Raw genomic sequence first — 288,358 nt, forward strand, 5'->3', positions numbered from 1 at the left:
CTTATTGCTTACCCTGTGATGTGTTATAGGCTATTTTCTTGGTAATTTTAATGATAATGATGATTCACTACCACTAGTCCATCAAGGTCAAATTATTTCTTAGCTAAAAGTTTAAGTTATACTCTCCTGACTTAACTGAGCAAGGCAGATGTAGCCCTAAGAGGTGCCTATCTTGGGGTAGGAAACACACCAATTTGTTTCTTTTTAGACTTTTTGCCTCAAAGGTGGTTTTGGAGCCTCATGTTTTTTCTGTTGTAAAGTGTTGCCATTGGGGACAAGAACATTATAAATCAGAATAGTAAGACTTTGATTGCAAGATACTGAGTCACCAAAGGGAAGACAGTATGTCGCATCCCTGGCTTCTCAAGGATTTAGAAAATCATTCTTCTCTATCTGCTTTGCATATAATGGGGCAGGTGAGCATACAGAGTATGCAACTCTTTGGTGAATATGCAATGATTGTCCCCATAGCTAATTTGATAGATCAACAGAAGACTGCAGTGGACGTTGTTATAAGGAAATAGAGGAAGTAGCCAGGCAAGGTGGCTGATACCTGTATCCCCAGCACTTTGGGAGGCAGAGGTGGGTAGATCACTTGAGGCCAGGAGTTTGAGACCAGCCTGGCCAACAAGGCGAAACCCCATCTCTACTAAAAATACAAAAATTAGCTGGTGTGGTGGCACATGCCTGTAATCTCAGCTATGCAGGAGGCTGAGGCAGGAGAATTGCTTGAATCCAGGAGGTGGAGGTTGCAGTGAGCCGAGATAGCACCACTGCATGCCTGGGTGACAGTGCAAGATTCTGTCTCAAAAGTTAAAAAAAAAAAAAAAGAAGAAAAAGAAAAAGGAAAGAAAGAAAGAGAGGAAGAATAATTGAATTCTGCAGGAATTGGTTCACCTATTGAATTTCCTTTTAGCTTTAAGGAAAAATCTTTCTCTCCTTCCTCCAAACACTTATGCTCCTATTATCAAAACCATTCACTTGGCAGTGGCACTTGTCACACTCTGCTTGTATTGTGAGTAAAAGTTTTATGTGTGAAAGTCTAATATCTCAACTAGATAAGAGAGTTCCTCAAGGTGAGAGGCCGGGCTTTCCACTTCTTTGTGTCCTTGAATCTTCTAGCTTTGAAGTTAATACATAATGGTGCATAATATACCATTTATTATTATAAATTATGAATTATTGTTATGAATTATTATTCAAATCATTGCTACAGCTCATTATTCATACTTGATGAAAATTCAATCAAAGTTAAAAGTATGTTGCTTTCTTTCTTATGTATCTGTGTAGAATCAAAACAAGTTTATGTTGACTCATGACCCAAAGTTCTTATATAGGGAACTTTCTTTAAACAAGATTTATATTCGAAATTCAGTTTGTTAAATTGAGTGAGTATTTACTGAGTTTCTATCATGTGAAGTGTTATAGGGTATAAAAAAAGGAAATAAGATAGTATACAAGCACTCAATAAGCTTTTAGTCTAATACAGGAATTGGGAATGAATTTCAACTTAAACATCTCTATCAATTGTTAGTAGCTGCTTAGAATGCTGATAAGAATTATTAGATTCAGTAGGAAAGAGCAGTATGATCAATTAGTAAAGTCTACTATTTACTTAGGGGTGGAGAATGATAGCATGAGTGCCACAGATGAAGAATAAATTCAAAGTCTAGATAGTAAAAGATTATTTTTAGTAGAATCCAATCAATCAATAACTTAATCAGATTTGTTTGGTACAAAGTAAGTAAGTACCAAACAAATACATAAATTACATGAATATATATATATAAAAAACTATGCCCAGTCTGCCATAACAAAATACCATAGATTAGATGGCTTAAACAACAGAAATTTATTTTCTCATAATTCTGGAGGCTAGAAGTCCAAGATCAAGGTTCTAGCTGATTTGGCTTTTGGTGAGGGCTCTTTTTCTGGCTTGTTGACAGCTGCCTTCTTGCTGTGTGTTTACATAAATGACATCTTTTGCTTGTGCATGTGGAGAGCTAGTCAGTTCTCTGGTATCTTTTCTTATAAGGTCACTAATCCTATTGGATCAAAATCCCACCCCTGTGACCTCATTTAACCTTAATTCCTTAGAGGTCCTATCTCCAAATACAACCACGTTGGGAGTTAGGGCTTCAACATATGGATTTGGGGGGATATAAACATTCATTTCATAGCAATGTGTGATACAAAGGATAGCTTCATGTCTCCTATTTGAATAAGAGGATATCATAGAAGTTATAGATCCAGATAGGGTTATCATTTTTTAAAAAGCAAGACATCAGAATTAATCATTAATTTTAAAAATAATAGCTGCATTTAAAGACATCTGGTCTTACAGGTTGTTCATTGTAGATCAAGTAATCTACATAATGTGTTTTTAAAAATTAGATCTTATGGGCTTTAAAAGTCTTATCTGAAATTCCTTGTGGAACAGAGTTTCATCAAAGCCACTCCAAAAGGCCTATGTAAAAATAACCATTCTTACTGCACTCCATGCAAATAATCAGGCCAAGTATAAGACTAAAGTTTATTCATAATTAGTTTTTACCAAAAATGAGGACTGGAGAAAAAAATTTTGCTCCAAAGCTTATCATACATTTGTCATTAAATCCTAGTCTCATTAATCGTTTTTAAGCTTTTTGCCTATATTTTAGACTAACTCTGCTTATTCCTGTGAATCAAGTGGTAATCTTCTGCAGCTTGGGGGAAAAAAAAGAGGGCTGGATGGGTAATGTAAAAATGTGAATCAATATGCTAGTTCTGGGCAATTATCTTGCAAATTCTGCCATGTAATGAAAGTGAATAAGGTGCCCATAACCCGGAGGTTTCTTTGTTTGGGAAAATAAAACCAAGGAACTTCATAGACCCCCAAGGGGGAATTCTATATGTTGGCAAGGAAAATTTTCGATGGAAATTACCTACCACACCACACTTGTGGGAACTGCTCTTCTCATTCTACTATTTGCAATAGAATTATACATGGTATCACCTTCTAACTGAAATATTGGACAGAGAGTTGCCATTGCTGTCATGTTTTGCTTAATTAGTATCCTTATAGTAGGGATAACAGTTACAAAAAGGAAGCATGAAAGTTTTACTGCGACTGAGTCTGATAGGACTTTTTATTGGGTTTAGGGATGCAGTTTTAAATGAAACATGCTGCTTTTGGATTAACACCTCTAATAAAGTAGAGGAAGATCTACAGGTATTTAAAAATCAACTCAAAATTATTAACAGGCTCAGAGAAAATGCTGGCTTCAGCCCCAGGTGGCTACAATCCCTCTTTAATGAATTCTAGTCTTTATGGAATTGGTTAACCCCTTTATTAAGCCCTCTTTTACTTATATGTCTTGTATTGATATTTGGACCCTGTATACTCAATACTATAACTCAAATTGTTTTTTCTTGCCTAGAAGCAATCAAACTCCAAATGGTGCTGTAAACTGAACCACACATGGACACGCCATTCTTCCCAGGACCCTTAGATCAACCCCAGGAGGAGCCCTAGCTTCTGTTCCCCATTCAAAGCCCCTTTTCAGCAGGAAGTAGCCAGAAAGAGTCGTCGCCCCAAACCCTCTGACAGCAGTTAGTGTGGTATCTCCACAGGGGGGACTGTTGTAGGAGTTATTAAGAAATTATTTTAGGCAGATAGAGAGGAAAAGGGGTCCTTGGGAATTTTCTTTCTTTTTTTTTTTTTGAGACAGAGTCTCGCTCTGTCACCCAGGCTGGAGTGCAGTGGCTGGATCTCAGCTCACTGCAAGCTCCGCCTCCCGGGTTTAGGCCATTCTCCTGCTTAAGCCTCCCGAGTAGCTGGGACTACAGGCACCCACCACCTCGCCCAGCTAGTTTTTTTTTTGTATTTTTTAGTAGAGACGGGGTTTCACCGTGTTAGCCAGGATGATCTCGATCTCCTGACCTTGTGATCCGCCCGTCTCGGCCTCCCAAAGTGCTGGGATTACAGGCTTGAGCCACCGTGCCCGGCCTAGTTTTCGTTTTTTATAGCATCTCCAGAAACGTTTTTTGTGAAGCTCCAGCTCTTACAGCCAGGCTGGCAACCTTTGATATGCAAATGCCAACCATTAGAAACTGGGTCTACCAAAACATGGAGATTCCCTGGCCTTCTTGCCCTTTCCCCACATGCTCCTGGCAACATGGCCCCCACCTATCCCCATGTGTGTAGAACATCATGGTGCCCTGTATTTGCATATTAAAAGGCTAGGGTGGGAGGGCCAGCTTTTTTGCAGGCTACATGAATGAAATGCGTATTCAAACCAATCCCTTGAGGTCTACGCAAATCAGACATTGCCTCCTCCAGCCTCTGCATATATACCTGGCTGGTGTCCACCATACTTGGGGACCTCCTCTTTCGACTTTGGAGCACCCCCGCCCCCCTGCCCCCGTCTCTGTATGGGGAAGCCTCTTCTGCCTTCTCTCTTTAAATTTTAAAAGAAAATTTAAAAGTTTTCTTTCTTGCCTATTAAACTCTCCGCTCGTTAAAACTAACCAACTAACTAACAAACTAAAAATTAGACCCGGCTAGATGCTACGGCTCATGCTTATAATCCCAGCACTTTGGGAGGCTGAGATAGGTGGATCACTTGAGCTCAGGAGTTTGAGACCAGCCGCAATATGGTGAAGCCCTGTCTCTACAAAAGATACAAAAATTAGCTGGGCATGGTAGTGTGTGCCTGTGGTCCCAGCTGCTTGGGAGGTTGAGTCGGGAGGATGGCTTGAGTCTGTGGGCAGAGGTTACAGTAACTCCAGATCACACCACTGCACTCCCGCCTGGGCGACAGAGCCAGATCCTGTTTAAAAAAAAAAAAAAAAAAAAAAAATTACATCAAGCCAGTGGTTCAAAATAATGAGTGCTAGATGCGTATTCAAACAAAAAAGTATACTCTTCTAAATATTAGTGACAACTTAAAATAATAATGATACATTAAAAAATACTATCTTCCAAGTGATGTTAACTGCAAACTTTTGGCCTTGGAATCCTTGTCTTATATGTACTGATGGAAGAATATGCCATCTTTCCTTTACTTACCAACAAGCCTCATTTTTGTGTTGATGTGTGTTTAACAGACTGAAAAATTTCACATTTGTTCTCATTGCTACATCCATTACAGTGGAATTTTAAAATGTGATTTCTTAAGATAACATTTGCTCTTGGTGAAATTTAAATCTGGAGCCAGGCTAGATTTTGGTTTTTTTTGTTAGATTTTTAAATTTTTCCCCTAAGAAAATCTATTTATTAAAGTGATAAGATACTAGAGTTATTACTCCTAGAAAAATAGAAAATATATCAGTGCTTGCATTTCAAACTTATCCAGCTCTTGTTTATCTTGCCAGACCTCCAGGGTTTTATATTTCAGAGTAAAAAAAATTAAATAACATTTATTTTTTATTATTAAAGTAAAAGCCAACCTGGGCTTTAACATAACTCTTAGCTTTAAATGGCTCATAATATCTTGTCATTTCTCTTTTATTCTGACATGACTGAACTGTAGAACACCCATATTGATAAAATGGAATCCCTTGATTTTAATAACAAACAGAATCTTTATAAGATGTTCAGTGAATTATTGGTTAAGGTCTAGAAAATTATAGAGAATATTTGTTAATCCTATTCCTACCTCAAAATGACTTTCTCTTTACTTTTTTACTGTAGGGATGATGCAGTGGCTAAAAGTGATACAGTGAAGTGTGACTGGGTAATGACTGAAATGTACACATGAAAAAGATTTGAGAATCCTGTAAATAGGGAAGCATATCATTTCAAGAATTTAGCATGGAGGCTGGTGTGGCAGCTCACGCCTATAATCCCAATGCTTTAGGAGGCTGATGTGGGAGAATTGCTTGAGGTCAGGAGTTCAAGACCAGCCTGGGCAACATAGCAAGATGCCATTTCTAGTAAAAAGAAAAATTAGCCAGGTATGGTGGCATGCACCTCAGTACTTGCCAATCAGGAGGCTGAACTGGGAAGATAGCTTGAGCCCAGGAGTTTGAAGTTCAGTGAGCTATGATTGTGCCACTGCACTCCAGCCTAGGTGACAGAGTGAGACCCTGTCTCTAAAAAATAAAGAAATTAAAAAAAACTTTAGCATGGAAATAATTTTTTTCATGCCTTAGAGACATAATATAATAGATGGAATTATAATTTGAAATATTTACTGTTTTTACTATAATATTTTTCCAATTAAGTACATATCAACAATAGATCAGAACCACTTATATTCATTGCATATATTAACTTAGAGATAACTATTAACATTTTAGTGTATTTCTTTCCTGTCATCAAAATTAGGATTATATGGTATGTTTTCGAATGCTATATTTGTGTAGTAATATATCATAAACATTTAATTTTACTTTTATGTATTAATGAAATAAAATTCTATCCTATAGATGTACCATACTTTAATAAATCTTTATTACATTTATGTTACGTGCAATTATATTGCAAATGTTATGAACATTTATGCTACTTGCAATTTTCTGTTATGTCAGGTAATATTGCTGCAAACCATTTGATATATGTGATTGTACATAAATTATTTTTCTTATGATAAATTCCTAAAAGTGGAAGTCCTGGGTTAAAGGCTATAATATTTTTGTGAATCTTAATAAACATTGTTTTTCAGAAAGATGTGCTATTTTATATTCATATCCATTTGAAAGTGCTTCTTTCTTCATACCTTTGCTAACACAGAACGTTACAATTTTTTATGCTTGTCAATTTGATAGAAAAAAATATTGTGTATTATTGTTGGTTATTTACAGACTTAGCTTTGGGCTTAGATCAGAACACAGTATATAGAAGGATGTCTTCCCAACCTGTCTTATTAGTCTAAAAGCTAATTTTATTTTATTTTATTTTTGAGATGGAATCTCACTCTGTCACCCAGGATGGAGTGCAGTGGCACGATCTTGGCTCACTGCAACCTCTGCCTCCTGGGTTCAAGCGATTCTCCTGTCTCAGCCTCCCAAGTAGCTGAGATTACAGATGCCTGCCAAGATGCATGGCCTTTTTTTTTTTTATTTTTTTTTTGTATTTTTAGTAGAGATGGGGGTCTCACCATGTTGGTCAGGCTGGTCTTGAACTCCTGACCTCAGATGATCCTCCCGCCTCGGCCTCCCAAAGTGTTGGGATTACAGGCGTGAGCCACCACACCCAGTCTAAAGACTAATTTTAAACTGATGCCTTTCCACTAATCCATTCCAAATGTTTTTGGAGTGCTTCCTCAAAAAACAAAAAGAATTTAGAATGTAAAATTGTGTATTTGCTAAGTTAGTAATATTCCTCAGTAGATACCACATTAGCACTATGGTCTATGCAAGGATTCTCTTGTATGTTATTATTTCCCCTTCTTTCATTCTGATTCCCACTCCTTTTCCCTTCTCTTCCCATAAGCAGCTACTTCAGTGTGTTTCACATATATATTTGAATATGCATGCTTCCTTGAACAATAGTGTTTTGTGTTTTTATCTTACATATGTCGTGTTATTCACAAATCTTGTTTTATCTTAAATTTTCTACTACTAAACGCTACATTAAAAAAAATTAAACTCTATTCACATTGTGAGCATGTTTAGATTTTGTATTCCTAATTGCTGCAAAAAATTCTATAGTGTATGTCTGAGGTCCAAAGAAGAAGGAAAATATTTGTGCTCAATTTTGGGAAGATCAATGATCATTTATATGTTGTTGTTTCTTGAATAAAGGATATCATGATTAGTTATATGGTTACATATGTCTACCGTGGATCTATAAGCTTCTGAGAGGGATGCAAGTACTTTTAGGGAAGCTTAATTGGTAGCACTCTCTTAGGACAGCAACACTCCTGGGAGAAATAAGACTATTCTGTCTATTGTGAACATTCATTCAGTGTGGAGTGTGCAGCATGCCATTGACTTTGGGTAGGGGATAATATTGGTGTCACACACTGTAGCATGCCTCTCTCACTCTGCCATGGGGTTCTGTAGCCAGAAATGTAACACCAACTCTCGTATCTTGTATCTTTGACATCATGCGTAATGTCCTGTGCATAGAAAGATGCACTCAAATAATATTTGCTGAAGGAATGAATGAAATCATTCTAAGATTAATCTTAGAGCAGGGTATGCAATCTTTTGGCTTCCCTGGGTCACATTGGAAGAAGAATTGTCTTGGGCCATGCATAAAATACACTAATGATAGCTGCTGAGCTAAAAAAAAAAAAAAAAAAAATAGCAAAAAACTCATAATGTTTTAAGAAAGTTTATAAAATTGTTTTGGGCCTACAAAGAACTTAAACAAATTTACAAGAAAAAAACAACCCCATCAAAAAGTGGGCAAAGGATATACGAACAGGCACTTCTCAAAAGAAGACATCTATGCAGCCAACAGACACATGAAAAAATGCTCATCATCACTGGTCTTCAGAGAAATGCAAATCAAAACCACAATAAGATACCATCTAGCGCCAGCAAGAATGGCAATCATTAAAAAGTCAGGAAACAACATATGCTGGAAAGGATGTGGAGAAATAGGAACGCTTTTACACTGTTGGTGGGAGTGTAAATTGGTTCAACCATTTTGTGGAAGACAGTGTGGCAGTTCCTCAAGGATCTAGAACTAGAATTACCATTTGACTCAGCAATCCCATTACTGAGCATATATTCAAAGGATTATAAATCATGCTACTATAAAGACACATGCACATGTATGTTTATTGCAGCAATATTCACAATAGCAAAGACTTGGAGCCAACCCAAATGTCCATCAATGATAGACTGGATAAAAAAAATGTGGCACATATATACCACCGAATACTATGCAGCCATAAAAAAGGATGAGTTCATGTCCTTTGGAGGGACAAGGATGAAGCTGGAAACCATCATTCTCAGCCAACTATCACAAGGACAGAAAACCAAACACCGCATGTTCTCACTCATAGGTGGGAATTGAACAATCAGTTCACTTGGACACAGGGCGGGCAACATCACACACCGGGGCCTGTCGGGGGGTGGGGAGCTGGGGGAGGGATAGAATTAGGAGAAATACCTAATGTAAATGATGAGTTGATGGGTGCAGCAAACCAACATGGCACATGTATACCTATGTATCAAACCTGCATGTTGTGCACATATACCCTAGAACTTAAAGTTTAATAAAATAAATACATAAATAAATGTAATCACAAAAAAATTGTTTTGGACAACATTCAAAGCCATCCTGGGCTGCATGTGGCCCATGGGCCATGGGTTGGACAAGCATGTTTTAGAGCAGTAAGATAGGATGATAGAGATTCCAGTTACCCAAGAAGTGAAGGATTTCAGAAGAAACAGCTGTTCATGGTACAGAATTCATTCATGTTTGCTTCTCCTTTCCTTCCTGAACACTTGGAATACTACACTTGCTAGCTCTTTTGCAATTATGTGAAACTGACTAGTTGAAGCCAATGAAATAGGCATGGAACTGACATGTGTCATTTTCATGTCTAGGCATTTAAGAGCTAGTGTGCCACCTCCAAGCTCTGTTTCCCCTTTCTCTGGCTAGGAGGTCACATGTTCCAGATTGTGCAGCTACAGGATGGCCGAACCTTAGATAGACTTCCACCCTGGGACTATTGGGAGGAGCCACCCCTCTCCCTTTCTCTGCCAATCTCTATTGGGAAAAGGTTTGGAAGTACTGGCGAGGGTATTATATTTCAAGAAACGTGACCAAGAAAGCCATTAGGGAGATGTTTGAGACCTTAAAAGCTGAAGGAAGTGATGAGGTAAGATACCTGGGGCAGGAGTATTCTAAGCAGAGGAAGCAGTAAGTACTATCCCATCAGTAAGACCTGAGGAAGGACTAAGCTTGTTATGTCAAAAGGGACAAAGTCAATGTGTTTGAGGCAGAGTGAACAAGGGCGAAGGTAATAGAGATAAGGTCAGGCAGGTACTGGGGTATGGGAGAAGAGATAGTGCAAAGCCTTTTAGGACATTATGTGAACTTTAGCTTTCATTTTGAGTGAGATGGAGGACATTGTTGAGTTTTGCATATTGGAATGATATGATCTGATTTATATTTTACCTATACTGAGAATAGGCTGGCGGGTGGCAAAGAAGCGGGGTGTGTAGCTAGGAGGCTACAATAATCATCCAGGAAAAAAACTGTGGTGGCTTGCATAGGGTGATACCAGTAGAAGGGGTATGAAACAATCAAAACCTGGATATATTTTGAAGGTAGAGACAGTAGAATTACAGATGACATGATGAGGGTTATAAGAGAAAGAGTCAAGGGTGACTTCATGGTGTTTTGTCTGTGCAACATGGAGAATGTAGTTGATATTTGCTGAGATGGAAAGACAGCAGGGAGAACACGTTTGGGAGACTATTTAGGAGCCCAGGTTTGGGTGGGTTAGGTTTGAGATGCACACTGGACTTGCAAGTATGTTGATGAAGGGGGATTATGCTTAGGTTACCTTGGCAAGGAAACTGGATTGGTGAGAATAATGGGTAATGACATGCCTTATTTGGATACTGAGGTCCAGGTTCTTTAATACTAAGGGTTTTGGGGGTTTTGTCCACAATTTCTGTTGGACAAGCTGGCCTGAAATTGGGTTTCCCAATCACTATGGTTAGGCTGAGTTTCTACAAGGCTAGCTGTTGATTCGGCAGGAAAAACATCTGCCTATGACAGCTATCCTATCCATTTGGCAGTCAAAAGGCCAGAATTCCACACTCTTTGTGTGAAAAATCACCTAACACTACCAATCTCAAAGCTTCTGCCTTCTTGGGTCTGTGATTCATTTTCAGGTTTTCAGATCTTAGGGATGAGCACTGAAAATATATATTTTAAGGCAAGGCAATTTATGCTTATTTTTCTAGCATAAAAAATTGCATTTCCACATCAGAGTCATGTTTGGTTTGTAAACCTGTTACCATAGCAAGAACTCTATTCCCCCAGACTTTCCTGGCTGCATTGTTTATATTTCTTAGCCAACAATATCTGAGCCTTTTTTTTTTACCCACTTGGAACTGCCATTTATTCCAACCCTTCACTTTGTGAAACATTTGTACATTGTACATGTGAAACTTATATGGGAAATTTTATGTGCCTCCCCTCCACCTCTCCTTTTTTTTTTCTTTTCTTTTTTTTTGGAGAAATAATAAAAGTAGGTTTTGTTTGTTTGCTTTCTGATGCCAGACCTATACCACTCATCTCCAGGCACTGCACATTCCACTCCTAATTGTTGAACTTGAGAGCACCCTGTCTGTGGCTGGTAAACAGTGATTCATTCTGTGTGCTACACTTCTGCACAAGTGTCATTTCTGGGATGCAGTGCACACTGAATGCTTTCTCAGTTGTTATTTCTGTTTATCTCCCTGTTCATTTACATCATTCCTTGCATTGTGGACTCACGTTAGTTTGTCTTTTCCCTGATGTTTTTCCTTTTTGATTGTATTTGTTCTCTTATTCCTAACTCAGGGGAAATTGAATGTGTTGCACAGACCCACTGGTCCAGGGAAATCTGTGTTGCTTCCACTGAAAGGAATGGTTCAGTATTATACCCCTTACCTATGTAAGTCCCTTAAATCAGATGCTTGTCTGAGGAGCCACAGGTAAAAATTTAAAAGGTAGCTGCATTCTAACAATTTGTAAAGTGAAATAACATTTGTTGGGAGTAGCTCTAGGTAGTATATGGAGGCCAAAACCATGATCAGTCCAGATCTCTGATGGGACTGAAGGAGGATACAATGAATTGAATGAGCCACAAAGGCTGGGCTCTAGGGTACCTGATTCTAGAGAGGAGAGGAAGCCATTTTTTAGAGCAGTTTGCAATGTAGATAGTAGGCAGGGCCACTGTTTGTGATTGTGTAGATTGAGCTCTACACTAGGGTATCTAGCCTAGGGGCAGGTGGGGGCTGGAGTACAGCTGTGGCTCTCAGTGCATTCTACTTATGATGGTTAATTTTATGTGTTAACTTGACTGGGTTACAGTAAATGCCCAGATACTTGGTTAAATATTATTCTGGGTGCGTCTGTGAGGGTGTTTCTAAATAAGATTAACATTTGAAGGTTGAGTAAAGCAGGTTGTCCTCCTTAAAATGGGTATGCCTCATCCAATCCATTGAAGATCTGACTAGAACAAAAAAAGGCAGAGGAAGGGAGAATTTGTGGTCTGAGTGTCCCCAAATTGGGACACTGGTCTTCTGCTTTTGTATTTGCACTGGAACTTACACCGTTGACTCTTCTGGTTCTCAGATCTTAAGATTCTGACTAGAATTATACGCTTGACTTTCTTGATCTTCAGCTTGCTGACCGCAAATTTTGGGTCTTCTCAGCCTCTGTAATTGCATGAGTCAATTCCTTATAATACATCTCTCTCTCTCTCTGTCCCTCTGTCTGTCTCTCTCTCTCTCTCTCTCCATGTGTGTGTCCTATTGCTTGTGTTTCTCAGGAGAACCCAGACTAATACACTACTTGAGACATCACCTGAGGAAGGGGTGCTTTTTGCCAATTCACACAAAGCTTCCTTATGGACTACCTAAGCCTGTAGTAGTAATTGGGGAGTTTGGTGTGCAGAGATGGGGAAGGGGGCCAATGACTACACCTTAAAATATTATGTCCCTCTTTACTCTCATGTAGTGTAGGGTTTGGCTGTGGTTTAAAGTTCTAGGTCTTAGCATGAGTCATGTAAAATGGGTGGTTCTTGGAACTCCAGAGTAATAGAAGCAATTAAGGGTTTTAGTCCCTCTGTTAGATTAGTGGTGAATCCTTGGAATACCTTTGCTGGTTGGAGAAAGACATAGCAAAATAGGGATGAGTGACATCCATAAAGAAATACTCACACATTGCATTTTGGTGTGGCAATTTGTACTTTTCAAAATGTGTTCCTTTTACTGTTTTGATACAAAGAGTTATGACTGACACTTATTTTCATTCTCATTTTAAAGGTGTGAAAACAGAGCTGCAGAGGTGACACTTGGATGTCCCCCTGGCCAGGTGGTGACTAGAGGTCAGATCTCTTCTCTAGTTGAGTGGTTGTCCAGGTTCCTGGGCTCTTTCCACCCTGACCTACAGGCCTGACAGAGCCATCAAAACATGTGAGCCCCTCTTTCTAAACATGTCACTTCTTGGAAAAAACAGAATGGTAAGCTCTGGAGCATACTTTCTTACAGAAGAAGCACTGGAAATCCTGGCTGGTATAGATTTTAATTTTTTTTTCCTGAGAATATGGGCATGTAATTATATATTTTAACCATGTGTTTTACTCTCCCTGTCCAAGGTCTTTTCTAATTGCTGTAACGGCAAGAATCCACACATTAAAAATGTACACACACACATCTCTGGATAAACATAGGCACACTAATAACTATGAATACATATGGACCATTTTGTTCATCTGTTTTCTTAAAAAACACTCAAACTGCACAAACTCAGGGCACTGTGATATCAAACAGATTCCTGCAATAGAGGCTAAATGTGAGGTAACGTTTTCAGTAAATGACATATGGCCCCTTGCTAAGAATTATCATTGACATTTATCCACAACGGGTGGTGAAGGAGCAGCAGTGATATTACGAGGTGCTAGAGAATTCCTTTTGCCCTAGGGAGAAGATGAAAGTCAATGAACCAGAGAACTAATGATTTGTTTCTGTTTTGCTTTCAGCTGCTATCCAAATTGGTTTCACAATTTCTTGCACTTTTACATAACACAGATTAAAGTAACACAGCCACACTTCCAACTCCGGAAATACCACCTCTGAGGAATGGTAAATTATACTTATGAGCATTAATAACAGGATCCTAAACCATCTTCTAAAGTTTTGTGATTCACCCACCATCTCAGGAAGGTTGGCTGAAGTTCTAGGCAAAGAATGTTTAAGAGAAAATGGCAGAAGCGGATCTCAGTCAACTCTTCAGGTTTATCTTTACTTGACCTGTCACTGCTTCCCAACTTTCCAGTTCTAGTTCACAGGGCTGCACTCTGAGAACCAGAAGTTTAATGAACACTCCCTTGCTCTGATGAGCTTATACTCTCCTTGAGGAGCTGAGATGCTCAGCAATGAGAGAGGGCTTTGTTTCCCCAGTCAAATTATCCTTGCATGTGATTGAGGTTTGGATAAGTTCATAGTAGAATTTCCCCCAAGCTAAGAAATTTCCTAAATTTTAAGGAATTTTTCTCTAGTTCACCAAGTCTCCATGGCACTGGCTTAGGTCAGCGCTTGCTAAACTCTGATGTGCTTACAAATCATCTGGAGAGCTTGTCAAAAGGCAGATTCCATTCAGTAGTTCCAGGGTGGGGACAGACACTCTGATTTATAACATGTCTTTAGTGAAGCTGATGCTGCCAGTCCACGGAACACAGGCTGCAGAGTTAGGACCCAGAGTAAAGATCGCTTCTCAGGTACTCCATTTCTTTCCTGCTCTTTTATTTGATGCCACCTCCATGTGGCTAGGATCCCTGCTCCCTACTGTTGCCATTTGTAGCTTCATTCTCCAACTATTGCTAAAACGGGTTTTAAAGTTGGTTTCCTCTCACTCAAGCCTGTGTCAAGTTCATTTAGCCAACCTTAGGTGGTCTAGCTTCTGAGAGAATGAGTTCTTTTGTAACCTTCTAGAGGATGTGTGTTGCTTTTAGGTTCTAAGGAACTTAGAATGAGTCTTCTAGAAAGCTGAAGTCCTTGGCTGCCCTGAATATTCCCCCCGCCAAAGATTGTGGTGGCCTTTGTCTCTCCTTCCTTGGGAATGTTTACTCACCGTGTATAGGAGATAACAGTAGCCCTAACATCTCATTCATAGATTCTGATGGGTAGACAAATGGCATAAATGCAAACAGGATTCATAGGATACTCCCAGGAACCCCAAAGACCCAGAAATTAATGTGTGAATTATTGTTGCTGCCATGACTCCCCCTGCAAAGAGAACAAATAAAGATTGTGTGAGGGAGGCAGGTACAGGGGTCCCACATATTTTACTGACTGCATCAGAAATAGCCTTCAGTTACACATTTCCAGGGTCTCACTCCTGACCAATGGAATCAGAGTTGCTGAGGGGAATTTGTACTGGGATAAAGCACAGCATGGCCAGGAGCTCAGTAGGTGCTGATCAGCAAATACTCAAAACCTGCAATCCATCTATTCAATAAGTTACTGGGGACCTAGTACAGGTCAGGCATAACACCAACACAGCTCTTCCCCTCATGCCTTCCACAGCTGAAAGTAGAATATGAACAAACAAAATAGAAAATAACTGAAAATGATAAGTGGCATGAAGGAAACAGACAAGGTGATGAACCCAAGATGAAGCAGGTACTGTAGATAAGTCGGTCAGTGATAGTATATCTGGGGCAATGCCCTTGTGACTGAGATGTGAAGGTGTAGGAACTATCCAGCACCATACTAGTGCTTAGGCACAGAGCATCATATGTGAACATCCCCAAGTGGGAAAGAGCATGTTTTGGGAACTTCTGTAGATGCGACCAGAGAAACAGGAATCAAGTTATGGCTCCCTTCTATGAAAATTATCCTCCAATCAGGACTGCTTTCCCGGGTGACAAAAACACAGGGACTCCTTTTCTGTCACCGTCAGAACCTGTTCTTATTCTTGGCTTGCTCCACTCCGAATGGCTAAAACTTGGATCTCACTGCATATGCCACTGTGGACCCCCTTTGCCACTCTTTGAAGGCTGCCATGGAGGTCAGGGTCCTGAGAGCCACCTATAGTCCTCAAAGCACTCCTGCCTTTTCTGATGAAGGTGATCATCAGGATGCCACTCAACGTTAGCTGCATCTGTCTGGCCTGAGCCTCAGATTCCTCTTCTGCAAAATGGAATAATGTCTGTTCCATAGATGGTTCCAAAAGATGATGTGCCTCATCCATGATAGTTCTTGTCCAGTCACAGTATGACCATGGCCCCTTAGAAGGTTTCATTCTGAAAGGCAATGAATGTACCGCAACTTTTGGGTTATCATTTATAACTTCTGATTATATGGGGGGCATTTGAAGCAAATGCCCTAGGGGTGATACTGATTCTGTCAGGGCCTGAACTGTTTGAGAAATAGGCAAGAGCAGACTCCCTAATCAAACTTGCACATCCTCAAGGCAGCTGATTTCTGTGTTAGGAGAAAAGCAATCTTTTTGAGCAAATGTGTGAAGAGGCATTTTCACTTCTGAGGCTCTTCATTAAGTCTATTTCAGGAATCTTAGCAAAGGGACTGAAAAATTCCAGATCCTAGGGGGGTGGGATTGCCCTGGGACAAGCAGAAGCTGGCCAGGTCTGCCGAGAGTTTGCCTTGCAAGCCAGACCTGTTAGGCAGCCCCTGCTTTTCAGCATTTTCTTCCCTTCAATATTCTTGGAGTTATGGCTTCTCAAAAACACAAGTGACCAGGAGACCAGGCAATGGCTGTGTGGGTTGTTTGTGATCTGCAGGTCTTCCATATGGAGATCTCTTCAGGAAGCAGCCTTCCCTTTGTGCTTTCCCTGTAGGAACACAAGAATACGGGCACCCCAGAGACTGAGTTTCAGATCCATTTGAACAACCTTTACTGTGCTCCTATGGTAAACACTTTAGTTCCCAGGTGCATGCAGCAGAGAATTCATTCATGAATAAGACAGATCCCTGCCCTCTAAAAAGAAAATCAGTAAGTATCCACCAGGTATAAAGTAAGAAAGACTGTGATAACTATACTAATACAGATAAAAACATAGTGCTTTGTTATAAATGGTGCTATATTAGTTTATTATTATGGTCACAAATTTTGTGGCTTAAAACAACAGAAATTTATTCTCTCATATGTAGCCTAAAGTCTGAAATGAGTCTTATGAGGCAACAATCAAGGTGTCAGAAGGGCTAGGTTTTCTCTGGAGGCTCCAGGGAGAGTCCATTCCTTGACTCTTCCAGTATCTAGTGGCAGCTAGCATTCCCTGACTTGCAGCCACATTTCTCCAATCATTGCCTCTGTGGTTCTTGCCTTCTCCTCTTCTTTGTGAAATCTCCTGCTTATAAAGAAATATGCAATTGCATTTTGGGCCCACTTGGATAAGGAAACATGCAGTTGCATTTTGAGCCTATCTGGATAAGCTAAGGGAATCTTACCATTTTAAGATACCTAAAGTAATCACACCTACTAAGTCCTTTTTTGCTATACATGATAACAATCACAGGTTCTAAGGATGAGTTGGTGGTGGATACCTTTTGGATGGAGGGCATTATTCAGTCCACTACAGGTGCCACTCTCATTTTGCCACTCACCTCCCAAATAGTCTCCAGCTGTGCTGGCCAATATGGCAGCCACTAGTCACATGTAGCTACTGAGCACTTGAAAGGTGTCTGGTCTGAATACAGATGTGTTGTAAGTGCAAGCTACACACTCCATTTTGAAGTGTTAATAAAAAAGTATAAATTTCTCAAAAATGTTTATGTTGATTACATGTTGAAATAACATTTTAGATATGTTAGGTTAAATAAAAGATATTATTAAAATTAGTATCACTTTTTTTTTTACTTTTTAAATGCAACTACTAGACAATCTAAAATTACATGCGTGGCTTGCATTTGTGGCTTGTATTATATTTCTACAGGGTGGTGTTCTATACTATCCACAACAGTAATTCTCAAATTGCTGCAATTAGACTCACATGGAGAGTTTTGAAATACCTAGTGTCCAGACTGCACCCCAGACAAACTAAATCTAGTGAGGGGGTCATCTGAAACTCCCCAGGTAATTCCAATATGCAGCCAAGATTGACAGTTCATGCAGTAGAGACCTGGAGGAAGGTTAATAGTAGAGATAGCATTACTGGTCCAGGGATTATTACACAGGGATATGCCAATTTTCTTTACAAACAACAAAAGATAGAGGCTCCTAAAGTACCCTCTGCTTTAGGCTTTTCTCTCATGCTTCAACCTACCCACAGAGTGTAGCTGTGATTCTAGGATTGGGGAGGGGGCAGAACAGCTGTTTCCGTGAGGCAAAAGACACCTGACATCTTAACAATCTGAGAGGCAGGCTGGCTGGACCTCTCTTCTTTGGGTACTCCTGGTGGTTAGATAAACCCTTCCCTGGCCATTTCTGCCATAGTACCTGGGGGAACAAAATAGGATAAAGGGCAGCAAGCTCCTAAATGTTCAGTTTGTAGGGCTGGATAAGGCAAAGCACTTTGGGAGTAGCTCACAGTGTAAGCATCTTTGGGGGCATCCATCAATAACATCACCACTGGAGATTTCTGTTATTTTGGGGGCATTCTCAGCTACTTACTAGTTCCACACAATGGCTGTGTTCTCTGGATCTCAACTCAGAATTAGGTAACAAAGCTAAAATCGAATGTACTTCTATTGAGTTTTGAGGTATTGCCCGGGAAATTGGTTCTTGATGGAGCAAGATAGGGTGTTTCAGTGGCTGGCTGTGTTATTTGATGCAACACAGAAAAATGAGATAAACCTCAGCCTTGTTCGTATATATGATTACTTATGTCTGGCATCAACAGCAAATAAATTCATTGCCTGAAGTGCATTTTTGCAGAGAAGCTAACTTGTTAAAGCATCATAGTATCCTACACTTAAACAATTTTGAAATATTAAAAAAAATTCTGAACTACATATCACTCTTCTAACTTCCAAAATAGCATATACTAAACAGTAATTATATTTTCAAAAGGAAGAGGTCTTGTGTATGTGTTTGGATGGCGACCCAACCTAAACAAGGATATTTTAAAAAACCAGAATGAAGGCCCTTGGAAAACTTGTTCTCTCTTCCCTTCTTCCTTTTCTCCTTCCCTCCTGTATTTATTGAGTATTAACTCTGTGTTAGGAAATAGACTTTGTCTTCAGGGAGCTTAGGAGCTAAAAGAGGAAAAAGACATGGTCTTAGTCCATTTGTTCTGCTAAAGGTAAATACCTTAGACTAGATACTTTATAAATATTAGAAATGTATGTCTCATATTTCTGGGGGCTGGGAAGTCCAAGATCAAGAGTCCAGTAGATTCAGTGTCTGGCGAAGGCTCACTCTCTTCTTCACAGATGGCGCCTCTTACTGTGTCCTCACATGGTGGAAAGGCAAAAGGGGCAAAAAGGAACAAATGCTGTGTCCCCATCTGGTAGAAGAGAAGGGTGGGCAAAAAGGGACAAACTTGCTCTCTCAAGTCCTTTTATAAGGGCACTAATCCCATCCATCACCTTCCCAAGCCTAATCACCTTCCCAAGACCCCCTCTTAATGCCATCACCTTAAGGTTTAAGTTTCAACATATGAATCTTGGAGGGACACATGTTCAAGCCAAAGCAGACACCAAAGTAAAGGAGAGACAGAAAACATTATAGGGTCTATAATTGAAGACGAGACTTTTCTCCCCCTCCCTCCCTCCCTTCCTCTCTTTTCTGCCTTACTAAAAATGCCAGCAGTAACTTGCAAAGATACACACACATGGGGTTAAAAAGAAGAAATTGTGAGGGAGAAATTTGAACGTGAGAAAACGATGGAAGTCAGGTTAGTCAACAAATTACATTCATTAAATTTTCTCCAAATTACTGAAGGTGGGCCACAAATTTAGATCTAACTTCCTAGAAGCCAGCGCAAAGAGGAATACATAACCAACTGCAAAACTCAGTGTCCATAGGATGAAAATGATGGACCACGGGTATTAGGTGCAGTCTTTATAAGGCATTATGGGGTGTCATGAGCAATGTCCTCAATAACATCCCTAATGGCACCAAGGAGTTCCGTAGAGCATGACAAAAATCTGTATGGTTTGGAGAAAGCAGAAAACAGATAATATTAAATCCTGGCTGGAGTTAAACCCTTCTGTTGGGATTGGACTGGATTAGTTTGAGCCTCTGCTTATATTTTCCTACAATTCAGCATTCTATTTTAGGTACTGCACTAGAGGTATGCACTGGAGGTTATGGGAGTGGAGAGGGACACTCACCTTTGCCTCTGCCAGGGAAATGTGGGCTGATGCCAGCAATCTGGAGTAGATGATGCCTTTTGAAGGATCTGGTCAGAAGTTATTCAGAAGGAAAAGGCAAGGAAGGCACTCCATGCATGAGAAAAGAGCATCAGTGTGGCACAGAGGTACACTGAATGCTGACGGGGAGCTACAGGCAGTTTGGAACTGAAAAAGTATGAAATATGAGGCAAAGTATGGTAGAAGGTGGAACTGAAAAAGTAGGTAAGCGTCAGACTGTGTCCATCTTATATGCTCTGCTAAGAAATGTAGCTTCACTCCAGAGAAAGGTGCTGAGATGCCCCAAAGGGATTTAGGCAGGAGATTGTATCTGCTAACTATTGCATTAGTAATGCTGCACAATAAATCTCCCCAAAAGTCAGCAACTTAAACAACAGTCTTGTTTTCTCACATGCAGATCTGTGAGTCTGTGAGCATGGCTCTGCTTCACGCTGCAGGTCTTCAGGTTGGCTGGTGTGGCGAGTGTGTGGCTCAGACTGAAGGAACAGCAGCTACCCAAGGTTAGCTCTTCTCCTGGTGAAGCGTGGAAAGTACAGACGGGTGAGTGGACAGACAGATGCCTTTTGAGACCTCTTCAGAGAAGGGGTACATCGTCAGGTGCACACACATGCGTTAGTACAGCAAGTCATATGCCTGCAATACGATTCCCAATCCCAGTGAGGAGGGGAGAAAAACTGTTCTCTCTAGCAGAGGCACTACAACGTCACATGGTGGAGGGGGATGTTAATTATTATTATTATTATTATTATTATTATTATTATTATTATTTGACATGGAGTCTCGCTATGTCACCTAGGCTGGAGTGCAGTGGCACGATCTGGGCTCACTGAAAGCTCTGCTTCCCGGGTTCACGCCATTCTTCCACCTCAGCCTCCCGAGTAGCTGGGACTGTAGGTGCCTGACACCACACCCGGCTATGTTTCTTTGTATTTTTAGTAGAGACGGGGTTTCACCATGTTATCCAGGATGGTCTAGATCTCCTAACCTCGTGATCCGCCTGCCTTGGCCTCCCAAAGTGCTGGGATTACAGGCATGAGCCACCACACCCAGCCGATGTTAATTCATTTTATAGGGAGGTTGTGAAAAATTATCAGCAATAATTCAATCTATCTTGGGGTAAAGCAACTAGACTTGACTTTTTATGACTAGAGATGATTCACTTGGGAAGTTGTGTGGAAACCAGATCTGAGAGAGGTGATGCTGTAGTCAGAGGGACCAGTGAGGGGGGTTAGGTGAGACTTAGTGAGAACCTAGGCTGGGCAACAGTGAGCTGGGATGAAATAGAGTTGACTCAAAAAAATCATATGACATAAAACCATCAGGACTAAAGACTTAGGGTCATTTATGGCTGGTTTTCAGAAACCTCCATTTAACTTACTCGGAGTTCAGATTGCATAAGAAACTGCTAAGGTTTGCATGAGAAACTATTAGTTGCCTACCTAATATCCATTTTATTCTTATTAAAACAACCCAGATTTTACTTGTGACATTAATATACCCAACTTTAACAAATGTCCTAGCTTCCCTTGTAGCTGGGAGGTGATCATATGGTAAGCTCTGCCTATTAGAACATAAACAAAATTAACTGGGTCAATTACCAGGAAAACTTTTTTTCTTTTTTTTTTTTTTTTCTGAGACAGGGTCTCACTCTGTTGCCCAGACTGGAGTGCAGTGGCGCGATCTATTGGCCGGCTCGTCTCGAACTCCTGACCTCAAATGAGCCACTCGCCTCGGTCGCCCAAAGTGCTGGGATTACAGGCATGAGCCACCACCCCCGGCCACCAGGAAAACTTTTTAAAGGGGCATGTACCCCTTTGCAGTTGTTATTACCTTCTTCCTGCCTTACATGTAGCTGGGTGGCTAGAATTCCAACAGCTATGTTATGGACCTGAGGCAATCATGCCAAAGGGGACTGAGCAGAGAGAAGGAGCCTAAGATTTTTACCACCTCACGAAGACACCATACCAGCCCTCAGCTGTCTCTCTTTAGAATACCACGTAGGTGAGAAAAAATAAGTGATTTTTTTAAAGTGACCGTTTTTTGAGTTTCTGTTTTTAGCAGTCAAGTGAAGCTCCTGACACCATATATGACCTTAGCAACATGAAGCAACATTATTCATTCATGCAGAAAATTATTATTCTGAATCAATGACCAAAATTAGAAACATCAAAACCTTAAGATGATGTAGCTCAACCGTAAGCCACTGCTAGTGTATATACTTTGCGGAGAGTTTTTATTTTTTTTGGCTTTCCTTCTTCCTTGTCCTCCCAAGTCTAATTTCTCCTCTCAGCCATCTATTCAATTTCTCACGTCCATTAGGTGCTAACTGATCAGAGGGAGTTAGGAGAGAAGGGGCTGGCTGTTTCATTTTAGAATAGGGCTCTTGAAGAACCCGTGATAGAGGAATACACAGAAGTCCTGGTTCCTATTTCTAGACAAGAGGCTGCCCAGTGTAGTATGTAATATCAGTAATAATAAGGTTGCATTTCTGTAGGGTTGCTCGATCAAGCACTTCATGTATATCATATCATTAGCTGCCCTAGGGCCAGTAAGGTCGGATGATTTGTTCAAGGACAAGAACTAACATGTAACAGAGATAGGACTTACCTTTTTCTGACCTTCACTTTCCTTTTCTGTGACAAAATCGGTCTTAGGAACTGTGTTGAGCAGAGCCTTCTGTAGGCATGAGAGCCGCTTGGAGGTGTCAAAGAAAAATTGTATCCAATATAGTTAAACAGATAAGGGGGATTTATTCAAGACTACTGCAATAGGGAAGAGAGAGAGGGAGGCAGAGTTAACTCTACCGAAACAGGAGGGGAGCTAGTAGAAGAGCAGTGGAGGAGATTAGGGTGGGAAGTTGGTCAGTGTAATAAGGCCATTTGTGTTTCCTAGTTGGAACTTATTAGTTAGGCTCCTGCTTTCCACAAACACTGGGAGATAGGGGCCCTCTTTTCCCTCATGATTATATTTCAAAGGGATGTCTCACAGATCCCTGAGAAAGATCCCGAGGCTGTGAAACCCAGCAAGAGGCTAAGAGATTTACATATCACAGGGTCAGAGGAAACATTCATCAGTGGAAGTTTGCTGAAGTAAATGCTCTGAGAAAAGGAAGGTCAGGGGCCTACAGTTAGGAAGAAACCTGTCTAAAGCTTAGTCAAGCTGAGGGGAATGTTAAGGCCTTCTTGGTCACAGTAAGCAGTACCACCTCTCCTTGCCTCTCCTGGGAGCCAGGTCTCAGTGTCCCCAATAGAGGACACACACTGACCGGTGGGTGAAGGGACTGATTTTGATTCTCATCCTACCAGATAGAGATTATTCTCTCTGCACCCAGGTTAACTGAAACCCGGTGGGGTAGATCCTTGCCATTTTCCGGCCCTGTCCCCCACTGGAAATAACATGCCAGTCAAGGGCATCCACCTCTTTAGGCAAAAGCATGTTTTCAGCCCAGAGAGGATTCCACCCAACTTTACAAGAGGATAGCCCAAAGATAGAAGCCAGGGACTCAGACTTCCTCCTTCCAGAAATAACCATCATAAAAAAGCCGACCCAGTAAACGCCTGGCAGCCTGCGGCATAGAAGAAAATGGAAATCTCCTTGGCTGGCATTTCGGCTTGCCTGAGGGGGCTTGCTTTGCTCTGAGGGGAGGTGACTGTGCTGACCTTAAAATCCAGGTTTCAGGAAGCAGGAGATGAAGGTATTTTATTTTCGCCTAAAGGCTTTGATATTTTTCAAATAAAATTTTAAAAGATCCAGTACCTTCTCCCGAAGCTTCTTCATAGAGTAGTGGGTTTTTAGAAAAGACAAAGGCCTAGGGGTGGGGCGAGGGTGGGAGGTGGGGATGGGTAGTCCCTAAAGAGCAGTGCCCTGAAGCCTCTTTTCCCCCTTTTCAGACCATTTGGATTTTCTCAAGCTACCCCTTCCCCCAACCTCCGTTTTTGCCATTTGCTGCTTCTCCCATTCTCCGAAGTGCAAACAACTGGTTATCCCTCAGGTCCTGCTACCCTATCTTTCCTGATGCCCTATCCCTCCAAATACCAAGCACCTCGCATTTGGGTCAGCAGCTATTTCCCCCGCCTGGTGACAAGCGCGGTCACCAGGACAGAGGACAGAGGAGGGAGCTTCTTCCGCCACACGGTGGCGCGCGCGAGCCTCCCAAAGCCCGGGCGGCCACAGCTCCGCACTTTCCTCCCATTCCAGCCCCACCCGCACCCGGGAGCAGAAGGAGCCGCGCCCCCAGCCCTCCCGGGCTGGACAGCGGGGAGCGCACCTCGGGGACCCGGACAGCGGTCGAGTGGCAGCTGCGTCCAGCCCATGTGGGAGCTGCTGCGGGTTACGGGTGGCCCCAGCTCCAGGCTCCTCCTCCAGCCGGTCCCCCACCCTCCACCCCTTCTCGACTCGGCTCTGCAAATCGAAGGCTTCCCGGAGCAGCCTAGGAGCGGCCGCGGGCGCAGCAAAGGCGACAGGAGGAGCACAGCAGCCTTCGGGCAGCCACCGCGGCGTCGCTAGAGTAGCCGGGGAGGCGCCGCGGAGCCCGGCGCGCCCTCCACGCGAGGAGAGGGGAGAAGCCGGGGGCTGCAGCTGGGCAAGGGGGAGGAAAGTGCGTGTGCGTGCACGCCTGTGTGCAAGGCAGAGAGTGCGGGGGGCGACAGTCTCGGCTTAGGGCGGAGGAGAGGGCAGGGGAACGGGGGTGCAGCTCCCCCGCCGTCCCCGAGGTTTTCCCGCGGCTGCCCCGGGCTCCCCAGCGCCCCTCACCATGGACTTGCTTGGAGTTGGGACGGGCCTCAGTAGCAGCGAGCGGCTGGCTGCCGGGCCCTTGGGGAGCGCGGTCGCGCGCGCGGGGATGGCAAGGTAGGATGGCCACCCAGCGCGACCCCCGCCGCCCTAACCCAGCGGCCCCTGGGCGGTGCCGCTGACTCGCCGGAGCGCACAGGGGTGTGGGCGGAGGCGGCCCCGCCGCGCCCGCGCCTTCGGGAGTCGCCTCGCCTCTTCCACCCACTTGCACCTGCCACCGCGCGGATACCATGTCGAAGGCGGCCGGAGGCGCGGCGGCGGCGGCGGAAAGTTGTTCCCCAGCCGCGGCCGGCTCGTCCGCGGCCGCGCCCGTGGAGGACCTGTCCAAAGTGTCAGACGAGGAGCTGCTGCAGTGGAGCAAGGAGGAGCTGATCCGCAGCCTGCGGCGCGCCGAGGCGGAGAAGGTGAGCGCGATGCTGGACCACAGCAACCTCATCCGCGAGGTGAACCGCCGCCTGCAGCTGCACCTCGGCGAGATCCGCGGCCTCAAGGTGAGCGCGGGCCAGGTGGGGAGGCGCGGGGTGGCTGGGAGCGGGGTGCCCCGGGGAGGCGGGGCCAGGCAAACTTTCCCTCCCTCCCTCAACAGGTGATCCTTCCCTTCTCCCGGTCGGCACCCCCTGCCCCCAGTCCCTGTGAAACTTTTCCAAACTTTGGAGGCGTCTGCTCCCCTCTTCTCCCCAACACGGGGCGCGCCAGTGTCTGGCTGTTCGCGGTGCACTGCGGCGGGAGGCGCGGACGCGGAGGACACTGGAAAGCAGGCAGGGAGGTGAAGGGCACGCCAACCTTTGATTTCTTAGGGAGGTTGGAAAATCAGTGCTTGGGGAGCCGGGTTTCAGTCAGTCAGGGAGAAAGGCCAGTGAGGGGGTGAGTCCAGGAGATCTTCGCCTTGGAGGGTCGGGGATGCGGCTGCTCTGGGCCAGCAGCTCTTGGGCGGGCAGAGGGCGAGGAAAGGACGCCACTACCAGGGAGAGCGGCTGGCGGGGTGCCCGGGAGAAGCAGCGGGCGCCACCCTCAGAGCTGTCTTGTGTCACCGGGTACATAGGAGTTCAAGCTCTGCCTTCACGCTTCTACCGACTCCTGTGCTTTCCCTCTTCCAGAGTTTGGAAGGCGTCGCCTGGAGTTGCCTTACTCCCCTTCCCATTTAACCCTAGGTTGACTGGGGGAAAGGGGAGGAGCAAAGAGACTCAGTGTGGAAGGAGCAGGGTTTTGACAGGGTACCCCAGGTGTTGGTCAGTGATCTTTCTTTTTGAGCCAGCCCCCCTGCCACCCTCTTCTAGGAAAAGAGGGGAAACGGCCCCCGTCCCCCCAAGCTCACTAACTTTCTTTTCTCCTTGGAGAGAGCCAGGTCTGGAGCAGTGTGCCTGCCCAGCTGCAGTACACGGGTGGCCGGGAACCGCCCTGCTGGGGAGCACCGCAAACTTCCTCTCCTTCCAGCAAGCGCTGGTGCCTCCTGGTATTCCTTCCTCTCATTGTTCTGCTTTGTTTATAGGAAGCCAGACACAAATGAGATCAGTGCAGGGACTTCAGGAGCAAATTCCCGAAGGCACAAGCTGTTCTTTTCCCCTTTCCACTCCCATCCCCACATATCAGGCAGTAGATGCTGTTCCTGAATTGCCTCAGTGCTCCAGCTCTGGGTTCCGGGGCAAGGAAGAGTGGGAAGGGTGGAATGCCCAAGGCTCACCTACGTGCTGGGCCCAGTTCAGGTGGAGATGGCCTTCTCCTGAGGCCGGAACTCATTGTCATATAGTCCCTAGAGTGGGTGCAGGTAGGAATATTCCTCCAGTCAGAAAAATCCCAGGGCTTGCTCTCTCTTTTGGTTTAATTCATTACTAACAGTATTTATTAAGTGCCAGGCTCTTTGGGGAATAGAGGCAGGCTAGTGTAGTAGGAAGATGATCTCAGAGATGAGTGAATTCTAGAAACCTCATTTGCCAGGAGGGTGAGCTTGGGTAATTACTTTCTCAGATCCTCATTTTATTCACCAATACAACGCAATGATAACTATTTCTGAGGGTGTTATGACAAGTTATGATTATGTGGGGGAAGGTTTAATACTTGACTATAAAATAGTAGTTACTGTCATCAGGAAAGGACTTACAAATCTATGGCTGTGTGTCTCCAAGATTTTGGTTTCTTAGGCAGAGCTGGACAAGGGGACATTAGTTTGTCACCCTCTAATTTGAGCTTCTTCCATGGTCTGAACCATCGTGTGATTTAGAAGAGTTGGAAGAGTTACTATTAAATGTTTTAATAGTATGGAGCATCAAAATAATAGCTCAGAAACTCTTGAAATTTCCTTTAGTTTGTGTGGATTGACTGTGTGTGAGGGTCTATGTGTGGGTAGGGGAGGGAGGTGGTAGAGTGGGATGGTAGAGTGCCTGGGCTTCATTCCAGTAGCTTCATGTAGAGAAGTAGCTATTAGGTCAGCTAAGGGCACTTACACCCAAGTAGGAAAGTCTCCTCGTGATCTAGATTCATGACCCGGCATTAAAAGACTTTCCAGTCTACTTCCTTATCAAGTTCAGAAATGATGGGGGCAGGTTGCTTTCTGATGCAGCCTCTACTCTTCTCTTGTCATCCCTGTGCTGCTGCAAGGAGCAGACTCTCAGGCTTCTGACTCAGCCCTGAATGTGCTGTGGTTTTACTCTTCGGAGAGGCCAGCTGTGATATAGAAAAGGAAATGGGCCAGTACCCGCTCCTTCCCTGTTTTATTTTGGCTTAGAGCTTCCTTGGACACCATAGTAATCCATAAATGTGGTTGACTGAATAAATGATAGGTACGTTTATTTATTTTGGCTTAACTGGAAGAAAAGAAGAACTGGTTTTGTTGTTGTTGTTGTTGTTGTTGTTATGGAGGGGGGTGCATCTGAGGGCTTGGTACTCTCTGAGAACTACATATGTGGGGGAATTAAGACCATGATACTTTTTCTTTTTTATGCCTCTTTTTATGAGCTGACTTTGAAATTGCATCTAAATATTTGTAAGGCTACTAGGTGTTATTGTAGCTGTGGACACAGGAGATGACAGCATCAGTTCTTTACTTCTCAGGGGCCTGTAGCCGGGTCCTAGCACTGATTGACTTGTTTGTGTTTAAATATTTAGGAGGCAGGGCAGTGTAGGGGCCCCGAGAAGTGGAAAGATAAAGGACTTGAATTCTGACAATTTGGGCAGCTTTGGCAAACTGTTAAACTCTCTGTCCCTTGGTTTCCTCATCTGCTCATGGAGATTTTAATTCACATGAGGTTTTATGAGGATGAAATATACCCTAGATGAAGAAACCCCAGTGAGGTTAGATAGTTTTCTCAAGGTCAGACAGACATAAAGTGTTCAAAATCGGCCTGCTTTCCTTTTCTTTTGGCTAGTTGACATTCTTTGCTTAGGATGTGTGGTCCTGGAAGGGGTGGAGAAGGGAGATTCTAGTTAGGGTTATGTTGTAAGGAACTGGATTCCTGAGAACCATGTCTTCCGACTGCTGAGCATATACCAACACTTCAGGCTGCTCTGACCCAGTATCCCGGTTGGGGGCTGATTTGGGGATAAATCTCTGTAGATTTGTTTTCTGCATTGCATTAATTTCCCTCATTGATTCCTAACCCAACCACCCACCTGCCCACCACCCTGCTCTGCAATGAAGCAAAATAACAAATTAAAACAATTATTTAACTGTAGATACAGTACTTGATAGTCTTCAGGCATAAGATTGAAATACTAGTTGGTGTGCTACGAAGTGGACTTAAAGTTTTTAAAGTCCACTTAGACACTTGGATAATATCTGGTGGCCTATGGCAATGTTAAAAGGACACCTAGTGTTTTGCAAAAGAAAGCCCAAGTCTTAATGAGGCAGGTTTGAAGAAGCTGGATCACAAGGTTATTATCAAGCTGGCTGCTTAGCTGTTCATCAGAAGGCGAAGGAAATAGCTCAGAACTGAATAGTAAATAATATTCTCAAGAAAACTAATAATAGAAAGAAGGAACTGTGATATAGAAAAGGAAATGGGCCAGTACCCGCTCCTATCTCCTCCATCTGGAGTGCTGAGAAGTGTATGTTTCACTCCTTTTGGAAAAGACATTAGCTTCGTGAAGCCCTGGGTAGCACCAGTCCTGTTTACTTTCCAGCTCTAGAGAAATCAGAAATAGCTGTAGGATAGTCAAAGGGAATTATTTTCATATGAAAATTTATTTAGATGAAAGAGAACATGACTTGAACTTTCTATCAAATAGCAGGATTAAACTAAATGTTGAATAATTTTTGGAGCTTAGAAAGATTAATTTTGTGTATTATTGTTTTCTCCAAATATCCACAGCTTCTGATTTCCTCTAAAGCATCAATATCAAGGGATAGTTTATTCTCTTAGTACTGTAGACTCTGACGTAGCTAGTGCTTGCTGAAAACAATAAGAAATTCTTCTCAATAGCTATAGCTGTAGCCTGTTTTGGCCAGAGGCCTGGGGCTTTATATGGTTGATCAGTCCATAAACACATATTGAGTGTCCACTGTATGCAAGACACCATGCCAGATATGTTGCATATTCAAAGAAAAACTTTTGGAATAGACCCTGCCCTCCAGAAGCTAAGATGTCCACATTAGAAAGGAGAAAAAAATGGATGCCCACTGATTGTTCTAGCTAGAGTGTGATACAGGCCTTAAACAGTGAGTGGGAAAGTTACTTCATTCATTCATCCATGGGTACTGTTCTGTGCCAGGGGAAACTTCGCAGAGGAATCTCTCCTTTTAGGTTCATATGGGGTAGAAGATGACATTTTCTAGTTGGAATGCACAGACATAATCGTAGTTCATCATTAGCTGACAGCTAAAGGTGGAAGGGCAGGGGAAAGCCTTTCAGGCCTGGCTGAGGGGTTTATTCATTTTCCCTGGCAAAGGAAAGGTGATGGGGATTGATAAACAGGAGAGGCAAAACATGCAGGGGTACTTTTGATGTTTTTTCTTGTTTGTTTGTTTTTGTTCTTGTTTTTGAGACAAGATCTCACTCTGTTGCCCAGGCTGTAGTGTATCGTGATCTTGGCTCACTGCAACCTCCTCCTCCCAGGTTCAGGTGATTCTCCTGCCTCAGGTTCCTGGGTACCTGGGATTACAGGCACGTGCCACCATGCCTGGCTAATGTTTGTATTTTTAGTAGAGACAGGTTTCACCACGTTGGCCACATTGGTCTTGAACTCCTGACCTCAAGTGATCCACCCACCTCGGCCTCCCAAAGTGTTGGAATTACAGATATGAGCCATTGTGCCCAGCTGGTGTTGTTTTTTGTTTGTTTGTTTTAAATTTCAACTTTTATTTTAGATTTTGGGAGTACGTGTGCGTGTTTGTTACCTGAGTACACTGTGTGATGCTGAGGTTTGGGTATGATTCATCCCATCACCCAGGTACTGAGCATAGTATCCGATAGTTTTTTAACCCTTACCTCCCTTCCTACCCCCCTAATCGCCCCCAGTTTCTGTTGTTGCCATCTTTAGCAGGGAGTATTTTTGAAGGTCAGTCTGATTGCGGAGTGCTTGTGTCGGAGTGCGTGAGGGGAAGGAGTGGATGGGGCAAACGAAGGCAGGGAGGCTGCCTGGGAGGCTATTGGCAAAGGTTAGGCCTGAAATCAGAAAGTGGCAATGTGAAGCAAAAAGGAGAGGTGGGAATTAGAAACAAAGAAACAGAATTGTTGGTGATGCCAAGAGTTAGAACTGGAGTTAGAAACGAAGCTGCATAAGCTTCTTCCTAAGACCCACAAATTCACTCCCATGACTGTCAGGAAGTGGAGGATATGGTTGACAGGTGTTTTCTAATTTGTTTTTTAGTCTATGTTAGGGGCATATGTTGAGTCTATGTTGAGTCTAAGTGAATGCAGTCCCCTTTCTGAGTACCTCTAGTTCTGGATTGGTTCGCAAGACCAAAGATTTCCAGGCTTTTTGAAGCAGTGAAATCTTAGGTAGCAGCCCTGTAGCTGCCCCTGTTTCATCCTTACCAAACTACAGTGCTTCAAGGAACTGCTGGCCCCTTACTGTATGCATAAATGGAGAATAGGTGGCAACTCCACTAGTCATTTAAAAAATTTATTGGCTTCAGGTATCTACACTGGGAGTGCTGTGTTCTCGATACACCGAAGCAAATAGATGAGGTCTCTGTTCTTGTGATTCTAGAGAAGATGTAGTCTATAATGAATGATCACACTCACACATTTGTGCTTACAAATTGTAGTAAGTCTAAGGGATGATAGTAGATCATAAATTGGGGGTGGACCTTCTATAGAACGGTGTCTATGGGGAAGTGACTTATAAAATGAGACCTGATGGTTTTCTAGAAGGCTGGGGAGAACATTCCAAGTGAAAGAGGGAAAGGCCTTGCCCTTTGAGGACCTGAAACACAGCCTCAGTGCATGATGTCGAGGGGTGTTCCCACCTTCTCCACTGCTACCACACATCCAAACCACCATCATCTCCCTCTACCTGGACCAGCCCAGGAGCCTCCTTGTTGATCTTGCAGCTTCCACTTTATCCTGACCCTCCCTTCTTTCCTCCCCTACCCCAGCTAGTCTGTTTTCCACACAACTATGGAGGCTCTTTACAAAAGGAATCATGTAATGTTACTGCTCTATCCTTAGCTCCCTAACAACCCAAAGCCTTTACTGTCGCTGACCATGGCCTGCATATTCTAGGCTCTGATGCCTCTCAGACCCCCTTTCCCATGTCTGTTGACTTGCTCTCTGTTCTTTAGGCATGGTGACCTCCCTGTATTTGAGCTCTTGCTCTCATGCTGGTCTCAGGGCTTTTATACTTACCCTCTCCCTGCCTGGGATCATCTTCACTCAAATGTTGGCTCCTTCATTCCACCCAGGTCTCTGCTCAAATGTTTCCCTTCTCTGTAGAGGTATCTTCTCTTGAAAAAGAGTGTTCTTTAACCTGCTTCAATTTTCTTTCCAGAACTTTTCACTGCATGACGTTATGTTCTATACATGTTTTTTTGCCAGTCTTTCCCACCACAATAAAAGCTGTACGGTATCAAGGTCTTTGCTGTGTCCACTGATATATCCCTACCACCTGGACTGGTATGCGGTACAGTAATAAATGCTTACTGAATATTTGTGAATAAACAAATGAATCATCATTCACGCAGGGGAAGTAGGCTGAGTCAATGCATCTGGGGCCTTGTGTGACTTTGACTTAAAGGATTTTGCATTGTATCCTAAGGGCCATGAGATTAAAAGATTTCAAACATGGGAATGACAAGATGAGCTAAATTTTGGAGGTAGAGCTCCAAAGCCTTATTTGGTTTGGAAATGGAAGGTTGAAGGAGAAGGAAATGCCAGGGATGACCCCAGATTCATATAAAGAACAGTGGAACAGAAAGAGGTGGCATTTGCTGAGAGGTGCAGTTTGGGGAGAGAGGTCTCTTAATTTAAGACTCAGGTTGCTTGAGATAAGTGAGAGATGCCAGGGCGATGTTCAGGTAGGTGTGGCAAGTAGGGGTTGGATGTGCAGGGCTGAAATGCCACTAGAGGGCAATTGTGCCTTTCCCACCAGGGGAATTGGGGCTGCATATTCCATGTCAGGGCTGAAGATCTAAGCAGTGCTTGCTGTTTACTCTGTTGAAAGGTCTGTTGTCTCAGAGCTTTTAAGCATTTCATAGGTCACAAGCAGTTATTTTTCTTTCTTGAGGGTGGGGCCGGGGAGTCTTGTTTTTTTTTTCTAGTGACTGATTTCTTGTTAATGAGCTGGTTGCTCCCTAACTACTGACTGGGTGACCTTGGACAAGTGAAGCTTTGTGAGGTCCGGTTTCCTCTTCTGTATAAGAGCCATAATAATTATTATCCCCTAAATGTGTGGGTAAAAATTAGACGACATAATGCAAGTAAAGTATTGTGCAGGGATAGAACTGATACTTAAGTTAGTTTAATTTTTATGGACAGCTACAAATCTTTAGTTTCCTCCTACTCCCTTACCTCCTCCGCTAACCTCACAGATAATTCAGCAGTTGCAGGCTCTCCCTTTCCAGGAAGTCTGAGCCTGCTGACACCTCAGATGCGTACTTCCCTTGAATGGTTGTGTCTGTCTTTTCAGGATATCAACCAGAAACTCCAGGAGGACAACCAGGAACTGAGGGACCTCTGCTGTTTCCTGGATGATGACCGGCAGAAAGGCAAGAGGGTGTCCCGGGAGTGGCAGAGACTGGGTCGCTACACTGCCGGGGTGATGCACAAGGAAGTGGCCTTATACCTGCAGAAGCTGAAGGAGCTGGAGGTCAAGCAGGAGGAAGTGGTGAAGGAGAACATGGAGCTCAAGGAGCTCTGTGTGCTTCTAGATGAGGAGAAGGGTACGGGCTGCGCGGGCAGCCGCTGCTCCATCGACAGCCAGGCCAGCCTGTGCCAACTCACAGCCTCCACCACACCCTACGTGCGGGATGTGGGTGACGGCAGCAGCACCTCCAGCACTGGCAGCACTGACAGCCCAGACCACCACAAGCACCATGCGAGCAGTGGCAGCCCGGAGCACCTGCAGAAGCCCCGGAGCGAGGGCAGCCCAGAGCACTCCAAGCACAGGAGCGCCAGCCCCGAGCATCCACAGAAACCCAGGGCCTGTGGGACCCCAGATCACCCCAAAGCACTCAAAGGACCTAGCCCGGAGCACCACAAACCCTTGTGCAAGGGCAGCCCCGAACAGCAAAGGCACCCGCATCCAGGGAGCAGCCCCGAAACACTGCCTAAGCACGTGCTGAGTGGGAGCCCGGAACACTTCCAGAAGCACCGGTCAGGGAGCAGCCCTGAACACGCCAGGCACAGTGGAGGGAGCCCGGAGCATCTTCAGAAACACGCCCTCGGGGGGAGCCTAGAGCATCTCCCCAGAGCCAGGGGCACCAGCCCGGAGCACCTCAAACAACATTATGGAGGGAGCCCTGATCACAAACACGGAGGAGGCGGTGGAGGAGGTGGAGGCAGTGGCGGAGGCAGCAGGGAGGGCACCCTCAGACGGCAGGCGCAGGAGGACGGGTCACCCCATCACCGGAATGTCTACAGTGGCATGAACGGTGGGTCAGTACGTGCTGGGGTGCTGCTTGGGCTGGGAAACTCAGTAGACAGTTATGAATGATGATGGGCTTTCCAGCCATGTAAGAAAGTGCAGGTGCTAGGTAGGGAGTGGGTTTGGAGAAGGAGCAAATGTTGGACCCAAAATCATGATGTGGGGTTCTTCATCTGTTTTTATTCTACACAGTTATCAGTCAATGTGAAGAAGGTTGGGGATGAGGGGTTATGGGAGGGAGAGGAACGGTAATTCCTTAGGACCCTGAGTTGTCAAGGGGAAATCTGTGGGTATTGGAGATAAAAAATAGAACCATTTTAGGAGTCTTTCATCTTAAACCTGAGCATTCTCTTAGTGGTGTGCTGTTTCCTGCTAGAGCTTGTCTGTGGAATGGTTGCCAAAAGGATTTTGTATCCAGTTAATAGGTTATATACAAGAAGAAATGAATATTTCTATGAAAAACCAATAACATTAAAAAAGAAGTATGATGTTCCTAAACAGGCTTGATGCTGGTTTGCCCAAATGGCTACAAATATGCCTGACTTTACCTTGAGTATTTTTCCCATCGTATTGGGGGCCTGAATCTGTGACACTTCTTTGCATCTAAAATGCATCAGCTGATTCCCTTTCTACTCAAAATCCACCAACACTGTCATCAAACTCCCTTATACATATTCCAAATAATATGCTCTCTTACATTGCAAGAGACATCTTTCTGATTGTTTGAAAGTACCTTTTTAAAATGTACAGATGTGTTTGAACATTCTTGGTTTCTAAAGCATAACGTCCGCTACATTTGCTGAGGCAGTGCTAAACCAGAGCTTTTAAACCTTTTCGAAGAGTTAATTTTCTGCATCTTGGATCTGAAACCACTTTGAACTTAAGAGAGAAAAATCATTTCTTAAAGAATAAAAAACAAAAACAACTCCACTATCCTTTTATGTTACCTGTGGTTGAGTTGGAGCTAAAACAATTGATTTTATAAACTGTGGGGTTTTGTTTTCATTGAAAATATCTGAGGGTTTTTGCTTTGTTTGAAAGGTGCTCTAGAGTCTTCAGCCAACTCCAAGCAGTAGTGGAGGAGGTTGCCAGTTTTAGCAGTGACAAGAAGGGGTACTTTTCAATATTGTATTTGGGAATTTACCTGTTGGATTCCTATTTTATCTTAATCCTTTTTTCATAGTGCTGAAAATTGACTCCCAAAGCTTGACTTCAAATGCATGCAATATTCTTTTAAGCACAGGTGAAAATAAAAAGGTTGGGAAAGATGGGCGGTTACTGCTTTCTCTGTTGTTGGGAGGTGGAGGCCCAGAGAAGCCAATTCACCTGTTGTGTTGAGGCTTCCTGGCTGGTGCCTTTCCAAGGTTGAACCTTCACTCACTCTTTCCAAGAGCTGTGGAGATGCTGCCCCCATCCCTACCCCATTGCTGTAGGCAGTCTTGGCTGCCCAATTCTGTACAAGAGATGCAAGTCATTTAAAAAGAAGGTTTGGTTGTGTTACTATCATGAGATTGGTCATTGGCCATGAAGCTTGTCTTTGGAGGGGGCATAATGGAGTAATGGGAAGGTAAAGTTAATGATTTTTCCATGTCTTGATTACTTCTTAATGAGCTTGAGAAGTAAATATATGCACCATTATAAGGAAACTTTGTCTCTTAAACTAGAAAGAAAATATTAGGGACAAGTGGATCACTTAAAAACAATTTCTCTTTACAAAAGGGCTTCTTTATATAAAGAACTCTAGTTTAATCACCATATAATTTGACTTCTAAGAAAAGTTTTTACATGCAGCTTTTAAACAATGCCTTGCATTGTAAGTAAGGTGTATCTCCTGGTAAAGATGACATTACATCGTAGCTTATTGCCTGGATACGGATAAACTTAGTGGGGCAGGTAAATGTTTCTTAAAATTTAACAATTTAATTTAGTTAAAACTGATGTAATAGAATGATACTGAAGTTCAAATCTTATGTCTACTTCGAGTTTTCTCATTCTTAAGTGACCAATCTTATGCTGACAGTTGATATCCTCAGAGTATATTTGCAGTGTATTTGCATTGTATTTTAATTTCAGTAATTAATTGGAAAATGAAGTGGCACAATGAGATGTTTATGGATCATCAGCCTATAAACATGGGCATTGGTAAACTTGTATTTATCCTGCCATTACAAATTAATTTTTGATATGGATGATAAGACATGCTTTTTCACATTTTTAAATCCTCACACAATTTGTTTGAATCATTGGTGTATAAATAGATAGGAAGCAGTATCAAGGTTAATTCAGAATTGCAGATTTGCTGACTCATTTCCAGAGTCATTCTGTTTGGGGTTAGTGTGAAATATGAGTGTTTTGGATGAGCACTTGCATGTTTTTAGATGAACAAAAAGCACGTGAAAACAAATGGGAAGTGTGTGTGCATTATGGCAGACTGAAACAGAAATGAAATATACATTGGCAGGGTGTTGTCCTACCTGTAAAGATATGCATTCCTTCCCAAAACACACACACATGCACACTGAGAGAACATCAGTGAAAAAGATGACTGTTTTCGTTGACTATGCCTTGAGCATTTATAAATCTTCTTGTGCTTATAATTACAAACTCGGTGGATAAAAGAGTTGAACTCATTTAAGAGTTTCTTTTGGGAATGCAAAGATAAATTTTAGGTATTTTTCCTCTCTTAAAAGCATCTTAAGTCTCTGTAATAATTTCTTAATTAGTAGGTGTTTAGAAAACAACAAAAGCAAAAACAAAAGAAATACTTAAACCTCCAAACTAAACAAAATTCTCAAAAATGCATTTAATTCTTTAGAAGTTATTGTTCAATGATTTGTTTCTAGTTTGTGTAGAGTTCCATTTTCAAATAGGAAGTAGATTCAACACGTATCACATCTAGGCATTAAGGCATTTGTCTATTCATTCATGTTGCTTGCTTATTTCATATTTGTAAATTAAGTAATTGAATAATCACTGCTATTTATGAGTGTTCATAACTGACCACCTCAACTATTGAGAATGGGGGTTTCACTTACTTAATTCCATTGATACCCAAGGTTGAATGGAATTTTCTTAGGTGAAAGTGTTTCCTTCCACAACGAAATGAAGTAGGTTTGCTTCCAGATACTAGCTGGCAGGACTTTGCTTTTAAACAGGTAACTATTTAGCTCAGGTCATGGATGTCTTGGATGATTTAGGCTCTTCTAGCAATAGCTGTGTTTGTTATTGGCCTTCTAGACAAAGAAGACTGTGATGATCAGAGATCCTTACAAGTAGTTCACCCACTGGACATAATGAATGCAGAATAAAAAAAATAGTAAAAATAGTTTGATATTAATTCTAGAAGCACATATTGCTAGTGACTGGCAAATGAGAACGAATAAATAGACAAAGAAATGGTACTCTTCATTATCTTCTTTCTTCTTCATCTTCTAAAAAAAAAAAAAAAGGAATTGTTTAATTATCCTGGTGGGTCTGATTGCCTTTGCCTTGTTAGAGCAAGTTTCAGTGAGCAGTAACATTATGCCTTTCTTAAACATCACTCCAGCCAGTGAGAGCAAGCATGAGGAAGTCATTCACTTGCATTCAACAAGGTCCATTTAGAGCTACTTTGGTCTTGCTGAATGGAGTGTCAGGGTTGTAAGTCTTCCTCCTGAAAGCTTCCTATTGATTCTTTTCTTGTTTTGTGAGGGTATCTCTCGAGATGGAAAGAGCAGGCTGCTTCTCCCAACAATTCTTCTAGTTCAGGATTTCTTTACAGTTACACTATTATTATTTTGGGCCAGATAATTCTTTGTTGTGAGATGCTGCCTTATGCATTTCAGGAGGTTCAGCAGCATCCCTGGGCTTTACTTCTGAGCATTCCCCTAGTTGTGATAATAAAAAATGTCTCTAGACACTGCCAAATGTTCCACAGTTGGGGGGCATGGTAGGCAAGATTGCCCCTGGTTGAAAACCATTGCTTTAGAGCAGTGGTTTTCAGTCTAGCTGCAGATTAAAATCACTGTGATAGCTTTGAAAAAATACCAGGGGCTGAGCCCTGCACTGCGCTCTGAGATGCAAATTGAGTTGGTCTGGCACTGGACTTGGGCACTTTGCAAAAAGAGCTCCTCAGGTGATTCTAATGAGTGGACCAGTTGGAAACCATTGTCCTCAATGAGTGATTTTCCTTAAGATGGGTTGGTGTGAGTGAAGGTTTCAGACACTCAGGCTTCCTGGGAAGAAGAAAACTTCTTTTCCTTTGCTTAACTCCAGGACTGAGAAGGACTGATGCTGTTACTATAAAACTTCTTTCCATTCTAGACTAAAGTTATCTAATAGCATACTATTTTGGGATATGAGTTGAAAATTTGTGTTTTTGATGGGTGGAGTTGTTAGGCTAATTTGAGGGAAACTTTGGCATATGAGTAGGCTCATGACTGCTTTACTTTTTTTTTTTTTTTTTTTGAGACGGAGTCTTGCTCTGTAGCCCAGGCTGGAGTGCAGTGGCCGGACCTCAGCTCACTGCAAGCTCCGCCTCCCGGGTTCATGCCATTCTCCTGCCTCAGCCTCCCGAGTAGCTGGGACTACAGGCGCCCGCCACCTCGCCCGGCTAGTTTTTTTGTAGTTTTAGTAGAGACGGGGTTTCACCGTGTTAGCCAGGATGGTCTCGATCTCCTGACCTGCTTTACTTTTTAAAGCTTTCACATCCAGATAGAAAAAGAAGCACATGAGTTTCCAACCTATTTACGGTGGAGGTCGGTGACACCTGTAGATCATGCACTGCCTGTAATGCTAATGGGTATTTCCCACAAGAGAATATTGCGTTTCAAATCTCCCACTTTATAGGTTTCACCCTGAGTTTTAAGACTGCTCCTTATCCTCCGTTGAGGTTATTAATGAGTAAACAAAAAATGTTGATAACACAAAGTGGCCTTGTCTACGAGGGGTGAGATAACCTGTATGTGGAAGACCCCAGCAGTATTTCTCTGAAGCGGGATTGTCATTGAATTAAGTAGTGTGTACTATAGCATGAATAATTACTCTCATAAATCTTTTATTTTGCTTAAGAAAAGTCAGAACATCACTTGTGAATGAATTTGGACGATAGAAATTGAATGTCTCCTGGGAGAAAAATTTTAGCAGTTATAATTATGGAATACTAGAACTGGTTTTAATTGAGGTCCTCTGTGTGTATTTTCTATTGTGTGAACTGACAGATGGTTAAAGAAATAAATAATGGTTTTTATTCTTCAAGCTTCAATACTGTAATTTGGTAACCTTATGTACAGTTTGATAAGACATCGACTTAAGTTTTTGATAAAATTGATTTATTGTACTATACTTGTATATGCAAAGCATATTACATTTATCATAAGGATACATTTTGACTTAATACCATAGAAAGCTTAATATTGAAAATGTAGTTTGTTAAGAAAATTGCAATATATATCAGAGGAAAACTATTGGAAAACCTAGATGGCTTAGAAAGGCATTTCCTAGTACAATGTAAGGTTTTCAACTCCACTGACAATGATGTAATGCTATAAACGTAATTTAAATCTGGAGGGTCATTTTCATCTTTTTCCTACGGAGATTGCCTGTCAACATCGTGTATGTATGTATATTCACATGTTTATATACATTTCAGTAACTTTAATATTGCATCTGCACAATGCCAAACATTCAGTTGGCTTCTATTTGGTCAAACTGATGTTCAAGTGCCTGTGGCATCCTGTCACATAAGCTAGTTGCTGCCATAAAGTAAACCAAGACTTTCTTTCAACTGATTATAATCCTGTCCTTTAGACTCAGTTGAAACCAATGAAATGTTTGTATCTTCTGGCATCAACTTTTCAAAAGATACAGTAGAAAAAAATATGACCATTGAATTAGTGATGCATTTATCATTTCATTTTACCTGAAATTGGTTAGAACAAAGGATGGGGAAGTGAAAAGCTATGGTGAGTTATTCCATTTCATCGGGTCACAGCTTTTCACAAGTGTCAAATGAATCAGACACGTGAATACAAATGCATAAGTACATGAATAAATGAATGCAATACAAATACAAAACATGTAAGGCTATACAGTTAAGTCATAGTAATGACAGATTATTCTGGAGGCATGGATATAGGGATCTTAGTCGCTCTCCACTGGTCAGAACTAAGAGTATAAAGTCAAAGTTTGCCAAAGCTTTAAGAAAATAAATAATTATAATGTTTTACTTGTGTAGCAACTTTGGGTCAGTGTATCTGTGAGTGGAGTAAGTTTTCCAGGCTGAAATTTATCACCTTAGGCTCTACGACTTACTTTTGATGGTTAGAGATAGAACTGTGGATTCCTTTATTTAATGGCCCTGTATGAGTATTTTTTTTTTAAATCTCCTAAAAATAGATTTCCAGTCACTTCCAGTACTGCCCTGATGCCAGCTGCACTCCTTGCTGACCTCAGCAGGCCTGACTGTAGCTCCTTTTCTCATTGTTTCTAAATTCTTTTCTGCTGTTTCCGATGGCTGGTCATAGCTTGGGAATGCAGATAACTGCTCTGCTTAGAAATGTGTTTAAAATAAGGATAAATAACCATGAGGTGTCCTTCTAAGAGTAAACTACATGAGCTTCAGCGCATAGTCCATGTGCCATAAGTATTTTAGCTTTTCAAAGTTCATTTTTTTTTTTTTTTTTTTTTTTTGATACGGAGTCTCGCTCTGTGGCCAGGCTGGAGTACAGTGGTGTGATCTCGGCTCACTGCAACCTCTGACTCCCTGGTTCAAGTGATTCTCCTGCCTCAGCCTCCTGAGTAGCTGGGATTACAGGCATGTGCCACCACACCCGGCTAATTTTTATATTTTTAGTAGAGACGGAGTTTCTACGGATACCTGTTTCTACACTTACCTGTTAAACTACAGATAAGTGAGGCACTATGTTTCTATAATATTATCAACTCAAATATTTGCTTCTTGGATACTTTAGTATAACCAAGTTGCCTTTGATAGTACTTTAATACATAATATGAATGGTGAGCATTGAGCATATTTGGAAAAAATATTTATTTTGAATTTGATTTTGGGACATATTAAGAATAGTTACCTGTTCTGAAATGGGCTGATTTTCAAGAGAGCTAGGAAGTTTGAGATTCAATATCAAGAGTAGACCATGGGACACTTGAGGATACAGACATAAAATCTCAGCTCTAATTTATAAGTCTGTAATCTGCAAAAGAGTGAGGTTCAAGTTACTGCTGCTCCTGACATAAATTGCTTTCTCTTAGAGTGCCGTTCAAGTGTTTCCAGTAGAAAGAACCTCTGCTCTTTCTTAGATAGAGGATCCTTTAGCAGCAGAGAGGCAGAAGAGGTGTTTTTGAAAAGGGAAAATGGCAGAGGAGTAGCAGGTTACATTGTCATCCTTATAAAGGCAATACTGGTTTGTTGTTCCAAAGATAAAAGGCAATAACTGGGTTATTCACAGATGGCTGTTCATTTAGCATTTTTACATAATACAAATTATGTGTATTATGGAATTTTTATCTCAAATCATTATGGAAGAATACAAGAAGTCTTGGGACTTTGTCCTGGCTCTTGATCAAAATTAGGCACATATTCAATTACCAGATAAGTTAAACCTCAGGAATTATATCTAATAGTTTTATTTTTTATTTAAAAATTTTTCAGAACCTTAGTTATTTAGGCCTTCTATAGGCTTTTCTATGAGACAGGAGATATCTAAGGGAAAAAGAGTGGATTTGGTAATCGCTCAAAAACCATATTTCAATTATTTCATCTCTACACACACACAAACACACACGCATGCACGCACACACAGCATTTAGTGTTCTTGTATGTATATTTAAGAATGTTAAATGCATTACATTTAAAGATATTGAATAGCTTTTTTAATACCTCCTTCACCTTCATTTTCAGCCATATGAAGGAAAGTAAATCCTTAAAAAATTTTAAAACCTGGCAAACAAAATATTTATAGCACCAGTATTGCCTGCTGGTATTGTTGAGGGATAGAACATTTAGATTAACTTTGGAAGGCCAGGCATTTGAAAGTGGTTTCTGATACTCACTGGGTGAGTTGGCTTTTCTAGTGAAATCTAGTCAAATATAGTCATCATTGGATTAAACTCAGAATTTTGCTTTCTAGTCTTGATTATAAAGAAAAGTGAAAAGTCTTCTCATCTTTCTCCTAATTATTGAGGGACTTTTTGACTTTTAGGGAAACCCCTGATCTAGACTGTATATAGCTATAACTTCCTAAGTATCTATAATTGCTAGTTCTTAAAAAATGTTAAAAAGCGTGACTTGCTTTTTGGGGGCATGGTGTGTGTTTTCTTATCAGTAGAAAAGAAACCCAATTGGTAGTGAATATGTACATGTGTATTTATATATATGCATATATTGATATATATAGTTATTAATTCAGTTAAATGAGAATAGATGTATATATTAATGCTAAAGAATAGGAAGAAATGAGGGCAATATAGCTGTATTTAGTTTAGAACATCATGGAATCATAGAACTTAAAGCCATAAAGTATACTCTATGTTAGAGCTGTGATGTACTCAACCCACTCATGTTCTAAATGAAATGGTTGACTTCCAAAGAAGGTTAGTGAATTGTCCAAGTCCAGATATCAGTTAGTAGTGGACTAGAAAGAATCAAGCTGACTCCCAGGGTACGGAGTCAATTGTCTAAAGAAGACATTTATTCTTCTACACATAGAGGCCACTTGAGGTAGAGGTAATATTAATGATAGAGACCCTAAATGGAGTAAGGAACCAGTTTTTCTCAATTCTTATTGGAAATTCCAGAAAATTAGACACATGCAGTGATGAGAGTGTGAGATAAATGAGTATCACTAGCCTCTGGCTTAGAAAGTATCAGAGAAGACCTGATGATCTATTAGGTGAGCTCAGATCTATTGCCTGGAAACCTCTGATTAAGCCAGGTGGGACACACAGTTCACAGCTGGATGGACAAGTACCAAAATGCATTTTTAATAGAAGGAATATTCCTATTCCTAACCTGGGAGTACAACAACCTTAGTACCCTTTTTCTTCCCACACAGACCCTCCTCACCCCAAGGCCATATTCCTTCCAGATAAACATTCTTGAGAAGATGGTCTGACCTTAGTCTGGTCCTTACATAGCCACTTGCATTCACAGCCAAAGTGCTGTGTCTGGGGAAGTGTTGGTTTCTGGAATGCAAGAAACAGAAGGGAAAGAGACCAGGAGCAAAGGGATGGGCCAGATGGCAACACCAAATGCTCTCAAGGAGTTGCGTTTTTTAATAACTCAGCTTACTGCAAACAAAACTAATTAAGCCAGTTATTCTGATTTATGCTACTATAGGCAGAAGTAAAGTACACTTACATTCCTCTTTTGATGGTATTTAAAAGGTCAAAATACCTGAGTTGCAGATTTTTGTTCATAGCAGCCTGGTCTGTTGAACCACTCTTGAGAATTCCAATTAACCAAGCTCATTAATTCAGCATCTCTTCTGTTTCCCTAGACAGCAAGTGCCAATTCACCCATCCACCCAAACAGAATAATAAGACCCTGAAAAGCAAGTCATTAGTCATATCTGTGGATGATGGATTAGATGTGATTTAACAGGAAAGTGAGGTAAGAATCAACTTATAGTAAGGAAGAGAGAGTGAAAGTAACAGACAAAGGCAATTGTGAGACATCAGTTTTTGAGGGGGATGCGGTGAAGAATTTAAAGGAATCTGTTTGGCTGTGCATGTTGTTAATGGTCTTATGTTGATTGGCAGGGCAGTCCTCTTCACTGTTATAAAAGCTGACCAGAATTTCTCTGGTTATGGAGTCATTGGAGAAAGTGGCTGAATTTAGCAGCTTATTTTACATATGAGGACACTTATGAAGAGAGTACATTTATACTTATGATCAATTTGAGGTCTAGGAATAAACATTATCCAGGTGGTTTGCCATGAATAGCTCCCCCAGTATAGTGACTTTCATGAGAAACAGTTTGGAATCAAGCTTTTCAAAATCTGTGGAAGAACAGGCTTGAAAATTGTGGGGGTTTTTTTTTTTTTCCTTGTATCTCTTTAGCACCTAAATGGAGATTGAGTTCAAGTTTTCAGTCCCTTATTCTAAAACTATGTGCCATGTGGTTTTCATCTTTAATTTCTTTGGCTTTTTTCCCATTGCAGTCTCAAAATTGCCCACTTTGGAGCTGATTGGCCTAGCACATAAATCTGTCTTTAGTGGAACCATTTTTCGCAGAGTCTGTACAGCCAGGTATATAAAACGCATTCATTTGAAAAAGGGAGCTAAGCTGGTTCGATTATTTCTATTCGCAAAGCATATATAGTTATTTTTACATTTCGAGTATCCCTGTGGACTTTCACCCATATGTTAAGGTAATATATGGTTACCTTAAATTGACATATGGCATCTAAGCTTTATTTACAGTTTTACAGCAATGAAAAACAATTTTATAAACCTCCTTTAGATACATTCTATTTTAATTATGAATAAAAATGACATTTATTGAAAATGTGTTTAAAACACTTTAAAATAATTGACTTAAATTCCCATGGGGTTTAAAAAGGATAGTGGGATACACCACCTTCCTAAAGGGCTTGATAATGGCATGCCTACCCAGCTGGAGTTTTAGATTCAGAACTGGCTTTGCCACTTTCTTGCTGTGTAGCCTTTAGTACACCATCAACCTCTGTGGGCAAAATAATTTATCCATCAAGCAAGGGGCTTAGCATAGAGATTTTTCTGCGTCAGTAGTACCAGAATTTAGATTTCACAGGTAAATAAAACCTGAGAATAAACCTGGAATGGCTAGCTTTTTACTTCATTAGGTGTAGATGGTAAAAATAATCATCTGCTAACATCCTAATTTCATGGAAGAAGATCCTTCAAACACTTACATTGAAAAATTACATACATTTACTAAAGGGCAATCTTTTTCTCTAGAGAAATAGTGATAACATTGTATTCTTACATGACTATTCATTGTTTTGGAATAATAACGACATATAATGAAGTATTCAGATTCAACAATGCAACGAAGTCCATTTATAGTGCCGAACACGTTTTAAGACCTTATTTTTAAAATCCCATCCATTATAGAAAGTCTGATTTCACATGGGTTTGTATGTTAATAAACATGGAAGCCACAGTGTTAACTATGTTTTATTTAGGCAGGTTCTGGGTGAGGAAGCCGGAAACCACAGTCCATGCTGCTTCCAGCTTCTTGCCCTTCCTCTTACAAGGAAAGTAAGAAAGGGGATTAATCTACCTGTATATCTAGTTGGCTTGGACTGGCGGCTTTTCTCCCTACCTGCTACTCACCTGACTTCCTCCAGGAGTTGTGCACCTGGGCCTGGACTTCTCACATGGAGCAATGAGGATATGTTTGTTCTGACAGGAATTCTGTGTGTAGGTGGGAAGTTCACCATGCACGGCATGACATAAAGAACCATTGTTCTACATTCTCTCTGCACTCCTGTGCCTGGTCAGAAACCTGTCAGGATTGCAGCAATTCATCTAGCAACATCAGAATAAACTGCATTGTCTTTGAGGCACCACAGTGATGAGTCTGAATACTTCTCAGCAAACAGGGAGCTAAAGACGCTATAGTAGAGGTGACTTGGGATTTGTAATTTGTATACTTCCAAAATCTGTGGATAGTAGCTTTCTTTTGCTTGGTCAGGTCTCAGATGGCAGACTACAAATGGACTGGCCATATGCATGACATGTGCATTCTATGTGTAGTCCCTTACATAGTTCTCCACGTTGCTTAGTAGGATAGTGCTCTGGAAAATCAGAGAGAAGGATTTCCATTTCTACTCCATTGTAGACCTGATTTTCTCAGGCCTCTTTGCTGTCTTTGTACTACATGGAAGAGTGTGGCTTATCAACTAAAGTTTGGAAGAGAGTAATCTAATGATGAAACAGTGGCACCAGGCTCTTCGTGTGTTTTAGTTATGTCCCATTTAAATGGGTTTTGATGATTTTTTCCTGGAACCTTTAGGCAAAAGACCAGACATTTTCTCCTTTCTTAGGCACTTTACTTGTATTACCTTACAGCTGACATTTGAACTAGTTTGGAGTAAGGCTCTTCAGTGAAATGGGGAGGGTAGCATTAACTGAAGGGAAGGACAAAATCTATAGGAATTTCATTATAAATCATTGCCTTGACTAATTAGGCAGCCATGCATGCTAAATAATGTCAGGGATAATAGAGATTTATTACAACAAATTAAAGGCTAATCAGAGTGTGTCCTGAGATAAACAACGTAGTAAAAGAAATGTAAATGGCAATAAGGGGAAGCATGAGCTGATAAGACTCATGGATGTGAGTAGTAGTAGGAAACCGAATTCTGCTTATATTTCATTTGCTTTGTGTAAATCTCTGTACTGTTCCATGTGTAGATGAGAGATTGAGAATAAACACATACTCGTTTATTCAACAAATATTTATTGTGTATTCCATGTGGGTACAGCGTGGTAGTAGGTATTATGTGAGGTGTTTCACGGTCGGACATGTCCATGGAAGGAGGTACGTAACAATAAAGATGTATGGTTAAGCAAGAAAATGGACAGAATTAGCAATTGGTGCTGTGAGCCTGGAAGATCGGTCACTGGCTGCTATTGTCAGGGATGGCTTCTCAAAGGTTGGTTGTGAGGTTGATTGTTAAGGAATGGTTGAATTTAGATAGGCTGGCAGGAGGGGTGAGGAAGTCTGGGAGAGAAAGTGTAGAGGTGGAAATGAGAAAATTGTGTTAAAGGAACAGTGAGGAGATGAGTAGGTCTGTGCTTAGGTCTTTGTTACGTGGTGGCGGATAATTTTGGAAAGTGAGTCAAGGCCAGATCACGTAGGGCATGAAATACAATCCAAGAATGTTTTCTAATAGCAATATTAGTTTCTCACGCAGATAGGAATATAAAATGTTCGTCATTCTTTGAACCTTTTGATTAAGTGGACAAGGCAGGCTAGTTCCTTAGCATTAAAAAAATCTTGTTGGGATTTTAAATTGAACTCCAAGTTGAATAGTTTGTTTTTAAAATTTCTTTTCAATGTCTTGGTTCATTTTGTGTTGCTATTACAGAATACCACAGACTGGGTAATTAATAATGAACAGACATTTATTTGGCTTATGATTCTGGAGGCTGGTAAGTCCATGAGCATGACATCTAGCCCATGCCTTTGTGCCACATCATTCCATGATGGGAGGCAAGAGGGCAAGAGGGCACAAGAGAGCAAGCAAGCAAGAGGGGGCCAAACTTGTTTTTATAACAGGCCCACTATCTTGATAACTAACCCATTTCTATGATAACAATATTAATCCATTTATGAAGGCAGAGCCCTCGTGACGTAATCATCTCTTATTAGGCCCCATCTCCCAACACTGCTGCATTGAGGATTACGTTTCTAACATGTAAACTTTGGGGAACACACTCAAACCATAGCATTAAGGGTTCCTGAACAAAGAGGTTTTACAGTGATCAGTGCTTGAGGGCTTTATATACCTAGATTTGTACCATGATTTAATCACTTTTTACTTATTTTATTTTTCTAGTAAAGGTTATGCTGAATTACTGGAGAATTTGTACAACGAAGGAGTCACAGTTAAGAAAATCTATCTTCTGACTAATATCTTCTGAGTCAAAATGAAGATGTAATTTTTTGGGGGGAAAATAGGACCTAGTTGCCTGGGAGGCAGAAATATTCTAAATATTGTGCTAAGTGAAAATCAATAAACTAATTCTGTTTAAACAATAAAGGTACACAAATAATCTTGCAACCTTGTGGACCCTTTGGCTAGTCTAGTGTAGTAAAATTAATTTAACTTTTACATTTCATTTACTTTGATGTTTTTCCACTTTAGTATTTTGACCTCATTTTAGCTTGTTGTGTTCTATCTTAAATCTCAGATTGTTTCCAGACTGTGCTCCTTTGAGCCCTAGAAGGTCTGTGGAGCCTCCTTGGGGCTGTTGGGAGTGCATAGGGAAGAGTAGGCAGGCTCTGCCACCCCACTGATCCCTTGCACAGCTCCAGCTTCAACTGGAGCAAACTCTACATTTGGGTGGTTTGTTTGTTCCCATTTCTGCTTAAGCTCCTAATTGAACAAAGCTGACTTTACAAAACTGACTTGAAAACCTCTGGTATTACCCACGGTGACACCAAAAGAAGCAAACATTTTGGACACATCATGCAGATTTCTAGTCCAGTAAAGGGATGGTCCCACGTAACATCCATAAATGGATGGTCCCACATATTTTTTGATTCTCCTTGTCACCCGATTTCAGCTGCAATGATAAGTGTGTTGTGAAAAACATACAGTCAAGTTAATTTACAGGCATAGGGCTTTTGTTTTTCAGAGATGGATATATAAATTGGTATATCTTTGAAAACTTTCACCTTCAGTTTCTCCTCCTTCATGTCTACCATCTGTTCTTTATTTCATTATGCCTTCTGGGGCTGTAAAGGAAACAAAATATATATTCTTTAAAGGAAACCAAGGTTTTGCAATTTTCAACCTATAGCTGCTGACGTGCTGATAATATTGAATGCTCACTATAAGAAACAATAAACTTTTACTAAGAAACATAATATTTATATTTGAATCCACAAACTCAGCCTTTTCCTTTTTGAATCTCCATTATTCACTCTGGAACCCTTTGGACATAATTCATGTTTTATTGGCTTAATTAGAAAAAGGTGACTTTTATTGTGACATCAGTAGATTGCCATTCAGCAACGGTGAGTTCAAGTTTAGGTTTCTTAGTCGCATGTCTGCTTTCAATTCTGAGTTCTCATAAGAATATGTTATATTCTTTCTTAAGGACTGGTTTTTATAGTATTCAAGATACCAAATTTCATTAGCCCAGAATAAACTAAACTAAATTTCTAATTTTATCTATACAATGAAGTTTTGTGTTAGCACAGTCTCCCACTATCACCCTACTGCACACACACATCCAGATGTACACATCAACCGACATTGACTTTGGTAACTCACTGAAGATATAGTTCCACTGCAGCAGAGTATATTGAAGTAGTGGTATAGGTTACAACACATGATCTTTTATTCCCTGTAGTCACATCTCCTGGAATCCTGTGTTGATGTAAATCAAGAAGTGCCTGGTTTGGTGAGCAGGATCTTGAGATAATTGATTGGGCACATGGTGAACCACTTGCCTGCCATAGGGTTGAGGAATGTCTTAAACCCAGCTTGACTCAGAGAGAGAAGCTTTCACAGTGACTTTATAGGCTTCAGAATAATTTTTTTTCAAGCTTTCCCTTCCTTTTCCTCCTCTAGGCTCACCCAATACATGTGATAAAGGGCAGGCACAGCAAAAGGAACATTATTAGAAGAGCTGGAAGCCTGGGATTTGTCTCAGGATGTTTCATCTCATCGTCTTGTAAATTCTTAGCATATCATGGTCTTTCACATTCATTTATAAATACCGTATAAAACAAAATTTCCTTGGCACCCCATATCAGACCTCAAAAACTCTTCATTTGTAATTCGGCTAAGGGAAAGCAGACAGTCTTCATCTTTCTCAAGGATATCTCTGTGCATACTGGCCCAGGGTCTAGTCTAACTCAAGTAGCCCAAAAGGAAAGCAAGGAATCTTTTTGGTCATGGTGTCAAATCTGGTCATTCTGAGCCACCCTGCTCTGAAGGTGTGGTGATAGATTTGAATTTGCTGCTTGAGTACATATCCAAGTCTTTTTGATATTCAATCTTGATATAATTTATATCATAGCTCAGTAGTACAGATGGCTGTGGTACAGTGATTTCACAGAAAGTAAATAGAATGCTAATTTGTTGAACACAACCTATTTGAAAGTAAACACTCTTTCCTGAGTCTCATGTGACTTCTTTTCTGTGCTGCTTATAAAGAAAATTAAAACAAACAGACAAACAAATAGAACCGTAGTCACTTACAAGAAGATTAATTTAGGCCTGGGTGATATTTGGGGAAAATTGCAGACATGCAAATAGAAGTCTGTTCCTTTTTTTTCCCCCCTTTTCTTTTAGCACTAAATGTTAACTTGTATGCAAAACCTTCTACTGAATTGTTCACAGAGAATGACCTTTTTTTGTTGGTTGTTTAATACTTTTGGGCACAGGCTTTAATCTATAGTGGACTGTAATGAACTAGTTGTACAGATAGGTCTGCATTGGTAGTAGGAACTTCTGAGAATTTGTAGTTTCTGTTTTACAGAGTTAAAAATTTACATTAGTTTAAGACTGAAGGAGACCTAAGTTAGGTCATGATTTTGACTTTATGGAGATGCCAAAATACAGTGTAAGGGAAGGTAAGATCAATCATTTGTTGAGATGGTTATTTCTTCATTCATTTATTTATATATTTACATTTTGTTGAGTTATTGTTATGTATGAGGTTCACTTTTTATTCAACAGTGGAATTTCTGCTTTATAGGTCACAGAATCCAGGCATGCCATTTAAGCTTATATTTTTGACTTCCAAACTTAACTGGCCCTTGATGTCTATTGCCATCATCATGACTTTAAGGTGTTAGCAAATGGACCTTAAAACCCATTAGAGATACAGAACTAGAGCAAATCCTGGAATGTTTTTGGAAATATCTCACTCCTCACTAGAGCTGATTCTTGCCTAACATTATCTAAAGAAAAACAACAACAAAAGCCTGTGTGGTGCAGAGTAGTAATGGCAAGGTGGTCTGAACCACTGACTGTATGCTCGTTGGAAGTAGCTATCTGTGAAGGCACATATCTGCCTCCTAATCTACATGAGGAGTTGCAACTGTGATCCAAGGGCCAAATGCCATCACAGTCAGTTTTATTTGTCCCAAATGGTGTTTGGACAATTGGAAAATTCATAGACAAATCTAAGTGTCTGTTTTCTCTTGGTAAACTGGAAGGTCGCCTAACACTGGCCGTGCATCGGCACCTGGCAACAGTCAGTTGAAACAGCACAGTGGCTGCCTCTTTAGTGGGAGGTGTTCTGGTTTTCTATTGCTATGTAACAAACCATCTCAACACTTAGTATAATGAAACATCAGCCTTTCATTATGTTTATAGATTCTGTGGCTCAGGAATTTGGACAAGGCATAGTAGGGATGGTTTGTTTCTATTCCACAATGTCTCAGGCTTCTGCGAGGAGACTTACATTCTGGGGTCTGGGACCATCCGGAGATAACTTTACTCATGTATCATATACCTGAGCTGGGATGACTTGTAGTTCCTTGAGCATCCCCTGAATTTTGATGCAGATTCCAGAATTTCCATGTATTCTTTTAATGTGTCTTCTGCAACATGGCACCTCAGGATAGTCAGGGCTCCTTCAGTGTGGTTCCGTGATCCAAGGGCAAGTGCTCTAGCAGAACAAGGTAAAAGCCACCTGACATTTTGTGACCTAGTCTCAGAAGTCATACTGTGCTACCGTCTTGTACTGTATTGGTTGAAGTAGTCATAAGCCCACTAAGATGCAAGCAGAGTGGTCATAGATACCTCTTCTTGATGAGCTAAGTGACAAGGAGTTGCAACTGTGTTTTAAAACCACTGATGTGGGGGACAAGCATGCTTTCATTTGCTATAGTCTTCACCACTCCCTGTTACATTGCATCCATACTTCTTTACCAACTTCTGTTATCTGACCATTGTCAAGAGCATTTGAGTTAGAGATAACTGTTCTTCCTTGGTTCTTCCAAATTTAGATAAACTCTAAATTCTAGTTAGGGTTTGTTTTTGTCAGTGTTCATGAGGAAGATAAATCTGAATGTTCCCTTTGGGGAAAAGAGTGGGAGGCAGCATGGACTTACAGTGCAAACTTCCTGTAGGAAGCTGAATATGATTTTTGGCTGAAGAAGGTAAATCCACTGAAGTATGAGTCATGCTCATTTTGGCCATGTCTTGTATTTGCACTTGCAGAAATGTATTCTCCTATTCATATTATTATTTTCTTATCTATTGTTCTTGGTTATGTGCATTTCTTCCTGTATTTCTTTATTCTGGGGAGTATGGGTCAAGCCATTTGCTTGACTATTATTTTTAAAACATCCTGTGGGTGTTATCACTATCATTGTAACTAATGGAATCTTATTTAGTAGTGCTACACTACTAGGGATGTTAGAAATAAAGCAATCAGAGGTTTTTTTAAATTAAGGAAAAATAACTAAAACTAAAAATATTCCTTTTCCTTTTTACCAAACTCTGTTCTTTGAGAGAAGGCATCACAATTTTCCTGGTTGGAATACTGCGTGTTATCCCAGACTCTTCCTTATCCATCATCCTAGAATGTCAACAAATTTGGGCAACTTATTCTCCAAAATATTGCTTCTGTGTGTCCCCTATCCCCTGTTACTCAGACGTACACAATCAGCCTAGATCACATAATTTTTCACTTGGGACTTCCAGTGTTGGGGCACCTACCTTGATGTTCTCCTCATCTCTAATATCTACCCCATTCCAAACTGTTCTCTATTTTAGAGCAACCTTCCTAAAACCTCCCAGTTCATGCTATTTCTCTGGTAACAAGCCAGCAGTGCTATCTTTGTACCTCTGCATAAAACTCAATGTCTTTTGTACATGACACAGGAGGGCCTACAATATCTGGACTCAGCTCAGTTCATAGACCTTATATCCAAATTGCTCCCATATCCTCTAACACATTCACACCCCAAGTTGCTCTGGTCATACCTGGCTGCTTGCTTCTGAGTACTTGCCAGGTATGCTTGGCCAAATTCTGCACTAGAAGCCTCTGCTGGTATTCTGTCATTTTGATTGTGTGGTAAAGGCCTCACCTTTTGAGTTTTTGCGGATTCCATAGCATTTATCCCAGTATAATAGTTTGTTTACTGTGTGTCTTCCCAATTCTAATTCAGATTTTTTTTGAGAGTAGAAGCCATCTTTTGTCTACGTATCACAATGCTTGGCTTGGCATAAGTAGGGCTCTTGGTAAATGTTTATGGAATAGCTGACTGATTGAAGCCCACGAACCCATTCCAAAATTACTGTTGCTGAATGGCAGTGTTCAGAGTATATATAATGGGAGAGAGGACCCTTTGGCTTCATAGTTGACAGGGAGAATGTATCACTTCTCATGCTTTCCACACTGAAAGAGAAAACATAAATATATATTTGGGAGGAAAGCTATCAAACGGCTTTATCTAAAATGTTTGTATCTTGATTATATATTTGTGTGTATTTCGAAAGTGGAAAGTCTTAAATACAATCCTCATTGGTAAATGTCAAGAATAACTTTCCTTTGTGTGTACCCGCACTGGTGACACATTTCTTAGTGCCCTCAGTGTGCAGGCAGAATTTTCACAAAACTTCTTTGAGAAGTCACCTGGTATAGTGAAAGGGACATGAGCTTTGGAGGCACACACACTCTGTACAGATCTTGTTTCCAGTTTCTTCCTAAGCTTCATGTCATTGGGGACACCTTATGTCACTTCTCAAAGCCTCACCTTATTTATAAAGTGTGGGTATCAGTTAATAGTGGCTGTTGATAAATGTTAGGTCCCTTACTTCCTCCAAAGAGAAAATAATAATCTGCCTAATTTATATTTGTTTGACAATTAGATAGCCATCTCTTTTGTCTCTCAGCTCCCTATTTTTTCATTGAAATCTCAGCAACTTAGAAGTGAATAAACCTCATATGCAAGGTAATTATTCTTAACTATGTATAAAGGAGATATAACATCCCAGAATCAAAGAAATGAGAAGTGAAGAGCTCTCAACTTACTATAGTCTTGGTTAGGGCTTCATACTTCTATGTCAGCTCTGACAGCTTTCAAATGATCACCTTGGGTCACTATTATTTATGAAAGAAGAAATATGCACTTAAGCTGTCAGTGTGTCCAGAATTTCACAGTTTCAAGCTCACTTAGTCCTTCGACCCCTTTTGCCTGCTATTAGGGTATTAGGTCGATACCTCACACCTTATAAATACAGGTTCAGAATGGCTTGGGTGGCAAGGTGGTACTGCAGCTATTGTGATCCACAATCTTGTTTGATGAAGAGTTTAGATTTGTGTGTAGCTTGGAGCAGGTTCTTTACCAAGTCAAAGATAAAATTACCTATGTTTCAAACAAAAAGAGTTGTTCTAAGAGGTTGTTCTGCATTTTTCTAGGAAGCTGGGAGAAAAGGGGAGATAAATGACTTTTGCTTGAATCCCCAGGCTCTAGGATCTAGGCCAAACAGAGATTGAACTGCCTCTTAAAATTTTTATTATTGTGCACTTTAGGAACTCCTCGAACGGAGACTAATATGCTTTTAATGACTGGATATTAAAGAATATTTATTTCAAGTATAAAAATTTGCTGTTTAAGTGATTTTCTTTTCTCCCTGCCTCAACTCAGGCATAGAAGGAGCAAAGTCTAATAACTAAAAATAGAACAACCAAAAATACCCCCCTGTCATAAATATGACATGATTATAGATGGCACAGCTTTGGTAGGATAACCCTGTATAGTGAATTGTAATTTGGGGAAGGAAGGTATGCAGTCAGCAGCAGGATATGGCAGGTGACTAGAGGGCCAAGATATGGCAGCAGACATGTTCAGTGAGGCTGGAGAGACATTGGGGACCAGGTTTGGCTGATAGTAGGTGGTGATCTTGAACACTCTACTGAGACAAGACTGCCTGGATAAGTACAGCCTTCTAAGGAAAAAGTTGACATTAGTATATATAATGTGTTAAGAGTATGAGATCTGGGGCCAGACCAGGTTTGAATCCTAGCTTATCTACTTGCTACTATATGACATTGGACAAATTATATAACCTCTTTGGGCCTCAGTGCTCTCATTTGTAAGAAGAGGATGCTAATAATTCCTACCTCAGGGGTATTAAGTGAGTATGAAGAGAGTCAATAGTCAATGTATGTAAAGCATTTAGATTGATATCCATGCACAGTAAGTGCTGCATAAAAAATGTCTACTTTGAGTTATTAGGATTTTCCATTGATTACCCCACCACTTGGACACTGTAGATGAAGATCAGTGGTCACATATTTGAAAGACTTTTCCAGGATGCTAATAATCTAGTGATTGATTTTGCAGTGTACATTTAGGTATCTCATTAATTTCTTGAGTTAATTTTTATAAAAGATATAAGGTCAGTATCTACAGTAATTGTGTTTTTTTTTTTGGATGGGGGAGGAGTACAGATGGACATACAGTTACCCCATTACCATTTGTTGAAAGGACTTTATTGAATTGACTTTACTTCTTTGTTAAAGATCAATTGACTGTATTTATGTGGGTCTGTTTCTGAGCTCTGTATCCTATTTCATTGACGTATGTGTTTGTTCTTTCACTAATTCCACACTGTCTTGATTACTGTAGTTTGAAGTAATTATAGAAATTGGGTTGTGTGATTTCTCCAAATTTGTTCTTCTGTATTGTGTTGGCTATTCTGGATCTTTCATCTGCCCACTTAAACTTTAGAATCAGTTTGTTTATATTTGTAAAACAGTTTGCTGGGATTTTGGTTGGAATTCCATTGAACCTACAGATCAAGTTGGGAAGAACTGATATCTTAACTGTATTAAGTCTTCCAATCCATGAACATAGAATGTCTCATCTCTCAGTTTATTTAGGTCATCTTTGATTTCTTTCATCAGAGTTTTGTAGTTTAGCACATATAGACCAATTTTATTGGGTTTATACCTAAGTATTTTATATCTTATTTGGTGCTATCATAAATGATTTTTTTTTTACATTTCAAATTTCAATTGTTTGTTGCTGGTATATAGGAAGGCAATAGACTTTTGTATGTTAACCTTGTATCCTCTGACCTATTATACTCACTTACTAGTTTCAGTTCCAAAAGGTTTTCTTGTTGTTGTTGGCTTATTTTTTGTCAGTTCTTTGAAATTTTCTACATAGGTAATCACATCATCTGGCAGTAAAGATAGTGTTATTTCTTGCTTTCCAGTTTTATACTATTTATTTGCTTTTTTGGTCTTCTTGTACTAGTAAGACTTTCAATATGGTGTTGAATAGGAATGGTAGGAGAGGACATTCTTGTGTTGTTCTGAATCTTAGGGGGAAGGCATCCAGTTTTTCACTGCTAAATGTGATGTTAACTGTAGATTTTTTAAAAAAACAAGTTGAGGAAGTTCCCTTCTATTTCTAGTTTGCTGATAGTTTTTTTTTTTTTTAATCAAACTGGATGTTGGATTTTGTTAAATGCTTTTTCTATGTCTATTGATATCATGGTTTTTCTTCTTTAGACTGTATTATCTTTGAACTTCATCACTTTTTAAAATAAACCAATCTTGTGTTTGAAGGTTCATTAATCTTGCGCAGATAGTTGTGCTTTGTATATTTTTGTATTGCTTTATAGCATGGGTCGGTAAATTATGGTGAGTAGGCCATGTCTAGCCTGTCGCCTGTTTTTACATGACTTGTAAGCTGATAATGGTTTTTACATTTTTAAGTGGGTGGAAAAGAGCTAAAGAAAAATAATATTTTGTGACGTGAAAATTATGACATTTAAACTTCATTGTCCATAAATAAAGTGTAACTGGAACACAGCCATGTGCATTGATTTATTTATTCCCTGTTGCTACATTTGCACTACAGTGGCTGAGTTGAATATCTGCAACAGAGATCATAGACTTTCAAAGCCTAAAATATTTATTTACTGTCTGGCTCTTTATGGAAAAAATTTGCTGACCTCTGCTATATAGTATCCCATTGGATGAATAATCCACAAAATGTATAGTTTTGGCAATTGTGATAAAAGCTATCATGAAGATTTTCCCATATGCATACTTGTGCATCTAAGCATGTATACCCTGAAGTGGCATTGCAGGGTCATAGCAACGTGTCTGTCTTCAGCTTTAATAGATAATGGCACATGTTCCGGAGTGGATATTCCAAATTACATTCTCACTAGCTGTGACTGAAACTCCTTATTGTTCTATGTGCTCACAAACAACGACTGTCGTACAACTTAAAATTTTTTGCCAATATGATGGGTGTAATCTAGTATTTCATTTAGGTTTTAATTTGTTCCTTCCTGATCACCAATGAAACCTATTACATATTTGAATGTTTATCCACATTAATTCTTTTTCTTCTTCTAAAATACCAATTATGTATGTTTGTTGTGTTTTTTTCTTAACCTCCCATTTTGATGACTGTATCCTGTCTACCTTGTTTTTGATTTTGAGTTTAATTGTATCCATTTCATTTATTTCTCCTTCTAATGTTTTTTATTTCAGTAATATTTTCATTTTTCTATTTTTTTATCTGAACTTTGCCACATTATTTTTATCTTTTTTTTTGAAACTTATTTCTCCTTTTATGAGCTTTTCTAGCTAAAATACGACATAGGTCGTGGAGAACTATTTGCCTGAAATTTTTTCCTGTTGCATTGTGTTTTTCTTTTTGCTATGTTCTTCATCTTTTGCTCATGGGGCCAAGGGAATGTGAACTCAGGCAATCTGAAGTTTCAGTTTTGGCTTTAGTTCAAGGCAACCAAATAGTTGCATTTTCTTTGCCCTGTGGGTTTGTGTTGCCTTAGCATTTAGCCTTTAACAGGTGATGTCATGCACAGCAAAGTTGCCAATGTCAAAGGCTGACTTTGTAATCTCATGGTCTTGCTGATTTTCCTCTGTCAGACTCGCCTCTCAAAGGTTAGGTGAGAGGTAATACAAATAAGAATGTAAAAAAAGGTTTAAGTTTTAGCTATCTCTCACATGATATTCTGTGACTTTTTCTGTGTCTTTTTATTGCCACCAGAGATAGTCCCTGTGATTATCACCTAGTCCTCTTGTCCCCAGACATACACCTCTTGGTCTCCCTTATCATTGGATGGGCCTCCTCCCTGGAGGCCTAATCTGTGTTGAGCTTTTAGGAACATCTATTTCCTCTGATGTCAGAGCAGGAGTATGTAGTAACAGCACCTTCCGTTGTTTAGGTGTGCTTCACAGTTCGCATTTTGTAGTTGTCACTGTGTAAGTTTCTTCTATCTTTAATTTTTTGGTTTATTTTTTATTGGTTTTGAAGGAGGGGAATTCCTTTGCGTAGCCATTTTTAACAGAAAGTCATGACATACTTGTTTGGTGCTTTAAAATGAATGTTGTATTAGGAAGACAAAGTAAGTAGATAATTAATTCATTTCACTTTTTTATCCATATATATTGATGTCATGTAAAAAGAGCCAGCATTGGTAAGATGCGATTTTTTTCTAAAGGCATAAATTTCTGGAATGAAAGGAAAATTCTTTTTCTATATGCAATAAAAGCAAAGTGCCCAAAATACTGGTTTTCTTTCAAAAAGCTTGATGTAGTGTGTCTTAATTATGTAGGAATTAAAGCATATGATGTAGTTGTTATATTAATTGTACATGAAAATCATGACAAACATTCGAATATACATCTCTGAATGTGATTTGCCAGCCTTTTTGTTAGTCATAATTATCTCTTTCTTAATTAGGTTTGCCTGATTATTGGTTTCTTAAAATATGTGCATATTTTAATGATCATAGGGAAGTCAGTTTATGGAAAAGCATCATTAAATTTGTTTTACAGACTCTGAGTTGCTCCTGCTGAGGTTTGGCGACATATGGTACCTTGTCTGATACAACATCTTGTGTGAAAAATCATGCTCAGAAACCAAAACAAAAACAACAGGAAATAGGAATAAACTACAGCAACATAAAATTTCCCTCAGTGAAAATGCTCTTAAGTAATTTCAGCAAATCTATCATACCTTGTGACTGCAGATAAACAGTGCTAAATATCCTCTTTTTACTTATGAGAAAGAAGAGTTTAAAACAAACTGGAAACTGTAGAACTATATATGTAAAAGAAAGAATAGTTATGTAGTTCTCTAATTTTTTAAAATAAAAACCTTTTAATTATGCCAATAGTAATAGGTGTACGTTGTAGCAAATTAGAAAAAACACATAAAATTCAAGAAGATGAAAACACCATCTTCCAACCACGCAGACATAACCATTGTTAGTAGCCTATTGTACATTTTTCATATTCATTTCTATATACGTATGTTTTATAAACCAAAATAAAATGATATTCTACATGCTGTTTTGTAGTCTACTTTTAAGTTAATAATCACTAATTTTATAATAATATCACCACCATGTCAATAAATTTACATCTTACTTATTACTGGTCCATATTTATAATTTAACATTAGTCCCCCAAATATCCTTTAGAGCTTGTTTGACCAGTCAGGATTCTATCCCAGACTACCCTATCATCATCTAGTGGTGATTTCCCTGAAATTTCTTTCATCTGGTACAATTCCTACATTTTTCCCTGAGGCACCAACTTATTAAAGAGGCTGGGCAAGGAGAGACTGGGCAAAATTTACAGATTTTTGACATTAAATTTTTCTAAGGTAGTATTTAACCTTTTGAGCAATTAAAGACACTTCTTGAAAGGTTTAGACATAACATATATTACTGAAATGAGAAAATAATTTTATGCATCTATAAAGATATGCTAATTATTCATTACTTACATGTTTAGTCTGTGAGATGTCTTCCAAACGCTGAAGCTCTGAATTCTCCAAGCACTTCCTCTATTTTTTATTGAATGAACTGAAATGATCATGGGTATTAGAGATTGGTTGTTGAATTTTATATACACTATTTTTTTTGTCTTCACACCGACGTGCATCTGTGCATGCACACACACGTTTTCTTTTCCTGGGCCCCTTAAGCCCACTACTAAAAGTAGTAGTATAGAGTGCCTGCAGTGTGCTATGTATTGCGTTAGATGCCATACGAGATGCAAAGATGAATAATACAGTATTTTCCTTCAGGAACCCCTGCAGTATAATTGTGGAGAAACAATCTACCAGAAATATGAAGAAATAAATGCCAACTTAGAGGACACTCTCAGAACAATAAACAAGACAGCATTAAAAATAGTCCATGATCTTGCATTTTAAAGTCAGTTGTATTGAGTTACCATTGACATATAATGAAAATTGCAACCATTTTAAGTGTCTAGGCTCATTTTGAACCCCTGTTCTGCTGTAATGACAAACTGCTTGTAAAGTTTCCTACAAACCCCATCTTTCCGTTGCCTTCCAGCTATTCAATATATTATGTGCTTGCCAATTTCCTCTGTTTGGAATGCCCTCCTTCCCACTTGCTTTGCAAATTTCACCCCTGGATGCTTACTCTCCCCCATGCTTTTAGAGATCCATGTGTATTATACCTTTTACCAAAGAAAGTGAGTGTACAATGTTCTTCCACTTCACTTGAATAATATCTTAACTTCACTTTGTCCCCTATTACCAAACATTTTCGTTTTTTTTTTTTTCTATTTCATCCATTTTATAATATAGTTTTCCATTGACCATTATATATCAGGCTTACTGCCAGACCTTGGAGCAGATAAAACTTAGACCTTGTCCTTGCTTTCATGAGGCTAAAATATAGTAGAAATGACAGAGTGAGAAACAATGACAGTTCAGTGTGGTAAATATAATAGAGATAAGTGCAGTGATCTATGGGAACAAGGAGTAGGAGGTGACCAACCATATGGGGAAGAGGGAGAGCTTCACTAAGGTGACAACTTGAGTTAAATCTAGAGACAAATGTGATTGGCCAGGTAGAGAAGACAAGATCTTTGGTGTAGAGGGAACAGTATGCATGCATGGTGGTCAGAAGTCAAGCTATATTTAGGGACTTCTGAGAAGTTAGTGTTCTTAGAACATCCTTTCGTGCATATGAGTATATTTGTCAGTACAGGCACAAATATTCCCTTCCATAATCTCTTTTGATTTTGCCTTCTACTTAATCTTAAACTCCTTCACTCCAGTGTACTATTATCTTCTTTCCTTAAAAGGCTGTTAAATCAGGTATACTACACATGCTGAATAGATAATTTAGGATTTTTTGAATGAAATCATGCTTATGTTATACAAGGACAAAATACTAAACTATTAACATCAGAGAACAAGATGTGATTATTTATAGAAATTCAGTAAGCTGTCATTAAACTTTTGAAAGCAGTTTATCTTTATAAGAACGATTCTGAAGAAAGACAATTGTACTTTCAAAGAATGAGGGCAGAAAACCACAGACAGGGAGTGGTTCTTTGTTCTCCAGAAACTTTATCACTCAGTATTCCTTAAATTGCAGACAGTTTAGCAGGTCAGACATTTCTGAGAAAGGAAGCTTTGTACTTCATTATTTCTTCTCAGTAGGGAAATGACATTCCGGCAGATCAGACATCAGAAATGTCAGTGTGCTTAATGATAGGACAAAGCCACAAATGCATTGTCTAAAAGCTAAGTAAGTTCGGCTTAACCTACAAAATACTGATAAAAGTTAATCTCCATTGATATCCTCTTTGATACATTCTCTTTTGTTTCCTCATTACCAAAAATAGCACATAATAAAATGGTCCATAAATCTAGAGGAAAAAATATGCAGGTGGTCAAGGATGTAGGGTCTCTTGATTGGCTCTTAAATGGTCTCTCCACTCTCATGAAAGCCTCCAGCCCTGCTCCCTGTCAGTACCACATTTGACCCACTGGATTGGACAACATCCTTTTTTTGAAACAAATCCGATTTTGTAAAAATGTCTGTGTTGAAGGTCCTAATTTTCTTGGCATTTTATGTGGTTATTTGCTTTTCTGACTTCATTTCCTAGTATACCAGTCACAAACACTAGCTTATGAATAAGAGATTAGCCATGTAGAAATGTCTTAAGTGAGTTTGTGTTCATAGACGGCTACTCAAGAATAGAATCAGCCTGTGTACAAGGCTTCTCTTGGAATTTAAAATCATCAACTGCCAAGCATTTTGGTCCTATCATGAAATTTTATACCATATATACACTTACTATGTAGTAGATGTGCACTTAACCAGCTTCTATTTAACCTACTTAACAGATTAACTGATACTTTCTATTTTTTTCTGTAAAACATACTGTCTGATTCTTGTAGAACTCATAATACTCGCAGCTAGAAGGAGATACTCTCTATTACGTTTGCACACTTGTCTCCTGAGTTGAATTTTGCTTACTAAGAGTTAACTGTGTGTATTCCCAAACCTATTTATATCAATTGCAGTTATTATTGTAATTTTGTAATATAATGAAATAATATATAGCTGATGAACTATAATTGTAACATAAGAGTTACTTTTATATGACAAGTAAATAAAATACTAAGGAAATATTCAGTAAAGGTAATTCATTTCATAATTGCTATCAAATTAGAGATATGAAAGAAAATGGTAAAGTTTATGAAAACAGAATCATAAAAATCTAGAATGAATTTGTTAGGTTATAAATTTCTCCCCCCACATTTAAATTTTTAAGTGTTTTTAATTTCTTACTACATGTGTTACCTTGTTTTCTGCTGCTGTAATAGAATACAAGAAAAATTTATTTCTTATACTTCTGGAGGCTAGGAAGTCCAAGAGCATGGCACTGGTATCTGGCAAGGGTCATTCCATGGTAGAAGGGTGGAAAGTGGAAGCAAGTGCATAAGACAGAGGAAACTGGGCCAAACTGCCCCCTTTTATAATTAACCCACTCTCATGATAATATTCTTAATCCATTCATGAGGACAGTGCCCTCAAAAATCTAACTATTTCTTAAAAACCCCATCTCTTTACACTGTTGCTTTGGGGGTTAAGTTCCCAACACAAGAACTGTGGGGGACATATTCTAACCATATCACTATGCTTTAAAGAATAAAGCAAAACTAGAAAATCTAGGTGATGCATTTTGCATTGGTTTATGTGAGTATTACAGTGTAGACACTGAGAAAAAGTCTTTGCTTATATATATCATTTTAAAAATGATTCCCAATTTAAAATTTTTCAATTGACATTGTACATATTTAAGGTACATAGCATAATATTTTGATATACATAAAAATGACTTCCAACTTTAAAAATTAATGGAATAACCCATTATGCTATATCTTAGACAAAAGACTTAGAACACATCTGAAATACAAAAGCTTCCTATTTTTATGTGCCAGTCATGCAAAGAGGAATATTCCCTGTTAGACCTACTGGGGCTGGAATTTTTCACTTTTATAGAAGAATGAATTTCTGGACCTAGTCAGGGAAGGAGATGTACAGGCCCTCCAGCTATTAGGGAACCCATCATGGGTAATTGAGCCATGGAGAATTAATGTCTTCATAAATCTGTTTTCTTGGCATAGAATATTCAGGGGCATATCAGACACATTTTCCCACCCGTTGATAACAAATATATTCCAAGTCTCCAATATGAGATGTGACTGGGAAGTGAAGAGACAGATGTAACCAATATACCAGAATTTATATATCCAAATGAATTTTCTTTTTCAAAATAATGACAGTAGGAGGTTCAGTAATTATTCCAAAGATGCTATCTCTACTCAAAATGATTTTGGAACTCATTTGAAATTGCTTTCAAAGACAATTTGCATGCTTCCTGGGAATGCCAGCTGAATTGCTTCAGATACACTCCTGATTTTAAACCAATGATAGTTTTACCTATTTTGATTTACCATGTTGATTCCAGATAATTACCTACCTACACATAAGTGCCAAGGTTTTCCATTGGTAGGATATGAAAAAGCATGTATTTAAGACCCTAAAGACAGTGGTCCACAAAGGGAATTTCAGGAAAGCCTTGCGCAATGGTGGCATCGCTGAAATAAATAGAAACTATTTAATGAGGTGAATACTTTGAAGAAAAGAGTGTTCATTTGGATGTATAAATTTTTATTTGTTCAAAAGTTGAATCAGTCATATTTTTCTAGAGAGAGGGGTCAGCAAACATTTTCTGTAAAGGGCTAGATAATATTTTAGACTTTCTGTGCTGTGTATGTCTCTGTCACAACTGTTTAACTCTGCACACAACAGCAGATATAGACAGTACATAAATGAATGTGTGTGACCTGCTCCAGTAAAACTTTATATACAAACACAGCCACCAGGTTGAATTTGGCCTTTATGGTCCATTGTTCGTCAACTATTGCTCTACAAAATGGAGTCCTGAAAAACAAATTATCCTCAATAATTCTATCTCACTTTCATCCACTAAAAATATAGATTCAAATCATTGCTTTCATGTTTGATACAATAATCACCATTTTACAGGACAGTTACTTGTGTCAAAGAAAAGAAACATTTCCTGACCAAACTAAAATGTAATTACAACCTGATATGCTTAGCCTGTAGCCTAAGGCATAATAAGTCTAAAGGAGAATTTACTTCTGTATTTAATCGGCTAAAAGTGCTCACTACCTCTGTATTATTGTGACCATCAATGTTGTTGCCCCAAAGCCTGGCCATACAAATACCTGGAATGGCTACATTGGAGATTTGAAAAGATATGAGGAATCAGGTCTTTCCATTTCTCTAAATAATGCTCTATGATCTACTTCAACTGTCTGATGGCACCTTTAGGCTGCTGACTGGCTTTCTCTACTTCCCTCTTTCCTTCTCCTTTTCTTTTTCTTCGCTTAATATCTTTGTTAAGATATAATTCACATATCATAAAATCTACCCATTTAAAGTGTACAGTCCAATGGCTTTAGTATATATTCAAAGTTGTACAACTATCACCACAAGTGACTTTAGAACATTTTTATCTCCCCAAAATATTATTTGCATTTAACGCCATGCCCATTAGTAGTTATTTCCCATCTTCCCTCACAATCTTTCTTTCTGTATCAATTTTTTTTATTATGGACATTTCATGTAAGTGGGAGAAGATGCTATATGGTCTTTCGTGACTGTCTTCACTCATTTAATATGTTGTTTTCAAGGTTTATCCGTCTTTAGCATATATCAGTACCTCATTTCTTTTCACTGGGCACTAATATATTGTATGCATATACTGCATTTGAAAAAATCCATTCATTGATTGATGAACATTTAGGTTGCTTTCACTTTTGGCTGTTATAAATATTGCTATTGCAGATATGAACATTTATATACAAATGTTTTCATATTTCTTAGATAAATACCTAGGAGTGGAATGTCAACATTTGGCAGTCACATGATCTTTGTTTAACATTTTGAGAAACTGCCAGTTGTTTTCCAAAGTGGCTGTACCATTTTACATTCCCATCAGCAGTGTATGAGGGTCCCACTTTCTCCACACCGTCACCAATAGTTGCTATTGTTTGCCTTTTTATTGTAACCTTCATAGGGGATATGAAGTGGTATCTCATTGTAGTTTTGATTTGTATTTCCTTGATTAATGATGTTGAGCATCCTTTCATGTGTTATTGATTGTATATTCTTTGGAGAAATGTCTATTCAAGTCTTTTCCCATTTTTAATTGGTTTATCTTTTTATGATTGAGTTGTAAATGTTCTTTATGTATGTTTTAGATATAAGTCCCTTATCAGATATATGATGTACAAATAGTTGTTTCTCCTTCTGTAGGTTGTCTTTTCATTTTCTTACAAGCATAAAAGCTTTTAATTTTGATGAAGTCTATTTTTTTCTTTTATTGCCTTGCTTTTAAAGTCATAGCTAAGAAACCATTGCTTCACCTAAGTTTATGAAGATACACGCCTATTATTTCTTCTAAGATATTTATAGTTTTTAGTTATTATAGTTGGGTCTACGATCCCTTTTTGTTCATTTTTTTTTTTAAGAAGTGCAAATTCATTTGTTTGTGTGTGGACATCCAGTTGTTCTGGCACCATTTGTTGAAAATACTATTTGCTCCTGATTGAATGCTGAGGCAGGTGGATCATGAGGTCAGGAGTTCGAGATCAGCCTGGCCAATATGGTGAAACCCCATCTCTACTAAAAGTATAAAAAAAACTAGCTGAGCGTGGTGGTGCATGCCTGTAATCCCAGCTACTTGGGAGGCTGAGGCAGGAGAATCACTTGAACCCACGAGGTGGAGCTTGCAGTGAGCTGAGACTGCACCACTGCATTCCATCCTGTGCAATAGAGGGAGACTCTGTCTCAAAAAAAAATTATTAACCGTAAATGTAGGAGTTTATTTCTGACTCTTTATTCCATTGTGCTCACCTATATGCCTCTCCTTATGCCAGTACCAGAGTGTCTTTATTACTGTACCTGTGTAGTAAGTTTTGAAATCAGGAAATATAAGTCTTTTAACTGTTTCCCCCACACCAAGGTTATTTTGGTTATTCTGGGTCTTTTGAATTTCCATATGTATTTTAGTGTAGGCTTGTCATTGTCTGCAAAAATGGCAGTTGGGATTTTGAAAGGGATTGCATTGAATCTATAGATGAATTTGAAGAGTATTGCCATCCTAACAATATTAAATCTTCTGACTTGTTAACATGGGATGTCCATCGTGATACTTGCTTCCTCCTCTGCATTATTTTCTCTCCTTGATCCTGCTCTTGTCTCAAGGCTGCATAGAGTAAATCTCATGCTTTTTGTATGTAAAAATCTTTCTCTTATATAAAGATGCTTATCATATTTCCAGCTAACTCTTCTCTTCTGGTTAAACAACGAGGAGAATTGATATATTTTCCAGACATTTCATTTTCCTGCTCAATACATTGGAATATATGGAGAGGAACTCAGTGCCGCTCTTAAAATGTGTCACATAGAACTGAACACAGTTCTCCAAGTGTGATATCACTGCAAGCTACAATGGGATTATCACCTTTTGCATTCAGGGCATGTGCAATTAGTATTGATGGCTTTTTCTTTGTTCTAGAAATACTGAGAGGGGATGATTCCTGAGTAATTTCAATAGGCAAATTTTAACACCTTTTATTCTGAGAAAGGGGTAAAAGCTAGTGAAAACAATTCAATAACTAACAATAATTTTAGTTAATGTGGAAAGAGTGACATTGTTTTGTTTTTGTCTTTAGTAACTTGAGTAGCTGCATAGAATCCTCTTTTATTGTTAGTCAGGCTTCTGAAATTCAAGAACCAATGGCTTGTTGTTTCTAGTGTAAAAACCCACTGATTTGATATGAGTTCTATTTCTTCACATTGTTTTTTGTTCCATTTATTTATTTTTAAAAGTGTCATTCTGTAATCAAGATATCCTGTTTCTATATGTTTTCTATACAACTGAGAATGTTAATCAAGGTCTCAGATCGTATTGTAGCTGAAGTGTGTTGCTTGGCAACAGAGGGAAGGATACATGTTTTCAGATTTTAAAAATAATTCAAGGTTTTATGCTTTTTTATTAAATGATTTTATTAGTTGTGAAAAAATAGCCTGGAGGGGAAGAGAAATGGACCATGGCAGCAATATCTTTCTTATGTTTGTCTTTTAAGAAATGTTCTAAGCAGGAATTGGTTTTTGTCCTTTCGGGCTGCGTAGATAGCATGTCTGGATCTCAGGTTTATGCTCCGAAGACTTGTCCAGTCTGCCTATGTGTGTGGAGGAATATTCTTTTACTTTTCAATGTTCTCTTCTGAAATATTATAGCCCACAAACCCTCTTTCTCCAGGAAGCCTTCCTGGAGTTATTCATAGCCATTGTTCGACACATGGAACCATCCTCATTTGTGTGTGTGTGTGTGTGTGTGTATTTTAATAGCTGTGTGTTTATGGTGTTTACCTGTTGGTCCAGTCTTCTTTCCTGTCAGAGTTCACAGGCTCTGAGGCCAGTTTCACAAGGCCCTGTGAGTTTGTTAATGGTCTGATTGCCATTGTCCAGTGATGCTCACCTAGATTTTAAGAGTTGCGAAAGGTTCTGTAATTTGGACACCAGTGCTCTCTGTATAGTACTTACTGCTCTGTTGTGAGCCTATACTGACTTATAAGACAGATTAGTCCTATTTCACAATCACAGAAATGACTTGAATTGTTGAAAGATTGAAATGCTTTTTCCAAGGACATAGCACAGAGTAGAGCTGAAGACTAACGTTCCCTCATTGGGCATCAGAGAATAACTCTTAACAGAACTTCCTTTGTGAAGTCAGCCAGTCCAGCATTATTTTCTGGCTGTGTCACATACAAGCTCTGTGATATGGGCAAGTCTCTTAACTTCACTGTGCCCTAATTTCCTTATCTGTAAATTGAAGATAATAATAGTACCCATCTTATAAGGTTGTTCTCAGGATTAAATGAGACAATACTAGTTGACACATAGTAAGTGTACAATAAATATTTGCTTTTATTATTGCTGGTATTAGCATTTTCATGCAATAAAAGTCTACACATTGTCTTTCTTCCTCCACTTCCTCCCGTTTATTTTTTATTTTATTTTGTTTTTTTTGAGACGGAGTCTTACTCTGTCACCCAGGCTGGAGTGCAGTGGCACGATCTCTGCTCACTGCAAGCTCCGCCTCCTGGGTTCATGCCATTCTTCTGCCTCAGCCTCCCAAGTAGCTGAGACTACAGGTGCCCGCCACCACGCCTGGCTAATTTTTTTTGTATTTTTAGTAGAGATGAGGTTTAACCATGTTAGCCAGGATGGTCTCGATCTCTTGACCTAGTGATCCGCCCACCTCAGCCTCCCAAAGTGCTGGGATTGCAGGCATGAGCCACCACGCCCGGCCCTTTCTCCCCTTTATTTCCGCTATACCTGACCATATTAAATTTCAAAGTCAAGTTGAGATATATTTTTATCTACCTTCTAAAATTCCATTCATTGGACAATAATACGTTTAAATAACAAGACTTCTCATTAAGGTTTTCCAAATACACAGTTGCAATACAGGAACTGGATACCTGTGATTGCAAGATCTTCTGAAGATCCTTTGAACTTCTGCCTGCTTTTGAATCTCTTTTATGAAAAACCAAGCCACCAACAGGATTTTTCTACCATAGTCTGTGATTGCTGTGACATGGGTGCTTTTCCCAGCAGAGTTTAGGATCTAGTCTCTTTGGCAGTTTTGTTTTCCTTGGATGGGTATATCCAAAGCTTCATTTGTCATTTTATTTCCAGTGTATTTCCCCCTTACCTTATTAGCTTATGAGGAGCTTAATTGTATGTGATTAAGACACAGACTTATGTCTGTAAATTTGTACTATTTACTGTGCATTTTGTTTTTTCCTTTGATTGGCTGAGTTTTTTGGACATGTGTAATGTTTTCTTTGGTTTTTAAAGAAGTATTTTTAAGGCAAGATTAGTAACATTGTTGCTTGTAATTCTGGAAAAAAGCTGTGGGTCAGTGATTGCCCACCATTTTAGACTTTAGTTCTTCAAGGTTTTGTAAGACTGGTACTGGTAGCAAGCCTGAGCTACAGGGAAGAAGAGAGAAAAAGATGACTGAAAAGGAAAGGAGAGAAAGAGAGAAAAAGGAAAGGCATACTTGGTGGTTATCATGGACGTCTGGTTTCTATTTTTTTTTTTTTTTGGTCTATTTGTCTTTAAAGGTAATAGAACCATACTGAAGTATAGTCAGAGCAGCCGGATCTATATCTAGATATATTTTTCTGAATGAAATGTGAAAATGATCAATTTTTCAAAACAATATGGAGTACAAAATAGTCACAAAGAGCCTACACTGTGTTTTGTCTGAGGCAAAGATGAATCAGCTCCAACAAATGGGTTTTCACCAGGGAATTAATATGACTTTCATCTTGAACTAATTTTGCTTTAGCATAAGCAGGATATAGATGAATTTTGCCTGTGACATTTCACTGGGAAAATTTGTTTCTTTATGCAGTTGTCAGAGAATCTTAGTGAGGCTGATACAAATATTAATGATGTGAGTAAAATCATGCTTGAGTAAGTATTGCTGGGACAATTTTGGGCAGGGGGCAATTCATTGTCAGAATCAGCAGTGAAAGGTATTTGGCAACATCAAGCCCAGCATATTCAGTAGTCTTTGTATCTCATGTTTTACTTGCATTTTCTGTGTTTTGAATGTTTTCTTGAAGCTGGATGAAACTTGCACATTTACTTACACTAATGGAACTAAACCCTTCTTTGCTTATGATATTGGTAACTGATGACTGATAATTTAGAAACATAGACTTACTCTAGGGACAGATGCCTTGGGCAGATGATGTAATTCCTGAACACAGGCAGTAAAAGTACAAGCAGTTATTTTTTTGTGTTCCCTACACTCTTAATTAGTCATTGAAAACATCATAAAAGAGATAATGACTCATTCCCTTTTATAGGCAATCCCAGGAGTTCATATTTATTTTCCTGCTATTAGAAATACTGCTGCTAAACTGCAGAGCACAGGTTATTTTCCAGTGGTTTGAAGCTCTATGTTGGAAATGTGGTTTTAAAAATGTAAATTGAATGCTCCTCCTCACATCTGCCCATGGCTGACCCTCCTTGTCATTGAGGTCTCAGCTCACATGTTACCTCCGCCGAGAGTCCTCTTGTGATCATCCATTTAAAAAAATTCTCTGTGTTCTGACCCTTGTTTGATTATTCTTTTCAAAACAACAAAATGTCTCATTTGAAAATTTATTTCATTTTTTTTTTGTACTTTTACTTGTTTATCTTCTGAGCCCCCGTGAGTACAGGTACGGTGTGTGTCATTCGGCTCTTGACCTTTGCTCTGGCACTGGCCCTCTGGAAGGGTCTAGTAGGTGAATGCTGGAGGAAATTAGAAGAACGAATTAGTTCGGGTTCAGAGTCTACTTTTGTCTTATTCTTTTGCTACTGAGGGTCTGCTTGGGTGCTTAAATGAGCTGCAAAGTATGATCCACATAAGCTCTGCTTGTATGTTTCTCACATCTTAGTATTGCTTTAAAAAATGCAGTACACTTGGCCTACATAGTCTGGAATATTTCCCTTATACTAAAAGGCATAAGATTTAGGAGCAAGCTGAAGGCATAAAAAATTAGTTACTTGAATACTACTTTGTCTTTATGAAATTTTGACTCTCTAGGATCTGATGATAAGATATTCTGGCAGCTCATTCAACTAGCATGACACCAGAGTCTCTCATGGAAGAATTTGAAGAATAAAATCATCTTAATTGCTTTCATGGTAAAACACCTTATGCTAATCATAGTGTCCCTAGCCTGAGATGGAAAGAAAAACAAGTTGGTAGCAGGATAAGGTACTGCAGCCTTTTATAGAGAGTCTCTCAGGAGCCTGGCTCTTGCACTACCTCCTCAGTCTAGTAGTGTCCCTTATAGAAATCAGTGAAACAGCTGGAGTCAAGCAGACTCAACTTACCATAATTAAGTCTATGGGTTCTGAATCCAGGTAATTCCGTTTTGTGGAAAAGAGACACATTCTTAAAGGGAAATAACTACATAGGCAATACAGGAGGCTTTATAAAATGTTAGAATTGTCTATAGACTCATGACTCTTGGCTTCAATCTAAGAATGAGTCAGTTGGGTAAAAGAACTTAGCCTTGACAGTATTTTTTTTTTTTTTTTTTTTTTTACTGTAGAGGTTTTTTAATGGGGTGCCTAAAACCTTAGGGAGTTCATGGCTTTAGAGGGGTCTCTCTATAACGTAATCAACTCTAATATTTGATGCTGCATGTGTACATTATTTTTCCAGGAAAAAGATCCTGAGCTTCATCAGGGATGTTTGTAGTTACTGTTTTCACTTCTCACCACCTGTTCTTGTCTCATCCTACTCCAGTAGCTCTTCAGTTCCCCCTACTTTACTGAGATAGCTCCATGGTGATCCAGAGGGTACAACTCTCCTATTCAACCACCCACAGCATTGGACAGGGATGGCTGTTCTCTCCCTGTAACGCTTTGTTTCTTGGTGTTCATGATGTCACCTACTTTGCCTACTTTGCCTACTTTGGTTGTTTTTTGTCTTGGACTTGGTATTACTCCTCTGCTTGACTTCTCAATGTTGGAAGGTCCCAGGGCTATCTTATGTGCATCTTTCTTTTCTTCCCGCATTTTACGTAATTTCATCTGGTCCCATGGCTTTAAATTCTAACTTAATACAGATGACTTCCAAATCTGTACCTGTAGCCATGACTTTTCCATAAGACTTTGAATGAACACCTGATACCTATTCAGCATCACTACTGGGATATCTAATTGGCATCTGAAATGTAACATGCCCAAAACCAGACTCTGAATTTCTTCCTCTCAGCTACTTTCCCCCTGAGACTGCCGATGTTAGAAAATGGTACCATTCAATTGTTCAAGCCAAATGTCTCCTAGTTGCCTTTGATTCCTTGCATTTTGATATGGTTTGGTTCTGTGTCCCCACACAAATCTCACTTTGAATTGTAATAATTCCCATGTATCAAGGGCAGGACTAGATGGAGGTAACTGAATCATGGGGGCGGTTTCCTCCATGCTGTTCTTGTGATAATGAGCCTCATGAGATCTGATGCTTTTATAAGCCTCTGGCATTTCCCCTGCTGGCATTCATTCTGTCTCCTGCCACCCTGTGAAGAGGTGTCTTCCACCATGATTGAAAGTTTCCTGAGGCCTCTAGCCACACGGAACTGTGAGTCAATTAAACCTCTTGTTATAAATTACCCAGTCTCTGGTATTTTTTCATAGCAGCATGAGAATGATCTAATACACATCCCCTCACCACTCCACATCCAGGTCATTCCCATATTTCTCCATCTTTATTATAACTACCCTACTCCAAGGCATCACCATTGTTCTTGCCTGCACAATTTCATTTAGTTTCTAGTCTCCCAACTGCCCCTCTTTTGTCTCTATATAACAAATCACATTGGATCCCTCACTACCTTGATTAAAACTTAATGGGGTGACATAATAATACCATAATTTCCTTACCTTCCCCTAGAGGGTTCTGCCTTGCCTGCAGTGCTCCAGCCTACATTGTCCCATTTCTTTTTCCCAAACCCACTGAGCCTTCCCCCTGTAAGGCCTGTCTTCATTAGGCAGTGTCTCTGCCTGGGAACCTCTTTGTTCACCTCTGCAATTCTGTCTCTTACTGAACTCTCACTTCTTCAGAAAGCACCAGCCCGTCCAGCTCCTGGTAGACCTGGGCTACTGACTGGTTGGTGCATATTGACAGTACTTTCCCAGATAGGCAAGGAAATTGAGACTGACAGGGTTAAGTCAAATTATATAACAGGAGACTGAGGGGCCAGGACTGGAACACTGTCTTTCTTACTCCAGAGCTTGTTCCATAATGATGAGACTACATACCTTCCTTGTCTCATCCTTTGAAGAATAGCAGAGGGAATACATGCTAAACATTTGTGTTGAAGAATCATGGCATGTTCAAATTAGACAGTAAATATTAGGCTGGCTTTGCAGGGCCAAAAGGTCTCCATTGTAATTACCCAACTCCATTATTGTAGTGAAAATAAATGGTAGTCAATATATAAATGAATGTGTATGACTGTATTCCAATAAAATTTATGTACAATGAAATTGGATTTTATATATTTTACATCATAAAATATTTTTTAAAATTTCACCATTCTTAGCCTGTGGGTTGTACAAAAACAAGCAACAGGTTGGATTTAGGCCACGGGCTGTTGTTTGGTGACTCCCGCTGTAAAAGATTTTATAGTAATACTCACATATTATATTAATAAATCTGAGAATGGCCTCCATAACCAACCCCTGAATTGCAGCTTCTGAAGGCTCCTTGAGGCAAGGGCCTTGTATTTCTCTTCCCTTTCTTTCACTGATGCTTACTTGAATTGATTCCATTTTGTTGAGTCCTATTTTGCAGTCTGAGTGGATAAAAGATGTTCCCTAATTTCTGTCAAAAAGGGGGGAAAGTTGGTTGATGCATAATCAAATTGGAAATGTAAGTGCTGGGTTGTTTCTCAAGCATAATTTTCAAATTTCTTGAAGGATAAAATTTGTCTAAAAGCTCAGTCATGAGGAAACCTGTAAAGTACTCTCTACACTAAAAGGCTAGCTAGACCATCTTTTATTTCTTGGTATTATTCTTCAGTATTTAAAATAGAGGGTATCTGTCCATGTAGTTAACATCCAGTGCTGTATCACTGCTTTCATTAGTGAGTGAAACCATGAGCTCATAGTCCTTTACTTTCTTCTCCTCATGATCTCTGGCTGCTTCTCTTTTGACAGGCATCTTGATCATGCCATGTATCATGGCTGCAGTGCTAACTTTGTTTTTGTCTTTTCATTGGGCTTCTGGAGGGCAGGGTCTCTTTGGAGGGCAGGATCTGCTCAGCAGCTCTTAACATGGTACCTTGTCCTGAGCAGAACCTGAGTGAATAGCCCTTGAACTGGCTTCTCTCAAGCTTGCCTAGCTTTTCATTTCTCAGCAGCTGCTCTTGTCACTTCCAAATGTCTTGGCTGCAATTATCTTTATGATTAAAAAAATTAAACCACCACATATTTTCATTGTCTCTTGTATTTCATTCTTATTCCCATATCAGTTCATCTTGCAACTCCTCAGTCTTTTTCTCCAGTGTACCTATTTCACCTCAGTCACTCATTATTTATCCTACCTTTTTTTTTTTTTTTCTTCTCTGGCTTTCATTTCCCTTTCAAATGTGCATGTTCTCCAGAGCCTCCTTAGATGTTTCCTAAAGTTATTCAGAATCGATTTAGTTGTTCTTACTCCTTGATTATGTATTCATCTTCCTTTACCTGAGTGTTTACACATTCTTTTCTTGTCCTGCCTGTTTGCTGATTTTAGGGAAGACACTATGTTTTAATTATTTGTTGAATAATAATTACCACATTATGAAAGGTTGAATAGTTTTTATCATCTCTTCTGATAGAGATAGCTTCTTAGTAGATGTTCCATGTACTTATAAGCCTGAGTACAAATGAGTTCATCTCGGGTTGTGAAAAACAGTTTACTAAAATCAGAAACGAATCAAAACAGATGTAAGGTTTTAGGGTCATTAATTTCCATTAAATTTCCTTGGAGACCTATGTAAAAGCTAAAAATACTATCAGTGAATGATATGAAATGCCTTCATATGAAGTGACGTGCAATGTGGTAAGAGAAAACTATGAAGCTAAATACTTATTCCTAATCTGCAAGCTTGTCTAAATGAAAAAGTGGATAATCTCATTAGTTGGAATTATTAACCAAGTACGCACAGGTAGTTTTCTCCCATCCAAGTACTAAGCAGGCCTGACCCTGCTTAGCTTCCAAGATCAGATGAGATCCGGTGTGTTCAGGGTGGTATGACTGTAGACAGCATAGGTAGTTTTCTGTACACTCAAACTGTAGAACCAACCAGAGCCCTGATTAAATAGCAACCATTAGATGTACTTTGAAAAATAATTGAGTACTGTAGGAGGCTTACCTTGATATTGGTTTTTGCGTGTGAATGAAAAAGGTAAATTAGGGAAAAGACTAAAAAACCAATCAAATTTTTGCAATCTACTCATCTGACAAAGGGCTAATATCCAGAACCTATGAAGAACTCAATCAAATTTACAAGAAAAAAACAAAAAAGCCCATCAAAAAGTGGGCAAAGGATATGAACAGACACTTCTCAAAAGAAGACATTCATACAGCCAACAGACACATGAAAAAATGCTCATCAGCACTGGCCATCAGAGAAATGCAAATCAAAACCACAATGAGATACCATCTCATACCAGTTAGAATGGCAATCTTTAAAAAATCAGGAAACAACAGGTGCTGGAGAAGATGTGGAGAAATAGGAACACTTTTACACTGTTGATGGGACTGTAAACAAGTTCAACCATTGTAGAAGACAGTGTGGCGATTCCTCAAGAATCTAGAACTAGAAATATCATTTGACCCAGCCATCCCATTACTGGGTATATACCCAAAGGATTATAAGTCATGCTGCTATAAAGACACATGCACATGTATGTTGATTGTGACACTATTCACAATAGCAAAGACTTGGAATCAACCCAAATATCCATCAGTGACAGACTGGATTAAGAAAATGTGGCACAAATACACCATGGAATACTATGCAGCCATAAAAAAAGGATGAGTTCGTGTCCTTTGTAGGGACATGGAGGCAGCTGGAAACCATCATTCTCAGCAAACTATCTCAAGAACAGAAAACCAAATACCGCATGTTCTCACTCATAGGTGGGAATTGAACAATGAGATCACTTGGACCCAGGAAGGGGATCATCACACACCGGGTCCTGTTGTGGGGAGGGGGGAAGGGGAGGAATAGCATTAGGAGATATACCTAATGTAAATGACAAGTTAATGGGTGCAGCACACCAACATGGCACATATATGCATATGTAACAAACCTGCACGTTGTGCACATGTACCCTAGAACTTAACGTATTAAAAAAAAAAGAAAAATCAATCAATGAGAGAAGCAGAATGTATAAGACACTGAAAATAGAGACTAAGTTTTCTTTTCAAACTTGGTGTCCATCCATAAGACATTCCTGCAGCAGATGTGTATTGTGCACCTAATGCTGAGCACAGGCATCAATGTCATAATATTCTGTCTCCTGAAAATGGGTGGCCTAGCAGAGGAAAAAGAGATGCAGAAGATTCAGTGTAAGTCCCGTACAAATGGTACAAAGGGGATCTTAAATAATTAAGAGAGAATGTTTAAATTTTGAAAGGAAATGTGTGAAATGTGGGTGGAGAGTTAATAAAAAATAAAAATCAATTCTCATAAAAGATCAAGAAGTGTGAGGTCTCTTCTGGCTAAGAAAAGCTGGACAAGACAGATTCTCTTCTCTTTCCAGCTAAGAGAAGTCTTGGTGGAGGATATGTGTTTGAGATCAGCTTTGAAAAGGGGGTACATTCCTGCTGGAGGGAAAGCCACCAACTAGCAAGGGCTCAAGGGGAAAGAAATACAAAGTGTGAACAGAAAAGAGTGAGATGTTCAGTTTGGTTCAGGTTCAACGAATGATGCTAGAAAAAAGGCTGAAAATACAGATGTGACCAAATATAATGTTTGAATAATATTAAGAATAGTAATACAGTAACAGAATAGTAACAGCTTACTTCCAGTGTGATTGTAAGCATTGGGAATAATGAAGGAAAGGTCCCTGTGCAGTACCTGGTACCTAGTGGGCACTCTAGTAGCATACTATGACTGGTATGAGGAAGGCAGTAGGAAGGTGCTCCCTGTGTTTGAGCAGAGAAGCAACACAATCATGGCCATTGGAAAAGGTTAGGGAATGTGCCTGACAGATCAGAATGTTGAGAGGCTGGAGACAGCTGGGAGAATGGGACAGATGACAAGGCATGATCTGTGCCTGACTTCTATAATCCTTTTCTGACTGGGCCTTCTTCATAAGGTGGAATTCAGGTACAGCTAATAATGAAAGAGGAGATGAGAGGATTTGCTGCACAGGGAAGTGGAAGAGCAACTAATGAAGGCTAGAGGAGGCGTGAGACCTCACACTTCTTGACCTTTTATGAGAATCCATTTTTATTTTTTATTAACTCTCCACCCCCATATTTCACATTTCCTTTAAAAATTTTAAAGTGTCCTGCAGAGTATCAAGGGGTGATAACTCAGGACAGACAAGATTAAATAAACTTTAGACTCACCTAGTGGAGGCATGACGAGAATCCAGATCTGTGTGAGTCCTTTTTTCTTTGTAAATGACTGCTTCATCATTTTGGCCTCACATTTACACAAATTTGTCAGTTCCCTTATGTCCACATTATCCTTATTTCTGTTCTTATCCCTGAATACTCAAATGATGCTGAGTTACCAAAAAGGTATTAGATTGTCTTTCAGGGAAGTAACAGGGTAGGGCCCCTCCCCTGTAAGAATGATGATTCTGTTGTATTCTTTTCTATCTTGTCCAGCTTTTCTATGAATTTCTTTTTTACGTGTCTCATCAAAATGTATTTCAGTTGGTTAACTAATTTGTGCAAAATGCTGATTTGATGCAAAAGGGCATTTCTTAATGATGCTTATTTCGGCATTTTTCTTATGCTGGGATTCTCTCTGAGGATAGACTCAGAATCTGATGGCTTCACCAAGACTGCTAACCGCAAAGCTTGCTCAGTGTGAAGAGTCACTCACTCAGAATAGCTCATGCACTTCCACCAAAGTCAGATATCCTCTTTAGATTACTGGCATGTCTTAGAGAGCACAGGTAATCTACTAGTAGTTCACCAAGATTATCCTTAATTACAGTTATAATTACATAACAGGCAGACCCAGCTCATTTGGTTGGGGAAGTTGGGTACAGGAGGCAGAAAGCAGTTGTCAACATCTGTCTTGATGTTGCTTTCATGTCACATCGTGGAGATTCAGAAGATTTATACATGAATTCAGAAGAAAAAATTTGTTAACAATCTTGCTAGGTAATAACAATAATTGCCAGTGTATGGCAAGCCCTTTGTTAAGCAGCTTACATTAATGTCTTATTTAAAGCCCATAACAACCCATTAAAGGAAGTACTTTATCGTCCCTATTTTAAAGTCAAGGTAACTGAATTTGAGAGGTTAAGAAATTTGGTCTAAGTCCACTGAGCAATATGCAGTAGAGCTAGGATTCAAACTCAGATTTCACCATCTTTTTGCTGGAGCTCTTAACTGTGATGCTGTGCTAACCTTAACCATTACATTTTTTTTAAGAGAGAGAGAGAACAAAGTTTGCTATGATTGAATGCTGAATATAGTGTAATTTCTTTTGTCAATGAAGAGAAGGATATTTATGGGATGCCTATTACGAATGGTCTAATAGGGATTGGTGGCTTGGTGTAGTGCCGTGTGCTGCGTTATGCATGAAATGTTTCACTTCTTGTTGCATCCTCATGGTAACTTTGAAAGGTAGCTACTATGTCCACATTACAGCATTGAAAGCTCAGGATTGAAGCTTTCCTGGTGACTTTCCCAAATTCACACACAGTTAGTTCGTGAAAACTCTGGACTTGAACCCCTGGGCTGTCTGACTGTATTATTCATCTCTGCTTTTTCCACTATGCATACTGCCACAGGGTAGCAGGATAGTATAACAGTATGCAGTGGCTCACACCTGTAAATCCAGCACTTTGGGAGGCCGAGGTGGGCGGATCACCTGAGGTTAGGAGCTCGAGACCAGCCTGGCCAACATGGTGAAACCCCGTCTCTACTAAAAATACAAAGAATTAGCTGGGTGTGGTGGTGGGTGCCTGTAATCCCAGCTACTCAGGAGACTGAGGCAGGAGAATCACTTGAACTCGGCAGGTGGAGGTTGCAGTGATCTGAGATTGCACCACTGCACTCCAGCCTGGGTGACAGAGTAACGCTCTGTCTCAAAAAAAAAAAAAAAAAAAAAAAAAGTGGTACTCAGAGTTCATTTTTTTAAATTAGAAAACAAACAATACAACCTATTAAAAATGTTTAGTATCTATGACTTATTCCTAGCACAGCCTGTGTAGCCCATAAATTTTCGTTTGTTGGACATTGTACAGATCAAACATTCAGAATATAAAAAAGATCTTGAAAGTTATTTGGAAGCTTTGTCTTATGAGGATACTAGGTTAATTGGAGTGACTAAATTGTAAAATTTAAATTTGTTCACATAGTCACTGAGATTCTTTCTTGTCAAGGAATTGATCATTTTTCTACTATAAGACCACTATATAAGATTAAAAAACTCATACTAATTTTGAAACATGGGCCCAGTCTACATAAAACCAATCTTATTTATTTATTTATTTTTACAGAGCATTGAGCCATTTGATAGGTGTCATGTATAACCTTAGTACTATGGGTCTGTGATGGACTTTGCTGAAGATTATGTAACTCCTTTATATCTCTTTAAAATTGTATGTTATCCTTATAAGATGGAGCATCATACTGATATACTCACTACTTATCCAAGAGTATAAGGGATTGTTATAATTAAGAATTTCTTTGGCAGCTGAAAATAAAGGCAAATAAGCTTGAAAAGAGAAGACAGGTTTCCTCTCCCAAGTGCACTGAAATTTAAAATGTTGAAGAGAGAGGAGTATGCTTTTTGATGTTCCCTAAGCAGACATTTCACTGTCATTTTAATCAGCCAGATGTGAAGGTCATTATATGACTGCAGAGTTTGCACAGTCAGCTTGTTTGGGTCAGAAAAAGAGATAATTAAATGTCCTCATGCTCAAGGTACATGTCATACTATTGTTTGTTTAAAAGCAGTGGGCAGGAGAGAGACACCTCTTGATGATGAAGCCCCAAGGAGAGATGGCATAAAGTGGCATGCTTATGAAACCTGGCAGACTAAAGCCTTCTGTTTGCTAACAAATTACTCTCTGTAGGGTTAATCTGGCCTGTTCCTATTCCCTCTTTAAAATAACATTGTAGCAAACTACATGTTGCTGGGAGGTAGCCAAGTGCATTCCAATTTGAATCACTTAGGTTAAGATCCGAAACCTTGTAAAACAGCTCTGTCCTACATGGAGACATATTATTTACTTGGGAAATGAATTGGCAGTATTCACTTTTATGATGAAGATTCATTGAACAGTGTTTCTGGGGTGAGTTTGCTTTGCTAAGGGGGTTTGTCAACAGTTATTGAGTTTGATTTTTCAGACCAAAGTAAAGATTATTTCTGGGAATTGGAGTTTGAAAAAGGCATGTTCTGGCCTCATTCAATGAGGATATTTTCCAGATCCAAATGGACTTGTGCGATATTATGTGGGCCTTTTGTGCCTGCAACTCCTACTTAGCATACTTAGCATGATGTTTTTAAGGTTCATTGATGTTGCTGTCAATATTTTATTTTTAGGTCTAAATAATAGGCCAATGCATGGATAATATACCATTCATCAATTGATGAAAATTTTAGTTCTTTCCATTTTTTTTCTTTTGCTGTTATGAGGAAGGCCACTATAAACATTGTGTACAAGTGTTTGTGTGAACTTTTGTTTTAAGTTCTCTTGGGAGTGGAATTGCTGCATCAAGCAGTGACTCTATATTTAACTTTTTGAAGAACTGACAAACTTTTCCAAATTGGATGCACCATTTTACATTCCTACCAACAATATATGAAGGTTTCAATTTCTCCGTATTCTTGTTTGGAGAAATGTCTATTCAAATCTTTTGGCCATTTTTAATTTTTTTTGTGTGTGGGAGATTTATATATATATATATGGCATATGGGATATTTTGATACAGACATACAATGTGTAATAATCACATGATCACATCAGGGTAAATGGAGCACCCATCACTTCAAGCATTTATCCTTTGTGTTACAAACAATCCAATTACACTCTTTTAGGTTTTTAAAAACTATACAGTTAAATTATTATTGACTGTAACTGCCCTGTTGTGCTATCAAATACTAGATCTTAGTCATTCTATCTATTTTCTTGTGCCCATTAACCATCCCCAGTTTTCCCCCAACATCCTCCATTACCTTTCTGGGCTTCTGATACCCCTTGTTTTATTCTCTGTCTCCATGATTTCAATTGTTTTAATTTTTAGCTCCCACAAATAAGTGAGAATGTGCAGTTTGTCTTTCTGTGCCTGGCTTATTTCACTTAGCATAGTGACCTCCAGTTCCATCCATGTTCTTGCAAATGACAAGATCTCATTCTTTTTGATGGCTGAATAGTACTACATGGTATATACCACATTTTCTTCTTCCATTTATCTGTTGGTAGACACTTAGGTTGTTTCAAAATCTTGGCTAGTGTGAACAGTACTGCATTAAACATGGGAGTGCAGATATCTCTTTGATATACTGATTTCCTTTATTTTGGGTATATGCCTAGCACCGAAATTGCTGGATCATAAGGTAGCTCTATTTTTCGTTATTTTGAGGAACCTCCAAACTGTTCTCCATAGTGTTTGAACTAATTTACATTCCCACCAATAGTATACAAAGGTTCCCTTTTCTCCACATCTTTGCCAGCCTTTGTTATTGCCTGTCTTTTGGATAAAAGCCATTTTAACTAGAGTGAGATGATACCTCATTGTAGTTTTGATTTACATTTCTCTGATGATCAGTGGTGTTGAGCACCTTTTCATATGCCTATTTTCCAATTGTATGTCTTCTTTTGTGAAATGTCTATTCAGATCTTTTGTCAGTTTTTTAATTGGAGTATTACATTTTCCCCATAGAGTTGTTTGAGCTCCTTATATATTCTTGTTATTAATCCCTTGTTCAGATAGTGTATTAGGCCATTCTCACATTGCTATAAATACCTGAGACTGGGTAATTTATAGAGAAGAAGGGTTTAATTGGCTAATGGTTCTGCAGGCTTTACAGGAAGCATTGTGCTGGCATCTGCTTGGTATCCTCAGAGGCCTCAGGAAGCTTACAATCATGGCAGAAGGCAAAGGGGGAGTAGGCACATCACATGGTGAGAACGGAGCAAGAAAGAGAGAGAGTCGTGGGGGGAAATGCTCCACACTTTTAAACAACCAGATCTCATGTGAACTCAGAGTGAGATTTCACTTTTCACTAAGGGAATGGCCTAAGCAATTCATGAGGGATCTACCCCATGAGCTAAATACCTCCCACCAAGTCCCCACCTCCAACACTGGTAATTACAATTCAACATAAAATTTGGGTGGGGACAAATATCCAAACTATATCAGATAGGGAGTTTGCAAATATTTTCTCCCATTCTACAGATTGTCTCTTCATTTTGTTGATTGTTTCATTCACCGTGCAGAAGCTTTTTAACTTGAGGTGATCTGATTTGTCCATTTTTGCTTTGGGTACCTGTGCTTGTGGGGTATTTGTCAAGAAATCTTTGCCAGTCCAGTGTCCCGGAGAATTCCTTCAATGTTTTCTGTTAGTAATTTTATAGTCTGAAGTATTAGACTTAAGTCTTTAATTCATTTTGATTTGATTTTTGAAAATGGTGGAAGATTGGGGTCTAGTTTTATTCTTCTGCAAATGGATATCCAGGTTTCCCAGCACAATTTATTGAGAAGACTGTCCCTTCTATGTTATTTGATTTTTTTTCTTTTGATACTTTTAGGATCTTTTCTTTATATGTGATCTTTGGGCATTTAGTTATTAAATGCCTTGAAGTAATCTTCTTTGGGTTAAATCTACTTGGTGTTCTATAACCGTCTTGTACTTGAATATTAATATTTTTGTCTATGTTTCAGAAGTTCTCTGTTATTATCCTTTTGAATAAACTTTCTACCCCTGTTTCTTTCTGTACCTCCTCTTTAAAGCCAATAACTCTTAGGTTTGCCCTTTTGAAGCTATTTTCTAAATGTTGTAGGAGTGTTTCATTTTTTTCTCTTTTTTCTTTTATCTCTTTTGTGTATTTTCAAATAGCCTGTCTTCCAGCTTGCTAGTTCTTTCCACTCCTTGATCAATTCTGCTATCAGAGACTCTGATGCATTCCTCAGTATGTCAGTTGCATTTTTCAATTCCAGAATTTCTGCTTCTTTTTATTTATTTCAATTTCTTTGTTAAATTTATCTGATAGAATTTTGAATTACCTCTCTGTGTTATCTTGAATTTTTTTGAGTTTTCTGAACACAGCTATTTTGAATTCTGTGTCTAAAAGGTCATATATTTTTATCTCTCCAGGATTGGCCCCTGGTTCCTTATTTAGTTTGTTCATTTAAGTCATGTTTTCCTGCAGGATCTTGATGTTTGTAGATGTTCGTCGATGTCTGGGCATTGAAGAGATAGATATTTACTGTAGTCTTCACAGTCTGGACTTGTTCATACCTATCCTTCTTAGGAAAGTTTTCCAGGTATTTGAAGGGACTTTAGTATTGTGATTTTGGTCACTGCAGCTGTGTCTGCATTAGGGGGCACCCCAAGCCCAGTGACACCATAGTTCTTGCAGACTCATAGAGGTATTGCCTTGGTGGTCTTGGATAAGTTCTAGAATAATTCTCTGGATTACCAGGCAGAGAGCTTTTTCTCCTCTGTTACTTTGTCTCCAACAAGTAGAGTTTCCCTCTCTTTCTTTCTTTACTAAAGCCAGCACAGCACTGGGTCTTGCCTAAGGCCCACTATAACCACTACCGTCTACTGCCTATGCTCACTCAGGACATTAGGGCTCTACAATCAGCAGGTGGTAAATCCAGCCACTCTTGTGTCTTTCCTTTTAGGGCAGAAAATTCCCTTGGGCTCCAGGCAGGTCCAGAGATGTCTAGGAGCCAGGGCCTAGAGTTGGAAACCATAGAAATCTACCTGGTGCTCTATTCTGCAGCTAAACTGACCCTGAAACCACAAGACAAAGTTTTTCCCACCATTCTCTCCCCTTGCGCCAGCAGAGGAATCTCTCCCCATGCCTACCACCGCTGCAGGCCCATGGGAAGTACTGCCGGCTACCACTGACAATTCACTTGAGGTCCATGTGCTTTTCAGTCAACTTGTGCTGAATGCTTCTAGGCCTGGGACTCTCCCTTCAGGGACTTAGGCTCCCTTCTGACCTAGCGTAGGTACAGAAATGCCATCTAAAACCCAAAGCCTGGAACTGGGGATCCTAAAAGACTCCTGGGTCCTCTCCCCTACTGTGGATACGCTTGTGCCTAGGCTGCAAGACAGTCTCCTCTGTTTTTCCCTTTCCTTTCTCAAGCAGAAGGAGGCTCTCTGCAGTCTGAATATGCGGTGAGTATGCTGGGTCACATCTGAAGCCAGCACATCTGAGTCTCACCCAAGGCCTACAGTATGTATTACTTGGTTACTGCTGCTAATTATTCAGGGCCCAAGGGCTTCTTTAGTCAGCAAGTGATGAATCCTGCCAGGATTGAGTCTTTCCTTTCAAGCAGTGGGTTCCCTTCTGGCCAAGGGTGTGTCTAGAAATGTTATCTGAAAGCTAGGGCCTGGAATGGGGGCCTCACAACTCTGCCTGATTCCCTGTTCTACTGTGGCTAAGCTGGTATCCAACTTTCAGAACAAAGTCCTGTTTACTCTTCCTTCTCTCCTCAAGCAGAAGGAAGCAGTCTCTTTTGGAGCTGCAAGCTGTGCTGCCTGTGCTTGTAGAGGGGTGACAGAAGCACTCCCTTAGCCACCCTGACTAGTGTCTCACTAGTTCATGTGCCCCACAAGTCCACTGGCTGTGAGCCCAGCACGGCACTAGGACATGCCTAGGAGTTGCAGTCCTTGTGGTTTAGACAGCCTTTCGAGTTTATTTAGAATCCCACAGCACTGTAGCCTGCAGTGGTTAGGCTTGCTGAAACTCAAGTTCCAACAGCTGGGATGGGTGATTCCCTTCTTTCCAGAGCTGCTCTAAATGCTCCCTCTATGAGCACCAACTGAGTTCTGCCCACTGTTGGCAGCACTGAATTCCAAAATCCCACAGTTGCCCACTGTCCCTCCCATAAGCACACAGATTCCCTCCTCATGCCACATGGCCTCTGCCAGGGGATGAGGAGGGGGTCGCCTCAGCAATTCAAGACTATCTTTCCTATCTTCTTCAGTGCCTCTTTCAGTGATATTAAGGTAAAACCGGCTACTGTGATTGCTTACCTGATTTTTGGTTCTTATGAAGTTGCTTTTTTGCAGATAGTTGTCACATTTGGTGTTCTGCAAGGGGGACCACTGGTGGAGGCTTCTATTTGGTCATTGGCTCTGCCTTTCTCTTCCTGCCCATTTTTAAATTGGGTTGTGCTATGGTTTGAATATGTCCTTCCCAAAATTCAGGTGTTGCCAATGTGATGGTATTAGGAGGTGGGGTCTCTGAGAGGTGAGTAAGCCATAAGGCTATTCAGGCTCTTATAAAAAAGACTTCATATAGCATTTGGGCAGCTTGCCCTTCTGGCATGTGTGGGTATATCATCTGGTATCACCAGACCAAATGCCATCTCCTTGATCTTGAACTTCCCAGTTTCCAGAACTGGGAGAAATAAATTTTCATTCTTTATAAATTACCCAATCTTAGGTATTCTGTTATAGCAGCTGAAAACGTACTAAGACAAGTTATTTGGCTCACTGCAACCTCCACTGGTTCAAGTGGAGGCTCCTTGGTTCAAGTGATTCTCCTGCCTCAGCCTCCCAAGTAGCTGGGATTATAGGCATGCGCCACCACACCTGGCTAATTTTTTGTATTTAGTAGAGACAGGGTTTCATCATGTTGATCAGGCTGGTCTTGAACTCCTGACCTCAGGTGATTCACCTGCCTCAGCCTCCCAAAGTGCTGGGATTACAGGAGTGAGCCACCACGCCTGGCCCAAGTTATTTGTCTCTATTGTTTGAGTTATAGACGTTCTTAATATAATCTAGATACAAGCTGCTTATCAAATATGACTTGCTAATACTTTTTATCATTCTGTGAGTTGTCATTACATTCTTGATAATGTCCTTTGAAGCATAAAAACATTTTTTGGTGAAATCCAGTTTTTATTTGCTTATGCTTTTGGTATAATATCTTAAAAAAAAACCCTGCAAAATCCAAAGTCATGAAGATTTATGCCTATGTTTTCTTCTAAAAGTTTTATAGTTTTACCTGTTACTTTTAAGATCTTTGGTCCATTTTGAGTTAGCTTTTGTATATGGTATGAGGTAGAGTTCCAACTTGATTCTTTTTTTGTGGATATCCAGTTGTTCTGGCACCATTTGTTGAAAAGACTGTCCTTTCTCCATTGAATTGCCTTGACACTGTTGTTGAAAATCATATGACCATAAATGAGAGGTTTTATTTCTGACTCTCAATTATATTTCGTTGATCTATGTTTATAATTATCTTAGGTTTGAACATCTTATTTTCCAATGCACAGACTTCTTTTATTGATCTTTAAAAAAAAAAAAAAAAAAGAAGCTAAAATTTCACTTGTTGGATAGGTTTCTGCCCTGTTCTGTTTTCAGAGGTTGATGATTTCAGGACTTTTTACTTTTGACTTCGTGGTTTGAAAATATATTTATTTTGAGAAAGGACAGTTCATTCCAATCATCTTTATGATCCAAGTATGTGTGAAGTTCTTGAGGGAGTTGTGATTATTATAATTTTCAACATTTTTCTATGAAAATTCATAAGATTTTCACTCAATGATATTTTTATTATGAAGATTCAGATGTGCTGCACTCTAAATCATATCCTCTCAAAATGTGGTTATGCTATAGTGCAGGTTCTGCCCAGGAACCAAGACTGTCCTGGATATGTGTAAAGAGAGTGATTGCCCCACGTTAGTGGGGTAATTTGAAGGTGACCAGAACACAGCGGTCACTGGGACTCTCTTGATATTGGGTTACAATGAAAATATGTTGCTTGAGAAGAGTAATAGTAACCTACTCATATCCAGTGACAGTGAATAAACAGAAATTTAAAATTTCTTTTAATACTTATCTAGATTGCAGACATGTGTCTTGTTTTTATTCCTGGGGGAAAGAAGAAACACACTTGAAAGATATATTCCCCTTCTGCAATTTTTCCCCTGTATACATCATGCAACTGGTACTTTTCATAGGAGGTTCTTCTGCAATCTTAAAGTAGCTGGAGCATTTTCCTCCTTTAGCTCGTTGAGACCATTTAGGCTTTTAATGCAATAGGAGCTCACAAAACAAAATGGGGTCCTTGAAGCCACCTTGTTTAAAGTTGAAGTGTTTCGTTTGAGTGTTTCCAAACAGTGTCTTATTCTGATGGCAGCTGATAAAAGTGGCTGCTTTGTGCTTTGATAAAAAGGTCAAATGGAGAAGACTAGGCCGTGAAAAAACATAAACCTATAAAAAGATATCATAGGGGATGTGAGGGACACAGAAGAGAGATGATATATTTTTCCTTCTAATACAATTTTATAAAATACAGCCTTGTTTAATTCTCTTCTATAGATCACAGGACAAAGAAGAGGATACATTGATTCAAATAAACAAGTGGAAGATTTGAGGATATTGGAATTGGGGCCAATCTTTTGCTGGTACTCTAAGCTATTTAGAGAGGCCCAAGCCATTCAGAGAGAAAAGACAGAGTGCTATCAAAATGCTGCAGCGTGCACCAGGGAGCAGGGAGACTTGTCAGGAGCACCCATGCTTCACCTGCTCTGCTCAGAGTCACAGAACTTTATCTTTCTCTCTCACTGGATCATTTCAGAAAGTGACAGGGGATATAAGTGATGTTACCCAGATGACTATTTCTAGATGTCTCAATTTCTGGAAGTTAGGATATGTCATTGTGATAAATGCTTCTGCTCTCTGAATATTCCATAGAAACATTGGCCCTAGAGGAAGAATATTCTGCCAGCCATCAGGAAGGATGATAGATTTAGGATGAAAGGTGTATTCTGGGGTTGGCTGGCCCTGGAACGGTCTCCCTTGCTTGGGTCTCCAGCCTTGCTTACTTCTGTTATGGGGAAGCCCTGGCATCGTAACCAGGTGCCAAATGGAGCGGTGTGCTCAGATGTTCCTTGTACCCATATGGCCTGCCCTCACAGAGACAGGGAAGCAGACAGGCCCTTGGTGTCTGCCCACCTCCCTTCCTGTGCTGTCTTCTCTGCCTTGTGGCCAGCCTATCTCCAGAGGCCTCAGTTTCCACTCAAAGTCCCTGGCATCCTAGGGCTCTCACTGTGGCAATTGACTCAGTCCTGCCTGGGGTGTTTCTGTTTTAACACATGGCTTCTGACAAGGCAGAGGCTCAACACAAATGTAGCAATTTCAGGCTATAGTGGAAGTCAAAAGTGAGGAGTTAGGGCATGGTAATTGTAAATAACAGTAGAGACAATAGTAAGTTCATTTTTATCAAGCACTTTACATGGCAGGGCTGGGCTGAGCTGAATGCCACCGACATGGTTTCGTTGTCAGGGCACTGGTCTGAACTGGGTTTCATTAGGATCCTCATGGTGAGGAAGCCTGAAGAGGGAAGGTCACTGGCCAAGGTCACATGGATATTGATTAGAAAAATCATGTCAGATAGTCTGATGCCAAAATCCATACCTTTAGCCACCGTAGTTGTCCTAAAGATCATATCAGGGAAGTGCCTGTTTTGGCAAGAACAGATGGGAGTCTAGAAAAGGTTAGGGCGGGGCTGTGACCTTCAGTCAAGGAATGAGTGCAGCCCAAGATGACACTGGTGGGAGGAAGTCCAGGAATAAATACCAGGACCTTACTCTCTTCCTTCTGTCTATTATCCTGCAGATACTCGCCAGTGACTGAGCCCAGTGGGAAGCTAGAGGTCTGGACAATCCATTGCTGTAACTCATATAGATCAGAGCTGCTGGAAAAAGGGGAGGAAGTGGCTGTCACTATAGGAGCAGGGCCACCAGACATGAGCTCTGCCTTAGGCAGAGGGATGCACCAATGCCAGACCACAGACTGAGTTTAGGAAAGAGGAGGAAACCCCTGTTACTTTCTTTCTTTGCTCCCATCTCTTGCCAGGGATACTTATTGGCCATGCCCAGTGAGATGCTAGAAGGCAGGGAAGCTGGTTTCATGCAGCCTCCTGGGGTACAGAGCAGGAGGGTAGAGTGAATCTGAAGAAGCACATGAAAGCAATCTGATACAGGCCCATATGTGAATCTGTCCCTGAAGAACAGCCTCATAAGACACACTGTGGAAGCTTTGAGGTCACTGGGTCATTGGTCAGCAGCTTTATTTAGATCAGCTGCCTTTGCTTATACAGCATCTTTCATTGACACAGAAACTTGACCTTGTTACATATCAGTTTTCTCTGAGCCTTCAAGAAGTAGCTTTTATCAATTTTCTTTGCCTTCTAAGTAAAAGCCAGCAAAATTGCAGAGGGGCTGGTCTCCCCACATCTGGTTATCTGTATATTTTGCAAATTCTTGACCTTGAGTGGTCCTGGCATGTAGTTATTCCTCTGTATCTACACCTGGGCCCTGGGGCATTTGTGTCCTTCAGATGCCCCTTCCTCTGATAAACTTCCTGAAGGTTCAGCGTTTTCTGTGTCTCGTTAAAATTTAATTTGCTGTAACATTGCCAGGCCCTGCCATAGCTATATTTAAATGGCTTCGTTGCCTTATTCTTTGTATTGCCTCTGCTTTTGAGGATCTTGAAACGGTAAATGCCTTCAGTTGTGCCAGCAGCCATGAAGGACAGGCAGGGGCTTTGTAGATGATATCTGTGTACTTGTAGGTTTTGCTTCTCTAAAACATGTGAGCAAGGACTGTGAGGTTATTGTGAGAGTGAAGGGCAGGGGAAGGGCATTTGGGGACAGCAAGAAGCATTTGGAAGCAAATGTTAATTCATTTAAGAGTTTGTTGCCTGTTTAATTTTTGGTAAGCCCACTTAAAATATAGTAAGATTTTAAGCTGGAGTGCTTTTCCAAGCATGAGCAATAAAAATGTGCCCTGGACCCTATTCTGTAATTGGCACAGAGACTGTAGTGGAGTTTTACCATTTTTCTCATGTACCCAAGCCTGTGTCTCTGCAACCTTTGGAAAATATTCTTAGTTCGAAGTTAGAAAACAAAGTAAACTGTCTGCTTGAACATTGTTGAAAAAGATAGTGTACTAGCCTATCAAGGATAAGATGATACAAACCAGGCCGGGGAAAGAAGTTAGGAAATGCTTAGTGACATCTGTATGGAAGTCAGTTTACCTAGGGTAGAAGCTGAGTGAGAGAGAGAGTCGGGAGAACAGGAGGAGATAAGGGCAGGACATTCTGGGTTTCCTGAGAAGTGGTGGTTAGCAATTTCTCTCCTGAGTTTCCAGAAGTGGATATATTATAGGAAGAGTTGCAATGTGATTCAAATTGCTAACGTGTGCTTCTTGAAAAAATATCAAAACACTCCATCAAATTGAGGTATTTGGTTAATAAACAAGTCTCTGTTCATTGAGTTATCATTTGTCATTGCTAGAGTTGATCTATTGAACTAGAGCAAGTAGAGGAATATTAGAAGTACATTTGGAAGACTTTAGATACAGTGGTCTCTTACTGTAAATGTCATCTTTTTTTTTTCTTTCTGTCATATTCCCAATACTGCTATCTGACCTCTCTTCTCTGCTATTTTGTCTTTCATTCGAGTCCCTTTCTATTTACTCCCTTTCTTTCCATTTAATTTAGTTCTCTCTTGCGTGTGTGTGTGCGTGTTTTCCATTCATTTTATATGTTTCTGGTCTGACATTTTATTACCTAATGTTGTCTGTGCTTATGTTTCATGAGTTCTTTCATCCCCCAGGGGTATCTCCTGGGACCTATAAATAATACTGCAACAATGTGTTGGTAAACTTTGGGTAAACAAGGGGCATGGGTCGCTTTAGACCTTTCTTAAGGCAGCCCTGCCTTGAGAGCTCTCCTTTCTCCTGTAGGTAGCAAATCCTTTGTGAGCCCAAGTTTGCCCAGTGCCTGGTATATATTGGGTGCTTAGTGAATATTTGCTGAACACATGGATGTATTATCTGAAAATATCGGACCTGTATGAGTGGAAAATAAGGGTTGCTCTTTGGGAAAATGTTGGTGGGTTTCATGTGAGTTTTCCTCTGGGAATAGTGGCCTTGCCACTTTGGTTGCTGTTTAGTCTTGACACTTTCTTCTACAAATGCTTATTTTCTATGGGTTCTGCTGTTTCTTTTTCCTTTTCTATTAATAAATATTGTTTGTGTCATGTTGCACCCTCCTCTTTGGCTTAACCTCCCTTGGTCTGTGTTGCTGGTTGCAGGGTCCGTTTGCTCCTTCCTTCATTGCTGTCTCAGTGGCAGCTCCTTTCTTCGTCTTTACCTATTCTACTTCTTCTTGCTGTTCCTGTTCTTACTATTGGGACTCCTTGCCTACTGTCCCTTCTTTGGTCATTTTATTGATATATATATTTTTTTTCCTTTCTTGAGCATCATAGGGCTTGGTCTTTCTAGGTTAAGGAGCAGGACCCTCTGCTGCACTACTCCAGGATGGGCACTGGAGGTGAAAGGAACCCCGAACAAGTGGACTGCCCATAGCAGGGGAGAAGGTGGCCGTAATTTCTTTTGTTGGATAGTCTGTGCTATTCAGTTTGACCTAGTCTTTTATTTCTCTGTGGGCTTCATGCCCTCATGGTTTCTCTGGCTGTTCATCAACTATTTTTTTTTTTTTATTTTTATTTTTTGAGATGGACTCACACTGTCCCCCGGGGTTGGAGTGCAATGGCTCAATCTCAGCTCACTGCATCCTCTGCCTCCCAGGTTCAAGCAATTCTGCTGCCTCAGCCTCCTGTGACTGCAGGTGCCCACCACCATGCCCAGCTAATTTTTTGTATTTTTAGTAGAGACAGGGTTTCTCTGTGTTGGCCAGGCTGGTCTCAAAATGCCTGACCTCGTGATACACTTGCCTCGGCCTCTCAAAGTGCTGGGATTACAGGCGTGAGCCACTGCTCCCGGGATCATCAACTATTTTTTAAGTACTTAACTAGGCCAGGTATTATAGGGTCAATGGCAAGGGAACTCATCCTGCTTCTGTGGAGCTTACGCTCTCCACTCTGTGGAGTGTCAGACGTTAATCAAATGATGTAAAATTGCAGCTGTGAAAATACATAGTATGTAAAAGGAGAATTGCACTGTGATCAGGCTATGCTGGGTATTTTTATTTTTTAGTTTATTATTATTTGAGTTCTGGGATACACGTGCAGAACGTGCAGGTTTGTTACATAGGTATACATGTGCCACGGTGGTTTGCTGCACCCATCAACCCGTCATCTACATTAAATATTTCTCCTAATATTATCCCTTCCCTAGCCCCCCACCCCCTGACAGGCCCCAGTGTGTGATGTTCCCCTCCCTGAGTCCATGTGTTCTCATTGCTCAACTCCCACCTATGAGTGAGAACATGTGGTGTTTAGTTTTCTCTTCTTGTGTTAGTTTGCTGAGAATGATGGTTTTTATCTTCATCCATGTCCCTGGAAAGGACATGAACTCATCCCTTGGTATTTTAAAAAGCCTTTTATACTACTAGGGAGGCTGAGGCAGGAGAATCACTTGAACTGGGGAGGCGGAGGCTGCAGTAAGCCAAGATCGCGCCACTGCACTCCAGTCTGGGTGACAAAGCAAGACTCCATCTCAAAAAAAGTAAATAAATAAATAAATAACAGAAAAGGTAAAATATACAGACAGAAGAAGACTGTTCTTATTATAGGTGTATAGCTCAACAAACTTGCACAAACTCAACACTCCTGTGTAGCTTTCACTTACATTAAGAAACAGAATTTTACCAGCACCCAGAAGCCCCCTCTTGTTTTCTTCAAGTCCCTACCCCCATCAAGGATAAACTGTGATTGAAACTTCTAACACCATAAGCTGCTTTAGAGATTTTTATCTCGAACAAGAGCCTAGAAAAGGCTTCTTGAGGAAAGTATTGCCTGAGCTGAGAGCTGAAGAATGAGTAGGACAGGAGGTAGGGCAAAGATTGAGTAGGACAGGAGGTAGGGCAAAAAACTTCCAGGCAAGAGATCCCATGGGAGGAGGGAGCAGGAAGCATGTAAAGAACAAGAAGACCAGAGTGGGTTGGAAACAGAAGATTCCTAGTACAGTATGTCGTAGGGTTTCCAGAGCCATAGTACAGGTTTCATCTCATCCTAAAAGCAGTTGAGTTGGGGAGGGGGGAATTAAATTTGAATTTGAAAGAGATCACTCAGAGACGGTAGAGAATGGATTGAATAGGGGTTAGGGTGAATCGGAGAAGAATAGTTAAAAAAGCTATTGCAGTATTCTAAACTGGAAAAGAGGTGGCTTAGTCAAGGCTGATGGTAGCAATGCATAGAAGAGAGTGAATTTGAGAGATGTTTTGGAGCAAAGATTGATAGGACTTGTTGATGAATTAGCCATAGAGACCAATAGGAAGAAGTGTCAAGGATGATTTCTAAATTTCTGCTTGGAAACATGCAAGAATGGTGATGCCAGTTGCTGTGATTGTTTGCTAGCTTAAATAAAATGTTTCCTCAGAATGTAGATTTGGGACAAAGGACAGGTGTGATTGGTTTTGTGCCCATCTGAGCGAACATTGGCTTTGATGGCTATGAGTGATGATTGGCACATTTGGGTATTAAATAAAAGTGCCATATTTACTTATGTATCCCCTTGCTTATTCCCCTGAGCTCTACTCTTAAGGAAGATACATGTGCATGCACACACATGCACACATATACATATATATTCACATACACATATGTTTCAATGCATGGTTTATGTGTATTTTCCCTCTCAGCAGGAAGGGTTAGCTGGGGTAATTGTTCAGGTATTTGAAGAAATGAGAAAGGCTGTTAAATTTGATGAATGTGAAAGAATTAATACCTAGCTCCTGTTCATAGTTCATAAAGTCCTCTTAACATTCTCGGAGGGTTCCCAGCAGTTTCTTTGGTGATGCTGTGTAGGTGTTATTGATGCTGTCTCCTTGTTCTTGGGGTAGTGGTGGTAGCAGTGGTATCAAGGATAAAAATGTGGACCCCATCCTGAAACAAATAGAGATAAGACATTTATTCCTATATCTTTCGTGTATGATAGTATCATATTGATGAATTAATTCATGTGAAAAACCAAGTATTTCACCAAGCACTGTGTTAGACATTGCAGAAACAAAAAACGAGCAACATTGTCTCAGTTTACAAGCATTTATTCATTTCTTACTTTCTGCTGTTCTAGACTGGGTTTTAATGGTGAACTAAAACAAGCATGGTGTCCCAGATCTCACGGAGCCCATGGCTAGAAGAGGAGATGGACATTAATCAAAGAACCAACAAATAAATAACACTGATGTGTACTATAAGGGAAAAATATATGGTGTCATGAGAGCATATAAGTAGGGGACTGGATCTAGCCAGGGATATCAGCAGAGGCTTCCAGGGACTTAGCATCACAAAGGTTTGCTTCTTCCTCTCACTACATGAATGATGTAGCTTGGTGAGGAGGTTCTGTTCTTTATAGGTATTCTGGGACACTGCTGATGAAGGCTTCCCTCTCTCAGCGTTGCTGTTGGTGTGACACGGGAGAAGACATGGACTTACCACACCTTGCTCTTCTCTATTCCCACCTAGAAGTGACCCACATTACTTCCGCCCATGGTCCATTGGCCAGACTGACCACTTCATGGCCCCACTTCATGGCAAGGAACTGGGTGGTATAGTTTTCTGTAAGGGGTTGTAATAGCATTTACTGAAGTGGTGCTTATGGCTATGTGGAAGAAATAAAGTATATCAATGACGTTGCAAATAATGTCCCAGAATGATTTGTTGGCTGCTAAAATGTGGGTGGTGAAGAAGGAGAGGGAGTCAAAAAGTGGGAGGTAACCTTTATCTCCCAGGTGAATGGTAGAATTAAGGAACCATTCACAAGGTTAAGGAAGGGATAGAGGCTTTTGGTAGACAGGGTGGTAAGTAAAAGATGGTAAGAGCTGTACCTTTGGGAACACAAAGATATAGCTGGCACCAGGAGAAAAAAGAGTCATCAGAGGAGACAGAAGAGGAGCAAAGGATAGTGATTGGGAGTTTTGACAGCCAGGATACGGGGCCTTTCAGAAGGAAGGAGGGCCCAGCTGTGTCAAATGCCCTACACATTAAAGAAGATGGAGAATAAGACCAAGTTATTGGGTTGGGAATCGAGGAGGTCATTGATGATCTTCTAGGAATGAGAAAGAAATGACAGAATCATGTGAGACTCTTAAAGTTATGGGTTGGAGTTTTTGTTGTTGTTGTTGTTGTTGTTGTTTTGTTTTATGAGGGATAGTGGAGAGTAAATCCTGAATGGTGATGACAGGTACAAAATGAAAGCGAGAATGAACACAGGAAAAATAAGATTTAGAAGAGACAAGAATGGAAGAAAAACGGGTTAACATTGGTAAGAAGAAGTCACATTTCCTTCTTAGAGGTAAGAGCAATAAATGGGAGGAGAGTTTGGAAAAAGAAATATTTGAGATAATGAATGGGTTGATAGGAGAGATGAACAGATGTACATTTCATATGTAGAATTCAAGATCTTTAGAGGTTAACTGCTCATAATCCTGAAATATGCAATAAATTGCGTGGCAAGACTACAAATTCAAGTTAGCTCAAAAAAAGCTCAGAATTCAGATATGCTTTGATTACAGGTCAAAATGCAGGGGACCCTATGAAATGGCTATTGTTGGAAAATTAAAAACAATAGTAAATGTTGCATTTTCTGTAATTGTGCATTGGTTATTGTATTATTTCTATGGGAATATAGAACGAACCTCCTGGTTGGAATTGACTACACATCTTTTTTAAGCAGAGTCAAGGCACCTTTTAGGATGGCGTATGAGAATTAATTAATGGGAATATCTTTCAGATGTCAGAAACCTGCTTATTATTACTATTTATTAAGTGGGCACAATGTGTCCTTGGTGGCCTATTGATCAGTGTTATCAGTTTAAAACCTGTCAATCTAGCTGTGAATTACCTAAAGAAAATTCAATTATAAAGTAGCTCACTAAAATAGCTCATGCGTAAGGAGGGAATGAATTGTACCGATCAGAATTAATTTGCAACTCAGATATTTTTTAGGGGATTAGGTCTTCTTTGTTCACTGTAAAAATTCAAAGTAGGGCAGGCCCTTTTTATCCTCATTTAGGAGCCCTGCAGTTGACTTAGGTATTGTTTCACTGGATTTGACTTCCTTGCCCAGGCAGATAAATATAACCTTCCTGGCCTAATGTCTAAGTGGCATGAATGACTGCCACTTACATTTGGTAAATTCCCTGTGACTTCAGAAGTTGTGAAAAGACTGAACAGCCCTGCAGACTCATCTGAAAAGATTAAAAACTAAATCAGGTACCAGTTGTAAAGTGTTGCTGAATGAGGGCCATTTATTTTTCATTTTGTGCTTGAAAGTTTTAAAAATAACTGATAGTAATTTCAAACAGATGCAAATTGTCAAACATGTTTGAGAGGGAAAGGGAAAGAGCTTGTTTATAGGGGGAAGATTCAACTGAAGTCCATATAGTACTGCCCTTCTGATACCATGAATGTCAATAAGCTCACTGTCCATGACTCAGTATATGATAGACCTCAGTTTGCTTTTATTCAGTTTGTAAAACATTTAGTGAATACCTTCTGTGTGCGAGATGCTATGGTGTGAACATTCTGAAAGCACAAACTTAAGTACGTTTCGGTCCTTGACATAAGGTATCTTAGAGTACTACATATGTATGTGTGGTGGCAAGGCATTAGTAAATTATAATGCAGTCCAGAATGTGATGGCTGTCACAGTGGGGCCCAGTGCACTGTAGGAGTTCAAAGAATGAAGACAATATTTTCAATTAAAGGATTAGGAAAACTTTCATGAAGAAGATGGTATTTGAAGTGAAACCTAAATTAAGAGGTGAACCCATGTTATGGTGGGATAGTGAAAGAGGAAAATGAACAGCTAGGGGCGAGCATACAATGAGGGGCCAAAAACAATGGAGGAAAACATGAGAGGTGGGAGAAGTTAGGGTTGTGGAGTCATGCAGTCTAGCAAGTCAAGCAGTCAAGCAAGTCTAGTGGGGAGGAAGTTACATGAAAAACATTTGGGAGGAAGGTAGGTTTGGGCATATTGTGGAGGTCTTAGGTGATTGTGTAAGGAATTTTGACACTTTTGAGTGGAGGAGTGAGGTAATAAAACATTTAAAAGAAACTCAATCAGGTGTTTATTCAGGTATCTACAAGGCAGATTAGAGAACAGATACTGAAGGCAGGGAGATGAGTTAGGAAGCTATTGTGATGTCATACGTGAGAAACCATGAGGATCTGAACAAGGAGAGTCCCTCTCTGAACCCGATGTGGAGAGAAGTATAAAAGATGTTGTAGATGCCAAATCTTTGTTAGCAACTGATGGAGGGGAAGAGAAAGATAATGAAGGTGGTGATAAGATGTTGACGTCATTTTCACCAACATAAATAAAAAGTCAGCAGTAAGGGCTGTTCTTTAATCAGCTATAATAATGGGTTTGGATTTATACTTTCTTAAATCATAGCCATGTTAGGATTTATCAGAGATGTTCTCCTTTGAGATGTTGACTTGGTAGCTGTACATGATATTGAAGGAGTGAATTGGCTTCTGAGGAGGGAGTTGAGGATGTAGGGGATGAAGAACAGGGTCCCAAAGCAAACCTGCAGGTAAGAGATGGGGGAGGCCGTGGAAGCATGGCTGTGGTAGATGAAGAAGAATGAAACTGGTGCTGTGGTACAGAAACCAATGGAACAAAGAATTTGAAAAAGGAGGGTATTGGAAAGAACAAAGAATGAGAAAATGTCTGTTGATTTATTAATTAAAATCTCACTTAAAGTTAGGGTGTAAGAAGTTACGGGGTGAGAGGATGGTGTAAAGGGAAGACAGTGTATTTTTCCATGTCAGCAGATAGGCCACACTCTCCCTGCCACACCTCGCCACCCCTCGTCAGACTCCATTTTCCAACATGGCCTGAACTTGGCCTGAGTCTTTCTCCACAGAGAGTTATGGAGAGAGTTGGCCTGGGATGAGACTGTTTGGCATCCGAGTTTACACTCTCTCATGCAGAATTTTGGTAGAATGGGATGATAGTTTGAAAAGCAAAGCAGAATCTAGGACGGGAGAGACCGGAATATATCTGTGGCAGGGATGAAGTTAGCAGACAAAATTTAAATTGAATTATGAGAGAAAGTAGTTACCTGATAAAGTTAGGTCTTTGAAAATGCAAGAAGGAAAGAGATCAGGTCTGTGTTTGTCTTGATGAGGAGGGAAGGGGGCCATTTCTTTTTGAGAAATGAGAAAGAAGCTGAAGTACAGAGATTTTGAAGCAGAATGGAAGGAAATATGGAGGACTTCCAGTTGGATTTCTTCAATCTTCTCTGTAAAATATGGAATGAAGTCCTCTGCTGAGAGTGAGTAGGTGGGTAAGATGTGGAACTAAGGCTTTTGAGAAAGTTTAGGATAATTGCTGAAGGTCAGGTGACTTAGGGCCAACACTAAGTGAATAAAATAATGATTGGGCCACCTTGAAGGCCCAGGTGAGGTTGGATGTCAAATGGTTATAATGACCTAGGTTATGACTTTTTCCTGCAATGATTGTCAACTGAGGGGCTGTGCTGTGCTGACCAGTTGGGGTTATCATGTACTAAAGATGGAAAGAGCAAGGAACTTGACAGAAACAGAAAGCCTAGAATGGTGACGAGTACATTTTTGACATTGTTTTTGGATAAGGCTTGTTTTTTTTATGGACAGGACCATATGCACTGATTGCCTCACCATCCATACTCCTAGAGACTGGCCTATTGGAATTACGTCCTTCAGATGGTAAAGAGCAGAAGAGACATGAGAGAAAGCTGTGACCAAGGAGCCAGTGGGCCCTGGCTTTCCCAGCACCATATCCCAGCCTTTTGCTCCAGTGCCTCCTTCGTTGGGCTCAGGCCTCTCCAATCCCTGGCCATACTGAGTAGGGCAAGGAATGTGCCCATTGGGAGCTTCCAGTCCATGGTGGGTGGAGCTAGAATTAGTTCTGCTTCTGTACTCCTGTGTCTGGTTGTTGGATGCCCATGAAGTTGTAGCTTTCACCTGATCCTCTTGGCATTTTCAGAAGGCATGTGCTTCAACTTCAGCTTAATGTTTCTCTTTGAGTCTGGGACCATTTGAAACTCTACCTGAGTCGCTGGAGCTGTGTCACCTTCCTAGATCTTCCCAGAGCCTATTCTCCAAGGTCTAGAAATTTCTCCATTAGCCAAAGTTCTGCCCTTAATGGACTTAAAACTAGGAAGCTTCTTTGCCTTTCTTGCCAAATTGGGCCTGTTCAATACTGATGATGACACATGTCAGACTTGATTTCTCCTTGCCTTTCTGGACACTGAATGCTAAACTTCTCATTACTCATCTTAAGGGTCAGTTTGATAACTGGATCATCTTCCCCAAACTCAAGTGGGGCCTTTTCCTTATGAATCTATGTTGCGGGGACTTCCTTGGCTGTCCTGCTAAAGTGTTATCATATCTGAATAGGGGGATTTACTCAAGATACTCAAGGTAGTGAGTTTAGCACCCAAACTAGCTTTTAAGACAATAAAAGAGAAGTAGGATCTGAGGGGAACCCGATGGTCAAAGAGCAGGGAAGATTGATGCGGACCAGAGAAATACCAATGTGAAAATCAGTGTGCATCTTGGAGGCTGCACAGGTAGTGTGGGACCACAATAATACGGGAAAATGGACTAAAAAACCAGAAAAACTCATGCCATCCCTGAAACACCATTGGTCTCCTGCTGGTGTAGTGATTTTGTTGAGCTTGGCTTTCCCAGGGATCTCAGCTAGAATTGGGGTAAAGGTGGGAGTAAAAAGAATCTGACAGAGAACCACAAGAATCTTTCCTTTGATCAGTGTTGTTTTCAAGAAGAGGTTTGCCAGTGTCCATAATATAAGTCACGCTTGAAATAAAACTTTAGTGGAACAAATTTATTCAAATCTGGGTTTACACAAACATGATAAATTTGTCCAATCTTTTTTTAGCTGCTCTAATGTCATGGTAGCTTTTTTGCCTGCAGGAGTAGCTATGTGATTTGGCTCCATAGTTCAGCCTGTTGAGCAGGGCAGGGCTGTATTAGTAGTCACATTACATTCATGACCTTCACTAGGCATTGCTGCCAGGAAGCATCATTTGAGGGTGATGTTGCCTGGAGTTGGCATAAACCTCACTGGCTGTGGGATGTATATGTGTATGGTACATACATGTTCAGACAACCTTGTTCAAGTTATTACTTTAGTAAAGAAAAAGGTCATTTAGACATATAAAAGAGTGTCCTCTTTTAGAATAATGATTCCATTTGCTGGCTAACTATCTTATTTAGCCAGAATTGTCCCTCTATTGCCTCAGGGAGTTTAACCTTTGATTATTAGATCTCCTATTTCTGGTAAATCTTGCCTTCACAGAACATAACAATTTTCAAAGTACACATTGGCATTACAAAAGCATCTCGTGCAAATTTAGTGGGTTCTTTTAAAGAAAGAAATGAAAACTATCTGATTTAGTAATGAAGTTGACATACTACTGAACAGGCATCAGGACCCCTGGGTTTGCATCCTAGATCACTTTTCCCCAGGGGATCTTGGGAAATTTACAAAGCCTCTTGGAGATGCAGCTTTCTCATCTCTTAAATGGGGATAATGAAACCTCCTTCATTGGGGAGAATGTGAAAGAAACTGTGGTAGCACTTTGAAAACCATGATGCCATTCTTATAGAGAGACTCTATACCTTATAGAGAGAAGCAGCGCTATAAAATAGGTAGTTTATAAGCCCGGGTGTTCTCTCTCTTTTCCCTTTATTGGTGCCGTGTGCACGTCACCAATGCATTTGAATGTATTTTACATCCAAAGTGACTCTGGCACAGGCCTGCTGCCATTTTGAACACTCAAACATCAGTTAAGCAAATTCATATGCTAAGACTGATCTCGTTTAAGCTAGTCTGAAATTCAGCATACGTTGCACCCTGGTAGTATCACTTTTGTTATATTCCCACAATGTGTGCTTCATCTTACTTAGTTCCATTTACCTGACATTTACTGAGTGAACATCCAATATATGCAAAATATGGTGTTGGATGGTGTCAAGGATGCAAACATATGCATGTCATGGTCCCTGTCCTCAGGGACTTACCATCTGATGAAATGAGAATAAGCTAGCAGTATATTTGCTGTTCGGAAAGAGGAAACAATGCTAGTGACTTGAAGATGCATCACCTGGATGCTGAGGAGGGTGGGGCACCGTGGGCACAGCGAGAACTGACCTGGAGGCTGGTTGGAGGGTGCAAATTGTATTGTAGGTGAAGTGAGATGTTACAGCACTCTTCACACACCCTTTCATGATATCCTTCACTCATGCCCTTTAGCTCTCAGTTGCCCCAAGGCCCAGCCTAAGCTGGGTTCTGGCCCTTCTACCTCAACCAACTTCTTAGGATCCAGTGTCCAGGTCGGCTGCAGTGAAAGAGCTAATGAAATGAGTGATTCATTCATTCATTCATGCAATAAGTAGCGAACATCTGCCATAGGATGTGTTATAGGACTTTGGGGTATTTTCAGTTAAGAAAATACTCTAATTTCAGTCCAATTTCAGGTGGTGAGATTTTTAGGATTGTTGGGGAAATTTGAGAGGTCAGTGGGAAGATTCAGTCTCCTGTGGCTGCACAATTATCCCTCCTAAAGGTTAAGCTGATTTTTTCTACTTAAGCCTTAATTGAGGTATGGATAATGGAGGGGTAATTATTCAGAATTTATTATTGGTTTCAAATTTTCTCATTGTTATTTTAGTATGAATAGGAGTACATAAGATGTTCTTGGAATTTACTGCAAACAGAATAATAAGGTTCACTCATAAAGACTCAGTTTTTCCGTGACTAATTGCCAGAAATGTTTCTTTTTCTCAGTCTAATACAAATGGACTTCTGCCCAGATTTCCTTGGCTCCTAAGGGTTTTCTCATGAGAAGGCCTGGATTGTGAAAGTAGGTGCTTCTGGATAAGTTGGTGTGACTCAAGTGTCCCCAGGTAATCAAGAGATGTCTTCACCTCACTAGGAGATGCTCATGACCAATGGTAGCCATCAATAAACCATTCACACATTGCTAGGTTTCATTAAATTCTCTGTGGTATCTCATAGCAAGTGGTAATCGTATTTGTTAGATACTACAGCAGGGTCAGATCTCATGCTCAAAGTCAGTTTAAGGCAGAATATTCCTATCTCTTGCATCTTAAGATTCTGCTTTCCGATAGAGCCATCACAGGCAAGTTCTTTGGAATAGAGAATGTTCATATGATGCCAGCACAACAGTTCACATATAGAAAGTACAAGTATTTAGCCACATATATGTAACTAGGGCATTTGGTTTGCCCACTTCTCTTCCCATTGGATTACTCCATTAGTTTGGCAACATATGACTACAGCTTCAATTCCATTGCTTCAGAAATAAGAGGTGCCCAGAGAACATTTTTTTTTTTTTTTTCAAGACCACTTAAAGCATTCATTAACAAAGAGACCAGCGGGGACTAAATGAATCCTTAGTTCAGAAAAGCACTAGAAATATTGCAAGCAGCACAAAGCAAGTGAAAATACTTAATTAGAGTGTGTAAAACTTGACCTTTCTTGGGCACTGTGACATCCTGTAGAAATACAGTATAATCCTGAAGACAGAGTTCCTGAAGAGAGCCCAGCACCCTTAGGATTGCTGTATCCCTGATGCATAAGGGGAGATGATGCCATGGAATTCTTTGTCTTGCACTGCCTATACACATTCAAAGAGAGCTTCTAGATAGTGTTCATAAGTAATAAAACTTGATCAAGAAATCCATTCTTCTTTAAAACTTGAATGAATGTTTGGAGACACCTAGAATAATTTACTTTTTGCCTTTCGCTCCCTTTGGGAAGATATTCTATGTAATTGAATTGCAACAGAGCCTCAAACTTCCAGAGTGAGTTTCTATTCCACGCCCCCTCTCTGCCGGTCTGCTCAGAGCCCTGGCCAGGATATTTCCAAGAATGGCCTCCTAGGTTTGCACTCTAGCTGTATATTGGGCTGGTCTTGTGGATGTGCAAGCTGGGTGTGAGGGGGTGTTTGTGAGTGTGTGTTCTTGAGAGTATGTGTCTGTGTATATAAGAATATGTGCTAGACTGAAAGATGAGTGGGATGATGTAGACACTTGAGCAGCCTTCTTCCTGTAGTAGAGAGCATGGCTCTTAGGAACTGCAAGTTGATTCATTCTCTTTTTACAGTGGGGCAAATAGGATAATTTATGCAGGATTCCTTCCCAGACTTCTTTGCTAATTTCCTTTTATCTCCTCCAACTTACACACTATAACACTGGGTTACCTGTGGTTTTAGTCCTTGGCCTTCTTCCTTGTTCTATCTGCATTCATTCCAGTCAGGGGTGTCCAATCTTTTGGCTTCCCTGGGCCACACTGGAAGAAGAAGAATTGTCTTGGGCCACATTTAAAATACACTAACACTAATGATAGCTGATGAGCTAAATAACAAAATCACAAAAAAGTTTCACATGTCTTAAGGAAGTTTACACATTTGTGTTGAGTCACAGGCAAAGCTGTCCTGGGCTGCATGTGGTCCACAGGCTGTGGGTTAAACAGGCTTGCCTCAGGTGATTTCATCCAGTCTCATGCCATGCATCTAATCTTTGTATCATCTCTATGCTATCAACTCTCAAATTTTATCTCCAGCCTGAACTTTCCTTCAGAACTCCAGATTCTTATATCTAACTGCCTATTTGATATTTCTCCTTGAATATCCAGTAGGTTTTCACACCTAACATGTCTGAAACCAAGCTTCTAATATCCCCATCTTCCCCAAACCTGCTCCCTTGGCTGCCTGCCCTGTCTTAACTAGATGGCAACACCATCTTTTCTATTTCTTAGACCGGGATCCTAGGAGTCACCTTTGACTCTTACATCTTGTCTATTTCATACCCAAACCACCAGCAAATCCTTTCAGCTCTATTTTCAAAACATATCCAGAATCCATCTACTTGTTCTACTTACACTACCAACACCCTAGTCTAAGCCACCATCATTTCTCTCCTGCATTATTACAGTAGCCTTTGAACTGGTCCCCATGTTTCACCCTAGCTTTCTACTATTTAGTCTGCATACAACAACCAGAGTCATCCTGCCATTATGTCACTCTTCTATTTACAGCCCTTCCAATTGTCTTCACCTTCTTACAGTCTAAATCCAGAATTTCTTATAGGACTTAAAAGACAGGACCTCTGTGATCAGGCCCCTGCCTTCTTTCTGCCTCACCTCCCAGAATGCTCCACCTCACTCATTCCTCTCCAGGCCATCTTTGCATTTCTCTTCTTTAGTCACACGAAGTAGGCCCTTGCATGTGCTTTTCCTTCTGCCTTTCGCCTGTAGGTACTTGCATGATTCAAGCCTTTATGTAATTCAGCTCTCTGGCAAAATGTCACACTTTCAAGGTGACCTACCTGGACTTGCCTATATAAAATAACACGGTAACAACACCCCCCACCCCTCCAGGTTACTTCTGCCCCTTACCTTCCTTTATTTTTCTCCACAGCACTTGCCACTATGTGACTTTATGACTTGTGGTGCTAGACTTTGCTCATGGATGCTCCTGGCATTCCCAAGTCTCAGACAAGGAATAGGAAGAGGGAAAGGGAAAAATGAAAAATGAAAGGGGAAGGACAAGCCAGAGAAAGGAAGAAAAGCTATCCTTCAGATGCCCCTTTGCCAGATGTGTCAAAGTTGCCTATATTTGAACAAAGTAACTAGAGTAATCTCTTCTGTGAAGAGTTCTACCTGTGTTCTTAACACAGCTACCTGTTAAGATTAACTGTGCTAATATTTAAAATATGTAAGGAACTAAATCTACTTCATAACAAGAAAACAAATAACCCTGTTTTAAAAAGGGCAAAAGACCTGAGTAGATATTTCTCAAAAGAAGATATACAAACGGCCAACAGATATATGAAAAAATGCTAATTATCTGTTATCATCAGAGAAATGCAAATTAAAACCACAGTGAGATATCACCTCATACCTGTTATAGGGGCTATTGTCGAAAAGATGAAAAATGAAAGTGCTGGTGAGGATGTGGAGAAAAGGAACCCTTGCACACGGTTGATGGTATTGTAAATTAGTACAGACATTATGGTAAATAGTGTGGAGGTGCCTCAAAAAACTAAAAATAGAATTACCCTTTGATCCAGCAGTCTCACTACTGGGTATGTATCCAAAGAAAATTAAACCAGTATTTTGAAGAGATATTTGCACTCCTATGTTTATCACAGCACTATTCATACTAGCCAAAATATGGAATCAATCTAAGTGTCTAACAGTAGATGAATTAATTTTAAAAATGTAGAATATATACAAAATGACATACTATTCAGTCTTTAAGAGGTAGGAAATTCTGTCATTTGCCACATCATGAATGAGGACATTATGCTGAGTGAAATAAGCCAGACACTGAAAGACAAATATTGCATGATGTCACTTATGTGTGAAAAAGTAGATATCATAGACATAGAGAGTAGAATGGTGGTTACCAAAGGCTAGGGGTGTGAGAATTGCAGGATATGGGTGGGGAAAGGGGAAATGTCGGTCAAAGGGTACAAAATTTTGCTTACGATAAATAGGTTATAGTGCTCTATTATGTAGCATGGTGACTATGATTAATAATCATGTATTGTATATTTCTTTCTTTTTTTTTTTTTTTTGAGACGGAGTCTCCTTCTATCACCCTGGCTGGAGTGTAGTGGCCGGATCTCAGCTCACTGCAAGCTCCGCCTCCCAGGTTTATGCCATTCTCCTGCCTCAGCCTCCCGAGTAGCTAGGACTACAGGCGCCAGCCACCTCACCCGGCTAGTTTTTTGTATTTTTTAGTAGAGACGGGGTTTCACTGTGTTAGCCAGGATGGTCTCGATCTCCTGACCTCGTAATCGGCCCGTCTCGGCCTCCCAAAGTGCTGGGATTACAGGCTTGACCCACCGTGCCCGGCGTATTGTATATTTCAAACTAGCTGAAAGAATCTGGTGTGCTGGTGTGCCCCTATAGTCCCAACTACTCAGAAGGCTGAGATGGGAGGATTGCTTTTAGCCCAGGGGTTTGAATCCAGCCTGGGTGGCATAGCAAGACCCTGTTTCTAATAAAAGCAAACCAAATAGCTAAAACAACGGATTCTGAGGACAAAGAAACGATAAGTATCGGAGGTGACTGGTATGTTATTAGCCTGATTCGATTATTCCACAATGTATACATGTATCAAAATATCACATTGTACCCAATAAATATATACAATTATTTGTCAATTAAAAATAACGCCCTCCCCCCATAATCTTCTTCCTCCAAAAAAGATCCACTGTGATTTATGTGAAATGAATTGAAGAAAGCCTTGGGTTTTGCAGATTTATAGTTTATGGTTTTGATTTTCACTGAGAGTCTTACATGGGATGTCAGCTTCCAGGCTACTGTTGTTATTTGAGTTTCTCTGTCCCTTTGCCTGCCTGTGGCGTCCATTGTTGCCTACTTATAGACCTGACCCTTAGTTATGTCCTCTTTATTGAAAAGGAATATTAGCAAGTTGTTCAAATGAAAATCTTTAAAATACATTAACAGTGAATTAAGGCTGAAACTATTAACATTCACGTGGGTGATGTGGTTTGCTTTGGAGAAAAAGTGAGTAGCTGCCAGACCCATTCCCTACTGAGAGCAAGATATTTGTGGTTTTTCTATTTGTGAGTGTCCATGTGCTTAGGCAAATGAAGACAGCTTTATCCTTTTTTTTTTTTTTTAATATACAATATAGGGATAGTGTAGTATGTAATTATGGACAATGAAATATGTTCTTTGGCTTGGTTTGTGATATTTCCAACTGAGAAGTAGATGCTGTTCTAAAATGGAACAATTTTCACTGGCCCTAAAAATAGCAATTAACTCCTCCTCTTCCACCCCCCCAGACCCCACTCTCTTGCCAGTTCTCCAGTTCTCACCATCCCTAGCCAAGGCTGCAGAATAGATTTCAAGCCAGCTCCCTGGGCAGATCTCTTTAACAACCAGTACTGCTATTTCTGATCCTTTTTTTTTTTTTTTTTTTTTTTTGCCCAACACGACTAGGATCTATGAAAAGATTGATTTAATATGTTGGGAATGATAGTGTTTCAAGTGCTCATTGCCTTTTTACGTATGACGCACACCTAAATCATTTTAACTATGTTTTTATCCATGTTTTTAAAAACTCTTATTTAAAAAGATATTTGCTATATTCAACATAGTACACAGGCCCTCATTCTGACTGGGACCAAATGGGATGACTGTGGAGCGCCGATATAGCTCGAGCATGCTGGCATCCACAGTGAGCCCTGGAGGCTTTTGAGAAGGTTTACTGAGTGCACATGGCCCTCATTCAGCATGAAACTGGCTATGTTTTAAACAGTTAACCTCAGAGGAGTGCCAAATAGACCCATATTTCACTGGGAACACTGGAGAGTGGGATTCAATGTAATTCAAGGCTATTTTGAACTTCTGCCTAGAATTACACTTACAATAAAAACTAGCCAAAATCTAACTATCAGGATTTAGAGACATCTGAAATTTCTCCTTGAACCCAATTCAGAGAAACGGGTGAAATGGGTAGTGGTGTTAGACCTCGTTATGTTTGTGTGAAGTTTGGTAGGCTCAGAAAAGCTATGTCGATAGCTTTTTTTCCTAAAAAGCTATTGCAAGGACAAATCTCGTAGACTTTCTATGTTCATATTCTTTTGGATGATGGTTAAGTGATGCCCCTGAAGCTTTATACATAAATGAAAGAAAATCTTAGAAAAAATTATGCTTTTACTACTTCTCAGGTTGATGTATTCCATATTTTTGGAAGATTTACATGAGCTGTTCAGTTAACACTAAGTAAGGTCAAGTTTCTAAGTTTTTATGCCTTTCACATATATATCAGGAATAAGAATCAATTATCTCATGGAGCATTGAAGACAAGAATCTAGAAGGATCTACAGAGGCAGATTCAGATTTCATGGGGCTTGAAACAAAATTTTGAAGGACGTCTTAAAGTAAAAAATGACAAGCTGGTCGCGGTGGCTTACACCTGTAATACCAGTACTTTGGGAGGCCAAGGTGGGCTGAGGTCAGGAGATCGAGGCCATCCTGGCTAACACAGTGAAACCCTGTCTCTACTAAAAATACAAAAAATTAGCCAGGAGTGGTGGCAGGCACCTGTAGTCCCAGCTACTTGGGAGGCTGAGGCAGGAGAATCGCTTGAACCTGGGAGGCGGAGGTTGCAGTGGGCTGAGATTGCGTCACCGCACTCCAGCCTGGGTGACAGAGTGAGAATCCGTCTCAAAAAAAGAAAAAAATGACAAAGTTACAAGTAAATCAGAAAAGAAATCACAACAAATTACAGATTTTCAAGAAAATTTTGATAATGTGACATCATTATCACAAAATATCTAGGAAGATTGTATGATGTTTTAAATAACCTCTGTTGTCCTTTTTTAAAAAAACATTTTTGGCTCCATACTCGTTGATCATTTCATACAATAACAATTTTTCTAGTATCTTCTATAGAGAGAATAGGAAGATAATACAGTCTTCCCTTCGACAATATTGATTGAGCTTTTTTTATTTGGTTAGTTTAGAAAATTTTATCTTTTATTCATTATGCCGTGTGCATTTTTTAGGATTGCTGTCAAATTTGGAAAATTATCAAGTTTCTTTCACTGTAAGTATCTTTCTGTAACATTTGGAACACTTTTCCATAGACTAGTTTTTGGCTCTGAACACTTATTTCAGGCCTTGTTTTCTCCTTTCTTACCTCATCCCTTCTTGGTGCTGAATAACATAGGCCACATTTATTTCACAATCTTCGGCCCGGCATCTTTGGGCCATAACACAAGGGGAATTGGGACAGTAAATGGTAGGAGCATCCTCCACCAGGACCCAGAGCAATAACTTACCTTACGTGGGGCACATAAACATATCCCAGTCATTCCCAATTAAATGTACTCCCAGCTCTGCTGGCTCCCAAAATGCCTATGCACACTACCATACTCCTTGGCAAGGGAGTGTGTGTGTGTGTGTGTGTATGTGTGTGTGTGTGAAGGAAGAAAAGTTGGAGTGGAAGGAAGCAATCTTAATGGTTGTGGTAATAGATTTCATTTTCTCAGGATTTAGAAAAACATAAGTCTGTGTGAAAATATTGCTAGGGCTCCTCCTATGTTCTTGGAAGAGGCCCTTACAAGTGCGGGTCCCAAGGCTTAAGCTTCATTATCTTTACAGTAAATTTGTCTTTGCTAACATGTATTGAGGATTCATCAAATTCTCCAGAGAAAGGGTGTGGCACTTTCCCTCACCAGCAACTCCATCTCTCAGGCTCACATTCAGTTGTCATAAGTTAAGCATAAACTTTTAAATCCTCTGTTTTCAATTGGTGCTGTCTCAATTCTCCCATTAGCACCATCATCCCCCTCACTACAAAAGCCTTTCATTTTTTTTTTTTAAGTGAGCATATGCAAATATTAGGTTGACTCTGGACATAAGGAAGAGTTAACATCCATTTCCTCTCATAAAATTTCAGATGGTCCATTTCAATAAACAGCACTATTGTATTTTCTATCCACATTAGCTTTGCTGGTGAGTTTTATTTTATACTCAACACAGAGCATGCATAGCTGTCAGTTGTTCTGCTATTACAAGTCCTGTCTGCTAAATGCTTTCTCACAGTAGTGGCATTGCCAGGCTGAGTGAGTGTCAGATTCATTTTGTGTAAAATAGCCGGTCAAGTACACTCTACCTGTTTTCATTTCATTGGAGAAATTATTAAGATCTTGGTGGGTGAACGTATATATGTGTTTATGTCAGTCTGGACTGTTGATTTGCACCTTTCCTTTAGACTAATGAGTGGTAGACTCCAGAGAGTTTTGATGATTTATCTTAGCAAATGGAAATTGGAAAAATTTCAGGAATTATGGAAAAATTAGCATTAATTTTAAAAATATTGTTTATATAATTTCACACTTTGCTAGCAAAGAAAAATACCTAAAAAGAAAAAAAATTACTAGATAACTTTGAAAGCTGATTTTTTAAATGAGGAGTCCTGGATAGTCAGTCATGTAGAATGTTGCCACTAGCCAGATTTTCAAAGAAAATGTGATCATAAAATGCCAAAGAAAAGCTTTGAGTTAAATAGTATCTTCACATTTTCATTTAAATACCCAGGATGAAAAGTAATGGATACTTTGTGGGTATGTGCTATATTATGTAAATTACTGTGTACCCCTGAGCATAGCTGCTTTTTCTATTTAAGTCAAGAACTGTTAAACTTAGAGGAGTCATTTTTGTAGTTATTTTTACAATTTCAAATTAATTTAAATAAACTCTCTTTTTAATTTTTTTTTTCTATTTTTAAGGTCCATTGGATATTGCAATGGCTCTCAAAGTTTGGCTTTGTGAGTGCAGTTAAAGGCTGACTGATTTAGAAGCATCCAGAAGTCAGCAATAAAGACAAAGGTGTTTAATGTAGGAACTCAAGGCAGACAGGGTCCATGTGATGCTTTGTAGGCAGTTTATGCAGTCCACCATGGGAAAGCCACTAAATTTATTACTAGTTCAAGTCAGCTTTGATGGGAGGGACTAATACATAATCAAGTACCTTTTCTGTTTCAGGCACTGTGTTAATTACTAGTTTCTGTATTATTTCTTCACATCCTAACAACTTTTGAGTTAGGATTTATATTATCTCTATTTTCTACATCAGGGAAATAGACTCAAAGAAATGCAGTGGCTTGCCCAGTGTCCCACAGCTTGTAAGTGGCAGAACTGTAATTGAACCCAGATCTGTCTGGCTACAGCATGTAATGTGTTACTAGTACAGTATGTCACTTCTCCTGTAGGATTTACTAAACAGAAGTTATGAGGCAGTGGTCAAATGTGGGTCAGTTATGTGGGGCTATAGAGTTTGGTCTTCCATAGGGATCAGAACAACCTGAGTAATGAATTGCCAGTGAACAGAGCACATGGGCAGGGTTGGTATATAGCTTGTGTGTTTAGGTGAGTAAGGAATTGGATCCACGAAGCTAAACTATAGTGAAGAGGGGCAAACAACTATAGATTAGCTGGACTCAGAGTCCAGCAAGCAAGAGAACTAATTGGAGGTAGGGGGCATTGTGTATGAGCCAGAGCTGCTCCTTGTCTGTGTTATGCAAGCTGCTTGCTTTGGGTTCATAGGCCCTACACAGCAGGTGTCAGAGGTATACAGGTGAGTTTTAGGACAGAGATGCTGGGGTTGCCTCATAAACTGACAGGCTAATGTATTAGGTCAGTTTGGCTTTTTTCTTTCCTGTCAAACTCCTCCTGATCCATCATTATATCCCAAAGGTTTGGCCCAGTTAGGAGGTCTCTGTTGCTGAACAACTGACCATGCCTGATGGGAGGTGAGGCACAGACAAGGGCATCATTTCCTTTGTTTCTGAGCAGAAGAGAAGCACCAGATCAGGAAGCTAAGTCAAGTACTGGCTGCTTAGAGTCAGCTCAGAGGCAGAAATAGATCAGCACTTGGCTAGTTGTATCAGTAGCTTTCCGTCCCTGCCTTTAGCAAATGATGGCGTTGGTGAGGTAACGGATAGAGGCTGGAGTCCTGTACCATTTGGATGTGTGAGCTTCCTTCTAGTCTTTTAATTTCTGCCTAAAGATGGAACACCCTGGTTGGAAGCTAAAGGATGTGGGTAGTGAGGAGTGTTCGTTTCCAAATATGTTTGCTCAGCTCTGTTTGTGAGACTAAGAAGATGGTCTTGGTCCTTTTGCTTGAAAGGACATAGTGTAATGTCACAAATTTACTTCTTGTTTTTAACTCCTTTGCCTCTCCACTTAAATACTAGCAGACTAAAGTTACGTGTTAATAATAAGTATTAATCCCTAAGGCTAAAGAATATGGGATAGGTGGTATCAGTAAGTAGTAGGTGTTAATAAAGTTTAACAAGGTAAAAAGCAGAAAGAGGAGTGGTAACAAACTTGACAAAACAGAGGAAAGTATTACCTACCATCCTGCAGAGGGGGATATAAACCAGAAGCAAGTAGATTAATATTTTAGAACTCCTAATGGTCTTATAAGTAGTGTGTTTTACAGAAACAGCAGGCAGGTCTGAACACTCCCCAAATGCATTTATTCAGAAGGGTCATAGGAACAGGGAGTTGTGGGATCCTTGGCCCTCCTCCACCTAACATGGTCATGTGATATTCTCCCCATCACCTCCCGTTCTTTTCTCATAGAATAACTGAAGTTTGTTCTTTGGAGAAATTAACTGGGAAGCTCCACACCCAGGGACATCATATATAGCAGAGAGTAAAAGTAAATTACAGAGCTGAAAACCAGAAGATTCAGTAAGTCTACATAGAAGGTTCACCACAGGCAGGAGAGCAGAATACTAGCACCTTGAGAAAAAAATGATTCTTGGATAAAAAGTTTTCCAAATCCTTACATCTCAGAGTCTCTCAATAAAAGGGCTTTTTCTGACTGACTGCTTTTCGGTGAAGTCTCCAGGGCAACATGCTCAGCCTGTATATTCCAACCTTTAAAGGAGAATTTCAGTGCCTCAACTCGTAAATGTGAATATGCAGGCCGATATTACAAGGTATTTGAAGAAAGCTTTCAACATGAAAGACAGACTAACATGACAAATTGGAAAAAGGAAAAGAGAGAGGAAGTGAAGACAAGAATATGTTAAGATAACTATACTGAATTACTTAGATTTAGGATGATGTTACATGTATGAACTAAGAACAGGATGTTACAATAAAAGAGTTATTAAGTAACAATTAAGAGGTCTTATAAATAAAACAGTATATAGCCAAAAAAATTCAAAGGAAAGTTTAGAAGACAGCACTCTTAGAAAGTAAACTAAAAGCAAATATATAGAAAATATGGTATAAAAGATAAGAAAACTAGGAGATCAATCTGTGAGGTTCAGATCTAATATGAATTCTTGAAAGAGGCCGCAAGGATAGGGGACAGGAAGTTAACATAGAAATCGTATTTTAAAATTCTCAAAACTGAAAGACGTGTTTCTAAAGGGTGTGCTGAGCACCTCATTATATGGGAGGGGAAAGCCTAGCTCAAGGAAAACCATTGCTGTATTCCAATGATGGGAAAAAAGAAAGACATAAACAGAAAAAATTGGAGTTAGACTTTATAATAATAACACTGAATTCTAGAAAACAAAGGGACAATGCCTTTAAAAGTGAGGAGGAATTGTTTTCAGCTTAATATTTCATACCCATGAAAATGATCAATCAAGTATGAGATTAATGATATTTTCAGAAATAAAAATGTTTTAAAATGTACGTTTCTTATAACCTTCTTGGAAGGTTACTGGAGGATATAACCCAACAAAATGAATGAGTGAACCAAGAAAAAAGGAGAACCTGGGTTCCGGAAAAAAAATATATGTATATAACGCTAGAGAAAGGAAGAGGGAAGTCCCAGGATGACAGCTGTATAGCAGAACTGGGGTTGGGAGTAGGAGGACATGGGGTAACTGTGAGGAGGGAGTCTAGAAAAAAAATGGAATTTATGGAACATCTGATGTTTGTTCCTTATGAAGAAAAATCATTTGTTAGGCCTAAGGCATATCTGATGGCAAAGATTAAAGAAAAATGAATTATGGACTATGCTAGTGAGAAGACTGGGCAATTATTATCTCTATGGAAAGCACTAATATGATATATAAACACTAAACATGATCATAGTACTAAACGTTTTAATTTAACTGCATCTAAACGTTTTAATTTAACTGCATCTGGAGGATGGGAGAGGTACTAAATCGATTGATAAGTATAAAATAGCTATGCTGTACTAGTGAACTCTAAAACTACCCAGCCCTTGTAGATCATTCGTGAAATATCTGTGTATTGTTTTCTTTTCTCCTGCCCCTACCATTGGTCCCAGTCATTGTCTATCCCATGTTTCTTTTATACTGTTCTTCTTAACCTGTGTATTAGGGTTCTACAGAGAAGTAGAACCAATAGTATCTGTGTGTATATATGTGTGTATGTAAGTGTATATATTATATATATAGTGAGAGAGTTTGATTTTAAGAAATGATTGTGGGGGATGACAAGTTTGAAATTTTTAGGGCTAGCTGGCAGGCCATAAATTTAAGCAACAGTTAATGTTTTGAGTTCAAAATCCACAGAGCAGGACAACAGGCTGGAGGCTCAGGTAGGGTTTCTATGTTGCAGTCTTGAGGGGTAATTGCTTCCTTTTCAAGAAACCTCAGTCTTTGCTCTTAGGGCTTTTGACCAATTGGATAAGGCCCACCCACATTATGGAAGGTAATCTGCTTCACTTAAAATCTATGGATTGTCAGTGTTAATTACATTCACAGTACCTTCACAGCAGCATCTAGAGTAGTGTTTCACCAAATGACCGGGCACCGTGGTCTAGCTAAGTTGACACATGAAGTTAGCCATTATAATCTATTAAGCATAACCTATGTCTTAGTCTGCTCTGGCTGCCATAACAAAATACCATAGACCGTGGGGGTTAAATAACGAGAATTTATTCCTCACAATTCCAGATTCTGGAAGTTCAAGATCAAGGCTGCCAGCAAGGTCAGTGTCTGGTGAGGGTTCTCTCTGTGGATTACAGATGGTATCTTCTTGCTATGTCCTCACATGGCCTTCTGGCCTTCTTGGTGTGTGTGGGTTAAGAGAGAGAAAGCAAGCTCTCTGGTGTCTGTTCTTAAAAGTACACTGATTTCATCATGAGGGCATCATCCTCACGACCTCATCCAAATCTGATTGCCTCCCAAAGACCCCATCTCTAAATACCACCATATTGGGGGCTAGGGTTTCAACTCATGAATTTTTGTTGTTGTTAGTGGGGGTCAGTGGGGAATTATTCAGTTCACAGCAACCTGCTTAAACCTGCCATGAATCTGCTATATTAATATAAGCCCTCAGTCTTTATATTAGGCCTGCTGGCCTTGAATGAATGCATCCCCAGTTACATGGTGGCATATACAGCAACCTGTATTTGTAGTCCTTTGTAGAGTGCCTCTCTTGGTAAATGGAGTACAGTAGCTCAGTATAGCTAGAAGTTAAAGTTAGAATTGTTTCACTGTGAAATAGATCATCACTGCTAGAGGTGCCATTTAAAGAGAATCAGTTATACTGGCTATTTAACATCATATAGACCTTATACCAGCTATTTACCATCATATAGACCAAACGCTCATTTTATTAAATAAATTTTCACTTTTTAGCTGTTTGTCCACATCCTGTATTTACATCATGTGGCGAAGAGTGAAAAATGGAAATTAGGACAGAGCTTTCTACTATTGACCAATACTGAGCCTGAATACAGGGGCCCATGTAATGTTCCAGTTTTAATCTGGCTTTAGAGTGCTGACTGCTTGATGTAATATTTTGTAGCCATATGCATCCCTGTATACTCTTGGTATTATTTATCTTCATCATGACCTTTATACTTAGATTGATCTGTAACAAGTTAGAATTTGTTCTGTTATTTTTGCCCACAAGCAAAAGCCAAATCCTTTCTCACTCTGAGAATCAGGAGGCAAAAGTTCATCATGAATTTTCTGAGTAAATCTGCTCTTTTGTTTTGGTATTTTTATAAGTCCATTTTTACTAATTAGGAGAAAAGACTGAGTCAGAGCATGAAGATGCTATGGGCTAGCCTCATGATGTTTCCTTACCCTCTATAAGTATCCTGTTTAAATTTGGCTCAAGAAAGAAGGATTTCATAGTTAATCAATTTACTCAGATTGATGGCTTTGAGAGAATTATACATCATATGAAATAGATTTAGGACATCTCCCCTCCTTATATTCCTATTAGGTAAATTTAGAAACTCATTAATTTTTTTCTTACTGGAACTTCTGAGTATAAATATAAAATTATTCCCAGGAATATGGCAATTCTAGGATTGGTTAACAAGGTTATGGACCTAGAAACATATTTTTGAGTGCTTTTTATTTTGCTTACTGGCTCCTGGTACACCACTTTCTGAAGATGACTGGCTAAAGTGGCCTAGGGTGGTTTTTATGCTTTGGTGAGTGATTTGGTTTGACTGTATCCCCACCCAAATCTCATCTTGAATTGTAACTCCCACAATTCCCATGTGTCATGGGAGGAACTGATGAGAGGTGATTGAATTTTGGGGGCAAGTCTTTCCTGTGCTGATCTCGCGGTAGTGAATGAGTCTCACGAGATCTGATGGTTTAGTAAGGGGAAACCCATTTAGCTTGGCTCTCATTCTCTCTCTTGGCTCACAATCTCCATGATTGTGAGGCCTCCCCAGCCACATGGAACTCTAAGTCCAATAAACCTCATTCTTTTGTAAATTGCCCGGTCTCGGATATGTCTTTACCAGCAGCATGAAAATGGACTAATACAGTATTTTTTTTTTAACTTATTTTAAGTTTGGGGTACACGTGCGAGTTTGTTACATAGGTAAACTTGTGTCGTGGGATTTGTTGTATTTCAACTTGAAGGTTGATGTACATCTGGATTGCAAATGCAAACCGGTGAGTGATGGCTTAGCCAGGCATCACCTGTTCCAGCAGTGAACTTTGTTTTCAGCGTCTAGCCAGTGCTAAGGACACTAGGGTCTTAGAATTACTACACAGCTTGAGGAGCAGAGAACATAGTCTCCTAATCGTCCAAGATCAGGCCAGTTCTAAACTGCTTTGAGTTGCTAGGACTGTCTGAGGCCACACTTTTTTCCTTTGATGACTTTTTTCATTCTTTCACAGTAACTCAGCAGCTTAAATGAAGAAGCTGGATCCTGGGTACCAAGTTGGCAATTCTTAGGGAAAATTTCCCCTTGTCTTCCTTCATGGGAACTTCTATCTGTGCCTTTTATGTCTGTTTTCTAATAATTAGGAAGTGGGAAAGGAGGTAAAATGTAAGAATCATCTTGCATGGCCTATCATTTTGCAGGCATGATGAAGCCATTTAGAACAGATCATTGGTTTGTTTTTCTCCTGAAAACTCTTTGGGAATAGAAAACCCAAAATGTCCTTCATTTTCTTCTCTTCTTTAAATTAAGTCCCTTTCCATAGAGATCCTGCATGGACACATAATCATAGAATTTTAGAGCTGAAAAGAAACCTTTAGAGATTCATTTTTCTTTCCATTTGACATTGGAGACATAGAAGCATTAAAATAATCACATGACTTGTTTAAAGTTATAGGTCAGTGCCCCAGCTTTGACTTGCTATGTGATGATTGCTTCAGACATTACATTTCAGAATTTTCTGAAACCCTCGATAGACTTCATATCTTCATTGGTAAATTCATTTATTCTTTCCTCTAACATTTCCTAACCACCCTCTCTATAAGGCACTCTGCCCAGCATAGGGAATGCTAACATGAGTAAGATGAGACTCTAACCCTTAGGTGCAGAGTCTCCTAAGGACCTGCCCCTTAATGTTTTCTTCTAGGAAAATGCCATAATGTAGTGAGAGTAGCACTTACCTCCCCTAGGTTCTAAAAGGTGGTGACCCTTGTGCTGAGTTTGGGAAGATAAGCTGGAGTAATTCAAAGACATTAGGAAGGGACATATTGGACCAACAGAGCAGCATGCATGGAAAGCAACAGAGGCCACAGGTCCAGACAGCTTGGCATGGATGGGATTAGGTGAGCACATGTGAACATGGGGGAGATGAGGCTGGGGAGGCCATACCTTCAAGGACCTTGCCATTGGATATGCTGGCCTAGAGCTCAGTACATTAGTACTGGCTAGAGATGCAAGTAGGTGACTGTCGGTATAGAAGTGTCATTACAACCTGTGTGTCTTTAGTGTCTTTCCCCCATGCCAGAGTGTGTAGATGCTCTATATTGGTTTGGGTATTTTCTTCACTCTCCTTCCCTTTTTAAGGAATAAAATCAAGAAAATCCTTTCCTCATAAATGAACTGGACTTTTTTTTTTTTCTTTTAAGTCTGAATGGGTCTGGGTATATAACATAAAATGGTTTTATATATTCTTCATTATATCCTTCAACTGTGCTATGTTGAGTTGCTTTCTGATGTGTTTTAATGATATCTCAGGTATATCCCAGAGCTTCCTGGTCACTTTTAGACGCATAACAAAGTCTAATTCTGTCTTGTCCAGGTGAATACTTAAATCTGATATCTGGCTCAAGGATCCTCATCATTTTTGTCCTTCTCAACTCAGTCTGAGAGATTAGGCATGGGAGTAGCCTGGTCTGTTTTTATTTTTTATTATCATTATTTTTTTGGAGATGGAGTCTCTCTCTGTTGCCCAGGCTGGAGTGCAGTGACACAATCTCGGTTCACTGCAACCTCTGCTTCCTGGGTTCAAGTGATTCTCCTGCCGTAGCCTCCTGAGTAGCTAGGATTACAGGAGCCTACCATCACACCCAGCTAATTTCTGGTTTTCAGTAGAGACAGATTTCACCATGTTTGCCAGGCTGGTCACAGACTCCTGACTTCAAGTGATCAGCCCGTCTCGGCCTTCCAAAGTGCTGGGATTATAGGCATGAACCACTTCACCTGGCCCTGGTCTGCTTTCTTATTTTTCTCATTTCTTCCAGATTACTTTCTCTTTTAGTGTGTGTGTTAGGGCTCAGCAGGAGGCACGAGGGGGAAGGAACAAACCATCTCCTTCTTAAATGATGAAACTGCTGCCAAGGATCAACATTCTTGGGGTGGCTCAAGGCCAGCTGTGATTTGCCGGAGGACCTTTGGAGTCTCTGTGCTCCATAGTCCCCTCTCTTCTGGTCTGCATTTGTACCCTTGTTAGCATGAAGCTTAATGGACTGTGAAGTAGAAAGTTGACCTTCCAGAAGACTCAGTTTAGGTGTGTGGCTAGTATTATCTTCTCAAGGTCTTTGGGAATTTGCATTGCATTTCCGAAGCCCTGGACAGGCTTTTAAAAAAAAGTTTTATGGAGTTATAATTCACGTATCATACAGTTCACCCACTTAAAAATATGTAATCCAATGGTTTTCAGTTTGCTCACAGAGTTATACAACACCACACAATTTTAAAACATATTCATGACTCCCCAAAGAACCTCCATAACCATTAATAGTCATTCCTTGTTTCTCCCCCTCCCACCACCTATCTCTCCCCTTCACCCCCGGCTCCAGGCAATCACTTCTCTACTTCATGTCTCTATAAACTTGCCTATTCTGCAATTTAAAAAATATTTCTTCTATTTTAACTGTAATTATATATCCTTTGATCAACATCTTCTCCTTTCTCTCCTCTAACCACCCAAGCTTCTGGTAACCATCATTGTATTGTGTTCTTCTATGAGATCAACTTTTCTAGACTCCACATATGAGTGAGATTATGTGCTATTTATTTTTCTGTGCCTGGGTTATTTCACTAACTATATTGTCCTCTAGATTCATTCCTGTTGCTGCAAATACAGAATGAAATCTTTTTAATGACTGAGTAATATTCCATTGAGTATATATACCTGTTTTCTTTATTCATTCACTGATAGAAATGTAGGTTAATTTCGTATCTTGGATATTATGAAAAGTGCTGTAATAAACAGGTGAGTGCAGACTTCTCTTTGATACACTGATTTTAAGAAAATTGGCGCTGTAACTACAGGTTATTTCCCATGAAGCAAAATTGCCTAATCCTTAAAGCTAAAACCTGAAAGAATAAGAAATTCAAAAGGAATATGCCATTTTAAAATTTCTTGTGAACTACATACTATCCTCATCCCCCTACCCCTAAACACAAGGCATGCATTCACTTAACGTATTGTGTCTCTCTCTCTTAGAACCTTTTCACTCCCTCTAGCACTTTTGAGTTCCATAGAATTTGATGGCTCATGCACTTGTGCTGGCCTAGCATCTAGAGTTGGCTCTCTGTGGGCCAGCTGGGCAAAGGCCCTTCCTTCTTTACTTCAAGGTTATGCAGCTCAGCTAGAGTCATTACCCTTTCTGGACCTTGGCTTTTTCATCCGTTATAAGAGCAATTTAGATCTTATTTAAAGACGTCTCAAGTTCAGTTTACTTGTGTTTGAAAATGCATCATAGCTTTGGGTGAGCCATTTCTTAGTCAACGAAAGTGTGATGCTTAAACACCCAAGTATTAATAGTTTGCCAACAGTGATAAAAGTTAGGATCCAGCTACTGAGAGAATCCCTTGTTGTTTAATGTTAGAGAGATAGTGTTAAAGAACAATGAGGTGGAGGTGGGAGGCAATGATGTTAGCACATACATCTAACAGAAAAGTTGTTTCTGGCCCATTCTCTCTCTCTCCATCACAAACTTTTGGTGAGGAAGTAGTACTACATGTTAATAAAGTTATATTATTGACTAGTTTCACTCATAAAGTAAACTTCAGATTATCCTTTGACATTAGAAATTAATATTCATAGGATGTTGGAGCCACCAGAAATCCTAGATTCTTACTTTTTTAGGTGAAAGTTTAAACAAAGTGAAATACATATATTGTGAGTATATAATTTGATGAGTTTTGGCCAACAGTATGTTCATGTAACCAATACTTAAACAAGGATTTGGAACATTTCCAACACCCCTAAAAGCAACCTTTTACCCTCTTACAGTGAATCTTTAAACCATTTAGGTGACCACTATTCTTATTTATATCATATACATTAGTTTTACCTGTTCTTGAGCTTAAAATAAACAGAACTATACGGTATTTATTTGTGTATCTGGATTCTTTCACTGAACATAATGGTTTTGAGATTAAGCCATGTTGTTCCATGTATTATCTGTTCATTCTTTTTTAAAAATATTTTTTTCTCTTCCGATGTGTAAATATAACAGTTTGTTTATATATGGTTTTGTTGATGGGACTTGGGCTGTTTCTAGTTTTTGGCTATACTGAATAAAGTCACGTACATACAAGTCTTTTGTGGATATTATATTTTCATTTCTTCTGGATGAGTACCTAGGAATTGAATTGCAAGTCAGAGGGTAGGTGTGTGTTGAACTTTATAAAAAGCTGCCAGATAATTTCTGAAAGTGGTTATATCATCTTCCACTCCCATCATAAATGTTTGAAAATTTGAATTGTTCTGCATCCTCATACACATTTGGTATTGTGAGGCCTTTTTATTTTAGCCATTCTAGTGGGTGTATAACAGTGCCCTTTAGGTTTTGTTTGCATTTCTCTGATGAATAATGAAGTTGAGCACTTTATATTGTGCATATCAGCCATTTGTGATCTTTTAGTGAAGTGTCTGTTCATGTATTTTACCTTTTTTGATTTAGCTGTTAATATTTTAATTGAGTTTTTAGAGTTCTTTATATATTCTATAATCAAGGATTTTTTTCAAAGATATATACATATTTGTCAAATATGTATAAATAATAGTGAATAAGAATATTTTCTCGCAATCTGTAGCTTGACCTGTCATTTTCTTAGTAGTGTTTAGATGACGAAGATTCCTTAATTTTGATGAAGTTCAGTATATCCATTTAAAACTTTTGTGGTCTGTACTTGTTATATTCCAAGAAATCTTTGCATACTCTAAGGTTGTAAATGTTATTCCCTATGTGTTTAACTAACTAGAACTTTTATTATTTTAGATTTGATCTTTAGGTCTGTGATCCATTTTGCTATTATTATTAGTTCTTAACATGTGAGGAAAGTTTTGAGAGTTTTTTCTTTTTTTGTATGGATATCGAGGTACAATTTGTTGAAAAGACTGTTCTTTCCCCCCATTGAACTACCTTGGCAACTTTGTCAAAGATCAATTAGCCGTATATGTGTGGTTCCTTTTTTAGATTTTATTGTTATGTTTGTCTGTCCTTACATTAATACCACACTGTCTTGATAACTGTTGTTTTATAGTAAGTCCTGAAATCAAATAGTGTGGGTCCTCTACATTTTGTTGTTGTTGTTGAAGATTATTTCAACAATTGGGGTCAAATATATTTAAAAATAATTGTATCATTTTCTACAAAGAAAGGCTAATGTTTTGATTTGGATTGTGTTGTGTCTGTATATTTTAATAACATGAAATCTTCTCATTGACTTTTCATTTATTTATTTATTTATTTATTTTGAGATGGAGTCTCGCTCCTGTTGCCCAGGCTGGAATGCAATGGCGCGATCTCGGCTCACTGCAACCTCCGCCTCCCAGGCTTAGGCGATTCTCTTGCCTCAGCCTCCTGAGTAGCTGGGATTACAGGCATGAGCCACCATGCCTGGCTAATTTTTTTATTTTTAGTAGAGACGGGGTTTCACCATGTTGGCCAGGCTGGTCTCGAACTCCTGACGTCATGTGATCCTCTTGCCTCGGCCTCCCAGAGTGCTGGGATTACAGGCGTGAGCCACCATGCCCAGCCATACTTTTCATTTATTTAGGCTACTTTAATTTCTCTTAGCAGTGTTTTGTACTTTGTGGAATAGTAGCACTGCACATCTTTTGTTAAATTCATTCCAAATGACTTAAGTTTTATAGTATTGTTAATGGTACTAAAATGTTTTCTTTTTTTCTTCTAGTATATAGAAATACACAGTTGATTTATATATATTGACCTTGTATCCTATGACAATATTAAATTCTCTTATTCTAGTAGATACTTAGTAAAATATTTAGGATTTTTATGTAAATAATCATGTATCTGCAAATAAAGACAGTTTTACTTCTTACTTTCCAATATGTGTAGTTTATTTATTTTTATTGTCTTGATGTACATACTCAGAACTCAAGTACTATAGTGAGTAGAAGTACTCTACTCATCTTCTGATCTTAGAGGAAAAGCATTCAATATTTCACAATGTTACCTGTCATTTTTTGTAGATATTCTTCATAATGTCATTCACTTCTATTCCAGTTTCTTGAGAGATTTTCTTAAAAATCATGAATGAGTGTTAATTTTGTCAATTTTTTTTGTGACTGTGCTGATAATATGGGTTTTGTTTTTTATTTTGCTAAAATGTATTACACTGATTCACTTTGACTGTTCAAACAAACTTATTTTTTGAATAAATTCCAGTTGGTCATGAAATTTTCTTTTTTAACATTTGCTGGTTTTGGATTTGCTATTATTTTGATCAGATTTGCTTTTTGATTCTTTTGGTCTATTTTTATGACGAATTACGATATGTAATTTTTAAATATAAAATTGTTCTTTGGTTGGTTTTTGGCATTAAAGTTATGCTGATTCTTCTTGAATCGATATTGGTAACTTGTACATTTCAAGGAACTCTATTTCATTTACATTATTAAAATTACTGGTATGAGTTAAGATATCTATAGGATCTGTAATGACATATCTTTCCTTTCTGACATTTCCAATTTGTATAATTTTCTCCTTATTCTGAGCCATATTGATAGGGGTTTGTCAATGTCACTGATCTTTCAAATGGACAAACTTTAGCTTTGTTAATTTTGTCTATAGTTTGTGTGTTTTCTACTTAAGTTGATTTATATTACCTATATCATTTTCTTCTATTTACTCTGGGTCTAATTTTCTTGTCTTTTTTTTGTAGCTCATTAAAAAGGGAACTTAAATCACTGATTTTAAACCTTTTATCTTTTCTAAGTATTTAAAGCTCTACATTTGCTTCTAAGCACTGTTTTATCTACATAAGTTTTGAAATGTTGTATTTTTATCATACATTACTTTCTATTTCCCCGTGATTTTTTTCTTTGAAAAATAGGTTATTTACAAGTGTGTTGTTTAATTTTTAAATACTTGGGCATTTCTAGATATCCTTATTGATTTCTAGTTTATTTCTGTTGTTTTCACATATTAAAATCTATAATATTTCAACATTTTGAAATTTATTATGTCTTTTATTGCTCTTTCTTGATTGATACTCCATTTGTACTTGACAGAATCAGAATTCTGCATTTCTGAATATAGTGATTTCTAAATGTTCTTCAAGTCATATTGATTGATAATGTTCAAATTTTCTTCTTTTTTTTTGAGATGGAGTTTTGCTCTTGTTGCCCAGGTTGGAGTGCAATGATGTGATCTTGGCTCACTGCAACCTCAGTCTCCCAGATTCAATCGATTCTCCTGCCTCAGCCTCCTGAGTAGCTGGGATTACAGGTGTGCATCACCATGCCTGGCTAATTTTTCTATTTTTAGTAGACATGGGGTTTCACCATGTTGGCCAGGCTGGTCTTGAACTCCTGACCTTAAGTGATCCACCCACCTTGGCCTCCCAAAGTGCTGGGATTACAGGCGTGAACCACCATGCCCAGCCCAAATCTTCTAAATCCTTACTAATATTTGGTTTGCTCTTGTGTCTATTACTGGGAAGTGTATTAGAATGTTCAACTGTGACTGTAGGTTTGTCTCTTTCTGCCTTTAGTTCTATCAACTTCTTTTATTTTGAGGTTCTGTTCTTATGCACATAAGTATTTATAACTGATATGTATTTACAACTTACCTTCCAAAAACATTGACCTTTTAATCATTACGAATTGTCTTTCATTATCTACAGTAATAATCCTTGTCTTAAAGACTACTTTTTGTTATTGACATAACCACACCGGCTTTCTTATGCAGATTATTTGCATGGTATATATTCTTCATCCTTTTACTTTGACCCCATATATATGGCTTTACATTTTATATTAGTCTCTTTTAGACAGCAAAATGTTGGATTTTGCTTTTTTATCCAGTCCAGCAGTGTCTGCTTTTTGAATACAGTTTAAGTACATTTTTTTCTTTTTTTTTTTTTTTTTTAGATAGAGTCTCATTGTGTCGCCCAGGCTGGAGTGCAGTGGCACAATCTCATCTCACTGCAACCTCCGCCTCCCGGGTTCAAGCAATTCCCCTGCCTCAGCCTCCCAAGTAGCTGGGATTACAGGTGCATGCTGCCACTCCTGGCTAATTTTTTTGTATTTTTCATAGAGACGTGGTTTTACCATGTTAGACAGACTGGTCTCGAACTCCTGACCTTAAGTGATCCACCTACCTTGGCCTCCCAAAGTGTTGGGATTACAGGCATGAGCCACCACACCTGGCCGTGTACACATCTATTTAATGTTCTTAAGGGTATGGTTGAGTTGAGATGCAACTTTTAAAACTTTGTTTTCTATTTGTTCCATTTTATTTTTCTTTTTTTCTCTTTTCTTTGGTTCATTTTAATTCAATCTAATACTTAGATTAATCTAATGTCAATTTAATATTTATAACTTTAACAGTTTATATTTTTAAAACCATTGCTCCTAGAATTACAGAATGTATACTGAATTTATCACAGTCTTAGAATTTATATTGTACACTTCATGTTTAAGAATTTTTTATCATATAATTACATTTTACTCCCTTGTCTTTTGTGTTATGTCATATATTTTACTTCTATATGCATTATAAACCCTATAGTATAATATTGTTTTGCCTTTAAATAGTTTCTTTTAATGAAGTTAAGAGGAAAAGGTTGCTTTTTGTATTTACCCACATATTTAGTATTTCCAGTGTTCTTCTTTGCTTCCTTTGAGTATTCAGCTGGTATCATTTGCCTCTAGCCTGAAGAAATTTCTTTTTGTAGTACAGGTCTGTGGGATATAAATTTTAGGTTTTGTTATTTCTGCAAATTTTTTTTCAACCTCAAATTTGAAGGATATATTTACTGGGTATAGAATTTTGGTTGACAGTCCCCTCCACCCAACTCCCAACAATATAAAGATGTTTTATTATTGTTTGGGTCCATTATTTCTGATGAGAAGCCAGCTGTAATTTGAATCATTATTTCTCTGTAGTTAATGTATGTGTCTTTCTCAGGCTGCTTTTATGATTTTTTCTGTATGTTTGATATTTAGCAGTTTGACATTATGGGCCTAGTTGTAATTATTTTTGTATTTCTGTATGTATGGTTCACTGAGCTTTTTTGGATCTATAAGTAGATGTTTTTCATCATATTGGAAAATATTCAGCTATTATTTCTTCAAGTATTTTTCTATTCCATTCTCTCTTTTCTTTTTCTGTCAGCTAACAATTACACATATTAGACCACTTAGTATTATTGAAGCTCTCTTCACTGAGGCTCTTTTTAAAAATTTTTTAAAAATGTTTTTATCTATGTTCTTCAAATTGGATAATTTCTATTGATTTGTCTTCCAGCTCATTGAACCTCTATGCTATAGTCTTCAATCTGCTACTAAGACTACTTGCTAAATTTTTCGTATTACTTTTTACTACTAGAATTGGTTTTCTTTTATATGTTTCGTATCTCTGCTGAGATTTCTCCATATGTTCATTCATATGTCTATATTTTCCTTTAAGCCCTTGAACATATTTATAATAACTATGTTAAAATCCCATCTACTCATTTTTACATCTGGGTCATCTCTTGGTCTCTGTATTGGCTGCTTATTTTTCTTTATTATGAGTCACATATTTCTACTTTCTGTATGACTTGTTAATTTTTTATTGTAAATTGAACATCAAGGATAATTCCTTGTAGGGAATCTGGGGTACGTTGTGTTCTTTGAAAGGAAATTGAATTTTCTTCTGGAAAACAGTTCGATTACTGGTGGGTTTTCTTGATCCTGTTGGACTTGGTTTTATTCCCCCTTAGGTTGGCCCTATTTTAGGTTTTATCCTTAGTCCTACAAACATCACCTTTACTTTAGGGAGTGGTGTTTCTCCAAGGGGTGCCCTTTCTGTGGTTTTAACTGAGTGCTGAGGCATTTGACATCTCTCCACTCTGAACCAGGGCTCCAATGTCTCTCAGCATAGTTATGACATCTGGTATCTTTGTTCATCTCCCAGCCTTACAGTAGTTACTTTCTGCTAGGACTGAGAGAGTTTCACTCTTCACTTTTGTAACCCAGACTTTTGTCAAGGACTCATGGGAGACCTTCAAGCTAACTTCTAAGTGCCCTGTTTCCTCCTGTGGAATTGTCTCATTTCCAGTACTCTGCCCTACACATTCTGGTTGCTTCAGTGGCTGAGAGCTTCGATTTGCATCTCCTCAGCTCAGGGACATAGTTCTCTATTTGGGCTTCACTTTCCTGTGCCACAGTCTGGAAAGTATCCTCAGGCAGAAAACCAGGGCAAACATGGGTTCATCTTGACATCTCTTCTCTCAACAATTACTGTCTTCCAGTGCCTATTGTGGCATGTCTGAAAACAGGCCAGTATTCTACCAACTTTCTAGTTGTTTATGGCAGGAGGACACAAAGACCCAGTTCTGATAACTCTGTCATGATCTGAAGTTGAAGTCACATTCTTTGTGGAATGCATATTAGAGTTGTGTGGTTGATTCTCTGTCATTCCACATTCTTTTTCTATCAGATCTACAGCAAACTCAGCCTTTCAGAGCCAGTGTTTACAGGGCTCTTCTTTTTTGGCTCTAAGCCAATTCTTTCTTCTTTATTTTCTCACTTTACCCTTTTCAAATTCTTCCTCTTTTCACAGTTTGCCTGATTTTAAGAAATGGGACATTGTAGCACCCAGCATACAATATTCTGTGCATATAAATGTGAACCACTTTTGGGAGTGTGAAATTTTTCCCCTATTTAGAGCAGGACGGTAGGCCTTTTAAATTCCTTTCCTATTGTCTTTGAGTTTTTCCTCTTCCACAGAGAGCTGCCATAGGGTGTTTTAGATCATAGCAGAGGCCCTCTGGGGAAGCTTTGGAGTCTCTCTCCATCCAGTCCTTCTCAGAGGCTCCTTTACAGAGCCTGGCATCAGCTTCACCCCTGAACCCATTTCTTGGGATGATTGACAGTTTACTCACCACAGCTGAGTAGGAGCACTAATGCCATGGTGATTATTCATTATAGAGGGATGGAGTAGACAGAGGTCTTCAGATTTGTGTGATGAATAGTTTTCTACCTGGTCACAATCCCAGCATTTTTATTTGTGGCAAATTCGTCATGACTCACAAAGCTTTATCTTCACTTCCCACCACTCCTTATTTAAAATTTCCTTTTGTTCTTTTGTTTTTTTTTTTTTCCTTTTAGCATCAAGATAATCAGACACTTGTGTATTTCCCAAAGCAGAAAACCGTGAATGAATTACAATGGAAATCACTGTCAGTTTTTAAGCTCTTCTTATAAATACAAACTAGTTTACTGTTTTTGATTGACACTTCATAAATAATGAAGTTATTATGAAGTAACTTAAAATTAGTTATATCTGCCTGCATATTTTAGCCTCGAAGAGTGTGTCTAATTAGGTACTTTTGATGTATGAGACATAATTATGTTTACCTTTAATTCGGCATGAAAATGACATTTCCAGAACCAAGTTTAGTGGTGTATTTTCCAACACACCAATAGACAACTGCATTTCATGTCCTGGGGCCCTGTTGCTCCTTCCCCCGCCCCCAATCATCATTAAAGTTAAATCAATGTTTTTTTAAAAACAAATCTGATTGTGCCTAAATTATACATCCTAAGACCAGAGCACCAAAATTAGCACCATTTTCCTAGTCAGTGAACCTTGAAAATGTGTAATTCAGTGTTCAGTGTCTACATTAATGGTTCAAATGACTTGTGTTGGAGGGAGAAATCACATCTGCTCTCTGCAGTGGAGAAGTGATAATTATTTCTAAAGGTCTGTGTACAGAGAGCCTTATGACCCTTTAGTTGCTGATAGTTTCACTAACATGGCAGTAAGAGTTTCAGTAATGTAAGCAGAGGTGGCCTAAGTAGCACTAGGATGAGATTGGGACCTGGAGTGCTGACCCAGGTTCCAGGTTACAGGCAGAACGGCCCAAGCTGTAGTTAGCATGCCAAATGAAAGTATTCAGGTTCATAAGTCAGTAGGCAACACAGGACCCAGGATTTCTTCTTATCAGCTGACTTCAGATGCAGATTACCACTCTTTTTTCTCTCTCTTCTTTGAGTATGGATTTTGTAATGTATTTATTTATTCTACCTAGGTTTATTAGTTATTGTTTACTATTCAATATGACAGACATGGGGATATCGGCCTGGCAAATAAGTTGTCAAGAAAATAGATCATCCAACATAGTGTAAGTATTTTGATAGGATTGTATGAGGACTAGGGGATCCAGTTACCCCAGGTTGGGTTGAAGAAGAGCTCATGAAAGACATCCGAGCCAAGTCTTGAAGATGAGTAGGGTTTAGCTGGGCAAAGGGGTTGACGTGGGTGGTAGAAGGACATTATAACTAAAGGGAGCGCATGAGAGAGGGTGGCACACTTAGGAGTGTATGTAGTTTAGTGTGCTTGGAGCACAGGGTGCAACAGTGGTAGAGGTGGCATGGGAGATTGTGAGAGGTGGGGCGGAGACATAGGCATGGACCAGATCTTGAAAAGATCTCAGTTGTCATCCCTACCATCTTTCCACTATTCATCTGCTTTCCATCTACTTTTTACAGAGTATGTAAATCTTATCTCTGTTGTCTGAATTGTCATGAATTTTCAATTAATGAAGCTTAATTTAATGGTTTTATTATTTTTGAAGGGGGTGTAGTTAAAGCCCACCAGGACATTCTAGTCTTATAAGAACATGCTGGCAGTGAAGTATGATATCTTTGTCAGATGCTTTCTATTTTAATACTTAATATTTTATATTTCAACTGCAGATCAAATTGAAGAACTTGTCTCTGGTACTAGGCTATGGGTCAAACCTTATCCCAGAGGGGTCGAGATGGTGATTGTCCTGGTTCAAGCCAGACCCTCATTTCCTGTTATTGTCCGGTTCTGAGTCATTCTACAGTCTGCTTCTCTGCTCTGCCCTATTCTAGCCACATCCTTCTATAATTCTCTTCTCTTATTCTTGCATCAGTGCTGACATTTCAATTGTAGTGAGTCCTCAATCTCTATGTCTGTAATCGCTCAAAGATCAGTCTTAGATTTAAGCCATTATAGTTAATTATTAACTATATAATCCATGTAAATGATAGAGGTGTAACTTTTTTGCTCATGCTTACATGCAATCTCTGTTTTTTCAGTCTGCTTTTTTTTTCTGGTTTTGGTGGGAGGGACCCTATGAATATCTGTCATTTATAGTTGTGGGGTGGGAAAGAGAACAGATTTTTTTTTTTTTTTTTGCCATTTCCTGTGTTTATAGGAGATTAAATATGCCTGATTCTGTGCCTCTCTACTATGACAAATGAATTATATTTGTGTCCGTATTTGTGTCCACGGTGAAATGTTGCTGTTTCACTGTTTCAGACTTAGCTGTTTGTTGAATCCATAGTTAGTACCATCACTAATGGTGATTATTTAACTATTTAGAAGACAGGCAGAAGAAGCAAATAGTGTAGATAGTTCTGAAATTATGTAATCAACCCCTGGTCTATAGATAATTGATTTTTAATTATCATTGTTAGTGTTTCAAATTATATCACCAGCTTCTTTACTGTGAACCAAAAGCCTGTCTCTCAAGAAAACTACATTTGACATTTTCCTCTATACATTTATCTAGAAAATTGTTTCCAAAGTCTATTTTGAGGTATACTAGTTTGTAGGGATGTTAATTGGCATTATTAGAAAAACTGACTCTTTTGTCACAAGCATGGAAAATCTTGGGTTAAAACAAAGTCAGGTTTCCTTACTGGAATTCTTTTGGTGTCTTTAATATGCTAAAACACACTGTGGATTTCCAAGTCAAAACAAGAAAAAGAAAAAATGTGTAGTATTTTGCAGATTCATTTGACCATGTAACTCTTTTGGGGGGATTATTCGAAGAACTTATATTGTGGGTTATATGGCAATTGCTATTAGCACAATTGATGATGAATTGTGAAACTTTGGTTTTTATAAAATGTAAATGTATTCCTTTCTCATTTAGAGGCAAATATTGAGGAGTACACATAGAATAATGAGAGAACTAAGAAAACCTTAACGTCTTAATCTTTGAGTAGAGGCTCAGTGACAAAAAGATGCATAGATGGATCTAACCATATTGTGGGTTCTCGTTTATTCATCTGTTAGTCAATCAGCAAGTACTGATGGAGATCTCCACTAGGAGACAGGCACTGTGCTGGGCACTGGGGTGAACAAGACAGCGTTAGAGTGAAATAAAGGCATAAAGGACTGAATGTATCATTAGTTAGTGAAAACAGCTGATGGTAAGTGCTATAAAGTAAGTGACAGTGGCTTCAGAGAAAATAGCAATGTGGGAGCTACTATGGCTAGGGCAATCAGAAAAGGCCTCCCTGAGTAGATGATGTTTAAGCTGAAGATTTAAAGGATAGAAAGATACTGTTCACTTGAAACTTTGGGAGAAGATAAGAGAGATCAGTAAGTACAAAGACCCTGAAGTGAGAAAGAATGTTTGGTGGGCTGTCAGAGCCTGATGTGTTGGGAGCTTTGTAGACAAAGGAACACATAGCATGAAATGAAGTTGGAAATGTAGATAGAACATGTAAGGCCCTGCAGGCTGAGTTAAATGTTTGGTTTTTACTCAGAGAAAAATGGGAAGGCTTTTTTTTTTTTAGAGTTTTAAGGAGAGGGAGGACATAACCTGATTGACATGTGAGAAAGCTCATGCTGACTCCTGAAGGGAGAATTGTAGCCAGGAAGAATGGAAGTAGAGAGCCCAGTGGGAGGCTGGTGCAGGCGCAGGTGAGAGATGGCAAAGGATAGCTTGCACTACAGTGTTATTTAAAGAGACAGATGGAGGGAATTAGGCATATTTGAGACATATGTCTCAGTAAAACAAATGCCTGAGTTAAAAACATTTATTATTGCAGCACAGGCACATTTTGAGTTGCAGCATAATTTTCAGCTTAACAAAGGATACACATTTTCTCCTATTTCCTATTGGTCCAGACCTTTCAGTTTTGGTCTTGACAGGGACCTATAGACCCCTCTGCCTTCCACAGCCCTCTTTCAGTCTCCGGAAAAGAGGAGAATGATGTGATTATTTAGTTAGATTTAAGCAGGATGAGGGAAAAGAGATTAGTTTTGCCTACTTTTAGTGTTGTAGGCCACTCATACCTGCCTTTCACATAGGTGATAAATAAATAAATAAATAAATAAATAACTCTATATGATTAATTCTGGCTTACAATGGGACATGAGAGCCCTGGATATATCATTTGTGCATACATCTTCTCAGGGGCCATGAAGGTACTGTGGCTGTCATAGGGAAGGATTTTTGTTTCTGGCTGAGTGTCTTTCTATTCCACCACAGCCCATCAATGACATATATGATATTGCTTATAAAAAGAAACTGAACCTAGGATAGTGTGCAAACCCATATTGGCATCACTTTCCCTGGATTTTAAAATAGAGCAGATAATCTTCTAAACCCAATATGATAGCCAAGTTGGGAGAAATCAAGGGGGCTTAGAACACCATTCCAGCTTTTCCATGTCATGGCACACATAGAAATGAGAGCAGGTGTACAGTGCAGGGCAATGAGTGGACCAGGCTACCCCCAGCTGGAGAAGACCAGAGTCAGGGCTCATGCCCCATGGTTACTGGCTGGCAGCTTTGATAGAAGGGGAGTCAACATCTGTGGCATATATTAGGTCCCATTAGCTGCCTACCAGATGTACTTGTTACAACATTCTAGGCTGGAGGATTCCATGTGGAGAAAAGCCAAAATTATACCAGACATAGACCTTTAAAATCAGTTTTCCACTGACTAGCCATATGCAGAAAATTGAAACTGGACGCCTTCTTTACACTGTATACAAAAATTAACTCAAGATGGATTAAAGACTTAAATGTAAAATCCAAAACTATAAAAATCCTAGAGGAAAATCTAGGCAGTACCATTCAGGACATAGACACAGGCAAAGATTTTATAGCAAAAACATCAAAAGCAATTGTAACAAAAGCAAAAATTGACAAATGGGATCTAATTAAAGAGCTTCTGCACAGCAAAAGAAACTATCATCAGAACGAACAGACAGCTTACAGAATGGGAGAAACATCTGACAAAGGTCTAATATTCACAATCGACAAGGAACTTAAACAAATATACAAGAAAAAACAACTCCATCAAAAAGTGGGCAAAGGACATGAACAGACACTTCTCAAAAGAAGACATATATGCAGCTAACAAACATGAAAAAAGCTCGGCCTGGCGCGGTGGCTCAAGCCTGTAATCTCAGCACTTTGGGAGGCCAAGGCGGGCGGATCACAAGGTCAGGAGATCGAGACCATCCTGGCTAACATGGTGAAACCCCATCTCTACTATAAAAAAATACAAAAAAATTAGCCAGGCATGGTGGCAGGTGCCTGTAGTCCCAGCTCCTCGGGAGGCTGAGGCAGGAGAATGGCATAAACCCGGGAGGCGGAGCTTGCAGTGAGCTGAGATCCGGCCGCTACACTCCAGCCTGGGCAACAGAGTGAGACTCCGTCTCAAAAAAAAAAAAAAGAAAAAAGCTCAACATCACTGATCATTAGAGAAATTCAAATCAAAACCACAGTGAGATACCATCTCACGCCAGTTGGAATGGCGATTGTTAAAAAGTAAAAAAACTGCAGATGCTGGCGAGGCTGTGGAGAAATAGGAATGCTTTTACACTGTTGGTGAGAATGTAAATTAGTTCAACCGTTGTGGAAGAGAACGTGGCAATTCCTTAAAGATTTGGAACCAGAAATACCATTTGACCCAGCAATCCCATTACTGGGTATACACCCAAAGGAATATAAATCATTCTACTATAAAGATACATGCACACTTATGTTTATTGCAGCACTGTTTACAATAGCAAAGACATGGGATCAACCCAAATGCCCATCAATGATAGACTGGGTAAAGAAAATGTGGTACAGATACACCATGGAATACCATGCAACCATAAAATGGAACAAAATCATGTCCATTGCAGGGACATGGATGGAGCTGGAAGCCATTATCCTCAGCAAACCAATGCAGGAACAGAAAACCAAACACCACATGTTCTCACTTGTAAGTGGGAGCTGAACAATGAGAACACATGGACACAAGGAGGGGAGCAATACACACAGGGGTCTGTGGTGGGGGTGGCAGTGGAGGGAGAGCATCAAGATAAGTAGCTAATGCATGCTGGGCTTAATACCTAGGTGATGGGTTGATAGATGTGGCAAACCACCATGGCACACGTTTACCTATGTAACAAACCTGCACATCCTGCACATCCTGCACATGTATACTGTAACTTAAATAAAATTTTTAAACAATCAGATTTCCAAGTCATGGCATTTTTATTCATTCTGTAGGAATGTTTAAAGCCAGTGTTACACACTCACTGATCTTCTTGGTCTAGGAGTGGCTTCTTGGAATTAGTTTATTTCCGTGTCCATCTCAAGCATATAACTCTATTCAGAGTTGACAATTTGATTCATATCTTTTATCAGTCATTTCCTCTATGATTATGTAGGGACTGACTGACAATGACAGATAAAACAGTTTGTCTAAACAGCATCAGAACTTGGAGATTTATGTTTGAAAAAGTGATAATGTTTCTGGGTTGCTGGATTGTAGAGGAGAACTTCTGGAAAATATCACATTTAAAACTCTTAGGTCGCTATAAGTCTTGGTGCTTTGAAGAGGACTTTAGGTGCAAAGTAGTACCTGGTAACTACTAAAGCCGGTACCTCTCCTAGCTAGCTCCCTGAAATGCCCAGGATGGGTTGGTGGTGTTAGCAAGTAGTAATAATTATGACAGTGATTTTGGCAATTCTGAGGACTAAATATGTGATAGCCTGAATTCAAGTAATTGAATTGTCTGCATTATCTGGTGTAAATTCAAAACATTGTGTTCATGGCATCCAGATTGCTGAAGAAGTGTGTCAGATTTTAGTTGCTATGTATTTCTGTGCTTAGATTTTCATTGAATGGACCAGTTGTTTTGGATTTTTTTTTTATTTTAATGAATCAGACACCTCCCTAAATACCCCCTCTCCACCCCCCAATAAATCTTGTCTCAGAGCTTCAAAGAAAGAGGTCAATTTAACCAGTATGTTTATCGGACCTTTAAGTATTTATTTTTTGCTCGCAGTTTTTAAGATCAATGTTTTTGAATTTTATAACAGGGTTTTCATTCTTTTATATAGTGGGACTTAAGATTTCCATTGACTAAGCCATGATCTTCTATGGTGAGTTGACTTCTTCACAAATGGACAGATTTTGCCTATGGCATAAATGTAACTGATTAATAATAGGCTGATAGCTTTACAGTGTTGTGATGCAGCAATCAGCTTCCACATGGCTAGTGGAAAGAAGGTTGACCTCTTTGTGAAAGGATGCCACTGGAGTTCACCATCAGGGCCCTCAGAGGGCTGACAGTAGGTGTGGGGTATGCGTGGCAAGTGCTTGGCTCCTACATAAAGAAATGGCCCCTCTTTCTAGAAGTGTGAGTTTCTGCCCCTCACTATTGTTCCAGATCATTTCTCTGCAAATTAAGAAGGTGGTATCTGTTTAGTGACTTCTTGAGTATTAGCATCATTATCTAGTGTCAGGAAATTCCTTGGAGGATAGACTGAAAAGGAAGTGCCTGGAGGAATCTTCCTCCCTCCCCTATCATATCGGCTTCTAGCTTCCGGCAAAGGCCAGATGAGAAGGTGAGTTGCAGAGCCACCAGTATCACTGCCCACGTGATGTGTGCCCGAGAACTTGTGTGTCAGGATTCTGCAAATCTAGCTGACAGGTTTTTCTACGACTTTCTAATTAAGTCTGTAAGTGTTGACATCTTTCTTACATATATGAAAAGGAGAAAGGAGGCAGGCAGCCCTGAAAATGAAGAAAGAAGTCGGTTTTAAAAATGTGAAATCTACAGGCAGCAATTTTCCTTTCCTCTATGTGAAAATGACATCAGGAACTTTAGCACACTGGCAGGATCTCATGGGTATAGCTTTCATTGCCTCTTTTTATTCTTTTCCTCAATATTTTCCTCTTATAGAAGCTTCTAAATATGTGTCTGATGGCCTGAGTGCCCTTTTTTGCTATTGCAACAGCACCTGTGGTAAAGGTGTATCCCAAAGAGTCATTAATAGTTCAGAAGGGTTTCTTTTTGCCCTACTGTGCCAGGATGTTATGAAATAACTTAAAAACTATTTATAACATACCTACTGAGAAGTTCCTGGAATGTGGTAGTTTTCTTCTTTCCCTTTTCCATAAATAGGAAGTGAAAATGAGAAGAGGACCTTTTGAAGCATACATAAGCCTGCAGAAGGAGAAGGCAGCTGAACGGTCACCAAGCACCCTATTATTTCTTACTTTTATGGAGGTGATCCCTAACCAGTGTGTTTTTCCTTTCTAGAGTAGGAAAAGGAATTTTGGTGGCTTTTGATATTTGATGCACCTTAAGCAGGCATTATTCAGAAGGGCTTTTATCAGGATTCTGGCTGGTTTTACAAAAGAATCATAGGACAGAGCACCTGGGTTGTACATCTGGGGCGTGAGGGAAGGAACAGTTTACTCTGAAAGGGAATTTTCCAGTTTCCTTGGGAAGAAGTGAACGGCTATAATAGTGGAAAGAAGAAAGAGTTAGCAATTTAAACAATTTACATAGCAAATTAATAGCATAATTATCTATTTGCTTATTTAAAATGGGCCAGAAATGCCTACTTTTTCATGAAAGATTATTTCATTCCATGTACTAAAATAGAATAACGCCATATAGAAAAGCAGTAAAAATGAAATAAGACTTTTGAAAACGTATTAATTTATGAAATATTTATTATACAGACTCAGTAGTGTTTGCATTTAATCATATTTATTGTATACCAGGGGTTAGTCATTTCATTCTGAATTCTGAAAAATGAACCTGAGATGTTTTGCAAGCACTGCTTTTTTCTGGAGTGTGCTCTCAGTGGGATTTACTAAGGAAATACTTATTCGTTGAGAGGTGGGGGCATGTGTCTGTAAGTGCATTACAAATGCTTCCCACAGTGGCACTAAAATGATCAGAGGAAATGAGAGGGAAGCCAAGAGCAAGGTTGCTTCTGTGAAATGCATTCTTACTGGTATGCTAAGAGGACTGTGGATGAGTTGGGGAAACTTACTCAGAACAGCAGGGAGGCAGTTCCTCTCTTCTAGCTCTGTGCTTTGAAAACCACATCTTTCTCTTAGGCTCTTTGGATACTAGTCTTTGTACGAGCCTATTTTTTTATTGTGTGACCTTTCTGTGAAATAACTATGTATTTTTTTTCTGTTTCCAGAGCGTGTTTATATGATTGTCCAAGGATTAAGGCTAAGAGTTGGCACATTTGTGATGTAGCTATTCAGTAGGCAAGAGTTAACTGACTGAATGATGCTATATTTCAAGTGGAATCACAGTGCAGGGCCATGGAAAGTGGCCCCTCATTGGTAGATTTTCTGTGTTACATTGTGAGTTCTGAGGGGCAGGGGAAAGCCTTCTCCTCAGTAAGGTCAGTGAAATTTAATAACAAAGGGCAGTGGACAAAGTATTTGGTCAGCAAATCCAGGTGAGTGTCAGAGCTTCCCATGTGAGGTGTGGTTGGGGACTTAGATATTGGTGTGGAACTGGGTATAGGACTTAATTCTTTTTCAGGCCATTTGGCCAAAGTGGGTGGCATTTGGCAGATGGTTAGCTGAAGCTTGGCACCAACCACTGGCAGTGTGTAGGGGTGTAAACAGGGTTGTGAAATGGTAGTGTCTTCTAACCTGTTCCATGTTTGAGACACGATGATCTGCCATCAACAACATATTCATCTCTGGAAATGGTTACAGCTGTGATTCCTGGCAGTGCCGTCCTACACAGACTGCAGAAGAGATTTATAAGGTCATGCCCCAGGCATCAGAACCATCTTGCATAGCCAACGAACCTCCTGGGTTGATGTTATGTTGAAAAATGATTCCATTTTAGTGTATGCACTGGCTGAATGGCAGTTTGTGCCAAGGAGGTTTCTTCAGGTCATTTGAAGCTGATAGAGTAGCACTGGTTGAGAAACGGCAGCAGGAGAGGGAATGCACAAGACCGAAATGATGCCCACTACTCTGAGTTTGATAGAAGGTAATTACAGAAGTGAGGGTTCCGGTGCATGAATAAATGCTAGACAGACCCCTGCATTGCCTAGGAAGCAACATGGAATTTCATGTTGGAAAGGAATTTCAATGAAGGAGAGCCCTCATTTCAATCAAATTGTAGGCTGCATTATGGGAAAAAAGTGATCTTGATCCACCATTCGTTAAAGAAACATTTTAACACTTTCAATGAGTATTTAGGTCCTAAATTCTGTTTCAGGGCTCAGCTAAATTTGAGTCAAGAAATTGTTAAGAAAAACCTTTCTGAGGTGTATGGTATCATGCATTTCCTGAGGATTTGATGAATTTAGGAAATCTTTTAAGGTTACTATCCCTTTTCTAGTTTCGAATTTTTTATTTTATTTTATTTATTTATATATTTATTTATTTATTTATATTATACTTTAAGTTCTAGGGTACATGTGCACAATGTGCAGGTTTGTTATTTATGTATACATGTGCCCTGTTGGTGTGCTGCACTCATCAACTCGTCAGCACCCATCAACTCGTCATTTACATCAGGTATAACTCCCAATGCCATCCCTCCCTCCTCCCCCCTCCCCACAGTAGATCCCGGTGTGTGGTGTGTGATGTTCCCCTGAAAACTTTTTCTAGGATAACTGGAATCTAGGAGATCACTTAAAATGGTTTGTAATGACATCACTAATCTAGAGATCAGATAATAGGTGGGAATTAGGAGAGGCAGTAATAGGAGGTTTGAAATTTGGGCCATTAACCAAATAGGACATATTTAACCATGCATACCACTTCTGTTTACTTTTGTGGCCTTTGAAATGCTGTGATTTTATTAGCTAGCCAAGTTTCAAGATTCTGGAGGGGAGAGGCCTGGGAGGGGGCTGAGACACATAGTGGGCAAGAACAGCTGGAGAGAGGCTAAGGACAGGATCAAAGGTACAGTTTCTTCTTCAGCCCTGTCATTCTCATTACCATTTGGGGCACACAGGGTAGCAAATCTAGTCACCTTGTAGCAAATGCAGGGTTTAGGCATGCATCAGCGTGGAAGGCCTGAATAAAGCTTTCCCCACCTGTAGTTCTCATGCATTATTTATTTCTGATACCTCCGCTCTTACTCCTCTTACAGCTGCACTCAGTCTGGAAGAGTAAAGGCTGCACAGGAAATCCTCAGCTCCCGGCCCAGTGCACTTAGAGAATATTGCCTGCCAATTTGGTAACTGTGATAACTGCAGCAATATTCTTGGGTAGCTTGTTTTCAGGACATCTTTAATGAGAGAAGAGGATTTGAGGAGGCTATTAGCCTTGGCTGTATTAAGTTTAGAGTGCTGTCAGTGATCTACTGCATGGATGCCCCCTGCTGATTTCTTCCTTGATTAGTCTTTTCTAATGTTCTTGCCTGGATGCATCTGTGCTGCAATAAGAGAATTAAAATTCATAATCTCTGCTTGGGATCCCGAGGCTGTACTCTGTTCTGGAGCCCAGACGTCTTTTGTTTCCTAGCTTTGCCACTGAAAACAGATTTCCTGGCACGTTGGCTGCTGGTTGGATGAGCAGCATTGAACATGAGAAAGAAAATGCTGGGAATGGAGGATGGTCAGTTACAGTCTGTCTGACTCAGAAAAGGACATTCCAGCTGCTGCAATTACATTAGAAAGGGCTATCATCAGTGAATACACATACTGAATCAAGAAAATCAAGAAACTGGGTAAAGTAAGGGACAGGTCATTTTAAGCAAAAAGACAATTAAATAAAATCCCCGAAGTAATATTACCCGTGATTCCCTGCCGCTGTCCTCAGGAAATCAGCTGGTGCTTACCTTCCCCTCCATCCGTTTCTTTTTACAACTGGATGAAAAAGTCTGACATGGGGCTGAAGAGTGAGTTTTTACCAAGTAAAACTGTAAGAAGTGAGCAGCTGTGCAAGTAACATGAGCTTTGCCATGTGTAGCAGGCCCTGTTCTAGAAAAAGGAGAGAGAATTGTGGGAGGTGAGCAAGAGGCATCTGGGTGACAAAACAGTGTATACTAGCGGTGGCCTGAGAGGCAGCCAGCATTCAGAAACAGAGAGTACACCTCGGTCTAGGCAAACTAGGCCCTTCCAAAGCGACTGAGATTCCCAAACCTAAAGGAGCTGGCTTGTTAGGTTATCAATGCACAGCCTCAGACACTGGGGGAGTAAGATAGGGACACAGCCTTCCTATGGGGAAGGAATGGATAGAATTGGACTTTAGTATCTAGACCATAAGATGATCCTTCAGGGTAAATACCATGTATCATGCAAAGTAGGTCTAAATTAATATTTGTTGAATAAGTGAATGAATATGGAAAAAATGTTTCTTGATGCTAAGAGTAGATTCAGATATAGGCCATTAGCAAGGGCAATTTAATGCTGATTTGTTGGTAAGTTGACAATCCTCTCTCCCCCTTTCTTCCCCAATAAGGGCAATCTTAGTCATCTAGGGTTGATGCTGAACCTGGTTTCTGTAGAAGCAGCTTACTCTAGAATCTGATCCAGTGACACTAGTTAGATGCAAGAGAAACATAGGAGCAGAAAACACAGGGATGCCATTATATGCTCAGGCATGCTGCTACCTGACTTTCAAGAAGGGAATACCTTGGAGTTTGTGAACTCAATGAATTTATACTCTTCCTTTATTTTTCCCCAGAGGATTTAAGGAAGCTGTTCAAAGTATATACAACATAACCCCACATGATAAAAACAGGTAGCAGTCTTGGGCATGACAGCCAGTATGAGAGACTGGCCCACTTTTATAATCTTCCACGAGGGAACAGTGGCATGATTGCCTTTGTGATGTGTGCCTTGCAACGTTGATGAATCTTGCTTTACAAATCTGGTTTGAGTCACATTTAATCATATTTATTTTTCCTACAAACACAAACTCCAAAGTTTAGTCTTAAGTATCATCTAAGTAATCTGGATTTTGAAACCCTGGTTCTATTTTATAAGCAGTGATGAAAGGAAAGAGTGATATTACACTTCCTTTTTGCAGTCTTTCCAAGCTGGTATCCCAGAACTTAAAGTGTAATAAAAAAAATCATAAATAGGCCGGGCATAGTGGCTCACACCTATAATCCCAGCCCTTTGGGAGGCCGAGGCACGTGGATCACTTGAGGTCAGGAGTTCGAGACCAGCCTGGCCAAGAAGGTGAAATCCTATCTCTACTAAAAATACAAAAATTAGCTGGGTGTGGTGGTGAGCGCCTGTAATCCCAGCTAATCAGGAGGCTGAGGCAGGAGAATTGCTTGAACCTGGGAGGCGGAGGTTGCAGTGAGCTGAGATCATGCCATTGCACTCCAGCCTGGATGACAGAGCGAGACTCCATCTTCAAATAAATAAATAAATAAATAAGACCATAAATAGATCTGCCTCATTAAAGTGAAAGAGTTATTTCACGTAGGATAGTAGAAGGAGATATTTGTATGGGTGAGATGACGCAAGCTGTAATGAGGAGCTTCTGAGATAAATTTACTGGAGTTGAGCTCAAGGGGAAAGCCACTGAAGGTAACATGTAATATTTGGCCCACACGAATTCTTTTTTTGTCACCTGTCAAAGACAGAAATGGGCATGATTTCTAGAATTTTGGAACAGAAAAATGAACCCACATGATTAGAGGAGGAAAACCATTTGGGAAAAATGTATTTGGTTTTATACTATTTGTTTAGCACAAAGAGATATGGATAGAAATTAGTCTGTCCAGACACCATCTTTACAATACAAAGTCACCTTTCTTTATCTTAGTCTCATGTTGTGATTTCAACATAAAGCTCATTTTTATAGATATCTAAGTCAGAGTCACTGTGTGTGTTACATTTATTTGTGTATGTTATGTAAGGTCTTTTTCACCTTTCTTTTATTTCCTTCTCTGTAGCCAGTCTAGTGTAAGAATTGAGAATGGGTCCTTAGTAAATCACAGTTTCTTTTTCCTCTCATTTGATGTTCATCCTAACCCTGTGAGACAAATCAACAGGCTTAGTTAGGGCATTTTAGCTGTGAAAACCAAGTGGGGGTGGCAGGGAAGTTAAGTTCCATGGTGTGCTCAGTGTCATGCCTGGCTCCGTGAAGCATGTCGAGCGAGGTTTCTGGATCCCCAAGCCAGTGCTTCTCTTTACATGCCATGGCTTCTTTGAATGAACTTGCTGGTTTCCCCAACCTCATCCTCACCCCTGAAAGATCTTTTACAAACCCATCTTGCTGCATTGGAATTCTTCATTGACTTGTTTGTCTATCCCCTGTACTTGATTTGGAGTGTACTTTTTGAGGCCTGGGGTTATGTCTCTTTCCTCTGTATCTCCCCAGTCATGACACGTAGTAAATAGTTATGATGTGGTATTAAATGAAAGAGTGTGTATAATTTTGTGGTTAAAACTAAAAATAGTCAAAAAGACATAATACTGGACTATGAGAACCCGGGGGCATCAGTCGTTAGTTTTCTCTCTCTTATACTCTGAATTCCTGGTACAATACAGCACAGAGTAAGTGCTTAATCAGTATTTACTGCATGAAGAAATGGAGGAAGATGAGCAAGGACTGTCACAGGTAGAAAAGAACTTGTTGAACCCTGAACCTGGTAGAATAAGTAGGCATTTCCTAAAGGGCACCAAGCAGGAAAGGGATTCTAAGAATAGAATAGTAATTGCTAGGAGCAGAAGACTTGGGAGAATGAATAAGGAATTGGTCCTTATGAGGACGAAATCATTATTTTTTTTTCTGTCTGAATGGTTGCTATGTTTATAGTGCAGATGAGAAACTACTAGATACTTTTTTTAAAATTGAGAGTAGAAAATTACCATATCCTTAAAGGTTTTGAAATGTCCTTGGTGAATGCAAGGATCAAGTTTTTGACAAGTATAAGGGGTCATTTAAACTGTTATGTTCTGGCATCATTAATGGGCAAGCAAGATATTAGTTGACGTGAGTGCCTCCTAATGGAGATTGGTTAGGAGCTAACGGTCTGCACAGACTTTTGGGGAACTGACACTAAAAGCTGAGGAAGTTCATCATCTCAGGTAAAGCCAGAAGGATCTGTGAAAGAGATAAGAATTGGAACAAAGTGATGGAAGAGTGGATGTTGGATCTCTATGTCCTAGTGATTTTCATCAAATGAAAGTAGTTACAGAAATCATTTCAGTTCGGTGGCAATTGTGATTGTTCCTTGCATATCTATGAACGAAGCTGTTGTTAAGTGCATTCTTATTAGGAAATATGGCATGTTAACTAAAATCCAAAGCCATTTCCTGACTAATGCCACTTACAATAAAGTTGAACTTTGACTCTGTAGTTTTAATTGGATATAGCACCGGTTATTTGGGCTTTCTTGATTTATGGAGAATTCATAGAACTGACATTTCAAACAAATGTTTCTGAAATGCCCTCATACTGAACAATGGCACTGAAAATGTATTCTGAGTAGAATTTTAAATCTGAGGAATATGATATGCATAAAAATTTGACTTTTGTGCAGTGGCATCAAAAATTTTCTCTAGGACTGGTGCATTTCTGTGAGAGTTCACCGGGCCAAGTAGACTTAATTATGAGGTGAAAGAACACTAAGTGATTTTATTTGCAACTGTGCTGGTGGTGGAATAGGAAATTCAAATTGTGAGAACTGTGGGACGGGATCACCCACAGTAACATTGTGATGAAAGTAAAACTGAGAAATAATGAAATAGTAAATATACAAAAAATAGGGTTCACCTATTGCTCACTCTCCAAACTTTTATCCATGGGGTAATCTGTGAGATAGATTCTCAAATATTTTAAAGAAAATATCTGACCTCAATATACTCCTTTTAATATGCTTCAATAAAACTGTATGCGATAAGCCTGGGTGCGGCGGCTCACGCCTGTAATCCCAGCACTTTGGGAGGCCAGGGCGGGCGGATCACCTGAGGTCAGGAGTTCGAGACCAGCCTGGCCAACATGGCGAAACCCCATCTCTACTAAAAATAACTAAAACAAACAAACAAACAAACGAAAAGCCAGGCGTGGTGGTGTCCACTTATAGTCCCAGCTACTCAGGAGGCTAAGAGAAGAGAATGAGAAGAGAATCGCTTGAACCCAGGAGGCAGAGGTTGCAGTGAGCCTAGATTGCACCACTGCAGTCCAGCCTGGGCAATGGAGCAAGACTCTGTCTCCAAAAAAAAAAAAAAAAAAAAAAAAAGGATAGGATATTATCCTCAGGATCGTTAGGAAAATAAAAAAAGTATAATGGTGGTCATGATTATATTTAGGACATTATACTATTGATACATGATCATTTTAAGGAATGGAGGTGAATACATATGTTTACTAGTAATGGCTAGTGTTTACTGAACAGTTAGTTTAGCAAATACAGCATAAACTTATTTGATCTTCCAACAAGCATGTGAGGTAAGTATTATTTATTATCCCCATTTTACTGATGAGTACAATGAAGCACAGAGAGGTTAAGTAACCTGCCCCAGGTCAAATAGCTAGTAAGTGGTAAAGTGGAGATTTGAACCTGGGCAGTCTTTGGTTCCTGTGCTGTTAAACGTTGTAACCCCTCTGTGTTTATAGAGTTGGAAGTTGGAAGAGTACTCTGTAGTATGCAACATCTACTGCTAGAGTTATTCAGAAGGCAAGGGCACAGTCCATAGATATGAATGTTTTCAAGAGATTCTATAATTTGTGTATTTGCCTCACAGGCAGCAGGATTAGGTTTCAACAGTGACACAAGTTTCATTACAGTCAGAATCCAGCAAATTGTATCTCAGCATTCACTGATTAAAGTCATGGTCTTGGTTTAATTGATTGGCTGGTTTATATGCTTGAAATTCAATATTGATATTTACAAGTGGGCACATTGACTTTGATTAATTGCTGAATTTATTTCAGTACAGAGTACTTCTGATTGTGTAATCAGCATTGCTGATTTAATAATCAAGTCCTCCTGCTTCCCAGATAATGACATTAGGTACCCAAAATGACAATGTGAAGATTGACACACTTCTTTTTAACTGGACTATAAATTCTCTCCAAGAAGTAATTCTCTTGTCTCTTGCTCTCTTCCTTCTTTCATTGCCTTAACAAACATCATATTAAGTCTTGCTAAGTGCCAGGACAGTGCTAAATGTAACGGCTACAGTGATGACTATAACAGGAAGGCTGTGCCTGTCTCTCCTTTTACTGTAAGTTTTGCGAAACTTCCAATATATGAGATCCTTTTTTTTTGAGACGGAGTCTCACTGTTGTTTCCTAGGCTGGAGTGCAATGGTGCAATCTCAGCTCAGTACAACCTCTGCCTCCCGGCTTCAAGCGATTCTCCTGCCTCAGCCTCCCAAGTAGCTGAGATTACAAGTGCCTGCCACCACACCCAGCTAATTCTTGTATTTTTAAGAGACTGGGTTTCATCATGTTGGCCAGGCTGGTCTTGAACTCCTGACCTCAGGTGGTCCACCTGCATCGGCCTCCCAAAGTGCTGGGATTACAGGTGTGAGCCACCGTGCCTGGCCCAGATCTTTTTAAACAACAGTTATTTTTGAGTTAGCTTGAAAATGCTTTATAGAAATATTCAAATTTTAACTCACATTATATAACTACTTATACAACCATACATCCAAATGTCAGAAAAAAATGTGGGGTTTCTCAATTAATGACATTTGGATGTATGGTTGTATAAGCGGTTATGTCATATGAGTATAAATTATAAATGCTTTATTACTGTATGTTTATTGCATACAGTAGCCTCATGCAATTAATGACCCATACTATTTGTAACTGGAGATCTTCTAGGTATACTAAAATTTCAAGTAATTTTTCCATCACTTGGCTAGGCAATAGCTGTTTGTTGAAGCCCTACTATGTGCCAGGCCTAAGCTAGGTGTTGAGTTACAGCAGTGAGAAAGAGGCAGTGCCTTATCCTCTCAGACAAGACAATCTAGTAGGAGACTGCCAGACTCGATGAGGTTATTGTCTGATATGAGTTAATTTTTTTTTCCTAGCTGTTGCCATGTTAGGAAGACTTTTTATTCTAGTTCAGGAAATTTTAGCCTATTTTGGAATGATTGATTGAATATTTAGAATAGTGGTTTGGTTCTTCCAAGATGTATGTGGCCCTCTACTAATTTTAGATAGAGATAAGATTAAGCATTTTATAAAAATTCAAGAACTACAGCCCAAATCAGAACAATCTAGGGGATTATCTTTATAATTTAGTTCCTATGCTTTGAATAGATACAAGCCTTTATAAAGAAATTGTTTCTTATAAATAAACTGTTTTCAAACTCATTTGTCATTTTATTGCACGATACAGTCTTATCAGTTAGAGGGATTATCTACTTTTAAGTATGCAAAGCAAGAAAAAAAGATAGATAAAGTTTGTCATGATGAAATATATTAATTCTAGAGTGCAGAAATTATCATATATGCTTTTTTTAAAAAAACTGTGTTCAAGTCCCAGTGCAATCAGGTCATTGTAGTCAAGCTCCTTGCTGTCTCCCTTCATTGACAGGAGTAACGCTAGTGCCTAACCCAGTGATAGGAGGTAGGGTAGAAATTTAATGAACTAATAAGTTTGTGTTGAGTAAATGGTCCTTTTTTGCATATTGAGTGACACTGACACATGAAAACTGGGTTTGCTCTTCTTTATTGATGTAATAATTAGTATATCATTGATTGAATGTTTATTTCATGGCAGTTATTTAATTTGGTTATTTCTTATCCTTGTAGTAACTATACAAGGTATTCTTATCTTTATTTTACAGGTGAGGAAACTGAGGCTCAGGGAGATTAAAGACTGCCCAAAGTAATGTACCTGAAAATTGACAGCACCAGGATTAAAACACATGTCTCCATGGCTTTAAAATTCATGTCTTTTTCTCATGCTATGTCTTTTTACTTAGCGAGGCAAGATGGTGGGTATGGACAAGTGGATATAACTCATAGATAGGACTGAGTGCTTTGAGCAGTGTCTTTTGCCATTTAAAGTGAGCTAGGCTGTGCATGAGAATGCAGAAAAGAGAAGCCTTTCTGAACACAGCTATGATGACATATTTTCAACAGTAAACACTTAAGTGTCTTTAGGAAGTGTGTTTTACATGTGTCACTCTAATTCTGAAGTTTATTTACCCCAGTATCATCCTATTTTTACTCTCATAGCATGAATCACCGTTTAAGGAGAATATCTGGAGACTTGGTGGTTTGACAGTACCAAACCATTTCAGGCAACTCTTGACACTTCCTCAAACTAGTTGTGAGAAGTCACTATAGTTCACCATTTTCAGACATTTTGTCAAGCAAGACATTTCATATTTATCAAAATGTTTCTGTTCTGAAACCCAATCTTTGAGCTGTCTGTACCACTATAGAGAGAACTCCTCCCTTCCTCCCACTCAAACTATCTTGGACTAAAATGGAAGACAGTGTTGGGGGAGCTTTCATCAACAGATTTATCCAAGAGGTCTGGACCCATTCAGTGTGTGTTTGAGGGAGTGGGTTTTTATTTAGGAAGCTGCTGAACTTAGAAGATTGCCTTAATGTTGGAGGTGGCCAGATGAACTTTCTTTTGGATTCATAAAAGCTGAAGTTCAAAATCTGGCTCTATTGCCTTCTAGGTAGTCAGACATGGAAAACAACCACCACCACCACCACCACCACCACAACACAGTTTCTATGAGCTTTGGTTTTCCTCAACTGAAAAATAGGGCCTAATAATACCCACCTTGAATGTTTGTTGGAAGGTTCTGTTTCTACTTGATACTGACATTCCCTGAAATTTAAGAGGAAACTTCATCCCGAATGGCATTTTTTTATGAGGAGGAAGAAAGAGAACTCATGTTTATTGAAAGTCCACCAGCCCGACTCCTTTGGCAGATCTGCTGCATACACTTAATCATTGATCTCTGCACTGTAGTGGAGACAATGTGATTGGCTTTGGAGTCACGTAGACTTAGGATTGAATCCTGGCCTTGTAAATTCCAGGCTGTTGGATGAAGAGAAGAGAAGGTGGTGACGGTTGTACCTTTTGTCAAGAGTAAGCTGGGAAAAGTGAGGGGCAGCTCTTCTAGAAGCCAGAACTCTCTTTTGGAGGAAGGGAGATCTGTGGGTTTCTCAGTTTCCAAAATTCTCCAACTGGGACTTGGGATTGTGCTTTCTATAGAAATAATAGGAAAATACCATTATTAATATGATAGTTCTGCTGTACTGAGAGTAAAATATGATGTTTGTTGGTCGTATGGGAACATGGGCATTATTTCTATGTAAAAGAATTAAACTTTTTGCTGGGTGCAGTGGCTCACGCCTGTAATCCCAGCACTTTGGGAAGCCGAGGTGGGCGGATCACGAGGTCAGGAGACCGAGAGCATCCTGGCTAACACGGTGAAACCCCATCTCTACTAAAAGTACAAAAAATTAGCCGGGCGTGGTGGCAGGCGCCTGTAGTCCCAGCTACTCAGGAGGCTGAGGCAGGAGAATGGCTGAACCCGGGAGGCAGGGCTTGCAGTGAGCCAAGATTGTGCCACTGCCCTCCAACCCGGGCAACAGAGTGAGACTCCGTCTAAAAAAATAAATAAATTAAAAAAAAAAAAACTTTTTATAAGAAGGGTAGCAATGTATAGAGTAAAATTTCAGAGTTGTATTTCTTGTTCAAAGAGAAAATAATCAATTTATGACATGAGACCTTTCTGTGATGGTTCAAATTAGATTTCTTGACATCAGACCTAGCTCTTAAATCTAATAGGCAGCTACACAGATCATAGCAGTTTTGCAAATGTGTTTTATGGACTTCAGCTTGAAGCACATTAAATGACACTGCCAGCTTAATTATAATAAAAGCTTCACAGACCCTAGTTGGCATTACAGACTATGTTTCTAAAATATTTTATGGTATAGTGATAGTTTATTTAATGTTACAATGTAAGATATTGCCCAGAAAATAATGGTGATCCTAAGTGAGATGTGACAAGATTGTGTATAGGGTTTGGTGAACAATAAAAGCGATTTTAAAAATAAAGTTTGGGGCAGTTGGATGAACTAGGACAGATTAGTAAACTGGGGAACGGGAATCTCCTTGGTAATGGTTCATCTTTGGACAGTCACATTTAGAAAACAGTTTTAGGAAGGGTTTTGAACAAATTAAAGAAGTTACTGTGTATCCCAATGTAAAAGGTTGTCATTGACTTTGACCATTGTGCTGAGGACCTAAAAGGATGCGTGCTGAAGATTTGAATTCTTTTGAGAATGCTCTGGGGTTTTGGCAGTGGGGTTTGAGGCTGGCTGCGTTACAGCACGGTTGGCTGAATGTCAGCTTCATGTGCAGACTTTTTATGGCTGCATCTTAAGTGATTATAATATAATGTGCACTTTACCCAAGAGAGAAAAATACTATTTTTCCTTATCCTTCAGTTCTTTGCCCTTTATATATTTGCACAAGGTCCTGGAGGAGTCACACTATTCACACTATCACCTTTTACCTGTTTGTTTCATTTGAGATGTGAGGAACCAAAGACCTAAATAAATTACTTCTCCAGGTCTCATCCAACTTGTGACAGGGGTAGAGCCATTTTCAGTCTCCATTTTTAACCACTGTTTAACCTACACTTAGACTTTACAGTGAGACAGGGACATACCTCGGGTAAAATGTCATGACTGTGTTTACTGATGCACCTGATTGTTGAGTGGATGCTGGCTTTTTTTGATAAGGGAGAAGTCTAGGTAGGAGAGCTGTCCCCTAATACAGGACACAGTTTCTGACTGACTGAGGACCAGCTTAGGATACTGAGGAGGTTAGCTCATATTCTTGCAGGAATTTAATTTTCTTGTACTCAGTCCTGTCAATTGCAGCTACTAGAAGCAACGAGAAATCCCCAGTGTTTATCTTGGATGTGAAAGACATCTCAAAATAATTCTTTTAGACAAAATGGCTTTCCTTTATTCCAACTTATAACATGGCCTAAGCAAGTTTGGACCACAGTGATGATTACGTATGAGGAACCAAGTCAGTCCAGACCAGACCAGTCAAGCAAACAACAACAAACAATTTGATGTACTTCAGCATTTGAGAATGCCCATTTAAGGATGTGCCCCAAAGATGACAAAAGAAAAATGGAATTTCTGTTATCAGAGCTGTTCCCCTGACATCTAACTATATAAGGTCTACAGCACTGTGTATTGTTAAGAAGAAAAGCACCCAGAATTCTTCCAGGATGCTAGATGGAAGCAAGGTTATATGGACAACTGCATGTGCTTTTCAGGAAGAGAGGACTAGTTCCATCTATTTTCCATTTCAGTTTGGTAGGTGTCAATTGACAGAAACCAGGAAGACTGCTAAAGTCCTTTTTTTTCCAGAGCTTGAGCCATTTGTCTCTCTTGAATTCAGATCATCAAGGAACTGTTGGTCCTTGCAGTGCTGGTGACTTTTGGGGAGAAAACATATAACGTGACTTTTGACATTCACATTTCCCCTAAGTTCAACGACAGTGTCCTTAGACCTTTCCGTAGATATATTATTCCTACATGCTGGTGTTTTGACTTATGACATAATCTAGAAATCGTGATTTTGATTCTTATTTTTGTTCCGGTTTTAAAAATTCTTTAGAATTCTTGGTTCCCTGGTGATAAGGCTGAGAGAGAGGGAAATAGACACACTTTCATGTCTCAAATTCTATAGTCAATTATTTGGAGCAGACTTCCTCTTCCACCGCTTCCTATTTCCCTCCTGCCCTCGTTAACACTGCATCATTCATAACATTCCTCAGGTCTCAATGCCTTAACCTGTTTGTTTGACAGTTTCCGTCAATGCTCAAACATAGGATTTTGGCTTTTGCTGGCTTTTAGCTATTCTGGTGAGAGTTGTTTTGAGACTGCTTTTAAAAGCTTAAGCTAATGATCTGTTAATCGTTGTTTTTAATGACTTTACAATGAAGAGAAAGTAACTAAAATTTAGTGAGAATCTAACTGCATGTTCAGGCACTGTGCTAAGAGCTTTTCTATGAGTTTATCTTTATAATAATTCCCCCAAATGTAGCAATATAATTTCCCTTTTGCAGATGTAAAACCTGCTTTAAAGGCTGTGTAACTTGCTCATGGTCTCACCATTGGTGCAGGGATTCAGGGTTTCATAGTGCTCTATTTCTGCTCCTCAAAGGGTTGTCCGTGGAAAAGCAGTCGCAGGAGTTACATCCCAGCACAGACCTCCTGAACCAGCATTACAGTTTAACAAGATCTACAGGTGATTTGAGTGCATATTAAAGTTTGAGAAGCCCAGCTGTACTTGGAAGTTCAGATAAACTGGAGGCTGCAGTAGATAAGGAGGATCGGGGCACTTGCTTCCGAGTGGCCCTGTTTGGCTGTGATATTGGACATCTGCTTTTCTATCTTTGAATGAAGCAAAGGATAGGAAAAAATGATTAAGAGAAGCATTGAGTAATTGGTAACTTTGCAGACTAAGTTTTGAGGTGTAGGAATGTGACTGTCACTACAAACACGATGTTTGTAGAGAGATGTTTGTTACAGCAAAGCACCCTGAGGGTAGCTCTCAGTTTATGGAATGATTTACAGTGCCTGTTTGCACTCTAAATTTATCAGGAGAAAATGTGACCTAAATTAGAATTTCTTGGACTGTGTTTGAACACCTGGATACAGTGCTAAAAATGCAAGAAATCATTAATAAATGTTTAATGTTTATTATAGTGACTCCAGAAGTTTAGGTTTGAATATATAATGTAATAAAGTTGTATTTTGTGATGTAGTTACAATTTATGATGCATTAGGGCCCTTTGTATAATCAGTATACCATGTATGATGCCCGTAATACAGGTTTTGAAGAATAACTTTACTATTTTACAGGATTATAAAGATTTATGATGATTTTATTTTTGCTTTTATGACATTATAGATCATACCTGTGACAGCTATAATACCAAACCCTTGGTCAGAAACAAACACCCAATTATAGTATAGTCCCATTAAGAAAACATGATTTGGTTTTTGAATATCTACTTTATAAAATCATTTTTAAGGATTTTAACTTGGCAAAAAGGAAATACTTTCTGTGTAGCACTTTCGTTTTAACATTCATTTATTTGATAGTTATTCAGCACCTATTATGCAGTAAGTAAACTGATCTCTAATTTTGAAAATCTGACTATTTACAAGTCTTAAAACTGATTTGATATAATATTTCTAGTTTTATATATCAAGGATAGACTTGTTAGTCTATCATCCCGACATACAAAAGCAGGATAACTAAGTTTGTAGAGAGCGCTTTATGCTTCTAAAATGCTTCTATATACACTGTCTTATTTAATTCTCACATTAGTTGGGTCTTAACATGCTCATTTTATGGAAGGATAGATGATACATTAGGTGAACTTGTTGCCATTTGCATCCTGAAAGTCTTTTATTATGTTTATAGATGGGGAATTGTATTGTCCTGAACATTCATGGCTCTGGCTCTTTGTACAATCCAGTTGGCAACTAATCATGTTCTTTTTTGTTATAACTCTGTCTTCTATTTTTATCTTAATAGCCTTTAAGTAAAATTTTCGTTTTATACATTTCAGTTTTGTTTTCCCAACTAGCCTGCCTATCTCATGTGTGCTATATTTCTTTAAATTATAAAGCAATATTAACTATTTTTTTAATATTCCTTGTTGTGAGCCTAGCACATTGTAAGCCTTCAGTAAACGTAATTGAATCTGAAGTGGGAATAAGGAGAACTGATACCTTGATTTGCATCCTACCTTCATTTGTTTCATTCTCTGGGCAGTATTTTTGTTTTTAGGCCAGTCAAGCCTGGGGCTTCCCTCTCTTTTTCCAGGCCCTTGCTTTAAGCCATGTCATTGCACAGTAGACCATGGTGCAACAAAGAGGATTTGGAGTCCTGTATACTCAGTTTTGCCAAACGTTCACTGCTCTAATAAATCATCTATTGGCTAAGCTAACTTTGGGGAATTGCCTGTGGACTTTACTTCTATTTGCCAGCCCCATCTGGTTGCCATGGATACTTGCTGTGGCAGAAGGTTGTCCTATAGGCACGGAACATGATGTTGCCTGTGGCAACAAATAGCTCAGTGGGCAGCAGAAGGAACAGGGGTGGGACAGGAGTGCCAGCTACTTACAGGGAGGGCAGGGACTTTGGTTGGACCCAGCAGAAGCTATAAGAGGCATTCTAGTCAGATATTCAGGCCTGGGCCTGGCCTGTTCAGGGAGCATGTGATACCAGGAGATAGTGTTGTTGCAAGCAGGTAATTAGCATTGACGAGGTCCGTTAAGGGCAACAGGTGAAGTTTTGGCTGGTGATCAGTCATGTTGTCATGGGGATTCTAGAAGCACGTAATCTGCAGAGATCAGGTGAGTCAGGAGTTGAGATTGGATCTAGTGTGAAGCAGAATAAACCAGGGACAGGAATCAAGGGCAGTCTTGAATGAGCTCGGGCACGTAGTCATAGTAGGAGGGTGGAAGCAGAGCCTCAGGATTGTCAGGAGAGAAGGCAGGGCTAAAGCATAGCTGTCCAGCAGAATTGAACCTGTGGTCAGAGCTGGGGTCAGATGTGTGATGGTATAGAAGAGATAGTACTGACCTAGAGTAGAAAATTTTGACTTCTGATCCCTGCTCTTCCACATATTAAGCCTGCAATCTTTAGGATTTTTTTTTTTTCTTTTTGCTTCTCTAGGCCTCAGTTTCCTCATCTGTAGAATGAGAAGGGTGGGTTGATGTGTATTTTGCAACCTATGATCTGTGTAGAGTTTTCCTTTCCAAAAAGCATTTTATGTTAAAATAGTTTTGGAAGTGCTGCGTAGTATATGTTCCCCCAACATCACTAAGATTTATAATTCTCATTATTATCTTAAAATAGCCAGTCATGCTCTATGATTTTATTTAGTCTAGCAATTCTGAAACTGATTGACCATGGAATATTTCTTCCCCTGGTACAGCTGTTGATTTGGTGAGGGATTCTGGAATTGGAAGGGATATAACTTGGAAAAGGCTGGACTCACTGATTTCTCAGATGCCTGCCATTTGAGCATACCCATGCATTTCTGAGGCTGTTGATACACTAATGGCCTGTCCAGTTGGGTGGCTACAGATGGTTCCTTCCCTTCCCACAACTTTAACTTTGTATTTCCTTCTCCCTTTCCTCTTGAGAGTTATAGTATAGACCCTACTGCTGTTTGGAGTTTCCTGTCTCCCAGCACTGGAGCACTGGTCCCTGGTTCCCAGATCATCACTTAGAGGAAAGGGTGTGGATAGTGACTGTAATTGTTCCTCCTTCCCTTCCCAGAGCCTGGTGTTGGTCTTAAAGTCAGCCTCCCCATATCTGCTTCTATTCCCTTACTAGAAGAACTTCTCTTTCTCCCATCCCCCTTTGCTTCATCTGTCATAGGCTTCTGGAAAACTAACCTCCACATAGAGCATTATTTTTGCCACTGGGAATGTGTTTTCCTCTTTCAAAACAACTCATTTACAAATAAACTTTTGGAATTCTGCCCATCTCATTCCACCTCCCATGAGGTTGACTGAGGTAATTCCTTACATACAATCTGTTTAAACATTTTTGTTATCAAGAGTAGGAAGAAATACTAATTGTTTTAGCAGACTGCATTTTGCATAAATAACTAAAGAACAGCTCACTTTTTCTCCCCCGTCCAGCAGCCTTTTGGGAATGGGAAGATTTTATAAAATAAACTTGGTGCAAACAAAAGTGACTTTTTAAGTGGTTGAATCAAGTTATGGTAATAACTTTGAGACTAAAAATATTTACTCACATAGAAAATATTTCTGCAGTTTATACCATGAGAGTAATATTGTGCCAGACACTGTGGGATATCAACCAAATGACCCTCAAGGAATGCATGTAACTGAGTAGGTAAGACCACCATATGGAATCAATTAGAATGGGATTTGGTGTTAATCTGTATGATATTCCATTGAGTGAAGGGAAAGTATGGTATGAATTCAGAGATGGGACTGACCTTTAAGGCTGATTTAGTCAGTGAGGGCTCTGCCAAAATAAAAGGCTATAAGGGCCAGCTCTTGAAAGATTGGTGGGATTTGTAGATTTTGCAAAGGGGTAGTGTTTAGATGATGAATGCACACAAGCAAATCAAACCTTCTCAGATAAAATATATTTGAGACTCTGCTATATGTTAGGCAATGTATTTCATATTATGGATAACAGTGAGAATTCCCTCTTTGAGGCAGGCAGTAGGTGTGTAGCACCTGTGAGAATGAATGCATGTAACTAGAGTGTAACTGAGAGAACAACCAATCCCAACTTCCCTCCTTAGTTTGAAGTCAGAATTTTCCCAGCTCGGTGAAATTCTGTAGGCCAGCTAGACTAGGGGTCAGCTTGGTGTTGGGACACCAGGATTCAGACAGAATGTTGGCAAGGAACATAATGTCAAGGTTGTCCCTTAGACATATTTGTCAAAATAACTTAAATAGAGATTTGGGTTAGTTAACAGCTGAGATTATACATTTCAAATACAATGTTGGCAGTTTTCATTTGGAATCATCCTAAGAACTGCCCCAGCATCAAATTTGGTTTGGACAGCTTTTAACCATTAATCTCTGGCAGGACATTGTTTTATATAATTGGTTTATATAATTTATATATATATATATATATATATATATATATGTTGGTTTATATAATTCTCCTATAAGCTATTTTTGCATATTAGTGGAAAACTGATTTATATATTTTTTAGATTTTTTTCTCTTGTATATTTAGGCAAAACCTCAGAATGTTCTGTTTTAAACTGGGTCTGAGGACCTACTCAAAGGAACTTTGGTCCTATTGAGTGCATAGGAAGATCAGTCCAGTGACTTACCTGAATTTTATTTTTAACTTTGTTTTTTACATAATTGACAGGTTATTTTTGAAGCTCAGTGGTCAATTCTTTTGAAGCTGTTGAAGTGGTTTACTGGTGTAGATATGATCTTAGTACTTGAAAAAGCTCACTTCACTTAGCTAGATCCCATCTGCCCTATCAGTTGAATAGAGACAATGACTACTGTAAGGATAAAGCAAAAAGTGTTGAGAAATTATTTAGTAAGGGGATGTTCTGTGAAGTATACTCTTAAGGATTTTTATTTTTGTACAGACACATAGTTGACTGCCCATAAATGTTTGCTGAATAAATGTGTGGTTGAAGATTCCCACTTCTATTTCAGGCAGTTATTCACAAAATGGCAAAATGTCACTTTTTTATGGTAAGCAGGTGTCATTGACATTTATTAAATTGAAAGTATTAACAATAGTTGCCACAGATATTTTAAAAATGTCTTTCTTTTTGTATGTCTTATTGTACATGGCTAGAAAAACATACCTAAAACAGAGTTACGATTTTTCTTGTATTTTCTGTTAAAGTGGACTTTCTATTCAGAGGGCAAATTTTAGCTCCAAATATTAGGAAATTAACTAAGGTTATCTCATGTTATAAGAGATGTACCTGTAAATGGAAGATGGCAAAGTGGAAGATTTTTCTTATCATTAAAACCTGTATTTCTCATAGCCAAGTCAATTCAGCTAAGACTTCAAGGCACCAATTATTTTAGATTTTTCTTTCAAGCAGCAAACTTTCATGAAAATATGTAGTTACTCTGATTTCCTTGCTATCCATTTAAGCAATTTATCTGTAAATATATTTTCACAAAATCAATTCCATGTTATTTGGAGGTTTTACTTTCTATATTTAGGAACATGCCTACCCTTGTATGGAGTGATCCAAAAATCTACACTGGCATTGCCAGTATAGCATTTCTCCGAGATCTTCTCTCCAAATGAAACATTATGCCATTTTTCATAAATATTAATGTATGAACTAAGGCTGTCTCTCCTGTCTTGCAAAGCTAAGTGGAAAATTAAATACTTAACCAGGCAACTCAGTTCATCTGTCCCCAGACTCTTCTTTTTCCTCATTAAGAGGAAATTTTACCTGAAATATTAGAATTGTATTCATAATCAGAAATTAGTTTTTCAGGAGGGACTGGAAAGGGATGTTTATTTCAAAGCTCCCCTGCAGATTATTTTGATTGATGCCCTTGAACAATTCTTTGGAGATTAAACTTTTAGAAGTCTCCATTTTAGTTTGGAAAAAGGAATGAAAATGATTTTTTAAACTCTTAAGTTGTTTACAAATCTGCTTGCCTGTAGCTGTGTAATCTTTTCAGTTCCCATTTTCTCTATTCACACCACCTCCATTCTCAAGTAGGAGACTTTATGTATGAAGTTGGGGGATTACCTATTATCACTTCACTCTCTCCTTGACTCACCAGATTACCACAAAGTTTCCAAAATCCAGTCCATCTTCTTTATTCTTGTAGTAAAGGCTGATGTCTGCTATGCATTTCATCTACTCAAACGCCTTCTTTTAGCATTTTTGTATAGTCAGTCCAAGATGTTAAAGCCAATATGTCTTATCTGTGCCTATCAATACATCACTTCCTACAGAGACTTAATAGAATTTTAGAGCGAGAAGGAATCACATGACCCTGATCACTCAGCTGATTTGAGACAGATATAAGACTTAGTGCTTAATACTCTTCTTTCTCATTGTGTTCTCTATTTAAAAAATACTTTGCTGTCCTTCCATCGATGGCCTATGACACTCTGTGTCACCTTTCCCTGCTTGTTTCATAGGCTAGACCCTAATGAGGAAGGCTGTTTTTCAGTTCCTCCATCGTGCTAAGCTCATCCACACTGCAGGGCCTGTGCATGAGGTGTCCTTTCAGTCTAGAATGCTCATCCTGTAACCACAACTGGCTTTCATTCATTCATTAGTTAACAACTTAAATTGTCATTTCTCAGAGATGCCTGCTCTGACCAGCCGATCATTCCTTCAGTGCACTTAACACATTTAAAAATATTTTTGTTTACTTTCTTGTTTCTCATCTATTATTATCTATTTATTTATTCTCCATTATATTTCAGCATCTGGAACATTCAAATATTTATTGCATAAATAAATACACTGTTTATTGATGACCTTTTTTTGCCCAATTTAAATGTTTATTAACAACTAGAGTGTAATTAGTCAGTTTACTAACACTAATTGAACAAACTTTGTGTGCACAGTCATTTATTCAATGGTACTCCAAAACATATGAGATTCACTTCCCTTTGAATCTTTGTATTCATTTGTATTTATCTGGTTTTCACTCCTATTTCAAATTCCCAATGCTTATGGTTAGTGCTCCATGCAGTAGTGAGCACAACCAATGAAAACTGCTCTTTCTTGCTGGTGTTAAGTATATATGGCTGAGTGACACAGCAGCCCATGAAAACCAAGGACAGGAAGCTAGTCTGAAGAGTATGTGGGCTGCAATGGGTAGACGATTGTGCACCAATGATGAGCATAGTCCTAGATCTGCCGTCATGGTGCTGGAGCAGGAGCAGAGTAAAGTGAGTAACCAACTCCACTGGAGAGGGCCGGAAATGGGGAGGGGGAGGCGTGGGTGGTGATATCAAAACTGTAGTTAGCACTAGAATGGAAGCAGGTAATAATAAATAGCTAGAAGGAGCTACATGCCAGGCACTGTCTTTGGTGATTTACACGTAGCAACTCAATCTGTACAACAACCTTATGGGGTAGGTACTATTATTAACCCATTTTTCAAATAGGAAAACTGAGACACAGGAGTTTAATAATGTGCCCAAGTCCACAGAGTAGGTACTGGAGCCAGGATTCAAACCCAGACAGTCTAGCTCTCATATCCATGCTTCTAACTGCTAGTCCACACCAAGTTCCAGATGATGTTTTCAGGGAGCTGGTTCTTAAAGTAGCATAAAGGGAATATTGGCAAAGACAGGGTAACTCTTAAGCACCAGAACAAATTTCAAAAAGAACTCATTAACTCCTGGTAAATGCTGTTTTGCAGTAAATAAATATTTCACACTCTTTTTAGATGCTGATAAAAGTAAAATATAATATATGGAACAGACAATAGAATAAATAAACAATGGTTATAGCTGACACCACAATGATGCTGAATGTATAAGAAATTGATACCTCGTAAATCTGCATTTCATTCATGTACCAGCCATCATCTCAAGAGAGACCTCTTGAGTTTTGCCAGTTTCAGCACTTGAAGTCAAGTAAAAGACCCAAGCTTCACAGACCAGGACCCTGTGTAATGTCTTGGAAGTTGACTGGGGAATTCATTGGGCACCACACACAAAGTGACTAGGCAATCAGCTTAGAACTCAGGTGCAGAGGTATTGAATAGCAAGACAGAATTTCGCTTCTGAAGGTGTAGGAAATGGGGGGGTGAATCTCACCACTGCGAGAGTGTATGGGTTAGGGCTCCAGGGAGATTTTGTGTTCAAGATAACTTTGGTGCTACTATATCATCTGCTTGCTCTTTAGGTCGGAGTGAACAGAAGATAATGACAGGAAGTTTCTGACCCTGTGGGTCTGAGAAAGTTCCAAATGCTTCCCTTTTTGATGCTCCTTCCTGGGGAAGAAACTTCTCTAAGCTTATGTGGATTATTTGGCTGAGCTTCTGAATCCTCCCTACAAATTTAACAAATACACAATCATGTTGGTTGTCACAAAGTGACTATTTTTCTAAACCTCTATGCAAAAGACTGATTGACTCTTACTAGAACAGGATTGAGGAGCTGTAGCTTCAGACTTATTATGTATACCCCTTCCAAGCAATTCATTTTTCTCCATATGTATTAGGAACTAAATTCTTAGCTTGATAGCAATGATAGGATATGAGAAGTTGGTGTCTCTTGATGATAAATTGACTTCTCAGTTACCCCCACATAGAAAGCAAATAGAATACATTTCAAATGAATTGTTATTTAGACTAAGAAGATTGATCTCTCTATAGATCAGTTCATTAAAATGGTCATTTATGGAAAGATATATATGTTTATAAATGTAGGAGGTGTCCATCGTTTTTCATGGATGTGAATTTACAGGGGCCATGGGCCTATTGCTTTATTCCATCTTAATGTTCTTGGGTACTTCTTAAGGACAAACTGCAAATTAAAAACAATTCATCTTGTCCTATTCCTGTATATAACATGATGATTTAAGAAGCCTTTCTCAGTAAATCTGCTAAGCCAGGAGCCTCAAACGGAGGCCCCAGTTGGGTCATTGGTGCTAATGACAGAAAGCTGAGCTGCCAACAGAGGGGAGAAGGGTGTATTTATAGACAGTTCTGTTAGCAGACCCTCCATTTCTTGCATTGTTTAAAATCTTGCATGACTTTGTCCTCTCTCAAGGGGGAAATAGATTCATAATTCTTTTTATACAGTGGTGATGCTCCCTATAGCTATGTACTCCCTGAGGAGCCAGGATAGAATAATGTTAACTATTAATTAAAGAAATACAAGCAGGAGACACTACTCTGGCCAGCCTCCTTCCACCTAGCATGCTTTGAGATATCTTACTAGATAAGAATGGGAAGTTTCCCAAGTGTATTCAAACATCACTTAATTATTATTATTTTTAATTAGAATGTCTCACTCAAACCATGTGGGACCGGGTAGACTTTTTAAACATAATTTTAATGTGTTCTAAAGGGGAATGTTTTTGTTGTTATTTGCACTTCTATGTTATTCACAATTGTATTTATTCCATAAAGTCAACTGCTTGTATTTTCTTTTAGCTCTCCTAGTCTTGAATTTTACAGAGATATTTTTAACTCTTTAAATACTCAAAGGTAGTATTTTTATGTCCAAGAGGCATGCACCTTAGTTTAGTTGACTCTTTGGGGTAAAATATTGGTGTCAGACTTGGGCTTACAAACATGAATAAATCACAGTTCCCTCCCCATGGTACATGGATTTAATAGTCTGTTCTATTCATTTCTTCACTTTTTATTTATATTTTTCTTTTTCATTTATAATTTAAAGTTTCCCATAAACAGTTGAAATGACCATGCACTGAAAAGGGATAACTAACTTGAAAACTTAAAGATTTTCTATTTTATCTGCTTTGAAAGTTAAAGAAGCACTCTTGTATTTTGTGAGGGTGAATAAAAATTATTGATTTAAGAATGTGATTTTATAATACAGCACACAATATTTTTGTGATATATAAAATCAATCTGAAAATTAGTGTAAGCAGAACCAAATTTAACAGATTAATTGTATGGCCAGCATGAATTTAAAATATCCTTTTGGTCATTATATGTATAATTATAGGCTGTATGGAGATGTAGTTAGCCTAAGAAATCATCATTTGTAGATAATAGTTACTTTAGGTGTAGAAGTTTATTGTATTTACCCTGATTTCTCAGGTAGCATAAATATTGATATATATTCTCAGAGTCCATAAGATTTTGTGGACAAGAATGGATTACTTTAAAAATAGTACATTGAGATATTTGATTTGTGGGGAATAAGCAACTTCTGTTCTAATGTCTGTGATGACTTCTGTTAGGTGATATACATCAAATTATCTTTTGTTATCCACCAAAAATAATGTTAACAGTATTGATAGCCATGACTTTAAATTGAACAGAGTGAACATTTCCTTGGGTTCCTCAAGTTGTCCAGAAGAGAGAAAATCCAGGAGAGATTCAGGAAAATAGTTCATTTGAAAACTAAAATTAGACATTTACAAGCCAGAAGAAACTGTGCTTTGCCTGTGTCTGTCATTTTCTTCTATCTACCTCTGAGAGTTGGGTTGTAAGAAGTTTGTGAAATTTTTCGCAGACTGCATTGTGAGTGGCATCTGTATTTATTAAGCCCGCTAATGACTTAGCAGATTCAAGCACTTTGCTTTGGATGGCTTGGTTGTTGACTGAAACGTGCCATCTTCACTTCAGCTGACTCTTGTTTATTTGAAGGCACCACTGAATTAAGGAGCTGATGCAGTTATTGTGTCTTAGGCAAAATATGGTTTTCATTCCTTCAACAAATGCATTAACTGAGGGATAGTGTTGCATTCAAGTATAATGATAAGGAAGAGGGTTTAAATCAAGCAGACTTGGTGCCGCTCAAATTCTTTGAAACTTGCTTAATTTGGCCTTTACTTTGTCTCTCTGCAGCATCTATGTTCTCCAGCAGTGAGGACTATTTATAATGCTGCAGAAGTGGGCTTTGCTGGGCACACCTCAGGTTAAGTTCCAGAATTGCAGCCTACTATCTTTGTGACTTTGAGGAATTAACATCTTTAAGCTGTCAGTCTTTTATCTGTAAGATAGGGATAATAATATTTGCCTCTTAGTTTTGCAGTGAAGATTAAATACATGTAAAAAATGCGTGTGCTTTTAGGCAAAGTGCTTGATACATAATAAATCAAATAAATGTCATTAGCATTATTTTGTGTCATCTGATTTGCTTGCTTAACCAAATTGACTAGTCTGTTGTTGCCTAGTAACTATTTAGTGAAGACAAAATGATGGAATCCTTGTGAAACTTGAAGGGCCCAAATGAACTTCAAGGTCAGCAGGAATTTTCCTGACCAAAACTTTTCCTCCCTACCACACTATTGTGAAGTGTTTCTAAAATTAAAAGGCGTGAAGAACTGGGTGAACACATTTAGGTTGCCCTGTGTTGGCTGGATTTAAGAGGACTCTTGAGATTTGTTTCTTATTTCAATTTTACTACCAAAAGTTAAAAAAAAAATTTGATACATTGTTTAGTTAGAATAGTTTTATCAAATAAAAAGCTTAGAGTATGTCGTTCTTCCATAACTTTTTGACTGTTTTTTGCAAGCATTCAATAATTTTTGTTCTTACTGGCATCAAGTAATATTCCTTTATACTAGGATTAAGGTGAAGGTTTTTTTTTTTTTTTTTTTTTTTTTTCCCTTAATCAGGTAATTTTTTCAGTGCAAAGAGTTTTTAAGCATACAGAGTTTAGGACAGAAATCTGCATGGAAGTACTTTTAAGAAGAGTGTTTTGAAATGTAAACAAGCCTCAGCTAAGGATATTTAACAACCATAGTCAGAACTGGTATGCATCTGTCACATGGGTGTGCTTTATTCTTTTTCTCAGAACATTGTAACATTGTCTTAAATATTTTCTGCTTTCCCAAAGCCTTATATTATACATAGCAGCTATTCTATAAATGTTTGTGTAATGAAGAAATGAAAGAATTGTAACATAATATACATACGCCTTTAGAAAGACTATCTTAGCTGCCTTTAGCCATTAATCCAGTAATAAGGCTTATTGTAAAATGCATGGCAGTTGTAACCCAGGAATTGTGGGTGTTAAAGAGCCTGAAGGATCATCTACCTCAGTATTCATGAATGATTATTGAAAATTAAAACCCAATGATGCTTATATGCCTGGACATTCACAGAGTTTGAATTAAAAGGGAACACTTCCAACCCAGAGCTGTTTGAACTGGTAAAATCCCTTCCTGTGGTGGGTATGCATTTGGCCTTTGGTCCCTTAAAATGCCCTAATAAAATAACTTCTTCTTTCCTTGTGTATATGTTCAGTTATTTAGAATTACTCCTAAAGATTTGTCATATTTGCCTTTTATGCTAAATCAGTATGGTTGTTACATTTAAAAAATTTTTAAGCTGTGACAAATGATATCCCAGCATACAGTGTCTTAGTAGTATAATTATTCTAATTTTAGTGGACATAACATTCAGCATGGTATAGTTCACCCAGTTAGTATGTCCCAGTTCCTTAACATAGAGATCTATAGGAATACATGGAATAAAATGTCTGTATGCTTGGAAAGAGTCTTGTCTCTCCTTGATATAAATCTGGGAAGGCAAGGACCAAGTACTGAGAAATATTCCATAATTACTGGGGATGAGTAAAGTAAGCCCCCCCCCTCCCCGCACGCAAAAAAAAAGAGTTTTAAGCATTGCTCGGCTCTCACTTTGACTGCTTAGACTAATATTTACCAAATGCCTACTCTGTGCTAGTCCTCGCTTTAAGAACTTTTCATTATTAATTCACTTAATTTTTGCAACAATCTAATAAGGAAGATACTGTAATTATCCTCTTTATCCGATGAGGAAACTGAGGTTAAAACATTGGCTAAAAGTTACAAACCGGAAGAATTAGAGCTGTCATCTGAATCCAGGAAGTCTAATAGAACCCATACTCTGTCACTGTGCATTATTCACTCTTTCTAAATTTCCCTTGAAGAGCAAGGGGTCCCAGATGAAGAAGAATGAGAAAAGCATGCTGAAAGGAAGCAGCAGGAGATAAGCAAGACAAGGAGAGGGTTGGATTTAGGAACAGAACAGAGGTAAGATTGAAGGATAGTGAGAACTCACTGAAATGCACCCAAGTGGAAGACATAGGAGATTTGTGTCTGTGTCTATTGAAGGAGGCTGGATACTTGCTCAGCTTTCTAAGGTTCGAGACTGGGGAGAAGGGGATAAAGTTAATTGGGGAAGGGTTTCTGCTTTGTAGCTCTGCCTCTTGCACCTGACTTCTGTCGTCAGACCCTTGTCCATCCCCAGACTTTCTTTCAACAGCTCTTTGCTGTGGACTTCACATTTAAACCAAGACTGCAGGTCTCTTCTCTGAACTCCAGACCCACCTAGGTAACTGTGTACTCTGCATCTTCCCTTCCTTGTCTGGTGGAGATGTTAAGCCTAACATGAACAAAATAGAACTTTTGGTTTCAAGCCCCAGTTGTGCTTCTTCTCCAAGCCATTGCATGATTGTTGTTCATGCCAAAAATATAGCGATGATCTTTGATTCCTTATTTTCCCTTAATACGTCACATCTACCCTATGTGTACGTTTTGTTAGCTCTACCTCCTGGAGACATATTGAATCTGGCTGCTTTCTGTGCCACTGCCCTGGCTCATGCACAATCCACAGTCATCTCTCAGTCCAGTCCCACAGCAGCTCCCTCAGTGGTCACCCTCTCTCCACTCCTGTTTCTTTTCTCTCCGGGTGCCATAGGACAGCCAGAATGATCATTTTAAAATACAAATCAGATTACGTGCCCACAGAACACCACACCCCCCCGCCCTTCCTCAGTGTGTTCCTGCAAACAGTATACAACCCAAGCTCCTTATGTTAGTTTACTGATGCCCTGGGACTTGTCTCCGTTAAAGGAGACAACTGCATCCTCCCTGTCTTCTCCTTTCACCCCTCGTTTCCTTCACTTCACTTTGACCACTTCAGTCTTCTGTCCCTTCTCTGAATCTCTCAGGTTCATTGCCATCTTGGGGACTTCTCAAGTTCTATTCTTGCTGCTTGGAAAGCTCATTCCCAAATGTCTATATTTAGGTCTCAACTTGGATACCCCAGATCCTCTCTGATGATGTAGATCTAAGCTAAAGTGGTGGTGGGGCATACAGGGCAGTGGTGTGCTTATTTATGTATCTGTTTTCCCTACTAGAATGTTCCTGGAGGAGAGGAGTCCTGTTTGCTTATTTTTCAATCGAGTATCCCTAGCACATAGTTAGTACTTAATAAATATGTTAACAGAGTAATTATGAAGTATTTGTTGATAAATATATGAAAAATGCTAACATGCAAAAAAGTTTAAAATATATGCTTTCTAATTTCATTTATCTAAACTAACTGGATTTATTTGAAATAATCACTTTGTGTACAGATAGATAATGCTAAGTAAAATGTGAAAACTTCGCTTTTCTTATATAAAGAAACATTCCTCAGTTGTTACATTGTATATGAGTTTGTTTTGCCATCTGTTGTTTCATAGCCAGTACAGAGTATATGCTGGCTAAATTCAATGAATTTGTTTATGAATTTCCAATTGATCAAGTTCAAATTAATGATGCTTTGCTCTATAATTTGACAAAAATTATTTTTGTTTTTCTGAAAAGTGTAACTAAAAAGCCAACCATACATAGGCTTTTAAAAGCATCTAAATATGCATAAAAGGCACACTAATTATCCTAAGAGAAAATAACATTTTTATAGGTTTACTGTCCTTGGAAAATTTGTTTTCTACAGATTTCCTCTTTTTTACCAATTTCCTTTTTTGTGCATTCATTGACAATACTGCATTTACACGAGGGCCACATACATTAAAGAAAATTGTTACATTTATTAAAATGGCATCCGCTTTTATCCTCTGGCATTAGGAAAGGCAGTTATTTTCTCTGGGAAATGACAATAACAGCAGCAACATTACAGTGGAAAGTAAGACACGTTTTGACCCTGAATAGCTGTTATGATGGTGTTCATGCTAAATAGCTCCTGAGAGATTGAAATATTTTCCATGTAGTCCCCAGTTCTGTAGCCCAATGTATTGCCACTTACCTGGCACCTCCTCTGTGGGGTTGATGCTTTCAAAGGGAAGAGTAAAAGTGAAGGCAATTTTAGGGCATACAAAAGTTCCTCTGAGCCAGGCTTCTGTTTAGATTGCTTGTTATTGTGTGTTTTATAGGTGGAAATTTAATTGCATCTTGAGTCACTACTTGAAACTGTCCTGGGAACACAAAACTTTCAGTAGTATCTGGGAACAGAATGATGAGGGCCTTCCTCCCTCCCTCCCTCTTTCCTTTCTTCCATTATTCAACTTGTTCTAGCACGTAGCATTGTGGTAGTCATAGGGCAGTTTGGAATGAACTATAAGGCAAAGTTTGACCACATAGAGCCCCATATATAGAGAGAAATGGAAGCTGAAACCACCAGGTACCAATTCCCAAGGACCAAGTAAACAGAAGAATAACAGCACATATGTGACAAAATGCCATTTGCCCCATTTTAAAACACTCTTTCCTTTAGGAACGCTTGTGTACTATTCGTGGGAATGTAAATTAGTACAGCTTTTATGGAAAGTTGTATAGAAATTTCCCAGAGAACTAAAAATAGAACTACCATTTGATCTGGTACTCCGTCTACTTGGTATCTACCCAAAGGAAAAGGGATCATCATATCAAAAAGGTACCTGCCCTTGTATATTTATAGGAGCACATTTCACAATAGCATAGATATGGAATCAACCTAAGTGTCTATCAGTGGATGATTGAATAAAGGAAATGTGGTATATGTATAGACACAATAGAATACTGTTCAGCCTTAAAAAAAAAATGAAATCATGTCTTTTGCAGCAACATGGATGGAACTAGAGGCCATCATCTTGATGAAATAACTCAGAAACAGAAAGGGAAATACTACATGTTCCCACTTAGAAGTGGGAGCTAAGTAATGTGTACATATAGACAGAGTGTGGAATAATAATAGACACTGGATACTGAGGAGGATAGGAGGGTGGGAGAGGGGATGAGTGATAAGAAGTTACTTAATGGGAATATCTAATGCATGCAGGGCTTAAAACCTATATGACAGGTTAATAGGTGCAGCAAACCACCATGGCACCTATATACTTATATAACCTCCACGTTCTGCACATGTATCCCAGAACTTAAAATAAAATAAAAAACAAATTACTTAATGGGTACAATGTACATTATTTGGGTGATGTTTACACTAAAAGCTCAGACTTCAGTGCTCTGCAATATATCCATGTAACAAAACTGCACTTGTACCTTTTAAATTCATACAAAAAAAAAAAAAAAAAAAACCCAAAAAACTCTTTGCTTTGGGAAGATTGGGGGGTTGAACACATTTGTGGTGATTATCTTCTGGTACAATAGACCCTAATAATTTTTTTCTGGTTTCTAAATTGATTTATGTGCAAACTGTCAGTTTTAGATGTTCATTTGTTTACTCTTTTATAGAAGATACTAAATGAAACCAAAATCACTGCTGTTTCAGAAAACACAGCACTTGCATGGCAGTAAAAGAACAGCACTCATGATTTTTTCATCAAACCCTTCTTGGAAAATGATTCAGTATTTTCAGCCTTCGTTATAATTATACAGGACAGCACATAGCTTTGCTTTTCCCTTCCTTTGAAAATTTTAGATTTTTCTCTTCACAAAAAGATGCCCTTTTGATATGGACTGCTGCCCCCTGCCCACCCCTCCACCCCCCCCGACCTCAGACTGCTCTCTGGCAATGCAGAACCCCTCAGTCAGTGTCTGACACCTGCCCCGTGCATTGCTCACTGCTGTGCCTGCTCCTGCTCCCTCAGTACACCTCCAGCTGGGTGGGATGGGAGGTGGGGTGGGGTGGAATGTTTAGGTGAAGTTTAACTTCCTTCCAGTGAGCATTTGAAACCAAAAGAGAACCTTATTAAGCACATTTCTAGCTGAGGGGCATTTAGATTGTATTCCAAGACTTTAGTGGTAGAAATAGTCTATATTGTGTAGACTCCTCCATACCTAATTCTGTGTCTCCCTCTCTTCTTGCCACCCCTTCATAGTCCTTTCAGGCTGATATAACAGAATACCTTAGGTTGGGTAATTTATAAACAACAGGAATTTATCGCTCACAGTTTTGGAGGTTGGAAAGTCCAAGACAAAGGCACCCACAGATCTGGTGTCTGGTGGAAGCCCATTAATCATAGATAGCGCCTGCCGTGAAGGGGAAAGGGCTCCTTCAAGCCTCTTTTATAAAGGTGTTAATCCCATTCTCTCATGACTTAGTCATCTCTTAAGGGCTCCATCTCTTAATACCCTCACCTTGGGGGTTAGGTTTCAACATATGTATTTTGGAAGGACACAACACTCAGGCCATACATAGCACTCCCCCACAGGTGCTCTGTCTCCCTTTTTCTGTCTCTCACTGTCTGTCTCTGTCTCTCTGTCTCTCTCTCCCCCTCTTTCACTGCCCCCGTTTTCCCCCTCTCTCCCTCCTTTGCCTTTTTGAGCCTGGCGAACACTTAAGATTTTTATTGAAATTACCCACAAATGGTTGGATCTGACATCATTTGAGAACCTGTCCAAAGTTTCCATCCGAAGTTTAATGTTCCATAGAGTGATTTTCAAATGGCATTACAGAATTGGTATTAGGCCCCATTTAAAGACAAATCCTGTTTTGCCTGAAATAATGGAAAAGTATAGGTCTATACTATGAAATAATTTCCTTTAGGGGATCTTCTACATCACTGGTTGATACCTTCAATAGAATTTTATTGTGCCAGACACTATTCTAGGTACTCAACTATGTCACTTAACGTGATAGACAAAGATCCCTGTCTTGTGGAGTTTACATTTTGGTAGGGAGAAGCAGACCTTATATAATACACATAACATATGAACAAGCTAATGTATATGGTAGAAGGTGGTGTAGTATTTTGATGAAAATAAAGTTAGTACGGTGATACCGCAGGATAAAGCAGATCAGGAGTGTGGGTTGGAGGTGTGGCAGGTGGCAGGATCAAATGAGAGGACTGGGCGAGTCTCAATGAGAAGTTGTGATTTGGATGAAGACTTACAAGAGGTGAGGAAGTTAGCCAAACAGCTGACTGGGGGCAGAGCATTCCAGGAAGAGGGTACAACTAAGGCGAAATTCCTGAGGCAAGAAGACACCTATGGTGTTCAGGAACAGAAAGGAGGCCCTGTGGCTGGTGCAGAGTGAATGAGGGCATGAAGTCAGAGAGAAAACAGGTAGTCAGATCACATAGGACCCTGATGGACTTTTTAAGAACTTTGGCTTTAATTTGGAGCAAAATGGTGAGGCTACTGCAGGGGTTGGAATATAGAATGATGCGATCAGACTTAGCATTTTAGAAAGAAAACCCTGGCTGCCATGGGTTTGGAATAGACTGTGAGTGAAAATAGCCCTGGGGGAGGAGGAGGCAAGAATAGAAGCAGGTCCTTTGTAAGAAACTATTGTGAGGTTGGATTCTCAAGATATTTTGGAGGTAGGGTCAAAAAAAATTTCCCAATGGAGGGAAAGTGGGGTGTGAGAGAGAGGAACCACGCATAATGCTAAATTTTTGTTAAAAGGAAAGCATAATAACTTGAAGAGTCTAAAACTAGGTCTAAGTATAAACAGCCAAAAAGAGCACAAGGCTTTAAAAATTTAAGCAGTGGAGGAAGGTGACAAGACAAACAGATTCCTGTCTCCAGCTGCTGTCACTTCCCTCTCCATGACTAGATTCCAGAATATGGGTCTTCCCAGCCAGTGCTTCTGAGCACCGCCTTTCCTTCTGCCTAAAACCCTCTTCTCCAAGATCTTTGCGTAGTTGGCTTTTTCACATGCAGATCTTAGTTCTCTGAGAGCTCTTCCCTGACCCTGCTTCCTGAAGTAGCTGTCTTCCCAAATCTCTCCATCCTAGTACTCTGCATTTGTTTTGTTGCCTTTGTTGTACAAATCACCTTCATAGAATATCTTATTTGGTTTCTACTGCCTGTCTTCCCCACTGGAATGTGGGCTGCATAAACACCCAGATCTTATCACTCCTGATTGCTACTGTATCCCCAGGACCTAGAACAGTATCTGGCACATAGCAGATAATTACTATTGGGTGAGGAAGTGTTTTAATATTAAAGTAAATTACCAAATATTCATTAAACTCCTGCAGGGAACACAACTAGTCAGTGTTTGAGGGTTAGTGAAATATTGTCATGTAGCATTTTTGGGCAAAACTTGAAAACAATACTGTTAAGAAATAGGTAGAGAAATCACAAGACATTCAATATGTGATTCACTGACAGATGAGTTGAGGAAAAGGAAAATTGAAAGAGACTTGCAGAGTGGGAGAATTTGATATTGTAGAATTATTGGCCTTCAGAATTAAAGGGATCAGCCTAACAATATACACAGGTAGAGAGCTTTGCAAAATCTCATTGAGCTTTCTCTAAATACCTCCAACAACATGAGCACATTATGGTGCAAAGCAGTATATTCCAATCTTTGGCATTTCTAATTATTGCAAAGCTATTTTTCATTCCATGAAAGGAAGAATAGGGAGTATTTGACTAGGCAGAGAAGAATAAGGAAAGTACTGCTGGCTAGGGGAATGTGTGGGCAGAGACACAGAGCTAAGAGAGCTCTGGGCCAAAGACAAACTGAAAGGGTTTCTGCATGGGAGGAGAGGGAGAGGAACTAACTGTCATCTCTTTTGGGTGGGCAGAGAGAAAAAGGTCTGAGAAGAGTAGAATATGCTTCATAAATAGTGGACTAGAGCAAGATCTGATATCAATTTTAGATTATTTAGGGCAATTAAAGCCCCATTAAAAATTCTATTTCTGTTAATAAAGCAGTATGAATTAAATATCCAGGCAAATCTGAAAGTGCTGGTTCTAACAATTTTTTTTTTTTAAATAAGAAAAGCATCAAATTTCAGTGAGAAATACAATCACTTATACTTGTGGAGTTAATAAGGATTCTAAGTAGGAGGCTGACCTTTGCTTTCCTGAAGAAGAAAAACACTTGTTTCAGAACAGTAATAATTTTTAAAATACACAGTTCTGAAGGAATTTCCTTAGGGATATGAAAAACCCTGTAGATAGTGGGATTCATATGGAATGAGTGCAAGTCATATCTTTAGAGCTTGGGGTTTATTGAAAAGTTTGAATTGGAAAGCATGTGGCTATTGGCCTCTTTTGCTGAGAGAGACTATCTTAGTCCACTTTTTGCTACTGTAACAGAATACCACAGACTGGGTGATTTATAGTGAACAGAAATGTATTAGCTCACAGTTCTAGAGGCTGGGGAATCCAAGATCAAGGGGTTGGCATTCAGTAAGGGCCTTCTTGCTACATCATGTCATGGCTGAAGGTAAGACAGCAAGAGGGGGCCAAACTAATTTTTTTTTTTTTTTTTTTTTTTTGAGAAGGAGTCTTGCCCTGTCACTCAGGCTGGAGAGTGCAGTGGCACAATCTGGGCCCACTGCAACCTCTGTCTTCCAGGATCAATCAATTATCCAGCCTCAGCTTCCTGAGTAGCTGAGATTTCAGGTGCCTGCCACCAGCCGGGCTAATTTTTGTATTTTTAGTAGAGATGGGATTTCACCATGTTGGCCAGGCTGGCCTCGAACTGCCGACCTCGTGATCCACCTGCCTCAGCCTCCCAAAGTGCTGGGATTACAGGTGTAAGCCACCGCACCTGGCCCAAACTCATCTTTTTATAAGACCGCCAATCCCACCCGTGCGGGTGGAGCCCTCGTGGCCTAGTCACCTCTTAAAGGTCCCACCTCTTAATACTGTTACAATGACAATTAAATTTCAACATGATTTTTGAAAGGGATAAACAATCAAGCCAACACAGAGACTAATTCTTTGAGAGCCACATAAAAGCTAACATCTGTAAACTCATGGCCACTATAGTCTTCCAGATAATTTTCCTCGTATACACTATTTATTTATTTATTTATTTATTTATTTATTTATTTATTTATTTCAGATGGAGATTCACTCTTGTCCCCCCAGGCTGAAGTGCAATGGCACTGTCTCGGCTCACTGCAACCTCCACCTCCCAGGTTCAGGCAATTCTCCTGCCTCAGCCTCTCGAGTAGCTGGCAGTACAGGCATGCACCACCACGCCTGGCTAATTTTTGTATGTTTAGTAGATACGGGGTTTCACCATATTGTCCGGGCTGATCTGGAACTCCTGACCTCAGGTGATCTGCCCGCCTTGGCCTCCCAAAGTGCTGGGACTACAGGTGCAAGCCACTGTGCCCAGCCTTCTATACACTCTTACAAATGCTGTAGTTTGTGTTAGAATGGACCATTACCAGATTTTATTTTCTGCCCTGAAATTTTGGAGATATGACAGCACTTCATCTAATCAAAACCATTCAGAAGTGTGACAAACCTTAGACAGCTGCAGATACCAATAATAAACCTTTTGTATACAATCATCAGTGTGAGTTGTGGGTGATTTCAAGGATAGATGTTCTGTGGGGAAACACTGCTTTAGAAACAAAAGGGAAGTTAAGAGGGTTTAGCATTTTTATCAGAGTGTTTTCAAACTAACAGAAAAAATGAACAGAGCTCCTTTATACAATTGAATGCATTTCAGGTTAGCTGAAGTGAAATCAAGTCAAGAATATTGTCCAAGGAAATATCAAGTTACCATAAAGGTAAATCTATCAAGAATATCTAAAGTCAGAGAGAAAAAAAAGAACTTAGTATTTATCTGTGTATGTTACTTCATGATTAGTAGATCCAATATGAGAATTAATGTGGTGCTCGAGTAATGAAACACAATTGTTTGAATATATTTGACTAGTCCCCATTGTTAGCAACCAAGTTCATCACACTCTGAGCTTTAGTTCTCTTGTTTGCAAAACAAGTCAGAGGATTGTGGCACAAGTTGAATTAGGAGACGTCTAAGGTACATTCTACCCCTAAAAGTTGAATTTAGAAGATGTGGAATTTAGTGGAATTCTTTTGCATGTTTCTTAATTTGTTTTTCTTGCAAGAGATGCTGTAAACTTTTACACGTAGGTTCAAAAAATCATTTCTGCTTTGAAAATGGGCCTGAGATTCACCCGAAGAACATCTTGAGGATTTCATTGGATTTTCGCATCAATATTGTTTGCTTCACTTTACTTTTCTAATGTCTAGATGCCCATAGGTTTCCCAGGGTGGAAAGAGAAATAAAATAACTTTTGGGAGGTTTAAAGCAAATTGCCACTGGATTATCGTGATTTGATGTTAGCTTTTCCAGATAGGCGACTGTGGGAAATAACCTGGCCTCTCCTCCTGCAACCGCAGGTCCCTTTCTTTTCTGTCATGTGATTCCTTTCTTTCTGTGTTTACAATAGGATCATTTTTGGCTTCTGGCCCAGGTTCATCTATGGCTCCACTCATATCTCTCTGGCCTATCAAAATTCTATTGATGCATTTTAAGCTTGAGTTTCTCCTTAAGAAATAAGAACTACTGCTAATGCTGACTTTTCTTTGCTCCCCTTTTACAGGATTTAGCACTAAATTTCAAATTACGTTATTGTTTTTTTCCCTCTTATTTTCCCCCAACTGCTTATACGTTTCTTGAATATAGGCTTCTTTTTTTAAATTTTTATTTATTTTTTATTTTTTTTTTATTTGAGACAGAGTGTGGCTCTGTTACCCAAGCTGGAGTGCAGTGGCACGATCTCGGCTCACTGCAACCTCCGCCTTCCGGGTTCAAGCGATTCTCCTGCCTCAGCCTCCGGAGTAGCTGGGATTACAGGCATCCGCCACCATGCCTGGCTAATTTTTGTATTTTTAGTAGAGACAGGGTTTCACCATGTTGGCCAGGATGATCTCAATCTCTTGACTTCGTGATCCGCCTGCCTCAGCCTCCTGAAGTGCTGGGATTACAAGCGTGAACCACCCAGCCGACTCCTTTTTTAATGCATTATATATTTATGTACTTTGTACCTGAGAATTTGGCTATTTTTGGTTCTCTTTTGGAGCCTCATTCTCAGAGTTCTAAAAGCCAAAAATGGCATTCTGAAATCTCAGTTTTGTGAAGCTGTCAGCCAGTGGTATAAAATGTAATGATCAATTTAAATTATAGTACATTCAAATGCAGCTTTCTATGAATGACTTTATGATAAAATGAATGCCAGTTTTAGTCAGACACTTCCCTTAGGTACAGCTATCCATCATGTTCCCTGAGTGTACCAGGAGATCAGCTTATTTTATAGTTGACACCCTTGAAAAAGGACAAAAAAGGGAAAAAGCAGCATGGGGAAGGGGTTTGTAGCGGATGTGGTCAATGTGTTCCAGTAACCAAAAGGCTTCTTTCTTCTCTTCCTCACACCATGAGAAGATTCTATCAATTTTTCCTAATAATTAGCTATGACTGAGATGTGGATTTGAATGTGACCTTTTTAAAAAAAGTGTTGAGTTTCTCATACTTTTTTTTATTCTATTTTATTTAAAATATAGCTTATATTTTAAAAATTTAATTATTGGTTATGCACTACTAGTCAGCCTCAGCTGATCTATGGTAAGTAACAAACCTCGAAATCCCAAGGGTTTAACTAAACAAATATTTCTTCTATTTTTCTCATGTCACATTGGGAGATTGGATTTTTTTATTTAATGGCTTTTCCTGTAGGGACTTGGTGACCCAATACTGATTTCACAGTATATTCTGGAAAAATATTTTTCTACTCCACTCCCATTAGGGGATGGCATAATCAATTTCTTTCTGAATAAAACAAAACAGCCTGAGTACTCTTATTTATACATGTAGATCAGATATTCTTCCTGTGTTTTACCCCCAGGAAGAGTGTATTTTTGTTTGAGTATCCATTAATTGTTAAGTAATAATTGCAACGGGGGCTAAGAGCCCGGAACAATTAACAGGACCTTCTGGAACATCTGTAATCTAATAGGGAATGTGTGTTCTGAGAAACTTATTAAGATTTGCAATAACTGGCTTTATCTTCATCCTAACCCTAGAACAGTGCCTGACACAAATCAGTGACAATAAATATTTGTTGAATGAATGAACTCAAAATATTTTTGCCTTTGCCTTCACTGTAAAGCTATTTTTTTTCATTATTTCATCTGTTTAAAAATATGCTCTGTCTCTTCTTGTCCCAGCCCATATTTGCAGTGAGTGCTTTAGAAAGAAGATGTGGACATGATCTATTGTAATGGAACGTTAAAAATGGGAGTTAGAGAATATTTTCCAAACTCAGAAATTTACCCCTTTTTTCCTGAACTGACATAATAGTTTCATAATGTAAGTAGAGACTTGGTGAAAACATCAGATATATAAACTGCAAAGATTTTGAAAAGAGAAATAGATAAAGAGACTGAAGACAGTCACTAAATTAAAACAAATTCCGTTCAATAGCATTTTAAAAATATCACCTGAATCAATCTCTGTAGTCTTTTCAGCTGTTTTAAGTATCACAACCTTATAGATAGTGCAGCATAGGGGCAATAAAGATAAGGTGTAAATTGTGAACAAAAAAGAATATAAGTTTATTTTTGTGCGGTTTAAATAGAATATTGCTGATCAACTTTTCATTTGGATGGCCTTATCAAGTAGTTGTTTTTCCAGAGGAAAGAGCAGGGCTTGTGAAACAGGGTAAATCAGGCAATCTACATTCACATTTTGATGATCTGCGAATCACTTATTCATTTGCAAGAGTAAAGCAGACTCATGAAATCAATAACGTTGGTATTCATTTATGCTGCATACTTTTTTCCCTCTTTGGAAGAGTCCAGAAAGCAGAGTTTTAACATTTTATTAAGTGAAAAAAAGAGAGGATATCTTTAGCAAATGTCTTCAATTTTCTTTACCTATGTTTCTATTTTCTTATATGAGAAATGCTCAAAGCTAATCCTCTCCAATGGTGTGAGGTCTATGGGTCACCATGTTAATGTCAGTGATGGGGGCTTTCTGCATACTATTTTGGAAAACAGGCCTGCTCTAAGTTAGTCAGAGATTAGCTTAATTGTTGTATTTGTGAATTAAGGACTGATGCTTATGTATTTTAGAAAATTTAAAAAAAAAAAAGGAAAATAAAATGTTAGCTCATTGCTTTAGAGGTCACAAAAGTGGAATTGGGTTCATATAAACTATTTCCACATAAAAATAATTGTGTTTCCATGAAGAATTTCAGATCAGGGCATCAATATCCATCCTGTGGATCCTTAGGGGCTCCAAACGCTTAGGTGCACTACTGTATTGCCTCTTGCCCTTTTTGTGTGTCTGAGGCTGAAGAACGTGAACACTGAGGAGGTTCTTCTGCTTCAATATTAACTGTGGAAGTATTACCAGCAGCGAAACCATGTAAGTCTTCAGCAGTCCCAGTTCTTGCCTCCTCAGAAGAAGTAATTTGACTGAGGGGCATAAAGCAGAAGGAGAAGCCGAGGCAAGTTTTAGAGCAGTAGTGAAAGTTTATTAAAAAGCTTTAGAATGGCCGGACACGGTGGCTCATGCCTGCAATCTCAGCACTTTGGGAGGCCAAGGTGGGTGGATCACCTGAGGTTGGGAGTTCGAGACCAGCCTGACCAACATGGAGAAACCCCATCTCTACTAAAAATATGAAATTAGCTGGGCATGGTGGCACATGCCTGTAATCCCAGCTGCTAGGGAGGCTGAGGCAGGAGAATCACTTGAACTTGGGAGGCGGAGGTTGCGTGAGCCAAGATCGCGCCATTGCATTCCAGCCTGGGCAACAAGAGTGAAACCCCATTTCAAAAAAAAAAAAAAAAAAAAAAGCTTTAGAGCAGCAATGAAAGGAAGTAAAGTATACCTGGAAGAGGGTCAGGTAGGTGACTTGAGAGATCTAGTGCACTGTTTGACCTTTTGACTTGGGTTTTTTACATTGGTGTGCTTTGGGGTTTCATATCCCTTCTACCCTGATTCTTCCCTTGAGGTGGACTGTCCACATGTGCAGTGGCCTGCTAGCACTTGGGAGGGGAGCATGTACAGTGTGTTTACTGAAGATGTATGCATGCTCACTTGAGGCATTCTTCCCTTAGCCGTCTCACATTCCCAGAGGAAGGTCATATACCAGTTTAACTGCTATTTTTCCTCTTAGTACACATGCTTGAGACCACTTGCCCAACCTCAGAGATCTTACTGGGAAACCGCTGATCACCAGTGCCAGGTGTTTTCTATCTGTTGGCCAAGCGACTGCCTTTCCCTGGTATTGGCTGCAGCTAATTATTATTTTAGAGAGACAGTTAACAACCACCTGACCATCCCGTGATGGTTGCCTGACATTCTTGGTAGGTGGGCTTGTGGGGAGCCCTCTCCTGCTTTGCTCACATTTGACTAGCTACCTAATGTAACACAAGTGTGCTCTGAAGAAAGTCTATTGCTGTGTACCTTTCACTGCACCTGAAATATGTTTGTTTTTGTGTGATGAATGAATTGCTACTATGTGAAGACCTTGAATATGTTCACTTTAATGAAGAAGAGCTACTATCAGATTGTTCCCAGAAATAAAAATTCACTTTTCTTAACCTGTGACCCCTTTTCCTGACATAAAGCCGTAAACTTTAGAGTTTCAGTATGGAACAGAAACTAAGCATGATAATGATTCTGAGCTTTCAGCGCATGCCTGAGCTCGTGAAGGAGTGAAAACAATAATCAATTTCAGGTCTGCTCCTGGTTTCCCTAAAGATGTGTGAAAAACTTGGGTCTCTGTCACAGCCAAAATCAGTCAAAATTCATTCTAACTCTAAATAGCTCTTTCATGTTTTTTCTGTCAATATCTGTAGGTTTGTGAAAAGAACAAATATTTTTCTTAAGGCTTGAAATTTTTATTGGGGGAAATAAAGAGAACTGGATGTTTGAAAAATTTTATTTTCTGTTTTTTTTGTTTTTTTTTAATGGAGCTTTGTAGTTTATTTTGGCTATAGTTAACATTACAAAATAGTCTTGTATATGTGGAACAACTCACTGACGACTCAAAATGTACAAAATCAGAAGAAAAGAGTATAATTGTCTTCAAGATGCCTATTATTCCGAGGCTGGTTGGTATGCAAAAAGCCTGCAATCTCACCACCTATAAATTTCTCTAATATATATATATTTAATTGACCTCAATACACTTTATTTCAGAACAGGAAATACTAAACATTTAAGAAAGATTTATGAGAAATGATTTGACTTCAGAAAAATATTTGTTCCATCTTAAGAGGATCAAACTTCCTCTGAAATGTCTTCCTCTGAAATGTCTCAATTCTTAGTGATTAAAAATAGCTAAAAGGGCTTAGAGCATTGGAGAGACTGGATTTCGGTATTAGATCCAGGTTTGAATTCTGGTTTTGCCTTGTTCTGAGTGTGTGTGATTTTACTAATTAATAATGATGTTGGACTGCTTTTCGTAGGTTTATTTGTCTAATGTGTTTCCACTTCTGAGAAATATTTTCCATACCTTTGCTTGTCTTTTCTTATTGGTTTGTAAGAGTTCTGTATAGAATCTTAATACTAATCATCTGTCAATTGTGTGTACTACCACCTGTAAACATGCCAGTTTGTATCTTATCTAATATTTCTTAACATTGTAAAATTGTTCAAAACTGTTTTTCGTTTCAGTGACTTCTGTTTTTATTTTTCTGGGAGATTTTTTTTTCCTATTTTAAATAATAGACTTAAGTAGTCACTATCTGGTTTGAATAAATCAAACCAGAAATATCCTGACAGTGCACCAAACAAGACCTGTGTGTATAATGTGAGTTCTTTCTTTTTAATTTTAGAATCAACCTTGTCCTATGTTAGGCAGCTGGAGGCAAGAGTAAGACAGCTGGAGGAAGAAAATCGCATGCTGCCCCAGGTGGGTGACTTCCAGAAGCTCATAGCTAGTCAGTGCCATTTGAGTTGTAGCATTTTATTTGAAATTTAAAAGCTCAATGATGTTTTCTCTTTTAAATCATAGAAATCATTTTGTAAATAGCCATTCATCAATGTAGAGTGTGATTACGTTCCATGATGGCCATCATCTTATCCAGATTTCTAAGTGTTACACTAAAGGATGCAGATGTCTGAAATGAGAATGTGAAGTAATTTTGAAAGAAAGAACAAAGGAGAAAGATAAAATAATGAGAAGCAGAAAATAAAGACATGTTGATAGTGTTATTCGTATACATCATGCATGTGGTTGGTGGATACAGGGAAGGTACTCTTATTTAAACAGAAAATTTGCTAATTTCTGAACTAGGCAAAGCAGTAGGTAGTTGGAAGGTTTCACATTATACTTAAATTAGTACATTCTAAAATTCTTTGTGGTATAATTGAACTCTTTCAGTGCAACAAAGTCATGGCAGTAAATGACAGTTTTTCTCTGGGACTTCATTTCTTTCCCCTTACTAAAGTGGCACTTTTTCCAGGGTGTTTAATGTCTTCCTATATGTTTCACTTATAAAATTCTTTCCATGGGCTGTTAACTTGATGAGAATGATGCTCACCTTTTGAGGAGGTGGTTTTCAGAAAATGTTTTGTTGAGGAGTTGAACAAATCTACTGATTCTAGGTTGGTTTCCTTTCCAAGCATGTGAACAATAATATATATTAATGTTTTATAACAAGAAGTTTTCTAAGAAATTAGTCACTAGGGTTCTTTCTACATTCTGGTGATTATTTCTGTTTCATAAATGACTAAGGGAAAATTAAACCTCAAACAACTAGTAATCAGTAGTTTAAATAAAATGTCAAAGATTAACCAATCTTCAGGTTGGTATTTCAGGAGAAGAAATTTGAATATTAATGCAAAGACCCTTTAGAAAGACATTTTAGGTCTTTTAAATCTTGTTTTGTTTTTGAACTACTTTTGCTCATTAGTGATGATTTGGGCTATCATAAGAATCCTTTTTTCTTTCTTCCATTGGCTAACAGTCTGCCCGGAAATCATGAGATTAAGTGAAATAAACCTACAGTAGTTGTCCCCCCTTTTCAAGGGGAATACATTCCAAGACCCCAAGTGGATGCCTGAAACCATGGATAGTACCACAACCTACAGTACTATGTTTTCTCCTATACATAAATATATATGATAAAGTTTAATTCATGAATTACACACAGTAAGAGATTAACAACACTAATAACAAAGTTATTATTAGTAAAGTACTATTAAATAAAATAAGGGTTACTTGAACGCAAGCACTGAGATGCTGTGACCATTGGTCTGATCATTGAGATGGCCATTAAGTGACTAACAGGCAGGAAGTGTAGACGGTATAGATTCATCCCAGGTGGGATGGAGCAGGACAGCATGAGATTTCATCACACTACTCAAAACAGCCCACAATTTAAAACTTGCTTATTTCTGGAATTTTCCATTTAATATTTTTGGGCCCTGGTTGACTACGAGTAATAGAAACTGAGGCTAAGGGTGGAATTCTGTACTTCTCTCTCTTCTCAAACTGTATGTGTGTTAAAATTCATGATGACAGAAGAGATTGTTTGTGCCATGAAATAAAATACTACTGGTGGGTTTGTTTTCTCTTTGCTCTTCATCATTTTCCTTTAAAAATTTTTTTGTGTTCCTTTTTGCCTTTTATGTTAAATTCACAGTATGACTGTGCTAAGGCCCTTGACTGAAAACATCTAACTTCTTACTTGTTACAAAGAAACCTACAAAATGTAGTTAGTTTATTAAACAGGGTTGTGCCATCTCTCAGGCAACTGGCAATGTAAAAGAAATAGAAAAAAAAAAATCCAAATGATTTTTCCCTCTGAAAAGGAATTGAGGCTGACATCAAAAAGCAAAAAGCATGTATGCCATCTTATAAAAAAAAAAAAAAGTGGCACAACAAATGTGAAAATGATAACAACGTTGATTTTTAAAGATCTGTAAAAGTGAGTGTTAGAAGTCTTGAAGGAAAATCAGAAGAGTCCTTAACTATACTTGATATGTGTATGTATATTTGAATACATAGTACTTGCATAGTTAAGACTAAGCTAGATTAAAGAACTACTCAATTTAAAGTGTTCAGTTATATCCTTTTAAATATATTACTATTTTGCTACCAAAGAAGGTTTTTGGTTCATTTTGTTTTGTTTCTTTTTTTTTCTCTCTACAAAGTGGCTAAGAAAGATCATGTTTTATAGATTCTAAGATGTTATTGATGTGGGATGCACCATCATGATATGTAGCATTACAAAAGAAAAATGATATCAGTTATACCATGCCAGATTCTTGCTTTTTTTTTTTTTTTTTTTTTTTGAGACAGAGTCTGGCTCTGTCGCCCAGGCTGGAGTGCAGTGGCCGGATCTCAGCTCACTGCAAGCTCCGCCTCCCGGGTTTACGCCATTCTCCTGCCTCAGCCTCCGGAGTAGCTGGGACTACAGGCGCCCGCCACCTCGCCCGGCTAGTTTTTTGTATTTTTAGTAGAGACGGGGTTTCACCGTGTTCGCCAGGATGGTCTCGATCTCCTGACCTCGTGATCCGCCCGTCTCGGCCTCCCAAAGTGCTGGGATTACAGGCTTGAGCCACCGCGCCCGGCCTTCCAGATTCTTGCTGATTCCGGTGATGTTACAAATGGGAAAACAATGTTTTAGTTTTAAACAGCTGTTTACTTGTCAAAGTAATTTAATGCAAAGAGAACCCATTGTTTGAAATATGCTATTGGACATATGCAAAGAATGCAGTAGATCTGTCAATTGAAAAACAGTACTTCTGTTAAATTTCTATATCCAGAGAGTGTTGCCGTCAGTTACTACTAAGATATAATAGAGGTACCAGTTGCAACTACTATAAATACAAAGTAACATGAATACAGACAGTGGGTAAGACCCTAGGATGGAACACAATAAATGGATCTCAGAACAGTGAGCATCATGTAAAGAGAATTCTCATGAGAGACTGAGACTTCAGCTGGATTACACAAAGGCATTTAACTGTACAACTTACTCTTACATGTTATTGATACTATTACAAATAATGTATCATGAGATTTCCCTGCAGAAACTATTTCTAACTATGATGTTAGCTGATTTGCAAGGTTAATTCAGTGAGAAAAGCTGACATCCTAGCCCAAGTTAATCTCAATATTTGAATACTTGATTTTCAATTATAAGAGCTTGTTCACTATGTCTTGATCAGAAGGTATTTCTTTTCACTCCCAAGTTTATTAAAGCATGTCCATTTGTCTTTGAATAAACAGAAGTAAGAATGTAGTTGGCAGTGGGAATCCCAAGTATGTAAAATACCTTTGCGTCTGTAGCCAGGATTTTTGCTTTTAGTTTAGAGTTTAGACTAATTACATAAAGCATTGTCCTGGAGGAAGAAATCTTCCTCAATACTCCTTTTATTCTTTATATAAAATTGTGTATAATGAACAGAAAGTCACAACTTTGCCCTAGCAATATAAATATTTAAAAATGAACATGATGAGTATAATAAATGCTTGTGGATTTCTCTCTGGTTAGATGCAAAGACCTCAATTTTTTCGTTTGTAAATGAAGGGGTTCTTCTCAGCTCTTACATTTTGTGGGCTCAGGTGTAAATAAAGGCTTGGGCCCATGTTTTATACATATGCAAAATTTTCAAGTCCCAGAATGAAGGGCTCTTTATTGAAGAATAGATAAAGGTAGTGAAGATTAAGTTAGTTTTATCCAGTGGTGAAGAGGAGCCCACAGGAAGTGCTGATGGAGCCTCTGTACAGCCACCATGGCAGGTCCTCCCCAGTGAAGGTAAAGCTCCTTGATCTGCCATGGTGTGTACTGTGTCCTGCAAGAATCACTAAGCAGTATTTTAAATCCAGTTTGTGAACACAACATTTTGAAGGTATCCTAAGGTAAGAACCAGTCTTATAATTTTTAGAAAATGCTGCATTGTGTGCTAGGTATTATTATTGAGAAGAAAATGCCTCTTCAAAGTTAGTACAAATGGTAGTTAAAGGTCACCTGGACATTAGGATATTCTTCCGAGCACATGAACAAATGGGAACATTTTTTAAAGATTGCAATTAAATCTTTTCAAAGAATTGCCTATAATCTCTTACAGTACACATAATACACATAATGCTAAACTGCTCACATTGGCTGTCAGTTCCACTGCATGCATATGTGATGTGATGTGAACTTCAAACAAAAATCGTGCTTAAATAAATTTATTTAAATAAATGTAGCTGCTGTCTATGAGATTTCATTAACTTTTGAATCCAGTGAGATGGAGTCACTCTGAATAACGTAAGTAGGCGTTTGTAAATAATGACATAGTAGGGTGTAAAGTAGTTTTAAGGAGTTTTGTATCAAAATAAAAAGGAACACACCTATCTTCTCTACATACTTACAAATAAATACAGGTTTTCTCTATACAAAGAATCATCAATTTCCAAAGCTGTATAGAACTTTGTGTGTGTCACATACATAGGACAACGCCCTTTTTCAGTCAAGGTGTATTGGGTTCACAGAGGTTAGGAGGGTCCTCCTGTCAGGCAGCTAATGAAGGCCAGGCATAAGATGTAGGCCTATTCAGTGTTCTTTCTAGCATGTGCACAGTGGCTCCCTTAATCCGTTAATACCATTAATGTGATTCAGTGTAATTAAGCTACTAAACCTATTTTTATCTTATTGACAAATTCATTTTTTCCAACATTTATCTTAAAAACTAACATTGGATCTGCTTAGCCATCTGAGATTTGTTAGACGTGTATTGTATTCCTGCTTTAAAATGAATGTTCAGTTTTTCTTAACGCCATGATATACAACATAAATGAAACAAAAAGTGTATTTTACAGGGTCTTTTCCCTGACACATTTCCAAAGTACTTGAGAATCATAAAGATTGATTACGTACACACAAATACCCACCTACCCCTGCATGGAAAATGTATGCCTAACAGAATGTGGTAAGAGAGGACCTTTTGGTTCAGAGTGAACCAAAAGGGTGGGTAGGGGGAACCGAGAGTTACAGTCATTGTTTTAAAACTGAAATTTTAAAATTGAAATTTGATTCTTAGCCCAAATTCAAAAACCTTGCTTAGCTCTTTCTACTCAGTTCATTATCCTTTTCTTGATGGTCACAAAGATTTTTTAATCCAGACGTAGTCGATATGTTTATATGCTGCATCTGCAATGAGGCCCATTCAACTAGAAAATATCTTTAAATGGATGATATAGAATACCTGCCTGATGATTTTATTATAAATAAATAGTGCTACCCTTTAGGACATCAGTTACTATTCAGATGTAATGCTGAGGTAAAATTATTATTATTAAACTATTCTCACCTATTTTATGCTGACTTGGGATTTTGCATCATAAGGAGACTTGACTAGAGACATGAACAAGCAGTTTGCTGTAGCTCCTAAGTCAATTTGTTAAAAGTTAAAAGTCCTACTGGGAAATTTGTTCTTTTTGATCAAATGCTCTGGCGCCAGCATCTGCTTGGAAAGCAGTATATGTTCTTTGTGCCCAGAGACCCTCCCAAGAACAAACCATCCACCTCTTGAAGTCAACATTTGCAAGCCAGTTTCTGAATCTGTAAAGGCACCCGGAACTGCCTGCTGTCATATACCTAAACATGGACTGTGGATCTGCAAACCTGTTTGAAAGACATGGTAACTCAGATCACCCCTGAGTGAGCCCCTTCCAGCAAGTGTTTCTATTTCCGTAGTGCTAGCACACACGGAAGAGTCTAATTTTAGGAATGGAAATGAAAAGCCTCCCTCTCAAGTAATTTGGTTACAATGTGGCCTTGCAATACAGTCTTTCAGTGCCTTGGCAAGGGGCAAGGTGGTTGCCAGATCAGTCTCTGAACAAAGGAAAAGAACTTGTCACTATTGCCAGAAGTGCTGAGAAGGGTACCTAGGAGCTAAAGAAATCAAGCTCTCACTTCCATGGCAACACAGCGCAGGTCCAGCATCTCATCTCTGAAGTCCTCCCTCACCTCATCTCGGTGTTTATGCAGAATTACTAGCATGCGGGCAGAGGAGAGAGGCTTCTCTCACACACGATTCCCCTCGTGTGTTTCCTTGTTTGCTGTGGAGATAGATATGTATTGTTTTGCCTCTTTATCCTTTTCACATTTTGTGACTTTGCTTTGCCTTTTGTTTGTTTTAGTCTCATAGGGTCATAGATGCATGGCTCTTTTAGGGCTGGAATTGCTCTGAAAAATAAAAATCTGTAACTGTTGTACAAAAACTGTCACAGAGTAAGGCTTTCCAGGATTCTTAAAGCAAGTGATGGTATTCCTTAACTGTTATTTGCATAGAAATTACCATTCTGGCACTCCTGAGGAGACATTTGGGCAGAATTATACTTTTTTTCTTATGAAGAGCGACCCTAATTATGTTGCACAACCTGTGTAGAATCTGGATGCTACTGATAGGAAAAATCAGTTAAATCCATTAAGGATTGGTTGCTGCTGGAGTCATACTTGGGAAAAAATGGACTCTACCAAATGAATAGTCTTATGGAACAACGTTTTCTCTAAATTGACATAATTTATATAATTAAAGGAAAAAGGCTTTTATGTGTAGTTCAATAGAGCTTTCAGGGGACAGATGGGAGCAGCACAAGTGGTGTGGGTGTGTTGGGATAAAAAAGATAATTAGATATGAAAAGTAAATTTATGGAGAAAAAAATTATGCTAGAAAACCTAAATAAATGGAGACTGGATTAAGGGAAAACCTAAAATTTGTCAGAGAAAACATCAGAGAGAGTATAATTCACAGGAAAAATGTCTAAGGCGACATGGAGGCTCTCAAAGTGAGGGGGTTCATAATATTCTTCAGAGATTTTCTCATATTTGAGGTTTCTTGTTTGAGAACCTCTGGTACATGATGATAAATCTTCATTCTAATGGGAGAATATAGGTGAAAGGGAAATGAAAACAAAATATGGCCATGCTGCTGATTGAACTTATTAGAATTATTTAAAAGGTACTAAACTATTTGGGACTGTGTTATCAATAATTCATATTTAATAGTGTGGTCTTTTTATATCTACACTGGTATATTAATAATTCTATCACTAAGGTACATTCAAAACATATTTTTTGATTTGTAATAGCCATAAAGATGTAGCATTATTGTTACCTGTCTTTGGCAGAATTTTTCACAAAAAATTATGGGATCCTGTCAGTCTTAGGTTTGGCTATATAGTAATATCAACTAGAAATGTAGATACTTATGAGAAGCAATACTAAGAAATATTTGGGGGGAAAAAAATTGAAAGGGAATTATAAGAGAAGCTAATGTTGCCATGAACTTATAGAAATGCTTTTCTGTTCTTCTTTTGCTTTAAAAATAAAACCAAAAATAAAAAGTTGAAAGTTAAAGATGAAACGGTCTTCTCTTCTCTTCTCTTCTCTTTTTTCTTTTTCTTTTTTTTTTTTTTTTTTGAGACAGAGTCTCTCTCTGTCACCCAGACTGGAGTGCGGTGGCGCTATCTTGGCTCCCTGCAGCCTCCGCCTCCTGGGTTTTAAGTGATTCTCCTGCCTCAGCCTCCCGGGTGCAGTGGCTCACGCCTGTAATCCCAGCACTTTGGGAGGCCGAGGTGGGTGGATCACTTGAGGTCAGGAGTTCAAGACTAGTCTGGCCAACATGGTGAAACCCCGTCTCTACTAAAAATACAAAAATTAGCTGGATGTGGTGGCGGGCGCCTGTAATCCAGTCTTCTATTTTCTCATAAAGTAAGGTAACAGGCTCATAGAAAGTGGAAAACATTGTATAGTGTTAGATTCTGGAATGTAGTTAATTAAATTAAATGTAAATACCACTGAAACGTGGATATCAAAAAAGCAGTAAATTATGACATCTTGGCCTCTAGGAAGCTTTTAAAGATGCTGTGATTCCCAGTAGAGCAGTCTTACTTTGATCTCTATTTCCTGCTGGAGGTCACTACATCTCTGACTCATGGAAAGGAAGCATCTAAACTAAGCTGCCCTCCTCCTCTGTGGTTCAGAGACCTTTCCTACAATGAGATTTAGGCACTTTTCATTTAAAAGTTTTCTACTTTTCATTTTTTGTTTTCTTTCCTGTAGCCTGAGCAAAGTAAACATGCTTACAAATATAACACATTAATTATTAAAGTTGGTGCCTTCTATATCCTTTACATATAAAGCAAATAAAAAATGTAATATAGGCAATATCTATGTTGCCTAAATATAAACATAATGTAGATCACAAATGTCATATAAATAAAGATCCATATTCTTTGACAATATAAGACAGTTTAAGTGAATAAATTTGTAAGTGATTTGAGACTTTCTTTTTCTTTTTTTGAGACAGGGACTCGCTCTACAGGCTGGAGTGCAGTGGCGCAATCTCGGCTCACTGCAGTCTCCGCCTCCCTGGTTCAAGTGATACTCCTACCTCAGCCTCCTGAGTAGCTGGGATTATAGGCGCGCGCCACCACGCCCATCTAATTTTTGTATTTTTAGTAGAGATGGGGTCCAACCATGTTGGCCAGGCTGGTCTCAAACTCCTGGCCTGGAGTGATCCGCCTGCCTCGGCCTCGCAAAGTGCTGGGATTACAGGTGTGAGCCGCTGCGCCTGGCAAGACTTTCTTAAATTACATTTGAAAAGCTGTCATTGTATGAAAAATAAGCAAAACATCACTGAGCCGTGTTTAGGAAGCTGAGACAAAGTCAGCAGTGACTTTGGACTCTGCCAGTAATTCAAAGAGGCACTGTGAATTGCTAGAAACAACACTGAATAGGGGTTACAAGAACTAGTTCTTTGCCTGGCTCTGTCTTTAATCAGCTGTTAGACTGGGAGGACACCCCTAACCTCTCTAAGTCTTATATAGCTTGTCTGTAAAAGAAAATTGTCACAGGTGATATGGAAAGACCTACTCAGCTTTGCAAATTTATGACTGTTTATCCAGAGAAAGTTTGTGTTTCTGTATAATGAATATACAAAACAGGTGTGTTCTTTTTATTTTGATACTTGGATTCCTTAAAACCTCAACTTTACACTATATTGGGTCTTTAATTTACAGATGTCTACTTACATCATGGAAGTTACTCTACCTCACTGGATTCTAAAGTTAATAAAATTTCGTTAGATAGCTATTAAATCTATTTAAATAACATACAGTCATGGACATGTATATTTAAGGCTCAGACCATATCAGATACACAGTGTGCTCATTCGCTAGTCTAATCAGTGTTGGCTTTATGTGTATTTGGAGCGATAATATGCAGTCCCCTTAATGTTTCTTTCTATTCTTTATATAAAATCATATATAATGAACATAAGGGTTCTAGTTTTCCCTAACAATATACATATTTAAAAATAAAATAAGTGTGGTAAAGGCTTGTGGATTTCTCTCTGGTTAGATCCAAAGAGCTAACTTTCCTTCATTTGTAAGTATGGTTCCTTTCAACCCTGAACATTCTGAGACCAGGTGTAAATAAAGACTTGGGCTCATGCCTTATACATTTGCAAACTACCAAGTCTCAGAATAAAGGCTGTTTATTCAAGAACAGATAGAGAGAAGCGGTGAAGATTGAATTGGTTGTATCTAGTTGGTGAAGAGGAACCCACAGGAAGTGCTGATGGAATGGTGATACAGCCGCCATGGCAGGTCGTCACCCAGTGAATGCAGAGCTCTTTGTACTGCCATGTTCTCTGTGATACCCAATGAAGATCACTAAGCTGTCCTTTAAATCCAATGCAGCCTTTTAAAGAGAGCCCAAGACTAGGAACAGTCGTATTATTTGGGGGAGATGCAGTGTTATTTATTAGGCATTATTTGAGAAGAAAATGCCTCGTGAAGGGTGATATGTGCAGCCCAGCCACAACTGTAAACATAGCGTTACCGAATAGACTGTGTTTCCTCAGGCCATACTGGCCCAGGTAAAGATCATCTGAACTTAGGATATTCTCACCTGAGTTCATGAACTAATGTGAAAATTTTAAAAATATCACACTTAAACATATTTTAAAGGGACCACATATTGTCTCATATTGCATATAATAAAAGAAGACATGACATTTCTCATATTGCATACAATAAAAGGAGGCATGACATTTCACAGAGGGAATTTAAAAAATTATGACAAAAGAGAATGCTAACATATGAAATGCTAAAAAATTAACTTTTATCTAAGTGTAATTTATACCCAACAATAGGTATTCTTTATTTTTAAATGTAGCATACTTTTCAGGAATTCAGTTCTGAGACTGGCCAAAATAAATTGTTATGACAAAGAGATGACAAAGACTTGAGGTATCACACATTAGTTTTTTCAATGTAGCTATGCTGGGGAGAATAATGAAAGAGAAGCTGCATATAAATCAAAGTCATCTGTGCTTGTGATACACATAAAGAATAATATACAGAGGAAGAAAATGTTTTTTTCAAAGGATGCCTGATTTACTGGATTCGTTCTGTAGACTAAAGCATCTGAAATAGCCACCAAGAAGTGGATGAGGCCTTTCTTTAGATTTTCTTGTTGACATAATGAAAGAATTGTAGGAGGCACACAGTGAGACAGTAATAAGTGTAGCTTTTACCATTTAGAAGAAGCTCTTGTACATGATCTTTTAGGTTGAGGGCCTCCGAGCCTGTCTAACCTGGTAGCATGTTAACACATGACACTAATTAAAGCATGTTGGAGAAGCAGGATGAAGAAAGAGCATATTAAATAAATTATAGGCTTTAGTTTAATTGTTTCACTACTTAAGGGCCTTCAATGGCTTGGTAAGTAATTCTTACTAGAAGATGATTTAGGGTTTATTTTAGAATTAAAAATTCTACAAAGTATTCTAACATCAATAATCAATGGAGTCTTTTGAAAAACAACCCAGCCACAATTGGAAACATAGCATTACTGAGTAGATTGTGTTTCCTCAGGCCACACCAGCCCAAATTGGGGTCACAGAGATGATCACAGTGTTCTCCATGGGCCCAACCCCTTTGAGTCTGCTTTTGGGATCTGTTCCCCCATCAGGTATATAAGTCTTCACCTACTGTCTTAAGTCTAGTCCTGTGGGTTTCCACACTTCACCCTTCCTGAGCCTGGCTGTTGACTGGCTACTGACTGGCTGCCACAGTCTGGCCATTCCCCACAGCTCCTAGGATTGGAGCTCCCAAGTTTTCCAATATTCTCTGGGCTGAGAAAATTCCCCCACTCTTACCTGGGTTCTACCCTATTCCAGGCTCCCAACCTTACCCAGGGTCTAGTGTTAAGCCCGGGAAATGGAGGTGGGAAGGAATACTTACTATTGGTCAAGACACAGTCTATTCAGAATTTTTTTTCCCCTTTGAAAGCACTCTATTCTCCTCAATTCACGTGTGTCTACCTAGTCTATTTCTTACCTTTGGGAGAACTCTTTGTCCTCAAACTTCACAGTATCTCACAAAAATTTACTCACCTCAGGTATCTGTGATTTCAGAAATGCTTAACTGAGACCCAAAATAATGAAACCCTCTTTCAGAATTTTTTTTTTTCTCTTTACGATTTTTGTAACTTATATAATATAGGTTAGTGGTATAGAAGCAACCTTTGAATTATTATTATTAAAAAAGAGAAAAATAAAATAAGACAGCTCATGTCTTCACTTAAAGCCCTTGGATTACATTTTTTGTTAGTTTTATTAATTTAACTGTTGTTTTTAGCAATTATATTAGGAAAAAGATTGAATTGAGAAATGTACAGATTACAGAAGAAGTGTCAATCTGACTCAAATGCAGCATAGCAAGTAAAGGAATTGGGTATTGTCTTTTCATGACCTAAAATGCCTCACACTTGCTACAGAACAACTTGCAAGGCAGGAGTTCTAATGTTTGACAGATAACAAATAACCAATAAACCCAGGACCAGATGGGAGCCATTCTGGACTTATATAAAAGCTGGCTCTAAGAAGGGAGGCTTTTTAATAGCCAGGCTCTATCTATTGTTTGTGACACCCAAGGCAGGTGTGTCTTAATGTCAAAGGGGGATAATTCTTTTAATTTAAGCATTTTCATATGTGATGAAATTTAGTGTCTATAACTAAAGAAATGTCACAAGAGGAAAAGATAAAATGCATACTCAGAAATAAATCTAACCAGTACATTCGGTCACAACTAAATTGTGTGGGAATGATTGGTCGTTATGCTTTTGGGTGCCTAGCTAATATTGAGTGCCAAAAGTTAACAGAAGCTACTGTTAAAATTTGGATGAAATATTTCTGACAAAGAGTTTTAAACAAAGGGGACTTTATCAACTTTGTAGTTTGCAATGTTTTATTTGGAACAAGCCCCATTCACTTTCTACTCATGTTTCTACCACTCTCTCATTTTAATACATGATTCTTTAACCAGTGAAACTTGCATGCTTTTGTTAGTAAGTTCTCTAAATGGTCAGATAGTTGGTGATGGCAGCCTAGGTTCTTTGCCAATGGAAAAGGGCTTTGGATTTGGGAGGCCGAGCCAGGTGGATCACCTGAGATCAGGGGTTCATAACCAGCCTAGCCAACACGGTGAAACCCCATCTGTACTAAAAATACAAAAATTAGCCAGGCATGGTGGCAGACACCTGTAATCCCAGCTAATTGGGAGGCTTAAGCAGGAGAATCGCTTGAAACTGGTATGCGGAAGTTGCAGTGAGCTGAGTTTGTGCCACTGCATTCTAGCTTGGGCAACAGAACAAGACTCCATCTCAAGGGAAAAATAGAAAAGAAAAGGACTTTGGAGAGGTCATTTTAAGATTGAGCCCTAGGCCAGGCGCAGTGGCTCACGCCTGTAATTCCAGCACTTTGGGAGGCCGAGGAAGGCGGATCACGAGGTCAGGAGATCAAGACCATCCTGGCTAACATGGTGAAACCCCACCTTTACTGAAAACAAAACAAAACAAAATAAAAAAATAGGCCAGGCATGGTGGCGGGCACCTGTAGTCCCAGCTATTCAGGAGGCTGAGGCAGGAGAATGGCGTGAACCTGGGAGGCGGAGCTTGCAGTGAGCCAAGATTGTACGACTGCACTCAAACCTGGGCAACAGAGCGAGACTCCATCTCAAAATAAATAAATAAATAAATAAATAAATAAATAAATAAAATAGAAATAAAAATAAAAAGATTGAGCCCTAAATAGCCACTTGTGAAGAAGGTGTCTCATGCAGTCTACTGGGCATTGATTCATTGATTTTATTGGAGAGGATTCTCTTGGTTGGGAAACCAGTCATACTAAGCTGTTGTCACTTGAAGAAGAGATCAAGATAGGCATGAGAGCAAGTAGGGACAGCTGCCCTCAAATGTTCACTTAAATATCCACCATGCTCAGGATCTTAATATTGACAAAATTCATCAGAGTCAGTCATGAGAGTGTGATAAGACATCTTTCAATTCTAGATAGAAGTATTTTGGGGTAGTTTCTCATGGCTACAGGTGATGCCATAATTTATTGGTAATAATTGGTCTTTAAAGCATTTGAAAATATTCAGTGGTTTTATCACATTCATTTTAAATACTTTTATTGCCTTATTAAACTATGCTTTTTATTTTAGATATATCTTTTGTGTTAACTGTTTTAATGTTTTTTGAAGGCATGAGTCCTAGTGGGTTTTCAGTGTGTGTTCAGTATCTTAAGTCTTTAGGGCCCAAGGAGAGACACTGTAGGTCATGGAAGGGATAGTGTCCATTTCTGGTTTTTTTTGGTTGTTTTTTTTTTTTTTCTGCTATGCTCTTTTCTCTTAAATGATGAGGTTGTAGCCTGAAATGGACCTTTTTTTCTGTGAGAAACAGAGCTTATGCCAGAGCAGGATGGATATTTACAAGCGTCTATAACCCTTACAGTTGGATCTGACTCAGGTTACAGACAGGGCACAGCACAATATGGAGACCAGTGTGTCATCAGTTGCAACCTGGTGCTTTGTTTCTGTTTCAAGCACTAACCACATCCTGAGTATCAGCTGGGGTCCTGGATACTGGCCCAGCATTGAGTCCATCTTGATGATGATTCCCATTCTGACCCCCCATGGTTATTCTATTTTACAGGTGAGAGAATGTCACCTATTAATGGGCAGAGGCAAGGTTTGTGTCCAGATTTTCTGTTACCTCTGGTCTAGTATTTCTATTTTGCTCAGACTTGTCACGTGACACTTGTGTATCTCTTGAAGCAAGATAGCTGTGAAAATAACACTACCACCACTACCTCCACCGCCATCAGCCAAAACAAACCTCTGCTGTAGTATTGGGGTCTGAATACTACAGATCCCAGGAAACCTGGGCCAAGAAACCTGATTTAGTTTTTAGTCCATCTGTTTTGATATTTACCACGAGAGTTCATTTCTCTACTAATGTTTTATCCAGTTGGGAAGGTCTTATCCTTTTAGAACTCTTAAGAAATTTCTAGCTTCCAATAAACAGTTACTCAGTAAAGGACATTTGTCTGTTTATCACTTATTTTCCTGTTCATTTAAGCACCTTGCCTCCTTCTCCAGAAATGTCCCAGACTATTCCAATCTGTAGTGACTTCTTTATTATCTATACCAGGGTTGGCAAACTTTTTTGGCAAAGAGCTAGGTAGTAGATATTTTCAAATTTATGGACCATATGGTCTACTTCAGTTACTCACATCCTGCCATTGTAGTGTGAGAAGAGCAGGAAACAGCCACAGAGAACATGTAAATGAACAGGTGTGGTGTATTAGGACAAAACTTTATATACAAAATAGGCAGTGGCCTGGATTTAACTCTGGCAGTAGTTTGCTGATCCCTGTTTGATACTAAAATAATTTATTCATCCATGTCTCTGGGTTGTCTCTTATATGACTGTCTTTTTTTCTTTCTTTCTTTCTTTTTTTTTTTTTTTTTTGAGATGGAATTTCACTCTTGTTACCCAGGCTGGAGTGCAATGGCACAATCTTGGCTCACTGCAACCTCCATCTCCCAGGTTCAAGCGATTCTTCTGCCTCAGTCTCCCAAGTAGCTGGGATTACAGGCATCTGCTACCATGCCCGACTAATTTTTTGTATTTTTTGTGTATATATATATATATATATATATATATATTTTTAGTAGAGTTGGGGTTTCATTGTGTTGGCCAGGCTGGTCTTGAACTCCTGACCTCAGGTGATCCACCCGCCTCGGCCTCCCAAAGTGCTGGGATTACAGGCGTGAGTATGTTTTATTTTGTACATAAAGACTTTATACAAATGCTCTTCCTAGTATTTGCTACTTATTTTTGCATTAGTTCAAATTCTTTGTCCTGTCATCCCAAAACCTGCTCTGAGTTATGAGTACTGGGATTTGAAGTGTGCTGTGATTTAACCAGCGTTGGTTGAGCAAGAGGCAAGGTATTGTTTTCTAATTAATCTCTTAGCTTTAGGCTGAGAACTTTTTGGAGAGCAGGATGCTTGCATTTGACTTGAAAAGGGAAGATCCTCCCACATAGAAGGGACAATTTTTGTGATATCATCGAATAGGAAATTTGTACTTTTCTGAAACATATGTCTATGGTGATTGTAGGTACCCTTTAGTGAGTGATTGATTATATTACTTTTGTGTCCTGGTGATCTCTTCCCTGTCTTAGAGAGATTGATAAGAAATTAACATGGCGCAGGCTTATCTTTGAAATAGATACCACATAGGCAGCAGCTTGGAAAGAACATGAATTTCTATATACACCTTCACAGACAAGTGAAATGCTAAATCTATGTTTTTCGATGGATGAAGAAAACCATTTCTGGCTAAGGAGGAGTCAGAAGTCAATCTCCCTTTTCTCTTAAGTGAAGGCACTTCATGAAAAAAGGAGAAACTTGCAGAAAAAAGTAGGAAGTAAGTGAATTCTGCATTTTTCAGTTTCTTCATATTAATATTCTCCCTTCACATGATCTTTGTCATATATGTGGGTTTTAGTCATTATGTATGTGTTCCTGTAAAGGAAAGGTGAAGGTGTTTTGGTTGGCTGTTTCTGCAGCATCTGTTCATTGGGAATCTGCAAGGTGCTTTCGAAAGGACAGAGGAGAACAAAGGCTAGTTCACATCTTCACCATGTTTTCCGTGGGTCAGGACAAGACTTAGAGGAAAGTGAGAAGAATCCTCACTTACTTGTCTTTTTCACCAGGTTCGATTGACATCAGAAGAGCCAAATGGTGGAAGAGAGCTTAAAAAGATTAGCCACTTTGATGTTCACATTGTATGCTATAAATACATGTATTTACTACTGGTCAATTAAATATAAAATACACTTTTTTAAAAAAAGATTAACCAAATACATTCACAATGCTTGGTCAGTGACTGATGTCAACCTAGCAATTTTCAAGCCTCTCTGTAGCACTTAATGTTTTCAGAATGCTTTGCAATCAGGCTTATTAGTCTCCCTTCACAGCTACCACGTGAAGCTAATTGATAGGCCTCTCCATTTTAGCGTTGAGGACAAGTGACTTGCTGAGGGTCAGGCAGTGAGTGGTTTATGGAGCTCATTAGTCTCTGGGTTATTTCTCTCTTGAGTTAGCAAAAATGCTTTTCATTTTTTTTTTTTAAAGACATCTCTAACCAGCCTTGGAGAACTTACTACTGGTTAACCAGATTGTTTTTCAGGATAATACTATTGCAAAAATTGTGGTTTTTAAGTTTCTTTTAAAATTTTGCCTTTCCTAACGCTTTACAGTGTCACTCTTCAGAATTTTTCTGTTAACTTTTCAGAAAGTTTTGGCTGTATGTGTTAAGGGTTACCTTTACCTGGGTAATGCCCTCAAAATTTTGGCCATTTTCTTCCTATCACCCAGAGACTTTAGAAAAAAATAGACTGTGTTAAGCAAGAAGCCTTAGTTTGTGACAATAGTTGTGGTCAAAGTTTGTATGGAGAGATGAGATGAAACCATTTTTTATTCCAGTTACTTCTGCTCTCTGTTATCCCCAGAATCTCTTATAGGCTAACCAGAAGCAGTGACCTCACTATTTGGAATGAGACAGGTTAACATTTATTGTTGGTTTGGTACAGGAATATTTATTCAGTGGTAGATAATTAGTGGGCTTCCACTGCTTTTCTTAGCACAAGCAAAACATCCCTTAAAAATAGGGAGTAGTATTTCTGTAGGTCATGGAAGGCTGATGGCTTGCATTGGTCATTCGTTTAATCTTTCACCCCTTGAGTCTTTTTTGAGCATCTCTTATGTACAGATACTGTTTGAGAATACAGTCTTGAATAAGAGAGTTAAGGCCTCTGTCTCATGCAGCTTATATTTTAGTAGCTAGATTATTATCTTTAAAACCATAAATATATAATACATTACCCAAAAGAGGTAATTACTATGAAGAAAACAAAAGCAGGGCATAGAATAAGAGAGTGACTAGAGTAGGAGAATATTTAGGAAAGGCCTTTCATCTGAGGAGACTTGAATAAAGGAAGTATGGCATGGAAAATAATATTTCTGGAAGTGGGAACAGCAAGGATAGAAGCCTTAATTAGGAATCAGCTAGACACAAGTTCAGAAACAGGAACAAGGCCAATGTGGCTGGAACAGAGTGGGTAAAATGGAGAATAAAAGGAGATGAAGTTGGAGAAACAGGAAGACCCTGTGTGCCTTGTTGACCAAGCTTAAGCGTGTGGATTTGGATATGAGTTGATGGAAGGCTAAATTGGAGGATTTGGGCAGGGATGTGATATCATCAATTCACGTTTTTGAAGGATCACTCTCCATGCTGGGTAAAGACCAGACTAAAGAAGGTAGAGACAGGGAGTGGGGTCATTGGTACACTCATTAGGGAGCTAGCTTGGTAGTCTAAGAGAGCTGACAGTGGCTTGAACTCAGTGGTAGGGCGGAGATGGTGAGGAGGGGTTAGACTCACAGGGTGTTTTTAAGTAGAGCTAAGAGTGCTTAATGACAGATGGGATGTGGACTGTAAAGGAAAGGGACTGCATGTGGCTTCACAGGTTGGGTACTGACAGCCCCAGAAGGAAAAATTCACTGAGACTATGCAGTGAATGGCAACCCAGGATGATACAACCCAGGCAACCCTGGGAAGAACTGAGGATGACTCCTTGGATTTTGATCTCAGCAATCATATGATTGGTGTTGCTGTTTACTGAGATAGGCAAGACTGGGAGGAACAGGTTAGGAGGTGCAGGGGAATCAAGTTCTATTTTGGATATAGTCAATTTGAGGTGTTGTACATCAACAAGGAGATGTCACATAGAGTGGATGTGTACATCTCAAACTCAGGTGAGCTATCAGAGCTGGAGATAAAAAATTGGGAAGAACGAAATATATATATATATAAAAACTATGGGACTGAATTCCTATTCTTGTCAATGAATGTTGAGGAAAAAAAGAGAAGAGATTTGTGGACTGTATCCTGGACACCCCAAGATTTAAAGAGAGGAGCCAAATGTGGACTGCAAAGAGAGACCCAATTAGCTTTTTTTTTTTCTTTTCTTTTCTTTTTAAGATGAAGTCTCACTCTGCCACCCAGGCTGGAGTGCAGTGGTGTGATCTCAGCTCACTGCAACCTCCGTAACCCAGGTTCAAGTGATTCTCCTTCCTCAGCCTCGCAAGTAGCTGGGATTACAGGCCTGTGCCACCACACCCGGCTAATTTGTGTATTTTTTTTAGTGGAGACTAGGTTTTGCCATGTTGTCCAGGCTGGTCTCGAACTCCTGACTTCAGGTGATCTGTCCCCTGGGTCTCCCAAAGTGCTTACTTTGGGATTACAGGTGTGAGCCACCGCTCCCAGTCCCATTTAGATTTTTTAGTCTCCCAGGGGTGCAGATGATTTAGGAACTTACTTCAATGGACTGACTCTGCAAAGATGTTTTATATTTTGTTTTAACTCTGTGTGCCCTAGACTTATCCTTTTGAATATGATTCAGTTAAATGAGTGTATATATAGTTTGAATTAAAAAATCTTGTTTTCCATTGTAATTTTTTTTTGTAAGAAGGTAGGGCACAGATAAACGTATATTTAAAATCTCTTTATTTTCTTCCTTCCTAGTAAGAACTGGTTTGTGACAATAAGAGCTCATGCTTCCATCATGCTTCCTTTTGTGCTTTGATGACGGTCTCGCTGATGGTGGATTTCATTTTTTCCTGCCAGAGATTTTACTACTACCAAGTATGCAGAGGCCATGCTGCCCAGATTCATTTTGGCTACTCTTGTTTTTGTAAACATTTAAGCATAAGATCATTGCTAATGCTCCATGATAGATCTTTCAGCAGGTGGCATGGGTGGACCTACAGCCTAATGGGTAGCTGTGCTTGTTTGTATTATTGTATCCTAGAGAGGTAGCTGTCCTTGTAAGAAACTGACTCTTCTTGCTTCTCTATTAGCATCTTTCTTGTCTTGACCTTCCTATTTTGCATGGGAGCTTCACGTACTAGAAGATTCATCGAAGAACTTAAGACCCTTCTTTTTGCCAAAGCTAGGGCAGCAAACACTACCTCACAGTGGAATATTTCTTAGTCAACCCAGCAAAGATTTGTTTTAAGTCACTATTTAGTTCCTGGGGCTCTAGCTCAGTACATGTGGTCCACTGGGCCCTGATAGCATGCTGAGGTGTTTAACACAATTATTAATTGGCTCTGGTCTGCAAGTCAGATGCAATGTTAATTAGCATTACTTCTTTGCCATTGCATCCATACTGGCAATTTGGTTCCATGCCCTTACACTCTCTGTCCTACTTGTGCTTTCCTTTTCTCCCTTTTAAAAAATAAGCCCTACACCTGGAAGTATTCAGATATGTTCTCAACAGCAATGCCATCACCTTTTACTCTTTAATACCAGCCTGATTGAAAAGGAATTTAGAAGTATCAGTCTTTTTCTGTAGGAATTTCAGCGTTTCTCACTGGGAGTTCTATAGTTAATAAAAGTCAAGTATTAAGCACATAGACTCATTGCCTAGAAGCAGTTGCCTATGTTTCTTAGGTATTGTTTAATAGCCTCTTTTTTCTTTTTTTCAACCAGGCCTTCATTGTTATTCTTTGTCTGCTGTCACTCTGACTGCAGAGACACTAGGTGTTTGCTGTCTTAGCCCTTTCAAAAGATATTAATTCTTTTCTTCCTGGGGTTTGCCCTTTGTAATTTTTGTAAAAAGGCATCCTGCTAACCTTCTGTAATTACTTTTATTTCATTTTATTTTTTCTGGGAACTATATTTCTGTATCTGTAAGTTTCACCTGGAGGAACAGGTATTTCAAAATTACTTTCTTTTCCTTCCAATAACATTTTATTGTTTGCAGAGATATTTTCATTAGTGATACAGTGAGCACTGCATGAAGTTAAAATCATTTAAAATTTAAATGTTTTGCAAACTCTCTTATTTCACATGTCAGAAGAAAACCTTTTGGAGGGTATTTGTGACAAAGAATGCTTCAGGGCTTTGCATTATTAATCACCTCTTTGATCTTGATTTTAAAAATCTGATGAAGGAGTTAGATTTATTACTTCCCCCAGTATTTTCTATCCTGGTTAATAGCAGGACCATTTAGTACCTAACCAGAAAACTGATAGTCATCCTGGATAACTCCTTCAACCTCGCTGCCTACATTTAAATAGACATTAAAGCTCATAAGGTCTTGCCCTCTAATCCATCAATATTGTCCTTTTAATTTCTTCTGCTATTTTCCAGTGTAGGCAATAAGTAGTATTTTTTCCCTTCAAATTCTTCGTTGATCTCCTAATTGGAACTTCCTCTCAGCTAGTCTGGCCCCTCCCAAATCATTCTCCACACTATTACCAGATCAGTCTGTCCAGCACCAATCAGTTCCTGTTACATCTGTGGCTCCACATAGAATAAATTTCAAATCCTTCTTACGGCATGGGAGATTTCCCGTGCGACTCCTGCATTTCATGTCATACTCAGCTCTTGCTACTCTGGACCTCACATCCTGTGCTCACATCCTTCTACTACAGGAAGATAGAACTAATTTTCTTTTCCTGAGCATGTCAGCAACCTAAGACTTTAGGTTCTCTGAATTGAAGCTGCTTAACACATCCACTGTGACTCCACAGACATCATTCTCAGCCATTATTTGGCATAATAAATAAGGGGTGTGTGAATTAATATTACTTTCATTTGTTTTTTAGGATAGGTACACATTTAATGTAATGGTTGCAGCCACAGTTATGTACCTAGAGTGGAGAAGGTCAAATGAGCACAGAGCTGATGTTAATCTGGTGTGTAGTAGTTCATCTGTATCAGTTATTAATATGTACATGCTTCTGATCCAATTCCTTTGAAGGCTGCTGAGCCATTCCAACCAACCTGACCCTCCCTAGGATCATATGGATCTCTCTGCAACCTAGGAGCTAAAGAATGAGTGCATAGACTAGAAGAGACTTCTGGGACCCAAAGAAAGAAAAATCACTCTGGGGTATAAATTACTAAAAACATTACCAGGCCCACAGTTAGTATCTTTAAAAAAACTTTTTTTACATTGATAGATAAAATTATGTCTTTACTGTGTACAACATGATGTTTTAAAGTATATACACATTGTGGGATGACTTAATACAGCTAATTAATGTATACATCACTTCACATAGTTATTTTTGGGTGAGAACACTTTACATCCACTTTCTTAGCATTTTTCAAGAATGCAATATATTATTAACTATAGTCACCATGCTGTACAGTAGATCACTTGAAATTATTCCTCCTGTTTAACTGAAATGTTGTATCCTTTGATATTTCCTTCTCCTTCCCAATCCTCCCAACTCCTGGTAACCATCTTTCTCAAAGTAGAAATCAACTTTTGTTAGATTTCGTATATGAGTACAATCATGCAATATTTATCTTTCTGTGCCTGACTTATTTCATTTAGTGTAATGTCCTCCAGGTTCATCCATGTTGTGACAAGTGACAGGATTTCCTTCGTTTTTTAGGCTGAATAGTATTCTGTCATATATAAATAGCACGTTTTCTTTATTCATCCATTCACAGACACTTAGGTTGTTTCTGTATCTTGGCTGTTATGACTAATGCTGCACTTAACATGGGAGTGCAGATATGTCTTTGACACACTGATTTTATTTAATTTTAATATATACCCAGTAGTGGGATTGTTGAATCATATGGTAGTCCTACTTGTAATTTTTTGAAGAACCTTCATACTGTTTTCCATAATAGCTATACTTATTTACATTCCCACCAGCAGTGTGCAAGGGTTCCCCACTCTCCATATTCTTGCCAAGATATCTTTTGTCTTTTTGATAATAGTCATTTTAAAAGGCATGTGGTGATACCTCATTGTGGTTTTAATTTGCATTTTTCTCTTGATTAGAGAATTTTCAGAATTTTTGCATATATCCCTTTGCTATTTTTGTGTCTTCTTTTAAAGAAATATCTATTCAGGTCCTTTGCTCATTTTTCAATTGGGTTGTTTCCTTGCTATTGAGATGTTTGAGTTATTTCTATATTTTGGATGTTCGCCTAGCATTTTAGGAGCTCAGATTAGCCAATTTTAGTAATCTTTTAATGGACAGCACTTAAGGTAGTCCTAACTTGGTAGGAGCTTAGTGATTGAGAGCTGTTATGTCAAAAATACACCCTCAAGGAGTCCTCTGCCCGCCGAGGAGTCTGTACATAGGCTACAATCCTTCACCACATGTAATGGAGAGAGTAGTCACCTCCTGGTCCGGATTTCTCCTTCTTATTTCTTTTATCTTTTATGATTTAGTCTCCCTTTTATCTTTTAATCTATTTAATCTTTTGCGATTATCTTATAATGCTCTCATTGGCACTGAGATGTTTCATGTGTCAAGGCCCCCACTTCTATTTGCTGGCAATTTTATTCTTTCCTAATGTGACTGCTTTAAGTGCAGAATCTTTGCCCAGCAAATTGTTAAGGAAGCTTTGTGATCTTCCATAATTTCCACAGAGCCCCTTCTGCCGATTGTATTCTCTATGTGGGATTGGTGTCACGATTTTCTAGGTACTGTAGCATACTATATGTCTCTATCTCAAGAACTCTTTCCTTTGGACCACTGCCCTGTGGCTGCCCACAGCGTATCCTCTTTCTGCTAGTGTTGTTACAGTAGGATGATGTGGGTATTTTCAATTCTGTTTCTTTTGTTAGAGTAATTTCTTATTTGGGGGTGGAAACGTGGCCGCCTTTATACTTAGACCACTTGAGGGCTGAAGCTTAAGGAGTTTCCTTCTAAATCCTTTCAAGCTCCAAATCCTGTGGGCAACATGTCCTCATATGCAAAATCTGCTACAGAGCTGTCACCAGAAATTTTGCTTTGCAGTTCCCAACATAGTTCTCTTTCTCTAAATCAGGGTTTCTCAACCTCAGCTATAGTGACATTTTGGGCTAGACAATCCTTTCTTTGTGAGGGGACTGTCCTGTGCATTTTAAGATATTTAGCAACATCCTTGGCCTCTACCCACTAAATGCCAGTAGAAACTGCATAGTTTTGACAAGTAAAAATGTCTGCAGGCATTTTTGCCAAATGTTTTCTCTTGGGGGCCAAATCACCCCCGCCCCTGTTGAGAACTGACACTCTCAATAATAAACATGTGGACATAAATTGACAAGTTATAAAATATGTTGACAAGCAAAGCAAAAACATTCATGATAAGGACAGCAAATGCTGATAGAGCACTTATGTGGGCCAGACACTGTTTTAAGAGCTCTTTCCGTGTAAGTTTCCAAACCCATAGAGTGACTGTACCATTTTACCATTATTATTTACACGTTATAGATGAGAAAACTAAGGCATGGAAAGGTCATATAGCTTGTCCAAAGTCATGCAGCTCATAAGTGTCAGATCAAGAATTTAAACTCAGGCACTGCGACCCTGGAGTCTATGATTTGAACTCATTGTGTTTCTCTTTCAACAACAATTTGTTGGAATAGGTATCTATATGCCATTGCATGCAATATCACCTCTGATATTTACTAAGTTAATGTTCATTAAGTGAATAAATGAATGACTGTACATCCAGGGAATTACTTATTATTTTAAATCAGCATTGAATAGATTCTTCAGTTAATTTAAATGAAAAATGCACTTTTCTTTGGATATAACCAACTAAATATTATCATTAGAGTAAGGCAAGAGGATCTTAGCATTTCTAAGCCTATGCACAAGAATCTCTTGGAAAGGGTTTGCCAAGGTGACCTTTAAAGTCTCTTCCAATCAGAGCTTCTATTTATGTGCTAGGACACTTTTACAATATGTCAGAATGAAGATTGGCCAAACTGAACAAAATATTATTTCCCTGATTAGATTAAGCAAAGCATCTGCCTTGCCCTGTAATAATTGAAAACTGAATTTATCCTCCCCCTTAAACTAGGCATACACACTGATGAGGTATTAAGCATTGTATGATCGTTTAACCAAGTTCAGGAGTTATAAAAAATTAAGCATCTTTAAGTAACAGGAAACCACTTTAGCTGATCAATCATCAGGCTTCCATAGTTGGCATTCTATAGTGAGAGAGAGAGCTGGGCTCTCAAATTTGTTATAAGTGAGTTACATCTGATTTATATCAAAGTGAGAAACTATTTTATGTAACACTACAGTATTACTCTACTGAATGTGATTTTTAGTCAATTGGAAATATTTATATAGTGCATATATATTTTTACATATATACATACATATGTACATATATGTATATGTATATGTTCAATAAGAAACCCAGTATATTTGTTTTTTATTTTTCTGGCGTGCAAACAAAACTTTTTTTTAAGAAGAATTTTCATTAAATTAAAAAATTTCCTTGACTTCATTACTAATGAAAACATTTTAAAGGATTTCTCTAGGAGCTTTATTTTTTAGGTAATTTTCCCTATTGCAGAGATCACACATCAAATTCTGAGTGATCATCATTTTGTGATTCGTGTATTTTAGATAACATATAATATCGGACATTTCTTAGTGTTTTTTATTATTTCTATGAGGAACAGTAACACTTAATTCATGCAAATTTGAGAAAAGAAACATGACTGTAAAAAAAGTTAAATGGTCTATTTTTTTGCAAAATTGGTTTTTGTTTCCTTCATTTCCATATATAACTCATTGTGAGCAATAAGGGAAAGATAAACTATAGTGCCTTAGAGAACTTCGTGCATCTTTAAATAAATAGATGAGAACTATTTGTTATTAGAATGGTCATAGTTTGAAGAGAAAATGTTGCAGGTGTTGTTGTTGAAAACTTCATGTTGATTTCATGTTTAAGTACAGAGAATTTTATACCCTGTTGAAATTTGAAGAACTAACCAGAATCTGACCCCGAAAGTCCTGAGGACTAAAGGCTCTGACTCATGCTAAACCCATGCAAATGCCCATATGTGAATTCATTTGCCCATCTTTATGCCTGTCAAAGTCAGCAAGGTAAAAGTCTTCAAGTCAGGCTGACTTCTTCTTCTTCTTCTTAGCTTAAAACATAGGTCACTTTATACTTTCTTTATTACTGAGGTTTCCAACAAATAGTTCTTGGGGACTTTTTCTATTCATCGTTCAAGAGGAACGTTTATGTGTGTCTGAAGTTTGCTGAGATGCCTGGTGAGTCAGAAGTACAGTTTGGATTTCCCTCTTTTTCTTCCTTTCAGTACTTGATTTTCACTTTTCCCTCCTCCTCACAAATTTTCATTTTCTGAAAAACCCTACACTATTACCTCTATAGAAGTTTCCAGAGTTTTCAAGGAATAAAAACTATTGACTATAGTACAGTTATAGTGAAACTTAAAGAGACTCAGTGATTCATAATTCTTCATATTCTTTTATGATTTCTATGAGTACTTACCACAGAGTAAGTAATCTATAATTTACTTCCCACACAATGGGAGTGTTAAGGTCATTCAGGAATTCTTTTTCACAAACTTGGAAGTTTAGAAGACTACAGAAAACAAAACTAAGCAAAACAGAATTCTTCAGAAAATAGGAAGTGACAGTCTTAACACTGTTTGGAATTGTTCTTCCAATTAGTGACTGGAATCTGAGTTCCACCATTTTGAGCCCCTAAGTTGCCAGAAACAAGTTTAATGACTGAATTACTGAAGGCTTCTTATGTTTTATGAATCCGTCCTCAGAAAACACCATGATTGGCAATTGTAGGCCTGGCGAAACACTAAGCCTTCATTAGTCTATAAATACCATTTTGATGTAGTTATTAAGTCAAAGATGATGGCTGGCCCAGAACACATTTTTCTATATACCTACATTAAAAAAAATATATGCCGACATGGGAAGAAAGTTAATTAATCCTGGTTCTAAAAGAGTACATTTTCCTTTAAAATGGTTATATCGTCAGTTTATTCTTCCACAAAGATCTGGACCCTGTTTATTGTCCCCGTTATGAAATTAATAATACTATAAAATACATATTTAATATGTTTTAAAGGAACATTTTACAATACTTAAAGTATAGCTATTGTTTTATGTAGTATCTACTTTCTGAAAGTTGGAAATGATCATGAATTCTTGACATAGTAGCTAAATGGTGCTCTTGCCAGCTGGCTTCCAAGCAGTCATAGATCCTACCTTAGATTTCATGGGTATGATGATAAGCTTTGTTACAATGGAGAGGCACTGGGATTTAGCCTTACTATACATTAAGAAAGAATGAAAGTAGAATTCCTATATGTTTTACTCAGTTGTTAAATCCAAAAAAGGATAAGATCTGAGAGGTGCATGTTATGGAAATAATCAAATTCAGATACTAGATCTCCTTACTTGTAAAAATAACTATAAAATTTGCATTACTCATTAATGATCATCTGAGAAATAGAACTATGCAGATTGGGGTGGGAGGTGAGTATTAAGCTGTGAACCATATTATAAATTTTTGGAGATAATTCTTTTGATGATGGAAACAAATAAGATGCTACACATGGAATAATTATCAAAAGAGCAATGTTCAAATTAATGTTGCTATGATGAAATTAACATTATGACCCAAGTGCAAATATATAATTGCCTCTGTTATATGTGAGAAATAGAGTATGTGTGACTTATTTGATAGGTAACTGGTGCCAGTTTAATAGGTTCAGAAAAGAGTTTTGTGAGTACCAACTACTGGTCATTATTTCTTCTCTTTCTTACTTCACTTAAGACCATTGTGCATTTTCTTTCTTCAACCTCCAAAAGTTAGAGAAGAGTGAAAATTGGACCAATACTATTCAGATATAGAGCACTAACTTCAATAAAAATGATTTGATGAGAACTAAAATTTTATGTCCTTATTTTCAGTCTTCTAAAGTCAACCTCAACATTTAGGCACAATAATTTAAATTATTAAAATTAAAATCCACAAAATGGTGCCAAAATTATTAAAATTATTTTCTTATTCCATGGGACATAATATTCTTAGTTATAGGTCTTAGTGAAAGTTGGCAGGAGAGGAAATCATGTTCCAATAAGTTCATTTTGTTTCTGATCATTTAATAGGATTATATAGTTTGGTGATGGAAAAAGCTAAAATTAAGGACCTTTTTCTTTTCATTTCAATTATGTGATGGCTCTAGTTCTAATAAATACAAAAAAATTTTAGTTGACTTATTATTAGAAAGTTTGATAATTATGTAGATTTTCTATGTAAAATATTTATTTTAATGCAGTGATGACCTCTTAGCTGATTACATACTCTTCAATATGCAGAAATTTTGTTAAAAATTTGGTACAGTTTCAATTTTCTGAGTATTATTGAATATGTATACCCAAATTGCACTTCTTAACAAAAGGACATAGTGCTGCCAATTATATTTCAAATAACTTTTGTTAAGTTCTGAAGTTATGTAGTTTATTTCTATATAATATCCAGGTAAGACATAGTATTATTTTATGTTGGTAAAACCCATAAAATAAAGTTGTTTAAGTACCTTCAAGTTTTTTCTGTAATTTTGACTTTATCATCTACTTTTTGATAGAATTGATAATGTAGTTATATGTTTACCAGAAACTTAAATCAGGATTAGGTCTAATATATAGGACTTTAGATTGTTTTTATTTTGATTTTTTCCCTAGCTACAGGTGCATGTTACAGCTTGCCATTGTGGTCATTGTGGTTCATCTCATTAAGCTTCATGTTCTATCTGCTTTCTTGAGACTTGGGAAACAGTATTTTTCTGAGTGATTGTACCATATTGTTCCAAATATAAGGCCAGCCAGAATAGAAGGCAACCTCCAACTAGAAACAGCTCAAATATGGAGAAAGGCTGGGGGCCCAGAGCCCGGCGGGTCTTGCAGTGGTGGCAAGGGTGCCGAGGAATAGGACGATGCCTGCCCACTCTCCCGGTGAGTGAAGATGAGTCAGCTGGATGCATTTGCTTGTGCATAACCAGATGACTTCTGTTGCTAGAGAAAAAGTTATACTGGGGGGTAGAAAACAAGTTCATACACATGAAAGAAAGTTGTATGTCTAAGTCTGGGGAGGGAGGATGGGAGTAGAATTTTTCACCTCCTAAACAATTTTCTTGTTTTTTCCCCCCACATATGGGGGTGAAAGTGGAGCAACCCCATGCAGGAGAGAAGAACAAAGGTACCCTGGATATTTTCTGATAAAAGGAGTTTAGGTCAGTGGTCCTGAAAATCATATGCCTCTAGACAAGCTCAGAAAAGTACTCCTTTGCCCTTTAAAATTGTTTACTGACAGAGGTGATGCATGCACTGTGTGTTCATATGTAGCTTGAAAACAAGCCACTCAATCTGGAAATCACATTTCCAGTTTTAGTAAGATTTTTCTCTTTTTAAATTCCCTGTTTGGCTCAGTAGCATATATTTTTAAATAGTTCAGTGAAATTATATTAGTCAACTAAGAGTATAGGTAAATTGAACCCTCATAATTCTCCCAATATTGGTCTGATTCCACTAAGTGCATAGAAAACTAACCTTTTATTTTATAGTACTAAATGAGATACAATAGAATGAGGTGCTTCATTCTGTTATTGCAATCTAGAACATTATTTAACATCTGTTGGAACTAAACTTCACCAGGCATTTGGTTACCTTTATGGCTTCACAAAAACAAAATAAAATATAAGCCTTGATCTTTCTGGTTGATTTGTAGTCCATGGCTCCCAAAGCTAGTTTGAAGGATAACTTTCATCCCTAAATGATGAATTCCCCCCCATACTCTAGGCAAGATACTATTGTAGCCCCCGCCCTTTTTTTAAGGAAACTACTTTCATTTAAAAAAATGTGTGATTTTGAATAGATATGGCCACAACAGGACTTTGTTTACATTGAAACAATGGAAAATGGCTCAGATGATTTGGTTTAAGGATGTTGTTTACATTGATTTTTAGGAGTTCTATTAAACCCAAATGCCCTGAACGATAGAGGCCCATGCATGGTATTATTGATATGCTTATCTTTTTACCAGGTCTGGAAAGAGAACCTTTGAAGCAGAAAGGCTGGGCAGAAAAGGATTTGAAAGTAAAAACAGGAAGGTGGTAGCTCAGAGTGGGAAGATTTATTGGCTTCTAAATTAGAGGAAATATGACTTTTAAGTCAGAGGAAATATGGCACTGCAATGGTGGGTCCTAAACAAGAGGTTTGAAGTGAAATCTGTGTAACCTGAGAAATCTTTGGGAATCGTTCATAAGAGTGGTACCAGGAGGAAAAGAGAAGAGTATAGGACCAGCATTACTCAGGAAAGAGGAGCTTCCTTTTATAACTCCTTAGTTTTGGAACCATTTGATTCCAAAGAATCCAAAGTACAGAGGAAGATGTCCAAAATGTAAGGGTGGGTGAAGGGTGTGTCCCTTAACCATCTTTAAACTTCAGATAATTTCCCTTCCATTAGATGTATTAGGCATTATTGTGTGTGATTTGATCTGGGTTGCAAATAAAGGAAAATAAATTTTGTAATTTCTTTTCCCACAGGGGATTGGGGCTGTTCTAATTGACAATCCTGTTTCATCACCTGCTGTACATTTTAGTTTTAGTAGCAATGGAGGACAGAAGCAGAAGAAACCACCTAAGTGCCATATCCTATTGCTTCCTCTCCTTGTTGACTAGTGAGGCTGGGGGCAGGATCTGACTGGATTGTAGAACTCTTTGAGCAGGGAAAAGAATGTGGCCTCAGTAGGCTAGTGAGCTGGCAGGGGGAGCCTTTGAGGACATAGAAGAAATGACAGCAAGAAAGAAAGGGAGAAAGTCTTCCAAATTGCAAAAATAATAATCTGCAATAATAATAACATTAAGTTAATAATAATAAGCTTTCCCTATAAAGCATGGTTTACATGTAATCCATACCTATAATTGCTGGGTGCAGATTTCTCCTCTTATTTCTAAAATGTACATCATAAAAATTCTCTTGGCTGAGCATAATTGCTCACGCCTGTAATCCTAGCACTTTGGGAGGCTGAGGCAGGAGGATCACTTGAGGTCAGGAGTTCAAGACCAACCTGGGCAACATAGTGAGACCCTGTCTCTGTGAAAAAGATAAAATGTCACTAGGCATAATGGCACATGCCTGTAGTCCCAGATACTCAGGAGGCTGAGGTAGGAGGATTGCTTAAGTCCAGGAGTTGAAGGCTGCAGTGAACAATGATCGTTCCACTGCACTCCAGCCTGGGTGATGGAGAGATTCTGCAAATTAATATTCCAAACTACCATTCTCTCTCTCTTTATGAATTCTCATGATACACCTTCAGTGACTCCTCTTCAGGGTATTAGATTGATAGAATCATCTTGAGTGGAGCAATTACTAATCAATTAGTCATGAAAAATTCTGTAAATAGGTTGATAGGCAGAAATTAAAATCTCAGATTCCCTAATAGTATAACGATCTATCTATGTAAAAATAGATTTGGAGAATTCCCATGTGACTGCTTTTTCTAGAAGAGTAGATAACTGATACTCTCTTTCTTTTTTTTTTTTTTTTTTGCTGATCCATTAGTCTTCCCCCAAGCACCCTTTAGAAAAAGTAGAGATCCTTAGGGGAAATTTCCAGTTCTTGTACAGAAGAATGTGGCCTACACATGTCAAATTAATCATGTACAGGTTCTAGTTTCTCACCAGTTAAGTTGAAGAACCACTAAACTAAAAATATGTAATTTATATCTATTATGTTTTTCATCTTTAAAAAAGACCAGAAAAGGACAATTTTCAGTTTTTAAAGAAAATGTTGAATTTGGATAAATCTTTTTTGAAAATGCTTTATTATAGGTCTTTCCCTCAAAAAAAGGTTTTGTGAGAGACACAGTTTCTCCAACACAAGAATGTGATGTGTCTGCATATTCTGAGACATATGGAATATGGCATTTGGCTTGCTGAGTGAGCGTGTTTAACTCAGCTATGGAGTAACTCATGAATTTCCTACTCGAATATCTTTGAGTTTCAAAAATCATTCTTGAAATATGTTTAAGGGCCATTCCTTGGGGGTGGGGCATTTCAGAGATGGCATCTGGCAATGTATTGAGGTGGCTCTTCATTATGTTTTCTTGCTGGTCAATCAGCAAGTGTGTTCCAATGAACAGACTGATAGCATTGTAGAATAGGTTAGGAAAAAGTAACAAAATGGCTAATTCTCATTTAGTAGTGAAATTGAATACTGAATGACATCTTTGTAGTTATAAACGACTTTTGTTTTAATAACAAAGTTGTTGATTTTCTACTAAGGGTTCTTTTAGGTTGTCATCAGGGGCTGATGGGAGTAACAGTTCACCCAACTCTGCAGCTAGCTTCAGTGGACATGCCACACCTTCCCAGCAGCCTGAACCTGTGGTACATTCTCTTAAGGTAACCAATCGTGTGCAACCATTTATCCAGAGCTTCAGTTGTGTTGTGGCTTGTTCGCTGTAGTCTAGTAGTCCTCACAGTCTTGCTTGAACCATAGATATTTTATTTTTTGACTCCTTATGGTGTAACTTTTTAAATCTTAATTTTTGAAGTATGATTTTAATTGTTCTAAACTGATAATGAGTTTGAGTACTTATGGTTGAATCTCTAGTTTTATCATTTTGTTTTGAGTAATGTGATTCATATCTATCGGCATCGAAGTTGAAGTCTGTGCATGTATATCCATATTTGTAAAAAACTGTGATAGGTATTTTATGTGCAATGTTTGTAGCATGGATGTCTTCAAATATAGGGAGTTAATAGTTGGTCAGAATATGGAAGGATACCACATTATTCTTTCTTGATGCAATTGAAGTACATTATACAACTTAAATAAAATAATGAAATAAATAAAAACTTAGTCTTTCCTCTTCTAAGTAGAAATTAGGTTCTCAAACTCCAGTTAATGCCCGTTATAGAATAATAGAAAATAGATATATGGTCTTATACAGAAAGCTACTTTACTTTTGTGTCTGTCTTCACGTTTTGCAGTGATTTCACAAAAATTTGCCTAAAATTTGTCATCTATTTTCTTTACCACTAATGAGCTTTCCAATAAGTAAAATTAATGAAAAATCAGGACCATAAGTACAACAATAGTCAATATAATAATATAAACAATATAATAATATAAACAATAAACAATATAAATATTTACCTATCTCAGAAGAAACTAACACAGGCAATAAATATCATCTTAAAATTGAGACAGTTTCTTGAAATTTTATCAGTTTCAGAATATGAAACACTGTCTAACAAATCTATCTATAATTTCTAACATGTAGCTTTGATCAAACCTTTCTGACCCATAAAACAGGTAGAGTGCTTCCATTCTGCTTTTACCACATGAGTTTCACAACTCTTCTTAAAATTGTTTCAATTTCAAAATGATTTATCATCAGCCTGAAGATGCACTCCTCTTTTGGAGTGAGCCACACTTTCTGTGGCTTACACAAAAAAAATACATAGATGAGAACTTCAAAATGTTTATTTCATTTTGAATGATAAAGTTTTAGCAGAAGATTTTGCTCCCTCAGGATATTTTGCTTTAGCTTATACGAAATGAATTTGCTTTTCCTAAACATATACTGATGATTGATGAGGGAAGGTAGGGCAACCATGCTAGTGGCCATTGACAATGCACTTGGCATTTTCTGTCTTTGTTGGGATAATTCACAAAGTGAGCAACTGAGAGGAATTCCTGGGAAGGCCCAGCCAGTGTGAGGGGGCACTGCTTTGCCTCTGGTGGGTGTTGGTTTATGGACTGTTGAATATCTTGTTCTCTGTGGCAGCACTTGGATGAACTTTAGCATGAATCAGGCACTAGCTATCTGAAAAGCCTTTTAGAAGTAGAAAATGGACCAGAGATTGGCTTCTATCTTGTAGTGTTATAGCATCTGCACACACTCCAACAGCAGCAGCTTGTCCTCCTATTCAAACTGTTTGAAAGCCATTTCAGCCTGTTGCCTTATTAAATGGCAATTGTTATTTGAATCAGAGCAGCATAGTGGGTCACACTGAAATCTTTTCCAGATTTCTCAATGCAGCTGTTAGTGTGGCCTAAAAGGAAGAGGAGGGCAAGGAAGAGCTCCTCAATTTTTTCTGAATTTAGTTCTAATTTATACAATTTTATATCTGGGAGGCCGAGGTGGGTGGATCATGAGGTCAGGAGTTCGAGACCAGCCTGGCCAACATAGTGAAACCCCGTCTCTACTAAAAATACAAAAAATTAGCCAGGCGTGGTGGTGGGCGCCTGTAATCCCAGCTACTTGGGAGGCTGAGGCAGGAGAATTGCTTGAATCTGGGAGGCAGAGGTTGCAGTGAGCCAAGATTGTGCCACTGCACTCCAGCCTGAGTGACAGTGTGAGACTCCTTCTCAAACAAACAAAATACATACATATATATAAAGATATATATATATATATATATTTATGTATATATTTTGAGAGATACATATTTTGAGATATATTTTGAGAGATATATATTTATATATTTGATATATATTTACATATATATTTTGATATATGTATTTATATATATTTTGATATATGTATATTTATCTCCCTCTCTTGATATATATATATATCTCAACCAAATGTCGTTGGTTGGCAGATGAGTGATACTGAGCAACTAAAACATCTTTATTAGAAAACTGGGGCCCTTGAATATCAAATGTGTTTGCTTCCATGAGTTAACTGTGTTAGGACACAGAAATATATACAAACATCATTTTTGGGAAATGCATCTTAAAAAGATTTCAATATAAGAAAAAGAAATTGTGGCCACTTGACCTGTTTTGTTTTTGAGAGCCTGCTGTCTAGAGCTGATTTATTTCATGAGATATGTCTATTCTGAAAAGAATAATTAGTACAGTGGCTCAGTTTCTCACTTTCTGATAGATTTTATAGAAAATGCTAGGCTTTATAAAATCTATGGTCATGGTTTGTGGGGAAATGTAAATCACTGTAAGAAATTAGTACATTTGTAATAACACTATATTTTTCTTGTTTTAAAATTTATGATAACTATTCATTGGAACTTTACTTCATTTAGTAAAAATTAACTGATTTGAAGTACACTTCTCTGAGGTGCATTACAAATCAAATTTGTAGGTAAATGAGCTTGCTCAAGGAGCTCTTTATGTTTTCTATGAATATTCACCAAGAACAGTCAGTGATTTTCTCTAAATATGTAAAGAAGGTAAATTAACTGTAATCTGAGATATCAGGGCTCAGAAGTGACATTTTTATATAATAATGGCTAGAAGTTTCAAATTAATGAGAGTAGTTTGTGATTAGATTAATTATTACAGGATTGAACTCTATTTAGATTCAGATAGTGTCTATGAACTTGACCTGAAGGTCCCACTTCATGCTTAAGTCATTTAGTTTGGCTCACTTGGTGTAAATTCTCAGGTAGCACCTTTAGATTTGACTGTCAGCATTGACCGTGATGACAGTAGAATCAAGTAGTTTAGCAGTGTTGCAGTTGGTGTGGATTCTGTGGGAAATTCTAGGAAGAGCATTAGTTTTTTGTATTACTTCAGCACTTGGATTTATAAACTGATATAGATAAAAACAACACAGAAAGCCAAAGTTGTTTTCTCCTTTTGTAGTATAAAAAGTACCCACAAGAAAACTTTAGATATTTTTAAAGGAATATTATTTTCAACCTATTTAGGACTAATTTAGAGAAGTGGAAACATAGGGCTCTAAAACTGTTTAAAAGGCATTTTATTCAAAGACATTTTGCTTTCATGAAAAATATTTAAAGTGTTGTTCAAATATTTTCACTATAAGGAGCCAGTACTTCTCTTTGATACTATCAAAGAGCCACCTCCACATGCCTTTTCTCAGGCTCTGGGAACATGTCCAGGCAAGAACTGCGAGGTCAGTAGTTCTTATGTGCATATTCCTGGGTTTTGACCAGTTTCACCTGTCGCTGTCATCTTTTTTAGTCATCTTTTATGCAGGCCATGTCTACATATCATTTGGACCATTTGGCACATAGTTAACTATATTGGTCATCATTACAGTGGAGCAAGAGTTATTGACTATATCCAAATGGTTGACACAGTGAGGTTATCTTAATGACCAAAGTAAATGCATATGCTTATTTTAGACATTAATGAATTCCATTGATTATTAGTGATGCAATGGATTGCTTTTAATGGCCATTTGAAAATCAAATAGAATAATTTCAAATAGATTTCAGAACAATCAGCTATTTAAAAAATATGTTGCCATATACTAATCCACTCTGATATGCAGACATGGAGAAAACTAAAGGTTTTACAAAGTGGAGCTCCTTGATGGTTTTATCATAACTAACAAGCTTTTTTCCATGTGAAATTTGCTTTTCTTTTTCAACAAATCCAGGTCTTGGATGTTCAGGAAACTATAGATCGTCAACAGGGTAAAGAGTATGAACATGACCTTAGTGAGACAGAAAAAGCTATAGTCAGAGAAATGTGCAATGTAAGTTTAATGTGCTTTATTGTGTATTCTGTGTTGAAAGCCACATCGTAGCTTAGCTATTGTTTTATGAATATTTTTAAAATGCTAACCAAATGCCTTTACATTTTTATATGAAAATAAAACAAATTTCCCTTGGTTTTATATTCAGTATATTTTATTGTAGTTTTATTAACACAATCATGTTACAAAATATTCAATTTAGAGATGATCAGCCAATTCTGTATTCCAGAAGACTCTACAAACATTTCTAAATACTAAATTTACTGTCTAAAATATGTTTCTAATTTTGATAAAAATAAGTGGGTTTCTATTTTATACTTCTAAGAAGTTTGTTAAAGATCAGTGTTTAAAAACCTATGATAAAGAAAATACAGCCACCTTTAGATTTACTTGTAACTATTCTTGGAAAAAATTGCCACCTTACTAGGTAATTTTGCTTAGTTCTTCATATATCATATATGTGTGTTTCATGTCATGCAAAGTATTATCTTTAGCTTTCAGTTGTTGACCCAAACTCAGAATATAGTAAGGTAATAAAAACAGATAAGAACCTAAAAGATAGTTAGGCCAGGCACAGTGGCTGTCACCTATAATCCCAGCACTTTGGGAGGCTGAAGAGGGAAAAATGCTCTAGCCCAGGAGTTTGAGGCTGCAATGAGCTATGGTCATACCACTCCACTCCAGCCTGGGCAATAGAATGAGACCCTGTCTCAGAAAAGAAAAAAGAGGATAGACAGATAGAAATCTATCCATGAAGTCAGAGACCACAGGAAAAAAAAAAAAGACGTTATTTTCATGATGCATATTCAATGCAATCATTAATATGGCTTGGATTTTACTATTAATCCCTGACTAAATTTTAATTTTTTGAGTAATATACATGGGATGTATCATTTAATCAATAATATAATTTGTGAAGTTTTAAATAGCTAAATGGAATATTGTAGAGGAAGCAAGAAATCATGGTTAAGCACTGATCATGTTAAACACTGATTTTAATTGGCTTTACATTATACTTTTATCCTCATATTCTTTTCTCTATCCTATCAGGATGTGAAATTGCTTAGAAATACCCTTCAGCTTTAAATCTATTAGGACCAGATTTTCTCAGACACTTACTCATCTACCTCCTCGAGATGTTTCTGGAATCCAGTAAATGTTATATAAGTTCCCTGGGCATTTTTTATGTGCTAGAATGAGATTTGTAGTCTCTTGCTTGCCTGTGTTGTGGCCGATTTTTCTCTTCCAACTCTTCCTACGTTATTTGTTTTTCTTTCCTGCATATCTATTGTCTGTTTTCAAAAGGTCACTAGTTCTAGATGTCATCTCTCCTAAATGCACCACCATTCACCTTCTGTAGCTTTTCAACCTGTGCTTAAGATTTTCAGTTTGAATATTTCCCGCAGATAAATTTTAAAAAGCAAGCCACATACCTAGGAATGCCTGTTGCTTCTCATCTATTGACTGTGGAATGAGAGAGAAAGTTCAGACAATAGGAACTGTTGAACTAGAAGGAGCCATAGAGGTCATTCTCCAGTGTTTGTCCAAAGAATAGTATATGGACCGCCTTCATAATTCAGATCTCTGAGTTTAACATCAGACCTCAGGCGATTCAGATATGAACCCCTGGGTAAGAACCCAAACACTCTAATTCTGTATTTGAAGAAACTAAGATCCAGAAATTAAGTTACTTGCTCAAACTATTTTCTAATGAATAGTGAAGTGAGGAGTACACCAAAATTTCCTTTGAGGACCTTTCCTGAGGAACGAAAAGTGAAAAGCACGTATCTTACAGAGGGGGCCATCTCCATGGTGCTTAATGCCAGAATTTCTGCAAAAAATTCCAGGATTGTTTCTTTCCCTTTCCTTTCCTTCCTTTCAGTTTCTGGACATTAGAAAATTCGTATCTTAGTCTCAATAGAGACCCATTACTAGATTGGATTTTTATCAGTTTTATGTTGATCTTTTTGTTTGCCTGCATTTTCAAAAATGAATTGAAAGGCACCATACAGTATTATTTTTATTTTTTACTATGTAAGATACTTTCAGAAAGCCAAAAGCTTGCCCTCTTTGTTTACCTGTAAAAGTTCTCTAGGAGTATGCTTTCTGTCTACTTTTGTCTTCGATCCCCAGAATTTGAGGAAAAAATGCAAACAAACCCAAATCTGATTCTTAAGCAATTTTATATATTTGGAAACAATCAAAAAATTTTATTGTCACCATTATTAACTATATGATCAAAAACACATAGTAAATGCCACAGAATAAAGAAAAATGCAGATTGTAAAGCAGTTGCATAGATAAATTGTGAAACTAGTGAAAATTATGAAGGCTTGGTTTCTAGTAGAGAAATTATATGCCTTTATAATAATGTCACAGAAAAATAAAGCTTTCTCATAATATGAGATGGGTTATAAGACTCAGATAGAACTTGGGACGATAGAAGTTTTGCTGTCATTTCTAGTATTGCTCCTAGAGATAAGATGTTGTTGACATCTACACAGCAAAAAGATTATTATTCATATTACCTTATGTGGGTTAGTATGTAGTTAGCTATTCTCTTCCCAAACTGTGCTACAGAAATTAATATACTGCCCCCTAAGAAATAGTAAATCTGTCTTTTTGTAGTAGTAGTTTTATTTTAGGTTTGTCTGTTTGGCTCTTGTAAATTCCCTGAGGACAATTGAAATATTTGAGTGGTCATCTCAGTCACAGTCTCAAACACACACCTGTTATGCCTTTTTTAGTTAATAAGTCACGTGTCAACCTAAGTATTGTTGGTTTATTTCAAAGTTCTGCCTTCTTTAAGAGTTTCCTTTCACTACATAGTTATATCTGGGGTAAGCTCATTGCATTCTACATTTCAGTATTTGAAGAGGAGTTGCACTTTTGAGTTGTAATCATCTGGTGCTGGTATCTGTTATCCTTGTAAGGTCCTTAAGTCTACCCTCTGCTTCTAAACCACACATTCAAAGCATTCTGGATAGATGTAATTATATTTAAGAGCTAGAAAAGGAAAGTCCATAGCATCCTTTGGCTCCTTGATTCAGTGTTTGTCTCGTGTCAATTTATTAAGAAATGAGACTTTCCTAACCCTCTTGTGTATAGCTTGAGCCATCCATTGCTATGTATTAATAATTCCTTTCCAGATATTTAAGAACCCTAACTTCAGCTCCTTTTGAATAGAACAGGATATTTATGCCATGTATTGCTATATGCTGAGACATTGAGATGAATAGTTTCTTTGGCTTGGAAATGAAGGTAAACAGAACCCTATATTGTGTATTACTATTAATGATATTGGGTTTCCCTGTAGTATCCACTTCTATTTAAAAGCAAAAACAAAACCAAACAAAAGGAACAGTTGTGAATAATTAATGAACAAACTAGTTTTATGTTCATGTTAGAGTTTTGTAAAGTTTTGTGCAGTCAGTCAATCTGATCATAATCCCTTGCGTGAAATAGTCTGGGAGGGTATGGCTGTTATTGTGCATGTGCACATACATGCATGTGCATGTGTGTGTATTCCAATCAATGTTAGTGTATTGATACATTATTGGCAAATTCAGTAGTTTTACATTTATGCTTACATTATTCTTGGTCTCACCTTTTGTTTCTCTGTGTGGCCCAGCTTCTAACATATTGTAATTGTATCTCTTTCAGTGATTTTGAATTTATTCTTATCATCTTCCTCCATTTGGATGCTTTCTGTTTTGGAAATCCGAGAGATCATATTGCTTGGTAGCTAAGATTTGTGAAAACTGATGATCCCACTCTGTAGAAAAAGCCAGAGAAATTTACTAGTGGCCCTAAGACTACCACCTCAGGACTTAAATAGCTCAATAACAAAAGCTCCTTCATTTTCCTCAGCGCATTAAATACTGATATCCTTTGTTATGGGTGTATAATATAGGAACCAGGATGATCTTGCTAAGGTGTTCTTAATTCTGGCTACACATTAGAATTACTTTTAGAGCTTTTTTAAAAAGCGTAGTCGTCCATGCCTCACTTCTGCCAGTGAAATCAGAATCTTCGAGGATGGGGATTACTGTTTAAGAGCTCCTCAAGTGCTTAGTGTGCAGTCAGAGTTGGGGACCATTTATGTAACTACAGTAAGTTAATATATCATTTTAAAATTTTGACCCTGGTTACTAACAAGGTTTAGTAGTCCCAACTACTAAGTAGTTCTTTTGTTTTAAGAAGCTTGTCATCACATTTTATTTTGTATTTGAACTCATTCATGTGGATATTTTGTCTCTTGTCTTTACTTCATCTTTGCTCCTCTCTTAATTTACCCTTAAGAAACGCAAATCTCCTTGTGGAAGAGGAAAAGTAAGATATTCACTCCATCGTCTTTTTTTTTTGAAGGTTGTGTGGAGGAAACTTGGAGATGCTGCAGGTTCGTGTCCTGGAATTAGGCAACATCTGTCAGGAAACCAGTACAAAGGACCAATGTGAGATGCGCTCTTTTTCAAACAGGAGATCACCACTGCCAGAAAGAGATTAGAAGACAAGAAGAAGAAAAAGGAAACAGTGGGTTTCCACAAACCTGGACTCATGGAATAACATGGAGTGATTGTACATTGCACATATCTCCCCTCTAAAACCTGTAGTACAACTTCTCCCCTCAAGCTGATATTCTGTGTATCTCACCTCAATGTCCACAACAGTCAATCTCAAACAAGGTAGCTTTGAAAATCTCAAAAAGAGTAGCTTTGAAAATCACCATTTTGGTACCAGTGTTTTCATTAGAACTAAGTGTTTTTATCCCCAGATATAATATCGTAATTGGGAAATCTGCATAGTTTTAAGAGTCCAGTGGAGCCTCAGTGTTCTGAATAGAGTTGACTCCTTACACATAATGGTGGGAGTTTTCTACCATGTCATATTGAAGATATGAAGAGGTATTTTCCAGCTTCCCAAGTTTGAGAGTTGGGCATCTACCTCTTATACTTCAGTCAACCAACAAACTACTAATTCCGGATTCATAATTAATTTGGATGCAAGATAAGATTAAGTTTTTGGAGTTTGGTGTTGACTTCTGAGGTGCTAAAAAATACCACGTAAATTCTCCCTACCAGCTAGAAAGGTAGCAAGACTTTGTAGAGTGCTTATCAGAGAGTACCATTGACTTCAATTGATCAATATAAATATATCTTTTTCTTTTCATCTTAATGAGTTTCTCATAAAGACACATCTTGGGGCATACAAGCCTTCATATTCATTCAGTGGATCCATTGATGTTCATATTAACAATTTCAACTAAAAACTAGCAAACATAATTTTTCTAAGTGTTTCGAGCTGTGAGATGTCAATTTCTATAATTTAGTTTCTAGACATGCTGTATATTTAATAAACTTTATGTAAACTTTAAAATATTGCACTGCATTTATGAAAAAAGCTTTCTTTGCCTACTGCAGCAATCTAACATTTTATGAAACTGACGCATGTCCTTCATTATTGAGGCTAAAAGCTCTTGTTCAGATTGCCTGAGGTTTGAAAAAGAGGTGTGCTAGCTTTGCTTAGTTTATTTCTTATTTTTGGTATACATATACATATATATAATATTAGAATGTGTGTACTGGAAATGCTATGATAGGTATTTTGTGTTTATCCAAATGCAATGATAGTTTCTTGTATGAATGTGCAAGAGGCCTGTGACCGAATGCTACGTTTTTATGGTAGTTTAAGATTATAAAAGTAGAAATGCAACAATTCCCAGTTTTGGGATAGGTTCTACATTTCTGAGATTTGATTCATAGCAGATATTCTCTGTTGTTGTTTTAGATGGGCTCATTACACAATGAGTTAATTGTCACTAGTAGGAGACTGTGAAGGAATTTTGTTATACTTTCAAAAATGTTAACTGTGATGAAAAATCATCCCTCTATTTTCAGAAAATATTTATGTATTAATTTACTATAGAATTATCTCTCTAATTATCATAATTGGGTTACAATTTAAGCTTCCCTTTAAAAATGTTATATTTTAAAATGTTATTACTCTATAAAAGAAAATTGCCTGCTATATTTACACCTTCTTTCCTAGGAAAGCTTTCATCCTTAAATTGTTGTATTCCTACACTCTGAAGACATTTAAAATAAGCTTTTGTGCCTGCAGCAGAGCCTGCAGAAGCTAATACAAGGGACACTGGTCTTTTGACAAAATAAAGTTGTGTAAATTTTGATACTGTATTAAAACTATTTTTTTAAAGTTCTGCATAAAATTGAGTATTAAGTATATGTGTTCATCTTAGCAATGGTAATAAATTATTTAATCTCACAGTGTTTTTGTCTTCTTCAAAATGTCTTTCCTAAATTAAGTCCATTTGTAGTAGTCATTACATGTCCTAATGCTCCTGTATGATGGTAGTAATACTAGTAATACAGATGATTCATTATCTTAAACATAAACCAAAGGCATGTTTTAAAATATGCTCATAATGAGGGATTAAATATTCAGATATTTCTCAACTTGCACCATTCTCCATTATAATGGAGTTAAAGCTTTCAAATGATATTTAAAAATATTTAAAAATATTTGTTATAAAATCTTCTTAGTCTTTTAATTTATATAGATTAAAATTAAACTTCATTATTATCTACTTATTTTTAAAACATTAGTCATCAGAAGGAAATATTTTGGAGGGGAAGTACCAAGTAAATGGAAAACTTGGCCTCTTTAAGAAACTTATACATTACTGGGAAAGGCATAATAGATACATGTGACCAAGAGATCAATAGGAAAGCACACACACAAATGTGCTCAGAGAACACACATACTTCTTGGATGTCACTAGTAAGATTGTGGAATAAGGCTTTCTACACTTAGTATTAGCCTCAACTTTAAATGACAGAGAAGATGGACAACTAAGTGCCTGAATCTTGCTATTGCCTAATACCTTTATCAATCAAAATGAGTGGCACCATTCTCTTATGTGACCAGGTTATTAGTTTATGATCTTATCTTCTCTGGGACAAAGGTTAATGTATCTATCTTGGCAGAATATTTTTACCAGCCTTGAAGCTGCTAGACTGACAATCAGACTCTGAGCTTTTAAATGCATGCCTTTCAAGTTTCAAACTCGTGCTTAAGGCACTGTTGGGAATTCAGATCATCTTATGTAATATCCAGTAAAATAACGACAGTCTAATTGGGATGATTGTTCCTTAGGTCAACAAATATTTAATGAATGCCTATCACTGCCATGTGAGTAAACACAGCTTTTGTTCCTGACTCATAGGGCGGACTACTCTCAAGAAATACATGTAAGAGTAGTATCTGGGATGCTAGCTGGAGCTTTTTGATCCTTGAGATCGAGATAGGATTGCCTCGAACATCCAGTTTCTTGATCTGAGTAAGCAGTATCCAAATGATTTCCACTAATTTCCGGAGTTCACACTCTGTAGTAAGCTTCTTGTTGCCTCATACCACCTCTACATCAGGGGCAACCTGATTTCCCCTGTAGAAACCTTGGTTGGAATCTATTCCTGGAAAGAATCTGTCTACCTCAAGCTGGCTTATCAAGGTAGATGCCCAACAAAGCTCAAGGCACTGCTATGAGGAATTCATATGCTAATATACATTTTTAATTCTTTTCCTTCTAAAGACTAAAAATTATCAACCCTGTTACACAATTACAGACAGTATAGTAGGTTGAACCATAGGAAATTGCCAATATTTGAGCACTTTTGGATTATTAAAACAGTAATTTCATACGGTTCAACCTCTCAAGATGAAGAGTTTTTTTGGTGGGAATTATAGAGTGAATACAGTAGAAGTTATAGAAGAGCCATCACATTGGGCTGGAGCTATCTTAAAGTATGCTGTATTAAGTGCAGCATTCAATAAAGAACATTTGACTTCAGAGAGGCAGAATTTGGGCCAGCAAGTTCAGCATTTGACTTTATAATTAGCTTTGTGAGTCTGAGCAATTTAACTTCACTGAGACTATTTCCTCACATGCTGTATGGAGATAACATCTATATTGCTGAGTTGTTGTAAGGTTTTTATCGCTGCCTTTATTTTAAAATTCAATGGTCTTGACAGACCATTGAGCCTATGTCAAAGACATAGGAGCCCAGACCTCATGGTCTGTTGCAATTTATACTATTAGACTGGAAGAGAAAAATCACATAAGTGCTGAAGATCTGTCACTACCAGATAAAGTAATTCTAGCTGTGCAGTTAAATACTGTGAAGTTCTGTCCTTTTTACATCATCCAGGCTACCACAGGCTCTTTTCTGGCCAATCACAGATGGTGATTGTGTGAATGGAGGGGAAATAAAGGACATTGGTCTAATACTCACATATGAACAGTAGGTTTTACAACAAAATCTCTACAACTATTTAATTCTGTATTTGTTTTTCACCTCACTGAGTGAACAAGAAAAAAACTTTCATTTCAAAACGGCAGGATGAGTACCTGCTGCAGCTTCCTTTTCTTGCCTCAAACCTTAAAAATGATTTAAACAGTATTTTGATAAATAAATGCATAACCCCACTAGACCGTAAGAAATAATGTGCTCCGTGGGCCAGCAGTTATGATGAATTTTGGAAAGAAGGGAGACAAACAGTATCTGAATGAAGAACAAATCGATAATTCAAAGTACATGACAAAAGGTATTTTTAAAAACGAAGATGGCTACAAGGGTGCTCCAAACAGGGAGGAATTGGATACATGCATTGTGTGGTATCCTGGGGTAAGTGACAATACCTAGGCATTTTGATTCCTGCATTTAACTGCTCTCTCCTTGATTCGGGAAGAGAACAATAAAAATAGATTCATTTTGCCAGAATTCAGCAGAAGATTTTTTAAAGTCTGACAATGAAGGGATATAGAGTCTGCATTTGTAAATTTCCACAGTGCTTTCTCTCACTCTCTACCTTTGCTCTTCATCCTTCTCTCCTTTTATTTCCTAGTTGTTTTTTAATTGACCTATTTTGTTTATTTATTTCATTTCAATAGCTTTTGGGGAACAGGTGGTGTTCGGTTACATGACTAAGTTCTGTAAGTGTGATTTCTGAGATTTTGGTGCACCTATCACCCGAGCAGTGTACACTGTACCCAATGTGTAATCTTTTATCCCTCATCCCCTTCTCCCACTTTCCCCCCAAATCCCCAAAGTCCATTATATCATTCTTATGTCTTTGGGTTCCTCATAGCTTAGCTCCCACTTATGTGTGAGAACACAGAATGTTTGGTTTTCCATTCCTGAGTTACTTCACCTAGAATTATGGTCTCCAACTCCATCCAGGTTGCTGCAAATGCCATTATTTCATTAATTTTTATGGCTAAGTAGTATTCCATGGTATGTGCGTGTATACATGGGTCATTGGGTATACATGGTGTATACATGGGTCATTGGGTCATTGTCATGGAAAGAGGCAGTGACTCTCAGGTGTTGCCATGGCAATGATAAGTTGACATGGCAGACTGGTGGGCATGTCCAATTGGAAAGCTGCTTCTGCCCTCCCCTCTTTGTGTATACATACACACTATGGAGTACTACTTAGCCATAAAAAGGAATGAAATAATGGCATTTGCAGCAACCTGGATGGAGTTGGAGACCATAATTCTAAGTGAAGTAACAGGATATATGTATACACACACACATGTATATACGTGTGTGTGTATATGTGTGTGTATATATGTATATGTATATATGTATATATGTGTATATATGTATATATGTGTATATATGTATATATGTGTATATGTATATATGTATATATGTGTCTATATGTATATATATGTGTGTGTGTATATATATAATGGCATTTTCAAAAATATTTTTGAAAAAGCTGTGATATCGATACATTCAGTAGTTAAAAATGACTGTCATTCCACAGGAGGAGAATTAAGGAAATTCTAAGCCATCCGCAATAAAATACTAAGCCATCTGCAATAAAAACAGAACAAAAATAAGACAACTCTGCTTTTTCCCCCCTTTTTTTGCATTTGCTGTTGTGAATAAACTTTTCATCTAAAGTTCGGAATAAATATGTCATATATATGTATGTGTGCATGTGTGTGTATATGTGTATATGTGTGTGTGTATATATACACATACATACATATTTTTTTAAGAATTTGCATTTATACTTAAACAGATTTAGTAACTTTGTTAAAAATATCCAAATAATATATTTCTATAGTGGATAAAGTGAAACATAGTCCTCGTTCTTTTCTAAGATGGCATAACAACCTCTAAAATTTTAGCATGAGGCTTTTATAAAGATACCTCTACACACAATGTACATTGACTTTTTCCTCACCAAGATCCTCTTCAACTTACAACAGGGGGCCCAAATTATTTTATTTGAAGCAAATTTCCTTTTGCTCCCAAAGGGAAGATAGTACAAGCGGAGCCAAGGTATCATGATTAACGCACATGTCTTAATTGGCATTTATATTGGATGAAGTGTATTCAGCTCACAGAGGAAGAAGAAGACGAGGAAAGATTTTAAAAACAAAGAATTCAAATTGGCTCAGTTTGGTAGTTGGAATTCTAGGCATGCTATCATAGAAAACTGACTCTGATTTTTTTGCATTTGTTCATCTCTTCTGTATTCTTTGCCTTAAAATTATTCTGAAACTTTACTTGTAGTAATTTGGTGTCATTAAGTGACTGAGAGCACTCACCAGTCAGTTCCTTCTTCAATGAAGAGCTCCCAGTGTGTGGATTAATGTACACATTTTCTTTCCTATATTTTCCTCTCTAATGACCTGAACAATTTGTTAAGGCCCCACTTAGCAGATGTGAACAGCAACTGTGGTGATTTTGGGCTCACATCATGTGTTGTGCCCTGCTGATGTTGTTCAAGTGATCAAATATTCTGAACATCATACAATTCACTGTGACTTTAAGGATGGAACCCACGGAGAAGAATGCCCAGGATAACTTTGGTAATGGGTGCAATTAGTACCAACTTTGCTTTTGTTTTGAGTCTCTCTTGTCTTTTAAAAAGAATAATCAGACTAGAAAATATAGAACAAACCAATAACAGTTACAGAAAGGTGCCCCGAGGGGTTGAAAAATCACAAGTGGATTCCTAAGAACTTCTATTTTTAGTAGTGGTGTTTGCTTATCTATCCTAAGGCAATGTACTAAATCCACTTACAAGCAGTAAAGCATTTTTATGTATAAAAGTCTTTTTATGTAAAAAGAAACAAATAATGTTTCTTTTTAAAACATCACAAACATGCCAATTCACTAATTAATTGTGATACTATTGGTTTGTTTTCATTCATATATCATACAACATGTGTTTGAATCTATGTGCCACAAAGTAGTTTAGACACTAGGGATGACAAAAGCACCCAGTGCCTCTGCTTATGTACTTTACACACCAGCAGGGAAGATAGGCTTTGAACAAATCATTGCCCATGAGTTGAGTAATATGAAGTAGAAATATAAGGTGTTGTGGAGGTTTATAACAAAATGTTTTAGGTTGGGTGTCCCAGTACCAGACTCTCCTCTTGTGCAAGGAAAGTGCTCTCCAGAGAAACCAGAAAGGAAATGGGGGAAGTAGGAAAGGGAAGGGAAGAATCTAAGCAAGAGAAAAATTTTTGGAGGATAGCTTCAGCCTGGAGGATAGCTATACCTGATAGTATAAGGAAACTATGGAGTGTAAATTGCACCTCAGAGTTTGTCCTGAGTAAGTAAGATGGGCTACATTCTACCTATGGGCTATCTCTCAAGTGTAAAGGACCAAATGAAGAGAAAGGGTGTAGGCATGTGGTTGTGAGAATGTACGGTCCAGACACTTTTGCCTTTCTGCACAAGTGACTCAGTAACCTGAGGGCAGTAGGGCAAGAAGAGCTGCAGGTGTAGCCCATCAGTGGCAAAATGTATAGAAACTGGGATTAGGGAAAACAGAAATGATAAAGTGGTCTGAGGGGATCTGTGCATAACAGGAGCATTTTCCATTAGTGTCCCTCCTCTTGCGTTGCTCTGATAGTTTGCCTCTCATATTAAGTTTACTCTACCCTGCCACAGCTTAATTCATCATAATTTCTTGGTAAATTTTACAAGCATTACTGGGATGAGCTACAACTCTTGTTGCTGCTGTTGATCCCAAGGCCATAACTGATTTTTATAATCCTTCTCCTCTCACCTGTATTAAATGTTTTAGCTTTCTCATTTTTAGCTAGCACTTCTGTTGGTTCAGGTGGCTTGGTTGGTGGGGCAACCTAGACTTTCACTCATGACAATCATCGTGTGGCCATCATGTCCTTATCAGACTCTGGTTGCTGTAATTGCCCAGTCACAGTTCAAACTAGGTGTAGGAGTACCAAGATCCTAGTTGGTGGAATTTTAAAAATATTAACAGGTATTGAATTTTGCCAAATGTTTGCGTCTACTTTGTTGGTCATCTGATTTTTCTCTTTTATTTGGTTATTGTGGTGAGTCGTATTTATTAATTTTTATATGTTGGGTCAACCCTGCTGTCTCAGATTGAGCTCTCCAGCAGCCAATGCTGACATGGATTTTGGGATGAAAATTTTTTTTAGTGACCAACACCCATGTAAGGAAGAGAAAATAAGCTATATCTTTCTGAGGAATTGCTCATTTACTCTCATGAAATGTCTCTAGATTTATAACATTTTTTGCCCTGAATTCTACGAAATTTGATATAAATTTTAGCCACACCAGCTTTCTAAATCTTGTTGGTTTGCATAGTGTCTTTTTTAATCTTTGTACTCTCAAATTACTTTTGTGCTTCTATTTAAAGTGCATCACCTATAAATAGCATATATTTGGGCCTACTTCTTAAAAATCTAGTATAACAATCTCTATTTTTCCTGAAAAATATTTTCTTTAGAATTACCAATTTCTTTAGTTTTTTAAATTAATGAACTAATTTTTAGGGTAGTTTTAGGCTCAGAGAAAATTTGAGCAGAAAATACAGAGTTTCAATACCTCTATTTCCACATGCGTACAACCTCTCACTAACAACATCCCACATCAGAGAAGTACAATGGTTACAATCAATGAATGATTAGTACATTACCACTCAAAGTCCACAGTTTACATTAGGGTTCATTCTGAGTTTTGTATATTCTATAGGCTTTGACAAATGTATAATGACATGTATTCACCATTATAGAATCATACAGAGTAGTTTCACTGCCCTCAATGTCCTCTGTGCTCTGCCTATTCATCCTTCCCTTCCAAACAACACCGGAAACTACTGATCTTTTTACTATTTTCATAATTTTGCCTTTTTCAAAGTGTCAGATAGTTGGAATCATGTGACATATAGCTTTGTCAGATTGGCTTCTTTCACTTAGTAATATGCATTTAAATTCTCTCCATTTTTTTTTTTTTTTTTTTTTTTATGGCTTGATAGCTCATTTCTTTTTAGTACTGAATAAAATTCAATTGTTTGGATGCATCACAATTTTTCCATTCACCAACAGAAAGACACATTGATTGCTTCCAAGTTTTGGCAGTTATGAATAAAAGCTGCTATAAAAATCTATGTGCAGGTTTTTGTGTAGACACAAATCTTCAATTCATTTGAATAAATACAAAGGAGTGGGATTGCTGGATTGTATGGGAAGAGTATGTTTCATTTTGTAAGAAACTGCCACACTGCCTTTCAAAGTGGCTGTACTATTATGCATTCCCACTAATAATGAATGAGAGTTCCTGTTGCTCCACATCCTCTATAACATTTGGTGTTATCAGTGTTTGGATTTTGACCATTCTCATAGGTGTATAGTGGAATCTCATTGTTGTTTTAATTTTCAATCCCCTAGCGATTTACAATGTGAACGTATTTTCATATACTTACTTGCCATCTGTATATCTTCTTTGATGAGGTGTCTTTTGCCCATTTTTAAATTGTATTGCTGCTTTTCTTATTGTTAAGTTTTGAGGGTTTTTTTTTTTTTTTTTTTTGTATATTTTGATAACAGTCCCTCTTCAGATGTAGCTTTTGAAAATATTTTCTATCAGTCTGTGGCTTGTTTTCTTATTCTCATGACATTGTCTTTGTGTTTTTAATTTTAATTAAACTTATCAACAATTTCTTTAATAAATCATGATTTTGATGTTGTATCTAGAAGGTCATTGACAATCCCCGTGGCCATTTAGGTTTTCTCTATTGTAATCTTCTAGGAGTTGTAGAGTTTTGAACTTTACATTTAGATTTTTAACTTGTTTTGAGTTAATTTTTGTAAAGAGTGGTAAGTTACATGTCTAGATTCTTTGTTTTTTTTTGCATGTGAATGTCCAGTGCCCCATTACCATTTGTCAAAAAGTCTCTTTGGTCCATTGAATTGTCTTTGATCCTTTGTCTAAGATTATTTGACTATATTTACATGGGTCTGTTTCTTGACTCTTTATTCTATTCCATTGATCTCTTTATTCTTATGCCAATACCACATTGTCTTGATTACTATAGCATTATAGTAAGTCTTCAAGTTGAGTACTGCTGGTCCTCTCACTTTGCTCTTCTTCTTCAATATTGTGTTTATTAGTCTAGGCCTTTTGCCTCTCCACATGAGCTTTAGAATCAGTTTGTCAATATTTCACAAAATAACTTGCTGGATTTTGATTGGAATCAAGTTAGGAAGAACTGATTTGGTAACAATATTGAGTGTTCCTATCTATGAACATAGGATTGCTTTTTACTTATTTAGTTCTTTGTGTTTGTAGTTTCTCTTATGTAGACTTACACATATCTTGTTGGATTTATGCCTAAGTAGTTTATTGCCTGGGATGCTAATGTCAGTAGTATTGTGTTTTAAATTTCAAATCCCACTTCTTCATTGATAGCATATAGGAAAGCAATCAATTCTTGCATATTAACTGTGTACCCTTCAAGCTGTAATTGCTTATTTGCTGTGGAAGTTTTTTGTTTGTTTCTTTTGGATTTTCTACAAAAACAATTATGTCATCTGTGAACAAAGACAGTCTTACTTATTTCTTATCAACTCATATATATTTTATTTCCTGTTCTTAACTTGTTGTATTATGTATCACGTTAAAAGAAATGGTGAGAGGAGACAAATTTGCTTTGTACCCAGTCTTAGTGGGAAAGTTTCTAGTACCTCACCTTTAAGTACTATGTAGCTGCAGGTTTTTTGTAGATGTTCTTCATCAAGTTGAGGAAATTCTCCTCTATGTCCAGCTTGCTGAGAGTTGTTATCATTAATGAGTGGTGAATTTTGTCAAATACTTTTTCTACATCTAGTGATATAATCATGTGTTTTTTCTTCTATAGCCTGTTAATGTGCTGGATTACATTATTTAACTTTCAAATGTTGAACCAGACTTTCATACCTGAAATAAATACTATTTGGTCATGGTGCATAGTTTTTTTAATACATAATTGGGCTTCGTTTTCTATTTTTTTTTTTTGATGATTTTTGTACCTACATTTAAGATAAGTATTTGTTTGTACGTTACTTTTCTTGTATTGCCTTGGTCTCTTTTGGTATTAGGATAATGCCATCCTAATAGAATGAGTTGGGAAGTATTCCCTCTGCTTATATCTTCTAGAAGAGCAATATGGTTAGGCTTTGTGCCCCCACCTAAATCTCATCTTGAATTGTAATCCCTATAATCCCAATAAGCCCCACGTGTCAAGGGAGAGACCAGGTGTAGGTAACTGAATCATGAGGACGGTTCCCCCCCATGCGCTTCTCATAATAGTGAATGAGTTCTTATGAGATCTGATGGTTTTATAAGAGGCTCTTCCCCCTTCACTCAGTATTTCTCCTTCCTGGCACTTTGTGAAGAAGGTGCCTTGCCTCTCCTTCCTCTTCCATGACGACTGTAAGTTTCCTAAATCCTCCCCAGCATACTAAACTGTGAATCAATTAAACCTCTTTTCTTTTTAAATTACCCAGTCTTGGGAAGTTCTTTACAGCAGTGTGAGAATGTACTAATACAAAGAGATTTTAGAGAATTAGCATAATTTATTACTTAAATGTTTGATAGAATTAACCAGTGAACCAATCTGGATTTTGTGCTTTCTGTTTTAAAAAATTATTAATTATTGATTCAATTTTAAAAATAGATATAGGCATATTCAGATGATCTTTTTCTTCCTGTGTGAGTTATGTCAGATTGTGTCTTTCAAGGAATTGGTTCATTTTATCTAGATCAAGAAATTTGTGGGCATGGAGTTGTTAATAATATTCCTTTTTATTATCCTTTTAATATCCATAGGATCTGTAGTGACGCCCCTTATTTCATTTCTGATACTAGTAATTTGTGTCCTCTCTCTTTTTTCTTGGTTAACCTGACTAGAGGATTATCAATTTTATTGGCCTTTTCAAAGGACCAGCTCTTGCTTTTATTGATTTTTCTCTATTGATTTCCTGTTTTTAATTTCACTGATTTCTGCTCAAATGTTTATTATTTCTTTTATTCTGCTTAGTTTGGATTTAACTTGCTCTTCTTTTTCTAATTTTCTAAGTAGAAAACTTAGATAATTTACTTTAGATCTTTCTTCTTTTTTTTTAGTATATACATTCAAGGCTATAAGTTCTCCTCTAATCACTGCTTTTGATGTATCTCACAAATCTTGATAAATTCTATTTTCTTTCCCATTTTGTTCAAAATAATTTAAAATTTTTCTTTGTATTTCTTCTTTGACTTATGTTATTTAGAGGTTTGTTGTTTAAGCTGAAAGTATTTGTGGGGGGTGGGGCAGTTTCCAGCTATCTTTCTGTTACTGATTTTTTGTTTAATTCCACTGTTGTCTGAGAGCAGGTCATTGTATGAGTTTTTTTCTTTTACATTTGTTAAGACATGTTTTATGACCCAGAATGTGGTCTATCTTGGTGAATGTTCCATGTGAGCTTGAGAAGAATATGTAATCTGCTATTGTTAGTTGAAGTAGTCTGTAGATGTCAACTATATCCGGTTTATTGATGGTGTTGTTGAATTCAAATGTGTCTTTACTGATTTTCTGCCTGAGTTTCTTTTGATTAGTGTTAGCATGATATACTTTTTCCATCCATTTACTTTAATCTATATTGTGTTTGTAATTAAAGTGTATTTCTTATGGTCTTGTTTCTTTGATCACTCTGACAATCTCCGTCTTTTAATGGGTGTATTTAGACCATTAGCATTTAAAGTGATGACTGATATAGTTGCATTAATATATACCATATTTGTTACTGTTTTCTATTTGTTATTCTTGTTCTTTGTTCCTAATGTCTTCTATACTTTTTCTGCCTTTAATTTAGACTTTTATATGACTCCATTTTCTCGTCTTTTTCATAATATAAATTATACCTCATTACCTTTTTAGTGGTTGATTTAGAGTTTGCTATATACTTTGACAATGAATCCAAGTCTACTTATATTTTAATTTATTTTAAATTTTAAATATTTGTGGATTCTCAGTAGGTGTATACATTTATGGTGTGTGTAACAAGTTTTGATATAGGCATGCAATGCTTAATAATCACATCATAGAAGATAGGGTATCCATCCCCTCAAGCATTTATCCTTTGTGTTATGAACAATCCAATTATACTCTTTTTTAGCTATTTTAAAATGTACAGTTAAATTATTATTGACTATACTCACCCTGTTATGCTTTCATTTATTCATACTATTTTTTTGTACCTATTAACCATACCCACCCGCCTTCACCCCCTTACTACCCTTCCCAGCCTCTGGTAATCATCCTTTCAAATCCACTTTTAAATAATAGTGTACTGCTTAGTGGGTAGTGGAAGTGCCTTATGATAACAGAATATTTCTAATTTTTCCTTTCTGTCCCTTGTATCATGTGTTTCACTTGTACACAATCATACATAAGTCTCTGTGAATGCACGTATAACCATACATAATTGAACACATTGTTGCTATTATTTTGAACAAAATATTATTGTTAGATCAATTAAGAATAGGAAAAACAGAAGTTTTTATGTGACCTTCATTTATTTATTCTCTGATAGTCTTCCTTTCTTTATGTAGATCTGAGTTTCTGATGTACCTCATTTTCCTTGTCTCTGAAGAACTTCTAACATTTCTTGCAAGGCAGTTCTACTGACGACAAATTCTCTTCAGTTTTGATTGTCTAAGTCTTAACTTCTTCTTTGCCTTTGATGGATAATTTCACAGAGTACAGGTTTTTCAGTTGACTTTTTTTTTTCTCTCAGCACTTTAAATATTTAACTCTACTCTCTTCTTGCTTGCATGATTTCTTAGGAGAAGTTAGATGTAGTTCTTATCTTTGCTCTTCTATAGGTGAGGTGGCTTTTCCTGTTTTCCTTAAATATTTTTTTCTTTATCTTAAGTTTGAATATGATACGTGTAGATGTAGTTTTTGTTTTAGGGTATACATATTTTTTCTTTTGACATTTATCTTGACTGATGTTCTCGGAGTTACCTGGCTATGTGGTTTGATGTATGAAAATAATTATGGGAGGGGAGCGGAGCAACATGGCCGAATAGGAACAGCTCCAGTCTCCAACTCCCAGCGCGAGCGACACAGAAGACCGGTGATTTCTGCATTTTCAACTGAGGTACTGGGTTCATCTCACTGGGGAGTGCCGGACGATCGGTGCTGGTCAGCTGCTGCAGCCCGACCAGCCAGAGCTGAAGCAGGGCAAGGCATTGCCTCACCTGGGAAGTGCAAGGGGGAAGGGAATCCCTTTTCCTAGCCAGGGGAACTGAGACACACAACACCTGGAAAATCGGGTAACTCCCACCCCAATACTGTGCTTTAAGCAAACAGGCACACCAGGAGATCATATTCCACACCTGGCCGGGAGGATCCCACACCCATGGAGCCTCCCTCATTGCTAGCACAGCAGTCTGTGATCTACCGGCAAGGCAGCAGCGAGGCTGGGGGAGGGGCGCCCACCATTGCTGAGGCTTAAGTAGGTAAACAAAGCTGCTGGGAAGCTTGAACTGGGTGGAGCTCACAGCAGCTCAAGGAAACCTGCCTGTCTCTGTAGACTCCACCTCGGGGGACAGGGCACAGTAAACAATAACAAACGCAGCAGAAAGCTCTGCAGACGCAAATGACTCTGTCTGACAGCTTTGAAGACAGCAGTGGATCTCCCAACACGGAGGTTGAGATCTGAGAAGGGACAGACTCCCTGCTCAAGTGGGTCCCTGACCCCTGAGTAGCCTAACTGGGAGACATCCCCCGCTAGGGGCAGTCTGACACCCCACACCTCACAGGGTGGAGTACACCCCTGAGAGGAAGCTTCCAAAGCAAGAATCAGACAGGTACACTCGCTGTTCAGAAATATTCTATCTTCTGCAGCCTCTGCTGCTGATACCCAGGCAAACAGGGTCTGGAGTGGACCTCAAGCAATCTCCAACAGACCTACAGCTGAGGGTCCTGACTGTTAGAAGGAAAACTATCAAACAGGAAGGACACCTACACCAAAACCCCATCAGTACATCACCATCATCAAAGACCAGAGGCAGATAAAACCACAAAGATGGGGGAAAAGCAGGGCAGAAAAGCTGGAAATTCAAAAAATAAGAGCACATCTCCCCCGGCAAAGGAGCGCAGCTCATCGCCAGCAACGGATCAAAGCTGGACGGAGAATGACTCCGACGAGATGAGAAAAGAAGGCTTCAGTCCATCAAATTTCTCAGAGCTAAAGGAGGAATTACGTACCCAGCGCAAAGAAACTAAAAATCTTGAAAAAAAAGTGGAAGAATTGATGGCTAGAGTAATTAATGCAGAGAAGGTCATAAACGAAATGAAAGAGATGAAAACCATGACACGAGAAATACGTGACAAATGCACAAGCTTCAGTAACCGACTCGATCAACTGGAAGAAAGAGTATCAGCGATTGAGGATCAAATGAATGAAATGAAGCGAGAAGAGAAACCAAAAGAAAAAAGAAGAAAAAGAAATGAACAAAGCCTGCAAGAAGTATGGGATTATGTAAAAAGACCAAATCTACGTCTGATTGGGGTGCCTGAAAGTGAGGGGGAAAATGAAACCAAGTTGGAAAACACTCTTCAGGATATCATCCAGGAGAACTTCCCCAACCTAGTAGGGCAGGCCAACATTCAAATCCAGGAAATACAGAGAACGCCACAAAGATACTCCTCGAGAAGAGCAACTCCAAGACACATAATTGCCAGATTCACCAAAGTTGAAATGAAGGAAAAAATCTTAAGGGCAGCCAGAGAGAAAGGTCGGGTTACCCACAAAGGGAAGCCCATCAGACTAACAGCAGATCTCTCGGCAGAAACTCTACAAGCCAGAAGAGAGTGGGGGCCAATATTCAACATTCTTAAAGAAAAGAATTTTAAACCCAGAATTTCATATCCAGCCAAACTAAGTTTCATAAGTGAAGGAGAAATAAAATCCTTTACAGATAAGCAAATGCTTAGAGATTTTGTCACCACTAGTCCTGCCTTACAAGAGACCCTGAAGGAAGCACTAAACATGGAAAGGAACAACCGGTACCAGCCATTGCAAAAACATGCAAAAATGTAAAGACCATCAAGGCTAGGAAGAAACTGCATCAACTAACGAGCAAAATAACCAGTTAATATCATAATGGCACGATCAAGTTCACACATAACAATCTTAACCTTAAATGTAAATGGACTAAATGCTCCAATTAAAAGACACAGACTGGCAAACTGGATAAAGAGTCAAGACCCATCAGTCTGCTGTATTCAGGAGACCCATCTCACACGCAGAGACATACATAGGCTCAAAATAAAGGGATGGAGGAAGATTTACCAAGCAAATGGAGAACACAAAAAAGCGGGGGTTGCAATACTAGTCTCTGATAAAACAGACTTTAAACCATCAAAGATCAAAAGAGACAAAGAAGGCCATTACATAATGGTAAAGGGATCAATTCAACAGGAAGAGCTAACTATCCTAAATATATATGCACCCAATACAGGAGCACCCAGATTCATAAAGCAAGTCCTTAGAGACTTACAAAGAGACTTAGACTCCCATACAATAATAATGGGAGACTTCAACACTCCACTGTCAACATTAGACAGATCAACGAGACAGAAAGTTAACAAGGATATCCAGGAATTGAACTTATCTCTGCAGCAAGCAGACCTAATAGACATCTATAGAACTCTCCACCCCAAATCAACAGAATATACATTCTTCTCAGCACCACATCGTACTTACTCCAAAATTGACCACATAATTGTAAGTAAAGCACTCCTCAGCAAATGTACAAGAACAGAAATGATAACAAACTGTCTCTCAGACCACAGTGCAATCAAACTAGAACTCAGGACTAAAAAACTCAATCAAAACCGCTCAACTACATGGAAACTGAACAACCTGCTCCTGAATGACTACTGGGTACATAACGAAATGAAGGCAGAAATAAAGATGTTCTTTGAAACCAATGAGAACAAAGATACAACATACCAGAATCTCTGGGACACATTTAAAGCAGTGTGTAGAGGGAAATTTATAGCACTAAATGCCCACAAGAGAAAGCAGGAAAGATCTAAAATTGACACTCTAACATCACAATTAAAAGAACTAGAGAAGCAAGAGTGAACACATTCGAAAGCTAGCAGAAGGCAAGAAATAACTAAGATCAGAGCAGAACTGAAGGAGATAGAGACACAAAAAACCCTCCAAAAAATCAATGAATCCAGGAGTTGGGTTTTTCAAAAGATCAACAAAATTGACAGACCACTAGCAACACTAATAAAGAAGAAAAGAGAGAAGAATCAAATTGACGCAATTAAAAATGATAAAGGGGATATCACCACCGACCCCACAGAAATACAAACTACCATCAGAGAATACTATAAACACCTCTACGCAAATACACTGGAAAATCTAGAAGAAATGGATAATTTCCTGGACACTTACACTCTTCCATGACTAAACCAGGAAGAAGTTGAATCCCTGAATAGACCAATAGCAGGCTCTGAAATTGAGGCAATAATTAATAGCCTACCAACCAAAAAAAGTCCAGGACCAGATGGATTCACAGCTGAATTCTACCAGAGGTACAAGGAGGAGTTGGTACCATTCCTTCTGAAACTATTCCAATCAATAGAAAAAGAGGGAATCCTCCCTAACTCATTTTATGAGGCCAACATCATCCTGATACCAAAGCCTGGCAGAGACACAACAAAAAAAGAGAATTTTAGACCAATATCCCTGATGAACATCGATGCAAAAATCCTCAATAAAATACTGGCAAACCGGATTCAGCAACACATCAAAAAGCTTATCCACCATGATCAAGTGGGCTTCATCCCTGGGATGCAAGGCTGGTTCAACATTTGCAAATCAATAAACATAATCCAGCATATAAACAGAACCAAAGATAAGAACCACATGATTATCTCAATAGATGCAGAAAAGGCTTTTGACAAAATTCAACAGCCCTTCATGCTAAAAACGCTCAATAAATTCGGTATTGATGGAACGTACCTCAAAATAATAAGAGCTATTTATGACAAACCCACATCCAATATCATACTGAATGGGCAAAAACTGGAAAAATTCCCTTTGAAAACTGGCACAAGACAGGGATGCCCTCTCTCACCACTCCTATTCAACATAGTGTTGGAAGTTCTGGCTAGGGCAATCAGGCAAGAGAAAGAAATCAAGGGGATTCAGTTAGGAAAAGAAGTCAAATTGTCCCTCTTTGCAGATGACATGATTGTATATTTAGAAAACCCCATTGTCTCAGCCCAAAATCTCCTTAAGCTGATAAGCAACTTCAGCAAAGTCTCAGGATACAAAATTAATGTGCAAAAATCACAAGCATTCTTATACACCAGTAACAGACAAACAGAGAGCCAAATCAGGAATGAAATTCCATTCACAATTGCTTCAAAGAGAATAAAATACCTAGGAATCCAACTTACAAGGGATGTAAAGGACCTCTTCAAGGAGAACTACAAACCACTGCTCAGTGAAATAAAAGAGGACACAAACAAATGGAAGAACATACCATGCTCATGGATAGGAAGAATCAATATCGTGAAAATGGCCATACTGCCCAAGGTAATTTATAGATTCAATGCCATCCCCATCAAGCTACCAATGAGCTTCTTCACAGAATTGGAAAAAACTACTTTAAAGTTCATATGGAACCAAAAAAGAGCCCGCATCTCCAAGACAATCCTAAGTCAAAAGAACAAAGCTGGAGGCATCACGCTACCTGACTTCAAACTATACTACAAGGCTACAGTAACCAAAACAGCATGGTACTGGTACCAAAACAGAGATATAGACCAATGGAACACAACAGAGTCCTCAGAAATAATACCACACATCTATAGCCATCTGATCTTTGACAAACCTGAGAGAAACAAGAAATGAGGAAAGGATTCCCTATTTAATAAATGGTGCTGGGAAAATTGGCTAGCCATAAGTAGAAAGCTGAAACTGGATCCTTTCCTTACTCCTTATATGAAAATTAACTCAAGATGGATTAGAGACTTAAATGTTAGACCTAATACCATAAAAATCCTAGAGGAAAACCTAGGTAGTACCATTCAGGACATAGGCATGGGCAAAGACTTCATGTCTAAAACGCCAAAAGCAACAGCAGCAAAAGCCAAAATTGACAAATGGGATCTCATTAAACTAAAGAGCTTCTGCACAGCAAAAGAAACTACCATCAGAGTGAACAGGCAACCTACAGAATGGGAGAAAATTTTTGCAATCTACTCATCTGACAAAGGGCTAATATCCAGAACCTACAAAGAACTCAAACAAATTTACAAGAGAAAAACAAACAACCCCATCAAAAAGTAGGCAAAGGATATGAACAGACATTTCTCAAAAGAAGACATTCATACAGCCAACAGACACATGAAAAAATGCTCATCATCACTGGCCATCAGAGAAATGCAAATCAAAACCACAATGAGATACCATCTCACACCAGTTAGAATGGCGATCATTAAAAAGTCAGGAAACAATAGGTGCTGGAGAGGATGTGGAGAAATAGGAACACTTTTACACTGTTGGTGGGATTGTAAACTAGTTCAACCATTATGGAAAACAGTATGGCGATTCCTCAAGGATCTAGAACTAGATGTACCATATGACCCAGCCATCCCATTACTGGGTATATACCCAAAGGATTATAAATCATGCTGCTATAAAGACACATGCACATGTATGTTTATTGCGGCACTATTCACAATAGCAAAGACTTGGAATCAACCCAAATGTCCATCAGTGACAGATTGGATTAAGCAAATGTGGCCCATATACACCATGGAATACTATGCAGCCATAAAAAAGGATGAGTTTGTGTCCTTTGTAGGGACATGGATGCAGCTGGAAACCATCATTCTTAGCAAACTATCACAAGAACAGAAAACCAAACACCGCATGTTCTCACTCATAGGTGGGAACTGAACAATGAGATCACTTGGACTCGGGAAGGGGAACATCACACACCGGGGCCTATCATGGGGAGGGGGGAGGGGGGAGGGATTGCATTGGGAGTTATACCTGATGTAAATGACGAGTTGATGGGTGCAGCACACCAACATGGCACAAGTATACATATGTAACAAACCTGCACGTTATGCACATGTACCCTACAACTTAAAGTATAATAATAATAAATAAATTTAAAAAAATAAAAATAAAAATAAAAAAATTTAAAAAAAAGAAAAAAAAAAGAAAATAATTATGGGAAATTCTTCAGTCATGATTGCTTCAAACATTGCTCTATTCTTTTCCCTTTTTCTTTTCCTTTTGCTGTTTATACTGTGGGTATATTATACCTTTTATAGTTATCCCCAGTTCTTGGGTATTCTGCTCTGTTTTTTTCCCAGTGCTTTTTTTCACTTTGTTTTTCAGTTAGGTTTCTATTGCCATCTTCCCAAGCTTACAGCTTCTTTCCTCCTCTATTAAGGCTAGTAATGAGCCCACAGAAGGCGGTCTTCATTTTTGTTACAGAGTTTTTAATGTATAACATTTCTTTTTAATTATCTTTTAGAATTCCCATTTCTTTGCTTACATTATCCATGTGTTCTTGCATATTGTCTACTTTTTTCTATTAAAGCCCTTGGCATATTAATCATAGTTGTAAAAAAATCCTGGTCTGATAATTTCAATATTCCTGCTTTATCTAACTCTGGTTCTGATCCATGTTAAGTCTCTTCAAGCTGTTTTCTTTTTTTTTTTTTTTTTGCCTTTTAGTATGCTTTGTAATTTTTTGTTGAAAGAGAGACATAATGTACTGGGTAACAGATCTTTAGTAAGGTAGTGGTAGGGTACTGGGAGAGGGGAAACATTCTACAGTCCTATGATTAGGTCTCAGTATTTTGGCGAGCCTGAACCCCTGGACTGTGGCAGTGTTTCTCAGTACCCCAGGTTCCCTGGCTTTGGTGGAACAGAATGAATAGATGGGGCTGGAATTGACTATTTCTTTTCCCTCACAAGGAAGGCTAGAACTGGTTGGAGTTCATATTTTCCTTCCTCCGGGTAGGCTAGGCTCTGACAAAACTTCTTCATGTTAAGCGCTGGTAAAATACTCTCTCCTAAGTGTAGCCCTCATGTAGAACAGAATGCTCTGGCATATTTCAAAATAGTTTCTCTCCCTTTCCCCATCTCAGAGGGAGGAAGAAACTTTTGTCCAACATTCACTGGGAGGACTTTGTAGAGCTTCTGGAGGTAAAACTCATAAAAATGTACCACTTGCCTCATGACTGGGTCCTCTAGAGTTTTTAATTATCTGATTTTTTCACACTGAGCCTCCCAATTTGTCAAATACTGTTTAGGTTTTCCTACCTCCATACTGATTCCCATGGAAGTTCGTGGGTTCTCCCAAGTAGGTTGTGATGTTCTGTATTTTCTTATCTGTATCTCCAATTCTGGGGAAAGCAGTTTGCCCTGTGACCTCAATTCTCTGATGGAAATAAGAGTTGATTTTTCAGTTTGCCTAGGTTTTTTACTTGTTAAAACAGAGTAGCAACTTCTAAGCTGCTTATATGCTGAACCAGAAACCAGAAATCCAATCTACACTTTTTAATTAGAGTTCTTGAGTCATGTAAATCTACTTTTTGGCTATGTGTTTTCCAAATGTTGACATTTCTATCCTTCTGGTTGCTTTGGCCAAAACCCTTGGAACCATCTTTGACTCTCTTTTCTCTCTCTCCTATATGTAATCCGTCAGCAAATCTTGTGGCAGTACTTTCATAATATGTCCAGAATCCCATCACCTCCTATTATCTGTTCATTGTGGGGAAAAGAAAGAGAGATCAGACTGTTACTGTGTCTATATAGAAAGAAGTAGACATAAGAGACTCCATTTTGTTCTGTATTTGAGATGCTGTTAATCTGTGACCCTACCCCCAACCTTGTCCTTGCAAGAGACATGTGCTGCGGTGACTCAAGGTTTAAAGGATTTTGGGCTGTGCAGGGTGTGCTTTGTTAAACAAGTGCCTGAAGGCAGTATGCTTGTGAAAAGTCAACACCATTCTCTTAATCTCAAGTATCAAGGGACACGTTCACTGTCAAAGGTCGCAGGGACCTCTGCCTAGGAAAGCTAGGTATTGTCCAAGGTTTCTCCCCATGGGATAGTCTGAAATATGGCCTCATGGGAAGAGAAAGACCTGATCATCCCCCAGCCTGACACCCGTGAAGGGTCTGTGCTGAGGGGGACTAGTGTAAGAGGAAAGAAGCCTCTTGGCAGTTGAGATAGAGAAAAGCATCTGTCTCCTGCCTGTCCCTGGGCCATGGAACATCTCGGTATAAATCCCAATTGTGTGTTCTGTTTACTGAGAAAGGCGAAAACTGCCTTAGGGTGAAAGGTGGGACTTGCTAGCGCAATGCTGCTCTTTATGCACTAAAAAGGTTTATGGAGATGTTTGCATATGCATATCAAGGCACAGCACTTTTCCTTAAACTTATGTCACGGAGATCGTTATTCATATGTCTTACTGCTGACCTTCTCCCTACGATGATCCTATTATCCTGCCACTTCCCTTTTTCTAAGATGGTAAAGATAATGATCAATAAATACTGAGGGAATTCAGAGACCGGGCTGGCATGGGTCCTCTGTATGCTGAGCGCAGGTCCCCTGGGTCCACTTTTTCTTTCCCTATACTTTGTTTCTGTGTCTCATTTCTTTTCTCAAGTCTCTCGTTCCACCTAATGAGAAACGCCCACAGGTGTGGAGGGGCAGGCCACCCCTTCATTCATCTATTTTTTAAAGCTATGTTACCATGTTCTCCCATCTGGATAACTTCATTCCTATCTGGTCTTCCTTCTTCTATCCTTGCCCTCACTTCCTATGGTCCAGACCCAACAGAGCAACTACAGTGATCTAATTATAACCTAAGTTAGATTGTGTCCGCCCTTATTTCAAAACCTTCCAATGGTTTTTCCATCCTACTTAAAGAATATTCCAATTTCCAGATAGAGGCTTATAAGTCTTCCTATCTTCTGACATTTTCTCCTACTACTCTCCCCCTGGCTTGTTCCATTCCAGACACACTGACCTTCTAGTTATTCCTTGAGCTCATCTGATGTACTTATACCCTATGTCATATGACTAGCTGGTTGTCCTTCTGTCTGGAAATACTCTTTTCCCAGATATCTACATAGATAACCTCCTCAACTCCTTTAAGTCTTTCCTCAAATATCATCTCAGCGAGGCCTGCCCTTACTGCCCTATATAAGATTGCAACCCCACTCCTACTATATCCTTTCTTGCTCTGCTCTTTTTTTCTTTTTCCATAGCACTAGTCATCTTCTTATATTTTAACATACCATTTATTTGTTATATATTAGGTTGTATGTCTCTTACTTATTCAAATATAAGCTCATGAGGGTGGTGACCTCTGGATTTTTTTTCATTCCAGGTATGGTCTACATATAGACAACTGTATGCATAGTCCAGAGTAAATGACAAATACAGAATTTTAAACATTAAAATGACGTTAATAGCATGCCAGATAATTCTCTGAAGACCAGCATGAAGAGCTGTATAGATACAGACATAGACATAAATTTCACTTTTTATACACGGGAATACATGTATAAAATTACAGGAAATACATACAGTATAATTGTAAAATGTGAATAGGTGCAAAATATCAGAGTAAGAAATAATTATCCCTCTCATCAGTCTCTAATATGGAGTCTTTGCTACATTCAGTTTATTTTTTTCCAATTGTTTATTCATAATAAGTAACATACCATGCTCCCTCTTACCCACAAACCTTCCTTGTGTGTTTTGAATATTGTCATGATTCCTATGTAAAACTCACCCATGTTCGGACCCAGATTAAGTGTCATCTTTTTCCTGAAGTTGTATTTGACCTCTTAATTTGTTCAGTGAAATGTCCTGGGTGCCCCAAACAGTGCCTGGAATGTAGTAGATGCCCAACAGATATTTCTGGATGATTAAATTGGTTATTATGGTCTCCTTTAATCTCAACTACAAAATAACAACAGTTCAGGTTATTTAGTGTAGCAGATGGAGTATAATATGTCTTTAAAAAGCCAATGGATTTGGAAACAAAACCTTTCCAGTATCCAAAAGCAAAAAAAAAAAAAAAAAAAAAAAACCCAAAAAAACTAAACTGATAGACAACAAAAACCAAAACCTAGAATATCAATAAGCAACAGCAACAATAGACAACAATATCCCACCCTAGTGCTGTCATAGTGTGTTTTATTATCATAACTGATGGTTTTACACAGTAAACTCTTCAACAAAAGATTATTTCCATGACAACATAATCAATTTCTACCGTATGATATGAGCTCATAAAAACAGCATCGAAAACACCACCAAACCACAGAAAAACAGAAACAAGAAAACATTTTAACATACAAATAATTAATATACAATGACTACAAGTTAAAAAGTAGCACATATGAAGCTCTGAGTTTAAAATTAAGCCATTTATAGCAAACTAGGTAGAAATCTCTAGTGCTTTAAGAAAAGACTATAGTCTAATTTTTTTGCAATCAGTATTTGAAATTAAATACTTGTAGCATACTAACACTTTATATGCACGTATTAACTTAATATGTCAGTTCTGATTTCTTACCAAAAGATTTCAATCCCGAGTGAAAGATCAATGGCATTCAGCAGGGATTCTCTTTTAATTACCATTTCTTTCCCAGTCTGAAGGGACTCTTCTGACTGAAAAAGCAACTAACATTTTATTTTGACAGTTATTTGAATTACAGTAAATAATAGGAGATAGGAGGCTCTTACATGACACATTTATGGTTTTGGTAAACAATCTGTTGAGAAATCATTTTGTAGAGCTTTAACAGAATTCAATGGGTCCACTAGAAAAGGGAGAGCAAAAAGGGTCCTAATAGAATACATAAAAGTAATTTCATTTTTAAAGTTGAGTCTTTATTCCTAGATCACACTGGAGACTCCGCTCTTTATGTTCCAGTCTTCTCACTTCATTTTTCACTGCCAAGGAAATCTTTCTTCACTTTCCAATCCCTCCCTCAAGTTTCTTAAAAATAATAAGCAATAATAATAATTCTCTTTTCCCCGCCCCCACCCCCACTAAGTATGTGTGTGTGTGCGTGTGTCCATGTTTTTGAGCCACTATTTTTGTCAAGTCTCTGGTCTCTGTCCTCATTTAGGACCAACTCCAAAATTTTTCTTGGAAGTCCCGCCCAGGTCATATTAATTACTCTCTGATGATATCTGTACATTTCTGAGAGGCCTCACTACCATTTCTCAAGCCTATAGCCCAATGTGCCAAAGCTGTATGGGGTTTTAGAACTAAATTGGATAGGATTTGGTGCTCTCTTTTGTATGTTTGTGGTTTTCTCTGTTACACAAAAGCAGCCTGTGTGGCATTCGAATTCCACATAAGTGTGTAATCTTTCCAGTACTGGCCCCTCTTCAGCTTCCACGACCATAGGATTAGAGTGGATGGTTGGGACAACAGGCAAAGGCGAGTACATGACCCTGCACTATGATTAAGATTTTGTTAATATTGCAAGGTTGCTGTGACTGGTTCTTTCTTCCCTTAGAAATGAAGTTCTTGACCTGAGTCCAAGAGCTCTGACTGGGTCTAAATGGGCTGCAGTAGACTTATGAGCCTTGTGAATTTGTACAAATATTTTGTGGGTATGTGAATTTAAGGGTTTAAAAAAAAATCCCCCAATAATCAAAGCAAATTAACTTTAAGTCACCTCATGAAAATATATGTTACTATGCCCATCCTGCCAGTTTTGCACATATGCTGGGAAATATCTAAATTCTGCAAATTTTGGTTCAAATTGGGACAGTTCTCCACTTCTATCCCCATCTCTAACACTACATTAGTACAAGGTACTTGGTTACAGCAGGAGGTGATGTCTGGTAATTGCTAGGTATACTAATTTGGAGCTAGGCAGAGCTGAACTGGACTGCTAACTCTATCACTTTCTAACTAAATAGCCTTCAGCAAATCTAAGCCTAAGTTATCAAATGAATGTAAGTATATGTATCTCATAGGGTGATTGTGAGGAATGTGAAAAATGCATGAAAAAGCACTTACTTGTAATGCATGGTGATATGGTTTAGCTGTGTCCCCACCTGAATCTTATCTTGGAAATTGTGGGAGTTACAATTCATGTGTCATGGGAGGAACCCACTGGCAGGTAATTGAATCATGGAGGCAGGTCTTTCCAGTTCTATTTTCGAGATAGTGAGTAAGTCTCATGAGATCTGATGGCTTTAAAAATAGGAGTTTCCTTGCACAAGCTCTCTCTCTTTGCCTGCTGCCATCCATGTAAGATGTGACTTGCTTCTCCCTGCCTTTTGCCATGATTGTGAGGCTTCCCCAGCCATATAGAAGTGTAAGTCCATTAAACCTCTTTCTTTTGTAAATTGCCCAGTCTCAGATACGTCTTTATCGTCAGTGTGAAAATGGACTAGTACACATGGTGCACTTCATACTACAGGAAGTATACTTAAAAGTACATTGATAGACAGATTAACTAATTAAATCAACCTTTATGTCTCTTCCCAACCTTTCACATTTCCTCAAAAGTACTCAAAAGGCAGAGAGAAAATAATAGGTAAATATTGGATTGAGATTGATAATGTCCACTGTATCTGCAAAGCTTTCCAGTCTTCCTCCATAAAGTGAAAAATAAGCACTCTGAGAGCTGAGCAGTAGATATTTAGAAATATGTGTTCATGCTTTATCTATCTTTAACAAACTCAGGTTCCCCTGGCTTGGGCTCCTCTTTTATTTTACCAGTTTGTATATATAAAATACTATTAATAATAAATTATAAACACATTTAGGGTAAACGTAGAATTTTATAACTTTAAATGAGTAAAATATATTTATATTCGTTGTAAAGTATGATAAAACATTGTCTTATGGTTTGAACAACATTTACTGAGTTCTGATACTGTGAGAGGCACATGTGAGTATGACATATTATTAAGTATTACTAAGTGTTAAAATATTTCTAGAAAAAAAGTGAATAAGACCATTTGGTAGTTAATAATCATTGCCTTTTAAAGATGTGCTCTTTAAATGCTCCCACTACTGGGGAGCCCAGTGTCTCTGTATTTAAGAGAACTGGAAGAAGATGAAGTATTCTAGCTGGATGGTCCTGGATTTAATACTCAATTTGATGGGCAGCTCTTTGGGCCAAGCACAAATGTCCTGTATTGGTGCCAGTGGCAGGTGTCTCAGTCTGGCCACATAATTCTACTGTCCTCTGTTTTGAGAAACTTTGATTGTAGATAGTCACCTCAGAGTAAAACGACAAGTCTTGTGATTAAGGAAGAAAATTAGTTTTCAATTTGAACTAAATGGGAGACTTTCTTCCACCTGGCTGATTCTACCAGAATGCTATGTGTAACTGCATCCTCTATTATTGGCTACCTTGTTATCCTCAATTGCTTTCTTAGCCTACACTACTACACTTTCATTTTTTCCAGATCTTCACAGATATTTCTATGGATGTCTCCACATAAGGGCTCAATCCTAGGTCCAGTTCCTGACGGAGGGAGGGAATACATTAGTTTGACCTCACTGGGGCTCAGCATTAACCATTTGATTCATGCAGCTTTGAAGCAAATCAGATTCGGGGTTTCATAACACAGGGGTGTGCATTTATACCCATTACCCAGGCCCAAACTTTTGTTTTGATTTCCCACCACTACCATATTTCTCTCAAGAACTGGAAGCTATGACCGATGATCAGATTCTAGTTTAACAGTTTGTCCAAAATAGGTTTTCCTTTGTAATCTCTTTTGGTGCCATGTTATAGAAATCTTGATCATGTTGACTTAGATTTGAACTAGGGATATAAACTAGATAGAATTTTAGATTTTGTTTATTCAGGATGCTGGATAATAAGAATTTTCCAGTCTTTTTCTATTTTAGTAAATTTACCTTTAATATATGGGTTGATTCTATTTGAAGAGACTCACTAAGGATTTGGATTAGGTAATGTATTATGGTCCATGTATAACGGTACGTGTTTCACTTCCATACCTAGATGGACACATTTTATACAGATGGTATGTGTAGGTAGCTCTTCTGTCTTTCCCTGTTCTCCAGCTTCTTTCTACCTGTGACACAAACACATGACATCAAATTGTCAGGATGGTTTGCATTCCTGATCAGATAGGCCTAGTACTATGAGGCTATAAAATCACAGATGGCACATCGATGCCTTGAAAAATCAGTTTTAGAATGAAAATAAATGGATGTCTTTTATATGGAGAAATTGCCTTCTTTTCAAAGAGCAAGCCCTGGTGTTCTTCATGAATTTTTGCTTTTTTGGTTAAACAGTATGAAAAGAAGGGGTAAGACCTTTTCATGTTGTCCAGAGAGTTCCATTAGTACTTCCATTGTAGCAGAAATTGAAAGCCTGAATGTCTAACAGACACAATAAAAAGCATAAACATGGAAAATGACTGCAGGAGTTTCAGAGGGTCACTCTCTGGGAAGCCACAGATTGAGGGAAGTGCAGCAGAACAGGGCAGGAGCTAAGCCTCAGTGTCTGCCATTTACCTCTTCAGATGGTCCTCTTCATGACAGATAAGGTGTCAGTGAACTGAGGGGACTCTCGGGAGTCAGAGTACAGACGTGTCCATGCTCTGCTGGTTCTTACATCCAGCATGAAAAGGTGAGAAGAATCAGGACTCTGTCTAGACCTTACAGCCTGGCTTGCGATATATCTAGGGATTTCCTAGTAGAATGTCATGGTCCTCAGCATGAGTTCAGAATCAGAACTGAGAAAGCAACAACAACAAAAAACCACACACGCACATATTTTTGGGGTGTGTGTGTGTGTGTTTTGGTTGTGAAGTTACTGATTTAATTCAGATTATTTTGGGAACTTACCAGAGAAGGAAAGGCTGTTATCTGAGATCAGTGGTTCTTAAACATTCATGTGCAGAAGAATCAGTTGAGTAGTTCATTAAAATGGGCCTCTTATCCAGAAATTTGGATTTGGCTCATGGCACAAAAACTTGTACTTTAAATAAGCATCCTGGGTAATTCTGATCTGAGTGTCTAGAACCACAGCTTTGGAAAGTCTGACAAAGTGGAACCTGAATCCTTATGGCTACAGTGGCCTCATTTATCATGGTTTAGGCAGCCATTCTGGAAAACAGACTCTTGTTTGTTTGTTTGTTTTGGATGCAGATTATGGAGAACATAGATCTGAGACTATCCCAAGAAGGCCACATACCTACAAACTGTTTCCTGACTCTCAGCACGAGCACATGAGTGTGGCTCAGTTGGTAATGTCATGGGCACAGGTTGGAGGAATGCTATTCTACCATGTTGTTTATTTTCTGCTGCTGTTGAATCTTCCTGAGGGGGTAGATATGGAAAAGTGGCTCAGACTAGAATTCCAGAGACTTAGTGTCAGTTTCTTCAAATATGTGTGAAGTTGAATCACAGTTTCCTCTTATGTAAAGTTAGAGGACTGATGTGGATAATTCTAAGATTTGTTTAAAATCTTGCATTGTGTGCGACTGTGTTTATCTTCTTTTTATGAATTTTCTGGTACCTAAAAGAGTAAGGGTACTCATATTCCTGTGTTATTGCCGTGTCACAGTTGTCATTGTCATCATTTCCTTCTCCAAAGAAGAAATTGTATAGTGTATGTGAAGTCAAGAAAGTGACCTCACAGCCGCTAGGGCAACAATACACTTACTCGTTTTAGATTTAGCAAGTCTCCATGATCTATTTGGAGACTTTCCATTTTCTTTCTCTGTTCTTATTAGGTATATATATTTTTCTCTACTCTGAAGTTGGTTACTATAATCCTACCTATTCAGAGGGTAGCATATAGGAAACAGTATAATGCAATTGTTAAACATGACTCTTTGGGCATACAGACAAGATACAAATTTCTGCTTCTAAAACTTACTGTCCATTTAATCTTGGGAAAATTGCTTAATTTCTCTAAGTCAAATTACATTATCTATGAAATGGGTATAATAACAGTAATTATTTAGTAGAGTTGTTAAAAGATTGCATGATAATGCTTTTTAAGAATTTAATTTACTGCAAATTTAAATTTAATGCATTAAAGTTAAATTTAATGCAATTCAAGAACTAAATAAATAGCAGTTGTTCTGTATATGCTAGAGGTATTTAATTCTGTCTGTACAATAGAACAACTGGGAAAATTTTAAATAAATTCCAGTGCCTGTGCTCCACCTGAGGCTAATTAAATCAGCATTTCCGAGGATGAAGCAGGACATATGTATATTTTGAAAGCCCTCCAGGTGATTCTGTGTGGCAGAGGTTGAGAGCATCTGGTATTTGCCAAGTGTAATATATGTATCAGAAAGAGATGATTCTTTTGGCCTCTCATGTGTGTATTAAAGACATAGTCAATGCAGCTGATATAGATCTCCACACAGACATAGGAGTGATGCCTTTGGTAATCACGACAGTATTAGTCCTTAACTAGTTGGTGGCTGGTGCCCCAGTGGCCAAGGCCATCATGGGATAACAAGAAAACAAAACATATGTTGGGTCTATTTTAACCTGGAGAGTCCAACATATCATTCCAAATTTTGTGATATCTGGTTTTGACATAATTTTCTACAATCCTTCTGATCCAATTTCTGTTAAAAAACAAAACACAACGAAAAGTAATCCATTGAAGCTGTGAAAGATGTACAAGGAAGGTGACATTTTCCTGAGGATGAGGGAAGCTAAGTTTGGCCCTTTGGGGGGTTTGTGATGTGTTTTCTTTGGTTGTTAGTCCCCTGATCCACTCTGAACACAGAATAGGCTCAGAGATGTTGACCAGATTCCGAGGGACTTTCCCTTGAGTGAGGGCCCTGAGAGGCCACTTTGACAGGCCTAGCCTTGGGGGAAGCTCTGTTTCCAGATTCTGGCCTCCATTGGTGTAATCTTAACTGATTCTTAAATTGGTGTTGTCTGAATTGATAAGGCAAGTGCCAGGCTTCCTCAGAAGTTTTCCAAGTATATGTTGTATTTTGCTAGGGCTCACCTCAGAGAGGATGTATTCCTAAGCTTTTGACATGAATTCAAATACAGTAAGACCTTGCTGAATGATGGAAATACATTCTGAGAATGCATTGTTAGATGATTTTATTGTTGTGCAAACATCATAGAATGTGCTTACACAAACCTATATGGTATAACCTACTACATACCTAGGCTATATAGTATGGATTATAGCTCCTAGGCTGCAAATCTGTATAGCATATTACTGTACTAAATACTGTAGGCAATTATAACACAGTGGTAAGTATTTGTGTTTCTAAACACAGAAAAGGTATATCGAAAATGTTAAAAAAAAAAAAAAAAGGTACATCTGTATAAAGCACCTACATTAATGTAGCCTGTCAGACTGGAAATTGCTCTGGATGAGTCAGGGAGTGAATGGTGTGTGAATGTGAAGGCCTAGAACATTAAACTATGGTAGACTTTATAAACACCATACACTTAGGCAACACCACATTTATAAAAACAGTTTTCTTTTTTCGGTGACAAATTAATGTTAGCTTACTGTTACTTTTTAATTTTATAAACATTCTTTTAAACCTTTTTGACTCTTCTATAATAATACAGCTTAAAACACAAACACATTGTACAGCTGTACAAAAATATTTTCTTTCTTTATATCCTTATTCAATAAGCTTTTTCTATGTAAAGTTTTTTTTAACTTTTTAAATTTTTTTGTTGAAAAACTAAGACACAAACATTCAGATGATCTTAGGCCTACACAGGGTCAGGATCATCAATGTCACAATTTTCCACCTCCACATCTTGTCCCAGCGGAAGGGCTTCAGGAGCAGTAACACCCTATGATAACAGCCTATAATAATGCCTTCTTCTGGAAAACTTCCTGAAGGATCTACCTGAGGCTGTTTTATAGCTAACTTTATTCTTACTATTTTAGTAAGAAGGCGTACACTCTAAAATAACAATAAAAAGTATGGCCTAGTTAATATATAAACCAGTCATATAGTCATTTGTTATCACTACCGTTATATGCTATACATATATATGCTCTACTTGTATATGACTGGCAGTGCAGTAGGTCTGTTTACACCAGCATTGCCACAGTAAATAATGCATTGTGCTACAATGTTAGGGCAGCTACAGTGTCACTAGACAACAGGAATTTTTCAGCTACATTGTAATCTTCTGACACCACTGTCGTACATGTGGTCAGTCATTGACTGAAATATCCTTATGTGGCACATGACTAAATCAAATCTCATCTTTTGCTAGAGTGAGTTGAGTCAGTACACACTCAGTGAGGCAAGGCAACTGCCTACATATTTCACCCTGATGCACTCTATCTTTATCCTTTTAGTTTTTCACCCAAGGAGGCTCCAAGTATTTCTGTCACAGGCTCCCAATTTGTGCATTTCATCCTTAATAGGGAGGCAGAGGGGTTGAAGGATACAGTTAAAGTTGGAGCAAAAGGAAATAGGTAGCTATAAATCCAAAGAGAGCAGAGGGGAGTGCTGGACAGTGGATAAGTAGTGAGAAGATAATAAATGCCAAGAGGGAGCAGGGTGGAGAACGTAGTGCAAAGCCCTAAAGTAACCTCACTGTCCAGAAGACCTCTGTGACTTTTACCATCCCAGCAGCCCTTCCCCTCTTCTGGCATCCAGAATCAGAGACAGTAGTGGGCCTGTCTTCACTCTTGACTCCTGATGCTGTGATGGGTCCACAGGTACAGTTGTAATACAAGTAGGACTTATCAGAGTCCTTTCTTGGGGCTGATATAAATAATGAAAATTCACAATAGCAAAGATATGTAATCATTGTATTGTAAGTATTCATTGATACATGAATAAAGGAAATGGGGTATATACGTTATATATGCACAATGGAATACTATTCAGCCATACAAAAGAAGGAAATCATGTCTTTTGCAGCAACATGGATGGAATTTGAGGCCATTATCTTAAGTGAAACAACTCACATAGACAGGCAAATACTGCATGTTCTTATTTAGAAGTGGGAGTGAAATAATGTGTACGTATGGACATAGAGCATGGAATAATAGCCACTGGAGACTCAGAAGGGTGAGGGGCTGAGAGGGGGGATGAATGACAAGAAATTATTTAATGGGTACAATGCATGCTATTTGGGTGAGGCACCAACTTAACCATTACACAATATAAACATATAACAAAATTACACTTGTGCCCCACAAATTAAAAAAAAATTAAATTTAATATAAGATGCTGGTGATGACTGACTATCACTACAAAGAAAGAGTGTACCTGCTAACGAAACAAACAGGAAGGTAAGAGAACAGAGTAAAGGAGAGACCTGATGATTCTGCTATGCTTGAACCAGTCCACCCTTAGTCATTGGTTTTCCCAGTGATGTAAGCTATTCAGTCCCTTTTCCTCCCAAGCTAGGTGAGTAGGATTTCTGTCAAAGAAAGTTCCAATACAACCCATTTCATAATTTTGGTAAGAATTTGCCTCCCACAGACAGCAACAGTAGATTTTTTTTTCCTCTGAGTTATTTTGAATAGGCCGCCTCTCCTAACAGGAAAGTTCTTGAATGGTACTGTTCATCAGGAATGACTCCCTTTGTAGACATTTTTCTCTGGTCTTTTCTTTACATATATCCTTCCCCTGTTAGGTTAAAAGCTCCTACTGGCATTTCAGATTTTGGCCCAGAACATCTTAAGTCAGGGCCTGATGCAGGCTTGTTCCTGCCCAATTTCATTCTTTCCAGCTGAGGCAGCTGCCTCAGTTAAGTGCTGCCTGGTAAATAGAGCATGTATAAAAGGTGAAGGAAGGGAGGAATCAGGACTGAAGCAACCAGAACATCTGATGATCAGAAGCCTGCCCTGACCTGTCCTACTTCCTCTTCACAACAACTCAGTGTTGACATTTTTGGATCCAGAAACTAAATAACCCATCAGGGGCATTTCTCTGAGAGTAGAAAGGGGTTTTTATAAAGAGACATACCCTAGATTATGGTGGCTAAATAGAGCTAATTGGATGCTGTTGAAGAAGAGTACTACAAACAAGCTTTCAAGGAATTTAACATACCCCTTCACGTGCAGCCTGGTGCTGCAGTGGGTGTACACTGTCGTTGGGGATTGATTTAGAGAGGCATGGTTTAGGAGAGACAGCCTCCCAAGCAAGCAGTTCAGGCCAAGAAGAATCTTAGAGTAAAAATGTCAGGCTAAGTGATTCTTAACCAGGAGTGATTTACTCCCCAGGAGACATATGCAATGTCTGGAGATATTTTGGTTGTCATAACTGCAGAGGGTGTCGCTGCTGCTTAGCAAGTAGAAGCAGAAATGAAACTGAGCCTCCTAAGTGCACAGGAAAGCTCCCACAATTATCTGGTCCAAAATGTCAGTGGTGTTGCAGTTGAGAAACTGGGCTGAAGCCATTAGTGATACCTGGGTGATATGGGGAGCTCAAGGACAGACACTCTTTCCAGAGGGTCAGAGGTGGAATCCACAGCAGGACCAAGTAAGAGAATGTAGCTGGGGGAATAAAGTGTTAAAAGGAGTATATAGATCAGGAACAAAAAAGTCCTATGAGAGCAGCAAGCATCTGAGTTGGTTGTTCTCATTTGGGAAGGGTGAGCTCATTTAATGATCTAGAGTATACTTTCTTCCATTGTTTCATTCATAGTTAATACACTAAAGTAATTCACATTGAGGGCATGGGTCACTTTTTATTTTTTTCTGTGTCCTCAGTGCTTGGCACAGAGTAAATTCAATAAATGGCTATTAATAAAATAGGAATGAATGCAATGATGTATCTTTCCTCTGGGAAACATACATACATATTTAGATATAAAAATGAGGATACTTACCTACACATATGCATATATATGCATATATACTGTCTTGCAATGTAAAGCACACATACTTTGGAGTCACAAAATCTAAGCTAACCAGCTGTGCAACTCACTTACACTAGATTATACTAACACTGACCTTACAAGATGTTTTTTTCAGTTTTAAAAAAGATAATACTAACATTGACCTTACAAGGATATTTTCATTTTGAAAAATTGAGTTATAATCATGTACCATAAATTGACCTTTTAAAAATGCACAATTCAGTGGTTTTTAATATATTCACAAAGTTGTACAAAAATTTCCACTATCTAATTCATATACATGTTCATCACTCATCAGGATACCCATTAGCGTTGACTAATGAGCCCTATTCTCCCATTCCTCATCCCCTGGGAACCACTAATCTACTTTTGTCGCTGTGGATTTCCCTATTTTGGACATTTCGTGTTAAAGGAATCATACAATATGTGACTTTGGTGTCTGGCTTCTTTTACTTAGCATGTTTACAAGATTCATTGATATTATAGACTGTATCAGAAGTTTATTTTTAAGGCTGAATGGTAGGCCATTGTATGGATATGCCATATTTATCTGTTAATCATAAGCCATTTGGCTTATTTTCACTTCTTGGCTATTATGAATAGGCTGCAATGAGCAGTTGTGTGCAAAATTTTTATATTATCTTTGGTATCTACCTAGGAGTGAAACTATTGGGTCATATAGTAATCTATTTTTAATCTTTTGAGCAGCTTCTGTTTTCTATAATAAAGCATCTATACCATTTTACATTTCCACCAGCAGTGTATGAGGGTTCTAATTTCTCCACATTCTCACCACTTGTTATTGTCCTTCTAATATAGCCATTCTAGTGGGGGTGAGGTTGTTTCTCACTGTGGTTTTAATTTGTATTTCCAGAATTAATAATGATGTCAAGCATCTTTTCATGTGCTTCTTGGCCATTTGCTTATCTTCTTTGGAGAAAGGTCTATTCAAGTTCTTTGCTTATTTATTTATTTATGAGACAGAATCTCACTCTGTTGCCCAGGCTGGAGTGCAATCTGTTGCCCAGGCTGGAGTGCAATGTCCCAGTCTCGGTTCACTGTAACCTCTGCCTCTCAGGTTCTCCTGCTTCAGCCTCTTGAGTAGCTGGGATTACAGGTGCCTGCCACCACACCCTCCTAATTTTTGTAATTTTAGTAGAGACGGGATTTTGCCATGTTGGCCAGGCTGGTCTCAATCTCCCGACCTCAGGTGATCTGCCTACCTCGGCCTCCCAAAGTGCTGGAATTACAGGCATATGCCACTGTGCCCGGTCCTTTGCTCATTTTTAAATTGATTTGTTTATGGCTTTGTTGCTGAATTGTAGAGTTCTATATATATGCTATATACTAGTCCTTTATCAGACTATGCTTTGCAAATATTTTTTTTTTCCACTCTGGGGGTTGTCTTTTCACTTTCTTTATAGTCTCCTTTAAAACAAATGTTTTGAGTTTTGATGTTTAATTTGTTGACTGTTTTGTTTTGTTTGCTCGTGCTTCTATGTCATATTTAAGAACCATTGCCTAATCCAAAGTCATGAGGACTTGAGCCTACATTTTTGTTCAAAAGTTTATTATAGTTTTAGCATATACATTTAGGTCTATGATCCATTTTAAACTAACTTCTGTGTGTGGTGTGAGGTATGGGTTCAATTTGTGTGTGTGTGTGTGTGTCCATTTAACTCAAGCCTCTATATTGAAAAGAGTATTCTTTCACTTAATAAATTATCTTTGTACCCTTGTCAAAAGCCTATTGACCATAAATGTATAGGTTTATTTCTGTAGTGTATTTCATTGTTCTTTGTGCCTATCCTATATGAGTTCTACCCTGTGTACTTGATTATAGTAATTTTGTTGTAAGTTTTGAAATTGAGATTTTTTTCCTACTTTGTTTTTCATTTTCAATGTTGTTTTGGCTATCCTGGGTCCCTTGCAATTCCATATGAATATTAGGATCAACTTGTCAGTTTCTGCCAAAAAAAAAGCAACTAGGATTTTGGTAAGAATTGTGTTGACTCTGTAGATAAATTTGGGGGATATTCTCAACATAGTACTATTATATTAAGTCTTCCAATCTACAAAGATAGGATGGCTTTCCATTAAATTTTCATTAAAGTTCTTCTCTAATTTCCTTAAGTGATATTTTATGGTCGTCAGTATACAAGTCTTGTACTTCCTTTGTTAAAGTTATTCCTATTTTATTTGTTGATGCTGTTGTAAACAGAATTATTTTCTCAATTTCATTTTCATTTATTCATTGCTGTGTATAGAAATATGGTTGATTTTTGTACATTCATCGTGCGTCCTACAACACTTATTAGTTATAATAGTTTTTCAGTGAATTATTTAATATTTTCAATATATAAGATCATGCCATTTGTTAGTATACATAGTTTTATTTCTTCCTTTCCAAACTGGATGCCTTTTATGTCTTTTTCTTGTCTAATTGGCTTGGATAACACCTCCAGCAAAATGTTGACTGGAAGAGGCAAGAGTTGAAGTGCTTGTATTTTTTTCTGATTTTAGGGGAAAGATTGCAGTTTTTCACCATTAAGTAAGATGTTAGCTGTGAGTTTTTCTAAATTTTTTAAAAATCAGGTTGAAGAAACACCTTGTTTCTACTTGGGTGACTGTTTTTATCATGAAAGGAAGTTGGATTTTGTCAGATGCTTTTACTGCATCTATTGGTATAATTATATTTTTGTTATTTATTCCATTAATGTGGTGTAAGTACATTGATTGGTTTTCCTATATTGAACCAAGCTTTCATTCCTGGGCTAAATTCCACTGAATCATGGTGTAGAATTCTTCTTACATGTTGATAGACTTAGTTTGTTTGTGTTATGTTGAGAATTTTTACCTGTATATCTACAAGTGATATTAGTTTGTAGTTTTCCTGTGATATCTTTGTTTTTGGTATCAGGGTAATACTGGCCTCATGAAATCATTTGGAAAGTATTCTCTTCTCTTTTATGTTTTGGATGAGTTTTTGAATGATTTAATGATTGGTACTAATTTTTTTTTTTTTTTTTTTTTTTTTTTTTTTTTTTTTTTTTTTTTTTTAATACTCACCAGGAATGCCATCTGATTCTGAGACTTTTCTGGAAAGCGTTTTTCTTTTCTTTTCTTTTCTTTTCCTTCTCTTCTTTTTTAATGCAACCCCTTTACTTGTTATACATCTCTTAGGACTTTCTATTTCTTTTTGAGTCAGTTTTGCTAATGAGTGACTTTTCAAGAAATTTATTGATTTCATCTAGGTTATATAACTTGTTGACAATTATTCATAACATTCCTTTCAAACTGAATATGCCATCTTGCTGCTTTCTGGCTTCCATGGTTTCTGATCAGAAATTGGTTGTTTTTAATTAGCCTGTTTCTTGCTGGTTACAAGGCTCTTTCTTTATCTTCGACGGTTTAATTTTGATGTATTTGTGCGTGGTTCTCTGAGTTTATCTCACAGGGAATTTGTTGAATTTCTTGAATAGTAGATTAACATTTTTCATCAAGTTTGGAAAGTTTTTGTTTTTGTTTTTTGGTCATTACTTCAAGTATTCTTTCTGTTTTCTCTCTGTCATCTTTTTCTGAGACTCCCCTCATGAGCATGTTTGCAAGTATGATGGTCTCTGAAGGTCTCTTCTTTTTTCTTCATTGTCTATTTCTTTCAGTTTCTCAGACAAGATAATTTTAATTCATCCTCTTTAAGTTCAGTAATTATTTTCATGGTTCAGTGGGGGCTGTTGCCACACACATAACTGGATATATCATCTTTAGCACAAACATTTACCTCTGGAGAGCTTTCTCCACAGTAGGAAGTCACCCACGAGAATGACAATACATTTGTTTGTGCAATTGTTGCAGCACAATCTACGAGTAGGAAAATTGAGTTTCAGGTTTCTAACTTATTCTAATTACTTTTGCAAATGAAAATCAGAAAAACAGACCAAATGTGTTTATTTTTTCAACAGAATTAATTACATGATAAAGCTTTTAGGTGTTGAGAATTGTTTTGTTCAAGGAAGTCAGTGATTTTGCCACAATGAGATTAGTGATGATAGAAGTAATTCTAATTTGTATTCTGCCCTCATTATACTACTGCAGATAACTAAGTCTCTCCATGAAGAGAAAACTTCATAGACTGGAGCCAGGGCATTCAGTTCCAGATGGAATAAAAGAAGAAATAAAGCATTTACATTGAACTTTTTATTGTAATTTAGCCCAATTTGATAAGGGAAAACTCTTCATTCCAGAAGAATAACAGCTGGTGGATGTATAAGGCATAACTAAAGTAGAAATTTACCATTTTGAAACCCTTAGTGAAGTAATTGATTACAGAGATAACAGGTCAATAATGAATGTTATACATTTAAGAAACAGGCCATTAGGAAACAAGTCATTCTAAACTAGCAAAGAAACTCACAGATTACTTGATAATTGCCAAAAATTATATACCTATGCAGTGGAGACATGTGGTTGTCACCAACTTAACCAAGCAATCACACTTAACATCACACTAATAGTTAGACAACCTAACATTATGACTTCCCTGATAGGATACATTTTGAAGTACATGTCATCTTGCCAAGAAAATATCAAACCTGAGTGTAATCAATGCTTTAACTCTAACTTAGACTTGATAGGAAATAGGAAATGTAAGAGATAGAAAATAAAAATAAATGACCCATCAACAAACAATTAGACAAATCTAGACTATGGGACACTCACATACAACTTGTCTAATTTCTTCAAAAATTCATTAGAAAGGAAAGGTAGGATGATCGTTTTAGATAAGAAGAAACTTAAGCTCAGACCAACCAAATAAAAAGCATGACTGATAGGATTCATATTAAAAATGTTTTAATAAGTGTTTTGACAATTGGAACAATTTATATATGGAGTAGATAGTGAGTTTAATTATTGCTATGTAACAGGTCACTTTAAACCTCAATGGCTTAAAGCAATGGTTTATTATTTCTCCTGATTATGTGGGTTGGCTAAGTGGTTTTTCTGCTGGTCTTCTCTGGGTTCACCCTTGCTGCTGTTTAGCTGGCAGATAGGATAGGGCTTGAGTTCAGCTGGGGCATTGGCCAGTGCACCTAAGATCTACTCTAGATGGCCAACTTAAGCTTCCTCATAGCTTGGTAGTCTTGCAAAAGCACTCAAACAGGTAGCAACACATTCTAAGTTCATGAAAACAGAAATTATGAGGAATTTTGAAAGCTTAGTCTTTGAAACCACACAGTGTCACTTCAGCTGGATTTTATTGGCCAACACATATCACAGTACAAACTCAGATTCAAGGGAAGGAGAAATAGATTCCACATTTTGGTAAGAGAAATGCCAAAGTTTCATTGTAAAGAGTGTCCTGGATGAAAGATATTGGTGCAACCACTTGATGAAACACTCTACAACAATGTGGATTGGTGGTTGTGGACACTGTGTTGACATACAGATACAAAATTTTTAATGCATTTTCATTTTTCCAGAATCTGAATTATGGTCAAGATTTAAAACAGAATACCAAGGCTTGTTTCTTGGATACAAAGTTTTCACCTGCTTTGTAGGAAAGAGAACAATTCCAGGCAGTGGGAGAAGAATAGAGAAATGTATATTCAAGACACAATAAATAGAGAAATCTGGCTGGAAGAGGGGGCTCATGTAGTACAGTAGTAGGAGATATTAAATAGGTCATTGGCAGATTTTGGAGGAGATAACTCAGAGAAATATGAAAGCTATTGAACTTGAGTATGATATAATCTAGGTAGAATGAAGGCTATGTTAGAGAGAAGACAAACTGCAGACAAAATGTTTGATAGGAAGCTCACCTGTTCAATTGCTTATCTACTGAGAGTTGAGCTTGAATAATGGAAAGACCCAAGGGAGTAAGATTTTGCAGCCCTGGCTAATGTGACAGTGGGAGGACACAAACGTGGCTAAAGATCTGAATCTAAGAGTTAAGAGATAATAGAGATATAATTAAGAATATAAAGCAATGAAGAAAAGCCAATTTTATGGAAGGAAGATAACTTTTCCTCAACTTTTATTTTAGAGATGGGGGTACATGTGTAGGTTTGTTACATGGTTATATTACACTCAGGTAGTGAGCAGAGTACCCAAAGGGTAGTTTTTGACCTATTCTCCTCTTCCTCCCTCTCCCCTCTAGTAGTTTGCACTGTATATTGTTCTCATGTCTATGGTCTTGAGTGCTCAATGTTTAGCTCCTACTTGTAATTGAGAATATGTGGTATTTTGTTTTCTGTTCCTGTATTAATTTGCTTAGGATAGCGGCCTCCAGCTGCTTCCACATTGCTCCAAAGGACATGATTTCATTCTTTTTATATGTCTATGTAGTATCCCATGGTATATATGTACCACATTTTTCCTATTCAATGCACCACTAATGGGCATGTAGGTTGATTCCATGTCTTTGCTATTGTGAATAGTGCAGTAATGAACATACAAGTGCATGTGTCTTTTTGGTAGAATAATTTCTTTTTTCTTTTGGATATATACCCAGTAATAGGATTGCTGGGTTCAATGATATTCTATCTGTTTTAAGTTCTTTGAGAAATCTCCAAACTGCTTTCCACAGTGACTGAACTAATTTACATTCCCATCAGTAGTGTATAAGCATTGCCCTTTCTCCACAGCCTTGCAAGCATCTGTTGTTTTTTTACTTTTTAACAATAGCCATTCTGACGGGTGTGAGATAGTATCTCATTGTGATTTTGATTTACATTTCCCTAATGATTAGGGATGTGGAGCATTTAAAAAATATGTTTGTTAGAGGGGCATCCTGAACAAATCATCTAACTTCTCTAAGTCTTTTGTCTACTAAATGGACATTAAATGAGATAATGCATTGTATTTATTAAAGTAGAAATAACTGCTGTAACAGATAAAACTCTAACTTCTCACTGACTCAATGCAATTAAAGTTTATTTCTTGCCCATTAAAAAAAAAAAAAAAGTTTGTTGGCCACTTGTATGTCTTTTTCTGAGAAGTGTCTGTTCTTGTCCGTTGCCCCTTTTTTTTTTTTTTTTTTTTTTTTTTTTGAGGTGATGTCTCACTCTGCCACCCAGGCTGGAGTGCAGTGGTGCAATATTGACTTGTTGCCACCTCTGCCTCCTGGGTTCAAGTGATTCTCCTGCCTCAGTCTTCTGAGTAACTGGGATTACAGGTGTCTGCCCCCACACCTGGCTAATTTTTTGTATTTAGTAGAGACAGGGTTTCACCATGTTGGCAGGCTGGTCTTGAACTCCCGACTTCAAATGATCCACCCCTCTCAGCCTGCCAAAGTGCTGGGAGTACAGGCATGAGGCACACACCCAGCTCCTTTGCCATTTTTAATGGAATTATTTGTTGTTTGCTTGTTGGTTTGTTTAAGATACTTACAGATTCTGGATATTAGAATGTTGTCAGTTGGATAGTTAACTTTGGTTTTTGATGTTGAATTTGGATCTTTTAAGAAAAAAGGGAGGAGGTTCCAAGATGGCCAAATAGGAACAGCTCCAGTCTACAGCTCCCAGCTTGAGTGATGCAGAAGATGGGTGATTTCTGCATTTCCAACTGAGGTACCAGGGTCATCTCACTGGGGCTTGTGGGACAGTGGATGCAGCCCACAGAGCATGAGCTGAAGCAGGGTGGGGCATTGCCTCACCCAGGAAGTGTAAGGGATAGGGAATTCCCTTTCCTAGCCAAATGAAGCCGTGACAGATGGTACTTGGAAAATCAGGACACTCCCACCCTAATATTGCACTTTTTCAACAGTCTTAGCAAATGACACACCAGGAGACTATATGCTGCACCTGGCTCGGAGGGTCCCACGCCCACAGAGCCTCACTGACTGCTAGCACAGCAGTCTGAGATTGAACTGCAAGGTGGCAGCTAGGCTGTGGGAGGGGGCTCCGCCATTGTTGAGGCTTGAGTAGGTAAACAAAGCGGCCTGGAAGCTTGAACTGGATGGAGCCCACCACAGCCCAAGGAGGCCTGCCTGCCTCTGTAGACTCCACCTCTGGGGGCAGGCATAGCTGAACAAAAAGCAGCAGAAACTTCTGCAGACTTAAACGTCCCTGTCTGATAGCTTTGAAGAGAGTAGTGGTTCTCCCAGCACAGAGTTTGAAATTTGAGAATGGACATACTGCTTCCTCAAGTGGGTCACTGACCCCCGAGTAGCCTAACTGGGAGGCACCTCCCAGTAGGGGCCGACTGACACCTCAAAAGGCGGGGTGCCCCTCTGAGACGAAGCTTCCAGAGGAAGGATCAGGCAGCAACATTTGCCATTCTGCAATATTTGCTGTTCTGCAGCCTCCACTGCTGATACCCAGGCAAACAGGGTTTGGAGTGAACCTCCAGCAAACTCCAACAGACCTGCAGCTGAGGGTCCTGACTGTTAGAAGAAAAACGAGCAAACAAAAAGGACATCCACACCAAAACCCCATCTGTATGTAATTATCATCAAAGAACAAAGGTAGATAAAACCACAAAGATGGGGAGAAACCAGAGCAGAAAAGCTGAAAATTCTAAAAATCAGAGCACCTCTTCTCTTCCAGAGGAACGCTGCTCCTCGCCAGCAATGGAACAAAGCTGGATGGAGAATGACTTCGACGAGTTGAGAGAAGAAGGCTTCAGACGATCGGTAATAACAAACTTCTCCGAGCTAAAGGAGGATGTTCGAACCCATCACAAAGAAGCTAAAAACCTTGAAAAAAGATTAGATGAATGGCTAACTAAATAAACAGCATAGAGAAGACCTTAAATGACCTGATGGAGGTGACAACCATGGCACGAGAACTACATGACTCATGTACAAGTTTCAGTAGCTAATTCAATCAAGTGAAAGAAAGGGTATCAGTGATTGAAGATCAAATGAATGAAATGAAGAGAGAAGTTTAGAGAAAAAAGAGTAAAAAGAAATGAACAAAGCCTCCAAGAAATGTGGGACTATGTGAAAAGACGAAATCTATGTCTGATTGGTGTACCTGAAAGTGACAGGGAGAATGGAACCAAGTTGGAAAACACTCTTCAGGATATCATCCAGGAGAACTTCCCCAACCTAGCAAGGCAGGCCAACATTCAAATTTAGGAAATACAGAGAATGCCACAAAGATACTCCTCGAGAAGAGCAACTCCAAGACACATAATTGTCAGATTCACCAAAGTTGAAATGAAGGAAAACATATTAAGGGTAGCCAGAGAGAAAGGTTGGGTTACCCACAAAGGGAAGCCCATCAAACTAACAGTGGCTCTCTTGGCAGAAATTCTGCAAGCCAGAAGAGAGTGGGGGCAAATATTCAACATTCTTAAAATAATTTTGAACCCAGAATTTCATATCCAGCCAAACTAAGCTTCATAAGTGAAGGAGAAATAAAATCTTTTACCAACAAACAAATGCTGAGAGATTTTGTCATCACCAGGCCTGCCTTACAAGAGCTCCTGAAGGAAGTGCTAAACATGGAAAGGAACAACCGGTACCAGCCACTACAAAAACAAGCCAAATCGTAAAGACCATCAATGCTAGGAAGAAACTGCATCAATTAATGAGCAAAATAACCAGTTAACATCATAATGACAGGATCAAATTCACAAATAACAATATTAACCTTAAATGTAAATGGGCTAAATGCTCCAATTAAAAGACACAGACTGGCAAATTGGATATGGTCAAGACCCATCAGTGTGCTGTATTCAGGAGAGCCATCTCACGTGCAGAGACACACATAGGCTCAAAATAAAGGGATGGAGGAAGATCTACCAAGCTAATGGAAAACAAAAAAAAGCAGGGGTTATAATCCTAGTCTCCGATAAAACAGACTTTAAACCATCAAAGATCAAAAGAGACAAAGGCCATTACATAATGGTAAAGGGATCAATTCAACAAGAAGAGCTAACTATCCTAAATATATATGCACCCAATATAGGAGCATCCAGATTCATAAAGCAATTCCTTAGAGACTTACAAAGAGACTTAGAGTCCCACACAATAATAATGAGAGACTGTAACACCCCACTGTTAACATAGACAGATCAATGAGACAGAAAGTTAACAAGGATAATCCAGGACTTGAACTCAGCTCTGGATCAAGTGGACCTAATAGACATCTACAGAACTCTCCACCCCAAATCAACAGAATATACATTCTTCTCAGCCCCACATCACACTTATTCCAAAATTGACCATATAGTTGGAAGTAAAGCACTCCTCAGCAAAGGTAAAAGAAAAGAAATTATAACAAACTATCTCTCAGACCAGTGCAATCAAACAAGAACTCAGGATTAAGAAACTCACTCAAAACTGCTCAAATACATGCAAACTGAACAACCTGCTCCTAAATAATGAACATGAAGGCAGAAATAAAGATGTTATTTGAAACCAATGAGAACAAAGACATAACATACCAGAATCTCTGGGACACATTTAAAGCAGTGTGTAGAGGGAAATTTATAGCACTAAATACCCACAAAAGAAAGCAGGAAAGATCTAAAATTGACACCCTAATATCACAATTAAAAGAACTAGAGAAGCAAGAGCAAACACATTCAAAAGCTAGCAGAAGGCAAGAAATAACTAAGATCAGAGCAGAACTGAAGGAGATATACACACAAATAACACTTCAAAAAATCAGTGAATCCAGGAGCTGTTCTTTTCAAAAGATCAACAAAATTGATAGACCACTAGCAAGACCAATAAAGAAGAAAACAGAGAAGAATCAAACAGATGCAATAAAAAATGATAAAGAGGATATCACCACCAATACCACAGAAATACAAACTACCATCAGAATACAATAAACACCTCTATGCAAATAAACTAGAAAATTTGGAAGAAATGGATAAATTCCAGGACATATACACCCTCCCAAGACTAAACCAGGAAGAAGTTGAATCCCTGAATAGACCAATAACAGGCTCTGAAATTGAGGCAATAATTAATAGCCTACCAACCAAAAAAAGTTCAGGATGAGATGGATTCACAGCTGAATTCTACCAGAGGTACAAAGAGGAGCTGATACCATTCCTTCTGAAACTATTCCAATCAAAAGAAAAAGAGGGAATCCTTCTTAACTCATTTTATTAGGCCAGCATCATCCTAATATCAAGGCCTGGCAGAGACACAACAAAGAGAATTTTAGACCAATATCCTTGATGAACATCAATGCAAAAATTCTCAACAAAATACTGGCAAACCGAATCCAGCAGCACATCAAAAAGCTTATCCACCATGATCAAGTGGGCTTCATTCCTGGAATGCAAAGCTGGTTCAGCACACACAAATCAATAAACATAATCCATCATATAAACAGAACCAAAGACAAAAACCACACAATTATCTCAATAGATGCAGAAAAGGCCTTTGACAAAATTCGACAGCCTTTGTGCTAAAATCTCTCAATAAATTAGGTATTAAAGGGATGTATCTCAAAATAATAAGAGCTATTTATGACAAACCCACAGTCAATATCATACTGAATGGGCAAAAACTGGAAGCATTCCCTTTGAAACTGGCACAAGACAGGGATGCCCTCTCTCACCACTCCTATTCAACATAGTGTTGGAATTTCTGGCCAGGGTGATCGGCAGGAGACAGAAATAAAGGGTATTCAATTAAGAAAAGCAGAAGTCAGATTGTTCCTGTTTGCAGATGACATGATTGTATATTTAGAAAACCCCATCATCTCAGCCCAAAATCTCCTTGAGCTGATAAACAACTTCAGCAAAGTCTCAGGATACAAAATCAATATGCAAAAATCGCAAGCATTCCTATACACCAATAACAGACAGAGCCAAATCATGAATGAACTCCCATTCACAATTGCTTCAAAGAGAATAAAATACCTAGGAATCCAACTTACAAGGGATGTAAAGGACCTCTTCAAGGAGAACTACAAACCGCTGCTCAGTGAAATAAAAGAGGACACAAACAAATGGAAGAACATTCCATGCTCATGGATAGGAAGAATCAATATCATGAAAATGGCCATACTGCCCAAGGTAATTTATAGATTCAATGCCATCCCCATCAAGCTACCAATGACTTCCTTCACAGAATTGGAAAAAACTAATTTAAAGTTCATATGGAACCAAAAAACTAAAAAAAAACAAAAAAGCCTGCATCTTCAAGAAAATCCTAAGCCAAAAGAACAAAGCTGGAGGCATCACACTGCCTAACTTCAAACTATATTACAAGGCTACAATAATAACCAAAACAGCATGGTACTGGTACCAAAACATGGATATAGACCAATGGAACAGAACAGAGCCCTCAGAAATAATACCACACATCTACAACCATCTGATCTTTGACAAACCTAACAAAAACAAGAAATGGGGAAAGGATTCCCTATTTAATAAATGGTGCTGGGAAAACTGACTAGCCATATGTAGAAAGCTGAAACTGGATCCCTTCCTTACACCTTATACAAAAATTAATTCAAGATGGATTAAAGACTTAAATGTTAGAGCTAAAACCATAAAATCCCTAGAAGAAAACCTAGGCAATACCATTCATGACATAGGCATGGGCAAGGACTTTATGACTAAAACACCAAAAGCAATGTCAACAAAAGCCAAAATTGACAAATGGGATCTAATTAATCTAAAGAGCTTCTGCACAGCAGAGGAAACTACCATCAGAGTGAGCAGGCAACCTACAGAATGGGAGAAATTTTTACAATCTACCTTTTACAATCTACCCATCTGACAAAGGGCTAATATCCAGAATCTACAAAGAACTTAAACGCATTTACAAGAAAAAAAATCAAAGAACCCCACCAGAAAGTGGGTAAAGGATATGAACAGACACTTCTCAAAAGAAGACGTTTACGCAGCCAACAGACACAAGTAAAAATGATCATCATCACTGGCCGTCAGAGAAACGCAAATCAAAACCACAATGAGATACTGTCTCACAACAGTTGGAATGGTGATCATTAAAAAGTCAGGAAACAACAGGTGCTGGAGAGGATGTGGGGAAATAGGAACACTTTTACACTATTGATGGGAGTGTAAAGTATTTCAACCACTGTGGAAGACAGTGTGGTGATTCTTCAAGGATCTAGAACTAGAAATACCATTTGACCCAGCCATCCCATTACTGGGTATATACCCAAAGGATTTTAAATCATGCTGCTATAAAGACACATACACATGTATGTTTATTGTGGCACTATTCACAATAGCAAAGACTTGGAACCAACCCAAATGTCCATCAATGATAGACTGGATTTAGAAAATGAGGCACATATATACCATGGAATACTATGCAGCCATTAAAAAGGATGAGTTCGTGTCCTCTGTAGGGACGTGGATGCAGCTGGACACCATCATTCTCAGAAAGGACAGAAAACCAAACACCACATGTTCTCATTCATAAGTGGGAAGTGAACAATGAAAATACTCAGACACAGGTTGGGGAACATCACACACTAGGGCCTGTCATGGGGTTGGGGGAGGGGGGAAGGATAACCTTAGGAGATATACCTCACGTAAATGATGAGTTAATGGGTGCAGCACACCAACATGGCACATGTATACATATATAACAAACCTGCACGTTGTGCATATGTACCCTAGAACTTAAAGTATAATTAAAAAGAAAAGAAAAGAAAAGAAAAAAACAGGATTTGTGGACATAAATCTAATAATTGAATTCTTGGGAGTGGTGACTTGTCCTAAGGAGTGTAGGGAGAAAAAAGGGGAGAATATTTGATTAAGTTTTGAGGAAAGGCTGTAACTGGGGCCAGGAGGAGTGATAACATTATTAATAGCAAAATAATTGCTAAAATATACTGTGCACCTTCTAAGGGCTAGGCACTAAGCTAGAAATTTTACAAATATTTTCTTATTTAATTCTCAGAGCAATCTTGTATTGTTACCTACATTTAAGGGTAAGTAAATTGAGGCCTAACAAAGTCAACCAGTTGGTCCAGATGTAGATAATTTTAAGTACAGGGTAGACAACTATGAAGCACAGTAATAATGCAGTCATGTCCAACCAGTTACTGACATCTCTCGCCATGGAGATTGCTAGCCTTCAGAAAAGCACTGTATCACCTGCAGAACTAAACACAATTTTAAAAGCGTGTGTAGATCATTTAAATGTCAAACTCCAGCTTTGCAGAACCAACAAACCTGATTCTCAGCCACCTATATCTCCCTCCCAAAATGTTGGTTCAATTATTGCAATTTGGTATTATAAACCCATTTATCACCTCATCATCAAGGGATCATCCTTTGAGGCCTTTCTTGGCTGAATTCTAGGGACCAGATATTTGGCCAAGGATTATTAACATTTATTTGCATCTATAAGATAAGACCTTATCATTGTATAGTGTTATTGTAATATCTGTCTTTTGAGTTAAAATAAACCAACTGTTGTTTAGGTGGCAGGTTTCTTGGATTGTTGCATGTATTTTGGAGAAATTTATAAAAAAATAGTAGCTACGACATACATTGTTATGTGGGGAGTGGCTTCAGCAGGATACAAGTTAGTAGAGGGTGCATGAGGCCAGGGATGGTATCCAGGATAGCCTTCTCCTGTTGGGCAGAGGTCACCAGCCATCCTCTTGATGCCTGCTCTTTGAGTCTAGGTATGATCCTGGTCCAAAGAGGTGTGGTCTTAGGATCTAAAGCATGGGAATCTATGTATGAAAATGAACTAACTAATTTGTCTTAATAGACGTCTGGAGGTGGCAGGCACTCAGGGTATATGCTAGTCCAATAATGATAGTTTTTTTTTTTTTTTCCAGTTTAATTCGCCATATGAAGTGAATGGTACTCTGAGATATGAAGAGTTCTGCTCAGAAACAAATCTTGTTACACAAAATTGGGTATTAGAACAAGACTTCCTGACTTCCCAGTTCTCTGTCCATGCCATCTTGTCACATAATTTCTACTTCTTTTCTTTTCTTTCTTTCTTTCTTTTTTTTTTTGGCGGGGGATGGAATTTCGCTCTTGTTTCCCAAGCTGGAGTACAGTGGCCCAACCTCGGCTCACTGCAACCTCTGCCTCCCAGGTTCAAGAGATTCTCCTGTCTCAGCCTCCTGAGTAGTTGGGATTACAGGCATGTACCACCATGCCCAGCTAATTTTTTATTTTTATTTTTTAGTAGAGGTGGGGTTTCTCCATGTTGGTCAGTCTGGTCTCAAACTCCTGACCTTAGGTGATTTGCTTGCCTCGACCTCCCAAAGTGCTGGGATAACAGGCATGAGCTACTGCACCTGGCTCTGTTTTCAAAAGATTTGATGAAATAAAAATCTACTTTATACAAGGAATGTGAATGAGCCCTGGAGGTTTGTTATAATAGAAGATCTCAGAAAGAGAGGATGTTTGAATTGTTTCTATTTGGGGTTAGATTTTAAGGAAAGATAATTTCATCAATGCCATGAACAAAACACTTATACTGTGACCAAATGGAAATGTATTTCATCTCCTAATGGTTCCATGACTGGTCTCTCACTGGGGTCCAGGTATGTCTTCAGGCCACCATTTTATTCTGAACTCCTTGACAGTCAATCTGGTCTAGTAGCTTATTCTTATTTCTGCTATGGAGGATGCAGAGATGAAGCTATCTTCCTCTGCCATTTACTGCATAACTACAAGATAACCTCTTCACTAAAGAAAGCTGGTATTGGCTTGCCTCAAGGATAAGGACTCATAATTTAACACTCTCATTTCAGATTTCATGACTTATCTTGTTGTAGGTTGCTTGAAGATTCAGACTCAAGACTTTTGATTAGACCTGAGAAGACACATTCTGTAGAAGAAAGAGTATGACCTGGAGTCATTAGTGCTTCTTACTATTTGGGTGTCCTTTGGGATGTTATTTGGACCTCATAATCTTTATAATAGGGATAAGAATACATGCAATAGTAGAGGACTAAATAAGATTATGTATTTAAAGATCCTAGCAGTATTTGGTATGTATGTATAACACAATATTTTTGTCCTCCATCCTTGTAAAACATCAGCTTGTGGAAATCATTTAATTATCTTACCCACTTTGATATGCACAGTAAAAAAGTTTAAATATTTTAAACCTGGTCAGAATGAAAATATTTCCATTAGATTTTTTTCCTTGATAATGATATGATGACTGGTTATACTGGCAGTTTTCTACTTGACATCAGGACTGATCTGAGGCCAGAGAACAGGAATAGGAAGAAGAGACTACACAACTGACATCTGTGATATCAGTCAGGGATCACAGTGAGAAATAAGACATCTTTTGGGGCTGAGGTCCAAATACAACATTCAATCATTCCTTCAACAATTATGTATTGAATATTTTCTATAGCCTAACCACCAGACTTGATTCTGGAGCTATAGTCACAAGTAAGTAAGATTAACTGCTAAACTGCCTCTAATTTTCACTCTTCTTTGTATCTATACCTTTTGCAGTGGGACCTGGTGGCTATAAAATGGTGAATATTTTTCTACATCTTGAATCTGACCTCATCTTGGGACTTACTTTGGTAAACAGAGCACAGCAAAGGTGACAATGTGCTAGGTAATCTTAAGTCTAGGTCTTAAAAGGCCTTGCCACCATCGCCCTCGCTGGAGGATGAATGACCACGTGGAGAGAAACAAGGATATCTCAGACTATAGGCACTGAATTTCTAGACCAGAGCTGCTCAGCTGACCTGCAGCTGACTACAGATGTCTAAGGGAGCCCAACTGAGAGCGGAATAACTGCTCACTGACTTGTAGGATTATGAGCTGTAGGATTAATAGCTTAAAACTATTAAGTTTTGGTGTGGCTTACTATGTAGTGAGAGCAAACTGATCCTTAGTTCCTGACGCCAAGAAGCTTAGAATCTTGTGGCTGCAGAAGCCAAACACAAGTTTTCAGAAAAAAAAAAAACTCTTTTCTAGTCTCTTAGAAGACAATATAGAGTCAAAGCAATTTCTTGATGAAATATTCAATGGACAAGCTGTTCGGTGTGATCAAATCAAGGGAGCATGCATACATAGGCTGAGTAAAAATGTATTTTTCTTTTACAAGGAGAGAAGGCAGAAGAAATGCCCTAAAAGAAGGAAATTTTAGAGCATGTCACATTAAGTGTCCCTTAGTGTGTTCTTGGTAATATTCTTGCAACCAGGTGGTGCTTGTGGGTATAACTTCAGAACTGTGGCCCAGGTCTCTTGATTGCAACATGAAGTGAGTGCTGCTCTCTCTGATATTAGGTGAACCTTAAGATCTGGAGACTTTCTTCATAAGTTTGCATTACGAATTTTAAGTGCTGTAGCAAGTTTTTTTTGAAAGAAGACAGGACCTTTCAAATTAATTTTAATTCAATTAATTTTTGAAGTAGCATTTTTTGATCCTTATGATAGTTCAATATAAACATTAAGTCTACTCCAAAGATGGCCTGGTTTCCTAATAATATCCCAGATATTGTAGCTCCTCTCTAATTCATGGAATTGGGTCAAGTAGATTTCTGGGGAATAGCATCCAAAGCCTCCTGTAATACTACAGCCCCACTGTGATAGACAAAGTTCAGATAATAAGAAAGTGGATGATTGAGGCTGAGATTTTCATTTGATGGGCATTTTCATTCTTAATAGTATTTGTTGTTTAAGCATTTGGCCAATATAACAATTTCAAGGCTCAAATTTCTCTTTCATTTGAAAGTTAAATTGTTCTGTACTTTGTTTAAATATTGCTATTACCACTACTACCTCTACCACACACACCCTCCCACAGCCCCACCCCCACACACCTGCTGTTTACCACATTGATATGTCTTATGCTGTTTACATACTATCTCATTTATCCTTATAATAAACTCTTGAGGTTGCTATGGTATTATTATTACCATTTTGCATGAGGAAATTGAGGTATAGAATAATTTAGAAACTTAGTTAGAATTACACAGCTAGTAAGAATATGCATCTATATGTGAAGTCAGGATTCCTGGGTCCAAGTTCAGTTTTCTTCCTGCCATACTGTTACTCCCCTGTTTGAAATCCATTAAATATTTTCCTTTGTGTAAAAAGCAAAATCAGCCTCCTCATGAAGGCTTCAAAAATTCTGTATCATCTGACTTCTGACATCATCTTGTATCACTTTCTCCCTGGCTTACCAAATTTCAGTCAGCTCCCTGTCATTTAAAGGAAAAGTCTACATAAGTATTTTCTTTAGCTTCTGCTTTGTATGAATGTGGGTCCTTCTCACCCTTAAGGAGGATATCATCTCCTTTGAGAAGAGATACCTGAATGCACCAGCTAATGCAGACCCCTCCTTGCTTTAGAGTTCCAGCACTATTTGTTACTTTCATAGAATTAAGTGTGACTTATAACTTGCTTACTCATTCAATTAGTTATATATAACCTTTTTTCAATCCTCAAAATTTTGATGTGGTAGATGTTAATATGATTCTCAATTTGTAGATGAGGGGAAAGAATGGAGGAGCTTAACTACTTCATCAATAATACATGGTTAGTAAGTGACAGAAATCAAATCTGAATGCTGACCTTTTTCATTCTAGAGCTGAGAATCTTTACCATTGTGTTGCTGTCACAGCTTGCCAACTTTGGAGCATTTCTTTTTGAAAAATTTTTGTGAGTGCACAGTAGGCATACATATTTATGGGGTAGATGAAATATTTTGATACAGGCATACAATGCATAATAATCACATCAGGGTAAATGGGGTATAGATCACCTCAAGCATTTATCATTTCTTTTTGTTACAAACAATTAGTTATACTTTTATTTTAAAATGTACAATAAATTAATGTTGTCTCTACCCTGTCGCACTATCAAATACTAAATCTTATGCATTCTACCTACCTGTATTTTTGTGCCCATTAGTCATCCCCATTACCCTCCCCTACCCTCTACACTTACCAGTCTCTGGTTACCATCATTCTATGTATTATCTCTGTGAATTCAGTTGTTTTAATTTTTAGCTTCCACAAATAAGTGAGAACATGTTAAGTTTGTGCCAGGCTTATTTCCCTTAGCATAATGGCTTCTGGTTCTACCCATATTGTTGCAAATGATGGGATCTCATTCTTTTTTATGGCTGAATAGTTCTCCATTGTGTATATATACCACATTTTCTTTATCCATTTGTTTGTTCATGGGCACAGGTTGCTTGCAAAGTTTGACTACCGTCCATAGTGCTGTAATAAACATGGGAATGCAGAGACCTCTTTGACATACTGATATCCTTTCTTTTGGGTATATGCCTAGCTGTGGGATTGCTTGATCATAAGGTAGCTCTATTTTTATAGTTTTCTGAGGAAGCTCCAAACTGCTCTCCCTAGTAATTGTACTAATTTACATTCCCACCAACACTGTACAAGTGTTCCCTTTTCTCCACATCCCTGCCAGCATTAGTTAGTGCCTATGTTTTGGATATATAATCAATTTTAACTGGGGTGAGATAATATCTCATTGTAGTTTTGATTTGCTTTTTTCTGATGATCGATAATGTTGAGCACCTTTTCATATGCCTGTTTGGCATTTGTGTTTCTTATTTTTAGAAATGTCTAGTTAGATCTTTTGTCAATTTTAAAATCAGATCATTAGATTTTTTCCTTTAGAGTTGTTTGAGAGTCAATTTAAAAATCAGATCATTAGATTTTTTCCTTTAGAGTTGTTTGAGATCTTTGTATATTCTGGTTATTAATTCCTTGTCAAATGGATAGTTTGCAAATATTTTCTCCCATTCTGTGGGTTGTCTCTTTACTTTCTTGATTGTTTCCTTTGCTGTTCAGGAGCTGTTTAACTTGATGTGATCTGTTTTGTCCATTTTTGCTTTGGTTGCCTGTGCTTGTGGGATATTACCAAGAAATCTTTGCCTAGACCAATGTGCTGGAGAGTTTACCCAATGTTTCCTTGTAGTAGTTTCATTGTTTCAGGTATTAGATTTCAGTCTTTAATCCATTTTGACTTGATTTTTGTTTATGGCGAGAGGTAGGGGTCTAGTTTCATTCTGCATAAGAATGTCCAGCTTTCCCAGCACAATTTATTGAAGAGACTGTCCTTACACCAATGTATGTTTTTGGTGACTTTGTCTAAAATGTGTTCACCATAGGTGTTTGGATATATTTCTGGGTTCTCTATTCTGCTCTGCTGGTATATGTTTCTGTTTCTATGCTAGTACCATGCTGTTTTGGTTACTATAGCTCTGTAGTATAATTTGCAGTCAGGTAATGTGATTCCTCTGGTTTTTTTTTCTATTTCTGTGAAGAGTGCCATTGATATTTTCATAGGGATTGCATTGAATCTGTAGATTCCTTTGGGTAGTATGGACACTTTAACAATATGATTCATAATTCTTCCAATCCATGAACATGAAATATTTTTCAATTTGCTGGTGTCCTTTTTAATATCCTTTATCAGTGTTTTATAGTTTTCATTGTCAAGATGTTTCACTTCTTTGGTTAAGTAAATTCTTAGATATTTAATTTTGTGTGTGGCTACTGTAAATGGGATTACATTTTAATTTCTTTTTCACATTGTTTATTGTTGTCATACAGAAATGCTATTGATTTTTTTGTGCTGATTTTGTATCTTGCAACTTTACAGAATTGTTCATCAGTCTTCATAGTTTTTTGGTGGAGTCTTTAGGTTTTTCCAAATATAAGATCATGTCATCTGCAAACAGGAAAAATTTGGCTTCTACTTTTCAATTTTGATGCCCTTTATTTCTTTATCTTGTCTGATTGCTCTAGCTAGGACTTCCAGTACTGTGTTGAATAACAGTGGTGTACATGGGTATTCATGTTCCAGATCTTAGAGGAAAGACTTTTAGTTTTTCCCCACTTAGTATGATACTAGCTGTGGGTCTGTAATATATGGCTCTTTTTGTGCTGAGGTATGTTGCTTCTCTACCCAGTTTTTTAGGTTTTTTTTTTTTTTTTTATCATAAAGGTATGTTGACCTGTATCAAGTGCTTTTTTAACATCAATTGAAATGATTTTATGGTTTTTGTTTTTCATTCCATTGATATGATGTATCACATTTATTGATTTGTGTAGTTTTATTTTATTTTTAGTTTTTAGATGGAGTTTCACTCTTGTCACCCAGGCTGGAGTGCAATGGCACAATCTCGGCCGCTGCAACCTCCGCCTCCTGGGTTCAAGTGATTCTCCTGCCTTAGCCTCCTGAGTATCTGGGACTACAGGTGCCCACCACCACACCCGGCTAATTTTTGTATTTTTAGTAGAGACAGGGTTTTACCACATCAGCCAGGCTGGTTTTGAACTCCTGGCCTCAGGTGATCCACCTGCCTCAGTCTCCCAAAGTGCTGGGATTACAGGCATGAGCCACTGCGCCTAGCAAATTTGTGTATGCTAAATCGTCCTTTCATCCCTAGGATAAACTGCACTTCATCTTGGTGACTGACTTTTTCAATGTATTGTTGAATTCAGTTTGCTAATTTTTTTAAAAAGAATTTTTGCATCAATGTTCATAGAGACACTGACTTGTAGTTGTTTTTTTTTTTTTAATGTGTCTTTATCTGGTTTCGGTATCAGGGTAATACTGACTTTGTAGTATGAATATGGAAGAATTCCCTCATTCTCTATTTTTTGGGATAGTTCAAGTAGGATTGGTATTAGTTCTTTAAGTGTTTGGTAGAATTCAGCAGTGAATTGCACTGGGTCCCAGGCTTTTCTTTGCTGGAAAACTTTCTATTACAGCTTTGATCTCATTACTTGTTATTGATCTGTTCAGGTTTTGGATTTCATCTTGGCTCAATTTTGGTGGATTATATGCACATAGGAATTTATTCATTTTTTTCTAGGTTTTTCTTTTTTTTTTTTTTTGAGACGGAGTCTCGCTCTGTGGCCCAGGCTGGAGTGCAGTGGCCGGATCTCAGCTCACTGCAAGCTCCGCCTCCGGGTTCACGCCATTCTCCTGCCTCAGCCTCCCGAGGAGCTGGGACTACAGGCGCCCGCCACCTCGCCCGGCTAGTTTTTTGTATTTTTTAGTAGAGACGGGGTTTCACCGTGTTAGCCAGGATGGTCTCGATCTCCTGACCTCGTGATCCACCCGTTTCGGCCTCCCAAAGTGCTGGGATTACAGGCTTGAGCCACCGCACCCGGCCCCTCTAGGTTTTTCAATTTATTGGCATATAGTTGCTCATAGTAGCCTCTAATTATCCTTTGAATTTCTGTGATATCAGGTATAATGCCTTTTTTTTTTTACTTCTCTGATTTTATTTATTTGGGTCTTCTCACTTTTTTTCTCTTAGGTAGTCTGGCTATAAGTTTGTTGATTTTGTTTATATTTTCTTTTTGTCAATATTTTCCATTGTTTTTTGTTTCAATTTTATTAGTTTCTGCTCTGATCTTTATTATTTCTTTCTCCTACTAATTTTGGGTATGATTTGCTCTTGCTTTTCTACTTCTTTAAGATGAATCATTAGGTTGTTTATTTGTGGCTTTTCTACTTTTTCAATGTAGGTGTTTATAGGTATAAACTTTCGTCTTACTACTGCTTTCACTGTATCCCAAAGGCTTTGGTATGTTGTGTTTCCATTTTCATTGTTTCAAGAAATTTTTAAATTTCCTTCTTAATTTCTTCATTGACCCACTGGTCATTCAGGATCATATTTAATTCACATGTGTGAATTTGTATAGTTTCCACAATTCCTCTTGTTATTGATCACTAATGTTATTCTGTGTGGTTAGAGAAGATACTTGATATTAATGCAATTTTTAATGTTTAAATACTTGTTTTGTGGTCTAACATATATCTATCTTTGATAATGATCCATCTACTTAGGAGAATGTGCATTCTGTACCCAATGGATCAAGTGTTCTGTAAATGTCTATTAGTTCCATTTAGTCTACAGTGCAGATGAAATCTGATTTTTTTTGTTGAATTTCTGTCTAGAACACCTGTCCAATCCTTAAAGAGGGGAGTTGAAGTCTCTAGCTGTTATTGTCTTGGGGTCTATCTCTCTCTTTAGCTCTAATAATGTTTGCTTTATATAACTGGGTGCTCTATTGTTGGGTGCAAATGTATTTACAATTGTTATATTCTTTTGATTAATTGATCTCTTTATCATTATATAATAACCTTATTTGTCTCTTTTTATAGTTTTTTCCTTGAACTCTATTTTGTGTGATGTAAGTACAGCTACTCCAGCTCTTTTCAGTCTCCATTTGGATGGAATATCTTTTTTCCATCCCTTTATTTTCAGTCCACATGTGTCTTTGTAGGTGAAATGTGTTCTTGTAGACAACAGATCATTGGGTCTTGTTTTGTTTGTTTGTTTGTTTTTTGTTTTTAATCTTTTCCACCACTCTATGTCTTTCAATTGGAGAGTTTAGTCCATTTACATTCAACATTATTATTAATAAGTAAGAACTTCTACCACATTGTTATTTTTTTCTGGTTGTTTTGTGGCCTTCTCCTCCTTCTTTTTTCTTCCTTCCTGTCTTCCATTTAGTGAAGATGATTTTCTCTGGTGGTGTGTTTTAATTTGTTGAATTTTATTTTTGTATGTGTATCTGTTGTGTGTCTTTTGATTTTAGGTTACCATGACAGTTGCAAGTAACATTTTATATCTTATTTTAAGCTAATAACAAGTTAACACTGATTGCATAGAAAAACAAGCAAGCAAAGATAAAACAAACAAAACCTCTACACTTTAACTTCATGCCTTCACTTTTTGACATTTTATTGTTTCAATTTTAACTTACTATGCCATATCACACTATATCTTAAAGTGTTGTTGCACTTATTTTTGACAGGTCTAGGTTTTAGTCTGTCTACTGAAGATATGAGTAATTTACATACCAAATTTATAGTGTTATAATATTCTGTGTTTTTCTGTGTACTTACTATTACCTGTGAATTTTGTACCTTCAGATGGATTTCTTATTGCTCACTAGTGTCCTTTTCCAGAACAGGCCTGGTGTTGAAGAAATTCTCAGCTTTGCTTTCGTTTGTTTGGGAAATATTTCTCCTGCATATTTGAAGGATATTTTTGCTGGATATACTATTCTAGGATAAAAGTATTTTTTCCTATCAGCGCTCTAATTTACACTAAGAAGTCTGCTGCCAGATGTATTGGATCACCTTTGTATGTTGTTTCTTTTCTATTGTTCCTTTTAGGATACTTTCTTTATCCTTGCTGTTGGGGGTTTGATTGTTAAATGTCTTGAGGTAGTCTTATTTGGGTTCAATCTGTTTGGCGTTTTATAACCTTGTTGTACTTGTATATTGCAGTCTTTCTCTAGGTTTGGGAAGTTCTCTGTTATTATCCCTTTAAGTAAACTTTTTACTCTGATGTCTCTCTACATCCTCTTTAAGCCCAATAACTCTTAGGTTTGCCCTTTTCTAGCTATTTGCTAGATCTTGTAGGTGTGCTTTATTTTTTAAAAATTCTTTTTTATTTTGTCTCCCCCGACTGTATATTTTGAAATAGCTTGTCTTCAAGCTCACGAAATATTTCTTCTGCTTGCTCAATTCTGCATTAAGATACTCTGATGCATTCTTCATGTATTAGTTCATTCTTGCATTGCTATAAAGAGCAACCAGAGACTGGGTTATTTCTAAAGAAAAGAGGTTTAATTGACTGAAAGTTCCACAGGCTGTACATGATGCATGACTGGGGAGGCCTCAGGAAACTTACAGTCCTGGCTGAAGGTGAAGGGGAAGTGGGCACAGCTTGTTTGGCTAAAGAAGGAGGTAGAGGGTGAAGGGGGAGGTGCTAAACACTTTCAAACAATGAGATCTCATGAGAACTCACTCACTATCACAAGAATAGCAAAAGGGAAATCCACCCCCATGATCCAATCACCTCCCTCCAGTCCCCTCCTCTAACACTGGACATTACTATTCAACATGAGATTTGGGTGAGGACACAAATCCAAAGCATATCACTTCACTATGTTAATTGCATTTCTTAACTCCAGAATTTCTGCTTGATTCTTTTAAATTATTAAATTATTTTTCTTTGTGTTAAATTTATCTGATAGAATTCTGAATTCCTTCTCTGTGTTATCCTGGATTTCACTGAACTTCCTCAAAACAGCTGTTTTGAATGATCTATCTGAAAGGTCACACATCTCTGTCTCTCTAGGATTGGTAATTGGTGTCTTATTCCATTTGTTTGGTGAGGTCATGTTTTCCTGAATGGTCTTGATACTTGTGGATGTTCATCTGTGTCTTGGCATTGAAAAGGCAAATATTTATTGTAGTCTTCACTGTCTGGGCTTGTTTGTACTCATCCTTCTTGGGAAGGCTGTCCTGGTATTTGAAGGGACTTTGGTGTTGTAATCTAAGTTTTTGGTCTCTGCAGCTGTGTATGCATTAGGGGGCACTCCAAACCTCGTAATGCTGTGGCTATTACAGATGCATCAAGGTACTGCCTTGGTGGTCCTGGATAAGATGTGGAAGAATTCTCTAGATTAGCTGGCAGACCTGAAGTCAGCATAGCACTGGATCTTGCCTAAGGCCTGTGATGACCACCGTCTGGCTAGCACCTATATTCACTCAAGGCCCAAAGGCTCTACGATCAGCAGGTGGTGAATCCAGCCAGGCTTCTGTCTTTTCCTTCAGGATAACATGTTCCCTCCAGCCCAGGTAGGTCCATAGATATTATCTGGGAGCCAGGACCTAGAGTTAGGATCCTTAGGAATCTACCTTTTGCTCTATTCTACTGTGGCTGAACTGGCACCCATGATGCAAGGTAAAGTCTCACTTTTTCTTCTCCTCTCCTCAAGCAGTGGAGTCTCTCTCCATGGTTACCAATGCCCCAGGCCTGTGGCCAGTACTGCCTGACTATCGCCAGTGTTCACTCAAGGCACAAAGGCTCTTCAGTCAACTGGAATACTTTTGGGCATAGATCTCTCCCTACAGGGCAGTGGGCTCTCTTTTGGCTCAGGGAAGGCCCAGAAATGCTATCTAAGGGCCATGGCCTGGAATCAGGGACCCCAGGAGCCTACTTGTTGCTCTACTTCACTGTGACCTAGCTGGTACTGAAGCTGCAAGACAAAATCCCCTTTACTTTTCCCTCCCTTTTCCTCAGGCAGAAGAATTCTCTCCTCATAGCCAACACAGCTGGGAATGTGCTGGGTCACATCTGAAGCTGGCACAGCTCTAAATCTCACCCAAAGCCTGTGGCAAGTAGTATTTGGCTACCACTGTTGATTATTCAGGACCCAAGGATTCTTTAGTAAGCAGGTGATGAATCCTGTCGGGACTGCACCCTTTACTTCAAGGCAGTGGGTGACCTTCTGGCCCAGGGTATGTCTATAAATGTCATCCAGGAGCTGGAGCCTGGAATAGGGGCCTCAGGATCCTGCCTGGTGCCCTGTTCTCCTGTGGTTGAACTGGTATCCAAGTGGCCAGACAAAACCTTCTTTACTTCCTTCTTTAAACTTCCTCAAAACAGCTATTTTGAATTATCTCTCTGAAAGGTCACATATCTCTGTCTCTCTAGGATTGGTCATTGGTGTCTTATTTAGTTTGTTTGGTGAGATCATGTTTTCCTGAATGGTCTTGATACTTGTGGATGTTCATCTGTGTCTTGGCCCCCACTTCTTTCCTCGAGTAGAAGGAAGGTGTCTCTCTTGGAGCTGCAAGCTGTGCTTCCTGGGGTTGGGGGAGGGGTGACATAAGCACTCCCTTGGCTTCCCAGCCTGGACTCTCACTAGGTCTCATGCACCCCATTTCCACTGTCTCAGAGCTCAGCACAGTACCAGGACTTGCACAGGAATTGCAGTTCTTGTAGTCTAGACTACTACGTGAAACTACCTTTCACATTTATTTAGGACTGTAGCCAATGGTGCAGTCCTTGCAGGAACTCAGGTTCTAATGGCTGGGATTGATGATTTACCTCTGGCTAGGGCTGATCTAAATGCTTTTTCGGTGGGCGTTGGCTGAGTTCTGTCACATGTTGCTTTCTGCTGTGACAGGGCAGCCCTGAATTCCAAAACAAAGTCCCAAAATCACTGTGCTCTCCCTCCCACAAACACATAGATTCTCTCTCCATGCCACATAGCCACTGCCAGGGGATGGGAGAGGGGTGTGCTGGCGATTCAAGGCTGTTTCTCCTACCCTGTTCTTTGCCTCCTTCTTTAATATGATGTTAAAACCAGGTACTGTGATTGCTCACCTGATTTTTGGTTCCCACATAGGTGACTTTTTGTGTGGATAGCTGTTCAATTTGGTGTTCCTGCCTGGGGGATGATCACTGGGGTCTTGCATTCAGTCATCTTGCTCTGCCTCTCTCTGAAAAATTTCTTTTTATTGGTTACATCATTCTTTACTTTGATTTTTTTCTTTAGTTCCCCGGATCCGTGAATGTTTTCCTTCTATTATGTATACTTTTAATTTTTATTTTTATTTATTTTTGAGACAGGGTCTCATTCTGTCACCCAGGCTGGAATGCAGTGGTTCAGCCTTAACCTCCTGGGCACAAGCAATCCTCTCACCTCAGCCTCCTGAGTAGCTGGGACTACAGGCACATGTCACCATACCTGGCTACTTTTTTGTATTTGTAGGGATGGGGTCTTGCCATATTGCCCAGGCTGGTCTCAAACTCCTGGGCACAAGTGATCCTCCTGCTCTGGACTCCCAAAGTGATGGGATTACAGGTGTGAGCCATCATGCCTGTCTCCTATATTCTTTAAGATAATTGCCCCAAGAAAAATATATGCCTGTAGATGTAGGTGGGTGGTGGTGCTAAAAAAAAAAAAAATGAGTTTTTGCAAGTAGCCAACTCAGAAGCTTAATCTTTTAATCTGAGCTTTCTTTTAAAGACCTCTCTGAGGAACACAAGTTGCTAGGAAGGGTTGACTAAAACCATGGCATTGTATATAGTATTCATTTGAAAGGCTTATAGATTCCAAATATGGAACCAGGGCACTTTACTTATATCATTTCTTTATCTTTTATTTTTAATTGACATGTAATAATTGTACATATTTACAGGGTAAAGAGCAATATTTCAATGCATGTATACAATGTGTAATGATTAAATTGAAGTAATAAGCATGTCTATTACCTCAAATATTGATCATTTATTTATGTTAATTACATTCAAAGTGCTCTCTTTTGGCTACGTGAAAATATATAGCGAATGTTGTTGATTATAATCACCCTACCATGCTATAAAACACTAGAACTTATTCCTCCTATGTAGCTGTAATTCTGTATTTATTAGCCAACCTCTCACTACTCCCTGACCTTTATGTATTATAGTAACCACAATTCTACTCTTTATTTCTATGGGTTCAGTATTTTTAGTTCCTATACATGAGTAAGGACATGTGGTGTTTATCTTTCTGTGCCTGACTCATTTTACTTAACACAATATTCTCCATGCTCATGAATGTTGTTGTGAATGACAGGATTTCATGCTTGTTTATGACTGAATAGTATTCCACTGGGTATATACCATATTTTCTCTGTGCATTTAGTATCTACAATAGCCAAGGTATGGAATCAATCTAAGTTTCTGTCAACAGATGAATGAATATTTATGTTATTTCTAATCCTTCCTCTGACTTTAGTGAGGTGAGTATTTCCATTTCCATTTTTACGGTTGAGATATCAGACTCAGAGAGGCTAGGCAGTGTGTTTAAAGTTGCAGAGCTAGTAAGTATAAAAGCTAAGTCTTGTTCCCAGTTTTAGTCAGAATCCAAAGTGCATGTTCTTTCTAATACTGTTCTTTATTTTCCCTTGATTCTATGTGCCGAAGTTTTCTAAAAATTTAAAACCTAATAGTTATCTGTGGGAATGTAGTTTTATTATGTATATATATATAAATATATATGTATACACACACACACATACACATATACATGTATATATGGAGGGGGAGAGAGAGTCTTTTTCGTTTCATTTTCAGAAGTATTTTGAAAGGTAATTTATCCACCTGTTTGTATTTTGTGTTTCTTTTTTTTATTATTATACTTTAAGTTCTAGGGTACATGTACACAGCGTGCAGGTTTGTTACATATGTATACATGTGCCATGTTGGTGTGCTGCACCCATTAACTTGTCATTTATATTAGATATATCTCCTAATGCTATCCCTCCCCCCTACCCCCACCCCACAACAGGCCCCAGTGCGTGATGTTCCCCTTCCTGTGTCCAAGTGTTTTCCTTGTTCAATTCTCACCTATGAGTGAGAACATGCGGTGTTTGGTTTTTTTGTCCTTGCAATAGTTTGCTGAGAAAGATGATTTCCAGCTGCATCCATGTCCCTACGAAGGATTTGTGTCAAATTACAAAGAAACGAAAATACAAATGTGGATATTATCTTTCAAATTTGTGAAATTACAAATTTAAAAATCAATCAGACTGACAAACTTTCCCGTAAAGAGCCAGATAATAATTATTTCAGGCTTTGTGAGCTATATGGTTTCTGTCACTTTTCAACTTTGCTGTTTTCATAGTTGTTATATAAATAAATAGTTTACGTGTGGTTTCTGTCACTTCTCAACGTTCTGCTTCCACAGTTACTACGTAAATAAATAAGACTTTCTGTGTTCCAATAAAACTTTATTGACATTAGAATTTGAATTTTATGTGAATTTTAATGCATTAGACAGTATTCTTTTTATTCATTTTTCAACTATTTAAAAAAGTAAAAGTTATCCGTAGCTCATGAGTTGTACAAAAACAGGAACAGGGAGTGGGCCCAATTTGGTCTCTGTGTTATAGTTTCCTACCCCCAAGCTAGATCAATATTCTGTAGGTTCCAAGAAGATTTTGGTTTATTAAAATTCCAAATGCTCTTAGAAGGATATGAAATCCTTAACTCACCAATTAAGTGGATTCTGAATTAAAGGCATAAGATTGTTCTTTAACATAAACATTGCATCTGCTCTTCAGTTATAAAAGTGGACAAAGCATTAGGGAAAATATTTTAATAATTAAAATTCAATTACAGTACCGTTAGCAATGTCACCTGCTGCTTAGAAGAGTCAAATCAATGAATGCATAACATTCAGATAATACGTTTCCCACAGAGTCCTTTTACTTTTTTCTTAACACCTTGAATATAAAATAAATGTCATTGAAGGTAAATTGAATAAAAAGTGATATATCTGCTAAAATGAAAAAATGTCCACAATGGAATCAGGTGGCAGTGATGGGTAAATTAGGTCTCATATGGACTTTGCTTTTCACTGCTAACAAGAATTTAATACTTGAACTGTGTTTCTTTCCTTCAGCTATCTTTTATGTACACAATGATGTGCCTTTAGCTTTAAAGAGATAGGTATTTTAACTTTTGGTGACTAAAGTCCTAGTTGCCGCAAACTGAGGCTTAGTGAGTCTGGCTGTGTACAATGAACTGGAGCTTTAGCCTAGCTCAGGCTACTCAGCAGGTGCTCATTTGCTTGTCAGGTGTCCAGCAAGGGGCCAGGCTAGCAAAAGTGTTGTGCCTGGGAAAATGGAAGGGAGTGTGAACTGCTGCCTCCTTCCAGTCCAGGAAGTCCTCAAGTCTAGTCTGAGCCCTAGCAAAATAACTTTTTAATTCCATGTTTGTCCAGAACATGGCGTGATTCAAATTCCCTTGAGGCTTGAAATAAAGACAGCACGTTTTGACACGTGGTGGGTCTTCCAACTTGGGGAGCACCAAAAGCCTGTGGGCAGAGCAGTGATTCCACAGAGGGCCTGGGCAACAGTGAGAGCTGCAGGGGCAAATCTCCACCTTCCAGTAGCCGTGACAGCAGCAAATATCCAGGGAGACAGGAAGAGGAAAAAGATATGAGCAGACTTTAGAGTGAGCCTATGTTGGGATGCCTGAGTTTCTGGGAAGGTGTCATGTGAGACTACCCCTGCTGAGTATGTATGGGTGACAAGCCAGATCCACTGGGTGTAAATGCCTGATGTCACTTCATTTAATCCCATAAGCTAGAATTGGGGATGGTGGTGTCAAAAGACAGGCAAGGACGCACATGTCAGGAGCCTAGCTTTTGGACTGGGTAGTAGAAAACGTTCAAAACAGAATAAAACAAAACAAAGACACTTAATGTTTAGCTATAAGATTCCCATTTAAGAGGACTGGCAATGGTTGGATTTGAACTTTTTAGAGCTTAGTTTCTGCATTTTTGCAGTGTAGACAATAATAGTATTTAACCTATAGGGAGGGTAAGTTATAATTTAACTTTCAGGAGAGTTAAATTATAGCAATGAAGAGCTGAGCATAGTTCCTGGACATATAGGTTTTCAATAGAGGCTAATTATTATTGTTATTGTTATTATTACAATTAAAATTAGTATTATTAACATTTTTAGTGAGATTTTTGCCTATATTATTCAAACTGACTCTCAGAAGGTAGCTAGACCTGTCAAAATTGCAGTTTGATTACATTGTTTCCAGGCAATGTTAGCTGAAAGTCAGAAAAAAATGTGGCTCAGGTGGGTGTCAAAACTCCTTATCCTAAAGGCAATTATATAGAATGAGACATTCTCAACCTCACGTTCCAGCTGTGCACCAGATGCGTTGTTTTCAGATGATGCAAGTTTCTAAGTATGAATGACTTGAATTCATGATCTCTCTACCTTCTGAGTGCCTGAAATTACTATCTTTAATTATTCTGGTAAGTTACAAGCAGAGAAGAGGATTTAGAAGAGGCACAATTTTCTGAAGAGAGAAGTTGGACAGAGAAAACTAGTTAAGTAGGTAGGATTTCCATAAAATGGCATGTAAAAAAATTCCTATGAATTAGCAGGTCACTGCCACTTCCTTTTGGACCCTGTAAATGTACCCATTGCCTTTGGGCAAATGCCCAGGAACAAACCTTCACACGTTAGAATTTACATCTTCTTCATTTCTGATTATACTGAGACTCCCAAGTTTACACCGTTCTTGGCATTTATTTTTAAAAATTAATTTTTATTTTGATACTAATGTTCATTGTAGAAAACTTGCGATTGCACAAAGCCCCCAAATATTCCATAATCTCAACCCCCAATATAAAAATAAAATTATCATTGTGTTACTTTTCTAATCTGTTTTCCATATGAAACACTAATATTACACATGAATGTATTTTTCTTTGCAAAACTATATCATGTGTGAATACATTTTTCTACATGCTGCTTATTTTCCTTCTGTGATGCATAATGAACCCGACCATTTCCACACCATTTAGTATTCTTCTAAAGCATGATTTTTCACGACTATATTATATGAGCACATAATTTATATAACCAGTTCCCTATTGCCAGACATTTAGTTTCTTCCAATTTTTTCACTCTAATGACTAATGCTTAAATGGAGACTGCTGCCGATAAACATTTGTGCACATCGTTGATTATTTTCCTATATTTCTAAAAATGAATGTTTTGGAATAAAGGGTATATACACATTTCCGATTGTATTCCAAAAGTGTTTTATTAGATGGTTGAGTCAACACACATTTTCTGTAGCATCACCTAAGAGCATCTGCTTCCTCATGCTTTTGTTAACACTGGTAGCTGTATATCCATTATATTTCATCACAAAATTTTCAGGCAGTGAATGGTATTGTATTGCTTATATATTTTTACTTTGGTTACCCATGGATAGTTTTTTGCATATGATTATCAGTCATTCGTATTTCTTTCTCTGCTTTTTGCTAGTCTGATTCCTTTGATTATTTCCCATTGTTATATTAACAACTGGTCTAGATGAGCTTTATATGTGAGACTTATGAGTCACTGTTTGTCATCTATCTTACAAAAAATACATATATTTTATTTTTTGCAAAGTCATTGTTAGATTTTACTTTTTCTTATGGTAGTTTCTAGCTGTATAGATGCTTCAAAACATATATAGCAAAAGATATCAGGCTTCGTTTTTGAATTTCTCTGCTTTTAATCTTAAAAAGGCATTTATCAACTTGATGTTTATAAACATCACATATGTTTTATCTGTTATTTTATTAGATACATTATTCACTATTTATCTCTTAAATCCACAGAATTATTTTCTGAAACTGAATTACCTCCTATTTTTATACAGGCAGATTGTGTTTGAGTCTGCTCCATCTTCAGTATCTTTCTTGTGTAGCTTATGTACTATCTGTCAATGCTACCGGGATGTGCTGGGACTATACTATTTACCATATTCCAGAAATGTCACCATTCCCCTTATTTATCAGATTGACTGGCTTCTTTAAATTCCCCTAAAGTTGCAGTCTTGAAAATGTAATCCCACAGCCTTTCTTCTGCATTTTTTCCTGCCTCACAGAGTGTCTTGTTGGAGTGGTTTTAATGATGTCTCTGGATCTGTCTCGTGGAGTTACAGAGTCGGTGTCGATTCTAGTCTTCTTCAGGGGCATCTGCTCTCTTGAGTATCCCAGTCTATCACCTTGGCAGGCATGTGTATAGGTCTCAAAAGTGTCCAATATTCTCTCTCTTTTTTAAGAGTTTTTAAAAAATTTACAGGCAGTCAATGCTGCCTCAATATTAGCCTAAGCATCTTTTATGCTCATATAATTGTGGTCCAGAGACACACAGTAAATTCCAGTCTTATTTACACGAGGACCCAAATCCATTTAGGGAGTACAGGAGAAGAAGTTTGGCCTCTATACACTATTATGTTAGTTTTATGTTATAGACTCTATATACTATACACTAACATAATAGTGTATAGAGGTCAAAATTCTTCTCAATGTTTGGGTCCAGATACTTGTCTTAGGCAGGATTTTTAAAATGCACTTCCTCCCTCAAGATTTTATACCTTAATTCCTATGACTGTGAATATAATATCACACCTATGAAGATATGATATTACCAGAAGAAGAGGATTTGGGATATGTAATTAATGTTGCTAATTGTTTGATGTTAAAATAGGGAGATTATCCTGGATTATTGTTTGGGCATAGTCTAATCACATAAACCCTTATAAAGCAGAATATTTTATTTGGCTAGCAGTAGAAGAGGAAGTCAGAAATTTGAAGCACAAAGGAGATTCGAGGTACCATTTCTAGCTTTGTAGGTGGAGGGGACCATGTGCTAAGAAATGCAAGCTAAGAATGTTTTCATTCCTCAGGGTGTAAGTGACAGCAAAAAAGGAATTAGAGACCTCAACTTTACAACTCCAAGGAACAGAATTTGGCCAATAATCTAAATGAGCCTGGAAGTGGGTTATTCCCCCAAAGACTCTAGATAAGAGCCTAGCTTGTCTGGCACCTTGATTTTAGGCCTGACTCTAGATAAGAGCCTAGCTTGTCTGACACCTTGATTTTAGGCCTGACTCTAGATAAGAGCCTAGCTTGTCTGACACCTTGATTTTAGGCCTGACTCTAGATAAGAGCCTAGCTTGTCTGACACCTTGATTTTAGGCCTGTGAGATGCTAAGCTGAGAACCAAACCACACTGTACTTACACTTCTGACCTGTAGAAACTATGAGATAAAAAGTGGTGGTGTTTCAAACCACCAAGTTTGTGGCAATTTGCTATGGTAGTAATATAAGCCCCCATATAATACCTGCATTGGGACTCATATTCACAAGGGCATAGATGATATAACACAGTGGGTGGGAAGGGTGAACTGTGACTCAGAGTTTGTGCCAAAGATCTCTTTATAGTTGTGGAAATGGAGGCTCAGAGAGGTTAATTGACATGGAGTAAGTCACACAGCTGACTAGCGATGTAGCAGAGGCCGAAGGCTATTGCCCATCAGATACTGATTCACTGAGTGTTCTCACATGCTCTAGACTGAAGGCATATTCAGTTAGAGGCAACTCGAACAAATGAGCTATAGGTCAGAGGCAATGTGGAAGGGAGTGTTATTTAGAGTCTGGTGTCACTTTCCACGTGATTACTTCAGCTATGTCACTTGGGTCGCCATAAAACCATCCACTGATTTACTCTGGGCTCCTGGCCCTGCCTCATAAAGGCATCTTTGTAATTCTCAGCAGA

At 38.4% G+C, this 288,358-nt stretch overlaps 1 protein-coding gene across 6 annotated transcripts; it reads left to right on the forward strand.

The window, feature by feature from the left end:
• Positions 1 to 23,888: 23,888 nt before the first annotated feature.
• Positions 23,889 to 220,551, forward strand: CCDC85A (coiled-coil domain containing 85A). 6 transcript variants are annotated; one of them, XM_038006968.2, is made up of 7 exons: positions 23,889 to 25,223; positions 32,794 to 33,757; positions 178,385 to 178,461; positions 206,607 to 206,741; positions 210,072 to 210,191; positions 214,169 to 214,267; positions 218,636 to 220,551. In XM_038006968.2, exons 1-7 carry the CDS (start codon positions 24,963 to 24,965, stop codon positions 218,723 to 218,725), a joined length of 1,746 nt encoding a protein of 581 aa, XP_037862896.1. In that variant the 5' UTR covers positions 23,889 to 24,962; the 3' UTR covers positions 218,726 to 220,551. The 6 variants fall into 6 exon arrangements, with proteins under 6 accessions (XP_037862896.1, XP_007968748.2, XP_037862897.1 ...); XM_007970557.3 differs by lacking the exon at positions 214,169 to 214,267 and having other exon boundaries at positions 23,895 to 25,223; XM_038006969.2 differs by lacking the exon at positions 206,607 to 206,741 and having other exon boundaries at positions 23,896 to 25,223.
• Positions 220,552 to 288,358: the final 67,807 nt, after the last annotated feature.

This window comes from Chlorocebus sabaeus, chromosome 14 (genome assembly GCF_047675955.1).
Source record: "Chlorocebus sabaeus isolate Y175 chromosome 14, mChlSab1.0.hap1, whole genome shotgun sequence".
NCBI lineage: Eukaryota > Metazoa > Chordata > Mammalia > Primates > Cercopithecidae > Chlorocebus > Chlorocebus sabaeus.

Bases quoted from the DNA above. Each gene is read 5' to 3' on its own strand.
- CCDC85A (XM_038006968.2), top strand. From the start codon at position 24,963: ATGTCGAAGGCGGCCGGAGGCGCGGCGGCGGCGGCGGAAAGTTGTTCC. The intron at 33,758-178,384 runs GTGGGTCAGTAC...TTTTAATTTTAG, and splicing joins TGTCTACAGTGGCATGAACG to AATCAACCTTGTCCTATGTT. The intron at 210,192-214,168 runs GTAACCAATCGT...CAACAAATCCAG, and splicing joins CTGTGGTACATTCTCTTAAG to GTCTTGGATGTTCAGGAAAC.